This window comes from Astyanax mexicanus, chromosome 8 (genome assembly GCF_023375975.1).
Source record: "Astyanax mexicanus isolate ESR-SI-001 chromosome 8, AstMex3_surface, whole genome shotgun sequence".
NCBI classification, from domain to species: domain Eukaryota; kingdom Metazoa; phylum Chordata; class Actinopteri; order Characiformes; family Acestrorhamphidae; genus Astyanax; species Astyanax mexicanus.
In genome coordinates, this window is record NC_064415.1 from 47,802,669 (window position 1) to 48,091,026 (window position 288,358).

At 41.0% G+C, this 288,358-nt stretch overlaps 1 protein-coding gene across 8 annotated transcripts; it reads left to right on the forward strand.

Annotated features, from left to right (window-relative positions):
• Nucleotides 1-24,050: 24,050 nt before the first annotated feature.
• Nucleotides 24,051-168,677, forward strand: rnf220a (ring finger protein 220a). Of its 8 annotated transcripts, none has more exons than XM_007229304.4 (17): nt 24,051-24,504; nt 34,400-35,239; nt 126,089-126,218; nt 132,900-132,948; nt 137,412-137,507; nt 143,534-143,576; nt 146,486-146,590; nt 147,885-147,928; nt 148,925-149,051; nt 154,162-154,258; nt 154,403-154,489; nt 154,892-154,947; nt 155,055-155,145; nt 162,157-162,265; nt 163,325-163,477; nt 163,859-163,933; nt 166,517-168,677. In XM_007229304.4, the coding sequence occupies exons 2-17, from the start codon at nt 34,582-34,584 to the stop codon at nt 166,586-166,588; spliced, it is 1,992 nt and encodes a 663-aa protein (XP_007229366.1). In that variant the 5' UTR covers nt 24,051-24,504; nt 34,400-34,581; the 3' UTR covers nt 166,589-168,677. The 8 variants fall into 8 exon arrangements, with proteins under 8 accessions (XP_007229366.1, XP_007229369.1, XP_007229365.1 ...); XM_007229303.4 differs by having other exon boundaries at nt 24,052-24,504; nt 147,885-148,006; XM_007229307.4 differs by lacking the exon at nt 146,486-146,590.
• The last annotated feature ends 119,681 nt before the right edge of the window (nt 168,678-288,358 follow it).

A 288,358-nucleotide genomic window follows, 5' to 3' on the forward strand; every position in this document is an offset into this window, starting at 1 on the left:
ATCATTTCCAAACTCTATTAGTTCAGGGCTAGTTTTAGGGTTTGTTAGAATTTGTTTAAATTTTATATATATATATATATATAAGGGACGAGGGAAACGAGGGAAAAAATATATATATATATATATATATATATATATATATATATATATATATATATATATATATAAATCAAATCAAATCAAATCAAATTTATTTGTATAGCGCTTTTTACAACAGGTGTTGGCACAAAGCAGCTTTACAGAAACATGATTACAGGACAAAGAATCAGGCAAAACATTACACATAGAAAATACAGAATACAGAACCCCCAGTGAGCGCGGAGGCAAGGAAAAACTCCCTCAGAGCTGCAGGAGGAGGAAGAAACCTTGGGAGGACCAAGACTCACATTAAAGGGGGGACCATCCTACCACTGGTCAAACGGCTTTTAAATAGAAATTTAAAAAGTCTTTTATACATCTATATAGGTTTTATGTACTCAGGAATGTAATAGCGCCACTAATGGCTTGGATGTAATCTGTAGTGGAGAGTAAGATGGTCGATGAGCAGCTGATCTGTGGTGGTGGTGGAGAAGAGCTGACTTCAGAAACTTCCATCAGTCTGGCCGGACAGGAGACGCGAGAGCCTGAGGGTCCAACATCGGTATCGGGTCAGACAGGTGGGCAGTCAGTAACTCGGAGGAAGGCAGAGAGATGGAATTAGTTTTGACTGGATTTATGCAAAACTGAGAATATTAAAACATTATCAGAGTGTGGCAAATGACTCCGGCAGAACTGAATAAAACAGCCTAACTAAAGGCAGAGAGCCAGAAGGTAACATAGACATGGAGGCACCCTGAAACACCAGCATCCACCCACTCCACCGTCCACAAACCTGAGTGACCGTGTGCAGTGGGAGAACAACAGCACCAGCATCTCAGTTTACCACAAATTCCTCTGTCCATGAACCCCTGAATCTGCAGCCTTATCTAAAGGGAAAAACATTAATTACCAAAAGCTAAACTAAACAAGTAAGTTTTCAGTCTAGACTTAAAGATTGAGACTGTGTCTGAGTCCCGAACATATTCGGGGAGATTATTCCAGAGTTGAGGCGCTTTATAAGAGAAAGCTCTTCCTCCTGCAGAGCTCCTCTGAATTTTAGGCACTACTAATAAACCAGCACCCTGTGATCTGAGTAATCGCGGTGGTTCATAACAGGAGATGAGGTCTTGTAAATACTCAGGAGCGAGTCCGTGTAGGGCTTTATACGTTAACAGGAGAATTTTATAGTCTATGCGGAATTTGACTGGAAGCCAGTGCAGTGCTGATAGTACTGGACTAATATGGTCAAATTTTCTAGTTTTAGTAAGGACCCTGGCTGCAGCATTTTGAACTAGCTGAAGTTTATTTAAGTTACTGCCGGAACATCCAGACAGTAGCGCATTACAATAATCTAGCCTTGAGGTAATAAAGGCATGTACTAATTTTTCTGCGTCATGCAGTGATAGGGCATTTCTTAGCTTGGCGATGTTACGGAGGTGTAGAAAAGCTGTTCTAGTAACATTAGATATGTGTTTATCGAATGCTAGATCTGAATCTATGATAACTCCAAGGTTTTTAGCTGCTGAACCAGGGGTGGCTGAGAAGTCAGCCAGATTTAGCATTAAGTCTGATAATTTATTTCTAGCAGCTTTGGGGCCTAATAGGAGAACTTCTGTTTTATCACTATTTAATAGGAGGAAGTTGTGCGACATCCATGATTTTACATCTTCTACACAATCCTCGATTTTCTTTAATCTCACTCTGTCGTCAGGTTTGGCTGATATGAAGAGCTGCGTGTCATCCGCATAACAATGAAAATTCACATTGTGTTTTCTAATAACTTTGCCCAGTGGGAGCATATATAATGTAAATAATAACGGTCCTAATATAGAGCCTTGTGGAATTCCATATCTTACCTTGGTATAACTGGAAGACATATCATTTATCCTCACAAACTGATAGCGATCGGTTAAGTACGATTTAAACCATGCTAAGGCAGTTCCGGTTACACCGACCATGTTCTCTAGTCTTTCTAAAAGGATAGTATGATCTATTGTATCAAAGGCTGCGCTCAGATCGAGAAGTACGAGTAAGGAAACACAGCCTTGGTCGGCGGCTATAAGTAGATCGTTTGTTATTCTAACTAAAGCTGTCTCAGTGCTATGATAAGGCCTAAATCCAGATTGAAATTTTTCATAGATCTGGTTTCTTTGCAGGTAAGAGCAAAGTTGTTGGGCTACAGCTTTTTCTAAAATCTTAGAAATAAACGGTAAGTTTGAAATAGGTCTATAGTTAGACAGTACACTAGGATCAAGATTTGGTTTCTTGATCAGAGGTTTAATTACAGCTGTTTTAAAGGCTTTGGGTACATGGCCCAGGGCGAGCGATGAGTTTACTATCATTAACAGAGGTTTAATTATATCTGGTAGTACCTGTTTTAATAATTTTGTGGGAACAGCATCAAGTGTGCAGGTTGTGCTGTTTGAAGAGGAGATAATTTTCTCTAGTTCTAGCTGTGGAAGTGGGTTAAAGACTTCCCACCTAACTTCAGTAACAGGGTTTTGTTCTAGATCAGCCAGACCAGATGACAGAGAGGATGTAATATTTATCTGTTTAATTTTATCCCGAATGTTTTCAATTTTACTATTGAAGAAGTCCATAAAATCGTTGCTGGTGTAAATGGCTGGAATCTGAGGTTCAGTACCTGCCTGGTTTTTAGTTAATTTGGAAATAACACTAAAGAGAACTCTAGGATTATTTTTATTTATCTCGATCTGTGAGGCCAGATATGCTGAGCGGGCTTTATTAAGTTCTTTTCTATATTTAACAAGACTGTCTTTCCACGCAGAGTGAAACACTTCCAGTTTAGTTGATCGATATTTACGCTATATATATATATATATATATATATATATATATATATATATTTTTTTTTTTTTTCCCCTCGTTTGGGCTGTTGGGGCGGCGGAAAAAATCCCTTATTTTTAAGTCCAAAACTTGACAGGTATGCTCTAGGACGAGGAGCTGGTTTCTCGGGGTGATGCTGATGGAAGTCAGCAATCAAGCCAGGATCTGCTACATACGATGCAGGGATCCAGCTCCTCTCCTCTGGACCATACCCCTCCCAGTCGACCAGATACTGCAGAGTGCCCCCACGCCGCCGCGAGTCCAGCAACTGCCGAACAGCATAAACAGTCGACCCATCAACAGTCACCGGAGGTGGAGGAGTCTCCCCAGGCGTAGCCTCATCCAACGGACCTGAAATAACGGGTTTGAGCAAAGAAACATGGAATGAGTTTGACAAACGTGAATGAATGGGTAAATCTAAACGATCATTAATCTGTTTCAAAATTTTATAAGGACCAATATACTTGGCGAAAAGTTTTTTACTTCCCTCTGAAGGACGAAGATCACGGGTTGACAACCAGACTCTATCTCCAGCTTGATAGAAGGGGGTCTCTCCTCGATGGCGGTCCGCTTTGGCTTTTTGTCGACGAAGAGCAGCATCAATACGCTGATGAGTAAGTTCCCACACCTCCTCGCTTCTCCTCATCCAATCATCGACGGCAGGTATGTCAGAGGTGGCACCAGACCAAGGCATTATGGGGGGTTGATATCCTAATATGCACTGGAAAGGGGTCAGTCCTGTGGTAGAGCTAGTGAGGGAGTTTTGAGCCATTTCCGCCCAGGGAAGAAAACGAAACCAGTCTCTTGGATTCTCAAAACAATATAGCCTAAGGAATTTACCTAGCTCCTGGTTCATCCTTTCACATTGACCATTAGTTTCTGGGTGATAACCAGAGGACAGACTTACAGAGACACCTAAAAGTTCGAAAAAGGCTGACCAGACCTGAGAGGTAAATTGAGGGCCCCTATCAGATACAATATTCTCAGGAATACCAAAAATGCGAAATACATAGTTGAACAGGACCTCAGCTGTCTGAAACGCTGTGGGTAGTGATAGAAAAGGAATAAATCTAACTCCACGGGAGAATATATCAATGACTGTAAGAATGGTAGTGTAAGACTGAGACAGGGGAAGATCTGTGACAAAATCTACAGCCAAATGAGACCAGGGACGACTGGGAACAGGTAAGGGGACTAGTTTGCCAGCAGGCAAAGTCTTGGGGGTTTTGCACTGAGAACAGACAGAACATGAGGACACAAATTTATGTACAAATTTATCACTAGACATGCTCTCCCACCAATATCTATTGAGCAAAAGCTGCTGAGTACGGGTCTCACCAGGATGCCCAGAAGTAATAGATGAATGGGCCCACGTAATCAAATGATCTCGAAAGTTAACAGGTACATATAACTTATCTGAAGGGCACTGAGAAGGTATTTCAATATCCTGTAAAGCCCTCTCGATCTCATCATCGACCTCCCATCTGATACTGGACACGACCACACCGGGTTGCAGGATGGTCTCTGAGGAAGTGTCTTGAGGTGCCTCATCAGTATACATACGAGACAGAGCATCAGCTTTACCATTACGAGAACCAGGCCGATAAGTGATAGAAAAATCAAAACGAGAGAAAAACAGGGACCAACGGGCTTGACGAGGGTTTAACCTCTTGGCTGAATTCAAAGAACAACAGCGGCAACAGCGGCAACCCAGCAGATGGGGGTGTGGACAGAGCAAACCAGTTTAACAACTTTTACAACAGGTTTGTCCTGCTCCTGCTGCCCCCTCCTTCTACCCCCCTGCAGCTTTACCATCATCTCCATCTCCACTGCCACCACCATCATCATCTCCATCTCCACCATCTTCATCACCACCATTACCCTCACCTCCATCTTCACCACCACCACCACCACCCTCATCACCTCCATCATCATCTTCATCACCCTCACCTCCACCATCTTCATCACCACCATCACCCTCACCCCAACCATCTTCTTCATCATTATCATCACCACCATCACCCTCACCCCCACCATCTTCTTCATCATCATCGTCACCACCATCAACACTATCAGCTAGCAGACAAATCAGCTCCTCCAGTCCACCAACCTTTACTGCAGACCAAGTCAGGAGACAGCTGAGGAGACTTCACCCCAGGAAGGCAGCTGGCCCGGACAGAGTGTGCCCCAGAATGCTCAAGGCTTGTGCTGTTCAACTGGGTGAGCCCCTCCAACATGTGTTTAACCTGAGTCTGCTTCTAGGGAGAGTTCCTGCCACGTGGAAGACAACCTGCCTCGTTCCAGTTCCTAAGAAGGCACACCCGAAGGAGCTGAATGACTACAGGCCGGTTGCTTTGACATCTCACGTGATGAAGACCATGGAGCGACTGCTGCTGGACCACCTCAGACCTCAGGTCCACCATGCTGAGGACCCACTGCAGTTTGCGTACCGTGAAAAGGTGGGAGTGGAAGATGCCATCCTCTATCTTCTGCACAGAGCTCACTCTCATCTGGACAAGGGGGGAGGTGCTGTGAGGGTCATGTTCTTCGACTTCTCCAGTGCCTTCAACACCATACAGCCCCTACTGCTGAGAGACAAGCTGATGAAGATGGAGGTGGACATGCACCTGGTCACCTGGATCACTGACTACCTTACTGGGAGACCACAACATGTCAGGATCAGGGACTGCTCCTCTGATACAGTGATCAGCAGCACAGGAGCACCACAGGGGACTGTTCTCTCTCCAGTCCTGTTCACATCAGACTTCAAATACCACTCGGAGTCATGCCACATGCAGAAGTTCTCTGACGACACTGCAATCGTGGGGTGTGTGCGTAATGGTGATGAGAGGGAGTACAGAACCCTGGTTGAGGATTTTGTGGTGTGGTGCAAAACGAACCATCTACAGCTGAACATCTCCAAAACCAAGGAGATGTGCATAGACTTCAGAAGGTCCAGGCCCTCTGCTCAGCAGCCAATCTCCATCGAGGGGGTCAATGTGGAAGTGGTCAAGTCCTACAGATACCTTGGTGTGCACCTGGACAATAGGCTGGACTGGTCAGTGAACACTGACTCCCTCTACAGGAAGGCCCAGAGCAGACTGTACTTCCTCAGAAGGCTTGGGTCCTTTAACATCTGCCAGAAACTCCTGCTGATGTTCTACCAGTCTGTGGTAGCCAGTGTCCTCTTTTACGCTGTAGTGTGCTGGGGAGGCAGCATCAGCAAGAGGGACGCTGGACGACTGAACAGGCTGGTGAGGAAAGCTGGTTCTGTGTTGGGACTAGAGCTGGAGTCCTTAACACCACTGGCAGAGAGGAGAGCCCTCAGCAAGCTGCTGAACATCATGGACAATGTTCACCACCCTCTGCACAGGACCATCACCAGGCAGAGGAGCTCATTCAGCGGCAGACTGTTGTCCCAGTCCTGCTCCACAGACAGACTTCGAAAGTCTTTTGTCCCTCAGGCCATAAGACTTTTCAACTCATCTCAGCACAGCAAAATGAAGACCATAGACGTCAGGCGCTGACCCCTGGAAAGCGCGTGGATCCTGCTCCACGCGCTTTCCAGGGGTCAGCGCCTGACGTCTATGCGGACGGGACTGACAATCACGTAAAACGTGACCAGCCCCGCCACAGTACATACATAGACCACCATGTAAACGACGAAGTCTTTCCTCAGGAGACAAACGAGATGAGTCACACTGCATGGGTTCCGGGATCCTGTCTTCATCACGGTGGTGCAGAGGTGTTTGAAGGGGATGAGGAAGAGTGGAAGGTCTATGGGTAACTGGACCAGCGTTTTGAAAAAAAAAAGAGAAAGATTATCATCTTTGCAAGCTAGCTCTGTTAGTACATCAGCATTTAGACCATTACGAAACATCACCACCAGGGCTGGCTCATTCCACCCACTACTAGCAGCCAGTGTCCGAAACTCCAAAGCAAACTCAGCCACAGACCGATTACCATGCTTAATTTTAGCCAGTAATTCTCCACTAGATTTTCCCTCGAGAGGGTGGTCAAAAACAGTACTGATCTGATCAATGAACTGTTCATAAGTGCATGATTGTAAGTTAGACCATACTGCTGTAGCCCAATCCAGTGCTTTACCAGTCATACGGGAAACTACGAACGCAATACGAGAGGGCTAGGAGGAGAATTACTAAAATAGATAGAACACTGCAACAGAAATCCCTTGCACAAATTAGGGGAGCCATCAAACTTATCAGGTTTACTCACAGAAAAAACGTGACTAGTAGACTCCTGAGCTAGAGCGGGGCTGGGAGCAGACTGAACAGCAGCAGAAGCACCCAAAGTTTGTAACTGAGTAGATAATTGCTTCATACCTTCAATAACCTGGGCCAGCTGGTCCTGCTGATCTCCCTGACGCTGAGCCATAGCAGTAACAGACTGAGAAAATCCTTCAAAAAGCTGCTGGTGTTGTTGTAGCATCTTATTCTGCTCACTAACCGCGTTTTTAAGAGCCTCGAAGTCCGCCGTCTGCATAATGGCGAGGTATTCTGTAACGCCACAGACGGGAGTCAGACGCTCGCGGTAAAAACAAAACGAGGCCTTATTATAAAGCACGTAAGCTGATAGCGTAGTCAGATAACAGGCGTGGGTCAAAGCCAGAAAAACAACCAACCAAAACATCAGAACCGAATCACAAACTGAAAACGAAACCATTAACCAGAAGCAGAGTTCAATAAACCAGAAAATCACAATTCAAACAGAACAAAAGGATAAGGCAAAAACGTAGTCGAAAAGAACAAACAAGGGTCATACACGGGTAATACAGACAGGAAAATAACGCTCAGTATATCGCTGGTGAAACAGGGAAAATACCTCGCGAAAAACGAGACAAACAGACAGGTATTTATATCTGAAGTAAATTACCAACACCTGAACACAATCTAGAATTCCGTAGACCGCACGAATGAGCCGCGATTGGCTGAGTCCGAACACGTGGTGTTGTCAGGTGCATGCTGGGAGGTGTAGTTCCGGACCGGGGATTGTCCATAGACGGGAACGGCAGAGTCAGAAAAAGGAACTACAGAGTCTGTGGTAGGCGTCACATAAACTATATAGTTTTTTCTATCCTTCCCCTAAACCATGATGATGAACAATCTTTGTTTTCAGATCATTTCATTTGAGAGTTGTGTGTTTTAAGACTCCCATGTTGCCACTCTTCAGAGAAGATGCAAAGAGAAGAAAACCTTGAAATTGGTCACATCCCAACCCTTTCTCATAACTGGATTCACCTGTGTATGTAGGTCAAACAGATTTTGTGTTCCAATAATTAATGCTAAAGGTATTCAAATCAATTAAATGACAAGGGTGCCCAAATTTATAAACCTGACTAATTTAGTTTAAACAATTATTCCACACTTTTTGTAAATCCTATAAACTTCATTTCACTTCTTAAATATCATCTGCTATATGATATATTTTACTGAAATTGCTAATCTGAACAACTAACGATTTAAAAAGGAAAATCATGAAAATTATGAGGGCTGCCCGAACTTTTTAGAATGAAATCTGTGACAATGACCTCATACTATAACTGTTTCTAAAGACATGTTTGCAGGAAGAAGGCAACAACAGATCACCTGAAACTCTTCATCACTTGAAATCTTCAATGCATAATATTTAATTGAAGTGTTATGAGAATAAATGGCAATATTACAGAGTGAGAAATACTTTACTGGCCAAACTTTGTAAAGAAATGTGTAGCAGGTCTGAAATGCAGTAATCGCACAAAAGAAGAAAGAGATGTAAGAAACTGTGCTTTTTTGTGTATTTGCATTTTATTTATACTGCCCCAGTTTTCTGATTTGCAGTGCTATAAACTTAATAATTACTGCTGTAAGTGATTAAGCTTCTGTTCATTTTAATCCTGTGTTAATAATGTACTGTGGATATTTTTCATGACATTTGGCTACATTTACACTGTAGAAGTTTTTGCACAGCATAGGATCTTTTTCATTTTTTTTCTTTTAGAATTTTACCAAAAAAAGAAATAGTGAAATAAAGGAATAATGGAATAGAAATGTTGTAGAGATATTTGTTCCTTCTTGTGTTTTTCTTGCTGTGTTACTTGTTGAATCTTCTTTATCGCGTTCAGTGGGGCAGCATTTGGACTTCTGTTGAGTTTGTTCAATGTGACATTACAGGAAGTGCCAAAATGAGATGCAATTGCATCATTAAACAAACGACCTCTCCAGAATACAGCGAAAAAACACTGGCACAAGGACGAGGCTCTGAACAGGACATCCATCAATCTTACAGGATCAATTTTCCAAAGGTCTCGCCAGCAGGGATAAAGGCAAACTGAGGTTAATCTGTAGAAATTATGTTCTTATTAATAATCATTCTTCAGATATCTAATGCCTGTGGAAGAGTAACTCAAATGTTAATCAAAAGTGATAGCAAAATCCTGTCTTTTTTATTTTTTCTCCCTTAAGAGAAAGTAGGAGTTTTTTCTCTGCCTGGCAGAAAAAAATGACCCATTCTGTCTTTTCATTCATCTTGTAATCATATTTTTCTGTTTGCGTTTTTCTGTGCTGTGCAATTTCCTCCCAGACGTTGTCCAACAAAATTGGCACAGTCAAACCTTAAAAGTCCCTTTCATTTTACACATCAGGTTAACAAAGCAGTGGCGTTTGATGTTTCTGGAACAATTCGCCGTGCAATTACACTTAATTTGTCCTGATGAAAACATGTGAAAGCGTGTGTCGGCCGGACTCGGGCTGTATGAGAATATTCATGTCTTTGACTTTCCACACTTAGAAGATAATTATTGTTATTACCATCACGGTTGAGATCACTCCACAAGGACATGTCACGACAGTTAAAATCCACACACACACACACACACACACACACACTCTCTTTCTCTCTCTCTGTCTCCGCAGAGCAGAAAAAATGTCTTATTATCACCTTCAAAATGCTAATCAATTACGTCGTCATGTCTTTACTATCTTGAACAATGCGCTTTATTTTCTACAATTATTCTGCGCTGCTCATCTGTTCCCTGTGTTAATACGTTTACCACCACTGTAACATTATTGATTTAGCCATAACCCGCCGTCCATTCTCTATCATAAACAGGTTCCAAGCTGTCCAAACAGATGTCAGCTGGAACAATAGGGTTTAGTGTAAAACACGGGAATGCTGACAGGATATATGATTAGTCAGAGCTGATGAAGAGAGAGAGAAGGCTCCAGTCCAACACAAAGAGCCGACTCTCACTTTCAGAGGCCAATCAGATCTGCAGAGTGGACATCAGACTGGACTGAGGTCAGTATTAGCGTGTACGATTATTCCTGCACAGGCTGGGGAGAAGCAGGGAGATGAGGAAACATTAATGCTGCTAACACTGTAAATTAGGGGTGCATAATTTGGACACAAGATGGGTGTGTGATAATTCAATTAGATATTCCAATATTAAAGTGGAACATGATAAATGAAGATCCTAAACTGGTTTAAGCTCCTCAAATGCAGTTTTAAGAAAAAACACAGTACACATTAGGCTAAATACAACCGTTTCACAAGCATTTATCTGACCCACAAACCCCAAACTGTAAACCATTGGTGGATTTGCATGACAGCCAGACTATGCACTTGATTTTATCTCTCTTTATTCTTTATTATTTCTCACTGTTTTTTCTAACCTTTGAATCAAAAGCAACAGAAAATAAACCAGTATATCTCTGATACTCTGCCTTTAACATCTTATTTACACTCAGTAAATCATGTTTTACTGCTTAATTAACTCCTTGAACCCTGTATATAGGCCCATACTTCAGTTCTTCACCCTCATATCTGTAGTACCGTCATAATTACAATATATTTCATAGACCCTACAATAGAGCCCTGTGGGACTCCACCAAAAACACTAAACCAAGCGTTTATTAAATAATTCATAATAGTTTTAGCATTATAATTAACAACAAACTAAAAGCGAGCATTATAAAGGTTAACACATAACAGGAAGATGACCGCACAAGCGACTAAAGAAACCCACAAATGTAGTATTTTTGTTTTATAAAAAGGACTTTTAGTTTTGTGAATTGCATTATCGTACTTTAATGTAGTTTTAATGTATTATGGCTCTTTTCTTTATAACAAGCTTTAAAAAATCACTAGTCACAGATATCAATAGCTAGCTAGCTTATTGTCAGTTATTAGTTATCAGTTAAAAAGATAGTGTAGCATCCGGCTGGACACATTAAGTCATGTAAGCCTGAGCATCGCAACCACGGTCGAGGGTCAGTTATCAGGATAAAGTAACACAGTGCTCAAGTTATTGCTGGAACTTACAATGGTTGCCATCAGCTGCAACCACGCCAACATAACAACAGACTCGCAAGCTAATAAGCTAAAAGGCTAACTAGCTTATCTGCTGTTGCTGATTGTAACTTAGAAAGTAGCTTGAAAGTAATCTTAAAGTAACTTAGTTACTTTTTTTAGTAGTTAGTAATAAATAATCAAGTTACTTTTTCAAAATAACTATATAATTACTGATCAAATTCATAGCGATGAGTAACTGAAATACAAGGGGTAGTGGTACAAATGAGAATTGGGACTGAGCTCAGTTAGTTTTGTGACAGCTGTATAACACACAGGGTATGATCTCCTAACTGGACTTTCAAAAAAGAGAATCAAACAGCTTCAGATGATTTAGAATGCAGAGTTCTCCCCAGGATTACCCCATTCTCAAATCCTTACACTGGATACCAGTCTGTTATAGTGTTACTGCCTTATAAATGTCTTAGTGACATATTAACAGTATATTTATCAAAACTGATTCAACAATTTGAGACAAGACTCTCTGATCATTATGAAAGAGTCAGTTAGTCCTGCCTAAGAGGTAAAGGCTAAACATGGAGAGGTGGGGTTTAGCTACTATGCTGCTGTTAAAGGAAATCATTTACACAGAGAGTATTAGTCCGAACACTGGAAACTTTTAAATCCAGACTGAAAATGTTCCTGTTTAATCAGCAATTAGAGACAATATTAAATGTTCTGATACATCAGCTTACAGAATCCTTGTGCTGATGGACATCACCCTAGGAGTGATGTGGGGGGAAGAGCGCCATCTACCCACCCAGAGAGAGCAAGCCCAATTGTGCGCTCTCAGGGCTCTGGCAGCTGATGTAAATATGGATATTTTTATTGAAATATTGGCGCTCTAAACTTTCACCAATAGATTTAATAAAGTTACTTCTTCATTACTCCACATGGTGGCGCTAATCAAATGAACAGGGTAAGCCTGTGGTGAAGAATATTGGTTGTTAAATTCTGTCAAACCCATAAAATAAATTCCTGGTATTTGATCATTTAGAAGTATTTTATTATATAGTTTTATTTTATAGTTCTATAGTTTGGTAGAGAATAGTCTTACTATATATATTGAGTATCACAGAATCACATATTGTGTAGTACCTTAGTAACATATCGTGATAATATTGTATAGTGATATTTTTATCCTCATTCTTATGTTTATTTTTTTTAAATATACTGTATAATTATTTTTCTAGTCTAAATCTTACAGTAATTTTACTATTTTTATTTTTTTAACAGTTTTTATATAATTTTGTTTGTATATCTTGTTTTTTTTTCTCATGTTTATGTAAAGTAAATCCACTGTGAGTGAAAGCTGCTATAAAAATAACCCTCCCGTGTCTCTCTGTACGCTCTCAGCTGCAACTGAGCCGTGAGACTGTGCTGGAGCTGAGGGAATGATGTGGAGCTGATGGAGCTGATGGAGATGCCTCTGTGCAGATGCTGGGAGTCAGATGGAGAGCGTGTGAAGACAGGGCTGGGGGTCCAGCCTGCCCTGTAAGCATGTACTCACACTGGCAGCTGATAACCTAAATGCAACATGACGAGCCGGACATAGGGTGTCTCGTCACATAAAGCCCGGACGCCAGCGCTGCTCTTTTTCTGTCCTCTCAAACTCAACCAGGGAAAAGCGTTGAGGTAAAAAAAACCCAGATTAATGGTCAGTGTTTCGTTATTCAAATAAAATTTATTTGTGGAAAATCGTAGTCTTCTCAAGAGCTGATCCAGTACTGTTGGGCTTATAACACATTTATAAACAAAACCTTCCAATAGTAGCCCTTCCAATACAAAAACGTATCAACTGTTTCTTTACTATTGTAATTTATTTTATTTACCATGAATTTATCTGTCAGGGTATGCAACACAATTGCAAGTATTTATTGATAAACACTGAAAACAAACAATAAACTTAAAACCCTAACAACAAACAACCTGACTGACGTGATAAACGCATAAGAACCGACCAGGAAACACATAAACAAAGGAGCTATATATACAGAAGTAGACAGGAAACTGGAAACACCTGGGCACAGCTAACGAGGGGGTGGAGTTACAAATGAACACAGGTAAGAGCACTGAAGACAGGGGCGGAGACAAAGAGAAGACAGACAGGTGCGAGAAAAGATAAAAACACAGAGATAGACCAGGAAAGACATGGAACAGGGACAGGGACATCATCATGAATAAAGAAATTATGAATAAGTCTAAATAAAGCACATTTATTTTTTTATGTAAAAAAGCCAAACAACATTACAAAACATAGTCAACAGCAATTAGAAAACTACAATTTAAATATACAATAAATATATTTATTAAACATTTTCATTATTCCAGTATGCATACATTTACCTTAGTCGTGCAATTCTAGTCACACATACAGCTATAGCTACCTTCACCAATGCTATTCTATTCATAAATGTACCTCAGCAGTGCTACTCAAGTAACATGTTAGTGAGTACTGCTCAAAGAAAACTGCTAGTCTTTTGGGAATTAAACAAATGCTAATGCTATACTAGCTTAGTTAATGATATTATCCTAGCTCTTTACAGCTTGTATCTTTCAACTGGAAAATCAGCCAGTTTGTGAAAAGAAAGTAAACTTATATCAAGCATGATCAGTAATGCCAAATGTTCTATTTCATTTAATATATGTGAGTTCAGCATAAAAATTAACTGCTGTTTCTCAACATTCCCTGAGAAACGGGTGGAGGAAGGGGGGGGGGGTGTTGTGGAAACGTATAAAAGAAAGTAAACAATATGATATCTGATAAATTAGTCACAGTTTGATATAAATTATTCAGTCTTTTCACATTAGAAATGGTTGATATATGTTTTTTTATGTTGGAGGTGCTCTTTTATCTCATTTTATGAAGGTTTACATTTGAAAGGGGAAATTATTTATATATTTATTTTTATGAAAGAACCCAAACACAGCGCTCAGCGAATCACTACAAGTGAAATGACAACAAGTCTGTGGATGCTTTTGGCAAACTTCATTATTGAACCAAACAGTGCTGATGCTGCTTTACACCACTTTGCTGTCACTTCAATAATTCATGGCAGGATGAGTTTATGGCCCTGTCTGGGCAGGCTGCTAAATCTGAATGACCGAATAACAAGATTTTAGCAGCGGGCTTCTAAATTACCCTGGGATTTGTCGCTGCTTGTTTGTCAGTCGCCTTGTGCTCCGGGTCATGGGTGGCATTTACTTGCGTGTCCCCTAATTGCTGAGTTGCACACAGACAGATGAGCTCTGATGTCTGACGCGGAGGGCGATGGGAGCACTAATAATGGAACAGTGAGCGCTGGAGGTGAGCGCTGCTGATTTCCTGCTATTTTCTGCTTTTACGGAAGCGTGAATGCTGGCTGTAAAGATTTCTGTGAGTGAGGGTTCTGTTAGATCTCTGGATGTTGGTGAAGCACTGTACTCTCCCAGTGTAGATCCCAGTGTGGACTGTAGTGATGTAGTAGCGGGTCCTGTAAAAGCGTGACACACTCTTCTATATGCTGGTTAATGCGTACACTGATTACAAGATGACACTTATCTAACTTAAACATTATGCCAATTATGTAGGGATGCACAAAATGTTTGTCATCTGAAAAAAACCCTAAAAAAAGTGATACGACTGAATTTAATAACTAATTGAGTTATATTACAGTCATTTTTCTCATGTTAGGTTTTTTTTTTTTAGCATTGGCAGTATGCCCACACTCCACCCCACCCCTTCCTCCTCTGGCCCCTGGTACTGCTGCTATATACAGTACCAGCAGGGAGAGTGGGAGAGAGTTAGCAGGGGGAGCCAAAAAATGGCAGGTTTAAGTTCATGTTTATGCTCTACTTGTAAATAAATAAATAATAATATGTTCATTATAACTCATCACACTATCAGTTCACTACCTCTTCACACAATTGCTTATTTAGAGCTGAAAGAAAAAATATATATACAGGGCCAGGATATTAACATTCGCTAAACTAACTTAGCCTTCACATTTGTCTGTTTACTAAAGTCTGATTGTGTTTCTGCGTGCATTTCTCTTAAATGTAACTTGAGTAGCACTGCTGAGGTACCTTTATGATTAGAAAAGCTCTGCTAAAGAAACTATGAAAAGTGCCACTGCCGAGGTACATTTACAATAACAATTGCACTACTTAATTAAAGATTTGACTAGAATTACACTGCTACAGTAAATATGTGATTAGAATAGCAGTGCTAAGTACATGCTGGGATATTATAAATGCTATACCATGAATTCATTAAGGCTATGTAGTTAGTTTCATGATGAAAAACAAGTGGCGAATTAAATGTAATCCTGCAAAAAAAAAGTTCAGTATTCGTTGTTTTGCTTTTAAATAAAGGTTTTATTTTTTTTGGTTCAGTGTTTCAGTTTTGTTGAGTCCCTACAATTATGAGAAACGTCACACTGCTTTAGAGGTATAATTCACTGCATTCCTGACCACAGAGATGCTCTTGGATGGGTATTTGTGGATGGTGGGCCGTGGGCAGTGTCACAACCTAGCTCTGACACATCCATACCATAAACACATTACACGTCATATCACTGTCACTGCTGCCCTCAGAATAATCTACCACCCAAACAACACTGGTCTACAGCAATAAACATTTAATACCACATTTAATAAACTCAAATCAAGAGTTATTGATGTGTAGGTTAGAAGAGCAAAGGTTTGGGTGCAGATCTTTAAATTACAAATTCCTTGAGTAGAAATTGTAAAGTGGTAAAGCTATACACACTCACACACAGCAAACATTTAATTTGCTCTATTGTTTTTTATTTGTTGCAATGCCTTTGTTAAAATAAAAAATTAAAAATTAAAAGCTTATCAGATATTGAGTACAATACTGAAGGTGTTTATAGCCTAGTTTATTTCTCACTGCCACACTCGAGGTCGTGTGTTATCACGAATAACATCACAGCTGTAATGATCTTCAGCACTCACCTTCGACTTGTGCCTACGACCAAATCACAGCCTTGAAGTTATTTGCGATAACACACTCCCTCTCGTGTTCTATTGCTTAAACACATCTTAGCTCCTGTGTGGCTCTCTTCTTTCCTAACTTTCTGTGTCCCTCCTGTCCCTGTCCTGTGTTTCTGTGTCCCTGTCCTGTTTGTTGTTCTGTCCTGTTTCCCATCCAGCCTTGCCTTGTTATCAGTGTTGTCACCTGTGCTAGTTTGTTACCTTGCCTCCTTGTTACTGGACCCAGGTGTTTCCAACCAGCAGTGTGTATACATAGCCCCTTTGATTCAGTATTCCTTGTCTAGTCTTTTGTATGCTGCATGTGTTTGTGTGAAATTTGCTCCTAGATTTATCCCATATCTTATATTTCTTGTTTTCTATTAATCTTGTTAAGTCTTTAGTCTAGTCTTTGTTGTTTGGTTGTCTTTGTTCTGTTTTATAGTTCCACTCTTACGACTCTGGAAGCAAATGTGTTAGTTGAAATATTTACTGTTGAACAAAAAACATGTATATTACAAAAGGTTAGAAACAGTCTAATAAAGTCTAGATAACAGTCTAGATAAAGTTATTGGAATAGGCCCCATCATCGATCCAGGTCTTGATACGCCTGGACCTCTGAGCATCCAAATATGTTTTATACTTTAGATTCTACCACATTTATCTTTGAGGACAGATCTGCACACTCTTCGTATTTTAATCTCAGTGTCTTCATGAGGGGGAGTCACCTGGAATAGATTTCTCAGCATCTTGAAGGAGTTTCTGGAGGTGCTGAACAATAGCTGCTGCTTTTTCTCCACGCTGTAAAGCTCCAGCTCTTTACAAATCACCATCTCAGTTTAAGGGTTTAGATCAGGAGATTATGGAGGACATTTTTTTTACTGTTTACTGTAATTCCATATGTGTCTCTTAATTGTTTTAATCTATTTAATATTAATCTACAATGTACAAAATAAATGTAATGAAGAAGTAAAGATAATCATGGAATGGGAAGGTGTGTCCGAAATTGACTCGTACTGTATATTACTCAATAATCCGAGTTGCCCGTTAAAGGCAATTGACGTCACACTCCCACAGACTCTCGCACCAACAGACTTAATGTTCAGTATCTTAACAATACTCCCCCTATCATTTCCCAACTAATGGAGCAGCAAATGGGATAACAAGGTCCTCTAGATTTGTAGGCCGTCTCCGGGAATTAACATATTTACGAGCTCTGTCTAAATTAAACAAATCATTGATTTTATGTACGGGAGTTATTGTGCCATATTCTGCTGCTGAGACTTGGCAGTGCTTGATGCTGATTGGTTTGCTTGGCTTACTTGCCACCTCTGCAGCCCCCCCCCCCAACCACCACTTCTCAGAATCCCATCTCCTGTGAAGAGAAAACCAAGACCCCCCCACCAGCTCGTTCCCTCTCAGGTGCTTGGCAGACCTCTGCGGTGAGGAAACAAAGCCTCGGAGTGTGTCACACGCGGGGCCTGGGCTTTAGTTAAATATGAAAGCAGCACACGTGTGCACTTGTGTGTTGGGGGTGCTGGGTGAGGGGTGGGGGTTTGGTATCTGGAAGGATTCACAGAATCATCTGCCATTTTTAGAGCACTTGCTTCCTTTCCTCTTCATGCTGTTTGATCATGTTGCATCGCCTCGCTGCAAGACGGCTTAACACAGGCTCACTCTCTCTCTCTGTCTCTCTCTCTGTTCTCTTCTGAGCCCCCCCATGGTGTCAGACTCACGCAGGCTGGGCCATGCAGCAGACCTTGGTGGGCTGCTGGGAGCGCCAGGCGTCCTCAGGCCCGGATTGAGATGAGAGGAGAAGCCCTTAATACAATTTGAGCACAGGAAAGGCTGCCTGCTCCCCTAAAGGCTCCCATGCTGGGCCAGGGCTTCCTTTAATGCGGGACGGACGCTAAAGTGAACTGTTACATCAGACAGGTGGAGAGAAGGGAGGGAGGGAGTGAGGGACACAGAGAACGAGTTAAAGAGAGAGAGAATATAAGAGTAAATGAGTCAGAGACACTCATTAAATCCTTCTTTCTCGGCCTGTTACAATCAGAAAATCAATTCTCTATTAACTTCTATTAACTTACGGTTACTTACAGTTTTGCACTTATTTCTGTATTTTATAGTTTATCTGTAAATTTATTCTATTTTCTACCCAAATTGGAGGGCCAATTACCCAATCCCCATTTACATAAAATCCCACTTTTCTCTATCATTAGCAATGCTCCTGACACTAGGAGGTCTTTTCCAGCAATGTCTCCACAGCTAAGATATATCAGCCAACGGATGCCTGTGCTAGTCAACAGCATCCCAGTAGGAGCGATGTAGGAAAGCATGAGAAAGCATGGCCAATTGTTCTCTCTTGGACTCCAGCTGCTGATGGCGAAGCAACAAGACAAACCAGCAATCCTTAGGTCAAAGTGGCAGCTCCTTACTCTGCTGCATCACTCAGAGCCCTCTAAAATACAGTTTAACATGTTAAAATGATGGTTCATTAAAAAATAAATAAATAATAATAAAAAATCCACTATCTCCCTATTAGTCTAGTTGTATTTATACAAATATCACTCAAATACATGGTGTTTTGTGCCTGAAGTTTGCTTATTTAATTTAGCACTGTTGCTACAAAACTAATGGAGCTAATAATTATTGTAATCATATAGTCACCAGTTAGCATTCTTGTCAAAAATACATGCATTAAAGGAAACCCAAATTTAGAACTCCAAAAAAAATCATATCTTTGTGATGTCATGAAAATCCATTATCCATGTCATCCATTCTGATTAAAGTTGCGAAGCAGTGTTTCAGCCTGAACTACTTTTTAAATATTACACAGAGTACAGAACCGCCAAAAAAAAAAACAGATGTTATTTACATACATTGAATTGCCAAAATCTATTACAGTAGAACAGTATGTATGTATATAATGAAGTGTTGGGCTTAAGGTTTGGAAATCATCTCCTGAGGTATATAAGTTATGAGATGTTATCTTGTGAGTGAGACAAAGAAAAAATTCACGGGACATGATACCAGCCTCATGTCTCATATATTTTGGTATGTCATTGTATACCCAAATATTCAACCTGTAGTAGTTTAGCTCTACAAATAACATTAAATTTACAAGTAGTGTTTCAGTCTGGATTTCTCTTTAAATAAAACACTATACATGGCAGCCATATATATATATACACAGTTCTAAAGGCACAAAACTGCCTGTTTAAATCTAATGGATAGAAAAGATCTGGAAACAGTCATTTTAACACTTTAATGTCCTTACCAATATATACCAAACCACAATACAAAAAAGTACAGTGGAATAACACTCAAAACTAGTAAACTTTCGCAAGTATTTTAACAGATGTACTCATCTGTCTCTATAGAGGAACCCACACCTATCATCCTTATTCTGATTCGTAGAGATGGCACAATTATGTTAAGTACAAAGACTTGTTTAATAAGATTCGGTGAGACAAATGTGCTCTACCAGAAGGCTGAACAAAACATTACAAATCTAAGAATAGATGATTATTATCAGCATGTTTTATCAGTCATCTTCAGGGATGAGATTTATATAGTACATATAAAATATGTTGAATGTTTTGAGTTGGAGTTTCTATAGATAAAATCCAGAAGAGGTTTTTGCCAAAAGCTTCTAAGCATAAGGATGATTTGTAATGGTCAAGCATCAAACTAAACACTGCCTCTCTGTGTTAAGATGTTCTTAATGCTAAGATGCTTTTGGGAAACTGGGCCTAGGTTTCTATTGGGAAAATATTGCACTAGTACTTTACTGCTGTGTATAATAATTTATACTCACTTCAAAGTAAATTTGCTAGTGATAGATCAACACTTATAGTGATAAAGTAACACTGTGAGTAGAGCTTAGATCAGGCTCAAAAAAATCCAGTCTGACCCTAACCGAACCTGTGCACGTTCTTGAGCCCAACCAGGCCTACCCCATAATCTGTCATTATGAGCCAAAGCCTGATTTAAACCCAACACTTTTTGGTATGTAGAGCATAATTTAAACTGACTTTTACCTACAAAAAAATCTGTTCAGAAAGCATAGATCTACAGTATTATTTAAGAAATCAGTTTTATTTGCTTTATTTCTATATTGTGATTATCACTGCATATCTTTATATAAAATAAAATAAAAATAGCATTTAAAACACAGGCCTACATCACAGACTGTTTTCTCGAGCGTGGTCTGACAGGACCTGAGGAAAATAGTGAGAAATCTCAGTCTGACCCGGCCGGAGTTTTTGCCTGGCTCGGGCTTAGGCAAACAAACTGTGGGTGATTTAACAATGGAAATTTTACTGTAAATTTTTTTCTTGGCTGATTGGCTGCATAGGTGTTTTTAAGCAAACGGCTACCTTGTATACAGCACACCGAGTGTAGATGAACTCACTGGGTCGTTTTTTCTTTTTCCTATGACGGCAGAGACTAGCTCCATGACAAAAGGGCCTGCTTTCAGGGTTACGAGGTGAAGGAATACACCATTTCATTTAGCATCTCTTAGCAGACCAACCGCTTTCACGGCTAAGTGACAGAAATGAATGGCCGCTGCAGACGTGCATCTGACAGATAATAATAATAAGGAGGTAGGCTTTGGTCCTCAGCTTTGTGCAGGCCATCTCTCTCTCTCTCCCTAAGTCCTCTGGTGCGTGTTCTGTTGAGACCGGAGTTGCAAAGGTAATAATTAAGAGTGGAGTGATGGGCTGAAATGATGTCTCTGTTATTAAAGCCCTCGACCAGGCCCAAACAGTGGCTCGCTCAATTATGGTTTCGCCCTACATTATCAGGACGTTAGAGGAGTCAAAATCACTCAAAGCAAATTAATTGGAGATGTGTGTGACTCTTTCTTTTGAGTGCTGTCGACATGCTCTTGTGCTGGTATTAAAGAGGAGCGAGCGGACCCTCGTTTGATATGAGGTTAGCATGATTTAAAACCTTCAGAACCTCCAGCAGGAACAGGCAGTGCACAAGCGTGATATATATAGATATATAGCAGATGCTCTCCACTGAAACAGTTAAAGCAGTTAAGGCTCATTTAAGTAGTGAACCAAACAGTTAGGAATCTTACTAATATAGCTTGCAGTGGGTGTTAGAAGTAAACCCCAATCTATTCTTTAAACTAACAGAAAGCTAACATAAATGATTCCAGCAATTACAAACCGGCACACAGTAAATTTGCAAGTGTTAAACTGACACTGTTAGTGTCAGAGTAGCACTGTAAGTGTTGTCACTCAAAACATTTTATCACCCAAAGTGTTAATTTGACACTATCAGTGTTGATTCATCATTGGTAAATTTACTATAGCTAAGTAGTTGAAAAAAGAAAAAATTGTAATGGGCTAGGGTTTATATGATGGTTATCATGCTGTGTAAATGTGCTTAATACTAGTATTGTGAAAAATGCAGTGAACAGAGAATGTCACCTTCTTGTTTTACTATTTCCATACTCAATAAGCAATAATCATAAACTAGAAAGAAAAAAACTTTTTTATTTATTTTCAAAAGACAGACATTATACAAAAATGTCTACTGATAATCTGTTTCAATCTTTAGTATAACTACAATAATAAAACGTTGAGAAATTGGGAAATATCGTACTCAGTGATTATACTGAGAAAATGTTATGGTAGTTTTATGTTTAAAGTTGCGACCATGATTTTCAGCACATACGTAAATGGTGAATCTCCACAGCCTTTGCTGCATGCAGGTCACTTTACTGTTTCTGAACTCTAACTGCTGTTTTATTACTGTAGATTCACACTGTTAGACTATCTGATACCTCTTCTATCTTCTAATGAACTGTTACCATCTGAATGGTGAAGTGAGAAGAGACTATTTGCAGCTGAATGAAGCCTCTTAGGCTACTGTACCACTACTTTTAAATCCGCCACGGCGGAGACACACAAGAGCCTCTGCATTACTTGTAATGGCTTCAATCGAGTCATTGGAACGTGTTTGTTATTTGATAGAGTCCGGGGAGAATGTGAAATGGCTCAAATCGAATGAGGAGGCTCTCCAAATGGAGAGTGCAAGAAGATTTCTGCTTAAGCCCGGTAAAAAGAGCTGTCATCAAAGCACTCCTCCACCAGTCCACACCAGTCCATTTACAAACACGTTAAGAGACTGAGTCCTGAAATTTGATTTTGAATGGAGAGGGACCCCGGTCGTGGATGGGCTTTTTCCTCCTCTACTGCACTGACACTCAAACGGAGGTGATTAGCAATACAACAGAGGACTAATGTGGAGGAGCAGGACCCTTATGGCTGCCCATCACCCCCCACAGTCTCTCTCAGATCCATTCAAACCTGCTCCCATTCACCCAGACCAACCTTCTCATTTCATCTAAAACAATGGACCCACATGCATGAGATGAGCATTCACAGCTCAGGGTCTGTATGTATATGTATAGTGTACAGATGCTGCTATAAACCCGTGTGAGCTGTAAGCATGGCTAAACTGTCCTGCAGTTCTGACTGTTTCCAGCAGGTGGACCGTATTTATGGCGGCTGTAGAGTTATTTTGTCAGTCTCACTCACTGCACATTAAACCACACTGCCCTAAACTAAACAGCATTTACAGAAGTGCTGGAACTGACCACAAACACACAAACACATTAATGCTTACAAACACTTTTATATATATTTCATTATTTTGTTTATCTGTAGCTATAGAAACAATTATTTAAAAAATGTTTGCCTCTTACAGTGGGTTTGCTAAGTAGACTTAGAACCCAAGTAGACTTAAAAGGTACCACGGGTCCATTAAAACTTAATGCTGACTACTTTTAGTTTTTAATATTCTTTTAATTATATTTTATTCTTAATTAAAAAATAAATAAAACATTCCAAAATTACAAAAAGCGTGGTTATGTTTGTGGGGAAGGGTCGCTTATTTTTTTTAAGTAAAATGTAGGAAATGTGCTTACCCAGATTTGGGTTGGCTTCTGTTTTACAGGTTTCCTTTTGTGTAACTGACACGTATATAAATATATTTGATATAATATAATCTACATTTACATATGATGTAATATTATGTATATGATTAACATTTAACATTTAGCAGCCTTTTTTGTTTTACTGTTATTATGCTTATTGTCTAGGGCACAAACCCAAAGCTTTTAAATGATGTTAAAAATAATTCTGTGTCTTCTATTTACAGACCTACAGTATTTACTGACCTTTTACTACCCATATATTTCTTTTTTAGTTATGCTCTGCATATGAAAATATATATTTAAAAAACCCTATCTTTATTTAGGCCACAGCATATAGTGCGCAGAGTAGTCAGGACTAGCCATGAGATGGTATGGTAAACAAAAATAAAATTTTGTAAACTTTTGAACAGGAGAGGATGGGTCCTCACTGTGTGTCTTTGTTAATCATAAGGTTTCGTCCGTTTTTCACAGGTTTCTGGAGGTTTTGTGTTTTTGTGTTTTATGTATTTCAGATTAAACTAAGTTGGTGTTAGTCAAGGTCCATGTCCTCTGTAACTCTTTGTGTTTTTTGCTGTTTATTGATACACCTATTTATTCATAATCTCTCTATCTCTCTCTAGTTATCTCTTTCTGTCTGTGTGTCTCTCTCATTCTAAACTGTGTTTAATTTGTCGCGGACATCTTTCCTACTGTCCTCCAGTCGAGTACTGAACCCCCAGCAGTGGCGCTGAACTGCCCCCCGGGACAGTGGAGAGGTGGGCTGCGCGTGGTGGTGGGGATTGTTAGTGGGTAGCAGTGGGAGTGTGTGTGCGCGTGAGTGTGTGCGCGCGTGAATGTGTGTGTCAGTCAGTGAGCAAACCTGGCGCTGAGCGGCAGCACTGCACCTCCAACGCTGCTGTCAGCGCGCGCTTACATCCACCTCAACTCGAGCCTCGCGCTAGCCAGCCTTTTCCGTCCAGTCCGCACGGGGCTCTCTCTCTCTCTTTCTGTCTCTCTCTCCCCCTCCTTAATCGGTTCACGCGACTGAGGCGCGCGCTCTCCAGCCGGGAACAGTGCTCCTTACTCGGCCCCGCCGCCTCACGCTGTCCTCGGCGCGCTGCGGTCACTTTTACCCTCCTCCTCCTGCTCCTGCTGCTGTTCCATCCACCTTCATCTCCTCCACCACATGCTCCTCGTTCTTCGCGCTGCGCTCGCGCTCACTGTCTCAGCTGTCCCGGACCGAGCCGCTGGAGGAGAGGAAGTAAAGTTTGTGTTTGAGGATAACCGGACTCTCAGGACATTCCCGCGAAGGAATTTTAAACACGGTAAGTCTGAATTATTACTCTGTTTACTCGTTTTAGATTCATCCGCTCTGTTTACCTTCGTTTAAATCAATACAATTTCTCACTTTACTTCATTTAACTAAAACAAGAAGAAGAAATAAAAACAATCGCAGCTAATTCTGTCTCTCAGGCACGCGCGCTTACGTGTGTGTGTAAAAGTATGTGTATTTTTTTTGAGAGTGTTAAAAGCGGACTTGTTTACAACGTTACTGTAAAACTCTGTAAGAAAGTTTTCCAAGTTGCTGAGTTTTTGTGTGTTCATTTTAGCGAAGAGTTTAAACGGTCTATCGCATTATTTAAAGTTAGCGTTAATTAATCCGGTTCTTGTCGGTCTCTGATTGGTGTTTTTTTCGTGTCGGTAAATGTTGTTGTAAGTGAGGTTCGGACTGTCACTGGACTCCCTTTAAAAAAACTGTAAAAACAGTAACATCCAGTCCACAGCTCAGGTGTGGGTTGAAGTGGGTCGCTGTGATTTGTTTATAAACACTGCTGTACTGATATAAACGAACCTTCAGATTATTCAGTCCACAGTCTAATTTAGTTTCATTTAGATGGTATCGGTATGTGTGTGTGATGGTGATAATCAGACGAAGCTTCAGTGTTCTAGAGACTTTAGAGGTGATGCAGCCCTCAGGCCTAGAGAGTTTAACACACGCGCACGAGTTATAGCCAAACAAGAGTGTAGTCTATATAACTGATGCCGGTGAATTAGCCTACTTCACTAACTAACTAATGTTTTCATATGAGCTCGTGAGTAATCCCGAATCCAATCCCAACGCATGCGAGGCCCTTTCTTCGCGCGGGGAAGTGGAGATTGGTAAAACTATTTTTTGTATGCGAACAAAAAGTTTGTTTGGTGGAGTTTCACATCGTTACTGTTTCGCATCGTTATTTCTTGTAAAAAAAAAACAAAAATCAGTCAGTGTTTTGTTTGATTTTAAGGCCGATATATGTGGTCTGGGTGTGTATGTGTGTGTGTTCTGCTTGTTTTACTGCTCCGCGTTTTTATGGCCGTCTCGGTAATCAGAGCAGGAATTAAGGGCCCAATGTTGCGGCTAATTCAGATTTGGCGTCGAAGCCGCAGTGCTGGAGGCTCCAGGCCCCCCACACACAACCTAACACAATGCTCACACCACATACACTCACACAAACACAGTGAGTTTTGCTGTGTTTAGATGCTCAGTCGGGAGAAGAAGAAGGAAACACCTGTTTTAGTCGGACCTCGGAGCAGTTTACACCCCGTTAACCGAACCCGCCCAGATCTCGGATTTAGAGTTTCCTCACTTCACTCCTGTAAACACGGCCAGCTGTACTATTTATTTACTACGTACCGAGCAAAGCGAATGGGTGGAAATATTACAGAAATCATTTATAGAAATTAAACACTTTAATAGAGATATAGTATTATTAAACAAAAGGGTTTCATTAATGTGTTCTTTTGAAAATCTATCGAAAACCAAACGCGCTTAAAACTTATAGTTTAATTTACTTTAAATATAATAAGACTAAAACTCCCTACACTGCCCGTGAAACAGTGATTTAGGGAAATGCAACAAGTTAAAAGTATTATAAACCTTTAAAACATTTTTCCGTGTTTGCTTATTTTAATATCTGCATTTTAATTCAGTTTTATTAAAAAATATATTCATTGTATTCATTTTAAAGTGTTAACTGTTTTACTGTTAACAAAATAAAGCCATTTCTTTCATAATCTTTTGTTAACAAGATAATCTTTGAAGCATAATATTTGAAATTAATGTATTTCTATCTTTATTTACCAGCTCTTGTGATAACAAATAAGCGTGTTGTTATTAGATGCGAGTTATAAATATAAAACCAATGAAAATAAAAACGCGCCAGACTTTGTAATAATATTTGTAATAATAGTGATTTTATGCGTTTTCTTTCCTATCTTACTTCCTAATGTGATTCTCGCCGTTTTTGCTCGGTGTGTACTTTTCCCGCGTGTAATTTGTGTTTGTAGAGCGCTTCATAAATCTTAATAATCGTCCTTGAAATGTTTATAGAGCATGCAGCCAGGTCTCACACACTCTCAAACACTCTCTCACAGACAATACAGTGGTTTATTCCTGAAGAAAGTAAAGCGTTATTTTCGGGTTTCTGAGATAACCGCGTTTACTGATGCAGCTTCCGATAAAAAACGAATCTATACTGATGCAAAAGCATTATTAAAATAATAAACATTAACCTAGATAACACAGCTCCATCCTTATTGGAATGTTTCTGTGAGGAAAGAATGTTGAATTTTGATAATAGTTCTAAAAGTTATTTTTATTATTTTTAAAACAAAGAAGCAGTCTGGTTGAGTCCGTGCTTACAGCACAAAAGTGAGGAGAACGTGAGGAAGCGAGATCCGACTCATCTCCTCCTGAACTTAGTCTGATTATCTCCTCACTCTCAGATCTGCTGCTGGAGTTTACTCCGTTTTGCCGGAGTGAGGGGGTGAATGCGGTTGGAGGTGAGGGAAATGTTGGATGTGGGTTTGGGTTCAGTGCTGGTGGTGCTGGTAGTGTTAATAGGGTTAGGAGCGGGTTTTACTCTGGAAAAGAGGCTCAGACAGGAGCTGAAGACAGAGGAGATTTAATTGTTTTCAAGTTTGTAACTCTGGCGGAATAAAACAACACCCGGGTTTACTATATTATTGTTATAATTGTTTTATTATTGTTATTAATTTAGTACCCTGTTGATTTATTATGATTATTATTATTATTATTATTATTATTATTATTATTGTGCGTGTTTAGTGTGTTTTTGCCGTTTACGAGCTATGTGATGAAGTCGCTCAGTTTAGACTGCGAAAAAGCTGCTGGAAAGTGTGTGAGCTGGAGGACTGCCGATTAGAGCGTTTTATATTAAATGTAAGACACGTTTAATTTGTTAAAAAAATAAATACATTGTAGTGGAAGAGCAATTTTTAAAAACTAACAAACTAAACAATTATATAACATATAATCTAACCTAAAGTAAATAGTCACTTATATCACTGTTTTACAGCAGTGATATAAGCAGATGTTTTTAATTTATATGTTTTTAATTACATTAATATTTCTTTATTTTAGCATTTCTTTTACAATTGCTATTAATCTAATGTACTATTGCATTGTTATTATTGACATCATTATTATAATATTGCTATTATAAATATTATTTTGTTGTATTAATTGGTAATTTGCTGTTTTAAATTGTTTTATTATTTCATCGCAATTGTAAGTGGTATTTAACTTGTATTTCCCGCTTTTGTTATTTTTATATAAGGCCTAATAATTCGTTTTCTTTAAAACAAATAATAGTTATTTTAATTTAATGTCTTCAAGTTGTGACGCAATTTCTTAAACCCTAATTATCCCCCCAGTGTGAATTAACCGAATTAAAAGATCTGAATTATTCACGGGAGCTCGTGCTGATGTCAGTAGTGATGTGTGTGATTATAGGGCTGTGCTCTCTCCACCGAGCGCACACAGTTTTATTTTTGAGTTTCGGCTCTACTTATTAAGCATGGTTTTTTAAATCATAAAACGAAAGATCTCATATTATTTTGTTACATAAATCATAGATTTTGCTTTGTCTTGTAATAGTTAATTAAAACAGTAATTCTCTTATGTGTACAGCGCTTGTGGCACGATAGAATAAAAGTGAAATATAAAGTACATTTTTAACAGTTTTCGCAGCAAGCTTTACCAGTGCGTTTGTCTAAGATCGATCACCTTGTTATTTCTGCCACATCCCGGCTCTGCGACAGTGTCCGTGATACACGTTACAGGGCGTTACGCGTTACAGGGTGGTAATTGCAAATCAGCACCCTTTCTAATTAAACACTAATTTTCAACCTCCGTGCGCGCAGGGTACCAGGAGGCGAGCCTGTCTAGTACAGTAACGCGGCGGGAATCGTGTACAGATTGGTGTTGGTGGTAGATTGTATCAGACCGAGCTGTCGATAGGGAACGAGGGTGTAAACAGTTATCTATTATTGAGGAGAGTCTAGGGTGCCAGTAGTGATCGCCAGCACAAATCAGCATGTGTGTATTAGTGTGTGTGTGGCAGTGGTCAGAGGTGGAGGGGGGGGGGGGGGGGGGGGGGGTGATGGGGGTGCTCCTTTGTAGTCCAATGCTGGCTCTGAGCACGGAGGAGCCAGACACCTTGCAAATAATCTGGGCTTAGTGAGGAATTAGTTGGCTCAGGTGGGCGGGATGAGGCAAACAGTCGGTCCGCGGCTGAAATGAATGAATAGCCTCGGCAGAACCGGAAACTTCTAGCACCATTCTGTCCACAATTAATCAATGTTTCATTGCGCCTGACTTTTATTTGAAAAGCGAATCCCTTTTTTTCTCTTTTTAACCCCCCTCCCCCTCCATTTTTCCCTTTGTACTTTTTAAGCAAATCTTTTACCGTTTGGGGTGAGTGAGAGTAGGAGGCTTTAGGATAAAGTTTAGTGGCGTTCCCTATACTTGAACACTTGTGCACTTGCGCGCGCATGTATGCAGGCCGAAGACGGTAGCATCCAATAAAGCAGTGATTGATTACCGCTATTTATCGCAGGGTTTTATTGTGTGTCATACACTGTGTGTATGTGTGGTAGTTGGGGGGGTATGGGGGGTGGGATTTATTTGTTGATAGTGAAGTGGAGAGTGGTGAGGCACAGCTTGCACGAGCGGTATTGATTTCGTTTGCTGTACGTTCATGAGTGTCATTATCTCTCTGTGCGCGCTTGCTCTGACATTAAATTCCACTTTCTCGCAGACCCCCTATCCGTGTTTCTCGCCGCCGCGTTTTTTTGGGTGTAATTTCTATTTCTGCAGCTGAGGCGCGTTTATTGGATCGCCCCACTTTGGATGAGGACGCGCACGAGAACGCGCAGTACAGTGCATCCCGGAGACGGAGACGATCGACGACACTTTCGATAGCTTGGCACGCGGACAGGCCGGCGGTCGAAAGCGTCGCCGCTCGCCATCGTCAGAGCCTGGCACTTCGCGACCCCTTACTACCACATAATGTGCGTTAAATATCTGTTCTCATCAACACTCATAATACTTTTTTCCAGTAACCAAAACCAAAACACTTTTAGACAAGAATCTCAGTTTATACTGACCACTCTACACTTACTATAATAGTTTCAGTAATACCAATAAAAGCGAGCTTGTTTAAAAACAAGCCTTGCCCCTTTATTTTACCCTAGCAACAGATGTTTAATTGGACCAGTTTTAATGTCTTATGGTCGTTTCAGCAACAAGTCACGCGTTGGCATCCTTATTTTCACATAAAATCTACGAAATATATCTGGCAATTCAGAAACTTATAAGTTATAAGTTACGTTCCGAATAAGTCTGATAATTCAGTCTCCATAAATATCTACAAGGACATTCTATTTATCTAAAATCTATAAAGACGTTTAGAATAATTGAGTCTCCACAAAGATATACAAATAAGTATAATAATTCTTAAACATTTTCTGATAATGGACTCCCCATAAAGATGTACAAATAAATTCTTATTATTTAATATATGTAAAGATTTATAAAATAAATCTGCTAATTCAGTCTCCATAATTATCTATAAAACAAGTCTGATAGATATGTCTCAAAAGGGATATTATTTAATTTCTATAAAGACTGATAAAGCAGAAGACAGTGTGGAAGAGTGTAGTTTGGTTAGTTGTGTCCTAATCTTTGGAGAAGGTAAAAGTTGCGCAGGGTATTCAGCTGGTTTTGCAGTGGGCCTGTGGATGAACAGAGGAGTTGGAGTGGTGCTGAGCTCCTCCAGACGATGGCATTTCACAAAGTTGTTTTTTTTTTTTTTTTGGAGAGTGAAGTAGTGTTCCTCCAGAAAGCCGGTGTCATTTCCTGCCACGCTGCTGAGAGCACTCCACTCTGGGCTGGTGTGTACGGAGTGTTTAGAGCAGTGTTGGTACCGGGGTCTCAGACAGTGTTCTGATATATTATCAGATCTTCAGGCGAGCTGTGTCTGATCAGAGCACGTTCCAGTGCTGCTGAAGATTGTCCAGTAATTGGTGTGAAATCTGCTGGTCATGCACGCTCTGCGCCCACTTGCCTGTTTTGTCTTTGTCACCGTCTCTTCGGAGAGAGGGGGGCAGTGTGTGTGTGTGTGTGTGTGTGTGGGTCTGAGAGGAGAGGCAAAATGGTGCGAGAAAGTGAGAGAGATTGACTGTCAGATTGTGTTTGTGTGTGTGTGTGATTCAACCTCCCTTAACATCTAAGATCTATTAAACAAGTCTGATTATTCAGTATCGTCAAATATATTTAAAATAAGTCTCACTGTTCAAACTAAGAAAGATGTACAAATTAAGTCGGATTATTTATTATCTATAAAATCGTCTATCTGATAACTGTGAGGCAGAGAATAGTTGTGTATGCATGAATGTGGGAGGGAGTATGTGTATATATATGTGTGTGTGTGTGTGTGTGTGGTGGGGTGTTGAATGACAGTGTCTGCCCTGTCCCGTAATAAAATGTAAAAGTGGCTCTTTCACGGTTGTCAGAAGAGTCTAAACACACTGACAGACAGACAGGCAGCCGGCCGGGAGCTGAGCCTAGGTCTGAGCCGTGTTCTCTCAAACTTCTGCGTGCAAACTCCCCGCGCTCCGCCGCCGTCCGGCCTGACACACGTTTGTTTTTTATGAAATTGGATCCCGCTGAGGAAACCTGCCCGTGACATCTTCCTATTTATCTTTATTGTGTCTGGGAGCTGCTCCCTCTCTCCTGCTTTAGATCAGCGACTCTCGGAGAGAGGAGGAAACACGGCGCACATCATCACCACTGACACCTCTAAACCATCACCACGCAGCGCCCGCTCGCCCCCGATTCGCTGCACCAAACACACACCGAGAGCTTTAGTCACGAGCCTGCAATAATATCCCCATTATCATAATTTTTCACCTTTTTTCTTCATAATGTGAATCTGGCATATTGTGTCATAATTTCATGATGCAATGGTGGAACAATAATGCTCCAAAATAAATCTAAATACAATATTTTTACATTACACTGATAATTCCCCAAAAAGTTAAGAAGACTTTTTTCCTCTGTAACGTTGCCATTTTTTTGTATGACAGCGGTAATATGCTTCACGCTTTTTTATTTATCCTTACTGGGTAGGATATATATCAACATATAATCGACCTAATACTACCTGATAGAAGATCATCTGTGTGTGGTTTAATCCAAAATAAATTATGAAATTCAAGTCATCACTTGCGAGGAAACGGTTTGGTTGGTTTGCTTTGGTTGGTAGGTTTATTTTCTCAATCTCAAAACATCGAAAATAATATAAAAATAAAAAGTGAATTTTTTACTTTGAAAAGTAAGTCAGTAAATTACAACCAAGAGTCAAACTGTCTTATGGCTAATATTGTTTTAAAAATCATATTGCATAGACGTCTCTCTTAGGTTTATTATTACATGTTCTTTTTAGTTCAGTTGTATAGCCCCATTTATAATATGTTTTATCAGTTGAGTGAATGAGCAGAGAACACTGATTAAATGTGTCAAATGGACTGGCAGGCTTTGAGAAATATGAGAAACTGGTCCTGGCATGTATATTCCATTATATAGTTGGAAAGAATAAGGAGAAACAGCAGCAGAGGGATGAGTGGCGCTCACTTTTTGCACTTATTCACTCTCTCACTATCCATCTTCTCTCTGTATCTCTGTGGCGTGTCAATGTGTATCAGGCTGATTCACCACTCCTTCTGGTCATACTGGAACACTGTTTTCTCAGTGTTTATGCGCAAATGCATGTGTGTACATGTGTCAGTCTGTGTGTGTGTGTGTGTGGCAGAGGTAACAGGCGGACAGACCAGCTGCAAAAATGAACAGCACATCTGTACACTGCTTAGCTTACTTATGCCCCTCCCTTGCCTGCACCGTTGGGGGGTATCCCGTGTCCTTTTATTGAATCGCCCGCTCGGCCCGGCTGCACTGATGGCAATGATAATAAAATTCAAATACCCAGGTAGGCAGGGATGATTAGCACATCTGTACAACACTCAGCCTATTTAGGCCTTTCCTCTCTCTCTCTCCCTCTCTCTCTCACGCTCTTGCCATTGGGGGATATCCTGTGTCCTTTTATTGGATTGTCAGTTTCACACTGCTTGGCTGTGCTGATGGTAATGATAATAAAATTGAAATATCCAGGTACTTACCACTGTATTACCTTGCTATCAACACCTAGCCACACTCATTTCTCCCAGATTATTTTCCTTTTTTTCCAACGGGAGAGATTCGATATAGAAGCACAGAGCTGTTGAGAGAGAGAGAGACTGAGGAGGAGGCTGTTTGATATCAGGGCATTTTGGAGGTGCCGTTTCCCTGGCTAGCGAAAAGACAAGCGCGTAATGCGATTCTTGGGCGTCTGGCCAATGCCGAGTGGTGTAGTGTAACCCATTCTCAACAACAGACAGGAAAAGGAGCGAGCGCGCTCCCTCACCATGTATGTGATAATGTAAAGCTCTTTACAGGACCACAGAGTGTGCATGTGCGTATGTGTGTGTGTGGGGGTGTATGGGGGTTGCAGATGTTCAGATCAGGTTATAAAATTGATTTGAATGAGTGTTCTGGACAGCTGATATCTGTAAAAATGCCTGCGTAAAATTCCCCAGGAGTTTCTTTGATGCCGTTTGATCTTCCGTGTGGCATGTGAAATAGCTGCCCGGTGACACAAGACACAAGGAGAAAGGCCCGTCCTCGTGAATTACCGTAGCACACCCAGAACCACCCATTTTTTCCACACAGATCAGCTTCAGTATCGTATGCTACTTTTCTTCTCTCCTCGTGGCTCTTGTGTTTAGATTTCCGCAAAATGACTCATGAATAATTCCCTGTTTACGAGAAAGCTCCCCCACATTACCATAAATACAGTGCTGAAGCTTGTCTCTGTAAATGAACATATAGGGCAGTGCGGGTATTTGGGCTGTAGTGTAATCAATTAATGGTACTCAAGCAAAGCATTGAGTGCGGATCATTACAATCAATTACCAATTTCATGTAATTCCATTCTCCATTTAACTTGTAATAGTAGATCACCTCCGAGGCACCCCGGAGGGAGTTGAAATAGCATATGCATAAAACTCACACACACGCACACAGTTTTTCCAAAAAAAAAAAAAAAAGTTCTTGCGACTCATTAAATCCACTCACACTTCGGCCAATCACTGCATCTAATCCTCGTGGGGCTCCCGGGCTGTTGGACCGCAGCACGGGGTCAAGAGGTGAAGTGCGGCTAATTTATTCATTCAGTCAGATTTCCTGTGCAGATGGCAGGCTGATACGCTATCAGTATGAGAATCCCATCGGCGAGGAAAGGGCCCAAGTGCTCACACGAGCAGGCCCGCTCTCTTATCTGATCAGTGCGAAGGCCTTATCAGCCTTAGACGCCGCTCCGCTCCACAGCCGCCGAGATGGGGGAATAAGAGGCTTATACGCGATCTGGACCGCAGATTTGCGGTGGAGGAAAGTTTCCATTTTAGGATGTGGAGAGCAAAAAGTTTGGGTTGCACTTTTATTTTGATGGTCCATAGTAAGATTTGTAGATGCTGGCCTTCATTTACGATCAGCTAAACTACTTTTTTGTTGGAATGTTGATCACAATTCAAGACCTCCTGCAACATGTTTTGGTCACTGAAATGCACTGTCAGTCCCGTTTTTCAACCTTCTTTTTAAACAAGGCAAGTAGGCAAATGTAACTTTCTGTTTTTCTTTAACCTTACACTAAAAACAAAACTCTGTGGACAACCCTGGTCTGCATTGTTGTTGCAGATCACTTTATGATTAGCAGTAAGTTTTGAGCGTGTGTAGATAAACTCTAGCCAACTATTCTTCTAACCATCTGTTGCTCTGTCCTACAGGAGGAGTCCTGTTCAGGCCAGACCCCCCCAGTGATAGGCGTCCAGACGCCCTGTTTTAAACAAGGAGGACGGACCGACCGGTCGGCACCATACTCCCCATACCGTTCCCCCCCACTCTCTTCTCTCCACCCCTCCCCCTGACCCCTCCTCCACCCGTACCCACCAGCAGCCCCGCCAGCAAGATGGACCTGCACCGGGCCGCCTTCAAGATGGAGAGTTCATCCTACCTCCCCAATCCCCTGGCCTCTCCAGCGCTCATGGTGCTGGCGTCCACAGCGGAGGCAAGTGTCCGTGATGCCTCCATTCCCTGCCAGGGACCACGGCCATTTGGTGCTCCTTCCTCAGCAGAGAAGGATGTGCACCTGCCTTTTGGTAATGGCTCTTACACTTTTGCTTCTATGTACCATCGGCAGGGTGCCGTACCCACCTTTGCCAATCGTGACTTCCCACCCTCGCTGCTCCACCTACACCATCAGTTTGCTGCACCTCCACCCAACCTGGACTGCTCACCCCTGGGCATGCTGAACCACAGCGGCGTGGGCGCCTTCCGGCCCTTTGCCTCACCGCCAGAGGATCGTGACCATCAGGCCTCCTCGGGTGCATATCAGTCAGCCTTCACCCCCGCCAAGCGCTTAAAGGGCTGCCTGGAGGCCGATGCCTCGCCCCATCTGCGCTACTCGGACGCTGAGGGCAAAGAGTACGACTACGCCGGTGCCCAGATTGCCTCTGCCTCACCCGGCGCCCTGAAGGCTGCCGAGGATGGCAAGAAGATCTTTGCAGTGTCCGGCCTGCTGTCGGACAGAGAGACTTCGTCCAGCCCGGAGGACCGCATCGAACGCTGTGAGTGAACCCCTGATTATTGAGATCCATTTTAGCATTTCAGTTCAGTTTATGTTCAGTTTTGTCACTATCATGAGAAAACGTCAGAATTTTAGTTTTGCTTACGTCATATAGACTGGCATGCCACATGTCACTGCACAAGAACTAGTATTGCCAGAGTCAATTGTCTGTTCAAAGGGACAATTCCAGCCAGATGCCACCAGTACGATCTTTACATAACTCACAATATATCACCTCACCACTTATACAGACATGGGGGTTTCCATAATGTCTTCTGAGGGAACATTTTAAGACCTATGTATATAGTGTTGTCCCATGACGTTTGGCATGTCAGTGTTCATTCTTTACAGGTAATAGACGCTCACTTAAAAACGTGTAAAAAAAAAATCAAATTCAAATGTGCCTATTTTTTAATGATGCATCTTTGCACACATACAAGTAATAGCTGATTAAATGGACTGTGATTGAAGGTAATAAATAGTTGTACAGGTAGCTTGCTAGGTTATCCAGCGTGCTAACTGCTCACACCAATACACACCCAGAAGAATTAAATGTGGGGCAATGCTAGTGGATTGCCAGCCAGTATGAGTGCAGGGTTATTGGGTAACACTTTTTATCCCGTGTTTTTATGCAGTCCATTTGGTGTCCAGAGTAATTCAGCTCGCTTTACAGACAGAGGTTTTCCACAGTCTGGGGGTTGCGGTTAAAAGCGAAGAGCATCCAGACACATTTGCTCGTATGACACATTAGCGCAGAGCGGCTCTGAGACTGTGTCCCCTGTCACCGGTCAGACTAGCGGGGTGTTTGGACAGGGTGGCCCGCTGCTCCTGCGGCTTAGATCAGTTCCACAGATACAGGCCATCAATGAAACTGAGGTGTGTGTGTGTGAGAGAGAGATGAGAAATGAAATACGGAATGAGGGCTGTGTGTTGAGTGTGTGTGTGTGTACACTTCAGTCTGCAGGGAGGGAGTTGAGGGGTATTACTGACAGTAATCCAGCCTCACCTCTCTTTCTCAAATACATTTGGAATCTCAGTGAAAACAGTGAGAGCACACACACCACATATACACATACACACACACACACACACCTGTCATCAGTGTTCAGTGTTATGGTGCAGGGTGTACATCTTTAGCACTAAAGCTTCAATCACTACTTTCTCTCCTTACCACCCATGACACACACAATGCCTGGCACCCCCTCTGTACATACATCAAACCCATCCGTCTACCTGCTGACACAGAGCATGTGTGTGTATGTGTGTGTGTATGGGCCTCGTTATCTTGGCTCGTAATTGCTGGCGCAGAGTCGTTGGTGGCGGCTCTCGTTGGATGTTCCTGCCTCTTGTGCCTTTTCTCCTTGTTCTCTCACTTTATTTAGCTGTTCTTTACATCTCTCCGCTCCCATCTTCCTCTGCCCCCCTTGTTCCTTCGCTCTAATCCCTCACCCCTCCTCACTTCTCTCTCTGTCTTTCCCCCTCTCTCTCTCTCTCTCTCTCTGAGCTGTCTGTACTGAACTCCTGCGATTTCTACTTTTCCATCACTTTTTTACATGTGAGTCTGCATCCCCATCTCTCGCTCTACACTGGGGTGCGACAGGCATCCAGGGACAGGAAAGCGACAGCATGAGAGAGAGTGAGAGAAAGAGAGACAGAGAGAGAGAGAGAGAGAGAGAGAGAGAGAGAGAGAGAGAGAGATAGAAGCACCCTTGATGGAACAGACGAGAGACAGGAGCAGCCAGCTGAGACTGATCGGATAAAGAGCCCAACACACAGCAAGAGAGAGGGCTGAGAATGACACCCTGCAGGAAACGAGAGAGGAAAGGAGAGAGAGAGAGAGAGAGAGAAAGTGAAAGGGAGAGGTAAATGTATAGCTTAGTTTTATGCATTGAATATTATGATCATTAACATTTTGTTAGTATTGTTTTGTTAAAAACATTGATGACAAAACATCAATACAAATACCAAAATAATTCTAAATAAAAAATAAATGTATTATTTTAGTAATTTATTCCTTAAACATTAATACACATACACTCACACAGTGAGCATGCATGCCCTGAGTGGTGGGCAGCCATCCCTGTGGTAAACAGTGAGGTTTTGCTCAGGGGTCCAACAGTGGCAGTGGCACCTTGCAACCAGTTGGGAATTTAACCCAAAATAACCTACTGCTCTAACTGCTTATCAACAACTACTGCTCTTTATTAATGATTTTATCATTAGTTCATTAATTTATTTGCTTACTGTTGTTAGGGCTGTGATTGCACACTCAGCTAGAGAGAGAACAGAAATAGAAATCCTCATATCTCATCTAGAATTTCTCTTCTGAAACTCTCACTAACACTAACGGTTTTTAACCACATGTCCGTTCTCTCGGCCGGCGAGATTATGACGCCTCGTTCAGGCTCAGATTAACAGTAAGATAACGTCCCTCTCAGGTCCGTCCCGCTGTAACAGCGGCCCTCTCAGTGGCTGTTAATCTGATGCTCGGCGCGGGCGATAAGGGGGAATCCGAGAGGGGATTAGGGTGGGAGCAGGAGAGGCCTGGGAATACACCTGAGAAGAAAATGAGCTGGAGAGGCTGGAGCAGGTCTTTCTCCTCACTCTATGCTTCTCTCTCACTTTCTACCTCTCTCACACTCTCACACACACGCACTCTCACTCACACACACTCTCACACTAACTCCTCTCACACACACTCCTCTCTTTGGGAGCTGTATCTAATTAGATTAAAGCTCAGGCCCACCGAGGCTCTAATGCAATTGAATTTCAGAAGCAGAAGAGGAGACTTAAATTGGGTTCCCCTTGACTGGGTACCATGCTGCTGGTTGTCACACCAGGAGTGGTGTCCTCTCACTCAGTGTGTGTGTGTGTGTGTGTGTGTGTGTGTGTGTGTGTGTGTGTGTGTGTTTTAAGCTGCACTTTCCAACTGAGAGCATGATACTCAGCCGCTGTACTGTCAGGCAGGAAACATCACTATAAAGCTCCATCATCAAACTTTTCATCATATGTTATATTTGTCTTATACAGAAAGATTTCAAACACTGATATGCTGTAATTTGTGTAGTTGTAAATACAAAGCATGGTAGATAACAGAGTCTATAAAAGCAGAGCTAACACAGATTAACTAGTTTGACTGATTTATTTTGGGCTTATATTTTGGTAATAGTAAAAATATATACTATGATTTATTGAAGGTCTAAATGACTTGTAAAAAAAATCAAAAGGCCTTTAAAGTGATTATAAAAAAGTAAAATATTTTTAGCAGTTAAAATAATGACAAAAAATGCCATTAACCACTATTTATATCGACACAGAAATCAAGCACTGTAAATCATTAAAAAAGATTACTCAAATACGTGAGACTGAAGATTATTAAATAAGAAATTTGTAAATTACCTGAAAGCTGTGAAAACTAGCAGCTATTACTTTTAAATAAAGGCATGACTTGTGTGTGTGTGTGTGTCTGACAGCTGGGCCTTGTTTGTTTGCTTTTCTCCCAGCACACATTTACACCACAGAACAGTGCACTGAACCTGACCCAGACAAGCAGCCCACTTCCACATCCCCATCCTCCAGTGTGTGTGTGTGTGTGTCATGGAGAGAGAGAGAGAGAGAGAGAGAGAGAGAGAGAGAGAGAGAGAGAGAGAGAGAGAGAGAGTACCTCGGCCTCGTCGTTACTGCATCCGGGAGTTTCAGTTCGGCAGTGAATGCACTAAAAGATAAAGCTCGCAGAGCGATGTACGCCATCAGGAGAAAATTCTACAATATTGACATTTCCATTCCAATCTGGTGTAAAGTATTCGACAGTGTGATCCAGCCCATTGCGCTGTACGGGAGTGAGGTCTGGGGTCCACTCAGTGAACTCAACTACACTAGATGGGACAAGCATCCAACAGAAGCCCTGCATGCAGAATTCTGTAGATTGATTTTAAAAGTCCAGAGAAAAACTCCAACCAATGCATGCAGGGCAGAATTAGGCCGATTCCCTTTAATAATAAACATCCAAAAACGATCCCTAAATTTTTGGATGCACTTGAAGACGAGTCCCAGTGACACGCTGCATTTTAAGGCGCTACAGAGCCAAGAACTGAACCCTGAAAAGAGCTCCCTCAGTCAGCTGGTCTCGAGGCTTATTAACCCTCTAACAAATCCTAACAATCAGCAGCCTCAGCCCAGCACTGCTTCATCCCCCAAACCCAACATCAGGCACATCACCAAAAACACTCAGAGTGATTATCTGGAACATTGGAGAAAACAAATCCAAACCCAAAACAAGCTAGAATGCTATCGGGCCCTAAAAACAGAGTATGAATTAGGAGAGTATCTCCTGACTGTCCGAGATACGAAGCAGAGACAGATCCTGACCAGGTACAGACTCAGTGACCACAGCCTGGCTATAGAGAGGGGCAGGTATAAACGCTCCTGGCTGCCCAGAGAGGAGAGGAGGTGTGGTCACTGTGAGACAGGTGAGGTCGAGACAGAGCTCCACTTTCTTCTTAAATGTGAAAAATTTAAAGAAACAAGAGAATTATTCATGGACAGATTTAAAGATCTGATTCCAAATTTTGAAAAATTTTCAGAAACTGAAAAATTAGGAATAATTCTGGGAGAGGGGAACACCGCCCCCCTCGCTGCAAAATATGTAGCAACACTTGACAGCCTGAGAGACAGTGAGTAACACCCCCCCCCCCCCCCCCCAAATCCAGTAATTAATATGAGAATCATAATGATTCATATTGTTAACACAGTCTAACTGTTATTATCATTTGTTGTTAGTTGTTGTTATTTTTGTTATCTGTTATATATGTTCATGTCATTGTTATTGATATGAATTGTTGTAATGCTTTGGCAACACTGTACTTTACACAGTCATGCTAATAAAGCTACATTGAATTGAATTGAAATTGAGAGAGAGAGAGAGAGAGAAAAGGAATGAGTGAAAAAACTCAGATGGAATGAAGAAAAGAGAGCGAGGTATGGAGAGGATGAGATAAAAGAAAGAGATAAAAAGGAAGAGTGAAGAAAAACAGCGATGGGACCGGTAATCAGCGGCGCTCTGAGCTGAAAGGCAGACGGCAGCTGCCTTCCTGAGCAGCTGAAATAAAAGCGGAGGGGGAAAGAATCCTTAAGACAACAGCGCAGCCGCGCAGGCTTCCTTCCTGACGTGACCAGGCCGTGAGCCGTGTGGCCTGTCTCCATAAATCCCCACCGCTGATTTACGGGGCTAGCGGGTGCCTGGCAGCTCCGCAACGTTTAACCCCCACTGTCCTGACAACCGCTGACATGCTTCTCGGGCATCTTTTAGCTGCAGAAGTCCTGTACCCAGTCTGCACTGGTACCTTATTGTCCTCAGGGTCATTGTGAAGTTTAGATGTTTGGGGTTTTGATCAGTTACAAACCTTAAGCTGCAAGACATGCCAAACACAACTCTGGCTGATTGGCGTCTGACTAAGGCGAGTTCACATGATGCACAAGTGCTACTCGAACTTCCAGCTCTTTTCAAATGAGCAAGGGTGTTATTTCTTTAACCTGTTATGCACTGTGGATCTGAGCAAATACTTCTCTGCATAGCCTGCGTTTATTTAATCCTTATTGGTGCACCTTCTCTGAAAATGTATGTATATGGCTGGAATAGTCAGAATCACTGGATATTTAAGTAAGCAAAGTAAGCAAAAAAGGGTTAAGCAATATTTAAGCAAAAATAATCATTTTGATGATGTTTTGTATGGACATTATGAAGAAGAAGTCGTCCTAGTTGTATCGTTACACCACTAGTAAGGAAGTCAAGTGGTAGGTGTGGTGCAGTGGGTGACACCACTATCTTTCAGTAAGGCACAACACTCACTATGTGGGAGGCTGGGGTTCAATTCTCTGCCTTTGACAAGACTCCTTACATTCCGAACACTGCACTGGTCCACCTCTGTAATATGAGTAAAGCTGTTAGATTCTCTAGGTAAGAGCATCATCTAAATGTGATCAATTGTAAATATAATTGTGAGTGTTCACAGTAATCCAAAGCTCAAGAGTTTAAAAAGCTGAAGTGTCACTCTGGATGTAATAGATATGTAACAGAACAGAAGTTAAAGATAAGGTTTCCCTCTACAGAGCAGATCTGCGGGGAACAATCAAACAAAGCATTTAACACACATTGTTCTGCTGACAGACCCAGAAGAGGCTCGGTTTTACCCGGCGGAGCTGCAGCACTGTGGAGATGTGTTTCTGCTGTCTGGCTTTATACTTGCCAGTCAGCCACTCGGTTTGAGCCTTTAATTATTTGTCGGTTCTCTCGCTGTCTTTTCCCTCCCTCTCTCTCTCCCTTTTTCTCTCTCTCTCTTTTTCTCTCTCTCTCCTCGGTCCCCGTGATTGATTCTTGTTTTCATGTTTTTCGATTTGGCCGCATAGATCTGTCAGGGAGTGTGTGGTTATTCCGCCGTCTTTTTCCCTTTCAAACGCTCCGAAGAGCAACGCACACTGACAGCTGTTAAAACACACCGCTTTTTTTCTTCCCCCCTTTTTTCACGTTTCTGTCAAAGAGCCGATCCAGCCGGCATGTTTGTGTTTCCTTTGGATGCATTAAAATACAGGGAGAAAAAAAACTTTGGGAAACAGTTGAAAAGGGAAGGGGAGAGATTTACTGGAGGAAACAAAGAGAGACGACACAAAACAGCCGATTAGACTAGATTAGATACAGTTTCAATTATTTATAAAAATAAGAAAAAATAACTTTTTTTATTTTAAATGTATTAGATTGTGTCCACAAGAGATAATAAAGAATCACATATTATAATTTATTAATGTTAAGAAGAACACTATAGATTTACAATTAAATTGTAAGATCAGGCAAAAACTAATTGACGAGTGTCAAACCAGCATATTTGACCATATGTCAAACCAACAGCCAATTAAAATCATCATTTTTTGAGTGTAAAGTTCTGAGGAACTGGGGAAAAGATGTGACGGATGTTGCCTTGGCACATGAAGAGTTAACTCAACAAGATAAACCCTGTCATTCCTGCAGAAAGTCCTCTATCTTTCTCTTTTCCTTCCTCCCTCTCTTCCTCTGCCCCTCCCTCCCTCGGTCTCGGTCTAGTGGTGAGGTTAAGTTCAGTGAGAGTGTTCTAATAATTAGGCAGCGGTGTGGCCGTCAGCCTGTGCCTGTCCCAGATGTTAAAAGGCTTGTCCTCTCATGTCAGCCCCCAGACCTCCCTCCCTCCATTTCCCTCTCTCTCTCTCTCTCTCTCTCTCTCTCTTTCTCTCTCTCCTTCTCTACCCCTCTCTCTCTCTCTCTCCTTCTCTACCCCCTCTCTCTCTCTCTCTCTCTCTCTCTCTCTCCAACTCCCCAACCTTGCCCCTAGCTCCAACTGCCATCAGAGATGGAAGAATCCGGTGAGCTTTGTATAATTCTCCTTCTGTCTCTTTTACCTTCTATCGTTCTCTTGTTCCCTTTATTCCTTCTCTCACTTCCCTCTCTCTGTAAATGACTACATTAAACCACGTAAAAGAAGTACTTACACTGACATAAATTGACCATGAAGTGTTAACTCAGGGTGAGTTTGTGGAAATTGTAGGAAGGCCTTAAAGATAGTGGGTGAGAGATGGATGGGACATTTATCTGGGGCATTTATGAGACTGTAAAGCATTTAACATTCCTTGATCCATCCAGTGTCACATGTGTGCAGGGAATAATACACCATAGAAAGGCTAAAATTACTGCTCACAGTGGACAGGGTATTGGGTTGTAATGATCGTGACCGGTGGTGTCTGGCTGGAGTCGTCCATGCCAGCTGAATCTGAAGCTGCAGTGAGAGTTACTTTATCGCAGGACAGAGGAGGAGGGAGGTGTGAACTGCTGGGTCTCTCTCTCTCTCTCTCTCTCTGGGTGGCAGGAGACAGCAGGTGTCAGTGCAGCGGCCCGTGGCTGTGGCTGTGTGTGTGTGTGTGTGAGTGCAGTGTGGAGGAGCACTGGACTGTGCCATTGTTGCAGCATGACGCAGATCAAGGATTAGCGCTTCCTGCCGGCGCTTTGTTGGCCGGCCCACTCCAATTGGAGACAGATTGTTGTGCGCGCGGCCCGCCGCAGCCACTGTTGAGGAAATTAACAGGGAAAATGAGATGAGCGCAGGCGTCCTCGCTGGAGGAACAGCTGGGTCCTCTGTGAAGAAGTAAACAGCGTGAACACAGAGCCAACACAGCGAACACACGCGCATACACACACTCATCAGCATACAGTAACGCACCACAAAACCAAGCAAACAAATCACAGCAACCCACCCAAACGTTAGAAATGAAAACAACGTTGTTTTCGCTGAAGCAAGATGCATCAGTTCAGATTTTTTGAGAATAAAGCATTGAAAGAAAATTGTGATATTCTGTGAAATTTTGTAATTTTGTCATTGAGTGTCAGAAGTCACATAAGTAAGCATATTCAAGATCACATAACCACTGGAAGTGGTTTAAGACTTGTGTGGTCTGAAGTGCTGAGCTGGTGGAGGACACTTGTCAGCAATAGGCCTAGAGCCATAGAGGACACATCTGACAACCAAACATTCTGATTTAAAGAAATTTTTTGCAGTTTTTTTACAAAACGTACATTTCTCAATTATTGTGTCCTCAAAAGTTGTATTAATTCATTATAATTAGTTTAATTAAATAGAATCCTGAGCCAAACTTACACCCCTCAGTTACACCCCTTGAAAATTGAATTTGCACTGTTTAAAGATATCTTGGTTTAGAAATAAAATAATGCTGCAATCTATTTTACTCTTATATTACTTTGGAAATCTTAACTGAACTGCCTGAAGAAATCTAGGTATACATTTAATCCTTTTGTAGTAGTTATGCCACTCATCCCCACTACAACCAGTTAGCTCATTATTTTACTGTGCATTCTGCAGGTACTGTGGGGAAGTTCTGATTTCTGGTTAGTGTGCCCAGAAGATGTCCAGGCTTTTGATGGGCAGTGTGTGTAGTTGTTTCATGTGAGAAGCGCAGCTAATATCATTATGTTTCTGTTGTTGGCCTCCACATCACACACACACATAGCGCTCTCCCAGGCCCTGGGTCAGCCTGGTTCCCATGGCCCGGATCTGGGTCCTGCAGTGATGTCAGCAAGCCCTTATAAAAGCAAGTCCACTGAGTCCAGTAGAAACGCACAGCTGGCACCAGTTCCGTCCCGGGTTACGTGGGGTTCACTCCCAGTACCGCGGGCAGCCTGTGCGGGCCAGCAGGTCTGTTCTGGGCCACTGGCAGGCTTGGGGATGGGCCTCATGGTCAATAAGACCTCCAGCATGACACACAGAAAGACACACACACTCCAATACATTTCACTGCGCCCTCCGCTGCCCTGTCTAATGCAGATGTGCTGAAAAGCCCAATTCCCCCAGAGTGCCTTAAAGAGGCAGGAGATGAAACCCGGCTCTTCTGCTAACTGCTCCACCACCCAGCACACTCAGACCGACAGCAGCAGCCACCCTGCAGGATATCTCTCTCTCTCTCTCTCTCTCTCTCTCTGCCTATCTCTACCCCCTCCTCCTCGCTCTGTTTCTCCCTCCCTCTCTTCACCTCTCTAGTAATCTAATCTTCTCTCCGTTTGCGAGAGCAGTCTTCTGTGACAGACTTGTTTCCAAAAAGCTGGCTTGGCTAAAGGACACATATATTATATATATTTATTACTTCCCTTAAACATGAATTATTTAACGCGAGTGATTACCCACTGAGATTCAGAGGGAGATGGCTAGGGGACGGGAGGGGGGGGCAGGGGGTTGTTGGTTGTTTTGTACAACACATAGTGCTCCTACCTTAAGACCTATACCTATCTATACCTTCACACCCAGGAAGTGTTTGTTAACCCTTTAATGTCTTCACTAAGGAAAAATGATAATAGAACATCATTCATTTTTATGTGTTTCGTAGTTCTGGCAATAAATAAAATAGTTTTCAAGAATAGTTCTCTATCAAATGTTTGAGTTCACAGTTTGTTGCAAAATGTGAACACAAACCTTATGCAGCATAGCAAAAGAAACAAGTTTAAGGTTTAAGTTGCAGAATTCCATACATTTTATTTCGAGGTAAGAACAGAAAGGGTAAACTATGGAAAGATAAAGTGTCATCTATTGGATACTTTTAGGCTAATATACCACCAGTTCATTTCAACAGGTTTTCTTTCATTTTGCCACGTTTTCACCACTGCATGAAAAGTATAATATAATATAGTATTCAATAAATGATTCAATAAGTTTTTGGCAATATTCAATCCGGGGTGCAATATTTTCAGTTCATCCTTATAAGTAAAGCATTTCTGTGAGGTTTTTTTATTTTTTTATATTTTCTGTCAAATAAATGATTCATGAATCATTTTGACCAATTCAAAGGAACTGATTCATTATGTTGGAGAGTCAGAAAGTGTTGCCATTTTGCTCCTCCTCTGCCGTCACTCTCGGGCCGGCGCTCGCAGCAGCCTGATTAATTATTTAGCGGCATGTATCATCTATTTACCTTAGTAATCCATCTGTCAGCAAGCCTATTGATCCGATCCTGCATTCTAATTGTGCATCCTCTCTCTCTCTCTCTCTCTCTCTCTCTCTCTCACCCTCAGTCTCTCTCTCTCGGCTCATATTTAAATGCAGCGCCCGTCACTGCGCCTGCCTGTCTCGGGGTGGCTGTTGGCTCTGGTAGACGGGTGTGACAGAGTTGCATGCAGCTGGCTTGTAGAAACTGGGAAGTGTGGTACTCTCTCTCTCTCTCTCTCTCTCTGTTGTTCTCTTGCTCTGTCTCTCGGTGTGTATCAGTCTCAGGTGTGACCGCTGCTGCTGCTCCTGGTGGCGGGTCTGTGTGGAGGAGCGATCTGTGTTGAGTGACTGTGGCTGGGAGTGAAAGAGAGATGTGGCAGCAGGCGTGGAGGAGAGGGAGAAGTGAGAGATAGAGGAGGAGAAGGGGATGAATGAGTGTGGTGAAGCCCCGGAGAGTTTATTTATGTGTCTGTGCTCGGCTTTCTCCTCTCCTTCAGCTTCCTCATTTTAGAGCCCGCTTCTTCTTTTCGGCCTGATTTTACTTTCTCCCACACAGACGACGACTTTCTCTCTCTGTTTCTATATATAAATTACTCCATCTCTCTCTCTCTCTCTCTCTCTCTCTCTCTCTCTCTCTCTCTTTCTCTCTCTCAGTAATATATGATGAGATACAGTGACGTAGCAAACCAGCGCAAAATCATGTTTGGCCAAAAGTTTAATTTTGTTAGTTTTTGATTTGTCCAGTAGTTTTAACTTTGGTGGTTAAAGAACTGTCAAAACCTCAATTACACAACAGTTACAATCATAAGTGAAAATAGGAGGTCTCTATCCCTCTCTGTCTGTCTCTCTCTCTCTCTCTCTCTCTCTCTCTCTCTCTTTCTCTCACCCCTCATACTCTTCCTCTCTGTCTGGTGTCTGTGGCCATGGCAGCGATGGGCTTTAGGTGAGTTTGTTGTGGTAACAGGGTGATTAGATGCAGGCCGATAAGTGGCAGGTCTAGCGGTCTGGCAGTGGCTGGTTGCTAAGGTGGTCCGTAGTGAATGGCAGAGGCTGGAGCAGTCAGGCTGGACTGTCCAGGTCTCCGTGGCTGGCGGTGTTTTTTACACACCCGTAAATGGGACTGGTAGCCAGGCAGCCTGGGAGGAAACTGTTAAAGGAGGCACTTAAGAACCCCCCTCACTACAACCACCCCCACCCCCCAGCCTAATGGTTTATACTGATGTTCTCAGTTGTCTTCTAACAAGGCTTTTGACATAATTGAATATGCTGTGAGGAGATAAGTGTTGTGGGTGTGTGGATAAGTGTGTGTGTGTGTGTGTGTATACATGTGTGCCCCTACAGGTTAGTATACAGTAAAGGTAAATTTGTGCTTCATATGGATTGCTTAGCAGAAAAGAGCAATAGAGGTTTAACAGTACTGGTAAACACTTTAGGCACTTAAGGTTTTTGTGGGTGGGGCCTCCTGCATTCAGTCTGTTTGCATGGGAAATTCTAGCCAGGTGCTACTGGTCCCCATCATTACCAATGTTCACTGTGGTGTCTCCATTGTGGGTGGTAGGTAATGCCTTTATGTAATGTATTCTCAGTACACTTGTTGTAACAGTGTGCACTGTGGAACGTTAAATACAATGCCCCCACAATTTGGAGAAGGATGGGTCCAATCCATGTTGCATCCACCATCAAGCTATCAACTTGATAATTCACGTGGCCTTGCTATGTGCATGCTGGCCAGTGTTCAGCCAACCTCACTCACAAACAGATAAACAGGTAACACCTCACAACTTATACAGGTGTGGAATCTCCCATCCAAGCTGCCCCCTTTGTCCTCAACTTCCTAAATAGTTACTAAACTGTTAAGTAGTCACTGTATTTGTGTTGAACTGTATTAATTTATTTATTATGGTAAAATCAGTGTAAATTAATGCTTATAATCACACTGATAGCTAATAATATTGTCTAGGCTTGCTCCGTGCCCAGCAACCCATTCTTCCCTAGCTCTAATCAAAGCAGACGCCGAGCCCCCAGCGTGAGCAAACGTGCAAATGCAGCAATCAGTAAACACTCACTGAGTTAATGACATCAATCAATGGCCTTTTAAAACTGCAATTTGATAATTACAATCATCAATGCCTCCCGCCGTATACATTACCCACTGGCCTCCATTCCCTGCCCGCCCCCAAACTCTCGCACTCTCCCCCTCTTTTCCTCCTGCTTTTATTTCATGAGAATGGATCACAGGACCTATTATCTTGTCAGCCGAGAATGTGTTGGAATCGAACTCTGTGTGTGTAGGCTATCATTTTACACAGGCCTTCGTCAATACTTAACATCTTCATACTCGGGGACCTCATGTGTAAATGGACTATGGGATTAAAATGACCAATATCTTGGTCATTTTCTTGTGGGGGTGCGCGTTATGTATTTTTTTCTGCTCTCTTCTAGGGAACGTTCCAGAGAAATTGAGCCTCCTATTATTATTATTCTCTGTTCATTGTTTGTTGTTTGCTGTGGTTATTGTTTGGGCCCTGCTGCTGTTGATTTCCCTGAATTTAAGTGCTTGCTCTCTCTCTCCTGAGGCTGTATTAGGTGAGGCAGTTAGCGAGTTACAGGCTGCTTGATCTTATGCTCTGATTGCTCTCTTTCTCTCTCTCTAGGTTTTTTTTTCTCTTCCTCTGTCAGCCTCGACCGAGCCAAAGTTTATTTTTGCCACATGTTAAAGACAGACGTATCTCTTCGCAGGGGGTGTGAAATCTTCTTAACTAGAGACTCCCCCTGCCCCACTTTACCCCTATCAAAGCCCTTAAGTGCCCCCCTTGGGTCAGCCATTTTCAGCCCTGAGACTGACCCGATCTGGGGACAATTTAAGCTGAAATTGCCGCCGTCGAAAATGACACCTAAAAGTGGCATATTGGTGGGAGGGGGGGCTAATCTGGACTCCTTCTTTATTGAACGCCTCTCTGCTTCTCGCCGTCTCCAGCGTGAGCTTGAGCTCTGGGTACGAGTGTGTTTTTTGTGGGTTAAGCTGCGTTTCCCACCTGCCGCCATGTAATCCTGTAGTCACGTCGGCCCCTCGACTCGCTCGGCCGGTGCCGCTTGGACGCGGGCCGCCTAATATCGCACCCCCACAACAGAATGCAGGGCATCCGCTCCTCTGGGTGTAGAGGGGGTGTTTAAGTAGAGGGAGATGGGTGGAGGGGGTACTTACAGAGCAGAAGAGAGCAAATCTGTCACTTCTCTCGAAGCAGCTCCACCTCTGACCTCCATTCAGAGATATATTGATTTTCCAAAGCTGTGTCTAACAGGGAGTGGCGGTTGTATATATATATGTGTGTGTGTGTGTGTGTGTATGGGGTGGGTTGTTTAGGGGTTAGTAATGGTGGACGCTTGAGCTAGACACAGCGTGACGCTCCACTCAACAACGCTCCACAAGTTCAACACATCTCCCTGTGCTTCTCGCAGCGGACTTCAAACAAGCACAAATAATCAAAGGCCAGACGCTAGGCCTTTAAAGACATCGGCGAGGGTCCGCACTGCTGCCCGCCGACTCGCGTGAGGTTCAACTCAAGTGCCTTGGGCTGGTCCGCGCTTGTTTGCTTGTAGCTCCTCTTTCTTTTACATCCTGCGTGTGTGTTTATGTGTCCAGTTTGCTTTGCGGGGCTTAGCCGGTCTGATCCGGGCCCTCGATGCATGACACCTCTAAAACTCGTGTTTGCCGGGGGAAGCTCTGGGAGCCAGAAGAGCATGGAGCAGAGAGAAGTAAAAATAAAGCAAAGCAGCTACAAACAAACATCGCCGGGGGAGTGGCGGCCCAGGCCTCTCCACGTGAAGCCATCCTTCAGTGCACCCTAAGCCTCCGAGAGGGAGAGAGAGGGCGAGAGTGGGCGAGAGAGGTAGAGAGAGAGAGGGGGATGAAGGAGCTTGTTTTTGAGGAGCGACTGTTTGTTGTCTCAGTCAGGCTTCAGCAGGTCCTGCCACCCGATAGCTTGCGGAGTTGTGGCGAACGCTGCCAAGGAATGTTTCACTTCATTTCCTTACATGTGTTTGGATTTCACGCAGCCATGCATGAGAGGAAGACGAGGTTTGTCTATTGCTGTGCCAGAGAGAGCGAGTTCTTTCCTCTCTGCCCCTGAGCCTGAGCCTTCATCGCTTCTCCTGCAGTCTTTGCTGAAGGAGATGATTCGAAGCGATCTGTTGCTTCAGAACACTTGGACACCCTTCGAAGTGTTTGTCCAGCTCTGGTGAGAGCTTTGGTCTACACCCAGATTCACCTTATTCAACTCATCTGCTCTCAAACTCACGACCCATTATTCATAAAGTACTTTCAGAAGTATTATATATATATATATATATTATCAGTACGCAGTGTTTAAAGAAGTGAGGAAATAATGTGTAGACTTAACCATTTAGGGTTTTTCGAGGCTTACTTTTGTACTTGAACATTCCTTACATCCCTTGTTAGTTGCTAGGTAAGACCAGTACAGAGAAGAATTATCTAACCAGGCAAAGAACCATTTAACCATTAAAACATGTGCGGTATAAGTGTTTCTATAGATTTATAGCCATTTATAGAACTCCCAAAAAAGCCCTAGGTGTGTTTAAGCATGGAAATCGCCAAACAGGGCAAGACTCTGTCAGACACCCCAGCCATAAAAACCTTGGACATCTGCAAAGAGCACAAATATAGCCTCTTCATGTCAGCAGATACAGCCGCCTCAGCCTCTACAGTAAAGTCCAGGAATAGCAGAAACGGCACGCAAAGTGGTTTCTTTTGAAGGTCTGTGACTTTGCCCCAATGTCACCGAAGCAGCTGGAGGCATGTTACAGGCAGGCCTAGAGGCAGGTGTGTGGCTGGAGACGACCTCGCACGCAAACCTGATGTTTTATCCACACCAACAGGGACAGGCTGGGCGGGGTGTCGGCGTTCCTACGGCGTTCCTGCAGCAGCCTGCAATTAACTGTAGGGTCAGGATCACGGTGCTGTTTTTTTTTTTTACCTGGGTCTGTGAGAACGGGGCCTTAGGTGACCTCCAGCTCCTCACACAGACCTAAAATCAGAAAAGAGGGAGAAAATGATTTTTTTTAAGGTCTGAGGAGCAGACTAGCTTTAGCTTGAAGCTAATGTATGTATGCAAAGGAATAACATTAGGAGATATTTTGTATAATCCATATCTTACGCACTTATGGACTGGTCTTTCCACCTCCCGCCGTGTTCGTATGTGTCTAACCTCAGGGGTCCGCCTGGGCCCCTTGCTTGCACCTGCTACGGCGTGCCGGCCCGCTGTGTGTTAATAATATTCTATCGATAGGTTGAGGTGATGAGTGCCGAGTCTGCTTCGGGCCGTCCTGCCTCACGCATCCATCATCCACGCTCTGAGCCTCCGGCCGTCAATAACCCTAGCCAATGCTAATGGTGGCATTTAACCAGCGGCCCTGACAAATTAACCACCGCCGCTCTACAAGGGTTAAATATTCATCACGCCTGCCTTAAGTAGCCCTGGCACTGCGCTGCCCCCTCGCTGGCCTTATGTGGGCCAGGCACCTCTGGAGCTGTCAGTGGAGCCCTGAGCTTTCTGCACTACATTACTCACTTTGACCCTCTAGAGAGGCCCGGAGCGGCGGGGTTAAACACACTGTCTGCTTATGGGTAAAAAAATGTGACACTAAGCTTTTTAGCTCCTTTTTTCTTGCTCTGGTGTCTTTGCGAACTTCTTGAAGGCCCTGGGGCTTGACTGTACATGCACTCTATCAGTGTTGTGCTCTCTCTCCCTTTTTCTCTCTTTGTTGCGCAGTCTCTCTTACTCTGTCTATTGCTTAGTCTCTCACTTTTCTCTCACTTTCACTTTCTCTCAATTTTTCTTTTTTCATTCCAATCAAAGCCCATATGACCTGTCCTGCCTGACCTGGCATATTACACCCTGTGGACGTGTGTATGTGTATGTATTATATCTGCGTATGTATGTCTGCAACATGAAAGCTTTCTACCGTGTCCCCAAACTGATTTCAGTGTCTTCCTTCTTCACAACACCCGCCCCCCCACCACCACTATTCTGCTCACCTCTTGCCTCCCTCCATTTCTCTCTCTCTCTTTCTTATTCAGACTGTCCATCAGTGGCCTTATAAATAATTCATTGCACTCTCCCTGATGCCTTGTCACCTTGCCTTCTTATTCGCCACCTTGTCTCCCTCCTCTCCCCCAAACCCCCACCCCCCGCACCGTCCGCAGTGTAGCGGAACACACCAGGAGCTGCCCGGCCTCGGACCACACACACCTCTCTCTCTCTCTCTCTCTTGCTCTTGCTCTCTGTCTCTGTCTCTTTCTCCTCCCACCCCACCCACCCCAGCTGACTCCTGGTCCAGTCAATGGTCATTCAATCAGAAATAGCTTCCATTTGTGGGTGGTGTTTGTAGCTCAGTAATTAATAGCTTGTCCTTTTAAACTGTCCACTTCCTTTTAGATTCATGTAGTCTCGGCAAAGGCTTCAGCTAAAACAGGGCGAGAGCTGAGTGTTGCACTGACCCTCTTTCAAGCTCCCACTACTCCCGCTTGACATTTTAAATATATTACATGTTTTGTTGTGTTCCTCGTCCCAGCGTTTTTTTTTTAAATTTATTTTTTTACAGCTTTTACTGAATCTTTAGGTCTTTTTTATGTTTCGGTCATTGTAGGGCTGTTTCAGTATTGTAGTTGTTTCAGTATAAAAGTTTTCCTCACTCTAATTTAATGTGATTATAGTAGTGTTTCTGTTGGCTCACAGCTATGAGGGGCCATCTTAAACAAGTCTTGATATTTGCGAAAAAAACTAATGTGAAAGTAAGGTTTAAAATATTTCTATTTTTAAATATTTTTTAAGTTACATCAATCAGCTAACCAGAACTTGTGTATTGAAATCTCATTTAAATGATTGATTAATGTTAATTTGTTTGAATGGTTTTTTAATTGATCACAATTGATCATGAAGTATTACCACAATCTTGGGAATGCCCACACCTACATAAGTTGTGAGGTGATACCTTGTGAGTGAGGTTGAACACTAGTCAGTGTGCTATATTGTGTGTAGCACAAATTTGTGATGCGAGATGTCCTGTGACTTTTGGCATGTGTTGGCATTACAGTCGGTTTTCTGTAAAAAGAAAAAAATCTGATAAAATCTCTATGTAATTTTTTTTGTTTCAGTGATGCCTCCTGTACTAGGCTATACATCATGCCTGACGAGGGCACACGGCTGGTGACACAGCGCCACTGTTAAACAGGAAGGCGGCTTATCTTTTTACTATTCCTCTGTGGTGCGCAGTAATAATTACATGCTGAACTGTATCTGTTGGAAAACAGAGGGAACAGAGAGTGGCGGCGAGGAGAGATGAAATAATGTTGCCATTATAACCTATTCATCATGTAGCCTTTGAGTGCAATACAAATAAAATCAAGTGCAGGAAAAAAAACATAACTATGACAAATTGGTTTTCCTTCATGGAGCATGCTTAACGTTCGGGGAATTGCTGATATCGAAGCCCGATTATTATCATCAGAAAGCTATGTGCTCGCTCATGCACGATGAGTGTGTGTGTGTGAGTGTGTGTGTGTGCTCACACATTGGGATTCAGCAGCAAGTGTAGAAGGCATGAGTAGTAGGCCTTTGGAGACTGAGAGTCCTTATACAGTAAACACTGCCTCTCTCTCTCTCTCTCTGTATGTGATCAGAGTACAGTAGCACTGAGAGAGCTGTCTGCAGGGCGATTAATACGTATTAAAAATTGTCCCCTCCACTTTCACACAGCCGGAGCTATGTGCTGGGCTCGACCACGGCTCGTGTACGGCCGGACTGCAGATTCAGCAGCGGCTCCTCAGCCCAATGAGAAACAGATCAATCAGACAGCTCCATGATGAATTAGAGATATCAGCAGCCAGAAGGGAGGCGAAATCAAGCTGGCAGGATGCAGCAGCATAGGGCACACACACACACACACCCACAGACGTTTATTTATATAAATATATAGATATATACAAGTCAGTCTGAGATTATATTTTTTTTCAACACAAAAAGCATATACACATAAATCTATTTCACGCCAATATTGGACACGTATTGGAGACTATTATTATTGTGTATGAATTATATGCTAAATCTGCAACATTAAAGCACCAACAGCCAGCTAAGAAATTCAGAAACAGATTGTAACAAAAAAAAAAAAAAAAAAAAAAAAAAAAAAAGAATTGATGACAATCGTTAATTTATTAAGATCAGGGAAAAATGAATTAATCAATAATCATGATATTGATTTAAGATCATATCACCCAGCCCTAGGTGGGTGTTGAGTAGGGCAAAGTAGAAGAAGTGAAATTTGGTGTGTTGGACTGTGAGGAATTTGGATTCCTGGCCTGCAAGGTCTTCCAGTTCTCCCAGTATCCCCTCCCAAATTCACAGCGCTTTATCCTGTTCCCTCTGGGTTAACACTGCCATGACTGGACCTGATTGAACCTTCTACAGCCACTGTAGCATCCCTGTGCCAGATTTATTCACATCTCTCTTTCTCTCTCTCTCTCTCTCTCTCTCTCTCTGCTATGATATATTAATCGTAACACTGACAGCTTGCTTACAGGGGCCGCCCGCCTTGTTTTTTTTTTCCACGCCTCGAAACGACAGCTTTAGGGCTTGTTTTATTTAAGGCCGCCCGTAATTACACAAGTTTTAGCATATGTAGGGAGAGAGATATGATTCATCTGCCAAGAGGGAGCAAGAGGGGGGATTGTACTGACAGAAAAAGAGAGAGAGAGAGAGAGGGGGGGGGATTGTAGAGATCTTCAGCAAATAGGTGAAGGGAGCGCTGGCAGCAGGGTCGCTATAGAATGTTCCCCTGATTATGTCTCATTAGAGCCGGGCCCGAGATAAGGCCAGTGCCGGGCCGGGAATAAGATCTATGGCCACGTGGCTGAAAGGCTGCTATCTTAGAGCACCGGGCCGTGCGAGCCTCTCTCCCTACCCTCTTTCTTCTGCAGGGCGACCCCTGCGGTGCGCGTGAGTGATAGCGGAGATAGCGAAGCCCCTCTGTGCTAATTAGAGGAGCTTTTAACGAGGGCGCAGAAAGATGTGCGGCGCGAGGGAAAACTGACAGCGCCTGTTAATCCCGGCCTATTGTCAGCGCTACGGGAGAGCCGTGTTGGACAATCACCCAGGGAGAGCGTCATAAATCCGCGGGCCGGCCCCGGCTGCAGCAGCCTAATGGGTTATGAGCTACTGCGCTACTCAGCGCCGCGGATCTGCCGCAGCTCTTAGAGCCCAGAGAGCGCCCGGATCAGACACACTTACACAAACAAGCGCGCTCACACCAGCACGCACGAGTCATCATTAGCCCTAATTATCCAGAGTGCTAAATTACTACCTGTAGTAGCTGTTGGGTTATGGTGGAGGAGGAGGAGGAGGAGGAGGAGGAGAGGAGGGGTGCTCTGTGGAATCAGTAGTTGCCTTTCCTTTCTCTCCACTGCAGGATAACTGCATGATGTTCTGCATTCCAGATGTTGCCAAATGTGTTGTTGTGTGTGTACAGGTTTTTTTTGGCCAATTGGATACCAAACAGCCGTGCCTACTTTTTTCCCACTGATGATAATCTGGATGATAGGCCAGTGGGGGTGTGGGGATCCAGTTCTCTCACCCACAAGTGGAACACCTCCAGTTACTTAAGCTGGGAACTACATTTCAAGTCCAATCAGGAGGCAACAGGAGGCTAAACTAATGCTGATTGAAAATTCTAAATTTAATACCAAAATTGATTGATGATTCTAATAATTATTGCAAGATTTTATATCTGATCTGCCCAGGGGTGGGCAGTTACAAATCTAGTGGGCTGGAGTCTGGCACATTGTGCTGATATCCCTCTTTTAACAGGCCTTCTAAACCTGGTCATTTCTATTACAATAGGTGAGTTGCTAATTAGGTGTGCTAATCAAAAAGTGCATTGTCAATTTTTTGATCAGGCGTTGTTAGTCTGTCAAGACTTCATGGAACTCATACACACATTCACATACACAGGATCAGATATCAGTCACTCTTACACTAACACCTCCTGCAGCCCAATGATAGGGCAGCACTCACGCCTCCTTCTGAACACCATCATTTCCCTAAGTGCCCCTTTACCATCCTTTAAAAAAACAGAAGATAAAACAGCAGCCCTCATGACCTCTCCATGTGGTCACTTTTACTCTACTGAAGCCTGTGCATCTCGAACATAGGTACCTCTATGTGTTAGGCCTGCCAGAGTGAGCAGTAAGCAAATGACTGGCTGTAGTACAGTAGATTAGCGGTTGGGCTAGCATTAGCGGAGGATGTGCACAACATGAGTGCTGACAAATAACTCGCCGGCCATATGATTCAGTGGGGCGGGCTGGTAATTTGCTGAAATTAAAACTTAATCAAGCATAGAGCAGGACTGCTGGTGAATAATTTAGCAGGGAGGAGAGGGGGAGCGGGGCAGCGGAGACGAAGGAGAGAGAGATACAGTGATCCAGAGCTGTGGGGAAATCACTCTTCCTCTCCAGGCTTATTTTTCCTGCCCTCCAAATCGATGTCTCTGACGTCTCGTCACTAGCACTTGTGGAATTAGCAGTTAGGCCTGAATGAAAGGCCGCTAAGCTGGAGCTTGCTCTCCGTGCTGAAGCTGAACAGTGTGTAAATATAGCTGTGCTGATGAGGCTTTCTGAAAACACTGGAGGAGCCCAAATCAGATACACTCACACACACACACGCACACAAACACTCACACGCACACAAACACTCACACACTCCAGTGGTTTATGTTGTTGGTGGATGTCGGCAGCACCCTACAGTGCTGGAGTGACAGTGGTGAGCTCAGTATTTGATGTTTACTGGTAATAATCACTCACGTTTGCAGACGGGTTTCGAGAGCGAGACTTGCTCCGCCCGCATAACTTTTAATATCTTGTTTCAATTTTCCCCGCTTTGATTTATTCCTCGTCTCTGCAAGTGTTTCATTAACACAAAAGCCATTAGTCATGCGTAATGAAACACATATTTGCTCTGTTTTTACAAATGGAATTTTTAATCGGCCTATGATGGGACGGGATAGGGTAAACACTGTCTGTGAGCTCTTCTCAGACAGTGCGAGGTCACCCACAAAATGACCCACAAAATGACCCACAGATAACCTGTGCCAGACTGAACAGGAACAAGACTAGTTCAGAATAGCTGGACTAAAAGGTTCCGATAAAGGTTCTGATAAAGAAAGTATGAGCATGTCTACCAATAACACAGATATTACAGTGTCTACTGTGAGAGAGCCTACGAATTTTGACATGTTCACAAGAACCAAACTGGGATGTTCTAGACGGCTGAATGGCCAGAACATCTCTAAAACATCAGACAGGTCACCTAACGTCTTGGTGCCAGATACCACACGGCACCTTCAGAGGTCTTTTGGAGTCCATGCGTCCAAAGGTCAGAGTCGTGCTGAGCCGTGTCCCATTAATTTTGCCATTAACGTTGGGAGCTAAAGACCTCTTGTGGATCCTGTGATTTCTGGCATAGTTACTTGTCTGTTTGTATGGACAAATCTAGACAGATGCTGCTGGTCACAATCATTACCACTGACTGCAGTGTCTAGGCTTGTCATGATATGTTGGTCCATGTCATACAGTGTACTGCATGAACATGAGTACAATCGTTTTGCTGACCTCAATAATATAGCCCATTGGATATTCCTTTTAATAGGTTAGGAGAGCCTGTAACCACTGCAAATAAAAAATATATGTCTGAATATTCTTAATAGTTAATGGTTCATTGTGGGCTTTAAAGGGGGTAATTGCATTACTATGTTATTATATTCAAATTTTACAATCGAAAAAAAATAAAACCGACTCACTAATATCGTTTATTGGAATTTATTGTTTCTGAGACAATTGTGACAGGCCTACACACATCCAATGTTTAGATTTTATTTAAGACATAATTGCGTTTTTCTCTTTTTTCTCTGCCCCCGTCCCCCCCTCTCTGTTGGCGACCCTGTACTCTGGCGGATTGGCGAGAATGAACTGCGGCTTTTCTGGGCGGGGGTGTGAGAGCCGCGATGCCTCTAATGGAAATGAAGGCGCACGGACGCCTTTTGTGGCGGGTCTCGCGGACTCCCATTTTATTAAGTACTCTTTAGAGAGAGAGGGAAACACAAGAGGGGAAAAGTCACAGCGCCGCATGTTAATTAGGGCTGCTGGAGGAGCCGACCGGGGAAGAGAGGGGAGTTTGTTAGAGGAGAATAGAGGAGGTGGTGGGGGGGGAGGGGGTTGAGGAGGAGGAGGGTGGAGGGACTTTGTCCACTGAACTTTTTTTAGAGGAAGAGGTTTTTTGCTTGCAAACAAAAAACAGATTTGCTTGAATGGGCTTTCAGAGAGAGAGAGAGAGAAAGAGAGAGAGAGATCCCCTGTTTTACCATGTGTGTGCCCACCTCACCAGCCTGCCTACTAGGGTGTACAATGTTCACAAAAAAATTGATGAATTCCCAATATTGATGTATCTAACATTTAAGTTAAGACTCCCTGGATGAGATGTCATTTAGTGTGTTGTCTACTGTGGACCTCTACCTCACTCTGCCTCACTGTACATCTCTCTACACTCTAAAAAACAGAGGTACGATATGAGTACTTTTTTGTACTCAAAGGTACACTCTTCATAATTGTACCCTCAAAGGTACAATACTGGTCTTTACAGGAACAGATGTGTTCCCTCTGAAGTACAAAGTAATTTCTAACAGCAATAAGTACTAATTTGTACCAGCCAAAAGGTACATTCAGTATTCTGTACCACTGTACTAATAAACAATATATATTTTAATTGCACATTTTTGTACAAAAAAGGACTTTCACTGAAAGGTACTTTTTGGTACCTCAATATAAGGTACAGCCCCAGCGACAAGCTTTGTACTCTTTTAACTACAAATCTGTACTTACTTTTCTTAGAGTGTACCTCACTCTAAACTTCTGCTGCCTCAGTATATCTAGAGCTGTCTTGCTCTACCTAACTCTATATTGGACTTCCTTATTTGCCTCTCTTTACCTCACTTTTTCTCGCCTTACCTCACTCTGCTTCACTCTATGTATCTTATAACAGTTAACCTACTAATTGTCTAGTGTACAGCCTTACTGCTTACATTATATCTAGGCGTTTGTATGGTGCTGGTTGACAAATACTTTTGGAAGTGCTGGGTTGGGGCTGGTGTGTTGGGGCTGGTGTGTTGCACTGCTTGTTGTGTGGTTGTATGTGTTTGTGTGTGTGTGTGTGGTGCTCTGGGGGTCGAGCAGGGGAGGGAGAAGGCCGAGAGAAGTGCTGGTGGGTGAGTGGCGGGGAGGGTGGAGGCGGGTGGAGGGGGGCTGTAGACTGAAGGGCTGAAAGGGAGGATGATGACTGCTCAATGGCACCACCCAGCCTGCCGTGAAATCAGAGAGTTGGGCCAACAAGCCATGGCTCTGCTCGGTGTGTGTGGGTCTGTGTTGGGGAGGGAGGGGGGGTCTGTTGAAGGGGAGAAAGCAGTCATGCAGGATAGAACCAATCCCTCCCACCCAACACTTTCTCTCTCGCTCTCTTTCTCTCTCTCTTTCTCTCTTCCCCACTGCAGACTCTGGGTTCGCCCATCGTAAAGAGTGTAGAACAGTAGGCCGCAGTTGGAAGCAGCTTAATGGTAGTTGGGCAGTTTGGATAGTTTGCTATACTGGTCAGGACCCTGAATCTTTAATCTGGTAATTGCTGCCATGAAAAACAACTTATACTGGGTTTACAGGGTCTGTTCCATAAATTACATCATAATTGTCACAATAATACTGCCATGTGCAAAAATATACAAAGGAAGCATGTGTTATTAATTTACTTTCAATATATAAATACATCAACTATTCAGCAACAATTCAGTCAAAACCGCCTCACTGCCTGTTTTCTTTGAAAAGGAGAAGATTTCAGCCTTTACCAAATGTTTCAATTTGGTCAGTTTTGATTTTAGTCTACATGCCTAATATATGTAAAATACTTTATTTAGGGGTGGTATATATTAAAATAATATATCACACTTGTTAAAGGCATTTCCACAATATTTTCATATATATATATATTTCATAATCAGTAGCAGCAGATTCTTTAAAATGCTTAATCAAATCTCCCCCTTTTTACAATACAGTGATTATATATTCAGTATGTAATGAAACATCAGCAGTTGGTCAGTTTTTTTAACGCAATTACAATTTTTTTGATGTATTTAGAAAAGTAGGGTCAATTAACAGTGACTGGGTTATAAGATCAGATGGGACAGTTAAGCTATACATTTAACTAAATAAAAAAAAAACATTTTTATTGTTACAGAAATTGATCCAGAAACCCATAAAAGAAGCTCAAAAACTTCCAATCACCCTTAATATAATCTAAACTGTGAATCATGATAACAGAATTTAGCATGGCACAATAAAACTGTGATATCACCCACCTCTAACTATTACACAGTATGTAAGAATAGGTGTAACATGGTTTTGAGTTATTAAAATGGATGGGATAAAATTTTCGATGCAATTCTATTAGCTGTTGTTGACATGCAATAACAGATATTGTGGATCTTTATATCACATTGCCCTCACACTCCTCCGCCCCAATCTCTGTGTACTCTGCAGGCAGCTGTTTGTAATGAAGTGTCCGCTTGTTCCAGTCAGCATCTCTCCTTTTTCCTCCCTCCTGACTCTCCACTATCAGCACGGGATGCTGGTGCTCTATGGTGGTGTTTGTGTTTATAAATGACTCATCCCGCAGTCAAACAAAACTGTCCCAAAAGCAGAAGGGTGCAAGCTAGGGGGTCGGTGGGAGGTCCTGTCATTTCAGGTTAGCCCAAGCAAGGATGAAGATTGTGGGAGGTCAAGAGATGAGTAGCAAGACTGCCCCTCCTGCCCTCACTCCCACCACCCCCCTCAGTGCCCCTCACTCCCCCCATCCCAGACCACCCCACCCAGGCTCCCGTTGCTGGACGCCCTCCTTTCTCACCCATTCACAGTATTGTGGGTTTGAGGAGTTTAGTGCTGGGTCTATACGCTGCTGTCTATAAGGCTGGGCACTTCACTTCATCATAATGCAGCTAGCTGAGTGCACACAGACCGCAGCGCCTCTCACAGCCCTGCAGATCGTCTGCTCAGCCTCCAGCAGCAGCCGGGGGACCGGCCGGCGGACCACCGGCAGACTGCAGCTATAGGTTAGATTAAGTGAGCGCACACGTTGAGCTAAGCACCGTAAGCCTTTAAGCCTTAAATTGGGCACTGGGAGAGGTTCTGCTGTGGCTCGAGTGGAGAGAGTGTGTGTGTGTGTGTGTGTGTATGTGTATAGTATTATAGTATCATTATGATATTAATAAAGCTGAGGGGGTGTGGGTACAGGGCTGGGTACTGTACAGGAGTGGATTATATAGTAATGTACTGTGATGTGATATGAGTTCTAATTGGAAGTACTGAAGTTCTGATCTGTATGTTCTGACCCAGCAGGGTGTGTGTGTGTGTGTGTGTGTGTGTGTGTGAGTGAGTGAGGGAGTGAGTGTTTTACAGCCCACTGCTGTGATTTAAGGCCTTCTGCCAAACTCTGAACACCAAAGCAGACTGCTCGAATTTAGCTTTAAAACAGTGTGTGTGTGTCTGTGTGTATGTGTGTGTGTGTGATGAGTCATTAACCTGAGGGGAGACCTGTGGGAATTGGACAGTAAAAGTGTATTTTTAACGGGAGGAGTCAGAGATAGGCGGGGCTTAATGGAGGGTCCCTGGCGCGCGGACGGAGAACGAGCACGAATTGATTAAAATACAGCATAACTCACATCGCTCACATTACCAACACAAACACACACACACACACACGCGCGCGCGCGCACACACACACACACAGCACCTCACACACTCCGATATTCAGCCACGCGCCGAGATCAGCTTTACGTCATCGACAAATACACGTTCAATAATAATAATAATAATAATAATAATAATAATAATAATAATAATAATTTACAAATATTGGGGCAATTCACATTATGTTTTTAAAACGATTCATGAATAAATTAAATTATTTACACAAACAACAATGTAAAAAATGCAAATAATATTAAATAAATAAAAATTCATTTAAATGTAAATGACTAAATAGTTGTTAATTGTTTATTTTAACGAATATTTTTTAAACTACAATTCCAGTACTACTACTACTTCTACTACTAGAAATAATAATAATAATAATAATAATAATAATAATAATAATAATAATAATAATAATAATAATAATAACGATAATGATAATAATACACGATTATTATTATTATTATTTTTTTTATTATTATTATTATTATTATTATTATTATTATTATTATTATTATTATTATTATTTGTATTATGCCTTGTTATTATGTATAGCAATGTATAGTAATAATAGTGGTAAATAATAATATTGGTAAAAAGTATTAGAAGAAGAAGAAGAAGAAAAAGAAGAAGTCTGCTGATCCTCCTCCATTACACTCCCAGATGGTCTTCACAAAGCGTGTGTGAGTGTGTGTGTGTGTGTGAGTGTTGTTGTTAGTGTGGGGTGTGTGTGGTGTGTAAGTGTGGTTGTTGGTGTGTGTGGTATGTACGTGGGTGTGTGTGAGTGTGATTGTAAGTGTGTGGTGTGAGTGTGTGTGAGTGTATTTGTTAATGTGTGTATGTGTATGTGTGTGTGTGTGTGTCCCGCATTTTGCTGGTCGGTGTTCTTTGTCTCGAACTTTCTTTTCTTTCAGCGTTTTTGTAAAAGTGCCCCACTTGCTCATCTGCCCCTGCGCCCCCCCTCCCTCAGACACGCCCACAGCCCCCCACTCCGCTTTTCTGCGCTGCTTTTTAGCAGGACGCGCTAATATAACTGCACAGTTAACATATATGATGCACGTGGTGATGAGGCGCCGCCCACCTTCCTCTGGCGGATTCTATAGATAACTCAAACCTGATCTGACTGAGTTTGCTTTTATCTGATCTGAAATTATGTAATTTATTTTACTGTTTCCCCTCTTACAATAAACTTACAATAAATCAAAGGCAATTACACCATAAGTGCTGCAGAATAGGGACTTTTAAGTGCTAAATTTCAGCTAAAAGAAATACATAGTAATAATAATAATAATAATAATAATAATAATAATAATTATTATTATTATTATTATTATTATTATTATTATTATTATTATTATTTTTTATTATTACTATCTGTCTAACCACTATTTATTCGGGATAATTGCAGGGTCAGCTCCAGCTTTGCTGTGACTCTTTGTGGCTGTTTTTATAAATGTATGGCTGTTTATCTCAGCTTGTGGCAGTTGGTTGCTGTTTATTTCCATTTGTGTCAGTTTGGACGGTTAGTGGCTGTTTAATTCCGTGTGTGGCTGTTAATTTCAGTTTGTGGCTGTTTATTTCCGTGTGTGACTGTTTATTTCCGTGTGTGGCTGTTTATTTCCATGTGTGGCTGTTTATTTCCATGTGTGGCTGTTTATTTCTGTGTGTGGCTGTTTATTTCAGTGTGTGGTGGCTTTTTTTTTCCATGTGTGGCTGTTTATTTCCGTGTGTGGCTGTTTATTTCCGTGTGTGGCTGTTTATTTCCATGTGTGGCGGTTTATTTCCGTGTGTGGCTGTTTATTTCCGTGTGTGGCAGTTTATTTCCGTGTGTGGCGGTTTATTTCTGTTTTTGGACATTTGGTTTGAAGTGAGACAATGGTGTCAGAAAAACTACTAAAGCAATAAAGTTTTATAGTGACTCTCTCTCTCTCTCTTACACTCGTCTGTAGGTGTACGGGACGTCCTGCAGGCTGTCCGTGGCAGTGGCAGGTTCTGGCTCACTTAAGCTGCCCCCGAAGCTGCTGCTCTTTTTTTTTCAGCGCAGCCCCTTTTTGTCCGGGTGGGCATTGTTGCTCAGTAGAGCCGTGTTAATGTCTTGTACCGTAAAAATCGGTGCTGCCATGCTTATTAGGTGTGGAGCAGGAGTACAGGCCAGCGGAGGAGAGATGAATCCCCACTACAAAGGGCTGCAGAGGCGGCCGCCGGCACCAAATGCGGCGATAATTGCATTGCTGTGAGGGGTTAGGCTTTTCTCCCCTCTTGCTCTCTCTCTCTCTGTTTTCTCTCTCTCTCTCTGCCCTCTCTCGCTCTCTCTCTTTTTGTGAGTGCGATTTGTCTCTTAAGCCGGCGTGACGTCTCGGACGCGGCTGCAGAATGCACAGAGCAAATTGGAGGTTGAGCGTGAACAATGCAACATGGAACACTGCTGTGGCATTCTTTAGGGAGAGAGAGAGAGAGAGAGGGGGAAACACTCTGAATGAAGAGGGGGAAAAAAGTCAGTAAAGAAAAGGGAGAAGGATGCAATATATCATCACTGTCCACTGTGATGTTTTAGATTTCCTTCAGGTTGATTCCATTGAAAAACAGACCAATATAAATGCTCTTAATTCACGTAAACAAATCTTTTTACATTGATTCCATTGAAAGTTAAAATTTTTTCGTTCCAGTGTAAAATTTAAAATTTAAAATTTGAAGATTTACATTTTTCTTAATGTGAGCTAATGTGAGGGCAGTGATGATATAAGAAGAATTTAAAAGGAATAAAGACTGGCTAAATAAGCAGATGAATAAATGAATGCACGGATAAACGGATGAATGAAAGCATTAGTAGTGATATTTATCCCCCTGGCTGTCAGCCACCTCAGCTCCTCTCCGGCCTGCTCTTCCTGGCGGTGCGTTTTTTCCAGGTTTATCCTGCTGTATGGTGTGGAAGTGTCTGGGCCGGGCCACTGCAGAACTGGGCCGGACTGAGTGAGTGTATTGCTGACTGAAAGTAAACAGATTAGGCCAGAGGAAGCTCAGCTATTCGGGGCTCTGTTTGATGTTGAAGAGTCTAATTTGATTTTTCACCTCCCATTGTTTCAGTGTTTTGCTCCTCTAATCCACTTTAAAGTTGAAGCAGCTTTCATCCTGGCAGGGGGGGTGGATGAGGAGGAGGAGGGTTTGAGGGGAACAGAAGCTACCCTTTCCCTTTTCCTCTTGTTCAGCTTACATTTGGGGAGGAGGGGGTGCAATTGTCATTCTTTTCTTAGAAGAAAACTCTATTACTGTTTTATATTCAGTAAACACAGCCCTGTAGATCTTCATCACATAATTACTTACCTTTAAATGTACTTTGTGCGTATTGAAAGAAAAATAACATGATTTATTGTGGCTCTAATGTCATTTTATCATTTGTATAAAAAGATCTTAAAGATCTTAAAGATTAAGTATCTTCATTGGTTAGCTGCTTTGCAATTCCTTAATTTTTATATATTATATTATTATGAACACACAAACCTAAGGTAACAACTTTTTCTTCTTTTAATTCTACATAATTTAGCACAGAGAAAAAAGAAAGATATTTGAGTTTGAAATGTAGTATAGTAAAGTAAAAAGTCTCCTAAAACTTAAAATAATATATATAAAAATAAATACAGATACATAAAACAAGACCAAGGAAGTTTTTTTAATAATAATTATTGTGTAATTAACACTATAATAATTGAGTAATAAGCCTTCAGTAATTGTTGATGTGTAGCAGAAGTAAGTGAGAGTGAGAGTGTCTCAGAGAAATGGAGCGACCTTCCTTCACCCTCCTCTTTTCCCAGTTTGTCCTGAAGTGTCCGTGTTTCCCGTATTTTTGTGGGAATCCCAACAGGGAGTGGAGAGTCAGGGAGGAAAGAGGTGGAAATTGCAGGCTGAGGCAGCAGCAGCAAAGTGACCAACCTGACCACCTCCTTAGTGACCCTAAAAATGCACACACACACACACACACACACACACACAGTCATGCAGAGGAGCAGTGTGCCCCCCCTCTGGTTGCCCTGAAAAGAGCCGCGCTCCAGCCGGCCTTTTGTGCCCCCGTCCAAAACCACCAAGCGCTGCGTTTCACTTCAATCTGTTCAAGGAGAGAGAGAGACAGACAGAGAGAGAGAGAGAGAGACAGAGAGAGAATGAGAGGGAGCGGGCATTGTAGCGGGTGTGTGTGAGGGCAAAGGAGATTTTTGTGTCCCGTTTTTTTTTGTAAGCCATCTGTGACTGAGTTTGTATTCATTGGAGCAGCAAAAATAGCTCTGGTGGTATTCTCTAGGAGGAAATCTGCTGCTGGAAAGAAGACGTACTGAGACGATATTTCGTTCCACAGAGGGATTGGCAGTGTCCTGACTGTGTCCTAAAAAAAAACAAAAACGGAATCTCTGCAAAGAGAATTAGCTTGATTTATTGCGATACACGCAGATCAGCGGATTTGTTTTAGAACCCTTTCCCCCCAAGACATCTGAGATCAGATTATATAAATGAGAATAGATGTCTGATTGGAGCTTTTAGTGAGAGTGTTTTTAGTGTTTTTACAGTTTTTAGAGTTTTTGGTGAATACCGAAAATCTGGTAGAATAGTCCCACATAAATGACATAATATAGTACCAGGTATAACCCAGTTCTGGTAGTTTTATACAAGTCAATTATGCTGTTACACACCCTGTGATGTAACTTTTGCAATTTTTTGTACATTTTAATATTAAGGCTAAAACAATAAATCTATATATTGTGCACTCCTTATAAATGTATGTGTGTGTGTGTTGTTTCACAGTGGTGCACTATTATCTTTGCCCAGTGCTCAGAGGGAGGCTACTGGCTGAAACCAACATATATTTAATACTGTAATACTTTAGATTAGAAAGAATGGTAAATGAGCAGGAGAAATGTGTGTGTGTGTGTGTGTGTGGGTGTGTGTGTGCTGTATTGATGTAACTACTACACTGATAACCATGAGACAGCATTTTAATTGAAATCTAGGGTTTTCTGTGTAAGACACGATACAGAGAGAGAGAGAGAGAGTTAGAGAGGGCGAGTGAGAGCAGGCTCCTGGGCTGAATGGTCTCCCAGCGGTGGACTGAAGGCCTGATTGCTCTTAAGTGGTCACCAGGTAGAGGCTGCAGTCCAGCTCTGCTACCTTTACAAAGCCTCTTAATTCCCCTCCAGTGCCTCTGATAGATCTAATGATTCACACAGGAGCTCTCCATGCTTAGCACCCGACTGCTCACTGCACTATGTGTGTGTGTGTGTGTGTGTAAGAAATTTCACCGCTCCAAGGCACACAGCACCTTTCTAGTCATCCTTTGTGAGTGTGAGTGTGTGTGAGTGAGTGTGTGTGCACGATTGGTAAAAATGCTTCCATGGAATCCTCACATATGTAACGCTACTTACACAGTATATATATATATTTTTTTTCTGCGATATATATTTATTGAATATGTAAAGATAAGACAAGGATTTTCATTTTACTATTTGACTAAAGTAGCCTGATACACAATTGCATCAACTGTCTGTTTAGATTCTTATTTCTGCCTGTACATTTCTACATTGCCAACTACAGTTTTGCGAGCCAGACACAGTAGCACACAAGTATAAACACTTACAGCAACATAGCCCACTGCACAGGCTACTCTGCACAAAAGACCAACAGGGCACAACTCCCCAGCTTGTAGATCCAGTACTGAAGCGTGAGCAGAAAGCTAGTTTTTGCAGGTTGTGATTTATCAGTGTAGTGCTGCTACTGCCGACATATGTTTTACACAGGACAGTAACAGGTGGCCTACACCCCCATGTGGCGGGCCTAGAGAGAGAGAGAGTGTTTGTGTGTGTGTGTGTGTGGGAGGGGTGTGCGTGCGGGCCTGGGTGCATTTTGGGGCTACTGATGCAGGCAGTGTGGAGGAGGCAGGGCTGGGAGGGGTAAAAGGCTGAGAAAGGCCGTTTGTGTGGAGGGGCAGTGGAGGAGATAGGAGCCGATGACATCATCCGGAAGCAGAGGTTTTACTCCCTTTCATCTCCCTGGGCGAGCGGAGGAGTCGGGTAGTGAGTGTAGTGAGCGGGAGCTGCAAGAGGAAATGCAGTGGGACCTTGTTGACTTAGCATTAGCATTGGTTTGAATAATATGGGCACTATTGAAGCAAACTACCTCACAGCATGGTCCACTACACTATGCTGTACAGTATATTCAACAGGCATCCTGCATCCCAACTCAACCAACATCCCGGCTGTACGCAATATGTCTGCTATGTGTGATAGCACGCCGACTGTAAGGACACAGATGCACATTCATGCCACCATATTCCATACTTTAATGGCCATTTCCTTCCCAATTCAGCACACACAATACGAACATCAGTCAGGTTCCCGAATGCCTGTCACAGACGGCGAAGAGGCAGAGGAGCGGACAGGTTTTAGGAAGACCAAAAAAAGAAAAAGAAAAGAAAATGCAACAAAGCGGTCGGCGCAGACTTAGCTCCCGGTCCTCTCCTCCTCCATCCTCACGGCTGACGTCTGGAAAAGAGAGATGGGATGAGAGAGGGAGAGGGGCGGTGAGCTTTAACAATCCTCCTGCTTCAGGCCTGGCCCTGATGGAGCAAAAGTGGGCGTAGATTATAGGGCTGGGAGAAGGGGGCGTGCTGTGAGAGAGCGACAGCCACTGACATGATGGAAGCCTAATGGCAATAATTGGCGGTGGCTTTGACAGGGCCTATATGATAGCGCACAATAAACACCCTGTGTTTTTCCCAGCCAAATTTGCACCAAATTGCGTCGCTGGCAGCTGAAACCGGCTGTTTCCCTCTGCCCCTTCTCGCCCGCCGAGCGCCGCGCTCTCTGATTTACTCAGTCAAAAAGGCAGCTTTTTTATCTGTGATAACCAGAGAAGGGCCAAGGCTTTTGCTGGTCTTGACAGGTGTTAAAAAAACAAAAGGTGGCTAGTTAAATGGGATATCTTCCTTATCTTTTTCTCCATTCATTCATTTTGTAACACTTATTTTTCTGTATGAATCTTTTTGTCTAAAAGTTTTGCTGATTGCACAGTAGCAGCTTTGTCATCTTAACTGATGTTAAATATCAATGACTAATAACTTGACTCCCTCTCAATTACGGTTGTTTTGAAAATGAAAAAATAAAATAATAAAACGCCCCCAACATGATCCAACTGTGTCTCTGAAGTTGGAGTTTCTGAAGGAACCCACTTGGCTGATTTCCTTTGTTGTTTCAGCCTGAGGACTATTTGTGGAATCTCCCTGACTGTCTTTGCCTGCACTGCTTTTCTTCACTTCTCAAACCATCGACTTTTATTTTTTGGCTTCCAGTAAGTAAAGATCCTCCTCTGTTCAGAGGAAAAAGATTTCTTCTTATCCGATCTGGGTTAAATCCGCCAATATTGGGCCCTCTCATGTTTTCCCATTTTCCATTCACTGGATGAGGGTCAGCTCAGACTGCTGCAACCCCCAACCTTGAGATCCTAAATAACCTCTTTGCAATCCCGACCCACCGGACCTGTGGTCCCAAACTGTCCTCCCTTTGGTCTCTTTGTCCCACAAGTAATTGCATGCTGCAGAGTGAAAGAAATCCAAACGGACCATAATGATTTGGAAGAGGGGGGGCACAGGAGACTGGAAAAAAGTGCAAGGGATGGCGGGAGGGGAAGAAGTCAGAAGAAGAGAGGGGGTCGCATTATTAAAACAACAGACCACTCGAAAGAAGCCTTGCCCCTGCACCTGATCGACCGGCGCGCTGTGCACCAAAACGCTTCCCTCTGATCTCAGTTCAAAGACGGCAGGGAAGAGACTCAAAGCGGTCGGGCCGGGGGAGGGAAGGGCTCGCCGGCTTACTGCAGAAAGGCACATCCCCGCTCCCCGGAGTCCACAAATCATTCGAGCAAATACCAAGCCGGGGGGACATGCAGGGCCAAAGCCGCTCTCAAAGGCAGTGGATGCCCTGCTATTGAGCTCTGGACACCACGCAGGCTTTTTGCCCACTGCTAATGCTGCTCATCTGTGACCAATGGGCAATGACCCTCTCATGCCAGAGCAGAGAAGTGTGTGTCTCTGTGTGTCTGAGAGTGTGTCCTCGTGCCTTGCCTATGTGTGCACATCTGTCAACGTGATTTTGCATGCTCTGAGAAGACGACTACCCTCGATTGAAGTTTCAGTATGGGAAGTGCGTGCCTGTAAACGTATATTGGTGTGTGTGTGTGTGTGTGTGTGTCCAGGCATGCAAATGTCCATATGTGCAAAAGCTGAGGTGCTGGTGTCCTGTCCTTGGGATATAGTATTTTTGGTATTGGAAACATTCTCTAAGGCCAGCAAAACAAAGAATCCAGGGTTGATTAGCTTACCAGTAAAACTAATAGCGAGGCCGCAGATAGTCGGCCCTCAAGCTCTGTTAGGAAGCCAAAATATGACTTTAGATGAGACTGATTCCCTGTCCTATTGCAAGTTTTGGTTCCCCCAGGTCACAGAGTGTCATTCGGTTGAAGGAAACTTATGGCTTGGCACTAAAAAGCCGAGAAACTTTAAATACAGTCCTGATATAGATAATGGAACGGTTGCCTCTGGAATCAAATTTATATATAAATATTGTTTTTTTCTCGTCCTACTTGGCAGTTTAACTCTGGAGGCTTTGGGACTTGTTTGGAAGGAAAATAGAAGCATTTGTATAAATGAATGTTGCTGTTCCCTGTCCTAGTTCTGCTGGAGACGAGAGTCAGAGAATGTTTTATGGCGGTGTCTCAGACTCAATTTCCTCCTTTCGAAGAGTGGGATTGCTAAGCAGAGGGACAGGGGCATGTGCTTTCGCACTGTTTCCATTACGCTCTTGTGATGTGGCTGCCATGTAATTGTAGTCTCACGGTGACGCCGTCGCCACAACATTACCGACCCTCTCAAAACTTCAATTTTTTTTCCCTCTGTTTTGGGAGGAATGATACTTTCCATCGGACGCCGCCGCTGCTGGCCAAGGCAGAGACAAAGGCTGAGGTCATCCCTGACAGCCCAGCCCAGCCCAGAACATTTATGGGAGTCACATTTTGCTGTGATACATTTCCACTTAACCGTGCCATGTTTTTTAGTGTGGTTTATAAGGTTCCCAAAAAGTCAGCTGAAGGTGAGGACTGTGATTAGGGTCCGCTTAATTGGAGCACCAGCAGTACTGCATAGACTGTTCCAAGATTTGCTGAACACTGAGCCATATTTAAGAACACTTGGTGGTTTATTTTTCTTAAAGAATTTTAAGATTGTAGTTTTCCTTTTTGGGATCATGTGATGCTCCACGTGTTTAGTGAATGCCTGGTCCCACTATACCTGAATGAACTGAAACTAGTACAGATGCTGGGATGGGGAGAGTTCACCCAAAGTCTGAGAGTCCCCAAGTACTGAATTGAGAAACGCCGCAGTGATGTGTTTGGGTTGCTCTGCTTGATCCCAAAGGCACCTTCCTGTTTGACCTGTCCCATATGGGAAAGCATTTTTGGCTTCTTCCTCTGTGGCCCTCTGTGCCGGCCCGTCTAATGAGTCGTGGTGCCGCGGTGAAGGGTCAGACACTGTTGACCCTTTCAGGCAATGCCAACTGCTGCAGAACACACCAAACTTAAGATTTAAGAACATGTTACAGGACTTCCTTCAGCTTCTTCAGTTCCAGCAACACCTTCTCTTTTGCCTCCTCCTTGCTCTACTTCCCTCATTCAACCCCACTCTCTCTCTCTCTCTCTCTCTCTCTCTCTCTTCAAGCCTGTGTTTATGAAGAGGGATTTATTGGTCTGAGTGGGGCTGTTAGGTGATGGTGAGCTTCACTGCTCAAGTGTTCTGGAGCAGTCGGCAGGACTGGGGTGGGTGGGGTGTTGGGGGGTCATGGAGTGAACCTCACTGGGCTAAGCAGAGAGTTCTCCCAGCCTCCAGCACCTCCAAATCCCTTCCTTGCCACTCTAGGAGGTTGAACAAAGGGAGTTCCTCTCACTAAGATGGCGTGACCTTACTGCAAATGTAATGTTTAGGATTAGGCCCAGTTCAATGGGAATGTAATCTATCTTTTCGCCCTCAAATAAAGTGGGGTTATGGGGGAAGGACTGCTCGCACCAAGCAGCTCCCGTTTAAGCTCGACCTCGAATTGGCTGAGAATATATGCGGTGGTTGTAGGACTATGCCAACTCAATTGCTTTTCATAACTACTTTCTGTAAAAATCCATTTTGCAAATTTGGAAGTGTTAACAAAAATTAAGGGTTCATGATGGCTGCTGCTACTGCTTTTGCTTTGCAATTGCTTGGGTATTTATGGGGTCAACAGTATGCCATAAATCCACAAACCAAATAAGCAAGTCTTAGGCCAGAGTGTGTAATATTACTACAGAAGCACACTAAAGAAACCAAACTCTATGGTTGACCAAATATGTGTGTGGTGTAACTCTCAGTCAGGATCAGACTTGACCAGCCAGGTGCACAGAGTTGATGGCTTGGTTTGGTCCAAGCACTTCGCAGGCTGTGTAGTAAACCCTCATTACATTCCGGAAGAGCGGGAGCTTTTACGAAGGACACAAGAGAGGACAGAGGAAGTGGGTGGGCTGAGGCGGATCCTCCCATCCCTGCATGCATGCATGTCTTCAAATCCACACCACTGCAGGGCAAGAATGGGAAAGAGTTAATAGCTATAATTATACATAAATGAAAAGCTTTTTAATAAATGAAATATCATTTTTTTTTATTTAAAATGTGTTGGAATTAGCCTTGTCAAAAAATTACATATGCATTAATATACAACATTCAGGGATAATATGCCAAGTAATAATAGTATTTTCCATTGTGTTTATGTAGTTTGAAGATCTGACTAAAATAATTAAGCCAACCTGTGGAATAATTTAAAAAGAGCAGTGTTGTTTTTGGTTTATTTATTAAGTATATTTAAAAATGGTTAAATTCCATTTTCAATGTCTATATATATATATATATATATATATATATATATATATATATATATATATATATATATATATATATATATAGACATTGAAAATGAAAATTTTTATTATCATTATATCTCAACATTACATCAATTATTATTTTTTTATTGAACATCAAAATAAAATGTGCTTTAATTAGACTTGAAATAAGGACACTTGAAATTAAACATCTTACAACAGTAATGAAAAAAGAACTGACTTCTCCCAAAGAGTAGAAATAGTTGCTATATGGTTGTTCATTGGAAGGACTCAAATGGTGATAAAATGAATAATTCACAATTATTTCTGGGACAGCACATCATTCAAAGCCATTAGTTATAGTGCAGGCTTATTTGGAACTATTGTTAATCAATTTAGAAAATACCCATCTATTACTATAATTGTTATCTGTTAGACTGATGTCATCATTGGTGGATTACAGCTCTATAAGGACTGTAAAGGCCTGCAAACCACTGCTGCCTTTTTACAGACCACCATTCACATTTATACTTCCTGCCCCTTCCCACACACTCGCAAACACTCACACGCACCCACCCTCATACCAGAGGCCTCACCGCGGCTACCCTGCAGCCATGTCTCGGCCGGGCTCCACACACTGAAAGCACTTCTCCTCACCTTCTCAAATAAAAACACATGACAGCGGTGGACCCGCCAGCCTCTTTCTAGTTTCTCCTTTAGCCTCGCAGAAATTGATTTGCCTACTCGCCGTCTCCTGTGTCTGTTCGCTCTCACTTCCTCATCTCTCCCGCACTCTCGCGCAGTGATCTACCCCTCTAATCATTACCCGCGTCGGGAAGCTTTCGATATTTCATCTGAGCATGGTAATCGCATTACCAGGCTTGACGTGTTGTGGAAAGCAGAATTATGGGTGCAAATATGCCAAATGATTGCTTGCTGATAATGTATAGGAGGGGGGTCAAGAGCGCTGAACACGAAACAGCATCTTCTTTTTATTTTTTTCTTCCTTTTTTTCATATAAATGTCATATAAAAAGTGCCAGGAAAAAGAGAAGGGAAGAGGAAGGGGAAGGCTATGTGTGTGAGTGTGTGTGTGTGTGTTAGGGTGTAAGTGAGGGAAAGAGAGAGCGAGTGAGTGAGAAAGAGAGAGAGAGTAGGAGATTGCTGATAAAGATCCGTGTTAACCTTGCGTGGCGGCAGGCTGAACGGAGGGGAAAATTAGGCCTGATATAATACTCATGCATGAGGCTCTCAGACAGAGCGGGAGGTGTGTGTCACCAGCCACGCGCAGAGAACATTTAAGGGCTTGAAACAAAACTAAAAAAAAAAAAGACAGCACCCCATGTACTGCTCGCTGTGCCACCCTCATGCGCCGATAGATATATGTGCCGGAGTCGCACAGGCACGCCGCTCAACATTATTAAAAGTCATGTTCCTATCGCGGCAGTGTTAAATCCTGCGTTTGGGTTTGAGGCAAGAGCGGGAAAAGCAGCCAGATCTGCTCTGTGGTGTTACTTATTTCCAGAAATCACCCAAGATGAAAATAATCTAATTTTTACTTCCGTGGCATCGATGGCCTTATTAGAGAGCTGGTGCTCAAAGTGGTTCGCTATCGGAGAGAAGAATCACTGTAGCGGAATTATTACACTTCTGAGCTTAAGCTGTCCTTCCTGCCCCATGTTTCACAGTTGGACTGTGTGTGTGTGTGTGTGTGTATTTGGCCATGGCAGACAGTGGTTAAGGGATTTAACTCAGGTTAATGGGCCTTTTGGAACGGCTTAGTCTGACTGCGAGCAGAATGGGGGCGACAGTGTGCTGCAAATGGTTGTGGTGGGGGAGATTGATTCTTTGGTTAAAGAAAGCCCAGCGACAGAGGCCATTAGCCTGCTGTGAGGAGAATGAGAGGACAGCCGGGCCATCCTCTGGACCTTTCACTCCAAAGCAGGGAAGATGAGACAGACATTAGCCCACCGTGGGCTGTGCAGGCTGGAGTGGCGTTAGCGATTGGAGTTAGCTGTCCTGCCTGTGGAAAGATGAATGACACTGGACATCTGGACATTGTACAGCTCTGTGTGTTGGTGTGCTGATTGCAATTGTAAATCTTAATCTACTCCACTGTATCGTGTCAATATGTCAACTTCAAGAATTGAAGTGAAGACTATTTACTCATTGCCAAATATGTGGATAAAGATAACAAATTTTATGAATTTTTGTCTTTATTAGTGGTGCTAATGTTATGGCTGATCGATACCCAGATAAGTAATACCCAGACAATACATTGTTTAGGCCTCTTTATTTTTTTATAGCATGTGTTTGTTATAAACATGGTAAACTGCAGTCCCCAAATCAATGCATCACATTACAGTGTTTAAAAAAATCAGGTTTATATCATGAATCACTTTTGAAAAGCTCCACCCCTGGTTCATATCCTGATTATGATTATGATTATGAATATTATCACTCCAAAGGGTGATGTCACTTAGCACAGGCATCTGTGAGCTGATGTATCAGAACCGAGTCGCTGCATTTCCTCCGAGCGTGTGATGCTCCGTGTGATGCTCCTCAGCAATGCTGCATCAGCAGCAGCTCAAAAAGAGGCAGTGGCTGACTTTACATTTATTGGCGAAGGCAAGTGCTAGTCTTTTACCGCCTGGTCTTGGGGCACTAGTAGTGAGGGGGTTGGGTATTTCGTCTTGTAAATTTTGGGAGAAAATGTGATTACATTTTGAAATAAATTTTGTATATATAAAAAATTTAGCAGGCAAATCGGTGTGTCTAGGTAGATGGTACAGCATGGCTGAACTATACATGTCTTCTCAACGCCTGGCTTTTCTCCTGATTTGTCTCTATCTATGCCACCCGTGCACGTCTCACAATGTAGATGCTGGCTGGAGAAAAAGGCCTGGAAACAGAGAGCAGAGGGAGGTGGACAGAGTGAGCGGTGGCGTGAGTGTAAGAGTGGCAGGTTAAGGCGGAGAGACTGAGACTGGGTGGCTTGTTAGACAGGCTAACTGTGCAGAATAACATGATGATTTGCTGTCCGGGGTTAGCTGAAATTTAGGCACCCACTCGTGTGTGTGTGTGTGCCCAAGTGTGTATATGGGTATTGGGTATATGTGTGGGTGATTTTATGAGACTTTGGCAACCTAGGGCCATAGCCACATACACCCCCCTCCCACCTCTCTGCCCCTCAAACACATATACACACTCAACACTGTGTTTATACAGTACAGTATGTGTATTGTAGTTAATAGATCTTCTAGCGAGATACCCGACACCTCAGTTCCGGCTGTGTGTTACCTGGTATTAGAACAATGTGTCATCAGTATATAACATTTTATGTGTCTTTCTTGTCCTTTATTGTAATACTAATGAGGGGCTGTATATCTGGGGGGCTCTCCTTCTCTCCGCTCTTCTCACAGCTCTTGATAAGCTCCTTAGTGGGATCACCGGAATATTCCGCCGCCAGGGCGATGCAGGCGGAACACAATCACCTCCCCTTCATTTGCAATCGGTAATTAGTATGCAAATGAGCCCAGGGGACCACACAAGTACTAGTGTATTACAAGAGTCTGATTATGACTCCTTGGGCTCCAGAGGGAAGAGAGTGGAGTGCCAAGAAGATGCTCATCTCCCCATGCTCCAGTGGGGTTCTGGGTGCCTCCTGCTCACCGTGGTGCCTGGGCCTGTTAGTCAAAGCTTCTTCTTCCCTGTCTGCCGCTGCTTCCTGTGGATTAGTGTTTATCCTGATGCCATTTGCATATGGGATTATGTTCTCCAGTTTATGAGTTATTATTGGTTAGCTCATGACCAGACAGCCTTTGAAAGGAAACGATCTGTTCCCTAATGAGCGTGTACGGACGTGTCAAGGCGTTCTACTGTTCTACATGATTTATCCCACAATTTAAATGGAAATCTGCAAGAATTTCTAATTGTCCACTCAAACCTTTGAAAAGCTGCAGTGCCAGAAATGACTACAACACTGAGCATCATAACCTGGCAACGCACCTAGAAGAAAGCGCAGAGTCGGACTTCCATAATGGAGAGGATGACCCCTTAACCTGCGCCCAAGTCTGTCGGTGTGAATCAGCTTCTGTTCTAAAGCACGGCCCTGGTGCCTGATTTTCCCCATGACCTGTCTTAAGAAGAACAGAGAGCAGCAGGATCTATATCACCTTGGCTGCCCCCTCTCTTTGTTCTCGCAGCCAGGCAGGCTGGGGTATTGGCGGGAGAGATTACTGGCATATTGATGGCTTAAGATGAAGCTCAGGGAGAGGGGTCTGGGGCTTCTGCCTAGGCTCTATAGGGAGAGCAGATCCTGGCTGTATGCTGGGACATAGTGAGATTGGACCATAGCTGTGGAACAGGGATGTTGGACACTGTTTATGGACCTTGGCTCACCATATTTTTAATGAAGGCCAGTCAAAAAAGATGCAGTAAGAAGAAAAAATTGAATGGGAACATAGGGTGTTCTTGGAAGGCATTGATCTGGCATGGAGATATTAGACCCTGGCTTTATGCTAGCGACACATGGCGTAGAGAGACTGGGCCCTGGCTGTGAAGTGTGGCATAGGAAAATTAAACCCCTTGACTGATGAAAGTAAACTGACAGTTTTACAGACCCATTGTGTGCAGTGTAGTGTAAGATGGTATTATTAAACTAACTATATTGTCACACACAGATCAGACCCTGGCTGGAAGTTGGTAAGGGCTATGCTCTGGCTGTACCTGACAGTGCAAGATGCAAGAATTTACACTACCCCTTTAAAGTGGAGATAAAAGCTAAAAGCTAAAAGCTTGGGCAAAGTTTCATGTTTGAAAATGGCCTCACCATCTGTCATCTTCCCATCTCACCTCCTGTCCTCTAAGTGTGGTTGTTTAGATTGTATCAGCATGTCTGCATAGAATCTACATTGTAGACCTATAGGCTGTCATAGGCATAGGCATAGGCAGTAATGCAGTAATGTCTCTCAGCAGAATATGGCAGAATGGATGCTTCAGCAGGCCACACACACCACAGGGGGCTTGTTTCATAAAGCAAATATTATTGCACACCCAGATAATTTACGAGGAGCCAACCCCCCCTACACCAAGTGTACCGCAATGAAGTGTCTTTCTGGTAGAGGTGGTATTTATGATAGAAATCGTGTTCTCTGCTGCCATTTTTCATTCTCTGAAAAAGAACTGGGGTTGGGGTAATGAAACACACTGTGCACGGTGGTTTGTGTTGTGACAGCTGTAATTGTGGAGCACATTAAAAGTCAGTGGAGGAACGCTCCACCTTATTTTTTCTGAAAGCACAATGTGAAAGAGGAAACAGGAGGGGGGCACAACACGCCACTGTTTTGGAGCAAAGTGAGGGGTTTGCTTAGCGCTGTTATGTTCAGGGTGAGTGTCTTTGACGTTGTGATTATAGGTGTTGGCCTGAACCCCCACAGAAGACAACAGTATTGCCTTAATAGATGGTCTGAGATGGTCCCTTAGCATATCCGTGCAAGGACTGAATATGTGTACATGCCTCAAATTCGGTTTTCAGAGACTGGGGTTGAGGGGTCAACACACATGCCCTGTGAATTTCAATTAATCATCTCATGAACTGGTTGCAGGTGCATTTTAAAAAAGGGTCAAGCACTGATTTTTTTACTCAATTAGTGGCTATGGGCGTACTCTGGCGTAGCCTATTCACATAGCCATAGGGGAAGGTGGAGTTTATTATAACTTCTTCATTAGGCAGTTTCTAGCTCTCCCACTCCCATCTTGATTAACCTGCCTCCTGGCATTGTCTCTGTCCCATTTGGAACTCTCTCCTCAGCCAATCTCTACCACGAGGGGGCACAAAAAAAGTGACCCGGCAGTAAATCTGTGCGCTTGAGCTGCAGCATGCTATCAGTGCTCTGGCACACACAGTGAGGTTAGTGGAGCTTAATGATGCTATTCTGCCAGCCAGCATGCAAGTCAATGGTACTCCTTTTCAAGGTGGATGGCTACCCTAAAAGGGTTAAAGCCTATGGAGCAGGGTGCATACCCCCCTGGGAGTCCCAAACCCTCCCCCCCAGGGAGGAGGCTTTGTCTCTTTGGGCAAACATTCCCACAGAAAAAGGGAAAAAGCCATTTGGCTCCCCCAGTGCTCCTTTCACTGGCCGAGGAGGTCTTCCCCAGTCAACAGCTGGACATGACGTGACAAATTGGGGGCTTTGTCTTTCCAGGGAGGTGGTGGGGGGAGCAGAGCAGAAAGTGTCGTGAGAGGGTCAGGGGGCTCCTGACGTTGAAAGGATGTGGGGGAGCCATAGAATGCATTGTGAATCACTGCAATACAATGTGAATTGCACAGTTTAAAGGGGAAATATGTTGAGGCTTTGTCTCAGATTGAAACGGTGCAGCTTATCAAGAGGAAAGTGAAGTAGCAATTCTACGCAGGTCAGGCAGGCACAGTAGCCGAGTGGTGGAGAACGAAGGGCCCGAGCAGTGCTAATACACAGGAAGGGAGTTTCTGCATTTTATAGAAGTCGACTTGGTTACAAATGAGTCTCGGCAAACCTCACAAACTAACCAAGATGGCTAAACATCTCGCCGCTGTAATAATTATCTGGATTCCAAAAGCCCATAAAAGAGTGTTTGAATTCAGTTTTTATAAGCTAAGTGGTAGAGTAGAGCCGGGGAAAATGGGCTTTAAAAACTTCTAAATAAAAAGAAAGGCTTGCTATGAGGTGGTGGGCTCCCAAGCTCTTCAGCAGCCATTTTATGAAGCTGCCCCCTCTCAGAATGGGAAAAAAGATCCCCCACGAACGACCCTGGGGTGAAAAAGCTCTGCATTTGACAGAGTCCGCCTCTTAACTTGTTAACTTGCTAATTGGCCGGCAGTCACTTCATGAGCTGAACAATGGACTGCTAGCTGAGCGATGAGGCTGTCTTTTTAAGAGGCCGGCCGAAGGGGCCAGGTGGTGGTACGGATAGGGGGTGTGGGGGTGTAGGGGGACGAAAAGGGGCTGGCTACCCCTGGAGTGTTGTGTGTGAGGTCTGGCTCAGTTTCCAAGGGGACGGGCAGCCAGATATATTATCCGGAGGAGTATTGCACTGACCCAAGGAGCTGGGAGGGGGCAGGTGGGGCACGACTTGGCTGTGCAAAAACTTGTACCCCCCCTGACTCAGCCATCCTCTGCATTCTGTATCTCTTCTTGTGAGTAAGCCCCCCTCCAGCTCACGACTTGTTTGCCCAACGGAGGCCTGGCAGTGTATGGAGCAGTGGGTTGGTGGGGGTTGCTAAACGGGCCTCTGTTCAGACCCGGAGCATGTTAGGTAATTAGGAAGAGCTTACGGGGCCATTTCCATGACAGCTGCTCCCAGTGCAAACATGGCGCTGGCCAGAGGGAGCCAGCGCATTGTGATCTGTTTTTGTGGGAACAAGGTTGCCAAGTACAATAGGCCGGCATGTGCAGCGTGGGCAGGATCCGAGGTGCCAGGCGCCTAGAGTGCGTCCGTCTGTTGCAGCGCAAACAGCCATTACAACAGTGACACAGGAGCCGACAGCATCCAGTGGATTTGACCGGTCTGTTTCATTCACAGTGCTTTGTCTCCCTGCTGGTGTGAGCAGTAGAAGAGATCAGGTCAGGTATGAAGGTTTGCTACAAGTTGTCATAACTCATTTGGACATGCTTCACACAGCTAGCACATTTCATGGCATTGAGCTAAAATTAAATTCCGTGAAAGAGGCGAAGTGGAGATAAAACAAAGCGTCGTCTTGTTTCTCTTTGTTTCTCTCTGTGCCGTGGTGGCATATGGGACTCAGTCGGAGGGCTGGAGTTAAATAAATGGCCCCAGCAGTCTCCCATGTGTTCGCCATGTTAGAATAACAGTCCCAGCGTGGCTTGTGCCGCCAGGGCTCCGGGTGGCACTGCAGGGCCGGGCGCAGGGGAACTCATGCCTAACTGAGTGCTCTTCCTATGGGCTAACTCCTTAGGCAAGACCCAGGCCTTTCCCTGGGCCTTGTATATTTTCCTGGCTCCTTTCTGTTTATCCACAGCTACTCCATCTGGTCTCCCATCAAAGGGAGCTATTCCCCTGCTCATTTTTACCGCAAACCACCAAGGTTGCGAGAAAAAGAAGTGTAGGCTTTTCCCCGTGCCTGTTTACCTCAATGTCTCAGACTTTACAGTGCAGATTGCTTTAAAAGCGCTCAACATGTGTGCATGTGTTTGTGTGTGTATCACCCCATTTCCAGCTCCCTGAGGTGTGAACTGTAGACTCTGGGGTTATGATGTGGCCAGTGCTCTCCTGTAATGATGTTTTGTGGTCACTGTGATTCTATCTCTTCAGTTCTACCATTTTTTCTTTGCTTTTCCAGCATTTTTTTGCATTTGATCTCCACAGGTGGGTGACAGTCTGGTCTTTAACAGTCTTAAACAGTGCCCTAATAATTTTCTCCTTAATTAAAGTGTGTTACAAATCATTGACAATATGTTAGCAGTTATGTATAACATGCATGCTAATTCTGAACGCTTATCAAAAACGTTCTGTAGCGTTTGATCTGCTTGATTTCCACAGCTAGCACTTGTAGTTGTCATTGTAAATGATCATTTGCATGGCTGGAGAAGGCTGCCGTTACTCGTTTAGAGTCTTATACAGCAAAGACCCATTAGATCTGTTCTGCGCATCATTATTCCCTGGTGGGCTCCTGCTGTGTGCTTACCGTAGCTCAGGAGTTTGCTCAGAACTAACAAGCGGCTATTGTTAAACGGTACCTCAGCCTCTGCCACATCTTGAGCAGACCATTACATCCGTGAGCCGGCATCGTTTAAAAAGGGTCTGCAATTAAACCTCTGTGTGCAGCTCCGCACCCCTGAAAAAAAGCACTGTTTTTAGCAGTCTGGTGCACATAAACAGCAACACCGTTACATGTGCACACACTTGTGCCAGCACGCACACGCATACACACTTGCACTCCCACACACACCTCCTGAAGTGCACGGCGGCACTCCTCTACTCCGCAGCAGATGTTTTTCATGTGGTTCCCTACCTAATAGCCTGCCTGCCTTGCCTGGTCTGCGGCCCTGATGCTGCCGCTACCGCCACACGGGTGTGTGTGCTTTCCTAGCCTAAGCCAGGCAGGGGGAGTGTGTGCACGAGTGTGAGAGTGTGTGTTGATGGTGGGGACTAGGGTAGGGGGTGTAACCGTGTCGGCAGGAGCAGAATAACCACTCCATCAGGCCTTGGTGTCAAACAATACAAACATGATCTCTATATTTGGAGAGCGGCTGTGCGCCGCTTGGCGCAGGCTGGAAAAAGGGGAGCTATCGTTTAGAAGCATAGGCTTTGGCATGATAAATAAAAAAAAGCGTTCTCCTCTCAGTCATGGTCGTTAGAGCGCACGGCCGAGGGAAGCTCATTTCTCCCGGTCTGGGCCTGCTGTGTGTGTGTGTGTGCGAGTCAAGGGCTTGCACTTGATGGCTGTGCCCCCCACCCCGTCTCTCGCTCTCTATGTCTCTCTCTCTCTCTCTGTCTTTTTCTTTCTCTCTCTCGCTCTCTCCAGCCCTCCAAACACTCCCCACCCACACCCCCCTCACCCCACCCACCCGCTGCCCTTCTGCTTGGCATCTGCTAAGCTGCTAAAGAGAAAGCTGTGTGGTGAGACCGGTGCGTCTTGCTGGTTGGATTTGAACAAGCACATGCCTGTTCTACCTCGGTGGCCTATGAAATGAGAAAATCAGCCACTGTGATGCCGACGGGAGCAGGGGCTTGGGTGATAAATCTGTGAGGAGGAGGCCTTTTTTTGCATGTGTGTGTGTGTGTGTGTACTTGATTGTACACGTGCACATGTGTATGTGTGTGTGTTGGTGTGTGTGTGTGATGCACGGAAGCAGTTGCGAGATTTAAGGATTTGATTTCACACCCGCACAAAGATCTGTGTCTGGAAAGCCATCACCCTAAATGCACATCACATTAAAACATGTATGAGTTCATTCTTCCCCCTCGAATCATCCGCATTTCTGTCGCTTTTCAAATATTCAATAATTCATTATCTCCCGTGAAACAGAGAACAGACAGAGGGTCAAATCACACACTCAGAAACTCCTCGTTACCTCTCACAACCTCGCGGCAGCCGGCGAGGAAAAGGAGAAGGTGGCGGCTTTTAAAGTAGCGTTTTTCTTTCAAATCACACAATCAGACAGTATCTATTAGATCAGACAGACGTAAAGATCAGTATCTGCACTTTCATCTTTAAGCTGTTTAGGCTGGAAGATGAGTTCTCACTTCAGTCTCATCCTTTGGCGCTGTTGTCTCTAAGGTAGGAGCATTCCTTTAGCTGGTAATGCCACCCAGCCCAGACCAGTCTCTGGTATTACAGCCCTCAACCTTGTGGTGCGACATGCTTTTGGATGGCTACTGTTAAATGTCAGGGTGGGGCTGATAGGATCTGATCTGCAGGTTGGTGGGGGAAGAGGAAAATAAGCTGTTTCATCTCCTCTTATCCGCTATCGTCTTCAAAGGCAGGACGGGGGTAGAGGGGTGCACCTGTACCTGTACAGATTTTTTGTATCACTCTTTTACTTCTAAGCATGAGGGTATTTGAAGAGCAGGTGTGAATGTTTGGGTGTATTTGCAGGGGTGGAAAAAAGGAGACAAAATAGACAAAAGAAAAAAACAAATTAACTTTTCTGAAAGGTTACCCACCGACCTACTACATACAATAGATATTGCTATTGAAGAACACTGACATACACCCTGTGGGTCGGTGCAAAGTTCTTTAGGTTACATGGGACATATCAACAGCCATGGATACTACAAATAGATACTAATTCCATTTCATGGGCAATAAGGTTTTTTAGAATGTTGATATTTTCTTCACAACATCTGCAGATATGAAGTTAACTAACAGCAAGGAACGAGTTCGAGTAGCTACAAATGAGCCTGAGTGGCAGCAGTTATGTGAAGGGTTTTCGGACCCTCTGAGGTGTTGTAAGTTATGTGTGGACCCCACACATGCAGGAATAAGAGCTGTTTTAAGAGCCTGTCCTTCCTCTTGCCCCTCAACGTATGTGTTAGCCAGAACTGCGAGGAAGCGGGACGTCCCACGTGCCCTTTTTCATGGACCTCATGGGATCCTGAAGGCCTAAGATGGGTTACTTGGGTTTCCTCTTTCTAACCAGTCTGAGTCCAGCTTTAAGCCCAGTACTGCAGTACTGCAGCTCGTTGGAGGTGGTTATGACAGTTATTTGGGTGGTTAAATAAATAAAAAAAAAATCTTAAATAAATTAAAAAATCTTCTCTTATTCTGCACACTTAATATACAAAACTAAATCCATTGAACACCCCAGCTCAGATAGACCACTTATAAATTACACGCTTTTGTGTAGATCAGCACTCTCCAAAATGCTAATTCTACAGTAGATAGCAAATTTTTGTATTAATATTTCTCAGCAATTCTATTGATCCATTCATAAAGAATTGTTTGAATGAGGAAAATTGGCGCTTCCATTGAACAGAAGTGATATTTTCCTACTGGGCAATTTAAGCAGTGTTGAAAAATGTGAATATTTAAGCAGGCAAGTGGATGGAATGCCTATCCCCAGCACCGAGTCCTCAGTCCTCAGGCCTCTCCTCCTCCTGGCCCCCCGTGTTATGACTCCTGACAAGTCCTCCAATTTGCTCAGCTGTGTGAAGGAGCTGAGAGGCCATTGATATCTTCCCATTTCCAACTGATCAGGCCGCGCTCTCGGGTTTCAGGCAGGGGGACTTTCAGTGCTTTCACATTGCTGCTCCAGTGCGCCAGTGTGACTGCCACACACCAGTCCCAGCCTGCTCATTGATTTAGCCCCGGCTCGTATTTAACACCTCTCTACCAGTGAGGGGTCTGTGTGTGTGTGTGTGTGTGCGTGTGTGCCTGTGTGTGGGGGAGTGCGTAGCCAGTCCAATTTACCCCTGTCATTAACGAAGGTCGAAAGGATACCACTGCCACAGTCTATGAACGCCACACTAAAACCCCACAGACAATATGAAGAGGCTGGCACTGCCAATTCACTAAAAAGCAAATGATTCCAGTTGTAATCAATGTGCAGCTCGTGAGGAGAAGGAGGGAGGATGCTGTCTCAGCAGGAAGGGGATATCAGCATCGATTAGTTGAACTTTCTTGGTTGGCTCACACTGGCCTGGAACAGGTGCAACAGGGAGGCCTAGAACACACACACACACACACACACACACACACACACACCCTCATGAATCTATTTTTCATTTAAGCAGCAGCAGGCCTTTTTCACTCTCTACTTACATAAATGAAACTAAATATCATTACTTAATGATCATGCTCTGTATCAGTTTATTCTAGTCTCTTCAAAAACTGCACAGAGCTAGGATAGCCAAGCTAAGTACAAGTTAATACAAAGCTTTAGTTTTTTTTTCATCCACATGTGACTTGATTAAGCTGAAGTAAATGAATGAATAAAGTTGAACTGCTGTTGTAAATGCATTGTATTGTTCTTGGTTAAGTGAACAATGATTTTTTTTTTAAATGCCAGTTTTGTATTTTTTTTCTTTGAAAAGCAAGACAAATATAGAAGTGGCATTTTTTTTTATTTTGGTGCATCTAGTTGACACGTATTCAAAGTGTACCAAAAAGTCAATAACAATAGGATGAGAGTAAGGCCAGAATCAGGAAATATCATCTCCTTAAAATCAAATTCAAACTGAAATGGACTAAAGCACTGCTGCTAAACGCTCCGAAAAGATGAAAGACTGCCATCGTTTTCCCGTTTAAAAGTTGTCCACCCCCCTCTCCCCCTTTTCCAGCCATTCCCACTATGGTGGATCCCTTAAAACCTGATCCTGGCTGATTTTCAAGCCTGCCTGATCGATTTCCCCGGGTGAAAATAAGAGGATACAAAAGCATGTTAGACTCACTGGAATCAGATCCAATCCATTAGGGGGATCAATACGCTGAAGGCGAAAGGGAGAAAAAAGAACCCTGAGTGTTGACAAAACCAAATAAATATAGATGCGCAGGAGAGCAGAAATTAGATTACTGTCAAAGAATCTAAGCACAACACTTTTAACCCCTAACCTAACAATCTGTGTTTACACCACAGCGCAAGGGCACGGGAGGGGACAGACATGAACTGCAGGCAGCGTGCGGTCACACACAGTGGAAAACACTCACACACACACACACACACACACACACACGCAAACACACAGAGCAGGCTTCACTAACTGCACCCCCACACAGGGGTTCAGGCCTTTGGCTGCACACACAGCCTGCTATAGAATACAAATTGGGTTCCTTCTGTTTTTGTCGGCTGAAAAACAGCAATTCTTAAAAACAGATTCTAAAAAAAAAACTTTACATATATTAAAATGTCAAGAAAAATGAGAACAGTGTGAATTTTCCTTTTGTATAAAGCAGCAAAAATGTTCTTAAAATGTTACAATTTTAAAATTTTATTTTTACTCTGACTTTTGTTGAATACATATGTATAGTTTAGATATTTAACTAATATATATATTAGTTTCGATGGCTGAATGGTTTTCATTAAGAAGGTAGAGTTTCATAAGTCCTTTATTAACATGCCTGTTTTTATTTTTTTTCATGCACGGCTCCTGCTCCTGATTACAACACTCTGCGTTTAGGTAAGTGAACCTTTTTTTAACAAGTTTCCCCACAACTTTGGGCTTAAACACATTTTTGTATGGATATGAATTACAGTCCAAATTTATTTCTAGTCAAAAGCCGGCAATTATTACTTTGTTGGCGACAGCCAAGCCTAGAGCTGCAGCATGTAGCATTTTTAAAGAGTAGCGGTGGCAGGGAAAGCGACCTGTCGGAATGCAGACGCTTCACCCCACCACCTCCCTCACCACCACCTCTATAATCCTCCTCATAATGGACTGGCAGCAGTGCCCAATGTCTGCTCTCCAGATGGAGCCTCTGTATGGTAAGAAACTGGCACCAGCCATGCCCAAGCCCCCACCACTCTTGCAGTCGCAGACACAAGCACCCGCAGTTGGGGCACACACACACTTATGCACACTTCCACACATCCGTGTAAATACGTGGCCTCCTGGAACTCATATCTGAAAGTATTTGAACGTACAGAAAGTTTATTTACTTCATTTACACTTTATACACATTAAGTTTAAATAATAGAGTGACTTTGACTTCTTTTTTTTACATAAAAATAGACAGATATAGGACATAAACTGTGTAAGTAAGATCTCTCCAGCATGAGCAGAGGCTGCAGCAAAAAGTGTCCACAAGGTAACTTGCCCTTCACCTCCCAGCTGGAGGAAGACTTCTCTGGAGCTGATTCCTCCTCTCAGTCCCGGCTCTGTTTGGCCCTCTCCCCATCGCAAAGGTGGCCGAGGTGCCACTCAGGTGATTCCCATTGATTTCCGCTCCACGGCCGTGTCCTCTCCAGGTGCAAACAAGCCGGGTCATATCGATGCCACTTGACTGATCAGACCTCTCTGGCAGCACAGCCGCTCAATAACCCTCCCTGCAGAGAAAGGCCTTTACAGCGAGGATACAGGGCTCAGGAAGATTGAAAAAACTGGCATTAATTTTGCCGCCGGGTAATTACGTTGGACCAGACGCTTAACGGTTTGTCTATTAGTATGGATAGGGCCTTCTCTGTTAGGTTCGGAATGTCCTGTACTGGGCAGAGTCATGTAGGCCTCAATAGTGCTTTCATTTTACCTCATAAATCGTTAGACTAAATTCCAAACCACTCATAATTTAAGAAACTATATGTTTCCACATCAAACATCAAAAATAAAACTGAAAAGACGTGTAATGGACTGAAAGTTATATTTGAAGAACCTAACCGTTTAGGATCATTTATGGTCCTAATGTTCCTGCACGGAATGCTACCGGCCTGTGAACTCGGGCTACAGGTTCCAGCACCATTGCACCATTGCTGTACTATTCTGAACGCTGTGGCTGGAAGTAGTGCCGCTGCGTAATACCTCCTCTAACTGCTAATTGGCAGCTGAGCCGGCGAAAGCAAGACACGAGAGGAGGGGGTGGAAAAAAGTGTGAAGCTATTAATGTTCGGTAATCATTGGGCCAAGTAATAGTTATCAGTGTTTTAGGGGCAATATTATTACCATGTAACGAAGGCCTTGATTACTTTATTAGCCCCGTCAAGTCATTCCGCTATCGCTTACCAAACCGACCCCAAAGACCCAGCGCTCCCCCGCCCAGCTTGGCCATCGTCACTCCTCAGTGGAGCACCCCATGAAGAAATCAAATTATGGGCACTGCACGTTTAAATCACAGACCCTGTACCCCGAGTGACATAAAAAATGACCATGGGGGGGTTACACAGAGTTCAGGCCGGATAATGAAACGGCCATGGAGGTAATAGAGAGAGAAGAGGTGTTCTGAATATGGGGGGGTGGGCAGCGGGAGGGGTTAATAAAAGGGGTTCATTTAGAGGGTATCTCCTCAATCTGACCCGTCTTGCTTTGTACCTTCTCCGACTTACCTCCTCTCCTCTTTCCCGGTGATGGACGGCGCCGGCGGATTGAAAGTGCGCGTTTATTTAAGTCATCATTGTTAGGTGAATGGAGGTGCCGCGGTGGATATAGATACTAATAAATTCTGGGCTATTTACCAGCTGTTTGGGCTGTATGAGTCATAGAAGTGCCTTCCCCTTTTCCTGCTCTCTTAATCCTAGTCGTTAGCAACGTAATGCTTGTAATTTGACAGCTTCTTTAGTCGGCTCACTCTCCTTGGCATAGTTAGCTGCTGGCTGAGATTAAGCTAACTCTGATCAGATGGTGCATTTCCAAAGAGACCAATTTAAGTGTCAGTTTCAGTCATAACAGGCATGCCCGAGTTTGGCTCTTGGAGACAGTTAATTCTGTCTGAATTCCTGTGCCGGCAAGGCGCAGATGGTAGCGGAGGTTTCGCAGGTGCACTCCCCCGTCTGACACCTGTCAAATGTTTACGGCTCAATCCAGAGCATTCTGAGCTGGCCTCCCTCTCATTACCAAATACCTCCGGCCTCCGTCTCCTGCAGACGGCTGTTCCCAACAACAACAACGTGTCACCTCTGACCCCAGGTCAGTCACCCTACTACCTGTTTGCATTAACCTCACGTTCTGGGCAAAGGGAAGGTCAAAACTTTAGGGCAGTCTCTCTGTGTGTCTGTTACCATACAATTAATTCTTCAGAACCAAAACTGCAGTGATCTTTTCTCTAGTTTTGACTTCTTTATCCAGGCATAAAATTTGTGTTGTATTGGTTTTTATTGTCTAGGATTGCTCAAATTGACCAAAGCAATTGTTTGGATGTTTTGTCCTTTTCTTTTCTTTATGTTCTTTTCTTATGCCCATTGCTGAACATGAATTTTGGAATGCTCTTTACTGACAGTCAACTGTCCCTTTTGCATTACTGACACTGAGACACCCCTACAGGAGATCATGTGTCATCATCTCTGGTACCAAATACCAGGTTCTCTCTCTTTTATATTCTTGACCTTGAGTTTCCTGTCTCCCAAACACTAAAATTGAGGTTTAATTCGCCAGCCTCCATGACCAAGTGAGAAATAAAAAGCCCATTATAGGGTGCCGCCAGCAAGCCGTTGTTGACTGTCTTTTACGACGGTGGCGAATGCAGGGAAAGGATGCGGCTGATGTCTTCATTTAGAGCCAGTCCCTGTGGTGCAGCTCCACCAGGGAGCCCACAGCCCCAGCAGCTCAGGCAGCAGGACCCGCCAGCCGGGTGATTAGTAGTAAAATTTTAATGGGGATCCATACATATGTCTAGCTGTCATTTTTACGAGGACGTTTATACAGGCGGCGCACCCTCCCCTTTCCCCCCTCCATCATCATCGGTCCCAGTCGGCTGAGGCCTGGAAGCATGGAGCGTGCGGCCTGCAGATGAGCGTACCCTACGGCCTGTCCTTACCCCCGCCCTGGAGGCAGAGAAGGGGTAAAGGAAAGAGGAGGGGCAGTGTATGGGGGGACTCTTTATGACTTTAAAGAGCTGCCTCACCTCTTAGAGTAATGGAATAGCAGGGATGTGGTGGGACGTGGGTGCAGTTGCAACCAGTCTGATAGGATATTTATTGGCCCTGATCCCTTGGGGACACTGGGCTTAATGTGGCTCCCATAAGAAAGGTCCAAGGTTTCTCTTTGGATGTATTTACAGTAGGTCATATTTACAAGCTGCAGCAATTAATGCACTTAATCAGCTTTTCCTGGCTTCACCAGACCATAGATTGAGGGATGTGCCAAATTGCACCACCATGGCCCCTGCATAAAAATGTCATCACGTAAATTTAATCTGACCTGTGATGAAACTCCTTGGGTGTGGCATGCTTCTGATAAAGAGGGGATATCTGCTTGAGTGTGAAATTTTAAAGCTAGTGTTGGTCACATTTTTGTGAATGTAGCATTTGAGGACCCTAAATAAATTACAGTATTTTAAAATGATTATTTTATTGTTGAGGCATCGTTCACTTAAAGTAAAATCACTTGTTGCACAAATGGAATATGACAACTGGACCAGGACTTGCGGGGGGCATGATAGTTAGATTAATAAAATAGTAATCAGTTGACTAATGGATGGTGAATATACTTGTTAGTTGCAATCCTAGTGTGTTCTGTACTGGTCAGGGCAGAGACATGGGAGCAAAGTCCCTTGGTTTAGCCCATAAAAGCTGTCTGTCTTATCTAACCATGTTGGGTATTATCAGAGCTTGAATTGAGGGCCCCCTCTCCGCATCACTTCCAGAGTAAATAAATACAGTCAGGGGGTCAGAAAGGCAAAGGCCTCAGAGAGGTGAGGCCGCACTGGCGATCGATAAGGAGGCACTGGCGAGTGCTCCCTTCGCTAACAAGTGCGCTAACAGAGTTAGCGGCCCGTCACACCTGCGCTGGGCCCCAGCCCACAGCCCATCTGAGGAGTTGACTAATGGTGCGTAATGAGAGGGGACGAGAGTGAGGAGAGTCCTTTATCCTGGACAGGAGGAGGAGGGGTACGTTGCTGAGTTGCCTGTGAGCTGACCCTTTACAAGGCTTCCATCGCTGCCCTAACGCAATTAACACCAGCAAGCGAGGGGTTAGGACAAGGTTGCTGCCAGTGCGGCCGCAGCCCGGGGCGCAAACGTCCAGGGAACGACATCGGCCTGGAATTGAATCACCGAAAGGGAGGGAGGTGATGGGTCCCTAAGGAGAGAGCTGAGCCTGGGTATCTGGAAAGTAAGGCAGGCTGGGTCACTGAAACCCGCACCGGCCGTAGCTCCATCAGAACATTACTGACTCACCCTACAACCACATACAACACAGGCCAGAACTGCCTTTATCAGCATGTCTTCTTAAAAAAGGCCAAACACCTGTTTCACTGGTTCCCCAAAGCCACAGAGTGCTCTGTTCTAATGTTTTTTCATTTTGAAGGTACTTCAGGTCCAAGATTTAAGAACCACTGATCCATGGTGTATCCAGTTGCTGATGGAATGTGGTAATTGCCACGGTTGGCTTTTCTTTTGACTGGATTACAGTAAAAACAGAGCAATAGATGGCACGTTCGATATGTTCCACCATTCAAGCCACTGCTATAACCCAATATTTGTTATCTGCACATTTCTCAAGTGGAGACTTTCTTGGCGATAAGTGAACACCGCTCTGCTTTATGGCCGATAATCTCAGACGGCCAGATATGATCAGAGGCTTTGGGAGCCGCTGACCACTTAAACCAAGCAAGGCCCTTTCAGTGCTATAATAACCAGCAATTGCGCAGCATCGCATCTATCAGCACGTGTATCGACCTGGCAACGCTCAGGACACAGATGCCAGGCCTATTAGCCCTCTTTTGTTTGTTTTGAATGAGAATAGAAAAGGAATTGGCTCGTTTTTGATCTTATTGTCGGTAACTTGACCTCCCTTGTGGCCGAGGCATAAACCAATCCTAATCCGGTTAGGCGGCCAGTGGTAGCTTTTCTAATGCTTTTTGAGGGACAAAAATATGGTGATAGATAATAACATAAATGGGGGAAGCTTTCGGGCCGGCTGACTGACCGGCCAGATCCACCTTCGTACCGCCGTGGCTCCAGCCAAAGCACTAGAGTGGGCTTGTGATTGGTTTGGAATTTACGGCCAACATAAGTGCTTTTGATTGATAGGACTGTTTAAGAGTGGACTACACGGCCATTTATTTAATTTCTAAAGAGCGAGCGAGGAGACCGGGAAAACCGCCGGGTCCAGTCGTGCCCTCAGTGACGGAAAACCTGCTGCTTAAGTCTCCTGCCAGAATGGACATAAAAACAAACTGTTTCCCCCTCTGGTTTAGGCCTCATGAATCTGTTGCTTTATTGTAGGTTGGCTTTACATTACAACACAAAGTTATTTATGCATAAAATGTAATCTTGAAATTAACATCAGGTACATAATGAATTATACTGTAAAAACATGTCCAGCTTGTTTAGGAGAGCTATTTATGTGTGTGTTTTGTGTGTGTGTTGTATGTGAGGCCAGAACACATGCGTGGTCCAGCCTGAAGCTGGGAGAGAAACTCAATCTGCTTACAGCTACATCCTGTGTCCTTTACAACCTTTCTGTAACGAGGTGCTCTGACCTCTGTCATGTCACTGCACTCGGATGATGGCTGTGTGTGCGTGTGTTTGTGTGTATGTGCCAGTTTGCCTGGAATGCTAGTGAAGTACAGCGGCATAGTTGATGCCTTTCAATGTAGGAAATGTATATTTTCACCCTCTATTGCACTTCTCTCTCTCTCTTTCTCTCACTCACACACACACTCACACGCACGCAGACGGTGTGTGATAAGTAGCTGTGAGTAATAGCCCTGCTCTGGCAGGCAGCTGCTGGCTCTTGTTTACATGAGAAGTGATTACCCTAATTTTGAGAGCAGCCTGATAAATAGGCGGCCCCTGTGACAGGTTCCATGAGGGCCATGGCGATAATACCTTTTTGATTATTCAATAAATAACCCATAATTCGACATTGATTGGGCTGTGAATGTGATGTGGAGTGTGTGTGCTGGGGGTGGTGGTGGTGGTAAGGCATCAATATTGACCCTTGTGGTCAGTTCCACACTGACCAATGGTCAGTAAGGTCAGCGCTCTCCATCCTGTGTCCACTCCTGTCCATGCTGATTTGATTTGCAAAGGATGCCCCCTGTTTCCCCCTCTGTTTTATTGGCGAATCTAAGCCCCCCACTCCCCACCCAAATGACCACCACATAATAACTTTTGGATTTATCCCACGGCTCGTAATGAGCGGCAGACTAAGCGCGAGGTGTACTGAAATCAATGCAAACGGCTTTGTCGGACCGTTGAAAAATGGTTTGTTTTTGGAAGCCGGCCTGAGCTCTGATCCATTTAGCATGGTCGGTCCAGTTTTTCCGATTGTGTATCATTTTTCCCCCCCGCCGCATCGCCATCGGTGTTCACTGATGCAGTTATTGGAGTCTTCCTGCTCTGGTTATTGGACTATTGATCGCCGAATGTTTTGCCTTCTGTCCGTTCCCTTTTCATTTATATGCAGATGCCCTTGCGCCAGGTTGTCTGTCCCTCGTTGTCCATCAAACCCTTGCCCCTCTTCCTCTCCTGTGACATCAATCCTCCTTGACATAGTCAGCTCCACGGGTGTGAGTCCATCACGCTGGGCACCCGCCGAGAAACCCGCCTCTGTTCCTTTCTAGGCAGTGCCACGGTAGTGGAGAATGGCTTTTTTTCCCTCCACAGCAGATGCATTTCTGCGCCGGCTTTTGCCTATTAAGTACCTAGCCTCAATTGCCCATTATTTCCCCCAATAAAACCTGCTGCAGACTGCGTGATTTTTTTCCCCCTGCCGCTCCCTTCCTTGTCTTTTGTTTCGGAAAACATGCTTCAGATGCAGCTAAAAAAGAGGGGGGCCCTAATGAAGTGAACCGTTTGATGTTCAAAATAAAAAGCAGACCTGGGGCCCGCCGTGCGAGGCTCAACAAACGCGGCGGTGGATCATAGGTGTGGAAAGCCAATCTTTTAAAAAGCCAGGGGAAAAAAAATTATATATATGTATATATATTATATATTAAAGACGCGGCTCCTCAGAGCTCCTGCCAACAGGCCCTAGTTACACTCTTATTACGCAATTACTGGGAGCTACAGGAAACACTGGATCAGCTTCTGAGTGTTCATGTCATGATGAATATGATTATGTGAACAGGAGAGCACTTAGCTTGAAAATCTGAGATGTTGCTCTGAAACACTCGGGACAGTGCTGTGTTAATCTTTTGACGTGTAGCGTAGTAAGTTTATATGGTTATACTATGGAAATTTACTCCAGTCTACTGTCACATAAAGCCACGTGGCTAGTATTTTGTAGGTCCTCTCGGGCTGTTAAGGGCATGGACTCGATTCATGGCCAAGATCTCTGAAGATGTCCTGTGATAACTGGCAGGTGCTTTGCCTGTATAAGTCCTCTATAAATTGTAAGGTAAGGCCTCCATGGATTACATCCCAAAGTCTTAAGCACCCATTCTTGAGCCTCTTTATTAGGTACTGACCACTGCATCCACTGCGTTATGTTTTAAAGGTATCCTGACCCAGTCATCCAGAGCATCCAGTGTCTCAGATTCTTACACTTACACATTTTTAAGAACTTCCTGTTCACTCCCTGCGTAATATGTAGATCCAAATCTCTGACAGGAGCTACTGGAACCTGATCATTAAAGTTATTCTCTTCACTTCGCTCTCCCAACCTTTGTATATCTCATATCCAACAGAAAGAGGCAAAGCAGACCCTTCTAGAAAAAACATTAATCTTAGCAGTATTGACAAATTGGAATGTCTACAATCTACACTCAGCACAGAACAGCAAGAACCCTCTCCAGACACTCAGAGAAGAGGAGACGTGATAGATGGAGAAAAATATAGAGAGAGAAAGCGAGGGAGGAGAGAGAGACTAGCTGGCGAGGAGAGGGGGAATGATGATTAAGGAGCACGGTCATTATGCCTCACTTCTGTGTGTTGGGAGGAAATCGTTCCATTCATAATTCATTCCCTCAATTACTATTAATAAAGAGGCATTTCTGCGAGGGGAGAATGGCAGGGGACAATTACATGTAATGTGGCATTAACGTTTCTGTTTGAACATCGCCAACCCCAATTCCTCACCCAAGTAATAAGAGGGATGATCCCTCCTGACTTTTTCATGGAATCATTGTATGGATATGATATTCTAATCTATTAGCCCCCTGTGTAATGTATTCGCTCAGTTAATTGAGCACATTGTGGAGGGGGGGCGGCGGCGCTGGAGAGGAAGGTGGAGAAATGGCTGAGATTATTTGGACTGTGGGTTATGAAGGAGTGGAAGAAGAGGGTTTATGGGGTTTAAAATATGTTGGGGGGGGGGTGATTACTTGTAACCCTGATGGACTTTTGATGTCACTCTCGTACTTTTTCTTGAACATCTTTTGGCTATTTTTGCGCTTTTGTTTGTTTTTTACCATAACCTGTTGGGCATAATTGAGTCAGTATTATGCTTTTGAAATGCGTAAAAGCGTATTCTTATGAAAAACCAACTCTACCAATTCTGTCACAATTAGTGATCAAATATCAATAAACCAGTAGGCTATCAGAAACTGGAGAGCATATATCAAAAAAGTGACCAACACTCTGCTGATCAACACCTGCAGAGCTTCACACCTGCTGTTACAACAGCAAAGGGGGGCCAACTACACATTAATAGTTATGATAGGAAGTTATAGAAGCTTCTGTATGTCTCACAATACTTTTGCCAGTATAATGTATCCGTATAGTGTACATGTATGTTTGTATGTGTGTGTGAGGGCTGCAGTATTAAACACCAGGCTGTGTTTCACTTCATCTCTCAGTTCTCCGCTTCTGGCTAGCTCTAGTACTGGCACACTTGGCATGCCTCCTAGAGCTCCATTACACACACACACACAAACACACTCACTCACACACTCTCACACACACACACACACAAACACATGCACACACACCTTGCCAGCCACATTGGGTCCAGAAGGAGCCGCCTCATTACCCGAGTGCCAGGCCTTGTGAAGCTGGCAGAGCCCGGCGAGGGAGGAGGCCCCGCTCCCTGTATCGCAACGAGTGATAATTGATTAAAGAAAGAGACTGAGGAGCGGGAGATTGTAAAGAGCTTGTAAAGCACTCGGCGTCCCAGCCACCGCTGAGACTATCAGGTATGGCGCCACGTGCCTTTTCCCAAGGCTACAAATATAATAGGCGGTTTAAGTCGAGCTTCTCCTTTTCTAGGAAATGTTTAACAGGCTCTTCATATAAAAAAGAAGTATTCAGCGCTCTTAAACGGCTCCAGACTGACAGCGCTGCAATATGCTCCGACTGTTCCGCTGAATCGGAGGCCTGTGTGAGGTTTAAGTGGTCTTGTGGCTTCGATGTCTAACAGCAGGTAAAAGTGGCTTAATTTTAGTTCACACTCTCTTTTTAATGTGACCTACATCTGACATTTGTTGGAACTGGTCATGACCCTAAACTGAAACTCATGCACTAAAGTGCAGCGCTTCACGTGAAGTTTCAGTTTTATCTCCTCCAGCATCACAGGACCTATTAGAAACACATAGCGGTTTCTACATGAGGTTTCTAATTTACTTTAAAGATTAGTTTGAGACATTAATCTAAATACTTATTTAGATTACTCATTGCTGTTGTCCATTTTCCCTTCCCTTCATTGCCTTTAAAACATGCAAGAATTCCTATCGGGCTGTTCAGGTCACATTTGCCTGAATTGGATATGTATCGGTTCGTATATGACCAAAAAGATCGGATTTGGGCCACTTTTACCTGCTTAGTGAACATATATGCCTATATGCCAGTGGTTTCTGGTCATGACATGCCCCAGTACTGAATATTTTGGCCTTTTCCCTGAACCTAATCCAGGTGACTGGGTAATTAATGAGTCGACCTGAGTTCAGTTTTACACTGTTAAATAAATGTGAAGTGTTGAGTGTACTTCAATACTGATGGCAACTCCAGGAGATTCTTTCATTGCAAAGCCCTACCCTATGGGATGCCCTACAGACATAATGTGCCCCTCTACCCCTCCTTTTCTGAGGTAACCACCAGTTTCAGCATGTGGCAAACCCTAGTGCCAGCTGTCCTCAACCACATTAGGCCAAATTCATCTCTCTCTCTCCCTTCTCTCTCTCTCTCTCTCTCTCTGCCATGCTATGATGTAACTGCTCCTGAATTTAAATTATGGCACCCTTGTTTCACAAGAAACAACTTACAAACACACACACATACCAACCTTTCGCCCACTTATAAGCACCCATTTTCAATTCTGATCAGTTAGCCAGTCACACCCCCTCCCCACCCCTCTCTCTCTCTCTCTCTCTCTCTCTCTCTCTCTCGCTCACACACTCTCCTGGTGTTCTAGGCTTGCCAGGCAGAGCCTTATAAAAGCAGACTTCAATGAATGAAGTCGCAGCGGGGAGCCGCTCACGCCGCACCCGCATATCTGGTTTGATTTTAGAGAAATGACTGAATTCCATGCCTTTGGAAGTGCTGTGGAACATGCTGGAGTTCTATTAAAAGCTGGGTGGGGTAGTGGGTTTGGGGAGGGGCTGGTGTTGATGGGTAGCCGAGTGGTTAGTCTAGCCCTGGGGAGTTTGTCTGGGGCAAAGTGAGGGTGCAGTAAATACACACACACACACAGTACTGTAGGTAAGCAGACATTCCGCCTCCTTGCCCTTCCTGGCTTTTACGCTAAGCCTTTGTTTCATGGGGATGAAAGCGTTGGTCAGGTCAGGACAACAGAGAGAACACACACACACACACACCCACACACACATACAACTACACCAACACAACCGATGCTGCTGTCCCAACAAACGCAATTCATTCATTTTTTACCTAAAATCCTAAAAAAATTCTTCAGCAATCTCAGCTGCTCATTACATTTTGTTGAAGACAATTTTTTTACAGAAGAGTTGCAAGAGATTCCAAATCAAACCCTGCCCAGAACTAAACACACCTTACCTCTCTGAGACCCCCTAGCCTTGAGAAAAGCACCACCTCCTGAGATCTCGTTTCAGTAATGACTTGCTAGGGAATGTCATAGACAGGTTATTACTGTCGTCATCACTGTAACATTGCAAAACTGACGCATGTCTCACCCGTTTAATGCGTGTGAGTCAGAACCGCGAGCTCAGAACCCCACAGGCTCTTTTTCATTCGACACGTACCGGGCCAAAGTTCTCTCCCCATTTTCGTTCAGCAGCGTTTTTTGAGTCACGCACAATATTTTTAAGTGCTGCTTTACAAGGCCTCTCATATTCGCCTGCTTGGCAGAGACGGACAAAACACTGGGGAAACAATCTCATAATTGAGAGAAAAAAAGAACGAAACAAAAAGAAAGAAAGAAAAAAGGAGAAAAAAAGAATCAGACTCAATCTGAAATGTCAAGCAGTAACGAAGGGAGTGCCCCGCTTGAGTTTTGAGCTGGATGTTGAGAACCAGCGCAGCTTTTGTTTGGCTAATTTCCGCATGTGTCTGTGCTGAGCTATCTAACCTCCTCAAACAGGGTTTCATGGGGGGATTTGGCTGCTTTGACCGTGATATAAAGCTGTCATAATTTATTTGAAATACTAAAGCAGAGGACCAACATTAATCACCCTTTCTTGTTTATTAAAGCAATAAAGATTTCACGGAGTGCTTTATCACCCGGTGCCAGATTGAAAGAAGGCAGCCTTTTGTACGAGGCCTCACAAAGACAAGAACCCATTACACCATCTCACCATCTCTGAGCAAAAGAGAGAGAGAAAGAGAGAGAGAGCAGGACACTGAGGGCTCACTCAGACACAATCTTTATTGTGTTGTCAGTATGTATGACATCATCCTGACCTCCGACTTTGGTGCCGCATAGTGCTGATTGGACAAGTCTGTCTCTATTGACCGTTCTAATATTGCTGAGGTAAGGAACTGTTACACCTGAGTTAACACAGGCAGCCATGTTCAGATATCCTCCTGGTGTCATTCTGAACACCACACCCACACTGTACTTCAGGAGTCACCTGATCTACCAGAGCTCCTCATCTGCATGCTCACTGATTCACCTTCAGATGAACTGCTCTGTAACTGAATTATTTGTTAATTATTGTTCAACAACTTCTGTTTTATTGAAATCTTCTCAATCTGTAAATATGTACGTAAATGAGGGCTTTAGTCAGAATCTGGTATAAGAATCTGGTATAAGTAATTTATAGCCGGTGAGTTAGCTAGCTACTCAGCTACTCTTTACAGCCATGGCAGTAATGCTAAGTTAATAAATAGCTAGCTGATATCATTTTACAATGCTTTTACAATGTATGATTGGTATGTTAATGAGTTAGTTTATTAATAATCAGCTCATACTTACTAAGATATTACTAGCTGCAGTTGCTGTGCTATGATGATAAATTGCTGCGCACGAATAAGATTGTTGTATCTAATTCTCAGACATATTTTGCATTGAGTCTTACAGTGCCTGAATAGTACAACTTCAGATTAATAATAGAATAATAAGCCTTCCATTAAGGGGTTAATACTGACCACCAGCGCCTTTCACCTCCAAGCTATGAAACATCATAAGCATTGACGATACAGCCCTCTCTCTCTGTGCTGCCTTATCTCCAGACAACAGCTCCATTGGGTGATCAATAATGTGATTAGGAATATGGGTGGTATCTCTTGTGAGCTGAACGCCATTGGCTTAGGGACATATCTCCACGGGGCTCAGCAGAGCCAAGGACACGCAAGAAACACTGAGCCACTGCGGGCTCTGAAGAAACAGCAGCCTTACCTTTGACTTTGACGGGCGTGCCGGAGTATTATGAGTGTCTTTGTATCAAAGCTGTCTGTGCGGTGATGTTTTGTGTTTGTGAAAAGATGATAGACCTTGATGGACGGTGATGGACAAAGATAGACGATGATGGACGCTGACGCAAACTAGCAGAAGCTCTGGAACTCACTCTAAAATCAGACATGTGGAGTCAAACACAATATCAGATCCAGTTTGACTCAGAGAAAAGGATAAAAAAAAACCTTCCCGCACTTTATTCTCATGGCGACTATAAATTTTCTCACAATGCCTTCCAAAATGGCTTTGAATAATATAATCTTAATTATTATTTTTGCTCTGTATAACATAATTCTTGGGCGTAATGATTTTTTATGCCCCTGACATATTGTTTGGAGGAGTGACATAAAACTCTGATGACATGTGACATTTGCAAAAGGTCAGCCCGCCCGTCCCGGCTTGTGTCTGTCTTCATAACGCTGGCACCCGTCATATTGAAGCTGGCATCGACAATCTTCGTCTCGCGTGAGGGAACCCTCGGCTGTGCCCTGCTCTTTTTTTGTGGGGTTTGTTTTTTTTAATGCAACAGGGGAAGAAAACTGTCACTGCAGGGGAAAAGGAGCCAGATCACTAGCCCTCAGGGGTCCTTTGGGGGGGTGGGATTCCTAGGACAGCATGTAGATGACAGTGAGAGTCATACTAATGTGAAAAATACATCAGAAATACAGTGGGTAACAGGCTGTGGTGGTGTTTGTGAATGGTGGTGATAGAGAGGGTTAGGTTGGACGGTGCAGGTTGGTGGGATGACAGAAGCAGAGAGGTTGGTTTGACAAGGGTCGATCTGCTGGAATTAAATTAAATTGCATGCCAGTTGTTTTTTTTTTGTTTTTTCTTGCTTGTTATTGGGCGACGGGCGAAATCCTGTCAACACGATTCATCTGCTCTGATCTGAGACGCGGTTATGAAAATGTAAAAGGACTTTCCGTGCTCCGTGTTGCATTTCCTAGCGCAGCACATGTCGGCCTTCCAGTGCACTACACTCATTAGCCACGCTGATAGCTCCGGCTAGTGCGTTAAAAAGAAAGAATAACGGTCCGAAAAACAGCCTCGTAAAGATGCGGAGAAGTGGTGGAGTAGCTGTTTTGTTTGCATGCCAAGCCGAGCCGAATCCTCAGTCTCACCTGTTTTATTTTCAAGCATCGAAAATAAGCACTTTATTGCTGTGCTGTCCATAAACAAGCACACAGCGGAACAAAACAACCCTCCTCCAGGGCCTGTGTTTATTAGACCACACAGCACTGCTGACCGAGACATGGACCGCGAATACAAGCAGGAACAGGCTGATACACTGGATTCTGTGTTTTTCTGTATGTTTCTCCTCTTTGTGCTCCTTTTTATTTGTGATAATCTGTCCTCGTCACCCTCTAAAAAGCTCTTTCTCTGACAGCAGCAGTTGACCCTTGGCCTTTGTTGGTCAGCTGGCGTTTTGAGAAGCGGACGTTGCCTCACAGGGGATGTGAAATATTGTAATACACACCTTTGAGCGCTGCTGGGAGCCCAGACCTTGCCCTTGTAAATTATGGTGGTTGATCTTGGCTCCCACTTGGCTATCCCACAGTGCCATAGGCTCACCTTGTACAAGGTGGGGCTATGGGAGGGACTCTGGAGAGGGCAGGGCAGTATGGGGTGGGCGGGACACTGGGGGTGGGTGTTTGGTAGGCGTGAGAGAACTGTGGCTGGTGTATATATGTGTCTGTGTGTGTGTGTGTGTGTGTGTGGTAACACTCAGTGCTTATGCCCTGACAGCTTTAATGGTGATGGCCATATTATAGAGAGTGCGCAGAGAGTAAAAGTCCTGGTTTATGGGGTACACAGTGACAGAAGCAAATAGCAAGGACAGTGTGTGTGTGTGTGTGTGTGTGTGTGTGCGTGTGTGCGTGCGTGCAACCATATATTATGGTGCATCTCTACTATCTGTGTCTGTGTCTGTGTGTCGCTGTGATGGCAGTGTGTAAGGGTATCTAATTGAACTGATATGCCTCTGTTCTGGTCTTGTGTGCATGCATGTTACTGCAGTTTGTGTAAGTGAGTCTGCAGCACTTCTGCATTGCGTGTGTGTGTGTTAGTGTGTGTGTGAGTACTCCCTGAGTGTGTGGGCTAATGAGGAACAGCTGCTGACTAATGAATCACGATGAGTTTAATGACGGCTGCTTAAAGCTAATGCTCCACCTGAGGAAGCTGTTGCAGCAGCAGCAGAAACTGCACATCTCCGCCTCGCGCCGGCGCTCTCGCCACAGACAGCATCAGACTGACACGTCGCTCTCTCACTCTCCCCATCTCTCCCCCCCTCCCCCCCGGTGCTCTCACTGTTATCTAACCCTGCGTTCTGGAGCGGACGCCGCTGTGGAAGATGCATCGGGCTCTTGGCGTAATGTGTCTGTGGCGTCCTAACCTCGGTTTCCTGTGAGAGACAGGCCTGCAGCCGCGCTCCCAGCCACCGGGGCACCTGGCCGGCCGTTGGCCTGAGGAAACTGGTGTGGTTTGAGTGAGTTAACTGCCACAAACCATCACACACATCTTCCTCCTGTTGCACAATTCTCACCCGCCTCATCAGGGACTGGCGGGAACATTTATATATAGACCTGTATTGCTCACATTCACTCTTACTGACCTCACTTTCTCACACTTGTAGACCTGTCACACTAAAACCTATCCTTATATACTGATATGGTGGAACTCATTGGACAAAACCTAGTATCATGTCCCATGAAAGCTAAAGAAAGCTGCACTGGCCTCTTGGATATGTAGGGTGGGGTCACAATCATTACCACCCACATTGGTCCAGTGTCCAATGTGGGTGGTAAAGCTTTCAGTGATATATTGCTGGTACCCATTTCACAATGTGGAGGATTGTTGAGGAACTTTAAATGTTCCATCCATCTGCACCCACTATCAGACCTTACTTCATCTCTTTCAATTCATGTAACCTTGCCAAGAACACACTGCTCAGTGTCTAACCTCACTCACAAACAAGATATCACCTCACAACTTAGAAATGGGTGTGCATCCCAACCCCTTAAAGTGACTCTTTACAATCAAGACAGACTTCTCTCCAGGCAGAACACAAACTATCTTTTAAACAACTGCGCTCCAATCCACCAGCCTTATAGTCATCCTTATAGAGCTGTCTCATCTATACTTCTCCCAGCTGTCTCACTCACACTCACACAGACCTGTCTCTCCCCAACTCAACTCAATCCACATGAACAGAACTCTCCCGTTCCTATACCCTTCTGAACACTCTAACAGGCTGCCAACACACAGCTCTCCTACTCACCCCTCGCAGTGACGGGTGCCAAAAACACGGTTCTCGCTCTCCTCTGTTCGAGCAGTCTAGGAAAGAGCCAGACGCAGCCGTACAGTCAGACAAGCCTTCAGCCCTGCGAGAACTGCCCCACCGCCATGGCCTTTCAAACACACTTGAGTTACAAGTGACAGTTGCTGGCGAGCCCGAGCCCCCCTCTGATTTTATGCGCTCTAATATTTCCCTGGCCTTTTCCCCCATTATCCCTGACCTTCAGTGGCGCTGTGTGCCAGTTGTTGACGCACATGTCAGGGAGCATTGTGGAGAAATGTCATCAGGAAAATGTCCCATCGACTGCTGAAACTGGAGACGCTGCACACTTCCCTCATAAAGACACCAGAAGAAAAAAAATCAGAAGAAGGAAAAGAGAAAGCCTTCTGCTTGGTGGGAATTCATGTTCTTGTCATGGTGTGATTTTGTCATCTAAACCTAGCTTAGATTCATTAACTCCACTTTTTTATGTCATTTACACAATTTTGTCTTTGAGGCAGTTGTTATTTGCTAGCTTTTTGTAATGTCTCATAGTTCTGTAAATAACTGATTTCTGATTTTTTGGACATTTTGGTCATTTAAGTTCAGTGAATCCCAGTCTTGTTGATGCTGCTGGTGCTGTGTTTCAGGGATGGGGAGCAGTTCTATTGCTCATAAAAAACCTGCAGCAGTGATGGGGGTTGCATTGCCATGGCCACCAGCCGTTAAGGTAGCCTGATTGAAGGCTTAAGCAAGTTTAGGCAAACAAGTCTATCTCCGTCAACACACAGAGCACAGAGCTAAGAACAGAGATCTGCATCTGCCTTCCTCTGTAAATAAACACTTTTATTTTTTAACAAAATTGTGCTGCAAAAATAGGTTTCATGTGTTTGCCACATTTAAACCGACTGCTCTGTCCATTCAGTTTCCAGTTTTGACATGTTTTATTTATAGGCTATAAACAATAAGCAATACTGTTCGTTTGCATGTGTGGGAAAGGTAATTATTGTTGGATTTAGAATTGCCTCATAACAAAGAGTCGACTTGTTAAACCTGAACCTAATGTTACTTATAGAGAAATTATTAATCCCTACTTTTTCCTTTGATGCATTACAAGTTAATAATCAGTCAACTTAATCTCCAACATTATCTATATATATTTTTCTAATTCTTCTTTAAGTGCTTGACAGAGCAGTTGTGTGTATGTATGAGTTTGTGTGTATTTTGGTCAACAGCGTAACCAGCGGACAGGTAACTGTAGGTAGTATTTTTGGAACTGGAACAATCGGCATATTAAATTGCTTCTGTGTGAGTTTATGTTGAACAAATGACATTCCAGATTTGTGAGGGTTAAAGAGAGCGGGAACACACATTCCAGATAAACGTGTTGCGAGTTCAAGTGCTTGCTGTAAAGGGAAGAAGCAGCATTATCCCTCTTTTTCTCACCGGAGGAAAGCGGCAGCTTGTCGGTGACTGCCGGCGCGGCTGCTGATAAGCACACAGTGATTGATTGATTTTTTGATTCTGTCCTGACGTCTAGCGTCCCTCGCGCTGCTCCTTTTCATCTTAGATAAAACAGGGGCTGCTCTCCTTTGTTTGCAGCAGCGGGGTCGGTGCCTGCCTCAGATTATTTGCCAATTTCAACGAGACAAGCTTGTTTTTTTCTATATGGATGGGGAGCTGAGTGGTGCTGGAAATGTATGAACATTATGAAATAAAGGTATGAATGGATTAAGACAAAGCCCATTACACCTTAATGAAATCATCCCCTCCCTAGACTGCTGTCTCCAGATCTTGCCATCCGTCAGCTCGCCTCTGTGTTTCTGACTTTGATGTGGAGGTGTTTATTTGCTGCGCTTGGTGCTGCCAGTTCTACAAATTACGGAGACGAGGAGCCAAAACTGTGTTATTGAAGTTGGTACTGGTGGAGGAAATTGAACAGCTGTATGAAATGAAATGATTTAAAGGATTGCTAACGTAACTGTGTAGTCACGCACATGGCTAAACTCACTAGCAAAGGTTCATATCCCCACCCTGACCTTTGCCTGCTGGTGGACGGTAGGGTCTCGACTTATATCAGAAGAGAGCGCACTCTAACTAATCCATGGAACCAGTCCAGTACAGGAGCACAGATAATAGTGTTCTGCACTGTTCTAGCACTAATAAATGTAAGTAACGCTAGGCTAGCTGTTCGTTGGGTGGGAATTCCCTGTGTGTGTGTTTGGGAGGTGAGGCTCTCTGAGGCTCTCTGAGCTTTCTTATCAGAGCCGGTAGGGCATCGGGAGTCAGGAGGAAGAACAACCCTCGCCCCCAGCCTAATCTTGTTTGCGATTGCTAAATGAGCTGCTCTCGCTAGGCGTGTTAGCGGCTAATGAATTTATGACCTGATATGAGGAGGCCCGAAGACTGGCAGGGATCATAAAACAGGAAGGGAAAGAAAAACAGTAATTAACATTTATTAGCTGGCTTGTCATCTGTGGTGGTTGGTAGGAGAGTGTGTGTGTGTGTGTGGAGAGGGGGGTGTATGGATAATATTCCAGTGATCAATTAATTTTTAATCATCTCAGGAGAGATTACGGAGACTCCCAATGAACTCCAGACTGGCTGGAGTCTGTCAATAAACAGGGCATGGGTCACGCTGCAGTGCACCAAGTGTGTGTGTATATGTGCACATGTGTCTACGTATGTGTATGTGTGTGTGTGTGTGTGTGTGTGTGTGTAACCCAGGCTCCACACTTATCAACTGCTCTGACACCCATTACCCCTCCTTTATTAACCACCACCCCACAGGAAGCTGACATAAGATATAACACAAGTACACAAGACCCACAGGAGCAGCTGGACAATCTGCAACTTAATATTTCACTTTTTTGGTTGGAGACATGCACACACACACACACACATTAGCACAAGTGGCTAACAAGGCCACTCCAAATAGCTGGCCATTAATGAACCCTAAAACTGGTTGCCACTCATTGGCGCTGTAGGACTTAGTGGGCGTAGTTGAACGTGGTGACGCCACCGGACTTTTGCTCCATAATCTCCTAACAGGCTAATGGGTAATGGATATGGGCCTAATGCCCGGCCCAAGCAGCACCGATAGATTAATGGGAGCGGGGCGTGAAAAGTTGCGTCTGAGTCATGGGCCGGTACCCGAGGGGTTAATTCTTGGCTCCGATGCCAAGCAGTAGCTGCTGGTTAAAAGTTAATAACTTTATAGCCGGAGAGGAGCTCATCCATCACAGCCAGTTTGTTTAGGCCGTGTGCTGACGGCACTTTGTGGCCCGGGCTGGGCGTGTACTGATAAATGGAGATTGTAGGGAAGGTTCTCCATGTCTCCAAGGTGGCTCTGCATGTTGATTCAGTCTGTGTGTGTGTGTATGTTTGTGTGTGTGAGTATTACTGTGCAGCTACTGTACACTAATATAGTAAATGATAGCAGTGTGTATACAAAGTCTATAAAAGAATATAAAAAGTAGATTCAGTATTATCGCAATCAAAAAAATAAGACAGAATTTATTTACATAAATAAAGAGCAGTTTCAAGTTATAAAAACACCTCATAAAAGTTCTGGATTGATTTTAGATTTTTAACTGCTCAATCGTGTTTACATTTCCATTTCTACATTGACACATTCCAGTTAAAGTCATGTACAGTATTTACAAAACAGCAACTTCATGAGAAAGAGATGAGACTTTCTTTACTTTAAAAGGAAGTCAGTGTAAAAACAGTTTATTTTAGGTCATTTTGATTAGTTTTAATTGGTCCATTTATGAAGACAATTTGACACAGTATATGAGTCAGTTTTTGGGTTTAAATCATGTAGTAAACTAAAAAATTACAAAAAATAGATTTTTATATGTTTTTATTGGACGGTGCTGATATGCTCTCATATATACTCAGAATGGTGCTGGGTAATATGGTCTCAAATTAATATTAGAATTAACTGTACATGTCGATAACTGGTAATGAATAATGAATGATTAAAAATGAATGATTTTTAGAAAGAGCAACAGGATTTTTTCTTTGGCGTAAGTTTTTATTTGTTGTTTTTTTATTTAATATAATAATAAAAAATACTGTACGGTGTCACACAGAGACTCTGAACAATATGACTGGGGTGGTACGGTGTGGTGCGTCTGGTGTACGACAGCCTTTAGTAGTCTTGCTTGAGGACTTATACTGCTGTGGTGTGGTGTGTTTACCTGGTGTGGAATTCCCCCGTTCTGAACCACAGTCTGCTATAGTGAGGGGGTTTTAGTACAGTGCTGTTACTCAATACAAGACATTACACTACTCCACATCAAATGCTATAGTTCCAAATTACTAATGAAAAGCACAAATACGCATCATTACTGAGTAATTTCTGCACTAATAACTGAATACTGAAGAGCTGAACACAGGAAACTTGTGGTCCAAGTGTGAGAAAGCCTGGGTTTATAGAAGTCTGGCTTTGTTGTTGCTTCCAACTTCCAGTAACTCAATAAACTCTCTCTTTAGCTCTCTCTCTCTTTCTATTCAGCTCTTTCTCTCTCTCTCTCTCTGTGGGAGGTGGGCTCAGGGAGTGGAGGGGGGCTCGGGGCTGTAAAGGAGCCGTCTCATCTAGAGGTTTAGAGTGTTAATAGCTCAAGGTCAGTGGCGTGAGCTGGAGGAGAGGGAGCGGGGTGGGTGCGCCGGGCCGATCTGAGCCCTTGTGCCTATCCGACACCTCCACCGCTCGCCCTGCTCACCGTTCAGTTGCTGACACTCAGCTGTCAACAGCAGGGCGCTAATACTGTAGCGCTGCACATTTCAGTGTTTAGCTGACTTCAGCTCAGGAAGGGCCGGTTAGCTCGCAGATCAGCCTTACACACAGAATTCCCTCTTGTTTATAGATGAGCTTGAAATGATTACACTAGCTATAAATAAATGACCTAAATTCTCAGTTGAAAATTAGTCAAAGACTCACAGTGTCACTGATGCAAAGCAACACAAATATTCATCACTAACACTGCCATTTTTTTTTAGAGTTTTTAACTTTAAGAGTTGAAAGAAGCTCAAAAGTTTGAAGAAACTCAGACGACTGACTTTATTTAAAACAAGAGATTTAAAATGAAAACACTGAAGTGTACAGGGCAGTGTTATCCCAGACCCAAAGTGGCCCTGCTTTTTATTTACTGACCACAATGTTGATGTAAAAATCTTAAAAAGCAAATTTCATTATATTTTAATAAGATTAAGACTTTTAGATTGAGACCAAAATCTGTCCATAGGTTATATTTTTTATTTATATTGTTTATTTATTTATTTTTAGATGAATGGACCAATGGAAATGCCTGTATTTATTTTTTTGCAATTACTTCCACTGAAATTTTAGTTATCACTTTAGTTATCACGATTTTTTTTTCTTTTTTTTTTTTGCATGACATTGATAAGAAACAAAGCCTTTAGCTATTTTTAACTTCCGGACCAGACTTCATTCTTAAAAACAACAGATTTTTTGGATGTGGGCCTGTATGGTCCATTCTTTAGACCTCAGTGGTCAATCATTCATTCATTCATTCATTCAGTCTCAGTCCTCTCCCTGCTGGCGCCCCTTATAGGTCAACTAATGTAACTGCACATTAGATCAGATTGAGTTTAGAGTTTGTCCTGCCACAGTGGGGGTCACATGATGGGAAGGTCACAGATTGCCCCTGCTGCCTGCCACTGCCCTCCACCAGTCCTCAGCTGCCTGTGCCGGTCGTGCCACCCACCGCCAGACAATTGACCATTTGACCACGCAGCACTCGGGCACAAAGAGCTCTGTAACCTACCCACCCCTACACAATGTCATCCTCATCATGCCCCGCGAGCGGACAGACCTGCCTGAGCATTTCAGCCTGATTGGCTAATCAATATAATAAAACGGGCTTAAAGCAAGCTATAGAAGTTAATTTTGCTGACTTAATGAGTTGAGTCTTTAGTCTCGGTCTGTCAGAATAATTATGTTATCGGTTAATCGTATAAAATTTAATTTCTGGCCAAAGAAGAATGTGTCCAAAATATCTGTACTACAGTAACTACAGGAGGAGAAAAAACATCTTTTTGAAAAAAATATATATTTTTGTGGATCATTTCTATCGGTTCATTTATAATGAATTTTCTACACAATTATGAAAAGGACTGCTTCAGCATTCAAATGACGTTGTAAATTAAAAAATCTACAATAATTAAATACTTTAGATACTTTAAGATACTATAATATTTTTTGCTGACCTCAATATTAGTTAGAGTTAATGTCATTTTTTTTAACTTAATTTCATTTTTTTTTTTTTTAATTTAATCGGGTGAATATTCTTGTTAAAATTAAATGTTTAGAGTTATTTTTTAAGCATTAAAATGCATTATTATATGCTTTTTTTTTTTTTTGTCTTTAAGTGCCATACAATGGTCATCAGCTCACAATAAATATAAAATAATTGATTGGAGTTATTTCTCAGACAGTATGTTGTCCCATAAAGTTAATTATCGTGACAGACCTACTACAGCATACATACATATTTTAGTGTGTGAGTGTGTATGCACTATGTGTGTGTGTGTGTTTGGAGGCACATTGTTTTCTGCCTGAGAGTGCTGTGCAATTCAGGCTCAGTGAACCCCTGTGGCTGGTGCTTGGCGCGGCGGCCCCCGGTGGACCTGTTGATGGGACCGCCTCTGTCACACGAGCAGCAGGAGTGATAAATGTCCCTTATCGCCGTCGTCATTGTAATAGCCCCACAACAGGCCGGCGATGGGCGAATGGGCCAGAGTTATCGCCCTGCTCCTGCAGGGGAAGAATACACATCAAGCTGCCAATCACCCAGCCCGAAAATTGCTCTGAGATTTGAGTCCCCAGACAGCGAGCGACAGCTCCTCTCTCTCTCTCTCTCTCTCTCTTGCTCTGCTATTACGCTGCTCCAGTGCTTTCACCTCTTTTTAATGCTTAAACTCCTAAACATGCCTGTCCCCTGCCCGCTGGTTTGTGTGTGTGAAGCCTGGGATGGTAAAGGGGAGGGAACAAGGCCCGTATTAGTGTGTGTGTGTGTGTGTGAGAGAGAGTGAGATGATAGGGGAGTTTGCAGGTTAATGTGTGAGCATCAGAAGAGCCATTCCAGCCTCTTTGATTTCTATTGATCGGCGTGTTCCTACTCTTAAGGAAAAAATGGGCCTGAATCTGAACATTTCTGCCTCATCTGCCTCCATCCCTCCATCCCTCCATCCCTCCCTCTGTGCTCCTCCTCTGCGCGTCAGTCTGCACCACCCCACACACACACTCACACACACACACCTCCAGGGCAGGCTGACATGGTGTGAATAATGTCCATAATCGGAGAGGTTAAACAGCCAAGCTGCCACACACACACACACACACATGCAAGCTGCATCTAAAGTGTAACATCCCCCTCTGCTGTTGGAAATTAGGGGTGTAAATCTCTCTCAGCCCACAGTGATTCAATTCAAATCTGTGATTTCTAAGGAATTGATTCAATGAATCAATCTCAGTTTTCTTCGTAGTTCCACAAGACAATTTTGCCTGAATTTAATTTAGAGTTATTTTAAAAATACTTTTTGCATTGTTGTTTTCTTATGGAATGCACTCTTAAACCAAAACAGATATTTACTCTTTTGCTTTGCCAAAACTAAAAGTGTCTCTGCTATAGAATTATGGCATAAGTATTGTGTCCCATGAGTTTTGTCATATCACATGGTCGATAAAGAACATTGCACTGACCTGTATTTGGAACAAGAATGTGCGTCTCCTGCATTTAAAGAAAGTTTTAACCAGCCACAATCATTACCACACACTGCGCTGTCCACTGTGGGTTGTAATGCCTTCACAAATGACACCATCAGGCCGTGTTCTGTCTCCCTTATTTCTCATCACCTTTCCAATCAACCTCACTCACAAGATATTGATCAACTTACATACTGCTGTCCAGTGCTGTCCTGACTTTTGGCATGTAAGTTTACTGTATATACAGCAGTTTTATACAGTTGTATACAAATAAAAACACAGACTGTATAATACACAGTGAAAGGAGATAGAGATCTGGACTGAGCAGAAGGTATGGAGGGTGTAGAACCCTGGAGACGCGTACGGATAAGATCACAATGATGTCCGATGATGGCTGAAGTGTGTGTGAGATGCAATCCGAGCGAGTCTGATTGCAGCCTGTCCCTGTCCTCCCTGGGGGGGGAGCGTGTTGTGGAGGTCCGAGTGTTGGTCCACGAAGGCCCCGGGGTCCCTTTTATCGGGCAGACCTGAAAAACCCACTTCTCCTGATAGCCATCTCCCAGCCAAACCCTCAGCCTTTATTAGGCCTTCACTGACAGAGAGAGAGAGAGAGTGTGGGAGAGAGAGAGTGGAGCATATCTAACAGCTATAGATACAGATATGGAGGCGCAGTGGGGGGGATTAGGCGAGTGTCTCTACATAGAGACATGTTCCGATAACAGGCCCCAAGATCTAATGGCCTCGGAGCATCTCGGGCTGAGAGCTGCCGATCCAGACCAGTGGTCCAGCTCAAGAGAGGGCCTTCAGTTATTACAATATTATAGAGAAAGGATAAGTTTATTCAAATGTACAACTTAAATGAAGAACCTGAATTTGTCGCTAAAGATTACACGGTTTCAGTCTATAGCATTTCAGGTTCCTTATTCACTACACCACTTCAAGGTAATTTTTGTCAAAACGACCTCCCAGCTTCTCTCAGGCCAATGATGTACCACCAGTTTCTCAGACTTTCAAGTGAGTATCATGTTTTTGAGTGTGCTGTAACATTTAACATTCTCTCACCAAGAGGTACACTACCCAAAAGCAGCCTTTTTATAGGGCAGTTTTACGCCCCAGTGTCCAATCAGACCACACCTGTAATTATTTACGTATCTGCCTGGGACATGACTGCAGGACGCTCTGGTGTAGAGGAGAGAGAGAGAGAGGCAGGAAGGCAGTGTGAGGTTGTAAGTACTGTGCATGCTGTTGGATGTGAGCAGGGACAGCCACAGGGAGCAGGCCGGTGGGAGTCAGCGGGGGGTTCAGCTGAGCTGCTGCTCGATCCGGGGCTGAGGATAAATCACAGCCCATTGTAGTGAGAGATGTGGAAGTAGCAGCGTGCTGATTATTCCCCCTGCTCCGCCGCACTGACCCGCCGGGCCATATTTCTGAGGCCTCAGTGCCTCTGACACACACTGTCTGGAGCACAAGAACACACACTCGGTCACAAGCATGCAGCAAGGTGGATGTGGGTGTTCATACGTGGCTGTTTGTCTGTAGTGCTGAGCTACACAGATGGTGTATCTCCATGGATGTCGCTGTTGTTGTGTTTGTTTTTTTTGTACATTTGCAGGTCAGACGTGTCCAGCTGCGCAGCTGTAACATGCTTCAGGTTTTCAGGTTCAGTGCAGTGGGTGGAATGACTGTCAGGTCGTGTTTTGAGTTTCTGGGCTGGATTTAGTGCTGGATTAAGGGGTACCCAACACTTACAAAGCCTTGCATAACAGCTGACTAATCTTAGTACAGTTTAAACCTTATTTAAGTGACTTTACATTAGCTTTGGGCTAGACAATAAATATATATGTGTATAAATATACAGTATACAGTATACAAAACTGTTTAAAATATAAAAATCACTATATTGTATTACCACAAGTGCTGTAAAGGCTGACATCTGGATGCCTGTGTATAAGGTGTATAAGATTTTTTGGACAAATTTTGCAAGAAGTTTTTTAATAGTCTCTCTTTTTGGAAAAAAAATCGGTGAGTTATTATAGATGGTTTGAAATTAAGTTTAACATTTACAAGACATTTATAGATCCTGTCCTGGTGTCAAAACAAATATGTCTGTGTGTGTGTGTGTGTGTGTGCGTGCTTGTTTATGGAGCTACTTGGCTAATTCCACGTGTAGCAGATCTGGACAGGGGTGATTTATTTTTCTCCTTAACTGCACTGTAGACAGGTGCTGTGCTAACAATCAAAGTCTGGCCACCATAGAGAGAAAGAGAGAGAGAGAGAGAAAGAGAGAGAGAGATGGAGAGAGGCTTATGCTGTAACTGCTCTGTGCGATGGAGGTGTTAGTGGGTGTCAGCTCACTCTAGGAGCTGACAGATGAGCAGGGGTGAGGAACAGGAAGTCCCTGGCCCCCTAACACAGAGGGGGCAAGTGTGTGCATGTTGCTGTGTGTGTGTGTGTGTGTGTGTGTGTGTGTGTGAGGGCTGTTCTGCAGACTTTCAGCTCAGTGCAGGGACAGCAGCAGCAGCAGACTCTGAGCAGACACAGGAGAGTCTCCAGTGACGAATCAATCAGTGGCTCACTTTCTCCCCCCGACACACACCTCCCCTCTGTCTACACCGGAGCCGGGGGAAGACGGATCGCCTTCACCCCGCGTGCCACTTTAGCCTGACTTTGAGCCTTAATCTCAGGGACAGAGACGGAGCGAGCGCTCCCACTGGACCGGACAGGACTCCGTGCGTGATCGCCTGTGATGGGACTTCGGTGTGAACTGCAGCCCCTACCACTGATTTATCAGAACAGTGGAGCTCCTCCAGTCGCCTCACTGTGTGGTTGTTTCTTGAATTGTCCGCTTTAAAACACTTACTGTAATTCAAGATGCAAATTCTACTTCAAAAGGTGGTCTGAGACACATTTAAAAACAGATGATGCTTCATCCAATGTGGGTTGAACATTTATCTGAATAGGATGAGGTGGAGTGGGGATCATCCAACACCCAGTTTGCTGTTGAACCTCACTAACACTCTTGTTTTTGCTGAGTGCGATCATATCCTCAGAGCAGTCTACAAAATCCATTAGCTGTCAGTGTTTCTAATATTATGGCTGATTGGTGTCTATTAGCCTATATTTGTTATGAAACACTGAACTGGTGATTGCTAATGAGGAAGGTTTCATTGGTGTTTAGGGGCTGACCTCCCTTATTAGACTGTCGAGCAAGCACTACACTCACTCCCATCCCCTCTGTGTTAGTGACGCGCTAATTAGTGCTGATTCTTCAGTGCAGAGAATATGGGATGAGTGGAGTGCCATTCTGAGTGCGAGGCCTGTGAGCAGGTCAGGAGGCAGGCCGTTTTGCGGTGCTAGATATGACGGATGGCGCTATGTGACAGCACTTTCTCTTGTAACTTTCAAATGATTAAGCCTTTAGAGGTGTTTTATGGCTCCAAGCTTTTTTTCTCCCTTTTTTTGCAACAGCTCCAAATCACTGAAGCAGGATGTCTTCAGCATTACAGCCAGTCATTTAGTCAGCAGAGAATAGCTAACACAATGGAATTATCATAGTGGATAATTAGCATTAGCCTAGCACAGCGCTCATAAAGCGCTCCTGAAGAGACAGCGAGAGCGATGCAGGCTGACAGGTCCTTTGTAAATACATTTGCTTGACCGTGTACGTGTGTTAGCTTGTGTGTGTATGTGTTAGTGTGTGTGTGTGTGTGTGTGGTGAGTGTTAACAGAGGCCCAGTCAGTGATGACAGCTGTGAGCTGCTCTGTTCAGATGGACCTCGCAGCTCCTCTTCTCCGCGCCGTCGTCTGAATTCAATTAACTCCGCCGGCTGCTGTTCTGTCGCCATTAGTGCTAATTAGTTAAAACATCAGAGTATAAACAGTAAATTGGCTCTGGTAATTAATTCCCTCTTTCCGGCGTATGAGAGCAAAGGGGGGGGGTGCTGATGGGGGCGCTGGCTTTGCAAAAGAAATCTGTAGAGGTTATCTGTGGCTTTGTGCTATCAATTATGGTTAGCCGTTTATTCAGGAAACAGTGTCTCTGAGAGTGTGTGTAAGAGAGAGAGAGAGAGGCCATTAATGGACAGACAAAAGGCAGTCAGCACCTGGCATCAGTTACAAGTTGGGACAAACTGCAAGCATAACATTAATTGGCATTAGCTGCCGAATCTGATTTGGTTTCTTCACCCTTCCTGCCTTTACACATACAGCGGCACCTGGAGGATTCCTGCTTTGCACTGATTGGTGCCTCACCTGCCTCTCATTTTTATATTCCAACAGTAGAAATATTCCAACAGTGAAATGTTTCACAAACATTACAACCATTGTTGACGCAGTATCACCACCAAAACTTACTGGCTGTTTGTTCTAAACAATGACACACAGTGTTACTAAGGCACAGTTAAACACGTATTAGATACTAAAATTACCTCTTTGTGAGCAGTCCTGCTAAACATGTGTAAGTGAGTCAATGGTTGAGTTACAAATTATTAATAGATTTAACAACAGTAGTTCTGTTTTACTTATTGGAGGGTGGGTCTGCCACCATTGCTGAAAGTATCCTGGGGGACACTGCAATAAAAAAAATTATAAATAAATGATTAAGTCATTGTTCACTATAAATTATTTGGGGTTTTCACTTATTTGTCGAACATTGGAAGTGCTTTGTTTAGTGTTTTTTTTTCGCTGTAATATTCCAGTCGCTAAATATTTGGCGCATCTCTAGTCTGAGAGTAGGTAGCATTTCACTTACAGCTAAAAACTGATGCTGATCTGTACTGGATTGCAGAAAAAATCTGTACTTTAAATCTTTAAATCTAAATATTTTTGCTGATATTCCATTTCATTGTTATGACTTGGCTGCAGGCCTCTCCTGGGAGCGCGCACGGGCCGAGGGCAGCAGGCGGGTTGTCTGGTGATGGATAGCCCCAGTGAAAGGCAATCGCCCACGTGTCCGAGTCCCAGCAGGGCTCGCTTCCTCTGGGATATGACCCTCCTCCGGCCCACCGTGGCCGTCCGCTCCGCAAACAGGTCCCACCTGTTCAGACAAACGCACCATTTCTCTGAGCCGCCCAAATCCATCCATATTTAAGTGAGGCTGATGCCCTCGCCTGCTCCAGCCAGCCGCTCTGGGAGGGGGCTGTAATGGCTCTTTCCCCCAGGGAGGAGCACGGAGCCAGGAGTGAGACACAAACGTACGCAGGCATAGGCCTGGACTACTGTCTCAGTGAGAGAGCGAGAGAGCGAGAGAGAGAGAGAGAGAGAGAGAAGCAGGCTAAAGCTGGCAGATCTAACCCAGCAGTGTCAGACTCATTTCCTGGGTCAGCGGCTGGGTAATGCTCTATTAATTTGCTCCATTCTCCCCTGTGAGGCAAAACTCAATCTCTAGCCGCCGCAACACACACACACACACACACACACACACACACAAACACACACACACACACACACACACTTACACACTCACTCGCATACATTTTCACACAGACTTTCACACACACTGCTGTACCAGTCACAAGGTGATTGATTGAATAAACAGCTGTCACTACTGTGAGGACCCACCAACACAACCCACAGCACTTCTCTACAATACCACTCCTTCCATCTCAACACACACACACACACACACACACACACACACATAAGCACACTTTAATACAGTACTAACCCTAACCCTGAGTCCACACACACACACAAATACACTCTCGCTCACTTTTTACTACCTTGTTAACCAACACACACTCACGCGTACCCTTCCCCTTTACACACGCTGCACACTGTGCCCTCTAAAAAGTCTGCCCTGTTATTATCATTTTTTTAGATAATGGTTTCTCCACCCCCCCGTTAACCCGCTGAGTCTCGCTTGCCCGTGTTTTTCCCCTCACTCTGATTACACGGATCAAACACACATCATCTTTAGCAAAACACTCCTCCCCACTCGTTCACCACTCCTGACAGAGTGATGGAGCTCGATCTCCACTCCCCTCTTCACTCTTCACTTTCACTCCTCGCTCATTGCTGCGGGATTGCATTTGCCTTTTAAAAATGTGTGTGTGTGTGTGTGTGTGTGCACATGTGATCACGTGTGTGAGTGATCAGCTTTGAGCTGGGGCGTGTGAAACTGTTATTTAACAGCACAATGCATCGTTGTCAGCCCTGAGCTACACGACGCTAGGCCCTGCCTGCACTAGAGCTAATGCTACAAACCAAAACGCAGGTGCTCGCTGGGCACAACAGTGGGGTCACCCCGGTTCCGTTCCATCAGACATCCACCCGAATGAGCCGCGACACCTCATTCCCCTCTTTTTCTTCACTCCTCTCTTCTCTTCCTTTCTTCTCTTTTTCTTCAGCTCCTCCACCCCCCTCTGGCTCCCTGATGCAGCTTCGTAGCGCCAGGCCCGTAACTGTCCGACCCGCTTAGCGACCTGCACCGTTCACTTACCATAAAGTGAATCTCGTTCTCGGCCTCTGTCTCTGTCTCTGCTCGGGCCCATCCCATCATTATCACTCTAATTCCCCCTTTCGACGATGACGATGCGTGGCGTCTCACCTTGCGCTGATTTAGAGAGGTGCGCCGCCAAAAAATGAAGGTTGACAGGCCCGCTGGATTTATTTGATTGTGCATGCGAGGCGGTGTCATTTTAGCGGCAGATGATAAGAGGAAGGGGGGTGTACAGCCTGAGGTAAAGAGAAGAAGAAAGAAGGTGCAGGAGTGGGGGGGGGACTCTTCTCTGAAGGAGACAAAAACAGAAGAAAAGAAGAAGAAGAAGAAAGCCGGCTGCGAATCAAATCAAATTCCTCTTATCGGGCGTTATTTGAAGACGTTATCGGGCAGCGTAATGCAGTTACGTGCGGTAAGGGGGCTGAGAGATTTCGCTGTTTACTGATGTTGGCATGTTTAGGGGCGGAGGAGAGGGATAAAAGCAAAGAGAGAGAGAGAGAGAGAGGGGAGGGACGAGGCAGGGAGGCGTAAAGGCTGAACGCGTGTTGAGAAATCCCATTTAGGACGCATGGAAAACAGAAAGGAGCGAAAGGGCGGACAAGGAGTTTTACGGCATGTTGTTCAAGGACACCAGCAGGACCTTCTCCTTTAGGTTATGCTGAGATCTGCTGAGAAATCAAGATCACCCAAAATAACTCCTTATAAAATTTTCCATATTCGGGAGATTTGCATAATTATTAGCAAACAATATAATGTTCTGACCCACCAATGCATTCATCAATTCGATTACCCATCACCCCTCACTCTCAGATTTCAATAGAACATAAAAAAGAGACATTACTCCCTGCCAAACAGAAATACATCCATCTATCCGGTCTGGCGAGGTGACAGCCTGTGTAGATGGAACACATAATCAATATAGTCTGATCTATAATACCCATAAGCACATTCACAAGGCATTACTGGTAGTAGTGTTGGTGCTTTCTTGCATCAGAAAACAGAAAAGAAATATTAAATACTATGAATCATCCCTGGTGGCAGACCTGAATTGGTCCTAGATTAGCATATTAACTGAAAAAACTTACCTATAAAACTGTAATGAGGTATTCGCTTAGACTAAATGAATATCCAATTAATCACGATTAGGGACAACCCAGGCATATTTTAATGAATCAGAGATCGGCCAATCCTGTTCTGTTCCACTGTGTGATAAAATACTGTACATGCTGGCATTTAACTTTGCTGAATCCACAGTGTCACGTGTGTAGCAGAGATACATAGTAAAATAGAAGGCTAATATTACCACCCACAGTGGACAGAGCAGTACAGTGAATGATAACTCTCATAAGACATTGCAAATGTCATGGGGCACTTTATTATTAGGGCGTCTTGCAGTTTAAATACCCCAGAATTAGGACTGTTTTGATGTCATGTGGACCTCTAGCTTGTCTCTATAAGAAAAAAAAAATATTTTACTACAAAACATAAGCTTTAGCTAAATAAATAAATAAATAAATAAATAAATAAATAAAGACCAAAATCAAGGTTAAGATTGTGGCTGCATTAGCCATTAGCCATGAGCACAGCAGTTTACCTGCAGTAAAATAGTCAGTGGAAATAGCCTACAAAACAGGAATTTTATAAGTGTGTGTGTGTGTGTGTGTGTGTGTGTGTGTGTGCATACCCAGCACAGCCACACTCTGTTAACACGGAAAGATTTCAAAAGGCTCCTACAACTCCCTCTGTGCCCATTAGCAGAGGCTTTGTTCTCTTGCCAGTGCGTTAAGAGAACCACACTCGACTCTGCTCGCTGAACACACACACACACACACGTGGCACACGCGCAGGCATAAAACTCGCTACAAGAGTTTGCAAACAAGCAAACCAGATGAAGACCATTAAATCCACTGAACGAATGAATTCAGCACGGTTACGAGACCCACATTTTTAAAGGTCATTAGCATCATGCTAAATGATAGACTCACGCAGTAATGTGGCTGATTGTGCACATTAGTGTGTATGTGTTACAAAGTTATACATGTATTTTAACACAGAATTTCTATCACTAAAGAGGGCATAAGGACACAAACACATGGAGCAGGATTTGCTTTTAGCCAGTCGCTTCGCTTAGAGTGAGGCTAAGTTACCAGGCTAAATGAGCGAGGAGACACGCGGCCTGCAGGCCCAGTCCATGGCTGGCCGCCAACCACTGTAGGAGAGCACATTTCAGTCGGCTTCTGTGGGGAATATTTTTTTCTTTTCTTTTATAGTGGCGGCTTGTAAAACAACATGTAAGGAGTGTGTTAGGGCGAGCTGACGAGCACTTGCTTTTAGCAGGCGTTACAGTTAGCAAAGCATTGCTTGGGTCATCCCTGCTGGTGTCTCAAGGCCAGCTATTCAATCCTTTTGTTGTTTGTGATTAGTGTAGATTAGTGTGTTAATATTTGTTTAATTAAAAAAATTCATGCCTGAATTAATCAACACTGGTCACAATCATTATCACCCACTGCACTGTTCTCTTGCAAACACATGTAGTCATGTTCTTCCCAATGTGAGCCCCCATGACCATGCTGGTTTTAAGGTGTTTTGGGCTTTTGTACAAGTTAGAGAAGGCTGAGGCAGGCTATCATCACCTATTAAATAATAGAATACATTTTGTTTAAATTTCCTTGTCAGTTGTTTGGCAGTAATGTAACGCAATGTAACATCTACGCCAATACAGCTGCACTGAGTGAACGAGCAAGAGAGAGAGAGCATATTAGCTAGCCACTAATATTAGCGTGTGCGAACTCAGCCGTCCAGCCTGTAATTGTGCTGTGAGTGAGGTCAGGCAGAGGTCAGTGGTGATGAAAGTGCTTTTAATAATTAGGGAACGTCTAAAGGCTGGAAGAGCGAAAGGCCCTCATTAGCTTGTGCTATCAGACAGGAAGTGTGGGTGAAGAGACGGGTCCCTGATAAAGGCTCGTCATGGCAGAGATTAAAAAGAGAGAGAGACATTGCTGAGAGAGAGGGGCGGTGAGAGCGGAGAACGAGAGAATGAGAAAGAATGCGAAAGAGCACGAGAGAGAGAGACTGAGTGTAAGAGAGAAAGAGAAAGAGAGAAAGTGAGAGAGTGAGAGATGAGATGATCCATCTTGGCGCATTAGAGAACATCAGGCCTGCACTCAGTCAGAGCTGTCAGAGACCCGTCTCTCTCTCTCTCTCTCTCTCTCTCTTTCTCTCTCTCTCTGTTGCCCGTCTCCCCCTCACTCCGCCGCTATCTCTCTCTCTCAGCGTGGCATTTAGGTGAGGAATCTCAGCACTAAAAAGTTCTGTCAGTCCTATTTCCTTGTTATTGGCCCTCTCTGCGCGCTGGTCCCGGCGGTCCCGCAGATTAAACGGAGTCCCTGCCTGTGTGTGCAGGGGTCCGGCGCAGGAGGGCATCCCACATTAATCATCTTTAACGCGCTGACAAGCACTATGCGCCAGACCCCCCTCTTCTGTTCCAGGATTTATCTCTCTGTCTGCTACCAGCCATCAGTCACCTGGAAGAGAGAAAGAGAGAGAAAGAGAGAGAGAGAGAGAGAGAGAGAGAGAGAGAGAGAGAGAGAGAGAGAGAGAATGGGTGGTAAGGTATGGTGGGATAGTAGTAGAACCGAGTGATTAAAAGAAAGGGACAAGCAAGAAAACAGAGGTGGGAGAGAGAGAGAGAGAGAGGGACAGATAGGCTCTATCTTGTTGGGAATTTAGATTTAGTGAATGTCTAATTCTAATTCAAATAAAATTCTTAACAAATCCTGCCTGATATCTTCCGTTATCAGATTTCCATCCATGTTTAAAACCTATGATATGCCAGGTTTCCCTTTCTTGCACAGCTGCAACAATCATTTGCATCATTTAGCAAAAAAAAAACAGCACCCTCCATTGACATAAACAGGATGCGTTGATATATTAGTCCATTAGAGCAGTGGTTCCCAACCTTTTTCTTCAGGGACCCATATTTTTACCATTGTAAGCTTTGGTGACCCAACATAACCCCCCCCCCCCCCCCCCCCCCCCAAATGTAAAAGATGTAAGTGTATAATTGGGTTGAGGTGGGGGGGTTGGGGGGTTAGAAATGACAAATAAAAACTGACATTTACTACAGATGAATAAAATAAACACGTAAAAAAGGGAAAATTGATACATAAAACATAAGGAATTTTTATCTTATGAAGAAAAAAATAATTAGATCAATAAAATAATACAACTATTTAAAATGAATAAAAAATAATTTATATAAAAAAAAAAGAAAAAAGAATAATATCAGTTTCAGTTTCAGTTTCAAATCAGTAAAACAGCTCACCAAAACCTCAACCTGTCCAAATATTGGACAATAATTGATTAACTTTACAGGCCCTCACTCATTTTCATTTATTTAACTAAACTGAGTTTTATATTCTTATATTCTTATATTATTATATTCAGCCTCGCGCTGAATTCAGCTCCGCACTGCCGGAGAGAGCGCCCGCGCGCGCGCCAGAGAGAGAGAGAGAGAGAGACAGAGAGAGCGCAGCGCAGCGCGGCGAATTTTGCTTACCCTAGACTATATATAGTATTAAAATTAAACCCCTTAAAATCAAGAGGGCTTCGCGACCCATCGTGGATCTTTGGCGACCCATAGGTTGGGTCGCGACCCATAGGTTGGGAACCACTGCATTAGAGGACTGTCAGCGTGTTTGTGCAGGTTGTTATACTTTAACTTGGGAAAACTGCCTGCTACCGTGTGTGAAAATGTTATGAGGATGTGTGTATGGCCATGGGCAGTGCAGTGCAGGTGCAGCAGATATCCGGTGGTTGTTTATTGGACGCCGGTGTGTGTGGTGCTGTTTTGAACCAAACTCTCTCAGACTTATACTGAGTCTGACTTTGAGAAATATTAAGGGTTTATGGGACACTGGGGAGGATGTTGTATGATATGTCTTGGTGCTTTCAGAGTGTGTGTATGTGTGTGTGTGTGTGTGTGTGTGTATGGCGATCTAATGCTTTTCCTATAGACAGAAGTGTGTGTGTGTGGTACCGGTGTCCACAGCATCCCCAGAGAGGGCTGACTAATAGAGACAGCCAGTGATTAATCATTTCTCCCCAGTGAGAAACACACATGCCTAACCCTTCCAGAAGAGTATGCGGACCCACACACACACACACACACACCTTTGAGCTCTGCGACTGACATTTCATCAGTGTGTGTATTGACAGATCGGTGAGTCAGCATATTTCTCTTTTTCAGTATTGCCAGAGTATCGGCTAGGTGACCACACACACAACCACACACACACACACACACACACACACATTATTGTCCCAAGTCTGTTTAGGTTCAGGTCACTTTTTAACATATTATATAACTAATGTATATCTGACATTATTCTGAACGACAGTTCACATGGCCAAATCTGCTTCTTTAGTTTGGGTTCCTGCTTCCTTTCTTAACTTTATTTTGAATCTTTTTTTTAGAAATCTTTCTTTTTTTTTTTTGAAAAATGGATCATTTGCAGTATGGGTCTTTTAATTTAGCTTGAACAAAGACATCACTCCACATACTTACATACATTATTCCACTGCACTAAAAACATCCCTTAATGCTGTTGGCCATGTTAATCTTATCAGCTCCCTTTTTTCCTTCTCTTTCATGTAAAAAGTAAAAGTTGCATGAGTCACCCCACCTTTAAATAACTTTAAAAACTACAGCCAAAATTAAGGAGACAGTGAGTAAAATAGTGACACATTTCAGTCAACCACATTTAACGATTTTAAGTAATATTGTGTCTTTATGGTAGCTAGGAGAACTGTGTTTGTGTGTGTGTGTGTGTGTATGTGTTGTGGTGACAGGTGAGAGCGAGGCAGTTAAAGGTGTGACAGGCACTCGACCGAGCCATCAGGACTCCATTACTGAGCCTATTGATTGTGTACGGATGAATTAAAGAGCCAGATTCAAGAGGCACAGTCTGATTGTCCTCACACACACACACACGCACATACACACACACACAGACTGGTCACTTTGTGAACATCCTTTGCACATCATTAACATCAGTTCATCAAGTTGCCTGTCATGTCAACAGGGTGTGAGAGAAAGAGAGAGAGAGAGAGAGAGAGAGAGAGAAAGAGAGAGAGAGAGAGAGAGAGAGAGAGACTACTTCAGTTAAGTTCTGAAAAGCCACGCTGTTGTCGTTTAGCTGCAATATGTGATTTACCATTGTACTCCTGAAATATTTCTAAAAAAAAGACATTCTCTAACATGCTAAATTTTAATAAATGTATACAAAACATGTTCATGTTTCAGTCTTTGTGAGATTTGGCAAACAGCCACATACTAATAAAGCCAACCTAAAATATATTTAATTTAGTTGATAAAGAAAGGCAAAGAAAATGATTTAGAGAGAGAGAGAGAGATGGGAGAGGCCAGTGAAGAGAACAAATACAGAGAAGAGAGAAAGAGAGAAAATTAGAAATAGATGTGCAGAGATGCTGCAGAAAAGAGAGAGAGAGAGAGATAGAGGTGGAGGGATTGTAATCGATTACCTATTTTTCAAAGTCACTTATAGTGTGGGGAGCGCCCGGCAGCAGGGCTGGAGAATAGGGCTGGAGTATGCAGCGACACGACCAGCGTGGCTCACAGGGAGGAGGTGGTGGCGTGCGAATGTGTGTGTGCGGTGTATGTGAGGTGTGTGTGTTAGCCAGCATGCTAACATTGACCCTGCCTGTGTCTCACTGATGGATCTGTGCTCTTGCAGGAAATAGTTCTGACAGGCCAATATGTGTGCAGGGATATGCGCCCCCAGAGGGACCCTACCATGCGGCTGTGAGTGTGTGTGTGTGTGTTATAGTGGGGAGGCCGGGGGGGGGTTGGTGTGTTACTGATCCATCACACACTCAAACAGTAAACACATCATGTGAAGACAAACACAACAGTGCCCTCTGAAGTCAAGGACGGGCTCAGACTGAGCTGGGGGCTTTATATAGAGAAAGGTTGGATTAGCCTGTACATGTGTGTGTGTGGGGGGGAGTGGTAGGGTTCCTTTGTTTGAGACAATTCTTCAAATAGGATGAAATGTGATAAATAGCCATAGTTAAATCAGCCACTGAAAACAAGAAACTAATTTCGAGGATTTTTCTGTGGGGAAACCTTTCTAAAAACCATGCAAGACCTCGTAAACCACCCAACCACAACCACAAGATAAGCAGCAATTAAAGCCTTAGTGTACACAAGTACGTGATATGTCCAAATATTTGTGATTACCCCTACTAGTGAATGCATCCAGCAACTCTAATCTTAACTACGTTTGGTCCGGTTAGTTTCGGTTTCACACTGCAGTTCAGTGAATGAGAGCACTAATAAATTTCATCCTGTTACATGCTGTCATCATCCATTTGACTGTTGGGGACGGAGTGTCCCTATACTATGCGCAGTTCTGTTTTTTCTTCTATTGTTTATCAAGCGATGACAGCCTCAACTTGTACCCTGGACCCTGTAATTGTAATCCCAATGTCCGAACCAACTAGAAATGCTTTTTCACACTACAAACAAACCAGACCGTGGTTAGTTCATTCAGACATTGATCACTTCTCTTAGTTAGACCAAACAAGGCAGGTGTAAACGAACCCTCAGCCTCCAGCTTCAGCACTGTATGTACTCTGGAGAACATGGCATGCTGCATATCCCCCAGCTGTTCTCTTCTCACACTGCTCGCTCATAAACAAAGACACACTGTGAAGGGAAGCCTCAGCAGACAACACAGCAATTAACTCTGACCTCCTCAGTTATATATAGATTTATGCCGCATGTGTGAAGTGACCGGGGGCAGGTGGGGACTAAAAAATAATGTCCTCACTTCCTGTTTGTGCACAGGCAAATGTGTGTGAACTCCAGCATGTGTGTGTGTGCGTGTTCATGATGAGGTCAGCTGGTGTGTATGAGCTTGTACTTGCCTATCACAGTACAGTCTGTTAATAATGGCTAGTCCATCCAGGATGTCCTGTTTGGGGGAGGGCCTATTGTCTCAGGAACTAAAAATAGCTGATCTGATTGGCTGTCCCCAGGTGTGTGTGTTGAGCGTCAAGCAAGTCAAGTGAGTCATGAGAGAAAGCCCTGGGGGTTATTTTGTACAGTTGGGGACAGTACACACTGTTTTTATACACCAGATGTGAGTTTATAAAAAAATCACGTGCTTAGAAATCCAGCATCAGCACAGCACCCTCTAGAGGTGAGACGCATGAGGTTTAAATTTCAAGAGCATAATTGACTTAATTCTTAAGTCAGACACACTAACCCTCAACACAAAAAAACATTGAGCAACACCACTGCAACCACCTTAGCACCAATTAAACAGCACTTTAGCAAAAACCTAAGAAATACTTGGTATTAGCGTTTTAATTATTTTTTTTGCACGTGGAGTAAGGTGATAGTTGATAGGTGAGAGTAATATTAAAGGATCATAACAGCTACAGCTACATTCACAAACGCCTGCACTATTCCTCTTATTTAAAGGCTGTGACATTTTTCAGTGCTGTCCAGCCTGGATCAGATAGAGTTATCAGCCAGCATCTCTCTCTCTCTCTCTCTCTCTCTCTCTTTCTCTTTGGGTTTATCTCACTGATGTGTGGCAATGTCCTACCATGCTTTACACCCCCCTCCCCCCTCTGTGAAGCAGACTTTGTTGCTCGGCTTGTTTGAAAGTATTTCTGGGTGCTCTTTACTTTGGCTGTATTGGCCTGTATCGGAGCCGGAGCTGAAGTTGTCAGAAAGCAAGTTAATGAAGTAAAGCGGGGCAGCGGTGGAGAGTCCGCGAGGTTCAGTAAGTTAGTGTGAGCACGGTGCGGCCGCTGCGCTGACTGAGCCTGCCTCTGCAGTGCCTTTAATGAGGAGGGAACTGGAGCCAGGAGGCCGAGGGTGACGGATTCTCCTGCTGCTGAAATCCTAGCCACTTAGTCTGCACACATACACACACACACACACACACACACACACCCTGAGCAACTCACCCCCAAACTCTTCAACACACACACACACACACGCATGCAGCCTTCAGTCTCTTCACTCTCTTATTCCTCCTCACTTCCCTCTCTCTGCTGTGAAATCCAATTCAAATACGGCACCGCTCGACTGGGCTGACAATGGGAAGAACATTTAGAGTGTGCTGGAGAAGTTTTGATGTAGGTTGCTTCACTATTCGCCGCTAACCCTCTCTCTTCTCTTCTTCCTCTCTATTTGTCTTTCTCTGTCTCTCTGTCTCTCCGTTTCTCAGGCAAGAAGAAGGTGTCTCTGTATGACAGCCAGGCTCCGATCTGTCCGATCTGTCAGGTGCTGCTGCGCCCTGGAGAACTGCAGGAGCACATGGAGCAGGAGATGGAGAGGCTCACCCATTTGCACATCAGGTGGAACACAGAACACTAGCACCCATTTGCTACCTTGTCAGAATGTGGGGTCGTACATTTGCACTATACGTTTCGTACACGTCCATCATAAAAACCTGCTTGGAAAGTGTGGCTTTATAAGACAAAGAAAAGCCTTCTTACCCTTTAGAAAACTAAATCAGGGCTAATATAGGCTATTTTAAGCCAGATCCACTTTCAACCCTTTTTAACATTCTGTGCTAGCAAAGTATCCTGTGGTGTGCTCTAGTAATTCACAGCCAGACACAGCCAGTCTTCAGCATTCTCAGTAGGTAACAGAACAGTTTTAACTAGCATCTAGGCTATGAAACATCTGTGATTTTGGTGCTTTGACTGCATTTCAGATACTTTTGCTCCAGAAAACATGGGGTAAAGAAAAAAAATTGACACATGCCTTAAAAAAATATTTCAGTGCTTTATTTACTTTGGTATGTTATACCTAACACCATAACAGTGCACAAATAATAATATTAATTACATATATTAAAAACAATATACAGTACTAACTAAACTACAGCTATGTTAACTTGTATAGGCTAGTGGTGGATGGTGTGGCAGTTTAAAAAAGCTAAACTGATTTTCCAGTTATTTTCCAGCTCTTAAAAAAGCAGCCTGGTGCTGTTCGGTTTTAAAGTAGTTATCTTATGAAGCCTGGACATTTCTGACCCGAGGCCCACCTTTCCAGTGTAGAACAGTTTTGGTCTGTCTGTCATAAATCAGCGCCACCGCTGGCAGGGCTTTTAGCAGGCCGAGGTTAAGCATGTCAGGTGGATCAGAGAAATCCACACACTGCCCCATCTATCACTCACAGCTTTCCAAACACAGCCACGCGGCCCAGGACACAACACCCCTCAGCTGGAGCTGACGTCAGCCCACAGCTCAGCATGATGTTAGCGCACTGCTCTTCCTCTGCATCTGCTGTTGCTTCCCCTGCGCACTTACTTCTTCAGCGGCCCGCGTCAGACAGGAAGTCTCGTTGTCTGAGACATGGGTCAGCAGCCATAACATAAACATAAGCAACTTTCTTAACCAACTGGCCTAAATAAATCTTCAGATCAATTGTAGATCCCCAGACTGTGCTCTCTAAGTCTGGAGTCATTCCTTTTACCAGAGAAATATTTAGTTTAAGTTATTTGTAGAAATACCCCTGCAAGCATATATAGCTCTACCCCTCATTTCAGAAATACTTCTGGGTAGAGAGCGAGAGAGAGAGCGATAGTTGTCCACCTGGGAGGAGTTATGGTTTAATAATTAATAAAGGGCAGCAAGTGGCTCTCCCCTGTGGCCAGCGGTAGCGGACATGGCCCTTGCTGCTCAGCTCTGGTGGACGGCGGAGGTTATTTAAGGAAATGGCATCATCGCTCCTCGTTTGTCAGAGGTGGATGCTGAGGAGCATCACTGGGCTGTGATTTAGCCCGGCTCGCTATGCTCCCATTAACCCCAGCGCTGTAGTCATCTGAGTTATAACCCCAGCAAGCTCCTTCCCCATTCGCTGTGCAAGGATTTTTTCACTAGTGCCAAGGTTGTTCGACCCATTAGATTTATTTAGATTAAATTTGTTTCATTAATTGTGTAATTTCCTCCTGGACATGGCCATTCTTTTTTGTTTTGTCATTATAAATTATTACAGTGAATTTTCTGAATTTTGCCAGACTATAAATTAACAATAATCAATGATGATTTTGGTGAAATAATTTATTTTCCATTTTCTTTTACTTTTTATATAATGAAAAATATTTTAATCTGGTCTCAGTTTTAGCCTCGGCAACTCAGGTTTGAGTCAGGCTTGACCCGACTGCTAAAAAGACAGGTTCTCCGGCAGGGGATTAAGCCTAGTCCTAGACTAAACAGCACTGTGAATGAAAATGTTTTACTAAAAAAGGTAAGCAGTCTAGGAATACACTTAATCCATGTCTGGAAAACCAACCCACTGCACTCCTACTTTAGTCTTGCGATCCAAATTACACTAAATTTCAATAAATATAAATACTTCTTCTGGAAAGCCATACATCATATAATATTTCAGTTAGATGTATTAGCCATATTACTGTCCCCATTAGACACTAAGGAGAGGCAGGCATTAATATTAAACACAGATCCTGAAGTGTGTCGGTTCTGTAAGACACAGATGTGATGTAAAGCATCTTCTTATCCACTTCCTTAACATCCCACCAATGCATGGGTGTTCTGCACGCACACACACACATATGCACACTCTCTCACACACATGCACACCGATCATTGGAAGTGACATGGCGAATTTGTGGCAATTTGTAGTAAATCTCCCTTTAATGATAGCGTTTCGTTGGGCCGCAAATGAGAACGGAGTGCATGTAAAGTGGAGAGGCTATTTAAGATGTAGCATTAGGCAGATGTCTGGATGGATGTGGCTGAGTGTGTCTGAGATTGGGACTGCCAGATTTATCTGCCTCCCTCTCTCCACCGCTCTCCCTCTCTTTCTCCCCTGTGGCTGTGTCACCTCTCTCGGTTTCCGACGCGTCCTCCGCTCCTCATGTATGGAAATGGAAATCCATCATGGCCTTTACATATCCGCCTGCACCGCCGGCCACGGCAATCTGCATACCACCCCCGAACCCCTGCACATAATCAATTTGTCTCCAACGGAGCAAGTGAGAGCTGGGTGGCAAACGGCACCAAAAGCAATCTTTCTCTCCAGCGTACCACCCCGTTACTGTAAACCAGCATTTATTCAATATTTAATATCTCCCTCACTCTCACAGCTCTCCCATGGCTCCTGGTGGGAACAGCAGTATGTAAATGGATCATAAAGTGTTACAGTATTCAGGCCCCCCACACAATAAGTATAAGTATAAGTTGTGAGGTGCTGTATTGTAAGTGAGATGTTTTATAAGTGTAGTGTAAGTGTAGTGTGCTTACTCCTTGGCTGGGCACGTATATCATCAAATTACTGGAGTGGGAGCGAGATATGATAGTGGGTGCAAAATCTGAACATGAAATCCATGTAATTATGGCTTTGTAATAGAGAAATGGGCCATCCAGTAAGGATGGCAAGCCAGTGGTAATCCCTCTCTCTAACGTTAATAATAGAAACCGATTCTTCTCATCCTCCCACTCCTAAGGCCTTGGTAAGCGTAGCCCTCGAGGCGGAGTTAGGGTTCAGTATTTTCTTATGTGTATCTTTGTTCTGGTGTCTCGTTAGCGAAAGCGAAACAGAACCTCGGCGTCTCCTCTGTTCCCGCTCTCCCCGGCTCTGTCGCTCGTATCAAAACAGGCTTCACCGGTGTGACAGGAGAGACTGAAAGCTAGCGCAGATGCTTTCACGCCAACATCCCCTCCGACATGCGGGAAAAGTGTCTCCTCCAGCCCTCCTTCAGCATCTCCCTCTGTCTGCATGTCTCCTTTCATCTCTTCTCTATCTTCTCCCCTCACCCCCCATTCTTCCCTTTCTCTCTTTCTCTCTCTCTCACTCTCTCACCTACTTGTCACTTTGACAACAGGGCCTCAACATCGCCTCTCCTTGTTTTCGTTCTCTGGCAGTGATGGCTGCCTCTTAACAAGTCATTCTCGCTCATTGTCAGCGTGCAGGTTGGAGCAGTAAAGAAGGAGGGGGGAGGGAGTGTTGGATCTGGGCACATGACACAGACTGTACCCCCCACCCCAGATTCTATGGCTTGTTTTGAAGATGTGCGAGACAGGGCCTGTTACTGTTGTTGTGACTGTAAAGTTGAGTTTTCTGAATATAGATTAAGTCTTATCCCAAACTCAGCAAATATTTGGACAGGGTGGGCTCTACTGACGTTCTCCATTCAACATCATGGTCTTAAACGGTTACTAAGGCCACATTAAACTGAACTGCACCATTTCATGCAGCACCAGACCAGTTAGATTGGTTGCAGTTAAACCAAAACTAGGAATTGAATAGCATCTCGCACTAATTCAGGCCAATATATGCATCTGCATCAAATTCACGCCACAGCTTTTGCATACCCTATGCATAGTTTTAGACCGATATCCCAGATGTTGTCCCTGTTCATTGAGGCTGTAGTCAGGCCAGGCCTGCAGTATGGTATAGTAGACTTTAGTAGAGTGTGTTTGTGTGTGTGTGGGTGGGAGGATAGGGAGGTGAGTGAGGGCCAGTGAGATCTGTAGTGCCATACGGGTGGATTTATGATGCTGGGGGAGTGCGTTTATTATCTCACAACCAGTGCACTGCCTCTGATGGGGCAATTTATCCTCTTTCAAGGCCCTACCCTGATTTGTGTTGTCTCTTTCTCTTCCTCTCTCTCTCTTTTTCCTTGTCTCTCGCTCTATCTCTTTCTCCCTCTTTTCTCCTCGCTTGTCAGATCAATCATGTTGACTGTACAAGAGGCAGGCACAAGGCTTATTACCTGAGCAAAGGGGTTGGACCGACCGTCCAGTCCAAGCTGATTGGCCAAGACAAGGGAGAAAGTTCTTACTGCAGTAGTTTTGAACTGGAACAATCAGGCTAATGCGGCTAACAAGTGGTGAAACATTAAAATCCACTGATTTGCATTGTACAGACTGCACACCTTAACACGAGTCATTAAATCATCCGAGTAAGAGCTTGACATGTGTGATGATTTATGCATGCTGTTTGCACAGTGCTAATTGGTGGGCTTTATGTTTTCAGTATTTGTTAGCTCTGTGAGCCTCATAACTCTAGTGCAAAACTTTTGACTCAGAAGGTGCCTCAGCTGATCCACTGTCTTTGGGTATAATTTGGGTTCAGTTTGTCCATCCAGCAGCACAAAATAGAAATGAAAGCATTAACTTCAGATAATCTGCTTTAATTTGGGCCGCGCAACCATGTGTGTTTTCTTGTTGGGGTTAGCGAGCGTGACATTTTCACTCGTGCCTCTTCTCCACCATTTCTCCTCCTGCTTTCCCTCTCTGTTCGTCCACGGCAGAGACAAGCTCGCCTGCCAAATCATGTTGTCAGATTAGGGACGAAGCAAATTCAATTTCAGCGCCTCGGCAGCAGCCGCTGTGGGTCCAGGAGTGAACGCGAGAAGCAAAGTGAACATGACAAGGGTGACGTTTCCCCCCATCAGAGAGGACCACCTCATCATCATCATCACACAAGCCTCATAAATGCCCAGCCACAGCCTGGCCACAAACAATACAGAGAAAAAGATTATACATACACATATACATACAGAGCTACAACACAGTTCCACTGCTCCACAGCTCAGTGCTGGGGGTTTCATTCACCTCTATTCTTTTGGCACCACTTCTCTGCCACAGGGACTACACATGTAAATTTATATTATAGCACTTTTAGATTCAGCATCTAAGAGACAAACAGAATTGGGCAGCTGGAATGAGAAAAAAGGAAGGAAAAAGGACAATGTGAAAAAGAAAAGAGACATGAGAATGGCTGTGCCTCCGAGTGTGTGTTTAAGAGAGAGAGTGAGTGAGAGAGAGAAAGACAGGGAGGAGGAGATGGAATAAGGGATATTAATGTTTGGGGTAGAGATGTGATTTGATATGTCTCTGCCTATTGTCGGCGCACGCTCGAGCCGGCCCGTTTAATATTTCCTGCTTTCTAATCAGTCATCTTCAATCGCCCGGGCCCGCAAGGCGGGGGGCTCGACGTAGCCCCCTCTGGCCAAGCCTGAGGGAGCGAGACGTCAACCCTCCCCATCCATCCCACCTCCTCTTCCTCCTCCTGCTCCGCTCCTCTCCGCCTTCTTAATACAATGTTTACAAGCCGGCGCATTGTCCTCAACATATTTCAAAAGCCCTAAGTGCCCGAGGCGCTTCACTGACAAATCAAATAACAGCCAAATCATTTATTTCCTCCTGCCTCAGCCAAACTGCGAGGGGGTGGGTGGCGGTGGTGGTGGCTGGGGTTCTGAAGGACTGGATGAGCGCATCCATGAGAATGATTACTTCAATAAAAAAATTATAACACAAATCTGCTTAGCAGAGGTACTTTTGGACAGTAATTGTTTCAAATACAGCATGGCCGTGGGCTGCCAGGATTGAGTGGCACAGAGGGGCAGGGTTGGAGCAGCTAAGACCTGCTTTTGTTTATTTATTTTATGTTTGTTTGTTTTTTTTTCCAACTGCGCATGATTAAGACCGTGATTTGTGTAGCTTCATGCACTTTTGTCTTTGCTGTCCATTCTAACACCCGTTCACATCTGAAGCGACAGAGAGCCAATTCTGCTGGTAAGAGTAAGAGTTGGTCAAGAGCTTTCCTGAAAAAGGAAATGAGATTGAACAGGAACACGAACAACTCTTGGCACGGCCGGTTCTTCTCTTTCACATCACACTCTGTCCGACACACTGTCCTTATATTAGTTCTGAAAGGTCATCATCCTAGACCTCTCAGAATGAGTGTTGAGTGTTGTGCTGGAGGTACGACGAATGTTAAATCATTTTATCTACATGTAGATATTCTTCACATTGAGCCTGGCACATACTGACAAACACTGACACGCTTAGGCACAGCTAATGCTAGAGAACCTCACAAGAAAATGTTTTGGGTTCTAGGAAGGTTACCCTGTAACGACTGTTTCAAGATCATTTGAAAAAATGTGTAAACATTATGTTTTGCATCACAGTATTCTTACAATATTTCTCACACAACACTTCCAGTTAGAGAAATTACTCCATCAAAATTCTCATCATGTCTTTTTTTCCTTCTTTCTACAGCAAGAACCCATCACACAAGGACATCACCACAGCACCCGGCACACCCAAGGTAAGATGGCTGCTGCCGCCATGCTGCTTTTTCGACTTGGCCGCAATTAGTGGCAATAAGAGCCCTTCTCTGTTCTATTAGAGGATAAGAAGAGCTCCACTTAACTGAGAGAGAGGGATTATGTGAATGAAAACTTCCTCAAATGGTCCTTTATTTCCTGCAGTAATGTACTTATGGAAAAGTGAGCGCCGGAGACGGTTTCCTGCCGAGCCTTTTGAACAATCATATGGTAACGACGCCAATGAGGACGAGTTTATTGTTCTAATCTACCTTAATATGAGGTGAAGACATCATGTAGTGTTTTTTACACCGCTGACTAATGAAGTCAAAAACCATTCACTTCAGTCAGATTCAGGTGGTTAAAAAATGAAAAAAAAAAAAAAAAAAAAAAAAAAAAATATATATATATATATATATATATATATATATATATATATATATATATATATATACAGTCCATATATTAAAATGTCATTGGCAGAGAAAGGAGAGAAAGAAGAGATTTATGACATTTCATATCACAGGAGATGTGCCAATTTAAGAGGCCCACTTGGCACAAAAGATCGATCTTATCCTCAAGTTCTGTAAAAGAGATCTGCTGATTCACGTGTCCTTCCCAGAGCTGGAGAATCTTCCCCATCTCCCCGTGACCTGTGCACCTGATTCGATAAAGCTTTTTAATATCAGCACAAACCCACATCAAACCCCACGTGTAAAAGTGACACTGTGTGCTCACCGAGCTGTGCCTTTCACTATATCTCACTTCAAATGCCACAAGGAGACATCACTTATCCAAAAGGAACACTTTAAAAAGTGCAGTGATTCTGATAGATGGTGCTAGAAAGATCAATTCACATCGCTATTGCTGTCTGGGAAAGATTCTTGCCCTGAGACACAGACAGACTACCGCTTTAATAATCACACCTGTATTTTATTTTCAAATCCAACCTGAAAAAGTCTAACCTGATCTGAGCCGTCATTTGACTTTAATCGTGTCAAACTTTTACCCTGATCCAACTGTGGCCTAACTGAAGCTGTGACTGAAGCTAGACAGAATTCTGTATAAATTAAGCCTTAGCCTAACACAGGTGTGTAATATTGTGTGCATAACCAAATCATTTCGTCCTGTACCCAGCCTTGGCCTGACTTTCTTTACCCAAATTCTGCCCAAACCCAGCCACAGGCTGGAAAAGTTCTGTCCAAGCCCAACTTAAGACTGAAAGCATTCTGACAAAATTCTGTCCAAATAATGTCTAACTCAAATTTAAATACTCAAACAATATCTGAAAAAGTCTGTCTAAAACCAGGTGTAGCCTAACCCAACATTAGCATTCTTTCCAAACCTGCTAAAACTGAACATGCCCATGCTCTCATTTACCAAAACATTGACCAAAACTTGTATAAGAATATGAGAGCAGTGTTGGGTTTGGACCAGTGCAGTTCTGACTTATATTTAACAATTCTGTGAATGTTTAACACAGTTCTGGTAGGGCTGGTGAAGGGGGCTGGGATAAAGAGGCTGGGCGTGATGGAGCATTCCAGAGCCTGCGTTTAGTATTCCACAGCAGCCTGTGGAAAATGAAGAGGACGACCTGGGCTAGCGTTTAGGGAAGGGGAGGGTGCTAGTACAGGTTAGCTGACAGATCGTGCCCGGCGTGCCAGTTCTGAAGGGGATTAACCCTGCTCTGGCCCGGTCCACTTTCACTCTCCTCTCGGGCAGCCATTGCCATAGCGACTCCATGCCGGTCTGCGCTGGTGCTAATTCAGCGGGTCAGAGGCCATCGGCAGCACCGAGAAAACCTTACTTTTGCCAGCAGACCTGAAATGAACGACTCTGATCTCGACTCTGAGACTTGAGATAAATGCTGTTGGTGCTGCTGTCACAGCTGAGTGTGATTATTTATATCATATGTTCTGGTGCTGCAGCTATAAATGATTAGAATTTTTCATATTATGATGAGACTGTTCCATTTTTCATGCTCAATATATAAAGCACGGCTACATAAGCAGTTTACGCACACAGACCCACACACGCACACTAATTCCCTATCTTTCTCTCTCTATGTATCTCGCTGTGAAGCATACAATATTCCCTAAGCTCCAAAGGCTTTGAGTTCACAAATAAATTGTTTCCTGACCTTGCAATTCAAAAGCATAAGAAGCCATGCATAATGTCTAATTTACTGTCCCCGTGGAGCGCGCACGCCATTTTTCACGTATTAATATTAGATTACAGTTGTCACCCACTAAAGTCGCCACCGCTCCTTTCACTTTGATTAATTGGAGAGGATTGTAAATACAAATATTTTATAGCGGGCTCGTAAAAAGGGCTGGATGGAGATCAAGACTCCCAGTAAAATAGAGCAGCCTCTGTGCAGCCATCGGAGAAATGAAGTCAATTAGGTTTTCTGTGAGATGGAGACCCATAATGATTCTCAGGGCACTTGATAATAGATCAGTAGATCAGTGTGTCCAGTTGTGTTATTAGGTCCTTCCTCCTATTGCCTTGCCCAATCCTCTTTTATTAATATTTCCATAAGGCTTGTGCTAAACAGGTAATCATGTGCACATTTTTTCAGCTACTCTAATTACAAAAAAGAGAGAATTCCAGAACAGGAAGGTCAAGTGTACTTTAGGCATAATCTCAGTATTAAGGCTGTGTCATACTCAACAGATCCTTTAAACACTTTAATATCATGTAGCATTACTGATTCTGTATACAGGAGTAGGCAAACAGTGAAATGGCTGAAGTTGTCTAGTCTCAAAAAGATATCCTGTTTTTGACCAATAATTAATAACAATACAGTAAAACCAGTTTAATAAGACCTAATTAGCCAGCTTCCTAATCTATCAGTTAGCTTCTGTGTCTGTAATGTGACTGCAATGTGCCATACCTAAGCATATTTTATATTATTTTTGTTTGAATATCTCTATTTATTTTTAAGAAAAAAACTTTGGTAGATAAAAAAAAACACTCAGTGCACTATAGCTAGCGCTGAACTGATATCTGATAGCGTTAACTAGTATTAGCTCATAAGCTAAGCTGAGGGAAGTTTAAGCTCTAAAAATAAATTCAGCTAGCACCAATTTCCTGGAGAAAACCTCAGGTAAAATTGGTGAGTTTCAGCATATATTACAGATATAATAGTTTTTGAAGCCATAATTTTTAATTGTTGTTGTGAACAGTAGGTTAAGGTTGTGTCTGGTGGGTAAAATCTGCACTGAAGCTAGCTATAAAGCTAACCAAATGCTACAAAATTACCTAGCTAGCTAATAAATGCTCTAGTACAAGTAATGAAAGCTAGCAGGAAAATGTCTTCTACTTGAGTAGAAGAACAGGACAGGAAATAAATGCATATTATTTTATTACTTAACTCACATTCTGTTTAAATGCTTAAGTTCATCCTTTAGAATTGTGGCTACAACTGTTTTTAGCAAGGCTAAGATATCTTGCAATTTACAAATAATGCTATCACACAGTGACTGAAAAACATTTAGATAGCTTTGTTTTGCATCCCATTTGGAAAAAAAAAGAAATAGTTTGTATGATTTGTTTTACATATATTACAATGTATGAAGATATAATGAACTACTAATGTATTTAAAATGGTATATTAATTATAAATACATAAATGCTTACATATCTTTTATGTATGGGTTGTTTTGTAATTTTGCATTTTGGATGTGTAATTTGTACAAATTGTACAACTGATACAACATATCAGTTGCCAAAAACTAGACAAAATATATGTAAATTAAGACAAATGCTTATTTGCTTATTAACCAAAAACCCTTGCCAATGGAGTAAGCAAAATGTTCTTAGTAAGCAATCTCAATATCTCAAAATGAGTAAAGTAAGACTTAAATCATGCAAAAATCACTTAATCACTTTGTCTTAAATTTAGGAACAAAAACCAGAAAAAGATGAAAAAATACTTATTTCAAATGAGTTCAAATAGCTTAAAATAAGATGAAAACAGATTAAGATCATTATTCCTAAATTAAGTGGAATACTCTTACACTTACAGTGCTTAGTAAGACAAAAATTCAAAAACATTTTGTGCAGTAAATCATAGTGAAACAAAATAATATAAAATTACATACAGTTAAATAAAATCCAATAAGCTAATATTGTAAGCAGCTTATTGGTCAATCTGGGGAAAAGGGCAGGCACCGGAGAACCGAGAGCCCCGCCGTTAACCGTGATCCATCATGATGAATGGAGAGTGTATTGCCTTCAGTTGACCTAGACAACTGGGTCGGCTGTCAGCTTTGGCTACACAGGTGATTCACTGCTGGAGAACGTGGAGATGTTCCCTTATTTATTTATATATTTATTTTTTCTTCAGGCTGCAGGAACAGGGCTGTGCATGACATGTTTATCCAGTGGATGACTATACCCTGCTCATCTCTCTCTCTTCCTCTGTATCTGTCTCTCTCTCTCACTGTCTCTCTTTCCACAGTCTCTCCTGTTGTCAGTGCACATCAAGCGTGAGGGCGAGTCTCCAGTCATCTCTCCGCTCTCTTCAGACGACGCTCACCATTCTGACAGATACCAGGTGAGACAGACTGAGGGCCTCACATAGGCATGGCAGAGAACGCACATCACCTCACCCCACGGCGCTGATCCACGTCCGCCAACTCTTTCACGCACTCTGACATGAACATGCAGATACGACATTTAACTTAGATTCAAACCTGGGAGGTGGGTGATGGGGGGCTGGCTGTGAGATAGTGGATGACAACAGGTAGTGCCCACTGACACACACTGCCAGAGACCAAACAACGGCCTTAACCCAAAGTCAAGGTTTTGGAGATAAACGCACAGTTAAATTAAAACAAAGTGCAATGTCACAGTAAGGATAGATTAGATATATGTGCGTCTGTGTTTATATATGTGAGTGTTTATATATGTGTTGCTACAATTCACTCTTACTCCATAATATCCTCCATCTTATCCCAGGATGGATCTAATGGACTGCTGGCCGTATTAAAAGCCGGTCCGATCTGCTGTCTCCATCACAGGCCGCAGATTTACTCAGGCTGTAATGTGTGCCCTGCTCCTATATGTAATCATGCACGGTTTAACCCCAGGGCTAATCTCCACTGGCCCCTGGTGCACCAGGTGACCCGCTAGCATGTCCTTGAAATGTTTCTTTCCTGCCTTCTCCTCCCTGGGTGGGTCTTTCACCCCCAGCTGGAGGATAGTGTTCTCCTTGCTGAAGAGGCAGTGGTCGTTCTGCCTGCTGAGAACTGGGGTGATTGTACCTTAAGGAGAATCATCAGCGGGTAGCTAAGGGTACATTTAATGCTGTGTAATTCAGCTTAAATGTTTAGATTTAGATTTCTTTTAAATGAATTAGTAATAATGAATTAAATAAAAGAAAAAAATAGGTTTATATTGTTTTGATGTGAATACATAAAAAAAGTTAAGATTTACTGGCCAAGTGTGCCAGCAAGAAGCACAAAGGTCGAAACAATAAAGTAAGAAATAATAAAAGCTATCAGTTAAATTGTAATTTGACTAAAATGCAACATGCTCCCTTTACTGCACAGACTGTAGCACTGTAATCCCACTGCAGTGAACCCATAATGTGCAAAACATTTGTACCTTAATACACCTAAATAGACATTCTCCAGAAAATGTATGTATGGAAACTATTATTATTTTTTTTTATTGTTGTATTATTAATAATAACAATAATAATAATAAACAGGTCTACAAAAAAGATTAATATTAATATAAGGGTATTAAGGGACACATATGGATTAACACAAAAAATTACATTTTGGCCTCCACAATCACCTGACCTAAACCCAAGTAAAATGGGAGATGTAAAAAAATTATAAAAGGAAAGAAAACTGGAACTGTATATATACACATTGGATGTATTTATGTATTTAGTATGTATATATCTTATGAGGAGAGCACTTTAATGTAAATAAGAAATTGTTTTAAAACATTTTTATTATTATTATTTGTTTTTATTATTATTATTATTATTATTATTATTATTATTATTATTATTATTATTATTATTATTATTATTATTATTATTAATCAATAATGATAGCCTAGTTTGTGTTTGACTTATATATACCATATATATATATATATATACTTAGATATACCATAAAATAATTCACTTTATTTGTATTTGTAGTCCATTGACAAAAAATATAAATTATATAATATTTACATTAAATAATAATAAATAACTAGAAAAGGCAAAGTTCGTGAACGAACTTTAAGTTGGCTTGTCAAATAGTTACTAAGTTGTGTAGTGTGTGTGTGGTGTGGAGTGTGTGGGGTGTGGAGTGGGTTGTGGAGTGTGTTTGGTGTGGTGTGTTTGGAATGTGGTGTGGAGTGTGGTGTATGTGTGGTGGAGTGTGGGGTGTGTAGAGAGTGTGGTGTGGTGTGTGGAGTATGTGTGGTGTGGAGTGTGTGTGGTGTGGTGTATGTGTGGTGGAGTGTGGGGTTTGTGTCAGGTGTGGAGTGTGTGTGGTGTGGGGTATGTGTGGTGTGAAGTGTGTGTGGGGTGGAGTGTGTATGGTGTTGGGTATGTGAGCTGTGGAGTGTGTGTGTGGTATGGAGAGTGTGGGGTATGTGTGGTGTGGGGTGTGAAGTGTGTGGTATGTTTGGGGTGGAGTGTGTGTGGTGTGGGGTATGTGAGCTGTGGAGTGTGTGTGGTTTAAAGTGTGTGTGGTGTGGGGTTTGTGTGGTGTGGATTGTGTGTGTGGTGTGGGGTATGTGTGGTTTGAAGTGTGTGTGGTGTGGGGTATGTGTGGTGTGTGGGGTGGAGTGTGTTTGGTGTGGGGTATGTGTGGTGTGGAATGTGTGTAGGGTGTGGTGTGGAGTGTGTGTAGTGTGGGGTGTAGACTGTTTGTGGTGTGGGGTGTGTGTGGTGTGTAGTGTGTGTGGGGTGGAGTGTGTTTGGTGTGGGGTATGTGTGGTGTGGAATGTGTGTAGGGTGTGGTGTGGAGTGTGTGTAGTGTGGGGTGTAGACTGTGTGTGGTGTGGGGTGTGTGTGGTGTGGAGTGTGTTTGGTGTGGGGTATGTGTGGTGTGGAGTGTGTGGGGTGGAGTGTGTTTGGTGTGGGGTATGTGTGGTGTGGAATGTGTGTAGGGTGTGGTGTGGAGTGTGTAGTGTGGGGTGTAGACTGTGTGTGGTGTGGGGTGTGTGTGGTGTGGAGTGTGTTTGGTGTGGGGTATGTGTGGTGTGGAGTGTGTGGGGTGGAGTGTGTTTGGTGTGGGGTATGTGTGGTGTGGAATGTGTGTAGTGTGGGGTGTAGACTGTGTGTGGTGTGGGGTGTGTGTGTGGTGTGGACTGTGGAGTTTGTGTGGTGTGGAGTATGTGTGGTGTGGAGTGAATGTGGGGAGTGGACTGTGTGTCGTATGGTGAGTGAGTGGAGTGTGTGTGGTGTGGGGTGTGAAGTGTGTGGTGTGGGGTATGTGTGTGGTGTGGGGTATGTGTGGTGTGGAATGTGTGTAGGGTGTGGTGTGGAGTGTGGGGTGTAGACTGTGTGTGGTGTGGGGTATGTGTGGTGTGGAGTGTGTTTGGTGTGGGGTATGTGTGGTGTGGAGTGTGTGGGGTGGAGTGTGTTTGGTGTGGGGTATGTGTGGTGTGGAATGTGTGTAGTGTGGGGTGTAGACTGTGTGTGGTGTGGGGTGTGTGTGTGGTGTGGACTGTGGAGTTTGTGTGGTGTGGAGTATGTGTGGTGTGGAGTGAATGTGGGGAGTGGACTGTGTGTCGTATGGTGAGTGAGTGGAGTGTGTGTGGTGTGGGGTGTGAAGTGTGTGGTGTGGGGTATGTGTGTGGTGTGGGGTATGTGTGGTGTGGAATGTGTGTAGGGTGTGGTGTGGAGTGTGGGGTGTAGACTGTGTGTGGTGTGGGGTATGTGTGGTGTGGAATGTGTGTAGGGTGTGGTGTGGAGTGTGTGTAGTGTGGGGTGTAGACTGTGTGTGGTGTGGGGTGTGTGTGGTGTGGAGTGTGTGGGGTGGAGTGTGTTTGGTGTGGGGTATGTGTGGTGTGGAATGTGTGTAGTGTGGGGTGTAGACTGTGTGTGGTGTGGGGTGTGTGTGTGGTGTGGACTGTGGAGTTTGTGTGGTGTGGAGTATGTGTGGTGTGGAGTGAGTGTGGGGAGTGGACTGTGTGTCGTATGGTGAGTGAGTGGAGTGTGTGTGGTGTGGGGTGTGAAGTGTGTGGTGTGGGGTATGTGTGTGGTGTGGGGTATGTGTGGTGTGGAATGTGTGTAGGGTGTGGTGTGGAGTGTGTGTAGTGTGGGGTGTAGACTGTGTGTGGTGTGGGGTATGTGTGGTGTGGAATGTGTGTAGGGTGTGGTGTGGAGTGTGTGTAGTGTGGGGTGTAGACTGTGTGTGGTGTGGGGTATGTGTGGTGTGGAATGTGTGTAGGGTGTGGTGTGGAATGTGTGTAGGGTGTGGTGTGGAGTGTGTGTAGTGTGGGGTGTAGACTGTGTGGTGTGGGGTGTGTGTGGTGTGGAGTGTGTTTGGTGTGGGGTATGTGTGGTGTGGAGTGTGTGGGGTGGAGTGTGTTTGGTGTGGGGTATGTGTGGTGTGGAATGTGTGTAGTGTGGGGTGTAGACTGTGTGTGGTGTGGGGTGTGTGTGTGGTGTGGACTGTGGAGTTTGTGCGGTGTGGAGTATGTGTGGTGTGGAGTGAGTGTGGGGAGTGGACTGTGTGTCGTGTGGTGAGTGAGTGGAGTGTGTGTGGTGTGGGGTGTGAAGTGTGTGGTGTGGGGTATGTGTGTGGTGTGGGGTATGTGTGTGGTGTGGGGTATGTGTGGTGTGGAATGTGTGTAGGGTGTGGTGTGGAGTGTGTGTAGTGTGGGGTGTAGACTGTGTGTGGTGTGGGGTATGTGTGGTGTGGAATGTGTGTAGGGTGTGGTGTGGAGTGTGTGTAGTGTGGGGTGTAGACTGTGTGTGGTGTGGGGTGTGTGTGGTGTGGAGTGTGTTTGGTGTGGGGTATGTGTTGTGTGGAGTGTGTGGGGTGGAGTGTGTTTGGTGTGGGGTATGTGTGGTGTGGAATGTGTGTAGTGTGGGGTGTAGACTGTGTGTGGTGTGGGGTGTGTGTGTGGTGTGGACTGTGGAGTTTGTGTGGTGTGGAGTATGTGTGGTGTGGAGTGAGTGTGGGGAGTGGACTGTGTGTCGTGTGGTGAGTGAGTGGAGTGTGTGTGGTGTGGGGTGTGAAGTGTGTGGTGTGGGGTATGTGTGTGGTGTGGGGTATGTGTGGTGTGGAATGTGTGTAGGGTGTGGTGTGGAGTGTGTGTAGTGTGGGGTGTAGACTGTGTGTGGTGTGGGGTGTGTGTGTGGTGTGGACTGTGGAGTTTGTGTGGTGTGGAGTATGTGTGGTGTGGAGTGAGTGTGGGGAGTGGACTGTGTGTCGTGTGGTGAGTGTGTGGAGTGTGTGTGGTGTGTGGTGTGAAGTGTGTGGTGTGGGGTGTGTGTGTGGTGTGGGGTATGTGTGGTTTGAAGTGTGTGTGGTGTGTGCGGTGTGGGGTGTGTGTAGTGTGGTATTGGTTCTGGTGTGGGTTGTGTTCAGCAGTCTCTTCTCCATACAGATACAGTACTGAGGAGCAGGGCAGAGAGGGGGGCCGTGCGCAGGATCGGCTGGTGTGTGTGAGATGGCCAACATTCCGCCCATTCATTCCTATGGGGAAAGTTCGTACGATAATTTTACGAAAACCGTAAATCGTATCGGTGAGATTAGCATATCGTCTGAAACGTCTCTGCAAGTTCTGTATGTCTTGTGAATTTCGTGGTTCTAGCTTGAAAATTGTGACTTTTACAGCAGTTTGAAAAAAGTGTGAATGGAAGTCTATGGGGAAAAAAGTGACTTTGACGGAACCGTGCTAGAACCCTGGTTCTCCGATCGCTTAGAAAAGCACAAGCAACTTAAGTGGCTATGGGTTCTACCATCCTGTGAAGTTTGGTGGTTCTAGCTCGAAAACTGTAGGAGGAGTAGCGTTGAGAAATTTTAGCGTAGAATAATAATAATAATAATAATAATAAGAAGAATAAGAAGAACAGTAAGTTGGCTTTTCCAAGCCAACTTAATAATATAATAGTATAGATTTCATTCTCATTGAACTTAGATCGCGGTAATTGAGTGTGTAAACAGTCTAGTGAGCGCCTGCGCGATGCTGACCCCTGGCGGCCGCCGCGGGAAGCGCAGCTGGTTTAGCTGTGACGCGCGCGGGTCATATGACCTGTTCCAGCATGGCGCTCGTGTTGTGAGCGAGTGTCTTCCTGTAGCAGAGAGTTATTGAATCCTCGCGCTTCCTCTTTAACCCCAAACACCGTGCTTTAGCAGCGCGCGGGACCGGACACACAGCTCGCGCGGGGTGTGAGGCCATGCGTTTGTGGAGTTGAGAGGTTTTGTGGGGGCGCGAGTAGAATGGAGGAGGAGGTGCAGAGCCGCGGCCAGAGAGAAGTAGGTTCACGAGCCCAACAAACACAATCCGCTTCAATCCGTCGCCCCGCGGATCACACGGCGCCGCCGAGCGCGCGCAGCCTGCAGTTTATAGACTGACTCACGCGCGCTGTGTTCTCTTTTCTCTCTCCCACAGACCTTCCTACGGGTCCGGGCCAACCGGCAGACACGACTCAACGGTACGTACTGCTGTTTACATCCCCCCAGCTCAGACACAGAGAGCAGAGGGGGGCTGCAGAGGGAGTCCCTGTCCAATCACACTGCGCGCGCACACTATACACACACACAAACATCCAGTGCAGCTCTGCTAAATGTGTGAAAAGTATTCACATTCATTACTTAGAATCACAGATAGTAGGATGATTTAAAATGTGGAAGTTAAAGTATGAACTCAAGCTTTTTCCTCAAGTAAAATAGTAAAAGTACTGGTTTTAAAACTACTTCAATTATAAAAGTAGAAGTATGGAAACATTACATAGGGGCCTATATGCACCCCCTCCCAATACATTCTTCGAAAAGCCATAAAGATTGAAATGTTATATTAAAATGTTGATGTTGATAAAAAAAAGTAGCAGGGTCGGCCCATTGTAGTAGTGTAGTAGCTTGGTCCTTTTCCGGCATACAATAAGTATCTGCTGAAATATCTGCTGATGATATAATTTTGATATCATCAGGCATCCCTCAATTTTTATTTTATTATTATTTTTTTTTATAGTTATTGCTAATAAAAAAAATAATTTAACAGTAGACTTATTTTACTCACTGTCTACAGTCAGGAGCAAAACATTGAATGAACCTTATACAGTTTGGGCTGTCATGATGATTAGAATTCAAAACTTGTTTGCTGACCTCATCATAATCAATTGTATGTTTCCTACTAAAAAGGAAAAATCATGGGAATGAGCTGATATGTCAGCTCTGTTTAAAAACAATGTTTTTTATATATATATATATATATATATATATATATATATATATATATATATATATATATATATATATATATATATATATATTTTTTTTTTTTTTAATTATTATATTATTAAATTATCATTATTTCACTAAAAATTAACAATATAGTTAATCGCTATTATTTTGAGGACAATATATCAATATATCAATTATACAAAGAAAAATGGTTAGCCCAATATACAATTTTGATATTTTATGCATATACGTGCATAGAAAGACATTATTTAAAATATTATTAATTTAGTATCAATTTAATTCAGACTCTCAGTCCCAGCTTTGTGATGAACGCTCCATAATCTGTGGCCCAAATCAGAAAGAACTGGTTCACATCACTGCCCTGTTAGGTAATTTGATCCTCCTTTAAACATGGTGGAGTAAGTACACAGTAACACAGAATCAGTCTGAGTGATACATAATCACTCATTTAACAGTGCAGATATAGTGAAATAATCTGCATGCATTTAACTTGTACAACACTGCTATTTGTAGTTCTTACATAGCGAATTGACTACCCTGCTAGTGTGGTTTTCCCAAGATGAAAGTGATAAACGTTGAGTCAATGATTTTTTGTTGCATTTACTAGGGGTGGGAGTCGCAGGGCATCTAATTATAACGATGATACTGTAATATATGTGATATTTTAAAGCATCTGTGTTACTAAAGAGGCTTAAATGCTACTAAATAATCAAATATTAGGAATTATGGATTTATTGGTGTGAGTTTCACAGAATTGTAGGTTTACACTATTCATTTGATTAGTGCCACCGCGTGGAGTAAAGAAGCAGTAACTACAGTAAAAGAAATTTGTGGTTGGGGCCAGTCTTGGGGAGTTTAGAGCGCCTATGTTTTAATAAACAAAATGTTGATTATTGATGCCAAACATTACTATATGACGAGACTTCATCTATTTAATTTTTTTAGCTTATTTAAGATTTTTAAATCCTCTTTAGAAACAAAAATGCTGTTAAGTATCATAGAGAATTGTTTTCAAGTATCACAGAATTGTGAAATCATCAGTATCATTGTTGTGGGCAACAAATCATGATCGCATGCTGGAGATGCTGGAGGTCCTGTTAGCTGCAGGATTGTTTCTTCTTTGATCTGGTTGCTCTAGTTTGGCCTGTCTGGACTGTGGTGGGGCTCCTCACACTTCTCACGGCTTTAGCCAGACCGTTGGCACTGTATACTCACAGTAAAGACATGGTATGATCTTGCCCTGAGACTGATAAAACAGCCGGGCCCTCTGCCCTGTTTGGAGAAGGTGTGAGCATGTGCTGTGGGTTTTGCCTGACAGCAGGGGGCTTCTCTACCCTGACAGCTTTGAAGGGCAGTATGTATGACTTTCGTATGTTTGTGTGTGTGTGTTAGGGCGTTTTCACTTTTGATGGTACAAACTAAAGTCAGAGCCAAGGTTGATATATTAGTTATGTATGTTGTATTCTGTACATGTCTTCTGGTTAGTTTTGGTTTCACTCTGTAGTGAAATCCTGTGCTGTGGGCACCAGTGTAATCCAGTGCAGTCACGAGTGTTGCAGGGAGCTGAATGTTGGTACAACACCAGTTCTTTTTCTTCTTCTGTTGTTTAATGTGTATCGGTAGCCTGCCAAAAATTATTTTAATTGGTTTGAAAGTCGGCCTCATCTAGAAAAGTGCATTTACTCTGCAGGGAATCTCCAGTTGTTCTTGCTATTTTGGTTCGGACCAAACAAGTTTGGTGTAAAAACAGCTTACACAAGTATTTAATTGGTTTAATTGAAATAATGAATTAATTCACTAAGCGATTAGAGACATTATAGACATATGAGCAGTTTTTAGCACTCAGTGTTAAACTAGTCAAAACATGACCGGACTAATAAGGCCAGGAGATCAGAAGTGCACTAATACGTGCCTCTATATACACTAATTACCCAGCGTGGCCCTATATCATAGCAGAAGTCCCCGGGTGAAGCTGTTTTCATGCTGTGCGTGCGTGCTGTGCGCGTGTGTATGTGTGTGACTGTATATATATGTACATATGTGTGTGTGTGTGAGTGTGTGTTCCTACAGTTCCCTTTGTCTGTAGCGCCTGCCCGAGCAGAGGATCTCTTTAACCCTTCGCTTCTTGATATGTCAACAGTCGATGACCTCTGCTGGTGCAGGCGCTACGGCAAGGAACGCATCAAAAGCTCCCCCACCCCAGTGCCCCGAGGTGTGCCCCTAGCTCCATGCTGCCTTCAGTACGGTAAGAGCCCCTTCCCGAACCCCCGCAAACCCCCCCCTCCCCCGCACCCCCACTCTCCTCCATACCAGCCCGTTGCAGCTGAGGCTAATGGAGCTGTCTTTGTTTAAACCCGCAGCCCCTCTTCCCGTATTTTACCTCTCATCTGAGACGTTGGCTGGGAAAACTCCTGCCCTCTCTAATTAATCTGCCTCTTTCTCTTCCCATTTAATGACGCCCAACGGCCCCCTCCATTACGGAGCGCTGTGAGATTATGAGACAGGGCCCATATCCCCCGAGCGCTCGCTCTCTCGCGCCCTGTCTCTCGCTCTCTTTCTGCTAGTCTGTGTTTCTTGCTTCCCTTGAAGTTATCGCATGTCCTCCCTCCTCCACCCGAGTCCCCCTCGGCCTCTCTTGGCAATCACAGCCCCCTAAAAATTAATGTCCCCTCGCACCATTTGCAGTTAAGAAAAAGCGACAGAGACTTACAGCGCAATAGGCTCTGTTCTGCTGCGTTAAATTTCTAATTATGCACGCGGGGAGAGGAAACGGGCCGTCCGGTCATTCTCGCACGAGTGTCAAGGATTGCCGTCTGGCCTCTCCAGGCCGCTTCTCTGTCTTAGCTCTGTAGCAGCTAGCAGTGGCTAGAGGTGTTGTTTTCAGAGGTGTTGGTGAAGCTTGGTTATCTATAGAGTTATTGGGACAGGATAAGTTTTACCTGGGGATGAGGTGTTAAAATATAATGTTGGTAATACTTGTGCTCTCTAAAGACCCACAACACTCAAGTACAGAGTATGAGCCAAAGGATTCATGGTTCTCCCTCTTCTCCTTAGCTGCAGCACTTCTGCAGCTTTAGAGTGATTGAGCAGCATCGCTTAGAGCTGTATACTCATTATTAGCATGTAGCTGGTAAACTAAAATGTCATTGTTTCTGGATTTTAATATTGGTACTTTCACATGTTTTTGGATGTAACTGCTGTGATTTTGCGGTCACAGTCTTGAGCAGAACCTGGAGCAGAACTTTACGGGTTGTTTTATGGGATGTTTACAGAACCTAAAATGTCGTACAAAATATTTCATGTCATGCCATGGAGCAGTATTGCCGTGATGATGCACATTTCCTGCTGCACTGTTGATGATCTGATTAACTCAGATGCACTTATCAGATTAGATTATAAATTAGATTAGATATGATTGGAATATACCTCTGTGTAAAAAGCTTGGGTTTCATGCTTGTTAATGCTCTTTTTTTGACTACTTTTGAACTTTGGTGTTCCCTTTCTTTTTCTCTCTTTCTCTCTCTATCTTGTCGCTGCAGCCCGGATTGGAAAGATGAAGCGACGGAAGCCGGAAGATGGGCAGGTATGTCCACTGTGCAGCGCCCCGCTGGAAGGGACTGGGGAGGAAATGAATAGGCATGTGGAAGAGTGTCTTTTGAAGGTAGCCTCATGAAACCAGGCCTGTAGGCCTCTCCGAATCTTCTGTAGAATACCCGCTGTCTCCTCCTCCTCCTCTTCCTGCTGCCTGCTTCTTTCTCTGGACAGCCAGTGCGCACACATACACACACAAATGAAACACTCATGCAGGTGTTTTACAACCGGTCTCAGTGGATACAAGAGTCGCTTACAACTGACACACAACACACTTTCTAGTCCCATTAATGTCCAGGGGGAGAGGTACGGCTGAAGGGAAACCTCCCACTTTCTGATCTTTCTTCATGCATATGTAGAGTAGTTTCTACATGCATCGGTGAGGTTGACTTCCTGAACCTACTCGAGAGATGATTTCTCCTCTTCCTTAACTATCTCTTCCAGCAGCATGGAAGCTAAACGTTCACAGTGTATATCTCTGGTGGTTCAGGATGCAACGTGGCCCTAACATCCGTCAACTCTCTAAACCAGTAGCTAGATTTCTGATACTAATTTTCGGTGGTTGGGTTTGATATACATAGCATTGCATGTTAATTTGCTAGTTCTAAAACTGTAGATACTTTAAATGATTCATCCAGATGAATCTGTTTGGAACCCTAGGGATGCACTGAAGTAACATTTTTGCTCTTTTTTTTTTTTTTTTTTTTAGTGTTTCGTTCATTTAAACATTTTAGACCACATTTTTAAATTCCTAAAAAACAAAGCACACTACATTTTACTATCCTAGCCCTGTATAGCGTACAAACAGCTAGTTTGTAAATGAACTGATACTTAGCATGGTAAGTGATGTAAAAGCGGCTCAAAAAAGGCTGACATTATTTTGATTTCCAAACCTTCAGTGCGTCCCTAGTTTCCACAGAGCTTTTACATAATTTCATCCCAGTTTTAGTGGACTGTTTGCATATTCTCACCGCATGTGTTCTCACAGAGGGAAGGAGCCATAGAGGAAGACCAGGCTGACATGGAGGGGGAAAACGGCACCCGCTTCGAGGAGTATGAGTGGTGTGGGCAGAAGAGGGTGCGAGCCACGTCTCTGCTGGAGGGAGGCTTTAGAGGTAAGCTGTTTTCCACCCCCCTGCCGCATTAGACCTACAGAGCGCGTCTGAATAGCAGCGTTTATGTCCTCTGACCGAAGCATGTTGGGAGTGGGGAGAGTCTGTGTGCACATGCCTGTGTGAGCGTGTCATTAGTGGCCGTGGTCCAGACGGGTCCGCTCCAGAAGACACTTTCAGGCCTGTGAGGAGCAAAAGGAAAATGCATTTAGCTGCAGAGTTGACCTGCTGGGTTCAGCACACAGAGCTGTGCATAGAGAAATGGACCAGTGACCTTCTGGTTCTATTCTGTCCAGCCGCGTCTTTACTGTTTCCAAAGTGAATATGTTCTCCTGGGACACGAAACCAAACGCATGGTCTAATACACAGAGGCTGTAATACACACACACAATCACACTAGCATCTAGAGTCTAGAAGTACTTAATACTACTAATACTACTACTGGGTTTTCTTGGTGTGACTTAGTGTATCATAAATGCAGCATATCTGGTTGTGCAATTCAGGCTTCTATACAGCATTTCGATTTGCGCATTCGTTCACCTGCATTGCTTCAAGTTTTTGTCTTCTTTTTTTCCTCCCCTCCATCTGATTCCAATACTTTCAATTTATTTTATTTTGTTCTTTTTACTCATGTACTGTACTTTTTCCCGACTGATGCACACTAGTTTTATGCCCTGCGTAATCCGATTACTGCATAACATTCAGAGGATAAGAGTTTGCCATTAGTTCAACATGTCTACATGTGAACCTGGGTAATCAAGATAGTGGGGAAAACCCTCATTATATGGAGTTTACATGAGTCAGACCACTGATTGTTTTATTTATTTATGTAGTTTTTACGCTGTGCAAATTCTATTGGGTATAAATTGTAAAATCTGTCCTCCAGCATGGTTGGTTCTCACAGTTACAGCTGGCGAGGAGCCTCTCCCTCTCTCAGGTCTTTTGTAAACTTCAGTGCTCTTAACCAAGGCCAGACTGTTCGATCGCAGGCAGAAAATATGATCAACAAAGCCAAATGTGTGGAGGAGGGAGAACGGCTTAGTGCCTCCTCTAAGACCCGGCTACACAACCGGTGTGGCCGGATCAATTGAGCATGCGACCGGCCTTCGGTCTGCGCCGGAGATATTCGGCCTTTCATCTGCAGCCGAGAGGCGCCCTCCTGCAGCCCTGTGAAGTGACAGTGATAGAGAGCCACAGCCGAGCAGGGGTGGCTCACTGGCCTCCACAACACTTGAAAGTGCTTTCCTGCCCCCCCCAGGGCGCTCAGAAAGGTGGATTTTGTCTTGAAAGCCCTCGGCTGAAGTCCTCGAGTGGCCGACGGACCCTCGGTGTGGAATCCCTTCGGTCCCCGGGAGAGGACGGGGCGAGAAGGCAGATAGGGGGGGTATAGAAGAGCCTTCAATGGGATAAGACGTCTATCGGCTCTGAAGCACCGGGCCGGTCTTTCTTTCGCTCCGTCTCTGAGGGCTGAGACCAAATCTGAAGGGGAACTCTTTTAACTGAACAAAGATCATCAGAGAAGCAGGAGAGAAATCGAAGAGGATCAGTTTTTTTTGGCGCCAAAGCTCTGGCCCTCCTGTGTGCCAGGCTTAGGAGAGCTGTGGGCCTGATGAGCAGATAGGGATGGTGGCCACAGAAGACAGAGCGATAGATTGAGAGAGATGGAGGAAGAGAGAGAGAGAGAGGTAGATACAGAGGGGGTAGATGGTGATTTGCTGCTGAACACAAAGGACGCTGAAGCCTTTGTAAATTCTGTCTTTAAAGATGGTGTCTGTACCCTCCGCTCCGTTTGGAGTGGGACATGCTAAATGCCATCCTGATTGCGGGGAACTCTGACCTGTGCTACCTGCTGTGAAAAAGTGATAAGTGTCATGGCAACAAGGTGGGGTGCCCGAATATGTTTGGTGTCATTTATGGCTTGTATCGCCATTGCCCGTGTTGTCCTCCTGCACTGCCCTGCTGCTGTCACACATTCCTGCAGTGACATATGTAGATTAGCATGGCGTGGCAGGCGTGACATATGTAGATTAGCATGTAATGTGCACTTGAGGTGGGCTACAACACAGGAAGAGTGCACGTAATATCCATGTCAGGGTTGGTATATAAGCCTACAGGTGTATGGCTAGAGCTAGTATGTGTGTGGCTGGCTGGCACGGTGCTGGATGGTATGGTTTCAGAGATTGGCACTGTGCATTTTTGCAGATCATTCGATTGGTACCGTTCAGTAATTGTTTAGTAAACGCGTTTGAATAATGGTTATTTAAAAATGTAAGTAACACAAAAAAGTGCAGAGCATATGGTGCCCCAGTCTCTTTACCATGTGCAAAATTGGGATGAATCAAGATGAAAATGCATAGAGTGTGCACCAGACTTAACTTTAACATGCTGAAGCAAGTGAATAGCTGAACTTCACCATTCCTGTCATCAAGTGAGAAAATAGGAAGACATGAAGTTGTAAATTTAAAGCTGTACTGAAGAATTGCATTGTGTAGTCCTCAATAAAAGCTTGCTTCTTATCATTCTTAATGTTTTAGAGTTCTGTAGTTGCACCTTTCTCCCAGTAGTGGACTGGAACACGTCCTCTTTAGCGTGTGAGTGAATGAGCGAGCAGCTGTATTGATTGGGTGTGTGTTGACTGGGTTGGGGGGGTGGAGGAAGGCCCTGTCCCACTGGAGGGGGGTGGGCTGGTGGTTACGGGTGGAGAGCGGCCGTGCGGCAGCGTGCATAATGCGGCTGAAAGGCAGTTAGAGCGGCACTGACCTTTTCAGTACAGATTAGATTGCCTGCCAGGAACGCTTAACAGCAGAGGCTGCTGCAGCAGATCAGCTCCAACCCCCTTCCCACAAACACCTCTCAGGTACAGAGCTCTGCACTGCTCACACTGAGCTCTTCCAGTTACCCAGCGTTCTGTAGGCGGTTCAGTTTTTAATGCCTGATAATAATCTAAAATGTTCTATTGTTCTTCTGTTTTATTTTAAAGCTGGGTTCTGGGTTCTGGGTACTAGCTGCTGTAGTCAAGCAGCATTAGATCGATGCTCCAGCGCAGCCTTCCTCCCTGTAGCCGTGCATTAGTAACTACCCCGTAGGATCCATAGCGTGATCAATTGATTAGATTAACACTGATTTTTTTTTTCCTCTGTTTTTTGGGCTGTGTGGCCTGCCACATCTTTCCTAGGCCCGGGTGCCATTAGTGGTCAGGACAATCTATTTATTTGGCTTTTCCCCTCTTTTTCTTCCATTGCTTGTCCCCACATCTCCACAGTAAATTAACTAAAGCTTGAGTGTTGTTGGCAGGTTATCACTTCTTTGAGTGGTCAGCTCCCAGTCTAAGCTTTAGGCACAGACAGGAAAAAATACTTCAGATTTTCAGCACAGATGTGTTTTTGGCCTAAAATCGAAACACCAAATTATTTTCAGAAAATAAAACGCATTTTTCAAAACGCCCTAATAAATTGTACATTAAATCTAATTTATGCAATTGTGAGAAAAATTGAACAATTATTGAAAACCTGCAAAAAATGTGTTTAGTGCTAAATATTTTGATCTATTTTGTTCAGATTCAGTTTAAAACAATTTATTTTTTTGGTCCCTAGAAAATATCCTGTATTTTTTACCCTGTTCGTTTCAGTCAAACTAGCAAGCCTCTTCCAAGTGGATCTTTCTGAACGAGGAGAGCAGATTTATGCAGCTGAGGCATTGTTCACATATGCCAGCGCAGCCAGGGGGACCAAATAAAACTTAAAAGGTTCCTTTTATTTGATCACTAAAAACCATCGGTGCGTTGTTTTATAAAAAAAAAAAAAAAAAGAAAGGGAAAAAAAGCCAGGGGATGGGGTGAGTGTTTGCGACGCGTTTTATCCTCTTTCTGGCCTGTCGGGCTCCCTTTATGGAGGCAGGAGAACCAGGGAGAGCTTGTCCTTCTGGTCCTCCTGCTGCTGCTGAAGCCTTTTATTCTGCTGCCTGCCGTCCGACAGCATGTAGCAGCCGTCCAGTCCGGCATCAGTCAGCTGGATGAGAGGAGGCAGCCGTGCACTTTCTCATTCCTCCCCTCACTCACAGTGTGTCCACACACATACCGCCGCCAAACACCACTCAATCAGCGCTATTCCCACCCCTCCACACTCGGCGCGCCCCAAAAGCCGTCAGGCGGTGCTGCCGTCGCTCCTGCCCTAACCAGAGCTGAAGGCAGCAGTCAGTCGCAGGCTGGAGTTTGTCTGTGCGCTCATCACTGGGTTTATAGAGGTGCCAGTCAGCCACTATAGCTTGCTGCCTGACAGCCGCCTGACACTACTCCTTTTCAGCCTGCCGGTAATGCCTGCACCTGGGCCGGTGTGTGGGGCCGCAGTCGTGTCGGCTGTAATAAGATTGTCTGGGAATCTAATTGATGTTGCTTTCGGTGGCAAGGGGTGGAGTTAGTGCAGGTTAGATTCAGAGCGGGAAAGCTCTGGTGTTTTTACGTTTTTGTTTGTTACGTTGAGTATGTTTATTATGTCCAGTTAGTGTTTTCAGTTTGTTTCACACTACTTAACTTTACTACACCTACTACTATTCGTCTATGTGGGCGGAGTCTCCCTTAATTTCACACTGATTGCTTTGCACAATGTAAATTCGGCAAGTGGCTTTTCCAGTTGTTGTGTTGAGAGCTTTTCAGCCTCAGATTCCTTTTATTTCTGTACGTAAACTAGGGTTAATCCACAGTTACAGTTGATTCAGAATCACCAGCATAATCTGTTGTACTCATACTTCTGAATTAAATGCCCCCACACCAAGGTGGATTTTGGCACAACACTGGCTCATTCTCTTGTTCTGTTGTCTAATGTGACTGTCGCCTGCCTCAATCACACTTTAGCTTTGTGTAACTAGTCGAAAAGTCTTAATCATCCAAAAATAGTGATCTCTTCATTAAATATGAATAAGCAAGTGTTTATTCTCCTCTGCTCTGTCTTGGATTTTTCTTCAGTTTGGTGACAGCAGATGTTCATACCCAATAAAATGCTCTGACATCTTGATCTAATCTATTATATGTGAATCAGAGGCTGTAAAGAAAAAAATAATATCTTTGACATTGAAGTAAAACATCTTTCTTTCTCTCTCTTGTTCTGTGTTCACACAGGAACAGGCTTTGCCATGTGCACTACAAAGGAGAGCCACGACAGCGATGCTGACCTGGACGTGGATGGAGACGACACACTGGAGTATGGCAAAGCACAGTATCCTTTATTGATCTAAAACACAAATGGGGGACTTTGCTCGATGTGAGCTGCTGCTGCCGCTGCTGATGATTTTTTTATTCACTTATATTGTTTCTGATCTACATCTAAATCCTGTTAGTGTCCTTAACCGAGCGTCTGCAGGTATACTGAGGCGGATATTATTCCCTGTTCTGGAGAAGATCAAGGGGAGACCAAAGAACGCGAGGCACTACGTGGGGCTGTGCTGAAGTAAGTGATCTCTGTCTAATATGAGTGTAAATGTGTGAACTCTTCAGAATCAGAGGCTCTTAGTAGTCCAGTGGTGCACAGCACTGATGCTATGACCAGAAAATTACTGCTGCTTTTAACAGTTATCTGTTAGCTAATGTATCAGAGATGGGGATCCAGCGCTTTCCTCCAAGTACATTGGCTGTCTAGTGCCTTTGCATTGGTTGGCTGTTGGAATAGAGGGGTCTGACTTCACATTTATCTGAAGAGGCCTGCCCTCATCCTTACCTTCCTAGTGTAGGGGGTATTTCTTGTAATGGGGGGAGTTCATATTAATGAGAATTGGGTAATTGGCTTTGTCTAAAATAAATAAAAACTAAAACTCAGTTTGTGTTCTGTTGTGTTTGTTTCTTCTGGTAACAGTGGCGGTATGCCATCCAACAGGATAACGCCAGAATTCTCAAAGTGGGCCAGCGATGGTGAGTCTCGTTTTGTTTCAGGTGCAGGATTTTTTGTTAATTTACACACCTTAGCTGGATGTGTGAGTTGTGCTGTTACATGACATGGTTTGGGTTCATGTTCACAGAAATGCCGTCCACCAGCAATGGCGAGTGCAGCAAACAGGAGGCCTCGACATCCACCGTGCCCAGGACCTGCAAAAACAGCGAGATCGAGAAGTAAGTTTTTTCTTAAGTGCACACACACACACACACACACACACATACACACACACACACCAACCAACCAACCATACATGCGCACCGCTGCCCTCTGTAGGCCTAGCAGCAGCCGGCATATTGGGGTGAGATGAGTTTGTGTAGGTGCTGGTGGATCATAAATGATGCATTTAGTGTGCTCATCTCTCTGGAGCAAGACTTGATCACAGGGAGGGGCTCGGGGTATTGATCCCAGGCAGCTGAGCCTCGTCTGGGCCAGACTTCACACACAGCCTGCGAATGCTAATGCTCCAGCTCCGATCTCCACACGGTTATGCTGATCTCTAAGCGGAGTAGTTATCAGTCATAGTGAGGGCAGGGTCCTGATCATGTGATGCTGATGCAGAGGAGGAGATCCTCTCTACAAGTGAAAGAGTTTAACCTGTTTATACTAAGCACTGTTGTCGCTAATTTTTCTGTTACTACTGGCACTACTATATTGATGTCAGACAGCTAGATCAGGCTCTTTCCAATACAAAGCACTAGTTATGAGTTTATGGGCAGTATGAAAAGTGTATCCATGCCCTTTTTAAAATATGGTTTAAATTAATATGGAGGACACGTTTCACATTTATACATCATATTCCTTGTTATACATATCTAACTGATTTTGATTGTCTGGGAGGGTGTAGTCACAGTTTTTTGTAGTCCTGCTAAACCCCGTAAGCACTGCTCTGAGGAGAGTGAGAGAGGAGGAGACTGAAGTGAAGTGAGTATGGTTTAAGGTTTGAATTGGAACTCTGCTGATGAGCCTGACCCCTCCAGAGAGAGAGTGAGAGAGCTAGACAGGAGATATAGCTAGATAGGTGGTCCAGCAGGCTGCCCTATGCAGCGGATGAATTTGAATAACCTGCCTGGTGTGAAAAGGCCAGCTCCTCTAATTCCCTCATCTCCATGTCCTCATCCATATTCCTCGACAAGCATGCGGCCGCAAAACAATTTCCCCTCGCCAGTGGAGGAAGGGGGGTTGGGTGGGGTGGCAGCCCTTCTGCATGGGTAATTGGGGTCAGTGCACAGCTCCTAGTCGTGTGTGTGTGTGTGTGTGTGTGTGGTTGTAGTGATTGCCTTCTTGTACATGCCTACATTAGGAGCATCCCGTGGCCACTCCATTTCTCTTGCTGTCTTTGGGTCACTCGTGGGGCAGCAGCTAGCTTCCCCTAAGGCCCTGCTTTCTCCTCGTGCTTGAATGGCCAGCGGCAAATGACCAGTGTCAGGCGTTCCACCTTTTATCAGGCAGAGTTCTCCATCGCCAGGATTGCATTTCTCTTCTTGTGCCTGTTTTAGTTTTGCACTGACAGCATATCGGTCATTCTTCACCTTTTATGGAATGGTTCCAGTTCAGCTGAACTAAACTGGACTGAAGGGCTGCATGGTATATCGTAATGCTTTCATATTCGCCTGGCAACAATTTTATTTTTGCTTTGCCGCCAGCCAATAAACTCACATAAATAAAAGTAACAAACATTATGTAAATTCTGAACTTCATGCTACGGAGTTTATCTTTAACACAGTCTGTTTCCACTGATGTGCATACTGAAATACTCCGGTTAAGAGTTTACATGCACTGAGAAATCTGATTACTTAACTAAAATCCTCCTTTCTTTACCAGATTTATAAGATTTTTAGACTTTACCCCAAATAAATCAGGGTGTTTTACATGACTACTTAAAGAATCAGAAATCAGATTGTAATATGTTTATTAATGGATATTTAAAACTGTATACAACATGCACATAATGTAAATATATATCTGTACACCCCTCGCATTTAGATAAATCATACTATTCATTAATTTCTTTAAAATTAAACCCTCCTCTGCTAATTCTGATTGCATCATTTATAGAAGGAGTCCAGTCTTATAAAGGTTTGAATTAAATTCTGAAGCTTTCCCTTTCCTCCCACACGTTTCTCTCCTTTTTTTTTTCTTTCTTTTTTCTCCTTTTTTTGTCCTTTGGTTCATTTCCCCCTCTCTCTCCACGTGCTGCTCTTCTCCTCCTCCTCCTCCTGGGAGAGCTGTCCAGTCCAGCTGAATCAATCTGCTGTGCGTGGCTGCCTATCCCTGAGCCTCATATTAAATATCAGAGAAGTGGCGAATAGGCAGAGCAGATCCAGCACAATTGATTTCTCCCATCAGCACACAGGGAGAGCCAGCGACCCGCCCACCTCTAAGGTATCTGTGTGCTTGTGTGGGTATCAAAAGGGACAGCCTGAACTGCTGCACGTCCACCGTGTGACAGTAGCCGAGTGCTTGTTTAAGTGCTTGTGCCATGTGGACGGCGAGGGGGGAGTGTGGGGGGGTGTTCAGAGAAAAAGCTGTTAAAGTTGTGCGTTTGGAGGGAAATTGCATTTATGCATGTTCAGTGTGTCAGGCGGAGTGTTTGGAAATGAATGCGTTAGTCAGCAGCATTGAGGTGTGTGTGTGTGTGTGTGTGAGATGGCCTCAGTGTGTGTGGGTGTGCGAGTGGGAGGATGAAGATGGACAGAACAGTGTTCCTAAGTGGTGCAGCAGAACCGTGACAGCTTAGATTGATTCATTGCATTCCCCACTGAGACTCTTTCTCACACACACACACACACACACACACACACACACACAGGGCTCCCCAGCAGGCAGCCGTTTAGGCTAGGCTGAGTGTGTGCACGTGTTTAGGGGGCATTAAGTGTTTTAGCCTGCCGGGGTATGAATCACCACAGCCGTTTGATTTCTGAGCGCGGGAGCAAGCGATGAGCGTGCCCCCCTCTATTAGCTTAGCGCTTAGCTCCAGATGTGACACACACTCGCACGCACACTCGTTTATTTAATATCTCCAGCAATATTTATGTGAGGCTGCTGCTCTTCTCCATCCATCTATCCATCTCCCCCTGACAGCGAGGCCCTCTCCCCCGCACGCCGCTGCTTCTCTCTCCGCCGTCTGATTCGATCTGCTAGTGCACGGGATGTTACGCCATATCGCGTTATGGAAGGGCGGCAGACATAAAGCTCTGTGATGATATCATTAATCAAGCACTGAGGGGTTGTGGAGGGTGGAGAGGGTGGAGGGGGGTAGTTTACTATTCCTACTTCAAAACACAGCTGTGAGTGGGGGACAGCGTCTGGCCTGTAGATTTTACTGTCCTTAACAAACACGGCTGTTCTGATGTGGAACTAATTGCATCAGGTCTGATATTGTAGTGATTGTGTTCATTAACTCTGAACACTGCACTGAATAATTGTACCTGTGACCACAGTGGCCCCTCCCCTTTTTGTTCTAGTTCCTCTGACCTCTGACCTATCAGTGTCTTTGGCTGAAGTAAAAATATGGCCCTTTTCATTTTCAGTACTTAAACTGCATGTTGGCATAATTAATTCAACACCGTTGTTAAATTAATAAACTGTTTAACTTGAATTGTTTAGGAGACTTAAGAAATTGGGCTTGACTTATTTCACCTGTTGTAATTTGGTCAATATGAGTCAATGTTTTTGATGAAATGGTAAAATATTTCACTTTCAGCATCAGATGTGCATCATGTTCTGTTTTAAATATAAAATAGGGGTCTATGAGATTTAAATTCTGTTTTTTTTTAGCTATATTAACATTGTGCACAGCGTTTCGACTTTTTATAATTTGGGTTGTAGGTCATTGAGCTACTCTTCTGAGAAAACCAAAATAAAAAAAAAATCCATGTATTGTACAGTAAGTTGGTGATGTAATAATCCTGACAGGCTTATTCATTAGTCATGGTTATTTCTCAGTCGTCACTTCTGTGGGATGAAAAGTATATTTTGCCTAAATCTTTCCCAGTATTAGCCATCTCTCAGACTTTTATAAAAAGTACATATTGGAAATGTTTGGCTCAATGGTGTTTTTTTTAGTAGCTGATTTGAGTTCTGAGTGAGGTCATTATTCACAGCGTTTGCTCGTGATGCTCTTTCACTCGAACTAATCCTAATGTTATTGCAACCACCAAACCCCCAGTTTGGCGGTGGTTGTGTTATTGGGCTGTGCTTTATTTTAGGCAGTATGCATTGGTTTAACATAAGGGGGCATAATTCCTCTTCTGTAAATTGGTGCTTCTTTTACAGAACAGTTCTCCAGTTCCTAAGAGCTCACTTCAGGCCCAGAATGCAAACATATGGGTATAGCCAGACGACGATTTTATTTCCAATTTCCTGAAGCAGAGGGCCCTAATCTGAGCGCACTCTAAAGACGCCAGGCGAGGAGCTGAGTGATTCCACTCCGGCGGCTAACGCACAACAACCCTCTCGCCTGTACTGTTTACAAAACGGCCGCTTTTCAATCTGCAATGAAAATGAGATTTGTCTACTTTAGTTACAGTGATTCATTGAGGTGTGTGTGTGTGTGTGTCTCTCGTGGAGAGGGATCCTGGGAGTTTGTTGTGATGAATTCTGTGTAGTCTCTGAGGTAGAGATAGATACTGATGTCGAGGTCAGGGGTCATCTCTGACTCTACTTCCTCACTTTCTCACGACACATGATAAATTAGGCATCCTGTGTCGGTCATGTGATCACTGCCAAACTGTTTATAATTCAATCTCCCTTCAGTAACTGGTCACACCACACCTCCCACACACCTGTCTATTACTGCAGTGTTCTACTAGTTTGTCGCTAATTTTAACTGTAGTATTAGAGAAATATAACAAATATTACAATCTTGTGATATTTTTTTGTTGCTGTGGGCATCATAATCAGGAATAATCCCAAGATATATAATAATATGGTATCTTGGGATCCCCTTTGATGGCCACCCATATTGTATTTGAAGTATTGTGTAATGTAATTGTTGTTAAATGTAATTAAATTGGCCAAAATTATGTGGCAATTGCGTGTACCAACATTGCCGTAATTCTGCTGAAGTGATGTATTGTGCTGCAGTTATGTAGTTATAAGCTGTGGTTTTGACTATGACGTTACTCGCGTTCCTGCAGCCTCACTTTCTGGCTCAGGTTGAGTCACACTCAACAAAGACGACGACATGGCATTTACCAGGGTGTGGAATAAGTGGCAGTGCTGAATTAAGTGTGCTGTCTGTTAAACGTCTGCTCAATGTCTCTGTCCAAACTCTCTCTCTCACTGCTTTCTCGTCAGCAGGTTGATTGGTTTCGGCCTCTGTGAGTGAGCTCATCCTGCCCTCTCGCTCTCGTGTGTAAGAGTGTGTGTTTGTGTGAGTGTGTCTGAGTGTGTGAGGACCTATAGTAGTAAAGCAAAGCCCAACGCTCTGTCTACCCTCTGCACATAAAGACAGATTAAAACCCCCTTTTATTACCAGGGGAATTAAATAACTTTTAGAATGTGGTTTTCTATAAATCACCACTCGCTGAATATTCATGGCGGGGTGTGTGTATGAGTGGGGTTGCTCTTTATTGGGGGAAAAGTTCCACTCGGCACGGGCCGATGGCTGAGTGCAGCACGGCGATTTACGAAGCCGTTAAAGAAAAACAGCAGGCATGGAGCACGGCGGGCACACACTCCTCCGTCTGCTTTATAAGCAAGCACGCTAATCAAGGCTAAATGCTTTTTTACAAGCTGCCCACTAATAAGAGGAGATTTTAAAGCTTTATGGTCCCTGTGCTGATTGTGGGCTGGCTGATAGCTGACCGGCAGTCTGTCCTGCCTGATGGCTGGCTGGCCGGCTCTCCTTGGCCAAGGTCTTCACCCAGCCCTAGTGACTTTTGGAGAGTGAGATATGAAGGACATTTAGGTGCTTTCACAAATTCCTCGTTTGGTTCGAATGATGAGACTTTTTTCATTTTGTACCAAAATTTTGTCTGTCTAGAACTGAATGATCCCGTTCTTTTACACTTTTCTAGATGGTGCATACTGTCATTAAACTTTTTTCAAACAATAGAAGAGGAAAAAAGAACTTACGTTGTGCTGAAAAATCTCCCCTTCTCATACACATGCATCACACAGCAGTAGAGACCAAAATCATACCATTTTTTTTATTTAATCTACTATGAACACTGTAGATAAACCCTTATACATAAACAGTAAAATTTAAAAGGAATTTAAGGGGTATCTTATACCATACTGATAATCAGACACTTTGTTAGTGAGTAGTCAGGACTTTTTGGGTCCTTTTTGGGTTCTAGATGGCAAGCATCCAGCCGAGCATTCTGCTTAAATGAGTTTCTCAGTCAGTGTAATAGTTGTAGTTGTACAGCCAAACATTTTTTTTTGGTCACACCTGTTGTCTTGCCTGAAGTCCAGTCCAAAGAAGTGGCAGCTCTTGAGGAAGCCTGTGATTCTTCACCTGCATGGGCATTGTTCTTCTCTCCGTTTGGCATTATAGGAGAGCAGCAGTCCATAAACAGCTCTCGCCGCCTCTTAATGACCCTCCTTTCCTGATTTACATCCCATGGCTTGCTCAGAGGCCCTTGTGTGTGTGCGGTGGATGAGTCCTGATTGTGGGGGGACACGGGCCTGTAATAAATGGTGCTATCGGAAAAGCCGGCAGATCGGGCAGGCACTAATCGGGGGGAGCGTGCCTGGGAGAACGCCGGCGCACCACTCAATCGATACTTTAGATCAGCTCTCCATCTGGCTGGAAAATGAGCGGATCACCATAAACATCTCGCCAAGGGCCGTGCTGCACAATCAATGGCGGCCATATTGATTTAGTTATTGCGAGTTCATATGCTACGGACAGTGTTAAATGTACATTCACCAGCCCACGGGCATTCATCAGTGGATATTTAGTGAGGGCCCAGGGTGGAGCGGGTGGTGGTGGGGGGTGATTTACTCTCAGTGCGGCAGTGTTGAAGTCTAAGTTCTGTGGAATAAAGACATGATGCTTGATGCAGTATTTTAAATTAAGCTTAGCTTCAGGTTTGTCAGCTAATAGTTAGTAAATAATAAATTGAGAGTAAATCACTGGAAATGTTGTTACAGTGGTGCTCTAAGGTAAGGTATGTGCCCAGTCTGTTTGTAAATAATGCCCTAACTGACCGTGAGCTTTTCTCGTCTCCTTGCAGAATCACAGAGGACTCCACAGGGACCACACTGGAGGCGCTGAAGGCACGCATCAGAGAACTAGAGAAGCAGATTCTCAGAGGAGACAGATACAAGTGTCTTATCTGTATGGTAAGAAGACTTTGCATGGTCATGTGACATATTTGTGCATCCACTTGATCGGTCTGCTTTGCATGCCATCTCCATCAGTGGTGAGCCACATCCTGCAGCCAGTAGGAAGTTTTTTGGTACGTTTTTGGCCTTCACTACAGTGAGAATTAACGTACATCACGATCCTTTAGGCCACAATGAGTGCATTTACACGCACTTAATCCATTCATAAATAATAAAAGTTCTCAGTGCATGTAAACTCTTAAACAGAGTATTCTGGGCTGTCTCAGTCTGTGCATGAGTGAAAACAGACTGTGGTAGTGGAAATAAGTTGGCAGTGTTTAACACAGCACCTGCGAGATGCCGTCAAAACACAGGAGTTAAATAGTCTTCATCTTCTTTTAGCTGATCTACGATTATATTCCATCATGAGTTTGGTTTTATCAATATCTGATTACCAACGTCCATGTAAATGCTGATCTGATCAATGTACACATTGATCATATTCCTGGCAAAATTTTTATTACTATCCTTTAGTTATTGTGTTATCTACTGCTGAAGTCAGAGGGCAGTAGTTTTCTGCTGCTGCAAACTTTTGATTTTTTGTTTTTTTTGATTGAGTTGTGTAAACCAGTTCATACTGTCTAGTGGTGTCGGGCAGATTGCATCCATGGGGCTGCATTTGTGGTTTTCTACAGTGGAGGTCTACTGCCACCTGCTGCTCACATCAGCAGACCTTCCTGTTCACTCCACTTATCATTTATCTGATTGCTAACCAGGCCTGATTTGGCAGAAATGATATTTATGATTAAATCATTAGTTCAGTCATCTCCTTCAGATTAAATCATCGTATTTTACACCATTGATCTACAAATAAAAATAAATGTTCAATATTAATAACGTGCCTGAAGGTCCATTTCAAAATGTTTCTGTAAAGCTCATATTCCCTGCCATCCCCTCGTACGTCGTGCTGCCCACTTCAACATCCCTTCATTGGCTTTGGGTGGGTGGGTGTGTGTGTGGGGTGGGTTGTAGGGGGCGCATTCTCGTTCTCAGTGGCGCTCTTGCGTGTCCCTGCAGCGGAAGCGATTCCCAACAGGGCCCGACGGCAAGGGCGGGGGGCCGACGAGGCACGGTGGCGCAGAGGCCCCGCCCCTGGGCTCTGGCTGCTGTTTTTACAGAGGCTTCATCCCAGGCAGCAGCGCGATTAAGAGGCTACTGCCACTCCGGAGGGTAAGCCTCTCTGTGCCCCCCACCCACCGACTGACCTCAACCCGCCTTGCCCCCCCACTCTCAGCACTGGACCACCACACATACTCGCTTTTTCTCTCACACACACCCACCGAGCCACACACACTCTCACAAACCCACCCACTCGCCTGCAGTGCCCCTTCACTGCCTGCCCGTCCCCCGTCCCCTGTGCTGTGCTGCCGCTGCTGCTGCCTGCTAGTCATGTCTTGCTGTTTGGTGTGTGGTAAAGCATTAAAGCACAAGCTGTGTGTTGGTGGTGTATCAGTGTGGTGTTTTGCTGTTAAAGCAAGTTTAATGATATTAACCCCTGACCATTTCTCTCTCTCTTTTTTTTTTCCTTTTCTTTCACTTCTTCCCCTTCAGGACTCGTACACAGCGCCTCTCACCTCCATCCAGTGCTGGCACGTCCACTGTGAAGAATGCTGGCTTAGGACTTTGGTGAGAACCCTTTACTTTCTTTACAAATAAAAAGAAACAGTTTTTGTAAGGAACTGAAACAGAACAAACATTTATATAATATTAGTGAACAAAAACATTTTGTAAAACAAACATTTTTAACATCCTAGCAGACAAATCATTTATATTCACTCTATATCTACTAATTTGGCAGAAAACCAACAAAGCACAATATTGTTCAGTATAATGTATTTAAACTTTTTAAATGTTTTTTTTTATCCATTTTTGGTTGGAATATGTTGCTGAATATTTGGTTTATCCATTCTCCTTTATATAGCTCTGATCAGCAAGCAGAGTGACAACACACATGCATCACCAAGCATTTCCCAGTATACCTTTAGTCAGAAGACCTGCCGTTTACAATCCCCATACAACCAGTGTACACACACACACACACACACACACACACACAGTCGTACGTCCTCCTACGCACTAAGCTCCTTTCAGCCGCTGCTCTTGGGGGAGCTGAGCCTATTCTGCTGCTACATGAGGAAGCAATAAATAAACGTTTCACAGCCTCAGCCCTTTTTCAATATGTGTTAGATTAAATCAGCCTTTTTCCTGTCCTCTCTTCACGAGGCCCTCTGTGTACTACGCTGATGAAGGGGGAAGGAGGGAGGGAGGGAGGGGAGCGTTTGTGTGCCATAGAGGCTTGTTACTAATGTGGGCATTAAAACTGTAGCCTGAAGACAGCAATAAAAGCGGTGCGGCAGGGCTCCTCGTGTCTTGATCAAAGTAAATGCGTGTAATTTGGTTAGAGCCGGTGTTGCCGCACAGAGCTGTGGGAGGAGCCTGTAGTAATTGCGTAGGTAATGCTTACCAACCAGAACAAAGGAACGGCTCGCATGTTGATAAGATGCATGTTTGGGTTGTTTATGTAGCTGGCGTTGCTCTTGCATGCCACAAGATTTAATGAGTTGATCTTATGTAAATGAATTAAACGTGAAGTGTTGCCTTATACTGGTGTGACATTCTTAAGCCACTTACGTAGTTGAGGCGATTGAATGCTGGCCAACATGCTCATGGCAAGGCAGAGTGAATTATGGGTTTTCAATTAGACCATTTAACATATGATGATCCACAGTGTCAGGTCTGTGCCAGGAATACACAGCAGAAGGCATTACCACCCAAAGTTGACAGTGCAGTGGCAATTCGGCCCTAGCTTTAGCGTGTATTATTGTTATTAGCTTGTTCACTGTTTTCACTCACAGACTGCAGCACTGGTGAGCATGTCATGCTGTGTGTAGAATTTAAAGTGTGCTGCTCTCTAACTGTAGTGAGAGTAAACGTTCATGTGTTGGCCTCCGCAGCTCCCAGACGCCCGTGTTTGCTCACAGCTGTGTTCTCTTGTCTGGATCGAGAGAACCAAGCACTTGTCTGCCCTCTCCACGGTTAAAACCCCTCACAGTCCAGGTCGGGTGCTGTGTGGCGGAGGTGTGTGAAGGCTCTGTGTGAAGATTATGGGCAGTGGTACAGAAATTCCTCATGGTTATGTCACTGTCTGCACATCCATCCCTTTTCTCAGTGCCGTCTATTTCTGGTAATCACACACTTAACGAGAGGGATTTTTCTCTCTGTTTGACAGAGAGAATATAGCACTGTACTGATACAGCGTTCCACTACAGAGCTTCACTCGGAACACTTGCGTTACTTTGGGTGTGTAACACTGCTGAGCTGGCTGTGGTGAGTTTCTGCTCCTGCACAGGATTTCTGGACCATGCTGAGCTCTCTTCATGTGTGGGACGGTAGATCACAGTGCTCCTCCTGCTGAGCTCTCTTTATTGCAGGGCGTTTATGGGTACTAGAGTAGAGGGTGTGGCTCTTGAAAACAGGGTGGTCTGACGTGTAACACTGACTCCGGCATTTAGCTTACATTTTTATTCTTTCCATATACAATAAAGAACTCAAGAGGAAACAATGTATTTTTTTTTCAGCAAAATGTCCCTCTTGATGTTCACTTCATTACTCAATAGAATATTACAACATGTTTCTCCCCTAATTTAGGGATCAAGAAAACAAATATGCCTACTTTCAATGATTGCTGAGATGAAGCAATGCTTTACAACCTGTTTAACTTTGTTTTACTGAGTCCCCCAAGACTAAGCTCACGCATACTGCACATCTGTGCAGATGTCCAACACAACGACTAAAACACACACACACACGCTAGTGATTTCTCATTTGCTGATATCCAATTGGAGCTTGTAAATCTGCACCACCTTTTTTTTGGTGTGAAATGGCCTTAACTCTTAATTCATTTGAACTAACTGAGCGATTAAATCTAATCTCGGGATGAACAGAATATTTGGCAACCATAAAAAAAAACACTGTCTGCTGGAATGGTAAAAAAGTAGGTGTGTATTAAATATGATAAAATGAAAAAGTAAGTTTCATTGTATTTTATTTAAAAATAAATACAAGAAAAAATAGTTTGCACTGAAAACAATATTCTGCTGTTCTATGTTTTTTTTTTTTTTCATTTTGAAAAATTTTGACTTTTTTCTGTCATTCTTTGTTTATATATTTGTCAAGCTAACCACCAACTAATTTCTTTTTCTTTCACAGGGAAACAAGAAGCTCTGCCCACAGTGCAACACCATCACTTCACCAGGGGACCTCCGACGTGTTTACTTGTGAACTGGCACCGTCTCGTCTCCTGTGTTTTCTCCATTTCCTTTTTCCGCAACTCTGTTCTTTTTTGCTCTGGTGGACTTCAGTTTTGTCCCTCTCGCGTCCCTCACCTCCCTGTTGCGTTCCCCGGACTGAGAGGAGCAGGTCGGTGTCGTGCTGATAGAGACAGTAAACGTTTGATGGCACTGGACTGCGTGGGATCTGCGTACGGACTAGGCATTCCCTAATGGAGAAAAAAACAAAAAAAAAACACTCAACTCAAAAGCTCCTCTCTCTCCTCGGCTGACCTGCGCCTCCTAGTGGCAGTATGTGTGCGGTGCAGGTCCTAGCCCTGTTTCTTCTGAAGGAACACCACCAACACCTCCTCCTCTTGATGATGCACCATGATGATAATGGAAGAGCGCTTCACCTGTTCCCCTCCTCCTGCTGTGTGTGTGTGTGTGTGTGTGTGTATGTACGTGTGTGTATGTATGTTTTTGGGACCTCCCTCAGCAAGGCCACTGATCTGGTCTCTGGCTGGAACTCTACCCAGGCAGGGGCCGACTAAAAACAAAAGATAATGAAAATAATAAGAAGAATAATGAATAAACAAGTAATAGTTAATTCAACTCTCCAGCTTCTCTTCCATCCAAATAACCTGAACAGGTGTCTGCTGGACCCCCCCCTCCACTCCCCTAGGGATACGTCTTTGTGTTTCCTCCCCCCCTACACACTTCTTTTTGTGGTGTTTTAGTGAAGTCAACCAAATTCAATGAACCAGTGCAAGCACATGTATTATAGTCTATGTATGTTTACGGTGTTGTGAGTAAATTACATAGAAAACACACTTGTATACACACACACACACACACACATGTTCGAAAAAAAAAAAAAAAATTCAATTGTGACACAGCGAAACACAACGCAGACATACACACAGAAGTATATATTGATAAAGTCCAGTTTTAGTTTGGGTGGGGTGGGAGAGGGGAGGGGCTTATGTTTCAATCTTGGTGAAGAAGAAAACCCTCTGTATTTTTAAACAGATGTTGTCGTCTTGAGGTTGAAGTTGTATTTCATTGTACAGGAAGAAATTTAAGTAATATTAATAAGAACTACTCAAACTAGGCTTTAAAGATTTAGGCTGTACATTTTTTTTTCACTCAGATATAAACAGTACAGTATAAACTGTATAGACCAACCTGAAGCGAGGGCGAGTATCTGTATCTGATTTTCTTTGCTTTATTTTGTGTGACATGGAGAGATTTTGCTTTACCCTTAATGACCCTGATGATCCTTCCAAAAATGAAGAGAAAAAAAAACGGGCGAAACTAAAAACTATACAGGATAAAAATGGTTCATCCATCTTCATTTTTGATGTTTATTTGCTCGGTACACTCAGACACATTTCGTTCCTTTCATCTCAGAGATGGGTTTATTTTATTCTTTTTTTTGTTTTGTTTTGTCATAAGAGGATGGGTCAGTTGGGGCTGGATCAGCTGACCGATGCCCTGGTCCCTGAGCTCTCTCCAGGAGTGAAATAGTGTGCTTTTGTATTTGTACAACTATGTATTCTGTGATTTTTCTGTATTGATGTAATGAAAAAAAGACAAATTCAGGAAAAGAAAGGTCATTGCTGATCCGAATACAACAATAAACAGTCAAACGTTGCTTTGGGTAGAAGCTTTTTCTTTTAAGTTTTTGCTTTGTTAGTTTTTTTTTTTTTTTTTTTTTATTGCACCACTATATAAGAGATCATCACCTGTGTGCCCCCCCACACTTCACAGCTGTTCATTTCTGTAAATAAACACATCTGTACAAATGAGCATTTAAAAAAAAATGTAATCCTGACGAGACAAGAAATCTTCCCATAAAGCAGAAGTCTGATCTTGAAACCCACGGTGGACCCCTGATCAGACAGGGTAATGTTGCCCCGCCCCTCCCTCTCTTTCTCTCTTTTGCTGGAATTTAGGTCCTGCCCCCAGAGATGGAAAAACTGCACAAACTGATTGTGTGAGCTGATTTGTGTCCTTGTATGATTCTTGTAAATGGTACTTGTCTTACCCGTTTGTAAACTACATTTGACAGTAATTAAATGATTGAACATCTGAATCCACTATCCTGTACTGGCCTCATTCCCAGATCCACCATCGCAGCGATCTATACAGTTATCTGATTATTCAAGCAGTATCGTAAACATCACACTCTTAGATCAGAGTAAGGTAGAAAAATCAGATTAAGACATCTAATAGAGCTGCAGATCAGTAATCAGATTTCTCAATGCATGTAAACTCTTAACTGGAGTGTTCTGTGGTAGTGGAAATAAGTGAGCACCTGTGAGATGCCGTCCAAACACTTTCGGAGCGACACTGAAACTAAAGGAGTTAAATAGGCTTCTTATATAGGCTTTTTATATCTTCTAGCTATCATATTCGTCATATTCTGACATAAACATCCTACATTAGGTTCTCTCCACATCTTATTCTAAGAGTTTATTGGCTGGTTGCAGAGCAGAAATCGGATTATTGTTTGACTCCTGTAAACTGAGATTTGTCCTGTTTTCTGATTATCCAAATTCATGTAAATGTGTGTTGATGGGATAACTGAAAACTCTGATGTTCTGCAGCAGTATGCAGTAGTGTATGCAAACACATTCAATGCTATTATTGTCCATTCCTTAAGCTGAATTTAGCTTTGATTAGCTATTATTTTAGTTTATTTTTCCATTCTGCCTTAAATGCTGCAGCCCCTGCAGTCTGTTGCACCATTTAAGGTGGAACGGGAAAGTTAGCTAGCTAGCCCCCGAGACAAACTACTACTAAGACTACACATGAGATTATGGTGATATATTGTGCTAATCGTCACTTTTAGCCAGGAAAATACTTACAATTGTGGGTTTCTTTGGTTCGCTTTTGCAGTCATCTTACCAGTGATTCTCATACCCCATACTTCTTCAGGCTAACAGGAATCGGGACACCCCTACCCCTTGGTGTGCACGCGCAAAACAGAGGAATAAGGGGTAGAGCCTAAATCTACCACTTAGTCCTAATTGTTCCTCTTTATCAATTCAAAATGTGGAACTCATTATACAGATGTATTACACACAGAGTGATCTATTCTAAGCGTTTATTTTCTTTATTGTTGATTATGAAATGAAAACCCAAAATCAGTGTCTCAAAAAATTAGAACATTAGAAAAGACCAATTGGTACTTCTAACAGTGTGGGCAGTGTGCCAAGTCCTGCTGGAAAATGAAATCTGAATCTCCAAAGAGAGAGAAGCATAAAGTGCTGTAAGATTTTCCAGGAATACACTACACGAAACAACACTAGCAGATGACTCTCCAGTCCATCACTGGCCATCAGTAAATTTTGCATTTCATTTAGAAATCAAGGGAACACACCAAGCTGCTTGAGGTCTATTGTGAAGTTTCTACAATCAGTGATGGTTTGGAGAGACATGTCATCTGCTGGTGTTGATCCACTGTGTTCTGCTATCAAGTCTAAAGTCAGTTTAGTGTTTTCCCACAAAATCTTACAGCACTTGCTTTCCTCTGTCATAATAATCAACAAAAAAATAAACATTTTAAAGGATATCACTCTGTGTGTAATACATCTATATAATATATGAGTTTCACATTTTGAAGTGAAATAAAAAACTTTTTAATGATATTAAATTGTTTTGAGATGCACTGGTATATACTTAAACCAATGGGGGTTCAGCTTGATGTGGCACCTCAAAGCCACCTTACGCTTCTTCCCAAACTACTTCTGAGTTCTTCTCCCTGTACTCACAAAATAAAGCATATTAGCCTGTCTTTACATGACTTGTTATGAAGCAATTGGAGGAAATTCAGTCCCAGTAGGGGGGAATGGGGGAATTCCTTCAAATCATGGCATCTGTATCTTTCCCTGATAAACAGGAAACTGATTAGTGGAGTAACATTTATGTTAATGACATTTGAGCTGAAGTCTTATCGAAGCCCACTCCCAATGAGTACATCCAAAAACCTCCTGAAGGTTCCTGCCTTTTCCTACCGATCCTCCTCTGTGACCCAGAAACTGATTTTGTGACACCATCTTCACATCTGTCTGAATTCCTGAGGAAATAAAAGAAAAATGTAACCATTATACTGAAGTGTCTTTCAGCACAGGAGACGACACAGTATCCTACATCACTGATCCAATAATCAGAAATTTAATCTTCCGCAAATTAACACAATTAATAGGAAACAAAAGGCAGTTTATCAACTGTATCTGGCTGGACAGTATTAGGAGTATTCTGAAAGTGAATGCTACAATTGGTTCGGTTCATCAATAGTCAGCTTTATATTTAACAATTAGCTCAAATCAGTCTCATTTTTTCAATTACTGCTCCTTTTTTCCATTTTCCTGCTTCTCTCTTTTTTAACTCCAGGGCTGTTTCAGTGCATTTAGGGGGCCCAAGAAAATGGCCCAAGGCCCAAATTTATCCAATATTAATTATCACTTACTGTCCTGATTTTTTTTATTCCTCTTTTTTTCCTTTCTCACTATAACTCTGCTTCATGATTGCTGAGGTTTTATATTTTGGCGGCTACAGGAATCACAAACCAGGCTGGATGGCTACTATCAGCAACTATTGGGAGGGGCCCCCATTAGGGTAACTTTTAAGGGTAACTGCATCGACCATCACAGAATTTAAAGGGGCGCTCACGCAGTTTGTCATTGCATTAAATTCATATCCAGTCATTGCTTGGAGGCCCCAGGCCAACTCAGGGCTCTAGATAATTAATTGGGTGTTATTGGGTGTTGAAAAAGTAATCTGACTACTGATTACCCCTTTAAAAAGTAACTTAGTTCATTTATGGATTACTTGATTTTATAAGTAACTAAGTTACTGCCGCCTCAACATGCCAGTTTTGCCAAAACTCACTTTACTGGAAGCTTTGCTCCACCTTTGGGACTTGATTCAGAATGGTGTCTGTAGGCCGGACGTTACTCCCCGAGACGCAAGAAGAAAGTAAAATATATACTGTAGTGAATCTACAGTTATGTTTTGTGTTTACAGACTGTTAAAAAGTGCTCTGTTGTGTTTAGGGTATAAGATAATTGTGTGTGATTGGTGGAAAGCGAGGGGGAGCGGGCAAGAGAGCGTGGGCCTCTATGTGTATGAGTGTATTCAAACTGATTGCTAGTTTTAGCCTGTTAGCTTGTTAGCTCGCTAACCTGTTGTTTTTTTTTTGCGTGGTTGCAGCCGACAGTTCCAGCAATAAAGCAATGATGGTAAACGTCTTTCAATGCACCAATATCTTTTTACTAAGGAAAATTACCAAAAAGTAACGGACAGTTTTTTGGATAAGTAATTTGAATCTGATTACTGGATTAAGAATAGTAATGCTTAGTTAAATTAATTGTTATTGAAAACAAAAATCTTGAAATTTAGACCTCAAATCCAGTTTCTATGCCTGTATTTTTTATCCTTGGTAGGTGTGACACTACATGACCAATCAGTTTCATTAACTGTTCCATCGAGAACAAAATCCACAACTGGAAGCTTTTGGTGGGAGTCTTGCCCTGAGGTACTATAGTTTGGTTTTCTATCGAAGGATGGTAATCAAACCCAACCAATATATCATGTAAAACTAGGAACTATTGAATTTTACATACAGGTACCATTTTGACCCAACTTGCAGATGTCAGCCCATTCGGCTTCATTGCAGTCAGTAATGTTATGAGGAAGGGTTTAACATGGTCCTCATATGGTTTTTACACTGCACATAGGTCTTAGATGGGAAACATTTGGCAAACCCAACTGGAGCCCAGTGAAAACACATTTACAAACCAATTCAGAGCCCATACCCACCTGGAAGCCTCTTAGCCCATGTTGCGACCATGTGAGCCACACATGCCAACCATGTTGGCTGTGAAATTTGTTATAAGTCCAGAGATCATCTTTTCTGTGCAATTAATCTCAAGACTTTTAAATGTTACTCCTCGAGAGACAACCATTTACAACCACCAGAGTTTAGTTTAGTAGTTAGCATGGACCTGTTGATGCTGCTCATTCTTTTCCATGCCTTCTGCTGGGTCCTGGGCACCTGAGGGCCAGGTGGGATCAGCTGCTGTTAATGTACCTCTGGGGTGGTATAGCAAGCTCCCCGCCAAACCACCCAGAGCCTCAGCTAACTGTGCGGTCCAGACAGCAGCGCGATCCATAGAGTGTATTAGCCCGGCCGTGAGCCGGGATCTCAGGTTACCGGCCTCGCAGAACCGGGACGAGGCCTGTTGAGTGCAAGCTGATCTATAGAAATTGCTTTTGGAGGTCAAAGCCCTCCCTGGCGGCAGAGCGGAAAGTGTGGGGGGCGTTATTGCCAGTTTACAAACATCTCCTCAGACCGATCAATAGGACAGGCCTCCTCTGCTGTGTTGGGTAATTCCTTGATCGCACTGGCTGTCTGAACCAATGGTAATTTACACCTACATGTGGGAATTTGACTTGCTCTACCAGCATTCCCCCAACCTCACCATCAACTCCAGCGTCCGCTTCCTCTCGCAAGCCTCAGTCTGAAGTGCTGCTGCTACAACTCATTCAATTAGGAGATCACCCCCCCTCCCCTCGGCCTCTTTGCATGATCAATTCCGTCAAGGTGCTTAACAGAAAAAGGGGCTCAACTCCACACAGCCATATGGCGCTTTCCTAGCATCGTTCTGAGCGAGGAGCCACTGAAATGCAATCTTCAGGGCCTTCACATTCGCATAATAGACGTCGGCTAATTTTCTTCAGAAATGGTTAAATCTCGTTTCAGTAATTTAATGTTCGTGCATTAGGCCAACTTCAATGTAATTGGATACAGAGATTGCAGCGTAATCCACAATGAAGGATTGTTAGTCACAGATTCGGCCTGTGAAGAATCGTATGGCAACTTTTCCTGATCCAAGCATTATAGAAACTGCAGACGTTTGGTAGTGAGATGAATTAATTTCCTGTTTTCTGAGTAATTGCGTCTCGAGGCAGATGGAGAGAGAGGAAACGAGAGCCATTGTGAGGCCTGCTGTATCTGTCAATGTTTTGAGAGTCTCCTTCTGTAGCTAATCTCATGATTACAGCCTTGCTAAATTGCTTTCATATCCACAGATGCTTAAGAGATCGCAGAATGACATTATGAGGATTTAGCTGAGAAGATGTTTCCTCAATAATAAGGCGTGGTAAAATTGTCTCTGTTTGTGTGCGTGTGTTCACTAGATTACTAACAGCCTCCCAGCGTGAGTGACTAGACATTAGCTGTGAGAATCTCGTGGCGTTACGGCACAGACCTGGAGTTTCTCAGTTTCAGTAATCTCACTCTGAAGCAGTGTGTGCCTCCAGGAAACAAGCTATACTTTAATATACACATTATCTCTCAGAACCTTTGCATTGTTTACAGCTGGCGATTTCTATACATGTGAATTGAACTCTAGTCAACTCCAGTCTGCTATAATATTGTGTAGAACCTCATTGTGTCATCTAAATAGCTCTGACCCGTTGGTCCTCTAATGAGATATTAGGAACATTAATTTCTTAGCAGTTTGTGCTTCATCAGCTTTTTCTGTGGGATCGGACCATACTGTCTAGCCCTGTCTAGCATGCATCAATGCTAATCATGTTGTCCACTGACTGGTTGATCTTTACTGGTGCACTTTTATTAGGTACTGACTGCTGCACACTGGAAACACCACACAAGACCTGCATGAAGTTTTGGAGAAGTTCTAACCCAGTGGTCTATCCATTAGAGGTTATTCCTTAACATAGTCTCTTAGATCTTTATGTTTGACCATTTTCCTATAGACTGGATTTAGGAGGGGACATTATATGTCCCATTTACACTTATAGACACATTTTGAAGCCAAACAGTTGACAATGTAAAAGTGGGAAGTAAAGGTTAATTGAGTAAAGTAAAAGACATTTTTTTCTACACTACAGTACAGTAGTACAGTACTACACACTGGGGCTCGTATGAAACCATTGATGTTGAACCTAATGTAAATTGAATGTAAATTGCAATGTAATTTCAGAAGGCTTCAGTTTGGAACTGACTGGAGGTCTTCCTCTCTGCCGAGGGTTTGTAACTTCTACACTTGTTGCTGCACTTAAAGACTGGGTTTCTGTGAGGACATGGTGTAACAGAGAAGGTTCTGCAGGTCAGAGAGACTCTTCAGATGAAGTGTAGTATAAGACGAACTGCAGTCTTTCCACAGGCCGTGTGAAAGAACATCACTGCCTGGAGGAGTGCGGAAGTGTTATCCTCATTCTTAAGCTCATTCAAATGAATGTAAATTTAGTGTGTACTGAGGGCCTGTCAATCAAACCTGAGAGCTCTACAGACGCAGCCTCACTTAATGTGGAATTAACATGCTAGATATAATTTCATTTGTTAATCAAATGTCTTCTGTTCTCAGGATTAAACTAAAACAGGGCTATTCTTTTTTCTTAATTTAATCAGAAAAACTCTTCTCAAGCCAAAGTCCAGAAGATAAAAAAGTCTGATTCAGCACCATATCCTGTATATTAAAATAGACTACTAGTTCAAAAAATCTAAACATCAAATTAAACAAAAAAAAAAAAACAATTTGTATATACACACATTTCGGCAGTAATTAGGTAGCCTACAAATACTTTGTTACTTTAATTCTGTAGAAATGTTGGTTGTCTATACTTATTTTTTGCTTCTTTCACACAATTATTTGAACTTTCTACTTAAAAATAGGCTCTATACTATTTGATTTCAGCTTGTTTACATTCCAGCATCTCATCATTAAAAAAACCCTATCCAGATAAATCTCTTCATTTGGATAGAGTGAAGAGACTGAAGAGAACTTGAGCGAAATGTCCCAATTAAGCTTCATTCATTTACAATGGGCATATATGCAGCTGAAACAGGAAGCCTGGTGCATTTCAAATTTTGAACATGAACATTTTAATATGACATTATAGTCATTATGGCTTTTAGAAAATTGTGTTTTGTGGAGGTGGGTGGGGGGGTGGGGGGGTAGTGCACTATAGGACCATGTAGAGTGGACTAAGCTTTTGTCCTTAACAATAACAGTACTTTTGTACTTTAAGTGGTTTTAAAACTAGTATATTTACACTTTTACTTGGGTAAAAAACTTGAGTTGATACGTCAACTTCTACAGAAGTACTTTAAACCCTAATATTTATACTTCTACCTGAGTAATGAGTGTGAATACTAATGACATTTTTAAATTTTGTATATTTCAACAATATGCATTGTCAGTATTATCAGTGAACTGTGTTAATTATAAATAACTAATACCCTAACATTAATACTCATTAATACTAACTAATACTCAGAATTCTCTTGCTAAAACATCCATCTTTAAATAAATAGCTGGTAGTTGTGCCAATTTTACTGCTTTTAATTACTGCTTCTCCATGGTCTTGGAACTAATGAGCCATACTTAATGACTGAATATATAGGGACTAAATATACTTTGGTCATAGTGGCTTAGAACATCCTATGGGAATAGTCAACACATAAGAGTTGGTCCATTCTTGATTAGAAGCTTGGTTCTGGTCCATTCTTGGTTAAAAAAAAATCACTAAAGTGTGTCACTCACTCAAGCTGCAGAACTCATCTTAATGCACAGATCTGACTGACTGAGTTCATGTGTGTGATGTTTATAACACATGTGATTGCTCTGTGGCACAACACCTAGAAATGCAACTGGCCAAACTGATTTATTCTACAAACCAAGACTCCGCCCACTTAGGTGATGATAACAGGATGTAGTAAAGTCAGTCTCTAAACTGCAGTGTGAATCTAACCGGACTAAATATACAAAATACAATATAACAACAAATCATCCTCAATTCATACTCTGATCCAGACTTTCAGCAGGGAAAACTCCCCTAACCCATAAGAGCTCAGACCCAGGTCTGAATACTAATGATACCAAATTCAACATTAAATCAAATAAATTCAGTAAGCAGGTTATTTGTGTTTTTTTTTCTTTATTGTCGGCATATAACTGTAAACATGTTAAGGTTAAAATGTTGATGTAACATTAATAACACAACAACATTTTCATAGCCTATATTTTAACAGTTTCTTCCAGTAATTGTATCATAACTAACCTTTCATTAAAACATTGAAATGTTAAAATGTTTAAAGCAGATAAGCAAACGCAAATAACTCACTTTTAAACTGAGATTTAAGAGTATTATCTTTAGCACTAACTTAGAACTCTTATGTCCTGTAAATAATCTCACATAAACAATCACAAATTCTCATGCTGTGCTGTAGTGATGCTCTCAGGATGTTTAGTATGTGTCACTTAGGAAATACATGAGTTAAACTGAATGACAGAGTTCTGTAACAAACATAAAAACATGCAAACATATACTTTTTTGTGTGGTATTAGATTAAGCAGACTGTGTTTGTCTATTGTTGTGACTTAGATGAAGATCAGAACACATTTAATGACCAATTTATACAGAAATCCACGTAATCCCAAAGGGTTCACATACATTTTCCTTGTAACTGTATGTAACCATGGGCTCTTTTGGGTTAATGATATAAGGTTTTTAACATGGGGTGATGAGGACACAGTATTTCTGCTATTGTTATGCTATCAGTCTGCTTGTGCCTCCAGTGGTCTCTCCAGTGGCGGAGAGAGCGCGCATTTCTAGCACAGAAAAAACAGGCCAAAGAGTCTAAAAGCGGAAAGGGTGCGCATTTCTAGCACAGAAAAACGGGCCAAAGAGTTAGACTCTTTGGAATGGAATGCTGGTTTACTTTCTGGCTAAGTTTAAGTGTGTATTTTAACAGCAGTGAGAAGTTTAGAGAGCCGCTGTTTTATTTAGCTTACTAGCTTTAATTGTGAATATAGATTAAGGTAACTCTAAATGCACCTGTAACACAGACATACTTAAACTATGTGACAACACTGCAGAGAACAATCTAGCTACTTCTCTGGGTGACAGATTAACAATAAAGCTAATATAGAGAGGTATCACTGAAACACTCCACCAGCAGAGAGAGCGTGCATTTCTAGTGCAGAAAAACGGGCCAAAGAGTCTAAAATCGTAGAGAGTCTAAAAGCGGAGAGGGTGCGCATTGCTAGCACAGAATAACGGGGTAAAGAGTCTTAAATTGGAGAAGGTGCGCATTTCTAGCCATAAAAACGGGCCAAAGAGTCTAAAAGTGGAAAGAGCGCGCATTTCTAGTGCAGAAAAACAGGCCAAAGAGTCTAAAAGCGGAGAGAGCACGCATTTCTAGCACAGAAAAACAGGCCAAAGAGTCTAAAAGCGGAGAGAGCGCGCATTTCTAGCACAGAAAAACGGGCCAAAGAGTCTAAAAGCGGAGAGAGCGCGCATTTCTAGCACAGAAAAACGGGCCAAAGAGTCTAAAAGCGGAGAGAGCGCGCATTTCTTGCACAGAAAAACGGGCCAAAGAGTCTAAAAGCGGAGAGGGTGCACATTTCTAGCACAGAAAATGGGGCAAAGAGTCTAAAAGCGGAGAGAGTGCGCATTTCTTGCACAGAAAAACGGGCCAAAGAGTCTAAAAGCGGAGAGAGTCTAAAAGCGGAAAGGGTGCGCATTTCTAGCACAGAAAATGGGGCAAAGAGTCTAAAAGCGGAGAGAGTGCGCATTTCTTGCACAGAAAAACGGGCCAAAGAGTCTAAAAGCGGAGAGAGCGCGCATTTCTAGCACAGAAAAACGGGGCAAAGAGTCTTAAATTGGAGAGGGTGCGCATTTCTAGCCATAAAAACGGGCTAAAGAGTCTAAAAGCAGAGAGAGTGCGCATTTCTAGCCATAAAAACAGGCCAAAGAGTCTAAAAGCAGAGAGGGTGCACATTTCTAGCGCAGAAAAATAGAACAAAGAGTCTAAAAGTTGCCATAATTAAGGAGTTTAATATTAAGAGACATCATGAAATTAAACATCAATTTGAAAAATCTTAGATTACACAACACTGTCAAAGATAAAGATAGTAAGTCAAGTAAAATGGTGTGTAAATGAAATAATCAGGAAAAAAGTATTATTTAAAGTGGTATATTTCATTATTTGTTTTATTACAGAGTGTAGCCCGTGACTTCAAATATATTTCTCCTTCTGGCCCCAACAAAAAAAGTTTGGATACCCCTGATCATTAACAGAACCATACTGGCTGAATAAGAATGTTTTACAGCAGGACTTTCTCTAAAATGTACAGGGCAGTGTGCCTCCAGGACAAGGACTGACTGAACTAGCATTAGCAGAGGGCTACCTACCGGTGGTCCACAAGAGGTGATATCCAACACAGTTTGTCAATTTTCCCCAAACACAAATACTAAACTGGGAAAACCTCCTTACCTCCGCACCCTGCAGTGTTTCAGTGATAGCTCTCTATATTAGCTTTATTGTTAATCTGTCACCCAGAGAAGTAGCTAGATTGTTCTCTGCAGTGTTGTCACATAGTTTAAGTATGTCTGTGTTACAGGTGCATTTAGAGTTATCTATATTCACAATATATCTATATTCACAATTAAAGCTAGTAAGCTAAATAAAACAGCGGCTCTCTAAACTTCTCACTGCTGTTAAAATACACACTTAAACTTAGCCAGAAAGTAAACCAGCAGGTAAAAATCCAAGTGGAAACACATTCAAGTGGAGTCTAATGTTGCATTCTACTTAAACCAAGTAGGACATTTCATAAACATTTTTCATGTTTCAATTCAGTGTTTTTTATCATTGTAGGTTAACACTAAAATTACCCAAACTAAGAAAAAATACATATGGAATGAACTATTAAACAAAACAGTGCTAATCAAACCAGAATATGTTTTATAATTTTAGATTCCTCTTAATTTTTGGCTCCTCCAGCTTAAATGACAGCTTTCCACATCTTGGCTGGATTTTCTCAGTCAGCTTTATGAGTCACATGGAATTCAGGCTTTCAGTTAACAGCTGTGCTGAACTTGTCAAGAGTTAATTGTCTTAATTTCTTAATGTGTTTGAGAGCATCTGTTGTAAAGTTGTAATAAGGTAGAGTTGGTGAAAAAAAAAGTTTATTTTAGGAAATGATTGTCAGTCAGTCAAGAAATATTTAGGACCTCCTCAAGCACAGTTGCAAAAACCATCAAAATGCTAATATGAAACTGGCCCTCATCAGGACCCCCTCAGGAAAGGAAAACCCTCTGAAGTACAAAGTCATTCTATTAGGAATAAGTACAAATTTGTACCATTTAACCAGCCAAAGGGTACATTCAGTATTCTGTACCACTGTACTAATAAACAATATATATTTTAATAGCACATTTTTTTTATTTAAAAGCCAGACAATTTTGGATCATCAAGTTTTTGAGCTATATTCATTTGATGATAATGTTTATAATTGTTATAAAAACCATGGGTACAAAAAAGGACTTTCACTGAAAGGTACTTTTTTGTACCTCATTATAAGGTACAGCCCCAGTGACAAGCTTTGTACCCTTTTAAGTACAAATCTGTACTTCCTTTTCTTAGTGTGTACTACATGATTCCTCATGTGTTCGTTTATAGTCTGTATGACTTTAGTATTCATTTACAATGTTGAAAAAAAAATAACATTGAAAAAGAAGGAAAGCTTTTGACTGGTACTGTCAACTGTGTACAAGCTGTTACTTGTTGTGGTATATAATAATATCAATTATGATAATTGAGGAGAACCTCCCTGTGGAATAGATAAGAAGGATATACTTATGTGTGACTTGGTGCTAGCGGGTGGGATGTCTGCAGAAGTGTCCCACAAATCTGTGGTATAGTGGGATAGCAGAGTAAGCCTGGTGAAGTGTTGGAAGCCTGAGCTCATGATCTCAGCTGTGGGGGATGAACCCTATCAGACCCTGCATCCATTACAATGTACATCATGTATTTTTTTATTTTTAAATGTTTTGTTGCACAGAACATGATTTGAGAGCTGTTGTCCATCAGAATCAACCATCAGACAATCAACAAGTTTATAAAGCAATGAAACCCCACCCACTGCACTGGAAAAACAGTAGTACTAGTACTAAGTAACAGCTTTTTTTTTTTTTTTTTTTACTAATTTAATGTGGTTTAGAACACTTTTTAATGATGTTTTAACTATGTTTAGGTTTGGTTTATGTATGGTTTATTAAAAGGTCATTGTAAAATTCACACAGGCTTCCAATGCAATGGGAAAAGAAATATTAAATATTTTAGCTAATTAGATTTTTTTGCTATGTAGATTTTATAGCAGAGTCTTCTTTTCTGTGTATTACAGACAAAAAACTGCATTCTCACTTTTTTTTCATCACTGGAGATAATTCAGGTCTGAAAGAATAAAGGAATACACTATGTGAAGGCTGGTATCTTGCAGTAAAACGCTCCCACCACATGAGGTCACTAAAGACCAAAACATACCAGAAACCATGATGATCTTCCAGTGTCAGCTTGAGCTATTAGAAACTGAGAACAATGGTGCCAGTTAAAAAAATACTATTCACATCTGAATTATGATGATAAAAAAGTAATAATGCTATTTTCTGTTTGTAATCAGCCCTGTTTCAACAAAGCAAGCAAACCAATCAATTTTCTAGGGCCTGAGCTCCCTGAGGCCCCCAGACAATGGCTGCTTATGGATGAAAGCAGTGACAACACTGTTTCTGACAGCGGTAAGTAATAATATACACTGGATAAATTAGCCCTACATGTCTTGTACAAGGTGTTGGTCCATTTTGCTTTGGGCCCCCGAATGCATTGACACTGACCACAATGCACTCAAAAACAAGACTCAGTTTAATAAAAAATCAAATTAACTTATTATTATTCATTGTTGTATATTTCAAATTACATTGCAGTGGAATCATGTCTTCAACAATGTTATTTTATAATTTATATGAACCTTTTATTTCAGAAACCATCCCTAAACAGTAAGACAAACTTATAACATGATGAGAAAAGTGTTTTAAATCAAACCAAATTAGTTCAAATGAGCCTTTAGACTCCGCCTCCTTGGTGGAGTATAAAAATGTGCTGACATTCACATTGTACTGTGTTTTTTTAATGTATTTTAATGCAACAAAGTGTTATGGCTAGCTAAGATTATGGCTTAGAAATGTCCATAAGTGTAAGTTGTGAGGTGTTATCTTGTGAGTGAAGTGTGGTCAGCGTGTTCACGGTAAGCAGTATGAATTATGGGAATTAGAGGGCGGTCTGATGGTGGGTGCCATGTGAATGAGACATTCCTTTCTGATGTTCCAAAGTGGGAAAGGTTCATTGACCGTTCCTTGATCTGCAGTGTCATGTGTGTACAGGAAATATGCTACATAACCCACAGTGGACAGCAAAGTGGGAGGTAATGATGGTGGCTGTTGATATCTGGTTAGAATTATCTGTGTAAAAAGACAAGTGGCTTTTGACAAAAATCACATCCACATTTAAAGCAGGAAACTTTATGATCTTTAGCCTCTGTGGGACATGACAAAAGTCATGGGACATGATACTAACTCTAGTCTTGTGACAGTTACAGTAGTACCCTAGTTCGGTATGGCATCCTGCCGCACATTTACCCATATTGTAATTTTTTAAAAACATTTTAACACTCACCAACCCTGTTGCATCTATTTGTTTTAAGCACTGTAAGATGCATATTTTAAGTTTTGCTGACTTTATGCCTATACTTTTGTTCTGATTACAGTTGATTCAATGAAATATTATCTGTGAACCAAACACGGTTGGTCCATACTTAACACTTTTTTACTTTTACTGCATTATTTACAGCTACATTTGTTTAGCTCAGTTAAATATTAAGCAGTATCAAAGTCTTTTATATAACAGACATGTGAATCCCAAAAGAAGGCAGCCTGTGAAGAATGACTACACACTAATGTTAAGTAAAAGATGGGAGATATAGCAAATAGCATGATCAACATCAGGTGAAGACCCCTGCATAATTGCTCAGTAGACCATGTTTAACAAAAGAGTCAAACTAAGCTTGGACTCAAGTAGGGTTTCATTACAATTTTTACATTTTGCCAACACAGATTATTTAGTCAGACCAACCTTTGACAAGAAACTTAATAATGTTAGTTGAGGCAATTAGTTTGCCTTGGTTTATGGTACAATTCAATATTTCTTGTTCAGCTGACAAAATTAAATTTTATTTTTGTTTTTTTACAACTGGAGCTTTAGATCCTGCTCTACACTCATGGTTTGCCAAAGGTGGCATCCCAGCTGATCACATAGATGGCAACAATCTCCAATTAATCTGGTGCACCAGCAAGCCAAGGAAGTGTTTCAATCTGAGGTATTTATGAAAAAAGACATGCTGTGAGTGGATGAGCATTTTCCTGCTGAAATATTCCAGTTGCCATGTGAGGTATCACTACTAGGGCTGACCGACTTTACATATACGATGCTTCCTAGATCATCACACCAGCAGTTGGTGCACTGTGTTGCTCCACAGCAAAGGCAGGATTGAACCAGTGGTAGGATGGTCCCCCCTTAAATGTAAGTTTTGGTCCTCCCAAGGTTTCTTCCTTCTCCTGCAGCTCTGATGGAGTTTTTCCTTGCCCCTGCGCTCACTGGGGGCTCTGTATTCTGTATTTTATATGTTTAATGTTTTGGCTGATTCTTTGTCCTGTGATCATGTTTCTGTAAAGCTGCTTTGTGACAACACCAGTTGTAAAAAGCGCTATACAAATAAATTTGATTTGATTTGAAGCACTCACCATGAGGCCTCTATACTCAAAACTGACCATCATAAGATCCCAAACAGAACCTGCATTCAATGCTAAAGACAATACAGTTCCAGTTTGTAGAAGTCCAAACAAGTAAGAGTACTTAACTGATGTTATATTTTAGAAGGATGTCCTCTACTTTCTGTTAAACTGGTTAAACTCGCTGTCAGTAAACATATCCTGTTGGTTGGTAAATTGACTCAACTGTCAACAAAGTGTTTCTGAAATGTAAAAAATGTTCCTTGTGATTGGTCTGCAGTGTACCTGAACAGGTAAGACGTCCACTTCCTCATGCCTCTTACTGCTGGCACACACAGCGCTCAGACAACAGAGGCCTTTTACCCTTTGGGCCTCTCGGAGATGCTCTCACCGTTATGGGAGCTGTTTCATCTAGTCCACTCATCACCTCACCTTTCATCTTTTCCCTGCCCCGGGCCACACACTGGCCCTTTGTGTTTGTGTGTGTGTGTCAGTGTGTGAGTGTGTGTCAGTGTGTCAGTGTCTTGCGGTATGCCCTGTACAGTGCCTGTCCGCAGGTTTTGGATGTCACAGGTAAAGCTGAGGGGGGTCTTGCCAAAAGCCACATGTTGGACTCGTCTATCCGGCTGAACCGAGATCAGCAGGCATTGTACAACTGGAATATTTAAGCAAACACTAACTGATCTTAATACTGAGCCCTGGGGGGCTCCTCACATTCTCCCACGCTGAAGCTAAAGTGCTAATATTGTTTTACCCAAATCACTGATCGCGGCATTTTATCACCCTGAGCACACACGACTGTTTGAACAACTTGCACGTTGTGAGCAGTACTCACACTCAAACAAGAACTCGAGACTGACAGTTTCTTCATTTTCTTAACCAGTGTTTAAAAGCATGACCTGAAAGTCCATACTGGTCAGAGAGAAAAGCTGCTGGTGATTTACTTAACTGTGTGTTTACTTTTCTCACTCTTTCATAAACGACACATGTACTGTAGCTGAGATGAATCCCGCTGTACGCCTTTATTTGACTTGAGTCAAGAAATGTTGGTCTAACTGGCATGTAGTGCCCCTGCTAGGCTACGCTAATCTGTCAAAGTCTCAGGGTGTGGTGTGTTTAAAGGGTAGGGTCTATGAGGAACACTGTGGAGGAGATTTTTTACAACCGTGAGCAAACATCACACTTACGCTCCGACAAACAGCAGCACAATGCATAGTTAAAGACGGCTTTGGTCCGGGCAAAGCGCTACACTGGTAATAACACTAAACCAACAGAGCGAGAAGCTCAGGCTCATGCTAAGCTGCATAATGAGCTTGTAATGACCACATGCAAATGAAGCTGCAAGAAGCTTAGAGCAGGGCTGAGAGTTTGGGGTGACTGGGGGAGGGTTCAGAGTTACTTGACTAATTACTCAGAGAGTCATCAATGGTCAGTGATGCTGTTATAGACTGTTAAATGTATGACACTGTTTCTACAAGTGCAGGTCTTTACCAGAACTTCAGACTTATTGAGTTGCAATAGTGCACTTCTGAAATGGCATTGAGATCGTAGAGCAACATAAGCTTTTTAACCAGACAATTCTAAACCAAATACTGCACACATCATTTATGTAGGAACCGGTGGAGAATGGGGGACATGTCCCACCCAATTTCAGAAACAGGTAGATTTGTCCAACCCAAAAATCAACCCATTTGTTAAGACTGGAGAGATATAATGATCAACGAGTAAAAGAGTGAAGGAAAAAAGGAGTAAAAGAATGAAGTAACAATGTGAAGGAGTAGTTGAGTGAAAGAGTAAAATAGTGAAGGAGTGAAAGAGTGAAGGAATGAAGGAGTAACAGTAAGAAGAAATAACAGATTAAAGGAGTAAAGGAGCAAAAGAAAGTAAGAATAAAGGAGTAAAAGATTAAATGAGTGAAGGAGTAAAAGAGTGAAGGATTGTAGAGGATTGTAGGAATGAAGGAGTAACAGATTGAAGGAGTAAAAGAGTGAAGGAGGAAAGAGTGAAGGAGTAAAAGATTGAAGGAGTAAAAGAGTGAAGGAATTAAGAATTAACAGTCAATGAGTGATGAAGAGCAAAGTCATGAAGGAGGAAAACAGTGAAGGAGTAAAGGAGCGAAGGTGAAAAAGAGTAAAAGAGTGAAGGAGTGAAGGAGTAAAAGAGTAAATGAGTGAAGGCATAAAAAAGTAAAAGAGTGAAGGAGTAAAAGAGTAAAGGAGTGAAGGAGTAAAAGAGTAAAAAATTGAAGGAGTGAAGGACTAAAAGAGTGAAGGAGTGAAGGCATAAAAAGTAAAAGAGTGAAGGAGTAACAGAGTGAAGGAGTGAAGGAATAAAAAAGTAAAGGAGTGAATGATATGTGCTCTCTCTCTCTCTGCTCTGTTATCACAGAAAACAGTGCACTGATCCCTACAGTCAATAATCAGAGAGCAGCTCAGTGCTGACCCTCTCCATCCATCTTCCCTCAGTGGAAGGCTATTGTAAGGAGTGATGTATTAGCTGTGTGTATTAGATGTGTGTATTAGATGTGTTAGTGATGTCAGTGTGAGGAGATGCAGCACATAGCTCTGCTATCTGTTCTTTTCTCACAGTTATCTACACAGCGTGTGCTGTGTTCATTTACTTATCACTGGGTGAAGGAGCTGTTCCACATGTATGATCTGTGCTGTGGTTAACACTAGAGGGCAGCAGAACCTCCAGATGGTGGTGTGTTTATACACTGTACCTGTGGGAGGTTACTCTGGGGGGACGGTTTATTATCAGAAATATATATGAGGCAGTTTTTTGGAGCACCAAAATTACATTAATGTGCTGAATTCTTACCTAACTGAAAAGGAAATTCTTTTAGTTTTTTTTATTTTAGGGTTGATGTCAGTATAGCATGTTGTATCTTCAGCATATTCATTTAAATGTTACATATATAACAATACATTATTCAAGATTTCCTGTGAAGGAAGACATTTTTACACATATAGAGGAATGATGTTAACCTTCACTTTTAAAGTTAAAGTTTACTTTAATGTTTCCTAAATGTTTAAGCAAGTTAAAGCACTTCCTGCTGCATGTTCAGAAATCAATAATATTAATCTTACTTAATATTTCTAATATTGTCCCAATCACGGTAAAATATCACGGTAATTAAAATAGATTTAGAAAATCTTCTTTGAAACAGAAGAACAGTCACCATGAACACTCAACCATGTTTTTTTCTTTTATCAATTTCACTAAAATTGTCCACCCTGTCTTGAACATGCATGAAAATAAAAAAGTAAATAAGCTGGAAAGTGTTATTTCTGTGTAGTCATACTGTGGCTACACCTTCTATTCAACGTTTTGAATGATTTTGAAATGCTCTGCATTGTAGTTTAATACTTAACTCACCCAAACTATGAAGAAAAACATATGGAATTATTTACTAAAGACAAAAATGCTAAACAAACCAGAATATATATATTTTTATATATTTTAGATTCTTCAAAAAGTGGCTCCTCTTGCTTAGATGACAGTTTTGTGCATCTTGACTGGATTTTCTCAGCTTTATGAAGTAGAGTCACCTGTTATAGCTTTTATTTAACAGCTGTGCTGAACTAATTTTTTGCCCTCCTAATGTGTTTGAGAGCATCAGTTGTACAGTGAATAGCTCTATTTAAGTAATGTTTTAATCTATATTATGGCAAGAATTGCTCAACTAAGTAAAGAAAAAAAATATTTTAAGAAATGAATGAAAGTCAATCTGGAATACTTTTAAGTACTTTGAAAGTATCATCATGTGTAGTTGCAAAGACCACCAAAACATTGTAATGATGAAACTGGCTCTCTGTGGCAATAGTTTCCTCTGTTGCACAGGATAAGTTCATCAGAGTTACCATCCTCAGAAACTACAAGTTAACAGCTCCCTATATAAGAATAACCTAAATGCTTCTAGTGTTTTAGTTTGTTTAACACTTTTAAGTTACTACATGATTCCTTATGTGTTCCTTCATAGTCCGGATGACTTCAGTATTTATTGAAAATGTAGGAAAACAATTAAACAGAAACAGTGAATGAGAAGGCGTGTCCAAACTTTTAACTGGTACTGTATAATCAATAGACAAAAAAATTATTAACTGTTTATCTTTTTCTCCACTGAGTTTTGAATATGATGCTGTGCTGATCTGCAGTCAGTCATGTTGGATACAGGTTCTACAGGAGGAATTTGTTAATTATACAGTAATGATGCATTTGTTACAGTGTGTGTAGTAGGAGCGCTATAATGAAATTATAACTTTTTTATGTATCTTGTATAAAATGGTTTCAAATATATATTGACATTTATAATTTGACATATTTCCCCACCCTACAGGGAACACAGCAATTTTCACATAGCATTTTTTGTTCCTACTGATTGCCCTTATTTTGCATGTTAATCCTCCTCCAAGTCGGAGCAGCAGCAGGCAGTTATGAATATGTTTCCACTCCCTTCACTTTAAAATGAAAAATACGCAGCGCTGCATGGTATCTGCAGCATCCATGACTCACCTGAGCAAACAGGAGATCTGCTGGACCGGTTTTAAATCCGCCACGCTGCCCCGTCTCCAACTGACGACAGCCGCCATGTTTCTTTCTTTCCAAACACTTTCCATCTTCTGCTCTTTCACATATGTAGCATCTGATCCATAGCATTTTTCAACTTATAGAAATTACTGAACTATGTTCCATATTCCACACTCTGCTCTCAGCTTTATACAATAACTAAACTTAAGAGTCAAACTGAGAGTCACACCAAAGACAAAATGAATTTTATTGAAATGCATGTCCTGAGTAGCTGCTGGAGTGCGTGTAATATTCGATAAGATCATGGAGTGTGTCAGTAAACTGCTGTGTCTGTTAACTTATGTTGTGCAAATATTGGATCTATTCCAGGGCATGGAAATGCTGGAAGAACCAGGATGTGACAGAGGGAACCACTACATCCGCTTTGTGTTTGTTTATGTTTTGTTTATGTCTTCTTTAGCTCTCGTATTTGCATATAGCTGGATGTCTGGATGATTACCCTGTGTGATGAGGGATCACTGAAGCATCTCACTTCTCCTGAATAGATAGACAAGATATACAAGACATACAAGAGCCAGAATGTGCTCAGGTGTGTGTTGGCGTCGGGCATGTGTAATACACTGCTAGTATATTTACATTAGAGCTGGGCAGTATATTCAAATATCAATATATCCTCCTGAGACAATTTTTAGATTATTTAAGGATTGTGGTTTTAAAAAAAAAAGTTAGAGTGAAAAATGAAAGCTCCAGTGAAAGTTCGACCAGGAGGCGCTAATATTTCATCAAGTTTCCTCAACCAATCTTTAAAAGAGTCTTAAAAATACCCTGACTTCTATGTCCAGTAGGATTTGCAAGGGTTCAGAAACTACAAGGTCTGGACAATGGAGCAGGAATCATGTATTTTGAAGTACAGCCCCAATTCCAGTAAAGTTGTGACATTGTGTAAAAAATACAGTGTTTGGACAATGAAACTGAAACACCTGTCATTTTAGTGTGGGAGGTTTCATGTCTAAATTGGAGCAGCCTGGTGGCCAATCTTCATTAATTGCACATTGCACCAGTAAGAGCAGAGTGTGAAGGTTCAATTAGCAGGGTAAGAGCACAGTTCTGCTTAAAATATTGTAATGCACACAACATTATGGGTGACATACCAGAGTTCAAAAGAGGACAAATTGTTGGTGCACGTCTTGCTGGCGCATCTGTGACCACGACAGCAAGTCTTTGTGATGTATCAAGAGCCACGGTATCCAGGGGAATGTCAGCATACCACCAAGAAGAACCAACCACATCCAACAGGATAAACTGTGGACGCTGTAAGAGGAAGCTGTCTGAAAGGGATGTTCGGGTGCTAACCCGGATTGTGTCCAAAAAACCTGTTTCCACCAGAACTGTCCGTTGGGACAATAAATTATTGTGGTCTTTCAGGTGTTTCAGTTTCATTGTCCAACCCCTGTAAATAAAAACAGTATACAATGTTCTGCAAATCCTTTTCAACCTATATTCAATGGAATAAACTACAAAAACAAGATATTTAATGTTCAAACAGATACCCTTTATTGTTTTTTGCAAACAGTTGCTCATTTTAAATTTGATGCTGCAACATGTTCCAAAGAAGTGGGGACAGGTTCATGTTGTTCACTGTGTTCCATCACCTTTCCTTTTAACACTCAATAAGCATTTAGGAACTGAGGACAGTAATTGTTGAAGTTTTGTAGGTGGAATTCCTTCCTGTTCTTGATTGATGTTAAGCTTCAGTTGTTCAACAGTCCGGTGTCTCTCCAGTTGTCGTATGCAATGCTTCATAATGCTCCTCACATTATCAATAGTAGACAGGTCTGCACGTGCAGAATGTGGCTCGGTGTTTCTTTTCGAAATAAGCTGGACTTGGTTGCTTGGACAGCAACATATGTTCCTCCAAAACCTGTAAGTACATTTCAGCATTAATGGTGCTTTTACAGATGTGCACTTTATCCAGGCCATGAGCTCTAATACACTCCTATACCGTCAGATACGCAGTTTTTTTTAACTTTGTGCTGAGAACAATCCGGATAGTCCTTTTCCTTATTGGAGTACTTTTGGTCAGAGAACACGACGTCCATCATGTCCAAAAACGATGTGAAACGTGGACTGGTCAGACCACAGGACACTTTTCCACTTTGCATCAGTCCATTTTAGAAGAGCTCAGAGTTTCTGGATGTTGTGATATGTGACTTTTTCTTTGATTAGCAGAGTTTTAACTTGCACTTACAGATGGAAAGACGAACTGTGTTCAGTGACGATGGTTTTCTGAAGTGATTCTGAGCCCATGTGGTCATTAATATCTGTTACAGAATGATGGAGAGTTTTAATGCAGTGCCGTCTGAGGGATCAAAGGTCATGGCATTTAATATTGATTTTCTGTAGCTTGTAGCTTCTGTAGCAGAGATTTCTACAGATTCTCTGAATCTTTTGGACATATTATGGGCTGTAGATGATGAAATCCCTACATTCCTTGCATTTGCACATTGAGGAACATTATTCTTAAACTGTTAAACTATTTGCTCACGCTGCTGTTCACAAATTGGTGAACCTCACGACTGAGCCTTTCAGGGGCACTTCCTTTAAACCCAATCATGACACTCACCTGTTTACAATGAACCTCTTCACCTGTGGAATGTTCCAAAGAGATGTTTTTGAGCCTTCCATAATAATGCCAGTTTTTGATGACCCTGTCCCAACTTCTTTGGAATGTGTTGCATCATCAAATTCAAAATTGAGTGAGTGAACATTTGCAAAACAAAAACAATAAAGTTTATTAGTTTTGAACATTAAATATCTTGTCTTTGTAGTAAATTTAACTGAATATAGGTTGAAAAGATGTTGCAAATCATTGTATTCTGTTTTTACTTATGTTTTACACAATGTCCAACACTACTGGACTTGTAGTTCATTTACATCATCTAAGAAAAAACATAAACCAAACCAATAATCATAAAGTCCAAAGGAGAACCAACAAAACAGTGATATGTCCTCTTATTTATCAACTGATTTATCAAGTATTTATAACAACAACGTAAATATCATATGGTTGTCAGTGCATTTCAAACACACCTCTCCAAATTCACAACCCCATTAATCTTTATTACGACTTGTTTTCCTGCAGTGAGTGATGAATGTATTTGACAGGTTAAAGAGACTCTCTGGCAAAACATCAAATCTACACGGTGCTCTCTCTCCTCAGCTCAGATCAGCCCATCAGCCAAGACCTGTTTGATTTATAAAGCTTTTATTTTTAGTTTTCAGTAGGGGTGTGACGAGATCTTGAGATCTCAGTTTAGTGTGGACTTTTTAAGAGGGATCTGGCAACACAGTAGTGATAGCGGCGAGTGTGGTGGCTGAGCAGTGAGAGCAGCTCCCAGCAGAAGAGGAAAATTCAGGCATTTGCATAGAAGATGCTTTTGCTCATTTTAAATTGTATACCTGGCTGCATTTCGGCTCCAGTGGAAACAATAAACGGTAACAGAGTGTCCAACAAGACACAAACCATATATAAATACTGTAAGTAAATCCTACACGTGACTGTTTCATAGACAGTTGTACAAATCCCTGAGCTCTGTACTGTATTTAAAAAAAAAAAGTTCTGTCTCTGTTTCGCTTCAAGCATAGTCTTAATATGACTGGTTAAGTTTATGCATAGTTAAATTACAAGAGATTTAGGAGAAAAAAAAACACAAACAATGGGCTTAATATGACTGGTTGTGGTTTGCACTTATTGTTTGTGTTACAGGTCTCTCATAGGGTAAGGGTCCTTAATAAAAAGGGAAAAATGCAGACAGGAGACAATGTAAGTCTTTACTGCAGGCTGGCTGTTTTCCTTCTTTATTAGAATCTGAATGTTATCCTTTTCATCAATTACTTTACGTTCATGTTCAACAAATCAATTAAGAAACAACATTTTCTAAAAAAATATCATCTGATTACAATTAACAGCATTTAACAACTGTAGCACTTAACATAAGAATTTTACAAAACATAAATACATCTGTAACCTAAGAGAACGGTATTCCGTACACATTTTCGGTATTTTCCGCGTTTGAGTGGATATTACGAAAATACCCGTGTTCAAATAGGCTGAATTGATTGGCTAAACTATGGAATATCTGCCCTGCAACCATGGGCGTGGTAGTGGGGGGAAAAGTGGACCTGACCACCCAGGGCCCAAGTAGAGAAAGGGGCCCATGAAAATTTTTGCTCACGTTCCTTGTGTACTGGCATGGATAGGGGCCCACTGTCACTGAGAGTGTACAGGGCCCCGAATTTGCTGCTACGCCCCTGCCTGCAACCAAAATAAATTTTGATTGGTTACTTTTGGACCAATAGTTTTAAAGAAAACCCCAAAAAACTGACCTCAGTCCTGTCACCAGTGTGCATCAGTATTCCGTACACCTGCCAACAAACAGGCAACGGTGTTCCGTACACCTCAGATTTCCACTCGTGGTGGCTGTATTTTACAAAAGTTCACCACCTATAACATATGAGCTTAGACTGACGTAGAAGCTTAGTAAAGTGTTTGTCAAATGGATTTGATAAGTTGTCTATGAATTGAAAAAAAAATGTGCTGAAGCTGCAGCACAAAATCTCAGCTGTCTATGAGTGGTGATGTGGAGCTGGAGTAAGCTCGTTTTAAAGTAAGTTATAAACTATGATTATTAATTCCTCAATCAAATATTACAACGGATGCTGTTAGTTGGATGTTTAACGTTGCATTTTGGGTGAAATGTGATGTTAAAAGTGGGTAAAACCTTACGTGAACTAGTCGATAAAGTTTTCCCCACCCCCTAGCCTCAACGTTGTTAACCCTTCCCCACCCACCCGTTTTCGGCGACGCGGACAGTTCCTCCCTACCAACCGGAATTTCAAGAGAAAACACAACGTGGATGGTCACTGACCTGTTTTAATGGAAAGAGGAAGGATTGACAATGACCCCAGACTATATTTCAAACATAACAATAGTTTATTATTAAGTATTTTATTGTTTAAATGCTCAACTGTACGGAATACTGAATTGTACGTAATACCGTTCTCTTACGTTACTTGCTTTAGTTCAGCTGAGGTTATTTCTCCTCTCTTAGTATAATCAGTATACATACACATGTAGCACAGCCTATTTTTGTATATAACAGTATTATCACAAAATATCCAAAAACACATTTAACAACAGCACTTTTATACTCTTAAATCACATTTATACACTTAAATCAGCCTAATTTAGAATTACATAACAACCTTGTTATTTATATAACCCACTGAAATCCCATCTTATTCAGACCTATAAACAATTACTAACAAAAGAAAATAAATTAAACAGTGTACTAGGGAGCTCAAATTACAACAAAACAGTGCTAACAGGCTGTTTCTCCTTGGTTAGCTCAACTGCTTAGCATGACTTTGATAAGTATTTTCTGCATTTAAATCAGGTAAATACTCTCACTATCACCAGATTACCAAAGTTAAACATGTATAATTTATACTTTTATCCTTATTTTGTAGCTATTTAGTCTACTAACCTTAATAAAAAGGGAAAAATGCAGACAAGAGACAATGTAAGTCTTTACTGCAGGCTGGCTGTTTTCCTTCTAAAGAAAAAAAAAACTACCATGATCCTCTACTATGCTCAACTCTCACTCCTGCCTGACTTTAGCACCCCCTACTGACAAACTAGGAAATATCACTTTAAAAGTGTTAACAAATTTTAGTGCCCTACTGATATATTTTTAAAGCAAATAAATACATAGAAAAATAAGAAGAAATACATATTATTACTTTTTGTGACGTGTCACATTTGCACTACCTAGAAAAGTTTTATTTTTATTTTTTATTCTTATTTCTATTTCTTATAAAATCAATGTGTGAGAGAAACCAGTCTGTTAAGTTTGCTTTGTGTGATTTTTATTTTTGACGTTTTCTTTAAAATTTTATTTTTAAATCTTGTCTCGCCTCGTTCTCGTGAACCCAGTATCATGTCTCGTCTCGTCTCATGATATTAGTGTCTCGTCACACCCCTAGTTTTCAGCAAAACCTACGTTCCTTATTCTGCATGATGATAATGACAGTGATAATAAATATACAAAATGAGTAGTATAATATAATAAAAGATGAGGAGAATTTGCTTGAACAACAGTGTTTCAATCACAACGCAGAAATTTTGGGGTCTTGAGGAGTTCCATTTAACTTATATCCACCACCTTCTACAGAAGAGGAACTGTGTCTGTAGTTGATGGCTAAATTGAATGCTTTAAACCAAACACCCATATGTCTACTCTTATCATTTTATAGAGGATAAACACTAGAACACCATAAGCCCCTGGCCCAGAGAAACATGTTCTTGGTTCTGAAGCTCCCAGCAGGTGGGCTGTGAGGTTTACACACTACACACACTCCATGCTTCTGCACTCGTAGATTAGCTCTAAAGCCGTCCGCTTCACTGAAGCTTCAGAACCGAGTTTCCCTCCACAGAATGGTAAAAGCAGAAATATGGATGTTTGGGTGGATGTGTTAAATGGAAACAGAGACGCAGCTTCTCTTCTCTGAAAGCCAGTGGATAGAAGTTAGATGGGTTAGTTAGTGAGCTAGCTCCAGTGATGACATAGTTACTTTAAAAAAGTAATCTGATTGCTGTTACTTAACCCTTGTGTGGTGTTCATATTTTTGTTACTCGTTTTATTTAATTCAGCAAAATTAAGCAATTTTACATTAAAATTCTTTACACATGCTTGCTTCACCTAAATTGCAAGCAATATAAACAGCTTACATGGTTAATATTTGCCCTTTACCTTTCTTATGTTACATTTCTTTCAAAAAGTGCTACTCTTTTTATATTAGTTTTTTAATAAAATGTAAAAGAAAATGAATTAAACTCAAGATATGAGTAGAAAATTTGTTTAATTTCAAATTTACAAATGAAGCAATGTTTATTAGCCCTTGGCCAAACATACTGTATGTAATATAAATGTGTAGGGGGAGGGGGGGGGGGGGGGTACAGTGTGTGTTTTCGAAAATGTGTTCTGATATTTGTTTTTCACAAAAAATGAGCCAATGCCTATGAGTTTGAGTTAGAAAAAATATTTTTTTTAGCATCATTTGATGAAAAATGAAAACGGGTCCCACAGACCCGAACACCACACAAGGGTTAAGTAACTTAGTACTTTATGGAATACTTGATTTCAAAACTAACTTAGGTACTTACAAATTACTTTATCAATTTCAGCAGCTTTCGACAACACCCTGTTTGTGTGTATGTGTGTGTGTGTGTGTGTGTGTGTGTGTGTGTGTGTGTGTGTGTGTATGGTGGAGAGAGAGGGAGTTCAGCCCGAGTGCTAGTTTTAGCCTGTTAGCTTTTTAGCTCTGTAGCCTGTTGTTATTTGGCCGTGGTTAGGGCTGACAGCAACCATTGTGATTTCCAGCAATAAATCGACAAAGTAATTTGGATAAGTAACTTTAATCTGATTACTGGATTGGAAATTGAAAAAAAAAAAGGTCAGATTTGAGAAACGCATTACTGTAAGACATCACTGGCTAGCTCCACACAGCACTCCTATCTTTTTCTGTGTTCTGTGGTTAAATAGCCTGTTGGAATGCTGGGTTAACATAGCTACTTTATGATCAGTGTCCACAGCAGTAGCTATTTCAGTCCTCATATACTTTAAATGTGGTTAAACTAAAAACAGGCCAAAGGAACTGACCGGAGAATCTAACACAAAAGCGCACAAAAGTCTTGAAAGTGGGCGTAGCACAATAAGAATACATCTCATGTGGCTAGCAGTTAGCCTCAAATATATACAGAGCCATGCAAATCTTTAGGCACCAGTGTTCTTTGTAAAAGTGAATAGATCTTAGTTACTGTAGCTTAGTTTATTAGTTTATTCGGTCATCAATAGGAAAGACCAGGTGATCAAATTTGAAATAATTTAAGTTTTTTTTTTTGTTGTTTTTTTTTTTTGGAATATTTGAAGGAAAGTGTTTTTTTTTTTTTTTTTTTTACAATTGCACTTAACAATAATAAATGAATATAATGAATGCAGCACTATTTTACCCACACTTTCTCTGAGCTGTGCTACATAAAGTGTACACTCTTCAATGTGCAAAACTCTTTATTTGAAAGTAGTTATTTCCCCCTTAACTGCTGACTTGCCACGAACAGTAGGTACAGATTCCTCCCTCTGACTAATCCTGCTGTGTAGTGTCTAGGGTTAATGGGTGATGGGGTTGTGCCAGGGTGGTTCTTTGCAGGTTGTATTATTGTGAGCATCCAAATGCCTCATATAAGCATATGATTCCTACCATGATCTCTGTTAATTCACAGACAATGGATGGAGTGTTTATAGGAGCAGTCGAGTCCCAGTAAGTGATTATGAGTGAGTATGAATAAATTGTGCCCTTTAATATTCATCTATTCTTCTGAGAACAGGCTTTCATTTCTATTAAAAATACTTTCCATTCTGTCCTCAGACTGTAACTCTGCCCGATCTCTCTCTCAGCACATGTGTGTGTATGTGTGTAGTAGTAATTGTGTATGTGTGTGTGTAGTAGTGTGTGTGAGGGATTTTGATGTGGTGGTGGACAATAGGCGATTTAGAGATTTCCTGTCATAGAGTGTCGTATGATTTGTCCTCAGGCCATCGTGCTTAAGAAGTCTTTGTGGTCTCTTCAGCGCACTGGAAACCATACTTCCCAAAGCTCCTTTATGGCACCTGTTGAATGCTGGGATTGCGAGCCTTTGTGCCATGATTTACACACAGCCAGCGTCGGCTCCGGTGACCTCGGCTTGACGTGTGCAAAGTCAGCGGTGTATCGGATACATCTCGGTGGCAGGGAAGTGCGCATTGTGAGGGAAAATACCTTTTGTCCTTCACCACAAAGACGGAGTTTCAAACGTCCATTTGTGTTCCTGTTGGGATTTAAAGAACGTGGACGTAAAATTGCATCAGAAAGATGCTGATTGGATGGAATGCTCCTGTGTCCCCATAATTCCTCCCCTGTGAGTGTGAATAAAAAGCCTGTAGATTTAAATGAAGGATGTGAGCTATGTTAAGCAGGACACAGAAAAGGATGAAGATGATATCTGATTGTTGGTCAGTGGGTGACAGTGGGTGCTGTTTATTGAAAAAAAAAAATCAACATTATAAAACTGAAGCCATTCTTTAACATTTAACATAGCAACATTTAGCAAGAAAGAGCTACATGAAAAAAAAAATAATCTGAATTGAACACTGGAGCTGCACCAGATTAGTTATCCTAGAGATTGTATAATATATAATTGCAGTGGTAATAAAACTGCTTTAAAATCTCAATTCATAAGTAGTGGACCAACCAAAATAAGTAATTTTAAAATAAATTGAACAATTATATTGCTTATTAATTTTCCTGTAAAATGACCATTGTTGAAAATAAAAATGTTTGGGTGTAATTCAAGTTTTAAGTTGTCCTTTATTGTGTAATAGACAGAGGTGTTATACAGTGTGTGTAGTCTAGATTACATAACATTTCTACATAGTTTTAATCAAACTTTGTGAAGATTCAGGCATGAAGTTTAACCACAGATGTGTAAAACTCTACAGACCTGCAGACTAATCTATCAAAAAAGTGGCTTCACAGTTAAGTAGAATGACTAAAGTACTTGAATGTATTTGTACTTAAGTATTGCAATTAGTTTATTGTAAAATGTAGTACTAAAGTACTGAAAGTAAAAGTACAGTACAGTGTTATTAGTGTAGTAATTACAGAAAGCAGTGGAAAGTTAGCAGTGCTGAAGGAAGAGCAGTGAGGTCTTCTTAAAGATCAGCTCGATCTATTGATTCACTCAATGATGAGCAGATATAAACTCGGTGACAGTACAGGGGAATAAAAAAATACTCCAGTAGCTTCAGATACAGCATTGGCTAATGTGCTGTTGGCAGTGTTGCTAATTTAGTGATTCTGTCACCAGATTTACTCACTTTTCAGACAACTCTTTTAAGTTATTCTTAAAAAGACAACTAGTGACATAGATTGGCGACTTGGTAAGCTCATCTTATCCAATGCCTATGTTAAAATAGTAAAATAAACATCAGTATATCCATAGTATTTATATTCATATTAACATACTATTTATATTTACATAGTATTTCTTTTTTTTATATTTTTTCCTATTTTCTCCCTAATTTAGCACAGCCAATACCCAACCCACTCACTAGGACTCCCCCTATCACTAGTGATGTCCCAACACACCAGGAGAGTGAAGACTAGCACATGCTTCCTCTGATACACGTGAAGCCAGCCACCGCTTCTTTTCGAGTTGCTGCTGATGCAGCATTGCTGAGCAGCATCACAGCGCGCTTGGAGGAAAGCGCAGCGACTCGGTTCTGATACATCAGCTCACAGACGCCCTGTGCTGCATACATCACCTTAGGAGTGATGTGGGGAGAGAGTGCCATCTACCCACTCGGAGGGAGCAGGGCCAATTGTGCTCCCTCTGAGTGCCGGCAGCTTGATGGCAAAGCTGCATGAGTGGGAGTTCGAATCTGCGACCTCCCGCTCATAGTGACAGCGCTTTAGACCACTGGACCACTCAGCGCCTCCATAAGTTCTATTTCTATATTCTACAGTATTTTTTTTTTTTTTGCATATAGTTCCTCTTACTAGTGAGATTTTACTCATCTGTATATCTGTATTATTGTGATGTGACAAAAATAAAACTTTGATTTGATTATTATTTAATTTGTGGCATTCATGTTGCCATATTCATATGCATTAAAAATGATGTACATATATTGCTGTTCTTTTAAAATATGCACATTGTTGTTTTGTTTTCGTTTGGTTTATCCTATACAAAGAGACTGGACAGGACTGATACCATGTGACCATGTATCAGTATACCATGTATTTAGATATATACGGTGATGGAATTACAAATATGCAAATGAGTGCATAATCTAGTGACATTTAGTGGCTTTTCGAGAAGGCTTTAGCCACTTTCCTATAAAAATTACTGACAAGACGACATTCAGCACTAAGATGTCAGCTGTGCATTTATGCCAGAATCGGGCCTCAATTCGAAGTTGAATTGGGCTGATACATCCTAGGCTTGGAATGCAGCCCAGAAATGGAGTGGAATGGAAATGGAGTGTGATTTCTGCTGTGTGGGTATAGTACTCCATGTTTACAGTAAAAGAGTAAACACGGTCCTCTCCTGTCTGATTGAGCAGGTGTGAGGTATACCGTGCTCTCCCGCTGTATCCTGTACTCTGTAATTCAGGCGTGCTGTTTGTTTCCTGTGTGTCAGCTCGTCTTGCTCCTGCTTGAGGAGTTTGGAGATGGGAGCAGGCAGGCAGAAACGACGGGTCGCTGCAGGCACTTCCACCTGCCGGAAAACTCAGAGTTACCTGAATCAGACGATTATCAGATTTTTACTTTACAACCAACAAATAAACACAGAAAATGAGAGAAGATGAAAACATCACGTAAACCACAAATTCAACCCGCAGCTTTTTGGGTTTTGGGTTAAGGCTAATGTTGGGGTTTGGTTAAAATTTTGGACCAGGGTTAAGTTTAGGTTTTAGGTTGAGATTTAGATCAGGGTTCAGATTACGGTTTTCAGTGGAGGTTAATATTAGGGATAGAGGAAAGGTTTAACTATCATGAATTAAATAAAAATTAGCTTTAAGATTTGCGGTTAAGCTTCTAAATGTTTGGTTAGTAGAACACTGGATTAAAGTGGATGAAATAAAATATGGTACAGTTATGTTATGTCTAACTATGCTTCAGTTGTTACTGGCTGATACTGACAATACAACACAAATACTCTTGTGGGATTTTATTTTTCTCAAAATAAGAGTGGCATGTGTTAGCCCTGATTCTCTGTGTGACAGAAGTCTGTGTGAGGAACGGATTTCTGATCTCTACCCTCCCAATTGTGGTTCAGACCAATTGGATAATATCAAATACAAATTAGTTTTTCTACCTGATTCTGAGCCTAGAGTTGTTCTGCTTCTCCATCAGCAGCTGGAGTCAGAGAGAGTAGAATAGGTCATGCTGTTTCTCTCTGGGTGGGTATAGTCGGTGGCACTCTCTCCCTCATTACTCCCATTGTGATGCTGGTTAGCACAGGCGTCTGTTAGCTGAGATATCTGAGCTGGGGTCATGTGCTTTCCTCTGGCTGCCTGTTAGTGCTACATTGATTGGCAATAGTTGGAAAGAATGTGGAGTCTGACTTCACATGTATCGGAGGAGGCATGAGCTAGCTTTTACTTTTTTATTGTGAGGGCATCACTAGTGATAGGAGTTATATCAAGTCAAATTGGGGACAAAATATGACAAAATTAGCAAAACAACAACAGAAATAGCCTTTTCTGTTCAAATGTGATTAAATATTTCATTAAAAACTGTTCAAAGGTAAAGTTTGATTCTTTCTAATAATTATTTCTAGATGTTTTTGTTTGTTTGTTTATGTTCCACCGTACAGTCATATGAAAATGTTTGTACTAACAGAAAATGTGCAATATGCAAAAATTTGACCGGTGCAAAAGTATGGGCACCCTTATCATTTTATTGATTTAAATACTCCTAACTACTTTTTACTGACTTACTGAAGCACAAAATTGGTTTGGTAACGTCATTGAGCTTTGAACTTCATAGCCAGGTGTATCCAATCATGAGAAAAGGTATTTAAGGTGGCCAATTGTAAATTGTTCTTCTATTTGAATCTCCTCTGAAGAGTGGCATCATGGGCTCATCAAAACAACTCTCAAATGATCTAAAAACAAAGATTGTTCAACATAGTTGTTCAGGGGAAGGACACAAAAAGTTGTCTCAGAGATTTAACCTGTCCGTTTCCACTGTGAGGAACATAGTAAGGAAATGGAAGACCACAGGGACAGTTCTTGTTAAGCCCGGAAGTGGCAGGCCAAAAAAAATATCAGAAAGGCAGAGAAGAAGAATGCAAAAGCAAAAGCATACCTCAGACGACTCTGTTTGTGGCGTGCTTGCAGAAATTGCTTCTTTCGCCTCACTCTCCCATACAGCTTCTCCTTGTGCAAAGTGCGCTGTATTGTTGACCGATGCACAGGGACACCATCTGCAGCAAGATGATGCTGCAGCTCTTTGGAGGTGGTCTGTGGATTGTCCTTGACTGTTCTCACCATTCTTCTTCTCTGCCTTTCTGATATTTTAAAGTAGTTAGGAGTATTCAAATCAATAAAATGATAAGGGTGCCCATACATTTGCACCGGTCAAATTTTGGTTTAATGCATATTGCACATTTTCTGTTAGTACAATAAACCTTCTTTGCAATCCTGAAATATTACTGTGTCCATCAGTTATTAGATATATCAAACTGAAATGGCTGTTGCAAACACCCAAATATTTAGAACTAAAAATGATTAAGATTAATAGGGGTGCCCAAACTTTTTCATATGACTGTGTATTATTTTGGAGCAGCTTACACTCTGGTGCCATGACCTCAGCAGCATTTAAGGTGGACAGGAAATAGTAAGAAGCTAATGCGTAGCCTCATACGTAGTGTAGCCTCCACAAACCACTGTGCTGCTCCCCTCCAGCGCCCCCTGCAGGATTGTACAGACCATGCAGAACCTGTTTTCTCACTCAAACCTGTTCTTCTTTTGCATTTTTTTTTTTTTTTTTGGTATGACAAATTGTGGTGCAATCGATGTATTGTGTTATGTTTTACATTTACTCTGGATGTCTGAGGTAACATGAAGGGGTAACATGTTTATTGGTTGGTTGTGTAGAGTATGAGCCCCAGTCATTTAGGATTTGAGGGACACTTCAGCAAACTACCATAAAAATCAGTAAAACTCAGTGTGATTTACCCAGAGATTATAATCTGATACTACTTTTAAAGTCCTGTACTGTACTCAAAGCTAGACTATCAGGCTCAGATGCTGAAAGCGAGTTGTCTTTCTTTTGAGGGGTTATGTATAACAAAACAGAAAGAAAGAAAGAAAGAAAGAAGCATGAGAAAAGGTAAAGCCGTCCTATTGAGGAGACATCAAACGGCACTCTCGGGGCCCTTATCCTGCAGGACTGGTTTCAGCTCCTCCGCTAGCTCCTTTCAAACTCACAGGATCCAAAACCACAGCGCCACATCCCTCTTGCCTTTCATCCGCAGAGTGCTGTCATTAACAAATCACCGTTCATTCACATTTTCACTTTTCCTTTCACTCGCCTGCAAACACCAACCTTTTTCACATGCAGCGTTCATTCAGGCCCACAGCTCTTTAAACACACTTTAAGGTCACTCTCAGTCTCCGAGCGCCAGCTCCGCTAATGTCAGTCCTGGCCGGCTGCGTCTCTCCTCCGGGGGAGGCCTTTATCCCTTTGATGTGGGGGTTCGGGTTCTGTCTTTTAACAGCTGAAGATGCTGGGACCCCCCTGGAGGAGGCCTCTGTTGTCTCCTTACAGCCACAAAGCCTGTCCTTCTTCAGGGAGAGACCGGTGGATCAGGCCTGGTAATATGAGCCATCATATCCTGCAGTGAGTGATGTGCCTGGATCATGCATCATGGCACTGACAGACTCTGCAGCAGTGGCTACCTGAGACCCCCAACCGTCCGTCTCACCTCTCTCTCACACACACACACACATACACACACACACACTCCTGCAGCATGCCACTTGTCTCTGTCACTACATATAAAAGGTATATCTGGATGTATTGTGGCTTACATTACATGAAAGCTCTCACTCACCAGCAGGAATGTGGCATTTAGCAGCTTTAATTCATTTTTTATCAGCAATGCTACACTGTAGAAAACATAAGCTAAAATTGCACTTCCTAATGTGAATGTAAAGTTTTTGGTAACACTTTATAATAACTTTTATTAATATATTTTTAACGAATGATCAGTAGATGTGAACAAAGCAGTAGTTTATCAGAATTTGAATATTAACAAATGCTCACGCATGACACTTATTTATCAGCATAGATATTCATATTAAAAATGTTAGCAAATCATTAGCTCATCATAATTTGAACATTAATAATTTGCTGGTAAATACAAATTTAAACAGGGGAAAAGTGTATCAATTGCAGTTCATGTTGCCAATGCATTCATTACCATTTACAAATGTGATAGAAACTTTTTAGTTTCTTAAACAGTGAAAGATAACAGTTATTAACCATTAGTTAATGGTATATTGATCAAATTTATTATAAGGTGTTGCCAAGTTTTTAAATTATCGAATTAATTGCCTCAAATCAAACCATATTTTTCACACTATGAGGCGCACTATCAATAAACATCTATTTTCTGGTCGATTTTCATACATAAAGCACACTGGACAGGCGAATTATGCAACAATAGAAAGGAACTCTTTGCTCTACACACCTATTAATCCACTCTCAGTCTACTTTTATAGACTTTTTTCCTCAGGTTTGCTGGATTAGCTGTTTGCTGCTGCAGTTTGTTTGTGTAAGTTTCTCATTTCAACTGAAACAAGGTGAGTGCTTTTTTTCTCCATGGCTTCTGCTCAGGTTTACTCCTGTTTAGAGTGTGGCATGTATAGCTTAGATCCCTTGTCCACCGATACTGGTAACAATAGTGGTAAGTGTGAGATAGTTAGCACCTTGGTGGATAAGTTAAAAACCTCAAAAAACTAAAACAGTAAATCCAAATAACTTCACACTTAACACTTCAAGCCCAAAGATTGGTTTACTTAATATCCGATCTCTAAATTCAAAAGCAGTTCTAGTGAATGAAATGATAACTGGTCAGAAATTCGATATTCTGTGTCTGACAGAAACATGGATTAGGCCAAATCAATATGTAGCATTAAATGAAGCCACCCCTGCAGGCTATAATTATATACACAATCCGAGATTGTCCGGTAGAGGAGGTGGGGTCTGCATACTTTTCCAAAGTACCTTAGTTAGCAATCAGAAACACTATGAAAATTTTACTTCTTTTGAGCTTCTTTACACCAGTATAATTAATCCAGTTACAAAAAAGAATGCATTTTCTTTAATTAATATCTACAGACCACCAGGGCCCTATTTAGAATTTTTAAAAGAATTTAGTGATTTTGTCACAGACTTAGCAGTAAGTAATGATAAAGTGATTATAGTTGGAGACTTCAACATTCATTTCGAAAAATTGGATGATCCATTAAAAAAGGCATTCACATCGATTTTAGACTCAGTGGGTATTATTCAAAATATAACAGGACCTACTCATTACTGTAATCATACTCTGGATTTAGTTTTGACCCTGGGTGTGAGCATAGATAACCCGAATATTCGTTCTCAAACCTCCGCAATTTCAGATCATTACCTTATTTCATTTAAATTACATCTTAGTCATAATATACGCACATCCCCTAGCTACTCTGTAAAACGTTCAATTACGCCTTTTACAGCCCAACAATTTACAGATAAGCTTCCAGACTTATCAACTCTAATGTACTCTCCTGTAGACCCAGTAGAACTAGACAAACTAACCGAAGGTTTAGAAAACACCTTTCGCTCTACCTTAGATGTTGTAGCTCCCCTTAAATATAAAATAGAGAGACAGAAAAAGCTCGCACCATGGTACAATGATCAAACTCGTAACTTAAAGCAATTAGTACGAAATTTAGAGCGTAAATATCGATCAACTAAACTGGAAGTGTTTCACTCTGCGTGGAAAGACAATCTTGTTAAATATAGAAAAGAACTTAATAAAGCCCGCTCGGTGTATCTGGCCTCACAGATCGAGATAAATAAAAATAATCCTAGAGTTCTCTTTAGTGTTATTTCCAAATTAACTAAAAACCAGGCAGGTACTGAACCTCAGATTCCAGCCATTCACACCAGCAATGATTTTATGGACTTCTTCAATAGTAAAATTGAAAACATTTGGGATAAAATTAAACAGATAAATATGACATCCTCTCTGTCATCTGGTCTGGCTGATCTAGAACAAAACCCTGTTACTGAAGTTAGGTTGGAAGTCTTTAACCCACTTCCACAGCTAGAACTAGAGAAAATTATCTCCTCTTCAAACAGCACAACCTGCACACTTGATGCAGTTCCCACAAAATTATTAAAACAGGTACAACCAGATATAATTAAACCTCTATTAATGATAGTAAACTCATCGCTCACCCTGGGCCATGTACCCAAAGCCTTTAAAACAGCTGTAATTAAACCTCAGATCAAGAAACCAAATCTTGATCCTAGTGTACTGTCTAACTGTAGACCTATTTCAAACTTACCGTTTATTTCTAAGATTTTAGAAAAAGCTGTAGCCCAACAACTTTGCTCTTACCTGCAAAGAAACCAAATCTATGAAAAATTTCAATCTGGATTTAGGCCTTATCACAGCACTGAGACAGCTTTAGTTAGAATAACAAACGATCTACTTACGGCCGCCGACCAAGGCTGTGTTTCCCTACTCGTACTTCTCGATCTGAGCACAGCCTTTGATACAATAGATCATACTATCCTTTTAGAAAGACTAGAGAACATGGTCGGTGTAACCGGAACTGCCTTAGCATGGTTTAAATCGTACTTAACCGATCGCTATCAGTTTGTGAGGTTAAATGATATGTCTTCCAGTTATACCAAGGTAAGATATGGAATTCCACAAGGCTCTATATTAGGACCGTTATTATTTACATTATATATGCTCCCACTGGGCAAAGTTATTAGAAAACACAATGTGAATTTTCATTGTTATGTGGATGACACGCAGCTCTTCATATCAGCCAAACCTGATGACAGAGTGAGATTAAAGAAAATCGAGGATTGTGTAAAAGATGTAAAATCATGGATGTCGCACAACTTCCTCCTATTAAATAGTGATAAAACAGAAGTTCTCCTATTAGGCCCCAAAGCTGCTAGAAATAAATTATCAGACTTAATGCTAAATCTTACTGACTTCTCAGCCACACCTGGTTCAGCAGCTAAAAACCTTGGAGTTATTATAGATTCAGAACTAGCATTCGATAAACACATATCTAATGTTACTAGAACAGCTTTTCTACACCTCCGTAATATTGCCAAGCTAAGAAATGCCCTATCACTGCATGACGCAGAAAAATTAGTACATGCCTTTATTACCTCAAGGCTAGATTATTGTAATGCGCTACTGTCTGGATGTTCCGGCAGTAACTTAAATAAACTTCAGCTAGTTCAAAATGCTGCAGCCAGGGTCCTTACTAAAACTAGAAAATTTGAGCATATTAGTCCAGTACTATCAGCACTGCATTGGCTTCCAGTCAAATTCCGCATAGACTATAAAATTCTCCTGTTAACGTATAAAGCCCTACATGGGCTCGCTCCTGAGTATTTGCGAGACCTCATCTCCTATTATGAACCACCGCGATTACTTAGATCTCAGGGTGCTGGTTTATTAGTAGTTCCTAAAATTCAGAGGAGCTCTGCAGGAGGAAGAGCTTTCTCTTATAAAGCGCCTCAACTCTGGAATAATCTCCCCGAATATGTTCGGGACTCAGACACAGTCTCAATCTTTAAGTCTAGACTGAAAACTTACTTGTTTAGTTTAGCTTTTGGTAATTAATGTTTTTCCCTTTAGATAAGGCTGCAGATTCAGGGGTTCATGGACAGAGGGAATTGTGGGTAAACTGAGATGCTGGTGCTGCTGTTCTCCCACTGCACACGGTCACTCAGGTTTGTGGGTGGATGCCAGTGTTTCAGGGAGCCTCCATGTCTATGTTACCTTCTGGCTCTCTGCCTTTAGTTAGGCTGTTTTATTTAGATCTGCCGGAGTCATTAGCCACACTCTGATAATGTTTTATATTCTCTGTTTCACATAAATCCAGTCAAAACTAATTCCATCTCTCTGCCTTCCTCCGAGTTACTGACTGCCCACCTGTCTGACCCGATACCGATGGATGTTGGACCCTCAGGCTCTCATGTCCTCTGTCTGGCCAGACTGGAAGTTGTCAGCTCTTCTCCATCCACCACCACAGATCAGCTGCTCATCATCCATCTTACTCTATAAGCCATTAGTGGAGCTGCTATACACCTGAATATATAAAACCTATGTGGATGTATGAAAGACTTTTTAAAATTAATTTAAAAGCCATTTGACCAGTGGTAGGATGGTCCCCCCTTTAATGTGAGTCTTGGTCCTCCCAAGGTTTCTTCCTCCTCCTGCAGCTCTGAGGGAGTTTTTCCTTGCCCCTGCGCTCACTGGGGGTTCTGTATTATGTATTTTCTATGTTTAATCTTTTGCCTGATTCTTTGTCCTGTGATCATGGTTCTGTAAAGCTGCTTTGTGCCAACACCAGTTGTAAAAAGCGCTATACAAATAAATTTGATTTGATTTGATTTAAGCTTTTATGCAGGCAATTATAAAGGGTTTATATACCTTGATCTACAAACACTTATAAATGAGTTGCAACCGTTACTGTCTTAGTGATATACCATCGATTTTGTGTACACTAAAACCATTTTAAGCAAAACGTACACTTTCCCCAAATCTTTATGGGCATTTTCTGCAAATATTACTTACCATTAGTGTGTATTCATTCCTCAAGGCTACCTTCTCCTACGTACAAATCTTATGTAATGGTTAAACTGTTTCGTATCAGTGTTAAAGGCTGTAAGAGCAAGTTACCATGTCCTGTGTTGCTCAGTGTGACTGTATGTTAGCTGGTTATAGCTTGTTTAAGTTTAGGTTGTCATTTAGACAGATAATAGTTTATAGCAGTTTATTAATGTATGTATAAACAATATATTTTTGGATTAACTACATGAATTTGATTAATGTTAAAAATGAATTAACACATGTTAATTAATGTGTTAATATTTACTTGTCAGCAGGGTTGCCAGCAGAATCTACAATACACATAAACGTCACAGAACATAAAAGTATGCCAACTAAAATAAAGTGCCTTGGGTCAACAGGAATAATTTAAGTTGGTGAGACTTTTTGAGAGTTTTTTTTACAGTGATGCACATGTGCTTGGAATACATGTACGTGTATTTGGAATTTTTGAAAAATGTATGAAAAAAAACAAAATCAAGTTTTTCTACAGAGAATAAAAAAACATGTAAATATCTAAAATAACTTAAGTTTAGTCGGTGGCACAGCTGTTGGGTTTGCGTTGGCCTCAGACTTAAAAGTCTAATGCAGTATTTTTTTTATTCTTTGTTTTACGTCTTCCCAACATTTACATTTTTACAGATTAGGTTTTTTAGGGCCTAGTCTTATTGTATTTGGCTCTATCATTTCTCTCAAACACCAGCAGAGCATGGTGCAGTGTATTTTAGTGTATACAGTGCATGCACAGCTGATTTAAGTGTAAAGACTGTGTAGCATGTACGGTTGTATAGCAGACATTCCTTGGACTGCAGTGTTTGTGGGGGCAGGTTTGATGATGTTCTGATTGTATCACAGTGTGACGGGTCCAGTTTTAGAACAGCGCGTGTGAAGAGCAGGGGACAATAGAAATCAGCAAGGAGGGAAACATGACTGACTTACAGCGTGCAGACACCTGTCCCAGGAACTGCGTTCAATTTACACACTCTGAATAATCTCAGGAGGCCCAGAGGAACTTCCTGCCTCATCTCTCTCCCTTTTCTCTTTCTATTTTCTTTTGGGTTTCTTTCTTGAATGTAAGATATAAAGATATAAAGATTTGTTGGAACAAAAATTTGACACATTTGACAGGTTTTTCCCTTCCCCAGACACACTCGATCAGCCATGTCAGAACATGTCTGATAAAATTTGATACAATAAGGCCAGGAAGCATAGTCTGTATAATTACAGATATTCTGAAAATGTAATATGTAACAGTTTGCATTAAAAAAAATAAAGTTTTTACAATAATTTTTCACAAAGCATTCCCAGTTATACCAAAATGTACATCATTGAATCCTCTGATATAAGTTCCTCATTTTGAAAAATGTGTTTATGCTTATGTAAGCATAAATATAAAAACAAATTAATTAATTAATAAAAACAATCTAAGCATATCTAGAAAACATCTAAACAATCTTCTAAACAAACATTTAGGGTATGTGGTTTTCTGTGGAAATGAATAAACATAAGCATTGTATTATATTTTCAACTTAAAATATCAATAAGCTTTTTTTTACACAATTATTTTTCTAAAGAACACCAAAAAGCAGTTTAGCTAGCACTTATGAAAATATGACCGCTGTAAACTTACCCCAACATGCTTTACAATCATTAACCCCCTGTGAGAAACATAGGCAGGAGTAGTGCCTTATTTTCTCTATGAACCCATATACTACACTCATACCATGCCAGTGTTTTTGGGTGCCTTCATGTCTATGTTACCTTCTGCCTCTCTTTTGCTTTAGTAAGGCTGTAATATTCACATCTTCTGGAGTCCTTAACCACTCTCTGATGCATATGTTGCATATCTCCATGAATCCATTCAAAACTTATTCCATCGTTCTGCTTTCCTCTGAGTTATTGACTGTCCACCTGTCCAGCCTGACACTGATGGATGCTCCACCCTCAGGTCCCCCTGTCCATGTCTGGCCAGACTGATCATCCTCCTCATCAACCACCACAGATCAGCTGCTCACTGTGCAGTTTATACCACCTGCCTCACACTAGTTGCTCACTATTCAATACAAATTACATCAAAGTTTATATGAACTCTAACTAGGAATTTTCTAAATGCTTTCTAAATGGTGTAGCTATTCACCTGAATTTATTAGACACATGTGAATGTATAATAATATATATTAAAGTAGAGTTTTCTTCTTCCTCCAGTTCTGAAGAAGCTTTGCCTTGCCTTTGTTGCTCACTGGGGATCTGAATTTTATATTCAGTGATTTATCTGATTCTCTGTCCTGTTTCTCTGTTCTCAAAAAGTGCGCAAACCATTTTTGGGAGTTTATAGATGATTTGCAGGCGTCAGGGATTTGCTTATTAATATGACTGAGAATTACAGAAGTCAAGGGAGACGTGAAATGTCTGAGTTATAGCCATGCAAATATGTCTTGGCTGATGAAGAACCAATACATTTAAATGTCACCTTGACTTTTTGATAATAATCAAACACATTACCTGCATCTTATAATAAAGAATAAAGAAGTTGAAGATGCCATAAATTCCTCAAGCACTTCTTTATTAATATCTGTGTTTGTGGATAGTAACAGAGAGCTGCAGGATTAGGTCTGAATGCAGTTAAACACGGTGTATTGGCTCCTCCACAATGTGCAATATCTGAAACGCTTCTGTTACATAACGCAGTTATATAATGAGACCTGGAAGAACAGTGGGGACTGTATTCGGCATCCTGGCCAATCCAGGTGAAACACACCGGTGCAGGGAGGAGCAGGGAGGTACAGCGAGCTATCTGCATGAGTGCTAACTCTGGAATTTGGATCGAATGCTTGGTGACTCATAGCACTGTTTAGTCTTGCAAAACTGCAGGGGATCGCTGCTGCTGCTGCTGTAGCTGTCTGGCGGCTCTGCGTGTCTGGGCCGTGATAGCTGTGTGTGTGTGTGTTTGTGTGTGTGTGTAGCAGAGAGTAAATCCACAATTAGTTTGAACTTGAATAAATGAAGTATGTTCTTTATAAATGTTGATAAACGTATAATACCTTAATTTTGTCTGTTGCCATTGACTGTTTCTTTATATTCAGGTTTTGTCACAATCTATTTGTATACTGTGTTTGTTCCCTAGTTTCTGTGTTGTCTCTGTGTTGGCTGTGTGCTCTATACTGTTCACTCTGTAGCATTTACTTTCTTACAGATCATTTTCTATTATTGTATTGATTAGATTGAGTATTTAAAAAATTATATTTTATTTGAATTCAATCAAAAGGAAGACTAAATACAAATCTATTTTTTAAACCTGGCCAGAACATTTTAAGTAGAATTTCAGTATAATTAACTCAAGATCTTAATAAACATTACTTTAAAAAAAAAAAAAGCAACGAAATGCCTTTAATTATTATTATTATTAAAGGTGAAAACTTGAGTTTATGATGCAAATTCTTACTGTGTACTAACACTAGAGGTGGCCAAACAACTTTACTCAAATACCCACATTATGCAACAACTCAGAAACTCGATAGCCGTCTAAACGCAAACGGCGCTGAGTGTTTTTTTTGCAGGCGGTTCTGCAGTTTAAATCCTGGAAGGAATTGTTAGATAATGAGTGGCTGTGGTTACTGTGTGAGATTAGGATAAACGATATGTTTGACATTAGAGATTGAATAACAGCGGGCTGGACTCTCCCGTGTGAGCACAAGTGTGTGTGCATCCCCCCCCACCCCACCAGTGTGTGTGTGTGTGTGTGTCTGTGTGTGTCTGTGTTTTGGAGCCAGTGTGTGCGTGCGGGCTCTGGGGGTGGCTGGGAGGTTGCATCGTTGACAGAGGGATGGCCTGCAGAGGCGGGGGCGGGGGGGGGGGGGGGGGTGTGTGTGGGGGCACTTGAGGGTAATTATCAGAGTGTAGTCAGGCTTAGCAGAGCCGGGGCACCTGCCTGCCTGTCCCACACATACATATATACACATACATACATACACACACATACTCACACTTGAACACACACATACACAGACAGATGCACACACAGACGACAGATCTTTGGGCTCAGCCTGACACATACCTGGCCCTCAGCCAGACTGTTTTCAGTCTACACTTTCTCACTCTCTCTCTCTCTCTCTCTCTCTCTCTCTCTCTCACTCACTCTCTCCAAAACACAGTGAAGATGACAGATTCTGTATAAGTGATCTGCATATGAACGTATCTGTCCTCCTTCAATAAACAGAAGTGAAGTCCTAAAGGCTGCTTAGATCATCTGTCACTGTGAGGCTGTCAGAAAGGGTTAATCAGCATGTGAGCTGTCTGTGTGTGAGCTGTCTGTGTGTGTTTGTGTGTTGTAAGTGTGTGAAACTCACCAGTATATTTAGCATGTATATGTGTTGTAGTATTCAAGTCAAGTCTTGGTCTTGACCTTCATTTTGAAAAACTCATTTTAAGATATATTTAAGAAAAATATATATTAATCAAATAATACAATACCATGTTTAATAGCATAAACATAAGATTGCATTTCACTGACTCTGCAGTAGTCTTTCTTGGATATCTGTGATACACAGTGTATATCTTTTCTGATCTTTGTTTGTTGTTTATTTACCTTTCTCCTCCGCGCCTGTGTGTTCGTTCCCCACGTGTTCCCCTGCACATGGCCCTGTGTGTTTCTCCGTATGTCCGCCCTAGCCCTGTGTCCCCCTCGTATCTGTCTGTAACTCCACCTCTTCGTTACCTGTTCCCAGGTGTTTCCTCTTTTCTGTCTCCTTCCATGTGTATATATAGCTTTTTTGTTTACGCGTTCAGTTGTCTGTTCTTGAGCGTGTTTAACGTCAGTCAGGTTGCATGTTTCTTAGTTTTTTTCAGTCTAACTGTACTATGTGTTTGCTTTTGTTTTAGTTGTGGGTTATTGTTTGTTTAATCATGTAGATTTTCTATGTATATTAATAAATATATCTTGCTATTGCACCACCTGCGTGTCTCCCTGCAACAACTGACAGGGCATTATTAATAGCACAACATGTTAGACCATTGACCTGCTTTCTGGTCAAATCTGGTGAAATGCAATGTATTTTTTAATTAATGCAGTGTATATTGTAGAAAATTATAAAGCCCTCGCTTTGATTATATATTTATATTGTTTATACTCAGCTCTGTTTACTTTGATTAAAGTTAAACGAGACTAAACAAAGCTGCTACTGTCCAGTTTAACCCTTGAGCTGTTTTCAGGACCCAACGATGATGATCAAAAGAATGAACTAGTACTAGTTAGTACTAATTACATCACCCTTGACAATTTACACATTAGACATTTACCATTTTTTTTTACCAAAAAATAACTTTGTACAGAGAATCTGTTAAACCACGTCACCACGTCACCAATAACAGTATAATAATACTGTTCTTGGTCTTACTGGTTTCTTCTAGCAAAGGCTGTTACTCACCCGATTCCTAAGTGTAACCGAAGAAACCTAAATCGTGTTCTTCCTACAGAGCAGAATAAGGTTTTAACCCTTTCACGCATGGTGGTCACTGTAGTGGACAGCTATTTAAAAAGTCATAATTTTCTATGTGTTGGTTTTACTGTAACTAATGCACAACAGCCTTTTAAGAGGAGGTTAATAAACAACAGAAGGTCAAAAAGTCCTTTAGCTACTAGTTTTTCTCTAAAATTATTATACTCTACAGGTAATAATTGTTCTACAGCTTTAAAGTTTCCATTTCACTTAAAATATGTTAAAATATGGGTTGTTAATGCAATGCTTGTAAGTGAACGCTCAAATGTATCCTATCCACCAGAGAAGACACAGTCTTAAATGAAACGGGTTGTTTTGTCATTGAAACATATGAGGGTGGGTGGAGCTAGACACTGTATTGTCGCCTGGTACAGCCCACATAAAACTACACCTGGATGCTTATTTGGATGTTCTGTTCCACTTTAAAAGCTAAAGAAGTTCAAAGCGCCTAAAACAGCTTCAGCATGACACCAGTGAAGACACAAACCACACAACCAATGAGTAAGGCAGCTAGACCAGAGGAAGAAATGGTATAGTCCACTTTAGGAGTGTGAAATCATTTCAAAAGATTTCAAATCAGATTCTTCTAGGCGAACATACTGTACATTTATTGTAATACTTAACATTATAGCTGAAATAATATTTTAATGTTTTGAACTCCTCTCCTTCCAAACTATTGTTTTTACCCCATTAGTTTAAAAAAAGTCTTTATTAAGGGGGTCAGAATTCCCCAATCCCGCCGTATTTGTGCACTGCAAATAAGCCTGACAGCTAGCTTTAACTGTAGTTGAAGTTGTGGTGAGTTTGAGCAGGTAGATTTCCAAACTAAGTTGGACTAAAGCTACATTAGCAGGTACATAGCAGGTACAAATGGCCCAAATCTGATTTTCTTTTTTTTTTTTATCTTTTTAATGTCACCCATATATGACATCCTTCTGAACTTTGCTCGATGTGTATCTGACATGAATGTGCGACAAAGCAATGCTTCATGTGAAGTTTTACCTTAATTATTGTCAGATTTACAAGAGCTATGAATGAGTTCAATATTTGTTCTGTGCAATATTTGTCTATAGTGTAAGTTATCATGTTTATTGTTATTAAGTGTATTGTGAACAGTGTTTATACTGTATGTCTTATTTTATATTATATTATATTTTATTAATCTTCTTGTAAATATTATATTTTATGTAAATTGGTGGGAATCTGCACCCAAGTTTTTCACTCACATGTACCTGTACTCTGTGACCTGACAATAAAAATTTTGAATCTTGAATCTTGAGTTCTGGCTGCAGCTGAGCTCACTGTAAAAGGGTCAAATTATGGACAGTTTTTTAGGTTTTATTTTCCTTTGACACTGAAGCTGTGATCTGTATCTGTGTTCTGCCAATTCTTCATGTGGCTGTGACACAAGCCTTTTAATATAATTGGATCAGCCCAAATATGTATCACTGCCACAAATCGGATATGTGTCGGACTTCAAAACCACATATTGAAATGACCATTGAAATCACACAAAGGACAAACTTGTGTTATATAAGGTGTGAAAGATTTGGGCCACTTTTTGGGGCACATTTAACTGCTGCATGAACACAACCAAAAGTTTTGCAGGACCAGAGATGGACATTAATTTCTATGGTATGCATGCTGGTCCTTGGGTAAGCACTGGTGGTCCTTGTAGTTTGAGGATGTCTGATTGGCCCAACGCTCCCTACAAAACATAAACTGTTATTGACCGATTCAAATGATGACTTCATTTTGATACTATGTGTAAACAGCACATCCTGCTGATAATGTATGCACGTGTGGTGACTGTGCAACAAAAGATAAAACAGAAGAGGTCCATTCACTGCCAAGAGCCGAGTCTGTGTTATGGTACAATTAGGTTTTATTCAACAACTTCAATCACACCTGGTTCAGAGATCAGGTGGTGGGATTCAATAGAGCGTTGCTCTTTACTCCCTGGTGGTTCCATAACACATAACCTCATCAATAAAATATGAACAAGCAGAGGTGACTTCACTGTGGTTTCATGACCTGATGTCGTCTTGAGTTGATTAGAGGTAGCATGTGGTTTGGGGTGTAGGGAGATTCATCTGTACAACATGTTCTTTGAAGGTTTTGTTAACTAAACCAAGAACATGATGCACTCTGTGTTAGATGCTGGATATCTTCAGACCCTCAAGTTCTGCGACTTTCAATATTAAATATCAAAATACAAAATATCAAATACAATATAATTTAAAAGTTAAAACAAAGGCAAAGGTAGCTTAGGGGAATGACTACACACAGAGGTGACCGAGTGGGAGGAGATACAGATAGTATGTAATTAGATCATGCCGGGAGCCAATGGGAAATGTGTGAGGCTCTCTCAAAGCCCTAAACTGTTAAAATGTTAAAACTGGCCAATAAGGCTCTGAGTGGTCCAGCGGACTAAAGCGCTGCTACTATGATCAGAAAATCACAGGTTCGAATCCTGTTTATGTAGCTTACCATTGGCTACCAGAGCCCTGAGAGAGCTGACGTATCGAAACTGAGTCACTGCACTTTCCTCCGAGCACGATGTGATGCTACTCGGCAATACTGCTTCAGCAGCAGTTTGAAAGAGGTGGTGTCTGACTTCACATGTGTCGGAGGAGGCATGTGCTAGTCTTCATCCTCCTGGTGTTGGAGCATCACTAGTGATAGGGGGAGTCCTAATGAGTGGGTTGGATGATTGGCAGTGTAAATTGGGGAGAAAATGGGATAAAATAAATACATTTTAAATAAATTTATAAAAAATAAAATAAGTTGTGGGAATGACCAATCCAAATCATATCTTATGTGTTGAAGTTGATAATAAGTATCACAAAAAGCTTGAACCATACCAACATATTTTCTTTTTGTAGAACAAACAGCCACTCAAAACTATTTTTGATTGTGGAATATAGACATGGTGGGTTCCATGTGGGCATGGGCTCTAAGTGGTTTTGTCTCTGTTTTGCTTTGATTGGGACCCAGTTGGGCATTCCTAATGAGTCCCACCCATTGTTACAGCTCATTGTTAACCTCACATGGGTTCCACATGGGTTCCATCTTTGGGAACATGTGCAGTGCACAACCCAGATGCAGCCTGTGCTTAACTCCTTCTGGACCTCTGGGGCCAACGCGGAACCACGGACAAATTTAGCTTACAGTCCTACAGAGAAGCTGGAGGGAATTCAGTGTTGGACAGGTGACTCTCTAATCACTAATGGTTATCTTTCAGCTGGATTATTTGCATTTAGGTTCTTGGCTGACCGAGTGAAACTGTGCTGACAGATTTATCCACTGGTTAAACACACAGCTAACAATGCTAACCAAGAAGTGAATGCTGCCCTTTATCAGCAAGACAAGATTCACCAGGCAGATTACAAACAGACATCCAGTCGGTGTCAGTCTGGTATTTTAGCTCAGATAGGGGAAGTCTCTTCTGCATTGTTCTGCTGTTTTGTTTAATCAGGGTTCAGATACAGGTACAGAAGGCATTAGTGCTAGATTAGATGTTAACTATACGTGATCCTCTGAACTGGTTTGATGACAGAGACTTTCACTTTTTGAATGGTATTCGTTGATTTGGATTGCTTTTGAAAAGAGTGTTGTTTTGTTTGTTTTGATGGGACTTTAATGGTAGTAAAAGCTGGAGCTTTATTCATTATTTCTATTGACTGTTATTGTAAATCTGTCTGTTTTGCCATCTGACAGTGGCACAGTGGTGAATACTGCACCACTGGAGGGCACTATAGCCACCATTCCTCAAAAGACATGTTTCTAAATGAATTGTTCAAGATGAATTACTGTCCCTCAGACTCTTTTTACACCAGGAGGTTTTTCAGTTCCTCAGGCTGCCCAATACCAACACAAATAACATGTCCATGTTGGGCCTGTATGGGTAGGCCAACTGGGAACCCAAAGGTTTTGTGGTTTGGTTCCACGATGGCCTATATATATACATTAAACATGAGCCCTATCTGTGTTGGACAGTGCAGACAAAACCAATATGAAACCTGTGTGAGATTTAGGTGGACTGTGATTTAGGAAGCTCAACTGAGCTATAACACCAATACTTCTAGGGATGAGTTGGATTACCTAATAAACTAATAAATCCAGATCAGTATCTGACCTCAAAAGTCTGAATCAACATTGATGTGTGTTTGTTACATTGTAATCTGTACATTTAGTCCAGTGAGGTTTGATTTCACACTGCGGTTTAGTAACTGAGCTCATTACAGAACTGAAAGTTGTCAGTTTCATAAGTTGCCATATCAGATGTTGGGCTGAATTCTGATTCTGACTCCCTTCAAGTGTTAATTCACCAACTTGTCTTCTGGTACATTAGCCTTTTACAATCAATACATATCAACAGCAAATAAAGAGTATGACCCACTGTCAGAGGTGTCAAGTAATGACGTACAAATGCTGTGTTATCTTACTTAAGAAGAAATGTTGCTTATCTATACTTTAATGGAGAAATAATTTTTCAACCCACGTTTTATTTCTACCTTCTACTCCTTACATGCTCACACAATTATCTTTGTGCGAAGATAACCCTATTTTCTATCCCGGACATTTTAAAATGAGCCTCATTAGTTCTATTCCATTTCAGCTTGTTTTCATTCCGGCTTCTCATCATTCAAAAAAAAAACTATTCAGATAAATCTCTTCATCCAGATAGAGTGAATCTGATTGTGATTGGCTGTAGAAAAGAATGAACATATACCATTCTGACAGCCTACTGGTTTATACTGTGATCCATCACACCTGCACACGCCCCCCAACCATCTCCCCCCCCCCCCTGCAGAGACTCAAGAGAACTCCAGACAAACGTCCAACTAAGCTTATATATAATATATTTGCATTATACAACGATACATTCATTTTTCAATATGCTGCTAAAACAGTGAGCTTAGTGCATCCCACATTTTTTCACCTTAGATTACTTTTACTTTAACACTTTTATATTTAAAGTCATTTTAAAATCAGTACTTTTTCACTTTATTAACTTGAGTAAAAAAGCTTGAGTTGATACTTCAACATCTACTGAAATATTTAAAATCCTAGTATCTGTACTTCTACCGGAGTAATGAATGTGAATCGCAGCTGGGAAACGTATTGTATTTCAAACTACAATTATTTACTATTCTTCCTTAATTGGGTTATTAAGGTTTAGTTATTTAAATCTTCAATAGATTCCCCAAATACCCTCGGCCCCTGTAATTTGCACCCTGCCATGTCTGTGATTGTTTCAGTAGTGTAGCATTAGGACATCCCGTCCCGTTCTGCCCCATCAACCTCCTCGCCTGCGTTTCCTTATCAGAGCAGCTCTGTTTCAGGATTCCTGCTTCACGTCTCGTACCGTGCCGACTGATACCGTACCAACAGTAGTGCTCCTCGGGACAGCGCGGTGAGGAGGGGGAGGGGTGTGCAGATGTGTATCAAGGCCCAGTGCAAACAAACCACTTATCACAGTCACAGAGGCTGCACTTAGCATCAGCTCCACTTGATGTTTGGAGCCGTTAGCGCGGCCCTGCGCCGGTTCTGCTCGCTGCCAGGCTGGACGAGCGACGCTGTTTAAATGACGCGATGAAATCGTTTGAGAGGGATGTGGATCAGGACCCTGGTGCCACCATGCCAGCAACGTCTAAATTCCATCTCGACCCTTTGAAGTTATGCACAAGCAAAGCCATCGCATTTCCTCTTTTTGGGTTTGGAAGCTGCTGGCTGAGCGGAGTCCCCCGGGGGGTCCGATACGTGCTGCGGCCCATGCCCGAGACGAGCTGGAGTCGAGCCACATACCTTCAGTGCCTCCTGGGTTTGTCATGGACCCTAAAGGGACTGTCAAGTAGATATTCATAAAAGCTCTCGTACGAGGTGCTCAGCGTTAGCTCGGCTATCCTGCTTCAGATGCCAAGATGCCACAGGACGCATAATTACGAAATGAAGACAGAGTGTAACAGATGCTTTAGTGAAACCTCACCACGGGACAGTCCTCACTTTAACAGTGTCAAATACAGCGTTCGCCAAAAGGCAACACTGTAACGAACAGCAACAGGGCGTAGTCCTGCTCCCCACCCCATACTCAAGACACTTCAATCACACTGACTGAATAAATTAGTCAATTACGCAATTATTCTCATTATTATTAACCTATTATTGTGACAGCCGTGTGTAGAGGTTCAACATAGTTAACATTTTTCCCACTGTCCCAGGTTGGTTGCTTCACTGCTGATGAATTGCTTTTGTGTGGATTATTTACAGGCAGTATTTGAACATCTACACAAATATTTACTGCATTGGCACAGACATTTGGCTTATGATGTTTAATATGTTATATGTAATATTTGCTCACAGTTACAATGTACCTAATGGAATATCTCCCATATTACCACATTACATAGAGTTCCAGTCAAAAGTTTGGACACACCTCTTCTCATTTAATGTGGTTTCTTTTTTTATGATGCTTTATATTTTAAATTAAAGCTGTACAGGGACACGTGAAATTATTTTGTAAGTAAGATGTTAAACAAATTTTGAATATGTTTTTTTAATATGTTTAGACTAGACTCTTCTAAGTAGCCACACTGTGATGCCACTTTGATGACAGATTTGTACACTCTTGGTATTTTCACGGTCGTTTCATTTGATGGGACATGTACAGTGCCCTCCATAATTATTGGCACCCCTGGTTAAGATGTGTTCTTTAGCTTCTCATAAATTGAGTTTTGTTCAAAATAATATAGGACCACGATGGAAAAAAAAGAGTAAAATACTTTAACTCAAGTAAATTTATTCAGTAGGAAAAAAATCCCACATTAAGAAATAATTATTTAACATCAAATCATGTGTGCCACAATTATTAGCACCCCTGATGTTAATACTTTGTACAACCCCCTTTTGCCAACAAAACAGCACCTAATCTTCTCCTGTAATGTTTCACAAGATGGGAGAATACAGAAAGAGGGATCTTTGACCATTCCTCTTTGCACATTCTCTCTAAATCATCCAACGACCTGGGTCCTCTCCTCTGCACTCTCCTCTTCAGCTCACCCCACAGGTTTTCAATGGGGTTGAGGTCTGGGGACTGAGATGGCCATGGGAGGAGCTTGATTCTGTGTGCGGTGAACCATTTCTGTGTAGATTTGTCCACATGTTTAGGGTCATTATCTTGCTGAAAGACCCAGTGACGACCCATCTTCAGCTTTCGGGCAGAAGCCACCAGATTTTGTTTTAAAATGTCCTGGTATTTTAGAGCATTCATGATGCCATGCACCCTAACAAGGTTCCCAGGGCCTTTAGAAGAGAAACAGGCCCACAGCATCACTGATCCCCCGCCGTATTTCACAGTGGGCATGAGGTGCTTTTCTGCATACTCAGCTCTTGTGTTACGCCAGACCCACTTAGAGCATTTGTTGCCAAAAAGCTCTATCTTTGTTTCATCTGACCAAAGCACACGGTCCCAGTTGAAGTCCCAGTACCGCTTAGCAAACTCCAAACGTTTGCGTTTATGATTGTGAGTGAGAAATGGTTTCTTCCGTGCATGCCTCCCAAACAGCTTGTTGGCATGTAGATAGCGCCTGATGGTTGTTTTGGAGACTTTGTGACCCCAAGAAGCTACCATTTGTTGCAATTCTGTAACAGTGAGCTTTGGAGAACTTTTTATTTCTCTTATCATCCTCCTCACTGTGCGTGGTGGCAAAATAAACTTGCGTCCTCGTCCAGGCTTGTTTACCACTGTTCCAGTTGTTTTAAACTTCTTAATAATTCCTCTGACAGTAGATATGGACAGGTGTAGGCAAGTAGCGATTTTCTTGTAGCCATTGCCTGACTTGTGAAGGTCAACACACATCTGCCTCACTTGAATGGTATGTTCCTTTGTCTTTCCCATGTTGAAGATAAATGGCCTCTGTGTCACGTCATATTTATACCCCAGGGAAACAGGAAGTTGTGAATTACTAATTAAATGTTCCTACATACTCTGATCAACTTCGTAAACTACTGTAGAAGTGACAGAAATACTTTTATTAAATTTATTTCCTAAGAATTGTTAGGGGTGCCAATAATTGTGGAACAGGTGATTTTATGAAGAATAATTATTTCTTAGTCAGGGATTTTATTTCCCCCTTAAAATTTACTTGAGTTAAAGGTTGGACTTTACTTTTTTTTCCCATCGTGGTCCTATATTATTTTGAACAAAACTCAATTTATGAGAAGCTAAAGAACACATCTTAACCAGGGGTGCCAATAATTATGGAGGGCACTGTAAATTGATGCTCATCAACTATTATTTTTATTATTATTATTATTATTATTATTATTATTATTAGTAGTAGTAGTAGTAGTAGTATTAACAACAACACCTTTAACCCAACAACATAAGTGTAAATTTAACTAGTAAATCCATATGACTGAATTGGTCATATGAACTTTTTTTTCATGAAAATTTAAGTAAACAGCAATGTATGATTGCTGTAAAAAAGTAAAATTTTACATTTTCAAAAGTACATTTTTCTGGATGTAAACAAATTCCATCTTGGACAGCTTAATTAAAATAATAAATCCTGATTTAATGATTTTATAGCAATAAAAAACTAGATAAGCCGACCCCAAAAAACATTTCTGGGAAGTTTTAGAATTAGGTTTGCCATAGTGCAGCCATTCTGCAGACATTGAAAAGCCTTTAACACTGAAACAAGCCAGCTGTACCACAATACACATTACAAGTGAACCCTTAGAGCAAGGTAGGCATGGGGGAATGACTACACACTGATGGTGAGTAAACTGTGGTGAGCAGACCCATTATACAAATAGAATGAGGATTTCTGTGTCAAAGTTTCTCCACTGAAATATAAGACACAATAAATGTCACCATATTTCAGTAAAATTACATATTTTAATGAATCAATTCACTTAACTCAGAATATGCCAGAAAACTGATCTTACACAAACTAATTGTTTTCGTTGACTATTCATTTTGAGGTAGTTTGACTAAAAATATCATAATATCAGAAAAAAATGTCAGGTTAAGAAAGGTGAATATTTCTGGATGAAACAGGCCCCTATCCTTTTGTAAAATACAGAAATGCTATTGTGCTCGGGTTCAGAGTGTTCTTGGAAATACTGGGTTGTTCTCTATTTATTTGCTTATAATCTCTCACCATAACAAAGCCCAGTAACCCTTTCACGCCCACACGCTAAGCTAAGCTAAGCTAGTGTAAAGCAGGGGAAGGCCTTGGGCTGCATATTTACTTGTTATGTACTGTTTTGGCTCGTTGCCCATAGCTATATCTTTTCTTAGACATCATCGCATGTCTCTTGGTTACTTCCACGGGAGATTACCCTCCTGAACTGAAGCTGTTTGCACAACTGGTCACGGTCTGCGGCTGCGTGATGTCCATCTGCGCTGCAGAATTCTTGACATGCTTGACTGACAGCTGTTTGTAGGTGGTAAAGAGAGAGAGAGGATAATTAAGTGGGGTTACGAGCACATGTTCACGCTAATGCACAGCTAAACCAGCGTGAGGGGCGTGGCTCCTGCTTCTTTTCATGGGCTGAGATAAATCATCTGAAGTGTCAGAGGGATGTGTTTGGGTCCCTGTGTGAAACTCAGCGGTGAACGAAGTACCCAGACCCTGTATTATACTTAGAATTAGAGTTAAGAGTAGAGTTAAGAGTTGAGTTAAGAGTTGAGTTAGGGTTAAGAGTAGACTTGGATGGAAAGTTAAGTTACGAGTAGAGTTACTGTACAGTAGAGTATAGTTAAAGTGCCTTTATAGTACAGTTGGAGTTAGAGAAGTGTTAAAGTAGAGTTGGAGTACTAGATGCAACCAAAAGGTATATACAAGCCCATGGAAAATTGGAAGGTGGTCATAATGTTATATACAATATACAATGATGAAATTAATACAAATGTTCAAACATATTTAATTTGTGAAAGAAGTTATTTCTAATAAATGTGAAGTTTTAAGGTCAGGACTGTTTTCTCATTTCATGTTATATAATAGCAGGTTCACACTTTATGATTTTAGCCCCATTTCTGGAGTCCCAGCCTTCACTCAGTGCTGACACAGAGGATATGTGTAAAGAGCTGAAAGACATGTTTGAAAAACTCTGCCAGAAAACTGATCTTACACAAACTAATTGTGTTCGTTGACTATTCATTTTTGAGTTAGTTTGACTAAAAATATCATAATATCAGAAAAAATGTCCGGTATAAAACGGTGAATATTTGTGAATGAAACAGCTCCTATCCTTTTGTAACGGACAGAAATGTTATTGTGCTCGGATTCTGAGTCTTCTTGGAAATACTTGGTTGTTCTCTATATAGGAAGTTGAGTTAAGAGTAGAGTTACTGTGCAGTAGAGTAGAGTAGAGTAAAGTTAGTGTGCAGTAGAGTAGAGTAGAGTAGAGTTAGAGTACAGTCAGAGTTAAAGTACAGTTAGAGTAGAGTAGAGTTAGAGTAGTGTTAGAGTAGAGTTGGAGTACTAGATGCACCCAAAAGGTATATACAAGCCCATGGAAAATTGGAAGGTGGTCATACAATATACAATGTTGAAATTAATACAAATGTTTAAACATATTTAATTTGTAAAAGAAGTCATTTTTAATAAATGTGAAGTTTTAAGTGTCAGTACTGTTGATAGATATATAAACACTTGAATGACTTCAGTTTTCTCATTTCATGTTATATAATAACAGGTTCACACTTTATGATTTTAGCCCCATTTTGCACACTCTTGGTATTTTAATCTCAGTTTCTTTATAAGGGAGAGTCACCACAGTTTTTACTGTTTACTGTGTAATTCCCTCACTTTATTATTAATCTACAATGCAGACAATGAATTAAATAAAGAAATAAGGACATAAAAAAAAACATTGAATTAGAAGGTTTGTCCAAACGTTTGACTAGTACTGTATCGAGTGGGTTTAACCCTTACAGACCCCTTTGCCGTTACAATGGACATTATGTATTTTGATGTTTATTAATTGTTGCATCTAACACTAAGTAAGACCAGTTGTCAATCTGAATAGAACATCCACCTGCCAATGAATCAATTTACAAGCTAATAAAACAGTAGCTTAGCGCCAACCCTCTGCAGTGGAAAAAAGCAAAGGTGAGGCCCTGTCACACCAATCTAGATATAGAAATATATACAAAAACAAAATTTCAAGTACATGAAAATGGAGCTTTTTAAAAAAGTGTCTTTTTTGTGTACATTACATAGTGAGGAGTTAGCTGTAATGAGGCACTTTTTGGTAAATACGTTATAAGATGATCAAATAAGCTTTGTATAAGATCTAATTATATTTTTATAAATTGGCATGTGTCTCTTATATAATGTCTTTTGTATATAAGATACTCCGGATTATAAGGTGCATTTTTAGCGACAATAGTAAGGAACAAAAATGTCGCCATGTTGTTAATTTACACAGATTTCTCTTCTGAAAACTGTTTATTTTGATGAGTAAAGTGTTTCCATTTATTTACAGCAAGCTTAGATTTTAACTATTTCTTTTAACAGCGTGGCTAGCAGCATTATCCACGGTTAGCAGCAGCTGTAGCTGGGGTTAGCAGCAGAACTAGCCGCAGTTAGCAGCAGCGTTAGCCGGGGTTTGAGTGTTCCAGTAAGCCAGGGCGCTGTTAGCTAGCATTTTTTCCACACGTAGCTTGTTTTAACACAGTAAAACTACAGTAAACGCAAACTACAGTCCAATATACTCACCTCTAAATGGCAAAAGAGCTAGTGCTTAGCACAGTTAGCGGCTAGTGCTAATGTTGCTTAGTGCTGGAGAACTAAACTGAAACTCCTGTGAATTTACTGCTCCTTAATACTTGGCTAGTAAAATTATACAAAAGGTGCACCCGATCATGGGGCGCACTGACGATTTTTGGGAAAATTAAAGGATTTTAAGTGCACCTTACAGTGCAGAAAATTCAATTTGTTTAGAAAATGTGAAAAGTGTAATTGTTTTGGAGTTATGTAGTTATAGAGTTATGGAGTTAGTAGGTTGCCCTCTAAGCTTTGACATAATGTTCAGATAAATTGGTCCATAAAAAACTTAATAAAATTACTTTTTCATTGAAAATTTCATTTTTTGAAAAGCTCAAACATGGTTAAGAATAATTTTGCTTTGTTGATAAGAATACTTTTAATTGCTTTAATCACTCTTATTAGTGATAAGTGAAATCTGCTATGTTGCCCTCACTCACGTACATACTGCCTTTAACACTCTGCCCCGCCCACCTTAGCAACCTCAGACCAAACAAAACTATTGATAGATGTAAAGTTGTGTTGTTGCAACAATGCACTGAAAAAAGTGAAGTTCGCCCATTGTAAATTATACATTATACATCTTGTTTTTTTTTTTTTATTTGAATGGGTTTTTGATTTTACATAATAATAATAATACATAATACTTAGAAACTTAAAACATAAGCAAATTCATTTTGCTTAACTCGGAAAAAAAAATAACTTAATGGTTAGGACCTAACTGCAACTTTTCCCACCCAGGGTCTGCCGTTTTCCTCACTCTGCTTCTGAATAATAATTTGCTGCACAGTAAGATATTGCATGTTATTTGTCTTCATGAATGCATTTATATGCTTGACATTTATAGAGGTGCCAATTCGATTATAATTGTTATTGGAAAACCTATGCCGACTAAATGTTAGCTAGTTAACTAGTTAACCTAGCTAGGTTAGCGGTGCCTTGCAAGAAAGCTAGGTGATTATCTTAGCTAAACTATCTGAGCTCAAACTCAAATATTTGTCATATTTTTGTTTTGTTTTACACTGGGCACATCAGTGTTCAACTGCTTCTTTTGACTGTCTGTTCATATGATGGTTTGTGTGTGTCATCTGAACACAAAATAGCCTTTTCTGAATAGATAACACTGTTTTGAATGTAAAGTTTAATTTTGCAGGAGAATTGAAGGGTTTTGTCCATTGTGTGCATGTGTTTTGTTTGGTGTGTGTAGAGTTCTGAGAATATTAGGCATGTTTTCAGAAAATGTGTGTAAACAATCCACAAAAACTGTACATAGAAGGAACATGATTCAATTTAGTTAACATTACAGTAAAAGTAAACTTGATGAAAAAAAATAGCAAACAGAGCTTAAAAGCAAAAAGTACATGTAACGTAAAAGAAAATAGTTGATGTAACTTAAAGAAAATGTCTGATTAACTGCAATTTTCATGCTTCAAATTAGTAAAAGTAACTTAAAAAAAATAGTGACAACTACTGAATGTAAATGCTACATATTTTTATTAAACTGTTTTAGCTTTGGACCAATTAGTAAATATTACTCAAATTGTAAGTCTAGATCTAGATAATTTAATTTCATGCAACCCTTTGACGAAAAACAATTAAATAAACTCAAAGAGTCATTTTTTCAGTGTGGAGAAGCATTGATTTTAATTGTCTGCGAAAATTTAGGCTATGATGCTACAATCCTATATTAAGGACTATATTAATGGATGACCTATTAGCTGACTTTTTTTAGCCAAATTGTTATATTTTATCATCACTGGAACATAATTTGAATAAAAATGTTAATATCTGGACCAGTCAACTACCTGTTCACCTGGACAAATTGCAAGAATTTTGTTATAATTGCGTGCAGCACCTCCTCCAATATACAGTCCAATACTGTTTCACTTTACCACTTTACTGCAGTGTGTAACTGCCATCATGGCGTCCATCTTTTATTACTCATTTATTCACTTCACATTCAGGTCCTACATTCCAATGCTAGTAATTCTAGAATCAGCTTCTATTTGTGGAACAGTTCTTATTCACCCATAGAGAACCTCCACCCTCCACTCTCTATACGCTCACCCCACTCTTCGCTCATTGGTCCAGCAGCAGGCCAGCCGTTGGAGAGATGGGTGGAGTAGCGCTGGTGAGTCAGTCTGCATGCCTCCCACTCACTAACCTTGTCTTTGCCATCAATCCTCTTGATTGGCCGACGCTGGCAGACATACAGCTTATTTTGGATGTTATTGTAATGCGAAGGTAACATGCCAACGTGTGTACGTGGAGCTCACATGGGTGGAACGTGGGTTAGGTGGGTTCCAGGTGGTCTTGAGCTCTGAGTGGGTTTACTTTAATCTGGGTTCACCTATCTTAATCTTACAGGGGTCCCACCTAGGCCTCATGTGCAGTGTTAAACCCAGATTGGGCCTGCAATGCAAACATTTAAATCTTAACAAGTTAAATCCTCTTAAATCTAGTTAAAATATCTGACATTTCTCATTTTTGCATTGTTGTTAGAATATTATGTGAATATTTGACTAATTACAAAATTATGTTTTCTTTTTTTTTTTTATATTATCGGCTGAAAGTGTTTTATTCCATTGGCAGATGTGTTTGCTTCTTTGCTTGTTTTATTTTTTGAGAAAAACAAATTTCCAAAAAATGTTTGAACAAATGACCCTCAGATCATAGTGGCGTATTAAATAATAAACAAACGTTAGTCAAAATGAGCAGGGTCAACACCAGTAAACAGCTGCAAGAGAGAGAAAATATACCATAAACGAGAAACAGTCCAAGGGTCATTTACAGGCAAGACTATATCAGAGGGCAGGCAAAAATCAGGGTCACAAGATACAAAAAGAAGGTCGGAATAAGAGAGCTAACACAGGCAAAGAATAAATGCATTGCAAAGTAGAGAACCAATAATACCCTGCAACAAGTGAGTAAGGTGTATAAATAGTAAGAGTATCAGGTGTAGTCAATATTCTGGTGATGAGCTTTCTGGTAGTGCTCTGTGCAGTGCCATGTGATTGCGAGGGAGTGATTTCAGTGTGATGTGCATTCTAAATATCGTAGTCTGAAGGCTGAAGTTCCCAGGGAATGACAAATATAAAGTGATATAAACTGCCTGACCAAAAAAAAAATTTGTTTCACAATTCCAGCTCTATGAATCCTGGCATTGTTATCTTGGAATATATCTTATATATCTAATATCTTGGAACAACTGCAGCAACCCCACATCATTTACTTAAATTTACTTAAATCCAGGTGGTGACTTTTTGTGGCCAGGCAGTGTATTGCAGTTCTGCAAACAAGGTAATATATTGCAATTGTTTAAGTCAAATATTTGTTTATAGAATCTGACTAAAAAAGTTAACCGTGGGTACAACACTGCAATCTAGTGGGAGGGGTTTGAACACAACAATAACTGTACCACTGTCTGATATCAATATTTACTTGTAAACCAATAATTAAAAATTAAAACTGTATTTGTAAAAAATCCGTGTATCATTCGTTCATTTGATATTCAATTGAGAATCAAAATCGGAAAATTAAAAAACCAATTCGTTTTTTCGTTTTTTCGTTTTTGAATATAATACCAAAAAACGAATAACGGCTTGTATTTTGTATTTTTATTTGGTTATCCAAACAAAAATTGGAAATTTAAAAAACGGACCAGGAGCCGAATTTGATTTTGATTTTGAACTTGACCCATTTGTGTGCCCCGGAAGTTACTGATTAGTTTATTCTTGGTGGGTTTCTGTTGCGCGGGAGTTCACTGCAGTGTTATCTACACAGTCTGTATTGCTGTAGGCTTTGGATGGAGTTGAGGATGGAGAGTTTTATCTTGTTCAGAGGAACTAAACGCGTTGCAGTGAAAGAAGACGATATGACAACAGAAAAAATCGGCAGGATCTTTCAGGTGTTTGTCTAACGTTCCGTAGCTAAATGTCATATTTAGTAGGCGGCAATTCACAGAATAACATTAACTAAATATGACATTTAGCTACGGAACGTTAGACAAACACCTGAAAGATCCTGCCGATTTTTTCTGTTGTCATATCGTCTTCTTTCACTGCAACGCGTTTAGTTCCTCTGAACAAGATAAAACTCTCCATCCTCAACGGCCCTCTCCAATTCTGTGTTCGATACATGTCTTTTTCGCTTAAGGTCGTGTTGAACACAGAACCTTCTAACACTCATTGCAGAACATCGCTGGATCCCCATTTGCTGCAACGTGCACGAAATCTCTTCATGCGTCTTACCACCTTCAAAAAGATCTTTAATTAGGCCAGAATGTGGTTCCAGTCCGGCCATGCTGCCTACAGCAATACAGACTGTGTAGATAACACTGCAGTGAACTCCCGCGCAACAGAAACCCACCAAGAATAAACAAATCAGTAACTTCCAGGGCACACAAATGGGTCAAGTTCAAAATCAAAATCAAATTCGGCTCCTGGTCCGTTTTTTAAATTTCCAATTTTTGTTTGGATAACCAAATAAAAATACAAAATACAAGCCGTTATTCGTTTTTTGGTATTATATTCAAAAACGAAAAAACGAAAAAACGAATTGGTTTTTTAATTTTCCGATTTTGATTCTCAATTGAATATCAAATGAACGAATGATACACGGATTGTAAAAATCAACACAGTATTTTAAACTAAATTTCACGATACTATATTGTTATTTTTGTTAAGTTAATGTACATCCATTCTTCATTGAAAAATAAAAATATGGTCATCCTCAGTAAAGAAAACTTCTATTCATGCACTACTGATACAGAGGGAGGGACATTAGTCCAGCATGCTCCCTCTGCTCCTCTGTACTACACTGCAGCTGAGTCTGGGCGTGCACTGTGTCCCGCTGCTTCTGAAGAGTTGCTCAACGCGGTTCCCAGCTGTGCAAACCTGATAAGATCTACCTGTGAGTCACCACGTCACGCAGACTGACGGCTGACTGTAAATAGAAGATTAAGAAACTCAACACTTATTCACAAATTAATGGACCAATGAATCACCTGCATGACAGCGGCCGTGCCCAGTGTCAGGAGCTCTGCAGCGCTTCACTCCAGCAGATCTCATTGCCGATTATTTGCTTAAACAAGCTGATATTTGAAGTTAGGACTTCTAGTGAAGTCAATAATCATTAAATCTTGTATTTTTACATATTTGGGAATGTTTGCAAACAAACTTCCAGGAACTTCCTAGACTGTCTGGGAAAAAAAAAGTTACCACCTGGATTTAAGTAAGTAAATTATGTGGGGTTGATGCTGCAGTTGGTCTGCAGGTTTAGGTTCAGCAACATTATGTGCTGAAAGAATAAGGTCAGCTGATTGCCTGAATATACTGAATATAGACCAGACATTAACCTAATTGAGAATCTTTGGGATGTGCTCTGTCATCATCAGTGCAATATCTTGGTGAAACATTAATGCAACACTGGATTAAAATAAATCATTTTAAATTGCAGATGCTTATTGAAACAATGTCACAGAGAATGCGAAAACTGGATGCATCGGGAACATTACTGTTCACGTACGGTACTTTCCTATGTGCTATGTGTGTTACTGGAGGCTTCCACCTGCCACAGCGGCTACAACCATAATAGAAATGCGGACATTCTTCAAAATGTTTCAAACGTTAATGTTGCTGAGTGCTGCACTGCCTCCTAGTGTTTTGTGTGTAACTGCACCTAGCGTTAACTTTCACAGGATACCTAAACTACGGCATCTGATTCAGACAAATAGTTTTATTCCAGAGTGGGCAGTTACAAAGTTGCTGAAGTATTTCCATTTTGGGTGACTTTTTACTCTACCTCCACTACATTATGCAATATGTTTTAACCCTGCTATTATGTTCATTTGTCAGGAACAGCAGTGATGTTCCTGGGTCAATCTGAACCAGTGAATGTTTAATTATCCAAAAGATGTCTGAAACCAAATCCTAACCAGCAGTGTTAATATTTTTTTCCTAACTCTATTGCTCATTTTTCTATAAGTAGTTAATGCAATGGTGTTCCTTACTTCTAACAGTTAATGGTTAAATTAGGATAATTAACTTGTTTTTCAAAAAAAAAGTATTTTTTAATGTTTTTACTACTTTATTACTTTTGAAAGACCAACATATAAAACCTAATAGTTTTACATAACATTAAAACAATAACATTGCAATTTTGTTTTAGTTTTTGCAGTGGATGGTTGCAAATATGTGAGATGAACCATTTCCATATTATATGTTGATTACACTAATTAAGTAAAGCAGAAGAAGTTTCATACGAAAAATACTTTCAACCAATTTTTCCTGGCTCTTTAAACTTTAGCACGGGTCACTTTGACCCGTAACATAACAGGGGGGTTAACATAACAGAGTACAGCATCCACAAATTGTATTACTTGTTTGACCTGTTGGACAAAGACATCTACTATAGGCATAAGTTTCATCTTCACTGCAGAAGTGCCTGTGATCTGACTTAACTTTAGATTTACAAGGTGGATCAGCTATAGGTAGGAGTGTGTAATAGAATGGAGGACAGTAAGTGGTTATACAACACAAGCAAACACTAAATGCAGTTTTTAAATCAAGTTTTTTTTTATCAATTGAGAAAAAAAAATCTAAACATACATGGCCCTGTGTAAAAAAGTGTTTGCCCCCTAAAACTAATAACTGGTTGGGGGACTCTTAACAGCAACAACTGCAATCAAGCATTTGTGATAACTTGGAATGAGTCTTTTAAAGCAACTTCTGGGAAGGTTTACCACTGTTCCATGTTTTCGTTATTTGTTATTTCTTTCTCATTTGTTCCTGAATTTCTTTGGATATCAGCATTATGTCTAGTTTTGAGTACCTTTTGGTCTATTTCTCTTTGTGAGGCAGGTCCTATTAAGTTTCTAGATTGAAAACAGGTGTGGCAATAATCAGGCCTGGGTGTGGCTAGAGAAATAAAACTCAATACCAGTAATAAACCAGTAATAAAACAGTTTAGTTATATATTAACTGGGGGGCAAACACTTTTTCACACAGGGGCATGTACGTTTGAATGTTTTCTCTTCCTTAATTATAAAAACCTACGTTTAAAAACTTAGTTTTTTGTTCACTTGTGTTGTCTCTTTGACTAATATTTAAATTTGTTTCATTAAATATTTTGTAAAAAAACATGCAAAAGAAAAAAAAAATCATGAAGGGTTCCTCATTCATTCAAGTGCAGCAGTAGTTTACCATGAACCCAACATTTTTCCTTACAGTAGCAACAGTGTACAAAGATTCCAGATGCAAGTTGGTTTTGTATTTATCATGTATCAGGGTTGGCTCTAGCCATTTGGGTGAAAATCTGTTTTATGCAAAAGCAAAAGGGCAATTTCCTTAATTTGACCTCCCATTATTCCAAAATACTACAGTAATATAACTTAATATTATGTCATTAATAGTATAAAAAGGCTTCTTCGTGATTTTAATGGTGTCATTTGATAACTGTTTGATTTCTTGGTTTTATAGGACCCACATTCAGGTTTATGCAAAACTGAATAGACATTTTTCCTAGGTTTGACTTTTTATTGCTAGGTTTGACTATTTATTTTTAAATGCTACAGTAATATAACTTATGACTTATATACCCTAAATAAATGAGAAAGATATATTTATGAATTTAGTGATGTGATAACCTTTTGATTTTAATGTTTTGTAGAATATAAAACCAAATAGGCAATTTTCCTTTTTTGCCATCCAATTCATTCAAATCCTTACAGTATGATTTATAATACATAAAGAATGAACACTATTACAAAAAGTTCTTCAAGACTTCAGAAAACCAGATGATAATTCTGATTTAATTTTATTTTATAGGAATCTAAATTCTGGAATGTATTTATAATAGGCATTTTTCTAATTTTGCCATCCCATTTTAAGACATTAGTTCAAGAGATGGTGTTTAAGACATGTTTCAAGACATTAGCGGTGTCATTTGATAAACAGCTTTAATTTCTTCTTTAATAAGTTTTAAAAATGTGATCTATACATAATGCAATGTTTAAAATATAGTGGATTTAACACGGTTTGGATGTGCACTCCACCTTTCACACAGGAGATTCATCTTTTTCTCGAGCAAATATGGTACTTTTGTATTGCTTATCTATTAACATGCTTTACATATTTATAATTTAAATGTGCCATTAGTATTATTATTTTTTTGTGCCCAGCACTCCTGCACTGCCGTGTTTTATCCAGACTATACACTGTAAAAAATGTCCGTAGAATTTACGGTGAAAAACTGTCAAACCATGACAGTAAAAGACTGTAAACGCTAAAAAGGCTAAATACTGTTTCGGTAACAACAAAATACCGTAAATTCATATATCATCCAATACACTAATTTTTACACATTTTCTCTGGAAAAAATACATTATTTCAACGTAAAATTCTCTTGCACTGTGTTTATAACAGAAATTTTCCGTATTTTTGGATAACTGGTAAAACCGTAATTTCTACATTATTTTTTTGTGAATAATACATTTTTTCTTTGTTAAATATACAAGCCATTATTACATTTCCGTATTATTTAGTTAACAGCCAAAACCGTAATTTCTACATTCATTTTTTGTGAATAATACATGTTTTTACTGTAAAATATACAAGCCAGTATTACATTTCCGTATTTTTATTAAACAAGCAAAACTGTATTTTCTACATTCATGTTTTGTGAATAATACATGTTTTTACTGTTAAATATACAAGCCATTATTACATTTCCGTATTTTTACTCAACAGGCAAAACCGTAATTTCTACATTCATTTTTTGTGATTAATATTTTTTTTTACTGTTAAATACACAAGCCATTAATAAATTTCCATATTATTTGGATAACGGCTAAAACTGTAATTTCTACATTTATTTGTCATGAATAATATTCTTTTCACCATTGAATACTGTAAAAAATGTCAGTGAAAATTACAGTGAAAAACTGTGAAATGGCAACAGAAATAAACCGTAAAGCAAGAACTAGCTTATTGTTGTAGAATAAACATTGAATTACCATAAATTAAAAAACTGACATGGCAATGGTAATAGATTGTAATATTAAAAACAGCATATTACTGTATAATCACTGAGAAAAAAATGTAAAATTTACGGTAAAATACTGGCAGCTGTGGTTGCCAGAATTTCACCGTAAAATAAACGGTTGCCAAGAATTGTACTGTAATATCTTCTACATGGCAACCGTTTATTTTACAGTAAAATTCTGGCAACCACAGCTGCCAGTATTTCACCGTAAAATCAACAGTTGCAAATGTATAAGATATTACAGTTTAATTCTTTTCAACAGTAAATTTCATATTCATAAACCGTTTTGTTTACAGTATATTCTTGTGAAAAAAAGTATATTACATTGAAGGAGAAGGATATTATTAGGGCATTGTATATAATGAGTTTGTTTGCTCCTGGATTTTATTGATATCGGCAGGGTCTGAATGGGATGTAACGCAGCTGTCTATGGGGCGTGGTTATGTTAATTAGATGTTTAGTTTAGAGAAGTCACCATGATGTAGTTTCATAGCGGTTTTATCCACCTGGCTGGGTTTTACACTATGAGTATATAAGTGATTTTACTCTCTGAGCACGTCTCTGTGCTGTAAGTGAGCAGTAGTCCAGTTAATGAAATGATTTTGATAAAGATCATGCTATTTAAAACTGTATGTTGTTAACAACACACGTTTACAGCGAGAATCAAAATTATTGCACAACCACATACCAAGTGTTTTAACAAAAATTGACCTTAAAATAGGACAATAAATGCTGTGGAATGGATAGTTTTTCACGTAAAAAGAAACAGGGTTACGTTGTGAATTATACAGCTATACCATGAGTTTATACACAATTTCACCGTTATTTCAACAGTAACTCCTCTTTATTAGTACATTTTCAAACTGTTGTTTTTACAAGTGTTAAAATACCTTACTGTAAAGCGATATACAATATCACTGTATTTTTTACGGTAAAAAATGGCAACCACAGCTGCCAATTTTTCACCGTAAATTTGACAAGAATTTTTTTTACAGTAGGCTTTTACAATGTAATATACTTTTTTTTACAAGAATATACTGTAAACAAAACGGTTTATGAATGTGAAATTTACTGTTGAAAAGAATTAAACTGTAATATCTTATACATTTACAACTGTTTATTTTACGGTGAAATACTGGCAGCTGTGGTTGCCAGAATTTTACCGTAAAATAAACGGTTGCCATGTAAAAGATATTACAGTATAATTCTTGGCAACTGTTTATTTTACGGTAAAATTCTGGCAACCACAGCTGCCAGTATTTTACCGTAAATTTTACGGTGTTTTTTTTTACAGTGTACCCATAATGAACATGCAGCTGGCAATTCTGCTAATATAAAACCGGATTCAGCAGACCAGAGACCAGGCCACCTTCTTCTATTGCTCCGTGGTCCAGTTCAGCTGCTTACGCTCCCAGTGTCCAAGGGCACTCTGACTGGTCTGTGGATACACTAATCCATACACAGCAAACTGTGATGCACTGTGTTCTGACACCTTTCTGTCAAAACCAGCATAAACTTCTTCAGCAGTTTGTTCTACAGTAGCTCATCTGCTGGATGGGACCACACAGACCAGCCTTCATTCCCCACGTGGATCAATGATCCTTGGCCACTCATGTTTCTTTCACCAGTTTACCTCTGTTCCTTCCTTGGAGCACTTTTTTGTCACCGGGGAAAGGACGCACACCAAATGACAAAATATTTTTTTTGTGGGGTATTTTATTCCGATTATTTTTATGAAATATAAAAATGTATATTAATTATAAAACAAATATGAAATAAAAGCAAAATAAAAACACCTCGATTTACTCAGCTTTACTCAACAAGACTTGAGCATTTCATCAAGAGAACTTGGATAAACAGCTTCTGTAACCCAGAAAAATACAAGGCTTGACCACGAGGAGCACACTACCCCACAGAAACAATGCCATCTGCCCGCATCTGGTTGTGATTCATCCAAAATACATGTTTAGAAAGGCAAAATAGGCATCTACTACTGTTATAGGCCAACTAAACCTTATATTGTTCAGTATTTCCTAATTTTTACCTCTTATTTCATTAGGATGGCTCTGGATGGATCCTAAAATGGAGCACCACCATTCACTGCAGCTTGAGCCTCCTTCTCTACCATGCTCTTAGCTCCTCCCTTTCCTCTCTCAGGGTGACAACACTTCTGATTGTGTTTCTTAAAGTTACAGACACACATTTTAAAGGTGTATTCTCAGTTCACCACCTGGCTACATTTAGTAGATACTGACCACTGCAGAGAAGAAGAGCCATTTTCTTCATTGTTGGACATGCTAGAGGTGATAGTAGTTTCTTAATAGACATGTTCAGATCACTGATTTCTATAGAGATAAAGTTAATTTAAAGTACAAACCTCTTCATATCTTATCTTGATTAAGCTTGATTAGATCATGTTTTTTTTACATATTACAATCAATAATATTACAATTAATAACTACAGCTTTAAGAAGATAATAAAATAATAATACAATTCTTGAAAGACAATTTCAAGAATGTGATTTTAATCATTTTAATAATAATTTAATGTGATTAAAAATGAAAGTTTTTTAGTAAATTATTAACATTTTTATGTGTAGGTTAAGACTGTCATGTGTTATCTACTGTAAAACTATGATTAGACTCAAATTTGCTGGCCTAACAATAGCCAGTTTACGTGTTTTATTGCTATGTGTTTTACATAAATTAATCTACACAAATGAAGAAATATTAAATTGTATTTAAAGTGTAATGTATAAGAGAATGTGTTGTAAAGCTGTAGGGCACTTATGCTGTTTCATGCTGATACTGTAAAGTATGTCTTCAGACTTGGCTTCATGCCAACCACATTAAGTTGAATTAGAAAGGGAAATAGTTTGAAAGCAATGGTTTATAAATGTTGTTCTATATAATTCCTCAGTAATCTGTTTGTGATTGATGTGATTGTATATTGGATAAGTAACCCTAAGAATCAGATCATCTATGATAAACAACTGTGTAAATTTCTACACACTGGCATGTCAACACTGTTGTTTGCATATATTCAAAAATGTTGTGATTTGTGCAATTCCTGCAATTCTGCATATCCAGAACTGTTACCTACAGTGTTCCACAGGGGTTGGTAATTGGGCCACTCTTATGTTGCATCAAATGTACTTGATTGCATTATTCACCAGCATGGATAAAGCTTTTACAGTAATTTATGACAGACGGTCCTGAATGTAGAATAGTTTCCAAAACTAAATAATCTGATTCTTAAGTAATCTAATCAATGCCTTCACGTGCACTTAGGTAATCAGATAGCGGGAAAACTAAGAATTTACATGAAACAGGCAATAAGGTTCCCGCTTTTCAACCAGCCAATAAACTTACAGCATAGGATGTGATGTATACATCACCTAACCAAAAGTTAACCCATTTTTTTAACACATCAAATTGCAATATGATCATACCTCAGTTAGAAGATGAAGATCTAAATTAAGTTTTCAAAGCTTGTATAATAGTGTATGGAGTTGAACAAAATTTAACAGACATCAAATACTTAACAATCAAAATATGGAGTGCCTGAAACTAAACTTTTTAAGTTAAAGTAACTACTGCACAACCGGTCTATCTTACATATTTGCATTTATATCAATGATTACATTAAGTTGTTTTCACTTATATATAAACAATGATATCAAAGTTAAATTGAATAAACACTCTTAACTGGATGTAGTAGACAAAACAAGCATACATTAGTAGTCTTTTCTCACAATCATTAATTCACATAAATTAGCTATAGAGTATTGAGAGCACAGCTCAGAAAATGATGCTTGTTCTTACAGCCTACAACATAGAGACCAAGCATTAATCATAATATATGAGCTTATCTAAGTTTTCCTAAGGTAGCCCGGGGGCAATCACTACACACTGATGGTGAGTGTCAGTTAGGACACAACCAGTATGCAAATAGGTTGTGCCAGAAGCCAATGGAAAAGAAGTTGCCAATGGCAACAGTTGGTTCAACTCAAAGATCCCAGTTTGAATGTATATGTGAGCACAAATGGTCAGCTTACTCAAAATAGTTGAGTAATGTTTAGAAATATCCATTTTTTTGTAAAAAAAAAAAAAAAAAGAAAGTACTTAAAAGAGACATTTGAGTTCAAACAACTTTAAACTTTGGGTTTACCGTGTATATTGAAGATTCTGGAGGTTTTTGTGTCCATGTCTCTTGGCCCTAATTGTGTGATTTTTGGAATAGGAAGCAGTAAAATGGTAAATGTCAGTGCTCATAGGCTCAGGCTGTGTGTGTGTCTGTAATTGGTTGTAATGGGCTATGAGGTGCTTCCTCTGCGTTGGTTGGGGGAAGCAGACGGCTTCCGGCAGCCGAGTCTCCATCAGTTAACCTCCTGATTTTTAACTGAGGTGGCTGGAGACCTGCATCAGGGGGGCTGTTAGCCAGTCACGGCCTGATCCTCTGCGGAGGACTTTTCCATGACTCCAGTATGGAGAGACAGGCAGCAGGGTTTTCCCCGATCTCCGCTCTGCTCGTTCCCACGTGGAGGGTCGTTTGATGTCACCGGCGCTATGCTGGACGCGGAGCCGAGGCCACGGTACAGGGAATTGCTGATAGACCACACAGAGAGATTAATGACATGGAAAGCTGCTTCTAACATTCATCTTTCTTAGGCACATGTCACCATCAGTGGTCCCAGGTCACCGTGTTGTGTAGATATGTGTGATATATACTGCAGAGTCTGCTGCTTATCTGAGAAATGGCATCTCTGAAATGGAACTTGATGGAAAAACCTTGTAACTGTAAGGAGATTGAAGCATGTTTTAAACTCAATAAGGGTAACAGTATGTGTTATTTAGGTTGACAGTCAATATTTTATAATAGATCTTTTTTTGTGTGTTACATAAAAAGTATAAATGGTAACAGTAAGGCCTGTACTTACCAAAAACAACTTAGAAGGTGCCAGAACCATTTCCGGTACCACTTTAAAATAAGGCTACCTTTATAAATGGTTTACAATTAGTTTATTAATGGTTACTAATTAGGTTGTAAGTGCCTTAAAAATCATTAATAACCAGTTATAACACATACATAGAAAGGGCAACAATGACCTGTTGTTTATAAATGACTAAAAGAGTTAGTGGTGGAATGATCAAACTTGGGAGTTAAATGGTTAAACTGATGTGGACTAATGGAGAATATGGCGATGGAGAAGCAAGTTGAGTTGGATAGAGAAGACAAAGTAAGTTGAGTATCTGACAAGATCTAAAGTTTAACAATAGAGATGGCTGTGGGTTCACTATTTGGCAAACAACAGGTCATTGCTGGCTTTTCTACATATGTGTTATAACTGATTATTAATGATTTTAAAGGCATTTACAACCTTGTTAGTAACTATTAATTAACTAAGTGTAAACTATTAATAAACCCTTTATAAAGGTAGTCTTATTTTAAAGTTGTATCTAATTTCCTTTTTATTATGTGCTAGGTGTTTACAATTGATCACTTTTAAATAAAAAAAGAATTATATCCATATAAAGTATAACCATTAATATGAACAGTAGTTCTCCAACAACAGACCCAGACAATCAGTTTGCAGCTTACATTACAAGAAGAGGAGTGCGGTAACCAGAGCGAACTGAAAAATCTGAAAATGTTGTGCATTACTGAGCCAAACGCCAGAAACTGTTCATTAGGATTTGATCAGATTTGATCAGTGACTTAAAATCTGTTTTTGAAATGGTAATTGATGGTTAGTTTAGAGTCTTTCAGCCCTCCTCATTCATAGGGATGGCCATCAAATAAACTGACTTTGCGTATCCAATAAGAAGAGGGCCAATCTTGTTTGCTTTGTGTCAAAACGTCTGATGCAGCAGTGGATCCAATGATATAGATTACATTCACAGAAACAATAAATGTGCAATATGATAAATGAAATGTTTTCAGTTAGTTAGAGAGTGTCACACCAGAAGAGGAGCTGCATGTGTGGTTGAAGAAGGTAATGTGTGATCTTACCATTGTGTGGACGGAAAACAAACAATGGAGCATTTTTACTAAGAGAAATGATTCGGCTCTAAGCTCTACATATAAACTACATCTGAGTTTATATGTATTAATTTTGTCAAAAGCCAGTAAACAACTTCCCTTACATAAGCCTAAGCGGAGATGATTGTTGTTGAAAATGTTTTATACAAATCATAGTCATCAGACAACATAAATTACGTAATATAAACCTAAAAGAACTTTTCAGTGAAAATTGAGGGCCAGTAAGCGATAGGCCTCTAATGTATTAATCTGCCCAGCAACCATGTTTGGCTACTATTTACAATTAAATATATATATATATACTTTTTTTTCTTAAAAAGAAAGGTAAAACAGTCATAATTTGAGTCACCACCAGATTTAAAGTTTAACCAAACATTTTCTACATGAGGCATAAACATCAAAAATTAAATAAAATCACTCCTTTTAATAATAAAAAAAAAGTAAACAGGCATAAAAAATAAAATAAAAAAAATAATCTGGTCTCACGTCTCCGTTGCTGGCTCAGGCTGAGGGGTGAATCCACTGGGCTGATTGGCTGATGGGGGTGGGTGGTGTTGATGGTTGAGCAGGTGCTGTCTGAAGCGGTCTCTGATCGCTCAGTTCTTCCAGATCTGAAACCAGTTTCCTGGACCAGTGCTGTAACATTTCAATCACAGCAGGTCCGGTGAAGACGCAGTACAGCCATCGACCGACAGCTGGACCAAACACGGTCTCTCATCTGAGACTCTCCTCATGAAGTGCTCTGGTTCAGATGATGTTCACAGTACTGTTGCAGAGGACCCTGTCTCTGAGGGTCAAAACTCCAGTGATGAGCACCACCCCCGCCGTCTCAAACACCCAGAAAACAGCACTGAGCAACATTCAGTCAAAAGAGAAAAATCCCTCCCCCAAAAAAAAAAAAAACCTTAAAAGAAAAAATAATAAAAAAGAAATCCTGAATGGTTTAGCCTCATGAAATAACTAAAACAAAGATTATTTCCAGCCAAACAATGCTTGATATTCCTAAACTGTATAAACAATAACAATAGCCAAGAATATGCAAGCAAGTTCTTCATTGCGAGAAATAGAAAACATATGGAAAGCAAAACGGAAAGCTCTGTTTTTTTTTGTTTTTTTTTTAAAGACATCTGATGTCTCCTTGTTTAAAAGTCAAAAAGAGAGACCCAATTCACTGCAGCTCGTAATAGATACAATACTAAGTTTGTCAAATTACACCTTTCCAAAGAAAGTAAGGTCTTTCCTTACTGGTTTCTAAAATCTACTATCCTCATTAAGATAATCAAAAGAACAGCATAGACTGAGATGCATGAGAACCACTAGAGAAATTAGATATGTGTATTCTTTAAATCTCATTCGGCTGAGACTGAGCTGAAATCAGTCTCAATAAGAAAAGAATAGAAAAGGCCTAAACCACATGAAGACAGAAGCTGTGTTCAGAATGGCTCACTCATTAACTCTTTCACTATGTAGCATTTTCTATTTACTAAACGAATTATGGAACAACCAAACAATAAACCATGTTTGTCCTGCTCTGAGGACGTCTAATACAACAGCACTGCATTGCATTATAGTATATTTTGGAATTTCTAAATGTTGTGATGCATTAGGTTGTTTCATAGTGAACTATATAGGGAATAGAATGTACTGCTGCGGTTTTAAACAGTATTGCAAAAATGGTTTACACACTATATAGTGCACTATTTCTGGAATAGGGAGCGATTCTGACACAGCCACACACACATTATATTCATCATTAGATTAGCTTATAGAATATCAGAGTTAGACAAATATTAGAAACATACACACTTACACACACCAAATGTGATAGAAGATAGCAGAGAAGAGATGTTTTGTCTATCTCTCTCACTGCTTCATTCAACACACGCAGAAACACACACACACACATTGTATCAAAAGCCTGGAATCCTCATCTCTTTTCTGTTTCAATCAGGGATGACTTTCACAATGTGGACATTTGTACATAACTCATCACTACTACTCAAACATGAAGCAGTCTCACATATTCACTAAACTGTCATCCTCAGAATTCTACAGCATTCTCCATAAAGATAATGAAACATGTTACATTGAACAGTACCAGCATGGCTCAATATTCTGCCCTACTTTAATATATGTATATTGGGTTTATATGCTAACGATTCCAAACTTTTGAACAGCACTACATAAACACACACACACACAGACATTTTCCATTCTAGAACTGCAGGTTCATTACAACATCTCAAGGTATAGCAAGGTTTCATTCATAGTCAACTCTGCTATTGTTTACCTGTTTAACTCTTTAACAGTCCAGGATTTTTTTACATTACACCACTAAATCTTGAGGATTTCTATATAAGAATTACATAAGCTTTCATGTTTTATGAGGGACATTATTGAAAAGCATAATTGCAATTTGAATAGAACATATAAGACATGTTTAAGTAAATCTGATAATGTCAAAATATAATGAATAAAATCATAAAATTGGCTTTTCCTGAATAAAAACCAAACAGTTCATGTCCTCCAAAGCTTTAGTTTTGTTATGTTTATCTATTTTTTTAATCTATTTTCAAACATGCAAAATTTGGGTTGATTACTGTTACTGATCTGGAATTATTTAGTGAAGTAGAGAGAAAACAACCAGCTTCTCCAAGTAACATGTAGGTGGCACAAAACCCTGTAGCCCATATATGGGACAAGACATGTTAAGGGGTTAAACCATAAACAGAGTTAACTTTTTGAACCATTTTGTGCTATATCTGCCTATCAATGAAAACCAGAATCAGTGCTGCCAACTTATTTTCATTTCTTTTAATACATGTGTATATTTTAAATAATTCACTAGATTGGTCTAAAAGAAATCTAGTGATGTCTGATGTTGTCCTAAAGTTGGCAAAACTGAGCTGAATTTCTCAAAATATGTGTTTCAAAATTGTGTAAAGAAGTTTAGCCATCATTACAAAAATAAAACTAGCCAAAAATTAAAATTCCATCACCACCTTTAGGATATATAGGATGATAAAATATTAAGATGTATATAATTTTTTAAACATTGTATAGAAATTACTGAGGCAACTCACCACCTCCCACAGGTTTCCGGACAGAAGAAATGGTGTCGGTTCCAAAACTGATAAAAAAAAAAAATGATTGCAATGTACCCCAGTTCCAGAATTAGACCCCCACACACACACAGCCTCCATACAGACAGGACACACACAGACTCTCTTGCTCAGATCAATAGGTCTTCTGTAATGCTGAAAACCTTCTTTATATAATAATTTGACCAAATAATCGATAGAACTGGGATTAAAACGACCATAGACACAAAGACCACAACTACCATGACCAAGTGAAGAATCCATTTCTGCAACTGTGTTTACTTTACTTTCCCTTACATAGCCTCACACTACCTCACACTGCCTCACACTACCTAATCTAATCTATATTTGGCGCCATATATAATATTTCTCTACCTCATCTGATGGTAAGATCTCATCCTCTCCTAATCTGCTGTGGTGGTGCACCACCTTTGAACACTTGGGAGATAAGGATCATGCAAGACGAAAAAGCGTCGCGACTACGACAATATTGGTATACACTACTCTTATAGCCAGGTTCTGTGGTCGAGGTACTGCTCCAGGACCCCCGAACTATGAGGTACGAGCTCTAAGCTCCGTTTGGACCGGTACTGTTCCAGGACCAAACCACCAACTGCCACACAAACACCTTTATGGCCGGTTTCTAGGACCGGTACTGTTCCAGGACCCCCGAACCATAAGGCAAACAGGCCAAGAAGCCCCCCCTGGTCCGGTACTGTTCCAGGACCAGGGCATCATCTCGCAAGTCACCTTAACTCCCAGTGCCAGCCCTTTTGATATTACTTAATTAAACGTAACCTACCTTACACAGCAGTTGGTCATGACAGTATAGAAGGTCCATAAATTACAGGCCCAAAGCAGCATCATTCTTTTTTTTTTTTTTATCACAACCGGGCGGAAACACCAAAAGCTGTAGGGTAATTTACCACAGCACGACTTAGATAAAACTCGGATGTGAGAAATCTCAGAACATGAAATGATGACCAATGAGTCAGAGCTTAGAATTTAAAATATATTAAAGTTTACTTGAAAAATAGTTTCAGCATTACAGATATATAAAAGGAACAAAATTAATAGATATATATTAGAAAAGAGTAAAAGTACATCAACGAATAAAATCTCGATAGATCAACACATTCACAACCCAGAGAGAGAGAGAGAGAGAGAAAGAGAAAGAAACTAAAGCCAGTCGAGGGCCAGAGAGAAAGAGAGAGAAAGAGAGAGAGAGAGAGAGAGAGAGAGAGAGAGAGAGAGAGAAAGAGAAAGAAACTAAAGCCAGTCGAGGGCCTGAGAGAACTCCTCAGACTTCATCCAAGCAGTTATACATTTTGCAAATGACATGTGATTGGACAGAACTTATCAATATGATTACGTCAGCAGAGTCCAGTAAACAGTTTGTTGTCCAGTTCCAATGACGTGATCCGCTCCAGCCTGTCTGAGCAACAGGTTCTTATCATGATGTTGTTCAGCTCTGTGTCCTTCATGAACACAGCAGACAGTCCTTAAGTGTCCTAAAGTCTGTGAGAAGATGAAACAGTGGAAAAGAGTGGATGGAAAGATCTTCTGGCCTGTGCGACTTTACGGCGTGTAGAACAGGCATGCGCTGGCTATCTGAGGAGAGGTTCCCAGCACTTCACTCAGAGAGCTTGTTGTCTCCTAGTTCATATGCACTGGTCCCAGAACAGCAGTGAAGCTTCTCTGCCACTCAGGGTCACGTTCTCCTCACAGCTCTCATTGTTGATGAAAACACTCTGACCTTCCTGATTCCTGAAAAAGTAAAACCAACCTCCAAAGCCTTGTGTCATAGTGACAGTTAAAAAGAGAGCAATGTTCATAAGGTTATTAAGTGAATTATAAAGTGAACAGTAAAAATAATAACTGTATATATAAATGTATAAAACATTTAAGAATAAGAGTGTGAAGGTGTGGTTATCTCCAATCACACCCTTCAACAGTCTCAGTCATATCTTAGCCATGCAGAAGCACTGTGCAAACTGTGCACCCTCACATACAGGGGTTGGACAATGAAACGGAAACCCCTGGTTTTAGACCACAATAATTTATCATCCTGATGGACAGTTCTAGTGGAAACAGGAGAGTTGAGGTGCACATTGAATTCTGCCGTGATTTGGGCAGCCGTGTTTTTTGGCCGATGTTTATTGGATACAATCCGGGTTAGCACCCGAACATCCCTTTCAGACAGCTTCCTCTTACGTCCACAGTTAATCCCGTTGGATTTGGTTGGTCTTTCTTGGTGGTATGCTGACATTACCCTGGATACCGTGGCTCTTGATGCATCACAAAGACTTGGTGGCTTGGTCACAGATGCTCCAGCAAGACGTGCACCAACAATTTGTCCTCTTTTGAACTCTGGTATGTCACCCATAATGTTGTGTGCATTGCAATATTTTGAGCAAAAACTGTGCTCTTACCCTGCTAATTGAACCTTCACACTCTTACTGGTGCAATGTGCAATTAATGAAGATTGACCACCAGGCTGCTCCAATTTAGCCATGAAACCTAAAATCCCACACTTAAATGACAGGTGTTTCAGTTTCATTTCAGTCCAACCCCTGTAGATCTCTAAAATAGGGCCCTTATTCTAGCATCTTCTCTGAAAGCCTCACAGCACCAAACACAACATCTAACATCTGTTTAACTTTAGCTTCTATCCAATCCCACTACATGATGGTAAAAGCAGACATATTGACATTTGGGTGGATGCTTTAGATTTAGCTCCTTCAATCACAGACGCAGATCCACTTCTTTGGAGGAAGAGGAGGATATAATTTAGTTTGTTACTTTTTAATCAGTGTCGTTAATGTATGGTGGTCAGTAATGTATTGTGGTTACTATAAAATGCCTTCTATAGTTTTCTTCTCATTTCTTACTTTGCAACTGTGTTTAAAGAGACTAGTTTTGGATGGATCAGTTATTCTCGGCACTGTTATCCATGTATGGAAAGGAATTTGAGGATAATCTCTTTGAAAGGACAGTAGAAGTTGGAGAAGAGATCAAACAGGGTTTAATGACAGGCCTGGGTTCTGATTTAGGTGTGGCTAATGATAAGATGTGCTGTGTTGCAAAAGACACAATATGCCTACATGTTCCTGTATCTCACTTACAGCTGTATAAAACAGACATTAGTGGAATATTTGTGGTATATGTGTTGTTCTGCTAAATTATGATGAAGATGTTGCACGGTCCGCTCAGCTAATAAAGGTTTTCTCACATATGGTTCAAAGTTATCATATAAATGATAAGTAGCTTTAAACTCTAGTCCTGCAGTTTGGGAGAGGCTGACACATTGTCAGGCCTTTGCAGGCCCTCCTTTTCCTCTCCTACCGGACCTTAGACCTTTATAAGACCGTTAAATGTTCTCAATGCCTCCTTCACCTGACCTGGCTGGCCGGACAGTTTCCTGTCTCATCCTGTGTTCAGTTCAGAATCGTGAGTTGCTGGTCTCTGTCTTCATGCCAAACTCGCTCCGGCCCTGCCAGTGACATCAAACGCCTGCTGTTAGTTTTGGGACGAGCTCAACACAAATACAGCCGACACAGTGAGTCAGTGTGCAGGGGTATTGGATGGGCAGCAGTAGAGGATGCTGGGTGGAACCAGGTTAACAACACCCCTCTAATCTTTACAACCATGGTAAAGATATGTAGCTTCGTCTCAGAGTAGACTGTAAACAGTTACTTCAGATCTCTGATATCAGCACAGAACATCAGGCCTGTCACGATAAGTGTTTGTCTTTATACCATATATTGTCCCCCAAAAAAACTGCAATAAATTATGTTATTGCTATTATTATTAAAAGCCCTTTCATTCCACCAGTATAATGGTAATATAATAGAATATTATTGTGATTATACCCGTTTAAAGAGCAATGAACCTTTAGATTATTAAAAACATGTATGCATATTACCAGTCTAAGGTTTGGACACACCTTACATTCATAGTTTTTGCATTATTTTAAAATGTTTTGCTTTGTAGATTAATACTAAAGTCATCCAAACTATTAAGACATATGACATTATTGAGTAAACAAAAAATGTAATCAGTAGTGGAGAGTAAGCAAACTTGCACTGTGATCACAGACAATGATTTCTAGAAGTGTTCCTGAGCTCATGAAGTGATTTCCATACAAAATCAGTACAACCTGTTTCTAATTCAGTGGCGCCTGAGGGCCTGAAGATCACCAGCATCCAGTACTTACCACTGGCCAATTCACCTGGGGGTTTCTCCAGATTCTCTTAATCTTTTGATAATGTTATGGGCTGTAGATGGCGGGATATCCATATTATTCACATGTTTATCTAGAGGAATATTTTTTCTGAAATTGTTCCATAAATTGTAGATGTGTTTTTTTTTTCACACAGTTGTAAAACATCTGCCCATATTTGCTTCTGAGAGATTACGGCTTTCTGTAACACTCTAACACAGTCATGTGAGTTACTTGCAAATTGCTCAAATTGAATAGTTTTTTTTATTAGTACCATTTACTTATCCAGCATTTTGTTTCCCCATTCCATGCCACCAGGTTCTAAAATATGTATATGTTGATATTGATTACTTTGTTACTGACCTATTTTGACTGTTCTCTTGCCTTTCCCTCTGTCTGATATCTCGTGTTTGACCACAGTTTGCCTGACTACTCTCTCTGGAATATTGTTTATATTTGCTGCCATTTGGATACTGACATTGCCTGTCCCTCACTATTCTTGTATGCCTTGCCCCTCTCTTCATAAACTTTGTGATTCGCATTTGTATGTGTCTGTCTTGTGCCTGGCCTGTGTGACAATTGGGATTGTAATTGTTCATTCATAACTTGACATTTTGCGGCCTGTCTTTTGACCCTAAAAGCATGTGATTAATATGTAATATTAATCAGTATTTTATGTTAAAACAGGAATTAATCACAAATACAGAACCTGGTGACACATTATTGGTTTTATGTAACAGGATAACAAAGTGTCCTTTACTCTCAAGTTCAGAATGTAGATTAATTTTTATTTTAAATTATGCTCAAGTTTAGGCTAACTCTCTCTCTGTCACACTTGTACAAACGCACAGCTGGCACGTTTCCCCTTTAAAGGTTGTTGAAGGTGGAAAATCTGGCATTTAGCCATCTGTTAAATACAGCAACTAAGCAAATTAAAATATTATCATTTAAGCATCAAAACTACCCTGAGATATAATACAGTAAAAATGGCTCTAGTCTGCCAGAAGTAAACCACACTACACTTAGGCCTGTCATAATAATTACAATATCATTTTCTGACAATAAATGAACATTGTCTATTGTGTTTATCTATTGTGTCTTTGTTCACATAAAATGAACAGTATTTTAGCCTGTAATGCTTCAATAACTGTGACTCCTTACACACAGTGTGGACTAAAGTAGGTGAAGAAATAAGTATATAGTTCCCAAACTAATTATAATAAATCATTAATTTATATTTTGATGTCTTTAAAAAGTGTTAAGTAAAAAGAATTCTGTTATCATTATGTTAGTGACATTTAATAAAGCAAAAATATTGTGTATCGCAATAATTTCTGGGACAATATAGCATCCGCAAAAAATTCTTATCAAGACAGGCCTAACTACACTATTTGTTTTGTTCCTGCACTATTTTTTCTTAATTTCAATTATGAATAAATCACAGTATATTGTTGTGATTAATACAACATAATACAAATATAATTCATTTTTGCCAATATAACACAGATTACAAATAAATAACCATTATTAAAAGCTTAGTAGAAGAAAAAGTTTAATCAAGATTAATTACAGAATCTAATTGTAAAATTTATTTCATAACTAATTACATTTTAATTCATTTAATTTGAGTTACATTAGTTAAAGCGTTAGATAACTCTAGTCAAAACAGTGTAGATGTGATTGGGGAGGGGGGGTGTCTGAGAGATCAGAATCTGGGCTCTATCAGCAGGGGGTACTTCTTTATTTCAGTTCATTAACTTGGCTATAAAACAGGTTTCTACAGTCAGCACTGTTTACATGTTAAACCATCATCTGATTATGTCAGCTTAAAAAATATAATCAGATAATTAAAAACACATTAAAATTTCTAATAAATAACGATTGTTCATACAAGAAAATCTGATACTTATTAAATAGTTTTGATGATTTAATTGTCTGTTTCTTTACAATTCTCCTGCCCACTTAAACAATGTAAAATTCCCCATTCAACTCCTCACAGCACAAAACTTGGATTGTGTAAAGATCACAAAAAGCTGCAGCATGTTTTTCACAAATAGGAAGAGTGTTAGGTTGATTACATGCATGTTATGACCTAAACAGGTGTTTTGCGCTTGTGATATAATAAACTCTGCCCATTTTATGTCTGTGTTAAAGGCCTGTGTGAAATTAGCTTGTGCTAGCTATTTAGCCAGGTCAATAATCAGCCAGATTTAAATTCATAGTTTTTCATAGTTTTTTTTGTGTTACATCCATTTCAGATGGTTTTATAGCCTACACAGATTTTGCTTTTGGGATATGGTCAGCTGTATCTAGTTCGCCAGAAAGTAAATCAAATCTTTTAGAGACATCATTGGATCTGTTGCAGATATTTTCATAACCTAGAAAAAATCTTTGGTTTCGTGATATAATAAACTGTGCAATTTTTGTGGCCCTAAAAGTCCATAGATACAAACTTAGCTAGTGCTAAGCTAGTTAGTTAGCTAGCTTGCCAGCCAGTCAATTAAGTTTTTTATAAACTTTTATAGATTAAAATATAGTGTTACAATGTTATGTTTATGATCTATACAAGTGTTTCTGTTGTTATGTAGGCAACTCTGTCCTTTTTAGCAATAGTGTTAAAAGTCTGTAGTTACAAACTTAGCTAGCACTAGATAGCAGCCAACTGCTGCTAAGCTAACCAGACATATAGCGTCCTTCATAGGCTTTTTCACGTGGCTGGCATTTTTAATTCAAAGGGAAGCTGTGATGTGAGGAACTACAAGCAAATCCACACTCAACAATGAAATAGACCACAAATCTTTTGCTATTACCATGTTTTACTTTAAATGATGTAGGGATGTCGATTACCAAAAACAGTTTTGTTAAAAGGATACAGCAACTGCATAAAGGGGTACATTTCTAATATCGAAGGTAAGTAAAAGTTTTAGCCACTATTAGCTAACCTAGCTAGCATTTCCAAACATTAAAACACTATTAGCAGCATGAATGGCTTATACACATTACGTTCGTGGAAAGTTGTTGTTATATAGCCTAAATGGTAGGATAATGTAGCTACAAGCTGTATGTAATGGTAACTGCTTTCAGATTAAATTACCTTTAGCTGTTAGGTGTAGTACTGACAACAACATTGGGTCATTTTAGCTAATGCTAAAAGCTAGTGTGACGCTAATGCAGCTTGCCTGACACTAGCTAGCATGTTGCTAATGCTGCTAGTCTGACTCAACAAGCCTGTTCATCAGCACTGTTAATGTCGCTAACCTGATGCTAGGAAGTATGTCGCTAATGCTGCTAGCCCAAATCAACAAGTCTGATCAACAATGCTGCTAATGCAGCTAGCCTGACTCTAGCTAGCACATTTCTGATGCTGTTAGCTTGACTTTCCAAGCCCGGTCAGCAGCACTGTTATTGCGCTATTATGACAATAGCTAGCATGTCGCTAATGCTGCTAGCCTGACTTAACAAGCCTGGTCAACAACGCTTTTGTGCAGGAATTTTTTTTAATGGCAACCAACGTGAAATAAACGAATTCTACATTAAATATTGCATTGGATCAACCTTATTATTATTTTTTTTATATATATAAGCAATCAACATACAAACATATCTGTTCCTTTAAATATTTAATAAGTCTTATTCAAGTATTTTTCAACAATGAATTTTACTATCACTGGAAATTTAATTCACCATACTTTAAAACTTTAGTACTTTAAAGCAAGGTAATTCTACGAGCAGGTGCTATAGCTCAAAAAGACTAATGCAAAATGTCACATTAATTTCAAACAATATAAGTGTACATAGAATATATGAAAACCAAATAACCAGAAATACAGTGTAAATAGAAAATATAAAAAGCAAATAGCCAAAGATAAAATGTATATAGAATATATAAAAAGCAAATAAACAGATTTACTTAGAAAATATATAAAAAACAAATAGTAAACAATGTAAAATGCAGATTTATAGTAAAGACGTTATATAACATAAAAATATTAGATTTTACAGACGATGATTAAATGACTAAATGTGAATAGATATATATACCCAAAAATAATAATAATATCTGAAATGATCTATTTACATAAAGATTAAACCATTTCAACCCATCGGTCACAATTGTGACCAAATTTAAAAATTATAAGCCTCTAAAAATGTTACTGGTTAATTTCCCAATACTCTATAAGGAAATATTGAAATATTACAATGTTTCAGTTAAATGTGGGCAGTATCAAATGTTTTGAGTAAATTGTCACATGACCAGAGCTGTTTACTTCCTGGTTGCATCTTGAGAAGAGGATGGCTGCCTCAAAGCTCCCAAATAAAAGGCTTGTAAAGTATGTTAAAATAAACATAGAAACAAATATTTTTGTACACATGCTCTCGAAGTTGTTTAGTTATGATATATGCATAATTAGTCAAATGTCTTTGGTGTGTTTGCAGAATGAGTAAACATGTAAACAGTCACAATTGTGACCGGTGGGATAGAATGTTGTATCTAGATGCACACATACTAAATATACAAACAAATTTCTTGTTGCATCTTACCTATATATAGGGGGGGTTACGGAGGCAAGTAACAAAAGTAACCCAGTAGTTACTTTTACTGGCAACTAGTTACTTTTATAGTGGAGTAACTCAGTAAATCAGTTTCCTTTTCGGAGAAGTAACTACTAACTATAACTAATTACTTTTTCAAAGTAACGTGCCCAACACTAGTTACTAATAGTATACACAACAGTTTACATTGTTCCTGAAGTTTTGAATGAAGTATTTGACTGTGATTTACATTTAGTTGTAAATGTTGTACTAAAATATTATACCAACATTAAAAGATTTGCAGTAAAGTACATGTTTACAAATAAATGTTTCAATACATGTTACACTAAAGTGATGCTGTTGCAATTTGTATTTGAAATAATTAAACAAGGTTAACATATTTTAAACATATTTTGCCACGGGTCTTAGTGTTCCTATGGTGTGGAAAGTCCCAAGTTCCTGATCAAGTATTCTGTTTCAGTGATTGCTGTCAGAAGGCCCTTATTTCAACAAAAAAACTATTTGAGCAACCTTTCATTGAGAATATGCATATCATCCCACCGGTCACAATTGTGACTGGTAATAAAACACACTTTTTCATCTACTTTTCTCATTTTTTTGGAGGAAATAATTCTTGATTATTTCAAAGGGTTACTAATAACACATGATTTGCATATTTGCATGTCTGGGAAAAATATGGGCATAAATGGGTTAATTCTAATACGCACTGTAGTGTTGTATCAGACTGTCAGGTGTTATGATGAGTACAGTGAGAGGAACGATGATGTGATGAAACAGGTTCATCTGATGCACATGTTAAGCGTTCCTCTCTAGTCCTGCCCTGCAGCGACACTGTCCGAGCCTGGCTGATGCTTATCACTGTCCTTCTAGGCCAAGCATGCTCTCGCCCCGAGGGCTCACTGTCTTTTTGTCATCCTCATCTTCCTTCTTCTTCTTCTCCTCCTCCTGGAGACAATCTCCCCTCATGCCACAGGGCCTCAGGTGAGCCTAAAACAAAGCAGTGCTTTGAGGAAAAGTGTGTTCATCACACTGATGTACTGCAGGGAGGAGTTTTATGGGCTTTATGATGCTGCTCTGCTATTCCTGCCAATCATGGTTTCATTGATGTGTTGAGACTTTAGAAACCAGGGCCTGTCAGTAGTTTAGTAGTGCTATCCTTACTGTCTTTTATTATTTTACCCCAGTAGAAGAATCTGAATGAGTTTATGAGGAATTTGTCTTGTTGAAGTTTGCATACAATTATTATGGACATAACTGTCACAGTAACATTGATCTTTCAGCAATGTATTTAAACTGTTCTCTGTCTGGCTTACAAGGAGTGGATCTTATAATTAAAAATGTAATGTAATGTATATATATAGAAAACATTAAAATAGTCACGTTTTGTATACATACACATATTTTAAGGTTTTCACTGATTTTACTATTTATAGGTATATGTTTGAGTAAGGGAGTTGCAAAGACATTTGAATTGTTGCAAAGACAACAATTCATATTCATTTAGAAACAACCATACTAATGGCATTGCTCTCCACTAGTCCTTCACACTGCTTTTGGGTGTTTAGTTAAAACAATTCCATCAGTTTAGCTTTGTTTGATGACTTGTGACCATCCATCTTCCAGTTGTATGTCTGGCCCATAAAATATGTATGGAAATGTATGTGGAATACCAGTTCTTAAATATATTTTACATATATGTCTGTCCCCTAAAAATGTATATGGTTATGAAGTTTAAATACAAATATTTTGTAATGTGTATAAATATTAACAACAAACACACTGCACTCATCAAACCTTAATTAACAATTTACAACAGTTTACAACTCAACAACGTTACAACAATAACTGCAACAGAAAGATTCATAGAGAGACGGCAATGCATTATGGGTCTAGAACTGTAGTATATATGTTTTATTTTAATAAACTTTTGGATGTGAATTATACATATATGTCTAACCTATATGAATTCAACATCTACTACCATTTGAATACAATTCTATAACATATGTACATATAGAATTTATTTTAGGTATTTCAAATGTATTATTAACTTATATCTACACATATCCAGAGGATGTGTGTAAGTGATAATAATATATCACCTTATTCAAAAAGTCTAAATTTGGAAATACCTTTCATGTTTTTTATTTTTAATTATTTTTCCTACATTGTAAATGAATACTGAAGTCATTCAGACTATGAAAGAACACATAAGGAACACATCATGTAGTTACTTAAAAGTATTAAACAAACTAAAATACTCTGTGAAGCATTTAGGTGCTCTTATCTGAGGTGCTGTTAACTTGCAGTTTCTGAGGCTGGAAACTCTGATTAACTTATATTGTGCAACAGAGGAAACTCCTGCTCTTTCTTTCCTGGGTGGTCCTGATGAAAGCCAGTTTCATCATTATGTGTTTAGATTGACTGACCTACATTTCTTAAAGTATTTTTTTTTTCTTTTACTAAGTTGAGTAGTTCTTGCCACAATATGAATTAAAGTGTTATTCAAATATGGCTATTGAGTGTATACCAACTCTACCTCTTCACAACTTTACAACTGATGCTCTTACTGTTCAGCTATTAACTTTTTTATAAAATTATATATATTTTTTTTTATAACTGAAAGCCATTCCAGGTGACTCTACCTCATAAAGCTGACTCAGAAAAAAACACATAATATTTTGTTTTTGTTTACTAAATAAGACAAAATGTTTTGTCTTCATAGTTTGGATGACTTTAGTATTAATCTACAGTGCAAAAAAAAGAAAATTCACAGAATTTAAGGTGTATCCAAACATATATTGCGTTTTCAATTTTATGTGGACACTTAAAAGGTTGTATACTGTATCCAAGAGATTTAAAGAATATATATATCATGCAAAAAGAATCAAATACAATATTTATTGAATTGGAATTGCACATCAAAAACAACCATTTAAGAATCATGAACTTACAAAGTGCTACAGGGCTGTGACTGGTTTAATCTTGAATTTTATGGAGTATTAGGGCATCCCGTGCAGCCCTACATCATAAAACCCAGCCCTGGATGATTAGTAATGTTTTTAGAGCGCTTCCTGAACCTCCTGTTCTGGAGAGGGTGTAGCAGGATCGTTGATAGAACAAGTGCGGCCTGTGCCAAGCTGCATAGAAGATATTGCAACTCCTGGATCATTACAGCTTCCTTAATGTTCCCTCTGAGACGAGGAAGCTCGTCTGGCTGGCAGGCCGGCGTGGATCTAGGAAGCGGCCTGAGCGCCCCCTCGTCAGCCATATTGGATCTGAAGCCACTGGGCGGGCCTGACCCGAGCTGGGTGATGATGTGAGCTGTTCTTCACAGCCGTTCCACCACCCAGGCCAAAGCTCACTCTGCTAAAGCAGCTGGCACCTGAGTAAACAGAGGAAGGGGCCAAGAGGTGCTGAAGAATTTAGCCGTGTTATCACCTTGAAAGTCAAACACATCAGTGACGATCCTGCCAACCTAGGGCAAACCCGTTCAGCCTACGCCTTCTTGCGCAATCTTTCAACGTGACGATCTGGGCACACACTGAAACGGTCACACTGTGTTTCTTTGCTTTTTGCACATTGTATTTGATCTCTGCTTTTGATTGACACTTTTAGATAGATGCTCTTGTTCAACTCCCTTGGCGTCCTTGTCAAACGTAACCTTGAAACCGTGAACGTCCCCACAAAAAAAACGTGAAGACCGGAGCACTCAAGCTTTCAGTAAGACCCTTACAGTACGACACAACACGTGACACGATTTCCCTCATCTCCACCCAATTCCAGCTCCGGAGATGAACGAGTTGACCCCGTTCAGTTCAAACAAAGTGGAGATCAAGCTCTTCCTGAGAGGGGAGCGCTGAACCTGCTGGCTAATCTCTGTTGTTTTTTCTTCTTCTGGAGCTGTTAAGCAGGGGAAGTGCTCCTGCTCCTCCCGCTCCTCCTGCTTCACATGTTGAAAGTGACATGACCTGCCGCGTTTGTGGTGTGTTTGTTAAAGCATGGGATTGGAGCTGTCAGGGTGGAGGCATGTTACAGCTCTGCACACTACAGCTCCACCTGTGGGAACCGAGATCTTGTCTTTGTCCACAGTGACACAGCTGAGCTGCGGTGCTGCCAAAAAACGAGTTGTCTGTTTGTGTGATTGATGAATTGCACTGTACGCATGCATTTCACATGTCTAACGCTGTCATTTTGGCATTTTGTCACAATAATTATGAAATGTTCGAATGCTGGGATGGTTTGAGGCTTTGATTTAAATTGTTAAACGCTACAATATGAGGATTTCTTGACAGTTTGTGAGATAATGTGTTGATTTATATTTAGGTGTGATTATACAAAGCACAAAAAAATGTCTGTCACATGACCTGCTGCCAATAAATCACATTCCAGCAGAGCACCGCTTGTGTTGAAAGAGATGAACGAGGCGTCTTCAGCTTAACTAATAGGCTTGTCTCGGGTGGCTGTGGCACCAGGACTATGTAATAGGAATAGGGTCTCCTGCTGGGGTCTCAATGAGCTCCAAGCAGGGCAGCCCAAAGGCTAGGGCTAGCCTATGATTGTAACCCCCCGCCGGGCCTGAATGAGGGGCCTGCCTCCCAACAATTATCCCCGAGTCCTGCCCTGCGGAACACAAGAGTTTACAGCTCCAATCCAATCGAATCCCCGGGCAATAGAGGCCCGGGAGAAAGAGCGCCGGCAGGTAGTAATGGCCGCTTAAAACAGAAACAACATTCCACGGTGAGCAGCCTCACCCCTTCCTACTGAGATCCTGGGGAAGCCCACCAGGCTCCTATCATAAGAGACATATGACACCAACTAACGCCCCCCCACCGTCCAACTCCACATCACTCAGCACTCTAACAGCACTGTTTACTTTACCCCATTCACACTCGTGTGCTAATAATTACAGTAAAATACAGTGTCAGCAAATTTTACAAGAATAATACATTATTAAATAATATTATACAATATATATAATAAGGCAATATGTATAGGATTAAAAAAAACACTACATTAAAAATAGTCACCATGAAATAATTTGCCTGTTCTAGAATTGTGAATAGATTTTAAATTTGGAAATATGGATCAATCTAAAATATTGATATTTTTCTACATTTTTGCCAGAACTCCAGGTTCTAACCTCGAACTACACTTAAAACACTGAATTTTATGTATTTTCCACGCATTATTGTTTCTGTAAAATTTTATGGTAAATTCACTCAATATATCTGTCCAACAATATACATTTTATACTAAATGATGAGATTAGAAATGTAACAAATCTCTTTGCCTTTTATATGATTCCTACCAGGGGAAATGACATCACTGGGTCGTGTCATGTTCTTTATTTGAGCATTTTTTTACTATATGACTAAAGTTGCATATTTTGCAGAAAGTAGATATACTATGGAAATTATAGGTTTATACTGTTAATAGAGTAAACACAAAACAAAAAAGACATTTGCAACGTTTCCAAATGTTAATATTTTGTGAATTGTTTGAGTCTAAAATAAACAATATATATTATTAATCTTTTTTTATTGAAAACATATCAAAAAATGTTTTTTGGGGGAAAAAGGTATATGTTGGAGACCTGCAACTGGAACTCACATAAATAGCACATAAAATAGCACATTAATAGCACATTAAATGAGTTACATTAGATTTTAACTGTCAAAACACCCTTTTGATGCCACAACGATAGTTTATACAAAACCTAAAAATCAGAGGTAATATGTTGTGTAATGCTGGTGAAGATGATATTTACTGGCCAGTAGTATTAACAGCTGTGTCAGAGGCAGTATGAATTCTTACCACATATGATCTAAAGATGAAATATTACAGGGATATTATAGTGTAATATGGCATAACTATAGTGCAGGTTTCAGTGCCTCAGCTGTGGTTTGAGCTCAGAGCATTCACATGTGATGACTGGAACACAGACAGGGCAACGTGAGGGCATCTGAACGTGTCTGCTTTGGCAGTGCTAGGCTATGACTAAGCTCTGAACTAGCTGAACCAAAACTCCAAACTAACCGCACCCAAACACACTGAGGCTGGATTCACGCAGACCCATCCCTCTCACGCTCTCCAGGCTACCACACGCTTCACAACAAAGCTGTTGAGCAGTGAGAGTGGAACATATCTGAACATATCTGCAAACTAGCAAAGTCATGTTTTACCTGTGTGGCTTAAGATTCACACAGTTTTGAAATGTATATATTTGTAGAAGATAGGGCTGCAATGATTAGTCGATATAATCAACAATGTATATAGATAGATAGATAGATAGATAGATAGATAGATAGATAGATAGATAGATAGATAGATAGATAGATAGATAGATAGATAGATAGATAGATAGATATCAGTACTTTACACGCTAAAAACAACATCTAGACATTTAAATGCCTTTAAAATCTCATATCCTGCTTTTTCTATTGTTTTTAGAGATGAAGGACATGGCAGAAATAATTGTTGACTAATCGACTAATCGAAAAAAAGAATCATCAGATTAGTCGACTACCAAAATAATCATTAGTTGCAGCCCTAGTAGAAGATAGGCATATTGAAATATGCTAATTATCGGGTCAGTCCTTGGTAATGTCACAGCTGTCTGTAATCGCCAGTCCCAGAAAGCTAGAATTACCTTTTCACTGCAGGCAAACAATTTAAGTTTTTAAATAACTTAATGTAATTAACTGCAGTTACATATGTATCTAATTCTAAATAAACTAATCCACAAGTTCCCATATTTTTACTGATACTTTACTACTTGTGGCCCACTTTGGTTTACACTCACACTGGTTTAAATCTTTAATTGTGACTGACCACATTTTTTTCAACCATTTATTAGGAATGTATAAAACTACTACAATTAAATAAAAACGTTTCACCTACCCCCGCACTAATATTAATGTAACTAGGTTGCTAATCTCCGGCTAGCTTTGTCAAAAGGGATGATTTACAGAAACATTTCCTAAAGCTGCATAACCCCTACATAAGCCTTTTATTACAACTCCATGACTAAACTTACTTACTCTACTATAAAGACTTGTTTCAACAAGTGTCTGTTATCATAAAAGCAGCATTTGTAATTTTTTTATGTATTTACAAGTGATACATGTTGGAATAAGCCTTTAGAAATGTTTGCATTGGGTCACATCACTTGTCATGAAGGGTTTTCTTTGGACAGAGTCCTCAGACAAAATCCAGATGAGGCAGCTAGTTTAGCACGTGCTCCAGCCACACGTATCACCTTTATTGCTCAGCTACAGAGATGCGGTTTATGTTGGTGGAGTTTTGCTGTCGGGGATGCCTTGAGACGCTTTGGCATTTACACTACAATAGTAGTTTGATCTAATGTAAAATAAGACTTGTATCAAGTAAAAATCTGATTTTATATTTTCTATTTTAAATTTGAGTTCAAATGACTTAAAACAAGATAAGATTCCAGGTGTAACTAATGAAGGTTGTTGTTCCTAAAATAAGAAATAAAAAAAATATTACACTTAAACACTGCTTGGTAAGATAAAACATGTTTTTTTTTTAACAATAAGATTTATTGCCCTTATGTTGGATCATTTCACTAAGATTTAGTTTTTGCAGTGCATCTGTCAGCAGAAATCATATTTTTCTCTAAATCACATTTAGGTGCATTTAGCTGAATGGATGGAAATTTTTAGCAGAAATTGACATTTAAAAAAAAAAGTTATGAACTTCTGTTTTAAAGACACATTTTAATTTACTAAATGTGTTTAAATTACTGTCATATTTTATCATGACAGGGTGGACAGCTTAAGCTTTTAAAGAATTTGGTCTCAGTGTCATGTATCCTTACAATTTCTGCCCTAGAGTTATATAGAAAAATGTTGATGAAATATAAATGAAATCTAATTTCACTTTCAACTCTGGCTCAATATAATAATCATAATAATAATTCAAATACTTTTAAATACTGTGGGGAGTGGAGTTATAGAGTTACATAAGACCAAAATCTGCTGAATTAATCTTGGAGAAGACTGTTGTGTAACACTTTACATTAAAGTCCTGTACAGTGTGTTTCCAGTCGTGTACAGTAGGAGGTTGAGTGGGAGCCCAGCCTGAACACACCTGATCCAGCTTATCCAAATCTTCAGGAGCATCTGAGACAGGTGTGTTAGAGTGAGGGCTAGAATTAAACTCTGCAGGAGGCGTATCTACATCAGCAGGGCTGGGCACCCTTCAGCACTCCCAGAACTGATCGAATTCCATTTTAATTTACAGATTAAGACATTGTGGAAATGCTAAACTGATTACCTAAGAGCATGTAAGTTTATGTAACATACAGTTTGTAATAGTATATACTATTTTCAGTTCATAATAAGTTTTGCACAATAAATAAAAAAGTTTACCACATTTTTTATTTTCTATAAGCCGCACTTAAAATGCTCATTCAGTGCGCCCTATAATCCAGTGCGCTTTATGTTTGAATTTAACCAGTCAAGTATTAAGGAGCAGTAAAAACACTCTGCTAAAGTGCAATGTTATACAGTTTAAAATTTCAGTTTAGTTCTCTAATAGTATTAGCATTAACTGTTAACCGCATGAAGCATTAGCTCCTTAGCCTTCCAGAGGTAAGTAATAATGGCCTGTAGCCTGCTGCCATCCCCGGCTAGCACTGCTGAAGCAGCATAAGCATTAGCCGCTAACCGCAATAAGTACTATCTCTTTGGCTGTTCAGAGGTGAATATTATAAGCCTGTATCTGCCATACTAATCCTGGCTAGCACTGCTGGAGACGTATTAGCATTAGCTGCTAACCACAGCACTAGTACTTTCACCATTCAGGGGTGAGTGTATCAGAATATAGCCTCCCTGTTTACCATGTTAAAACAAACTAAGTGGGACAAACCACTAGTAAATATTGCCCTGGCTTACCGGAACACTCTGAGTTCCTCAGTGTAGCTCTTTCGGGTGGGATTAACTGCTAACAGCTAGCAGTTAGCCGCTAATGCTAATGTTCCATCTTTTGTGGAAATCAGTAAATCTAAGCATAGAAATCTGTGTAGATTTTACATCCAGCGCTTGTTTGACTTAATTTTTTTATTTTTTTAACAATTACATTTTGTTTACCTAGCTTGGCCTTACACTGCTGAATTTAGAAGAAAAATGTGGTGATACCACAACTAGTGTTGCATAAAATGCACCTTATAATCTGGTGCACTTTATGTATCAATATAGACCAGAAAATAGACGTCGATTGATAGTGCACCTAATAATCTGGTGCATAGTGTGAAAAATACAGTAAGTTGAATGTACATAAGTACTAAACATTGTGTATTGGAACCACTGTCCTAATATTTTGAGGTAACACCATAATTCTACATTTTTAAATTTTAGTGCAATTCTTTTATTTATTAATGTTATATTGTGAGTTAATATTATTATGAGATAATATAGAAGTACATAAGTCAATACAAAAAAATATATAACTTGCTCTTACAGCCTTCAACACTGAGGCCAGACAGGAACTATTATATAAAATATTACGTATAAATCTAAGAGAAAGCAGCTCAGGGGGAATGACTACACATTGACAGAGAGTGGTATTGACTGGAGAACACACCCAGTATGCAAACTAAAGCGCCAAGAGTGCCAGGAGCCTAAAAGAATAATGTACATTTCAGCTTGAAAAGAAATATCTAATTTTGCTAACAACAGAATTTACTTGAGTGCAAAAAACTTGTGGATTTCCAACAAAACTTTCATGTTGTGCTAAAATGCTGCCATTTTGACCAGTAATAAATGATCAGTCTGGGATATGACATGTTGATGATGTTATATGATGTCTTAATATCTTTACACATTCTAATATAGTGTGTAAACATTGTCAATGTTTTACTGTATTGATATGAAAACATAGAAGTAAGTTGTATGTTTGTTTGCTACACCAATAAAGTGAAATGTTCAGATGTGCAGTGTGGAGTTCAGCCAGTGTCTAAGTAACTACATGAAGGCTTCAGATAATAAAGAGTGTACTATTCCTTGTTCTGATTCCTGAAATATGCAAAACCTTGGAAGACACCGTATACAGACCTGTAGCGTACAGCTCTGCAGCGTACAGCTCTGCAGCGTGGGCATAATTCATTGTTCCATGCCAATCCTTTCATCATCCCTAATACCCCCCTTTCCTCTTTAATCTCCATTGTCAGGTGACTAATAGAGCAGGTAGCGGCTTCCCGCTGAGTTCTAACATCTACTCCTGGCTCTTCCTCAGGCTTAGGTGGGCTGTGCTTTGACTTGTGATTAGTCTCAGTAACGCACTCACGCCCATCCTGCACCGCCGTCGCCGCGGCCCTCAGATCCGGTTTCATGACGCTTTGTCTGAGCCTGCGATTCGCACGGCCCGACTGCATTATCCACATTATCACACTTCACAGAGGAACATTTTACTACTCAAATTTTGATCTTTGATGTCTCAGGAGATGCATTTTGTGATTCTCACTTAGGTTTCGTTTAGAGATAAACTTGGTCACAGAGGTTTCTCCTGAAACTGCTCAGCAGAAATAGCATCAGACAAAAATTAGACATAAGATACTTCTGAGGTTAAAGAATTTAAAACTGAGAATTAGTATTATACACATATGAGATCTGGAGAGATCTATTGGCAACCTTTTCACTGAGCCCTGAAGCTAGCAACATCATTTAGAGGTTAAAAACTAAAGCTTTGCAACCATAACTAAACACATTCAATTTAAATAGTTGATCAATCAGTTTTACCTTTTATTTTCAAACATTTTATTTCTTGAAAATAAATAATTTTGCCTTAAAAACTAATCATAATGCAGAAATAACACTACAATTTCACGTACTAAACCATTAATGTACCATTGAGTCACATATCTGATTAAAATAGAACATTTCTAACAGTAGTAAGTATCCTACAATGGCTCTCAGTCTTTGAAAGAGAAGTAGTTGAGTTCATATTGAGACTCCTGTCTTTAGTAAATTATTATGTTATTTTTTTAATCTGCGCATATTGTGAGACTTAATTAAGATATATTGAGTTATACTAAACCACCTCATGTGGAGATGTGAGCTTTTTACTGAGCCCTTTTTTTTAAGAGACACATTTGAACAGCAGAAGACTTAAGCTAAAGTCTCCACTGTCTTTCCATCTGATCTTATTGTTGTCTAGGAGAAACTACACAGATATTTAGAATATAACTTTTAGTTGTTTTTTTTTCTCTGTGTTCACCCTCTAAATGTTCAGTACTAATTACTTTGCTAAATTAGTGGAAAAAGTGCTAGATTAAGTTCTGCATTGCATGTCTATATCGACGTCATCCCAAGCCCCCCTGAGAGTATCTCGGTGGGCTGATAACAGCCTTCAAAGGGAACGGCGCTCCGCTCCGGCTGTTTCTGGCCCCCGTTCTCATATTGGGCTCTTTTGGAACATTTGGCGTTATTTTTGTCCTCAGAAGTGTCGTAATTGAGCCTCGCTCATGGAAACGCTTCAACCTCTGCCAGGAACGATGGAATTTTCCTTTTCCCTTTTTTATTTGCAGGTTCTGCACAGTATGCATGTCAGGAGCAGAACGGTGCTGTGTACACAGTGCATTTTGGGTGGTAGTCCAAAAACATCATTAGTAGAAGCAAATGAGCAAAACTGCCATTATAATAAACTGTTCTGTGTACTTATCAGCACAGTGGCATGAAGCCGTGTCTCAGTGGGAATATGATGCTTGTTGTGATGCATAAACACTTGTTTTTAAAGTTAAAGCTGAATTCACAGACAACATCAGCCTGTTATTGTAGCACTTGCTGATTTACTGCTGCATTACCAGTGTGTTTATTTGTTACTTTAACACAGAACTGCCTTAAAAACATAAATAATAAAGCAACCATCTACTATCATGTTTTGCAGCAGCGAGAATACTGACACGTACTACAAAACACGACCATATCAAACCAATTTTAGCTTCCCTCCATTAGCTACCTGTTTCTTTTAGAATCAAGTTTAAGATTGTATTACTATAAATCTATAAATCAGTTAAAGGTTTGGCACCTTCATACATCTCTGAAGTGCTGATTGAATATGTTCCAAATCATGTCTTATGATCATCATCTGATCATCAAAACTCCTCCAGATCCTCCGAGCTAAGAGCTAAGCAGCAGCTTTCTGTTTTTATGCGCCAAAATTCTGGAACAGGATGATAAATATTCCTCAAGCAGCCTTTCTTACTATTTTTAAGAAAAAGCTAAAAACATATATTTTTACATTTAGACCCTTCTTATTATTTCTATATTGTAACTGTTTTATTATTTGATTCTGGTTTTATTTTTACCCTATTATTATCTTATTTTTATTTTATATCTTTTAATTAGATCTTATTTTTATTTGTCTGCTTTTGACTGTATTTTTATTTTGTCTTTATTTTCATTCATCTGTTTTTGAGTATTAAATTTTATTAATGTTCATTTTATTTTATTTTTTTTTTTTTATGTTTTGCTTGCTTGTTGTGCTTGTTTGCTACTTCTTACTCTCTTTTTCTCTATGTAAAGCACTTTGAGCTGCATTTCTATGTATGACATGTGCTATATAAATAAAGTTTATTATTATTATTATTATTATTATTATTATTATTATTGTTGTTCTTGCTCCGCTTTAGAGATACATAGCATGACAAAATCGACAGTTTAAACTTTACTTCTAAACTAACAACAGGGACAATATGAAAAATATTGAGTGAAATGAATATTATAATTGCTGAACATGCAGCAGCAAGTGTCATGGTAGTGATGTCACCAATGGCAAATGTTGCTTTCCTAAAGGGGCGGGGTTTTCCCCTGGAATTCAATATTCTGGGTCAAATTTAAATAGCTTGATATTTTTAGGAAAATAGATTAAACCAAAATAAAACAGCTAAATCATGTATATTTATAAGACATATATAAGGACATGGCAAAAAACATCAATGCAAACTGTATAAAATGTAGAAAAAGTTATTTAAAGTGAAGGCTAACGTGATTCCTCTATATGTGTAATAATGTGTTGCAGAGTAAATATTGAAAACCCTATTATTTCACAGTGTTTATATGAAATGCAAAAACTATACTGTGACACAAAAGACATGTTATATTAAAACTATATGAATGAAGTCTGAGTCTAAATAAGGCACTCTTTATTTATCAGTTTCCATTTTATCCTCCAAAAAAGAATAACTAGAATAACTAAAGTATTTAAAGAATTTAGAAAGAACAAATTGTTGGTATACAGTTATTCATTGTAGGTGTTCAATTGTGCCCAACATCATACAGGAATAGTGTACATATTTCAGCAGATGCCAGTACTGTAAATAGAGAGTGTTAACATACATAAATAATGTTATATTATTTGTATAATGTATAATAATTTAAAGTACTATAGTAACATAGCACAACTATACTTCAATTTAGAATCGTCTGTATAACAATATAACAGCAAAACCATGTGATCAGAAATAGATGAGATCTGCCTGGGCATCATGATGATGAACATGAGCTTAAGTGGATTAAATTAGATTCTACAACAGTTTGACCATTTTGTACAATTGCATTAATGTCTTAAAATGTCACAAAATGAGCTGTATTTAAATATTTACCATAAAACAGAACTGCTGTAAAATCCTTACTAGGACAGTGATTGCAGCAGCTAATGCAGAACAGATTATGAGCTCTGAATACAGTCTATAAAGCATTATTAGCACCTGTGAATTGGCCCTCATTGTCCCGCATGGTCCTGGCTCCAGAGTGAAGATGCCTCCCTCGCTGTCTCAGGTGCATGCGCTCAGTGCTGTGTCCCGGCAGGTCTGAGGACCGTAGGGGGTCGGGGCTGAGTGACAGGGGTCCTGCCGAGAGGGGCGGAGGCCTCCTCATGGTCCCAGCATGCAGCTCCACTCCCAGGCCTGCCTGGAGGCCCCCGGCTGCACCGTGGGGGGTGTCACTCGGCCCTCAGCCCTCACCTACAGGCCTGAGAGAGACAGGTGAGCACGGCCACGCCAGGAGCCAGGCCTCTAATTTAGCCTGCTCCTCATTCTTACCCTTGCTAGTCCAGGGGGTCCGCCGCTAATAGCCATCCCTGGGTAGAGTGTTGATAGTCACCCTGTGTCTGTAATGAGCCCACCTAATGTGATTATTTTCACTGAAATGTTTTAGTATTTTCAGAACATCATAATCTTTTTAATTCCATTTTTAATACATATAAACACTAGGGTTGTCATTCAATGAAAAAAATAAAGAATTAATCACTATTTTGCTGTGATTTAAATACTGGATATTTAAATGTAAAATAAAAATAAGAATCCATGTAAGATAATCACAGTGGGATTTTATTCACATTTAAATATTTTTGTTTAATTGTACCTTCTTTACTGTCCATTGTAAACCCCAGTACCAGTCAAAAGTTTAGTCCTGTTCTCTTTTTTTTTCATTTTATGATTTTTTTTTACATTGTAAATTTATTATTGAAAATAAATAATGTTTAAATATGTTTTTTAACTTTAGATTCTTCTAAGTATCTAATTTATATTTGAGATCAGATTGGTGCACTCTTGGTATTTTAATCTCAGTGTCTTCATAAAGGAGAGTCACCTGGAACAGTTTTCTCAGCGTCTTGAAGGAGTTCCTGTAGGTGCTGAACAATAGCTGCTGCTTTTCCATCCCAAATCACCTCAAATCACCATCTCAGTTCATCAGATTTAGATCAGGGGAATATGGAGGACAAACACATTTTTTACTGTTTACTACATAATTGTATATGTGTCCCTTAATAGTTTTCATGTATTTAATATTAATCTACAATGTAGAAAATAAATTCAATAAAGAAATAAAAAAAAATACATTAAATGAGAAGGTGTGTTCAAACATTTGACTGGTACTGTATGTTCAAGTCACAGGTAAATAAAAAAAAAAGTAAAACTCAGCTAGAATTCACTGGTATTCACTGGTATTCCCTGAACCTCTTACAACTTTACTGCACACAACACAAGCCTTCTGTTCACCATGTCCACAAGAACCGTCCTCTTTTCTACTGCACTCTATTGGAAACTGGGATAATGAACCATCACACAGTGGTAACACAGTGGTAACACAGTGAATTATGCTCAAACTGATCAGCAGCCAATAGACAGGGTCTGTCATGGTATGGGGGTGTCAGTATACACCTCTGTGATGTAGCATTAATGCAGAAAAGTACACTGTACATCCATGCAGAAGACAGTGTAAAGGCATGTCTGTAGAAGAAGAGGGTACTGGGCTGGGTGGAGAATTTAAAAATGGGAAACGTAAAAATGTGAGCTGGTAATTCCATTACAGACATCAGAACCTAAAGTTTGTTTTATAATATGTTTCCTAAGGGGTTATATTATGAAGAATAACTTAGTATACCACAGCCACAGTCTACTAATCTGTAATCTTTAATTACTAACTTCTTGCCTCTTAATGTGTTTGAGAGCATCAGTTATAAAGTTGTGAAAAGGTACAGTTGGTATACAGTAAATAGTACTGTAAGAAATAAAGATCCGTTAATAAAAATTATCCCCAACTGCAGTTGAAAAACACATCACAAAAACATTATGATGAAACTGGCTCTCATCAGGACCACCCTAGGAGAGGAAGAGCAAGAGGTTTCTCAGTTGCACATGAAAAGTTTATCAGTTACTAGCCTGAACCAAACCGCAAGTTAAAATTAACCGCACCCCAGATAAAAGCCACCAAAATGCTTCAGAGAGTTTTACGGTTGTTTAAACGTTTTAATTTTACTACATGATGATTCCTCATGTGTTCCTTCATTTTCTGATTTCAGGGACTTGAGTATTCACTTACAATGTAGGCAAAAAAGAAAAAAATGTAAATGTTAAGATTATCAAGATTTTAATTTATAGAGATAAAAGTTAAGTGGGATGTTGGGAGTTTGTGCAGTAAACTCATCCCCGCTCTAATGCTGGAGGGATGTGTTTGGGTGTGTGTGGGAATCTGAAAATTCCTCTGCTTGGTCATGGTAAAACAGGGGCAGAGTCCCCCATGGTGCCCCATGGTGCCAAATAGGTGAGGGCCACACCAAGAACCTGCCCGGACAGGTTCTCATTCCTCACAGCCTTCTTTCACCAGGAGCCAGTAATAAACCAGATTACAGCAGAAATAGCAGGGTGAGGAGCTGGACTGGAACCGTTCGGCTTAACTGGTAATAAGTAATTAAATTTTTTTTCAGATAATTAAACACGCAATCTTAATTCTCTTACAATCATCTTTAATTATCTACAAATATCTGCACAACTCCACTCTTTAAACTCGAAATTTGACCACACCAGTTACTCATTCCATACTAATCACTGATTCACACTCTGTTTCTCAACTGACCAATTATAAAGTGGATTTCACAATAAAATGAATGCAATTACAAAAAAGGGTATCCACTTATTATGTTACTTAAAGTAAGAAAGGTAAGATAATCTTTTACTTGCCCCACAGTGGAGAAATGTGCTTTATGTTAAATCAGCATAGCAAACAAAAGCACAACAAAGTTTTTTTTTACTAAAGTAACAGGCACATTTAGTTGAAATGTATTAATATATTATATATAATATGACATTTATTATATATAATATTTAAACACCTATACTTCAATTTTTTTAAGACTACTCTAAACCGTACCATACACTTATCAGCCTGTAATTATTTGATTATTTTTTTTAGGAAATGTATTATGTATTTCTTCTAGCTCAGTTACATTCCTCTATATAATTTAACCAATACATAGCCCAGGTTTGTTACATTTGAGAATAACCTACAAATAAAGCAGAATATTATACATTTTCTTGAAAATTACAATTAAATGTTGTTTATTTCTCAGATTAAACAAAACTAGATTCTCTTAGTGGACCTTTTTGGCTTTTTGAACCATGTGTAAAAAAATAAAGTACCCAAATTAACTTAGTTCTTCCCCAAATGATATCACTCTGTCTTAGGTAATCGAGTCAATGTCTCATATACTGTGTAAATGTGTATTTTAAATCGCAGACCTAAATAAAGGTGTACAATATGTGTGTTTTTGTGTTCGAGTTGACCCCAGCCAGGTGCAGGGATGATGGAGCACTGGTAGGCTGCGCTCCAGATGGAAAGGTGGTCTAACCTTTTCCATGACTTTCCATGATTCCACTAAGGGCAAGAGGGCTCTTCCTGTTTCCAAGAGCACAGAAAATAGCAGCTCCAACATGACAAACACACACACACACACACACACAGAATTAACTAATGTTATATAAACACTTTTGTTATTAAATTGACATTGAAAGTGTTAAATTAACATGAACAGTCAATTTGCTGTATACAGCAATCAAGCATAACTCCCACAAACCCATTTTTATTTCTTCAGTTCCTCTTCTATAAGATCTATTATTATAAACTGTAGTTCTGTATCTGTTTCTCTACATACTTTATGACTATCCTTTATTATTATTATATTCAGAACCCCACAGCAAAGACCACCACGGGGCAGCTATTATTATTTGGGTGGTGGGTAATTTATTCTTAGCACTGTAGTGATCAGCACTGATGTGGTGGTGTATGAGATATTAATGTATGGAAGTAAAACAATCCCACCAGATTCAAAAATTTAAAAGCGCTTGAATTTCTAGCACTGAATTATTATTTTTTTTTTTTTCAGTGTAAACAATATCAAAAGCAAAAATTCAAGTTTTAAAAATTCAAGTACCACACTGGGCATTTCTCAAAACAGTTTGTACAAACAGCACCACATAATAAATGAGCAGCAAATGCTTGTACTGCACTCTAAATCATTTATCCATGCCCCAAAAGTAGATATTTATATCAATGAATGTGTCAGAGTCATCAGAATAAACTGTTCTTTAGCCATTGATTATGAACAAGTCAGTCTAAATTATTAGTTATGTGGTCATTTTTCAGTTTACTCTATAAGGACTTTACAAAATAAAAGTTTTGATGTCTGAGTGAGAATTATCTAAAAATTCTGCACTTCTTCTTGTGAATCATTAATCCGTTTCAGCAGTACAAAAATACACATTACTGTTTATGAGAACCTGACTACAAGAAATCAGACAGAATTCATCTTTATTATTTTACTGTTTATACAGTCATTTATGTTAAAACTGTGACAGACAAGACTGCTCAGTGCACTGTGTTTCACCAGAATAAAGCTCAGCTTCATCCAGGTGTACAGTTTTGCTTTATACCAGTTTCATTATGTTACATTTCAGAATTTACAACATGACTTTTATGAATTACATTCATCATTATTCTGAACACGTTACAGTTATGTTTACTTATCAGATGTTTATTTCTAAAATCACAGCAATGGTCAGATCACAGGTCACTTACTGTACTGCATATCATTATACACCGATCAGTCATAACATAATGACCACCTGCTTGTTTCTACATCCATTATTCATTTTGTGCACATAGGAGAACTTTAGTTAATCATCAATTCAGGATATATTTACCAGAAAAAAATAGAAGTGTGACTCCAACTGCCCGTGAAACTCAAATTCAGACGATGATGTGCAAATGTGCAAAAAGAGAAATGCTCCAAAGCAACCAAGAAAAACTGTAATCACTCACTGTCCTCCACTCTATTCCACACTCCTACCTCTAGCTGCTTCACCTTGTACATAAAGTAAAGTCAGAGACAGAAGTTCTGAATCTGTTTAATGGTTGGAGATGATGTGAAGATAGGTGGAGTTAATACAGGGCAATCCTGGAAGAAAACCTGTTGGAAACTGCAAAAGACTTGAGACTGGGACTTTGATATTCACTTTCCTGCAAGATATCGACCCGAAACATAGAGCCAGAGCTACAGTGGAATGGGTTAGAACAAAAAATATTCAAATGTTAGAATGATTCAATAAGTCAAAATCCTGACCCAAATCCAAGGCATGATTGGATTTGCGGTCCATCCAATCTAAAGCTAAATTTGAGCTATTTTGAAAAGAGGAATGAGACAAAATCTCAGTCACTAGATTTGCAAAGTTAATAGAGACATAACCCAAACGTCTTGCAGCTGTAATTGCAGCGAAAGTGGGCTCTACTGATATTCAGATTTTTATTCAATTAAATTTTTGAAAATGTCGTTGGTGTATCACTTAAAATCTCAATACAGTACATTTTAGTTTGTGGTTTTAAGGTGGCAAAATGTAAAGAAGTTTAAGGGGTGTATGCAATACAGTTCCAAACTGTGTGTCTGTGTTAGTATGAGTGGGCCTCGGGGGGTCAGGCGTATTGCATCAGACCCTCTTCATCCTCCCAGTGAATGGTTTTGGTTTCTCTGTTGACCACTGTGGATAATTGGTGCCTCTCTGTTAATAGCTGATACTGGAAAACTGAATGGAGAAACTCTTGTGTGTGAATAATATATTCCATGCTTTTGCACCTCATTCAAGAGGCTATTTGTAGTCAGTGTGTGTGTGTGTGTGTGTGTGTCTGTGTGTTATAATCGTTGTTGAAGAGGATTGAGATGCACTTGAGCTGAAACACTGGGCTCAGGCTGCAGTTATGAAAGGCTATATCCGCAGTGCACTGTTATCTTTTTGTAATCGCAGCTCTTCACAATTCAGCAAAATTGCTCAATTAAGCTATGAAGTGCGTCCCGTTTCACCACACACTCGTACATTACTGCCGATTCAGAGGGTTATTTGGAAAAGCGTTGTAATGTGGACAATGGACATAGGACATGCACTCCTGTGGACTCCTAACAGAACCCCCTGCGTGACTCTGTGTGTTTAGTTTGTTCGCAGGCGAAAAGATAATTAAAGCTGCACATCATCGTCTGAATTTGAGTTTCACGGGCAGTTGGAGTCACACTTCTATTTTCAGAAGTAAAATCACATAGAAGATCATTCAGATGAATCATAAGGAATGATTCAGAGATAGCACTTGGGCTTCTGGAATTTTCCCTCAGACTTCAAAGTTCCCTCGCACTCCAAGAGCTTCCCAGATCAGTCTCAGCTTCCTCTGAAAACATCAACTCAACATGCTTTGTTTGATCTTGAGATTCCCTGGAGATTACCGCCTGAAAAACAATGACACAAGTAAGAGAGGAAGACAGAGAGAGAGAGAGAGAAAGAGAGAGAGAGAGAGAGAGAGAGAGAGAGAGAGAGAGAGAGAGAGAGAGAAGGAAGTAAATACATACAGAGGAGAAACATGCTAATAGTACTTGACTACTAGTGATGGGAATTCCGACTCTTTCTAGGGAGCCGGTTCTTCTGGTTCAGCTTACTAATAAATGAGCTCAATGGCTCCTTAGACTTTTTTGTTTTTTGGTACTAGTGTAAAAACATACAGAGGTTGGACAATGAAACTGAAACACCTGGTTTTAGACCACAATAATTTATTGTCCCAGCAGACAGTTCTAGTGGAAAGAGGAGAGTTGAGGTGAACATTCCTTTCAGACAACTTCCTCTTGCGTCCACAGTTAATCCTGTTGGATGTGGTTGGTCCTTCTTGGTGGTATGCTGACATTACCTTGGATACCGTGGCTCTTGATACATCACAAAGACTTGCTGTCTTGGTCACAGATGCGCCAGCAAGACATGCGCCAACAATTTGTCCTCTTTTGAACTCTGGTATGTCACCCATAATGTTGTGAGCAAAATTGTGCTCTTACCCTGCTAATTGATCCTTTACACTCTGCTCTTACTGGTGCAATGTGTAATTAATGAAGATTGGCCCCCATGCTGGTCCATGAAACCTCCCACACTAAAATGACAGGTGTTTTAGTTGTATTGTCCACCCCCTATACATTAAATGGAATATGTATTATTTATGTGGCTTTATTTATACTAACATAAATGATACAATACAAAAACAAAGGCCATCTGAAGTAAACAGGTACAATCTCTAAATGTGTATATTATTTGTACATTTTTCAACTATATACAGTGAAAAAAACAGCAGCGAACACCATCAACAAAGTGTCACTCAACAAGATAAAAAAATAAATGTGCAAATCAAAAAGAAACCAAGCATCCAGGTGATGTTTTTATTGGCATAAAAAAGGAGCTCATCTTTGAGGGGTTGATTCTGTATCTGTTAGGATCTGCCCTGTTTTGGAAGAGGGGACAGATGTTGCTACAATACACAGTTTATGTGATATCACATGTGCAAGACGTGGGTAGATTGAGCACTCCCCTTCAATGTTTCTGTTTGAAGAAAACTAACATCTCTGTGAATATGAACTTTGGTGATATAATGTTTTTTTCATACACTGATCTTGATATAGAGTATATTCTTAATATAATTATTTTATTCAGTAAATACCACATTTACCATTGTAAATAATTAACTTCAACTCCAAAATGGGATATCATCTTAATGTACTTTACTTCACTTTTGAAATCCTTCATAATAATATTAATAATATTTTTTTTCCTTAATGTATATTTTATGCTGTCTTCTATTGTGGTTTAAATGTGTCATCTTGAAACTTAAATTATATAGAAAAGTTTGTCAGCATGATAACCGATAATTACCCTTTATAACTGAACAAGATTCACACTGTATAGCTATAACTAAAAAACCCTGTTTATCCAGGGCACAAAAAAACACTCCCCTTCCCATTCCAGTCTTGCTCAGTGTAGACACTCCAATCACATGCGGTTAAAAAAATAATAATGGGCTCACTCTCAGGAGTCGGCTCCCTTCGTTCATTTAAAAGAGCAAAAAAAGGAATGTTATGTTCAACTTTCCCTGATGTGCCTGATCAGCCAATAACTATTTAATTTCAAATTGTGTTTATTAATGTAGGATTGCAGGACTTACTGTAAGCTATAATAAATGAAAATTCATTTAGCTAACCTGTTAGCTGGAAGCTGGATGGTGTGGATAGCAAGAATTTAGTGCAATACTTTATGTTGGTAGTTTAAAGCAGTTTCTTAACCCTGATCACTGCCCTAAAATTGTGTTTTCCAGCAGATCCAACTGATCAGCTAATAAACAGTCATTTACTTAGTTTACCTGTTAAAATCCCTTAACTCCCTATTGACCGTAGATCAATCATTATGTATAATCAACAATGTATTAGACACATCATACCACCACTTACTTTATTAGGTGCCTTTAAACAGAGAAAGCTCTAGAATATACAGAACAGTGGGAAGATGCAGTAGAATATGTAAGAACAGGGTTGAGAAACACTGCTCTAACGTGACTTCTGTTCATTTGTAGTTCACAATAACACCACAGTAAGACCACAAATCAACCAGTTATATTGTAAGGTGTGTTTCTGTATGATGTTTTTAAATTTGGGCTCGATGTGCCCCCTTTTGACTTTGAGCACCTGCCCCTTCAAAGATTTCTGCACAGCCCTGCTTAAGTTTAAAATCTCCAGCAGCACCTCTGTACCTGATCCACTCAATTCCAGCTCAACACACACAGTGATAAGCTGTGAATGACCCACAAAAAAACAAAGATAGAAGCCAGAATTAAATCAAAAACCCCAGAAAACTAGAACACTGCCAAAAACATAAACTCTCATTAAAGAATCTTAAAATGCCAGTCCTTAACTGAAACCAAATTCTGACCTGAAAGAGACAGAGAGAGAGAGACAGAGAGAGAGAGAGAGAGAGAGAGAGAGACAGAGAGAAAGGAGAGAGAGATTCAGATTGAGAAGAGGCTTCAGTTACAGTGAAAATAATATGGCAGATAAAGGAGTGTGGTGGTGGTGGGATGGGGGGTCTCCTGTGTCTTATCACTAATCACTCTGAGAAAGTGTCAGGTGAGAAGATGGGCTGGCTGATCAGAGGAAGGTGATACCAGAACAAGACAAATTACTTCCTTTTCCCTCTGCTCACCTGTATTGTACTGAGGTCAGACTGTGAGGCCGTTTGTCAGTGTTTCCCTGTGGGCACCGACCTGCCGGGTCATGTGACCGAGTTTAACACTGTTTAACACCAACCTGCTTCACATCTGCTGGGGGTCTATGAGCTTTCACTGTGAATACATGATGTTTCAGCAGTGATGTTTTATTTTTCAAATTTTATAACATGTTTCTATTAGTTTTTTGTTTTGGCAGTTCAGCTTCCAGGTTTGTGAGAGAAAGTATAGTTCATATGAAAAAACACGACCTGCTTGAATTTAATCAGTACGGCACAAATCAAACATTGCCTGATTTAACCCAGACCAAGCACCATGTGACTCCATTCAGACCAACCACTGCCTGACTCCATCCAGACCAACCACTGCCTGATTTAACCCAGACCAAGCACCATGTGACTCCATTCAGACCAACCACTGCCTGACTCCATCAAGACCAACCACTGCCTGACTTCATCCAGACCAACCACCATCTGACTCCATTCAGACCAATCACTGCCTGACTCCATTCAGACCAACCACTGCCTGACTCCATCCAGACCAACCACCATCTGACTGCATCCAGACCAACCACTGCCTGATTCCATCCAGACCAACCACTGCCTGACTCCATTCAGACCAACCACTGCCTGACTCCATCCAGACCAACCACTGCCTGACTCCATTCAGACCAACCACTGCCTGACTCCATCCAGACCAACCACTGCCTGACTCCATCCAGACCAAGCACCATCTGACTCCATTCAGACCAACCACCATCTGACTCCATTCAGACCAACCACTGCCTGACTCCATCCAGACCAACCACTGCCTCACTCCATCCAGACCAAGCACCATCTGACTCCATTCAGACCAACCACTGCCTGACTCCATCCAGAACAACTGCTGCTCCATCTGCACATTCTTACCATGTAGGAGAATTAGGACTTAAAAACTTTTTTCTGTGGAAAAATATGAGGCAAAATATTAACACAGGGAAAACTAACTGCTACAATTATAGATGGAAAGACTGTTTAGAGGAGAAAAATTGACAATGGGTGGAAATAGAGCTGCTTCATTCTTAGGTAGGAGTTGTTTAGGGATAAGGTGATTTTGTTCAAACTGCATCAATGATTTCATCATTATTGGAGTTGAGCTCCACACCTCCAGACCTGATAATGTGGCTTCTGTGATGTTTGGTGATGTTGTTGTGGATGAGCATTAGTATCAGCAGAGGGCTCAGTACATAGCCCTGGGGGACTCCTGCTGCACTGGGATGAAGGGGCAGGATTTCCTGTTTTGGATCCTGTAGATCCTGGAAGTCTATGATACAGGTGCAGAGTGATGAGCATAGCCCAAATGTGTAGAGTTCCCTTTTGCATCCAGGTATGAACCATGATTAACTCTTTGAAGAACTTTTTGATGACTGCAGTAAGTCATTAAGGCATGCCACCGTAAGAATGTATGTTACTGTTAAAGGTACAGAACGATCTATGAGAGGAAATGGTTATTCATTCATGTAATGTAGTTGAATTAACAGGTGTAACAACAAAAATGCCCTAAAACACATAATAACCATTTTAAACAGAGGCTGCTAAAACATTAATATTGCCTTGCAAAATAGAGCAGCAGTTTTGTAATTGAATTGTATGAAAAAGAAATACAATCCACTGGAACACTCTGTCCCAGTTTCCTCTGAGACCAGCAGACAAGTGGACGGTTCTTCTGTACATGGTGAACATAAGGCTTGTGTTGTGTACAGTAAAGTTGTAAGTGATATTAGTGAATATAGTAACTCTGTATTGTAGAGCTTGTTGGTGATAAAGATGTGTAAAGTATTCATATCAGCTACTGTTGAATGATGGTTCTTAATGCAGTGCAATGCAGGGATTGGAGATCACAGGTACAGCTTAGGTTTTATACAATAAATTTCCTCCAGATTGCTTAAGTGGTTTAATTATATTATGGGGTGTAGATGGAGAAATATGCAAATCCACTCCCATTTTCAATAATTTTCTCAAGTACTTGTTAAAAACTAGAGATTAAATCCACATATTTGCTCTTCAGAGATACCAAATATTTATACCAAATCATGAATACAATCACCTGTTGGCATCGCCTGAGGTACTAGCTTTGAATTGCCTATGTTCCAACTTTTTTTGGAAAGTGTTGCAGGTCTGAAATGCTGACATGTAGGAATGGATGTGTATTAACAAATGAAATGAAGCTGACTAGTCCAAAAATTACAAATATATATGTAGATTATACTCGCTGCAATCAAATAAAAGTCATAGTAAGTAGAAGAAACTGTGTGATTTTTTATTATTTGCTTTTCCATACAGTCCCAACCGCTTTTTGACTCAGTGTTTTAGTTCAGTAACACAACTGAAATGTGATAAAAGCCTAAATTTGACTAAAGTGATTGAGTTGAGGTTCTGTGAGGCTACAGACACAATGGTCTGATCAATGAGAATCCTGCAGGTCTATTGAGACGAGAGACTGGCTCTAGCAGGGCATTGTCCGTGCTGTCAGAAACGAGACTGATAATGAACGTACACTCTGAAGTTGGCGGCCATATCAGAGACCACACCACCCCTCCTCCCCCCCCACCAATGACCAGAGGCTCTACCGACATATGGAGTCCTGGCCTGGTGTGCATGGGGACAGATAGGCAGGGCTGCGCGGTGGCGTCGCCTTGAGATTTTCTCACAGTAGATGAATCGTCCTGAGCTGGTTATCCTGCCTCATGCCCCGGAGCCATCCTCTATTGCCCTGCACCCCCTCCCCCTGCCAGTCTACCCCAGATCTACTTACCTCTCCAACACTGCTTACAAAACGAAGCCTCTGAAAGGGGAAGACTTGCGTTACAGTTTCCTCGTCCGCGCTCTTTAATTTTCTTTTGTTCTGGGTGCGTTATATGATTTCAGGCACCTGGGAGTCCATCAGAGAAAAAGAAAATTACATGATGAGGCCCAGCCTGTGGAGAGCTGGGGAAAATTACTGCAGCGAGTCCTCCAGGGATGCAGTAGCGCCTGTGGGTTCAGCCGGCGCTCCACGCTACTGGATACCGGCCAGCAGAATCAGGGCTGAGACTCCGGTGGCTCTGTGGAACGGCGAGTGCAGTGTAACTCTACACTGTGGATGTAATATCAGTCCAAATGTTAACCTGTATGTCATCTTCCCATTCGCAAAGTGAGGCCTTCTCTAATGGCTCAGGCCCGGTTTGCCCGCAATCTCAGGATAGAGAGGATCCAAATGTTCCAAATGGTGATGCTGTTTAACAAAATCACCTTTTACATTAACTGAAACCATTAGTGTCGTTAGACCTGTTTTAAGGAGGTACAGCAGAGATATATTCTTGGAACTCATTCTGAAAATATATATCAGTTACTAAAGGCAAGAATAGGTAGAGGGGATTAACTCATTTCAAGGCAATAAATATATATTTTTTTAATATGGCAAGAATTTTTGTCTTACCAAGCATTGTGTTGGTATAAGATTATTTTGCTTATTTAAGGAATAATGATCTTAATCAGTTTTACTTTTTTTTAAATCACATTTGAACTAAAAAATAAGCACAAAAAAATCACCGGTCGAGTTATTGTGATCTAAACTCATGCTGTGTCCAATTTTAGTCTTACATTACTTACTTTAAGGATTTTGTGATTTTTTGATTGCCTATTTTAAGAAATCAGCAGCTTTTTTGCAGCAATCTTTATAAAAGTTAATATGTTGTGTAAAAAGAGTAAATAAAAATGTTGGCAGTCAGAAGTAACATTGTCCTAAATATACAGTTATACAAAAAATTAAACAGGAGTGTAACTACCGAACACAAGCACATTTCATTATTCTGATCTATTTTCTCAGTATTAGTTATTAGTGTATTTATGTCCTGCAACTGCAAGTATTTGTCATGTTAAAGTAGGTGTGTTTACACACATTCAAAAAATTCTGTTCCAAATTGCATTACTGCAGTTATCTAATTATACAAGCAGCCATGTGAACAGCATAATATTTTTATTTAGTGTGTTTTGTTAGTCTAAAATCTAAAAAAAATATTACAAAATCTCATAGAGAAAGCTCAGTAATTAGATTTCTCTGTGCATTTAAACTCTTAACAGAATATTCAGGGATGTCTCAGTCTGTGCATGCATGAAAACAGACAGTAGTGTTTAACACAGCACCTGCAAACTCCTGCACACACAAGGGCAGCTGTGGTGAAAACCTGCTTCTGTTTTCCCTCCATTGTTCAAAAGCTTGTCATAAACCTTTTAAAAATGCATGATGGGGCGCTGAGTGGTCGTGCGGTATAAAGCGCTGCCACTATGAGCGGGCGGTCGCCAGTTCGTACCCCCACTCATGCAGCTTTGCCATCAAGCTGCCGGCGCTCAGAGGGAGCAAAAATGGGCCTGCTCCCTCCGGGTGGGTAGATGGCACTCTCTCCCCTCATCACTCCTAGGGTGATGTCCACAGCACAGTGCATCTGTGAGCTGATGTATTGCAACCGAGTCGCTGCGCTTTCCTCCAAGCGCGCTGGCTGCTCGGCAATGCTGCATCAGCAGCAGCTCGAAAAGAAGCGGTGGCTGAATTCACATGTATCGGAGGAAGCATGTGTTAGTCTTCACCCTCCTGGTGTGTTGGGGCATCACTAGTGATAGGGGGAGTGCTAATGAGTGGGTTGGGTAATTGGCCGTGTAAATTGGGGAGAAAATGGGAAAAATTAGAAAAAGAAAAAAAAATGCATGATTGGTATAAGTCAACCATGCCAAGATAAACAGAGTTTTCTATTCTATTTACCCCTAAACAGAGGTATGCATAAAGCCTAAAATAATAATTTATTTTATGTATTTTATATAATTATATATTTATTTTATAATATTTATCGCACATTTTTATAAGGAATGTGTTATATAAAGTTTTACAAGCGTAAAACTGAAGAAATCAGAGTGAACTTCACGGTTATTCAAGTTCTAGATCTTTAGTAGTTTGCTGAACAGAGAGCTTGGTTACATATTTTTTAATGCAGTGTAATTGGCACAGTCCAGTTTTCTTTTCTTTTTGCATTTGAATGTCTAGCTTCATTGATTCATGACTGGACACACCCATTTTATACTGTACCCAAAGCTAAATTTGAACCAGAACCAATGATTGTTATATTTATTACCTTCACTACAGACCATGTGAGAAACATTAGGACAAGATAGCAGCACAGAGGACAGCTCATCACCAGCGTCATAGCATGACTGCTGTTTTGATTCGTCTGAACACTTGGTGATAAGATCATGAACGCATTCAAAAGAGGATGAGTCAACAATACTGGGAAAGACATGAGAAGTCAGATCAGTGGGACACTCGCTGAGCTGTCATCTCATTGGTGAGAGTTTCTGATACTGCCCTATCAGTGCACAGTTCAAAAAACAACAAGAGGCTCTTCAGAAGATGTCTGTTATTAATTTGCATTTATTTTTTTCTCTTTACACAATACACCAGACAGCTCTGTCTGGAATAATCTTATACACGTATTTAATTCTGGTACACAACTGCTCTGCAGCAAAGTTTTATATTTGTTGTTTCCCAAGTGAATACTGCACGCTAATACTATAAGAGAGTGGGTCTCAAACTGTGGTATGTAAAGGATTCAGAAAATTTGCTGCCTGAATAAAAAATATATAATTGAATAATTAAAATCAAAAATAAAAATGTATAGAATTTTAGAAAATAACTTTAGATTTGCTCATGTTTAGTAATATAATACTATATTCATTAACACATAAAGCCCTAAAATAGAGCTGTGTTGAACTAGACATAATCCAATAGTTTCTTAACTAGGAGCTGTAGCAAAATAGTTAACCTAGAGCAGTGGTTCTTAATGTTATAATTTATTAAGGTAACATTAATTTCTGTCTCTAAATCAGTAGGTTACCATTGTAACACCATTATATGTTTCATCATACTTTTTTTTGGTTGCAAAAGGAAAAGTTAAATTATCTCATTTCATGGCAAATAAATCGTATTTTTTCTCTGATAAGATTTGCTGCATTATTCTAAGTAATTGGAAATTAAAATAAGCAAAGAAAGTCTTATTTTGATTCAGGTTATGTTGATTTAAGCCAGAAAAAGGGGATTTTTGCTTTTGCGTTCGACGTGCTGAATTAGAAGGAAAACATGGCTACACACCTGTTCTATACTAGTGTCACATAATGCGCCTTATAATCCGGTGCACCTTATATATGAAAATAGACGTTTATTGATAGTGCATCTTATAATATGGTGCACCTTATACTATGAAAAATTAACACTTATTTTATTTTGTTACCAGTTACCAGTGTTTTACTTCTAAAGCACGATGGCTAATTTAAGACAAGTTTGATAAGAGGTACTACCAAACTGTTGGGTAGACTGGTGATGCACACCGCTCGTAACTCTGATCATGGCACCTGTTTAAGGAATAGGGTCCTGCCCTTCAGCAAAATGAGCCAATCAGTTTGCTGGTTGTGAAGAGAGGTGAGTATGGTCAGTGTTCTGGTGGGTAGGTCCCCCTTGATGTGGAGATCTGTGCAAGTGCAGTAGCCAAAACAAACTGATGAATCTGTTTTTTTGTGGGTTATTGAGAGAAATGCTACAAAGTGTTCATTAGGTTTTCATCAGATTTTATCAGTAATTTAAAATATGTTGTTGAAATGGTAATCTGACCATTGGTTTCCAGTATATCGGTCACTCCCCATTCTGACAGTTAGGAGGCTGGTCTTGCATGACTGGAAAAAAACTGCATGGTCGTATTGCAACAATGGTAGCCGAGTGAACTACTCTGACTATAAGGAGTTGTCACTAGCCACCACTCGCTCTCCACTCATTCATAACCGGATGTTGTCCATGTTTAGCAACCGACACTTCCCACAGAGTGGGGTAAAAGAAAACACACTGGCCGGTGGTTGTAAACATTGCACTGGAGCATTGTAACCCCCCCTCTGCCCCCCGCTGCTGCTCTCCTGCACTAATAATATAATTGGTTGTTGATTTTTTCTCTTCATGTGGCCGAGGCCGATCTTTATCAGAGGCGCCCTTCGGAGGTGGAAAACAGTGACGGTGTGCAGTGTGTGTGTGTGTGTGTGTGGACACGCTCATGGGCACACTGTGTGGTCTATGATGGGAACTGGCATGCCGTCACTGCTGCAGTGTTTGTCTAAGGGGTCCCAAGCTTGTCACATCCCCTTTAGAGACACCCTGGCGACGTGGACAAGTCTTTTCCTGACTGAGGTCTGGACTCTGGACATAGTCCTGACTGTGTACTGTATTCATCTCCAGTGTAGTGTAGATTAGCATTAGCCAAATATGAAAAGAATGACTAAGCAAGAGGCATAAATAGCTTGGAAGGCACCTTTATACTCTTAAAACACAAAAAAATAAACACAAAAAAAAACTTGAAATCAACGATTCTTTAGAGAAGATATCTTTTGATCAGGTGTCTCAAACTTATACTATTTGGAGGCCCACTAGCGGGGAAGTATCCGCAAAAGGAGAATGAGCTTGTTCAAGTCTAAGGTTGTTCAAGTCTTTTTGAAATAAAATGTTTGGTAACAGTTTACTTGGATGGTCCATTTGATGGCCTCGTTGACGCTCAACTGACATTCGGCTAACATTCAACTACATGTCTATTGCATATGGTTAAGTGCAACTTAACCATATGTTGAATGTAAATTATTCAAAATAGAATAGAACCCTATACTTAACCCTAACCCTAAATTAACCCTAAGATCTAACCCTACACCTAACCCTAACCTTAAATCAACCCTAAAATCTAACCCTACACCTAACCCTAACCTTAAATCAACCCTAAAATCTAACACCTACACTTAACCCTTACCTTAAATCAACCCTACACCTAACCCTAAGCTTAACCATTAATCAACCCTAAAATCTAACCCTACACCTAACCCTAACCTTAACCATTAATCAACCCTAAAATCTAACCCTACACCTAACCCTAACCTTAAATAAACCCTAAAATATAACCCTACACTTAACCCTTACCTTAAAACAACCCTAAAATCTAACCCTACACCTAACCCTAAGCTTAACCATTAATCAACCCTAAAATCTAACCCTACACCTAACCCTAACCTTAACCCTTAATCAAGCCTAAAATCAAACCCTACACCTAACCCTAACCTTAATCCTTAATCAACCCTAAAATCTAACCCTACACCTAACCCTAACCTTAAATTAACCCTAAGATCTAACCCTACACCTAACCCTAACCTTAAATTAACCCTAAGATCTAACCCTACACCTAACCCTAACCTTAAATCAACCCTAAAATCTAACCCTACACCTAACCCTAACCTTAAATCAACCCTAAGATCTAACCCTACACATAACCCTAACCTTAAATCAACCCTAAAATCTAACCCTACACCTAACCTTAAATCAACCCTAAAATCTAACCCTACACTTAACCCTTACCTTAAATCAACCCTACACCTAACCCTAAGCTTAACCATTAATCAACCCTAAAATCTAACCCTACACCTAACCCTAACCTTCACCCTTAATCAACCCTAAAATCTAACCCTACACCTAACCCTAAGCTTAACCATTAATCAACCCTAAAATCTAACCCTACACTTAACCCTTACCTTAAATCAACCCTACACCTAACCCTAAGCTTAACCATTAATCAACCCTAAAATCTAACCCTACACCTAACCCTAACCTTAACCCTTAATCAACCCTAAAATCTAACCCTACACCTAACCCTAACCTTAAATCAACCCTAAAATCTAACCCTACACCTAACCCTAAGCTTAACCATTAATCAACCATAAAATCTAACCCTACACCTAACCCTAACCTTAACCCTTAATCAAGCCTAAAATCTAACCCTACACCTAACCCTAACCTTAATCCTTAATCAACCCTAAAATCTAACCCTACACCTAACCCTAACCTTAAATTAACCCTAAGATCTAACCCTACACCTAACCCTAACCTTAAATCAACCCTAAAATCTAACCCTACACCTAACCCTAACCTTAAATCAACCCTAAGATCTAACCCTACACATAACCCTAACCTTAAATCAACCCTAAAATCTAACCCTACACCTAACCTTAAATCAACCCTAAAATCTAACCCTACACTTAACCCTTACCTTAAATCAACCCTACACCTAACCCTAAGCTTAACCATTAATCAACCCTAAAATCTAACCCTACACCTAACCCTAACCTTCACCCTTAATCAACCCTAAAATCTAACCCTACACCTAACCCTAAGCTTAACCATTAATCAACCCTAAAATCTAACCCTACACTTAACCCTTACCTTAAATCAACCCTACACCTAACCCTAAGCTTAACCATTAATCAACCCTAAAATCTAACCCTACACCTAACCCTAACCTTAACCCTTAATCAACCCTAAAATCTAACCCTACACCTAACCCTAACCTTAAATCAACCCTAAAATCTAACCCTACACCTAACCCTAAGCTTAACCATTAATCAACCATAAAATCTAACCCTACACCTAACCCTAACCTTAACCCTTAATCAAGCCTAAAATCTAACCCTACACCTAACCCTAACCTTAATCCTTAATCAACCCTAAAATCTAACCCTACACCTAACCCTAACCTTAAATTAACCCTAAGATCTAACCCTACACCTAACCCTAACCTTAAATCAACCCTAAAATCTAACCCTACACCTAACCCTAACCTTAAATCAACCCTAAGATCTAACCCTACACATAACCCTAACCTTAAATCAACCCTAAAATCTAACCCTACACCTAACCTTAAATCAACCCTAAAATCTAACCCTACACTTAACCCTAACCCTAACCCTAACCCTACACCTAACCCTAAGCTTAACCATTAATCAACCCTAAAATCTAACCCTACACCTAACCCTAACCTTAACCCTTAATCAACCCTAAAATCTAACCCTACACCTAACCCTAACCTTAAATCAACCCTAAAATCTAACCCTACACTTAACCCTTACCTTAAATCAACCCTACACCTAACCCTAAGCTTAACCATTAATCAACCCTAAAATCTAACCCTACACCTAACCCTAACCTTAACCCTTAATCAACCCTAAAATCTAACCCTACACCTAACCCTAACCTTAAATCAACCCTAAAATCTAACCCTACACCTAACCCTAAGCTTAACCATTAATCAACCCTAAAATCTAACCCTACACCTAACCCTAACCTTAACCCTTAATCAAGCCTAAAATCTAACCCTACACCTAACCCTAACCTTAATCCTTAATCAACCCTAAAATCTAACCCTACACCTAACCCTAACCTTAAATCAACCCTAAGATCTAACCCTACACCTAACCCTAACCTTAAATCAACCCTAAGATCTAACCCTACACCTAACCATAACCTTAAATCAACCCTAAAATCTAACCCTACACCTAACCCTAACCTTAAATCAACCCTAAGATCTAACCCTACACCTAACCATAACCTTAAATCAACCCTAAAATCTAACCCTACACCTAACCCTAACCTTAAATCAACCCTAAAATCTAACCCTACACCTAACCTTAAATCAACCCTAAAATCTAACCCTAAAATTAACCCTTACCTTAAATCAACCCTACACCTAACCCTAAGCTTAACCATTAATCAACCCTAAAATCTAACCCTACACCTAACCCTAACCTTAAATCAACCCTAAAATCTAACCCTACACCTAACCCTAACTATAAATCAACCCTAAAATATAGCCCTAACTCTAAATCTAACTCTAAATGCAATTCTAAAATGTTAAGATTAGAGTTTGGGTTAAAGTTGGATGTAGGGTTACATTCAATATAGAATCATTTACTTTCACCTTTCAGTTCAGTTGCATTTAATAGACATGTAGTTAAATGTCATCAAATGGACCATCCAAGTAAAGTGTTACCAAGTTTGTAATTAAAAAAAAATTTAATTAAGAAACAAGATAAGAAACTAGAGGTAGAAAATCTGATAACATATAGAGTCAGTTAAAAGTTCGGACACACATCACTCATTCACAGTTTTTATTTTGATTTTCCCTACATTATAAATTAATACCAATGTCATCTAGACTATAAAGAAACACATAAGGAATAATGTAGTAACATAAAAGTGTTAAACAAACCAAAATATCCTGTGCAACAGAAGAAACTCTTGCTCTTCCTTTTCTGGGGCAGTCCTGATGAGAGCCAGTTTCATCATAATGTTTTTGATGGTCTTCGCAGCTGCACTTGAGGATACTTTTGAAGCTTTTTTTTTTTCGGATTTACCGACCTTCATTACTCAAAGTATTTTTTTCTTTACTTAGTTGAGTAGTTCTTGCCTTAGTATAGATTAGATCATTACTCAAATAGAGCTATTTACTGTGTACCTGTAACTCTACCTCTTCACAACTTTACAACTGATGCTCTCAAACTAAAATTAAGAGACAAGAAATTCAAGTAATTAAATCTTGATGAGTTCAGCACAGCTGTTAACTGAAAGCCTGAATTCCAGGTGACTCTATTTTATAAAGCTGACTGAGATCTAAAACATAAATCATACTATGGTTTTTTTGTTTAGTAAATAATTCCATATGTTTTTTCTTTATAGTTTGGATGACATTAATATTAATCTACAATTTTACAATAATGAAAAAAAAAACACTGAATTTAAGCTGTGTACAAACTTTTGTCTGGTAGAGTATGTATAAATAAAATAACCGTGTGTCCTTTTGACATTACTAAAATGCATGCCAAAAGTCATGGGACAGCAGTATGTAAATTGTCATGAATGGGATGGCCTCCGAATGCCCACACCTGTGGAAGTTGTGAGGTGTTATCTTGTGAATGACTACACATATTTTCCAGATTGTACCAGGGAGCACCAGGCTACATGTAGTCAGTAACAGATGAATTAAACAGAACACTTTTATTAATATTATGAATCACACGCAGTTAACACATTAGTAACACACCAGCATATTAAATCCAGCTGGCTGCATCTGCTCTGCAGCTCTACCTGCTGAGTTGCAACATCTTTCACGCAAGTTCAGGTCGGACTCTTTCGCACATTTTTGGCACCAGCGTTGCATTCGGATGTCGGTTGACTGACATTACTGGAAATGAGTGAAAGTCAGGTGACGCTGGACTGGGTGAGGAGGTGAAGTGATGCGAGGTGAGGTGAGGTAAAACATGATACATAGATTTTGAAATCTCTTTCGAAGAACCTCTTATGCAAATATTTGCACATTTAGCTAAAACATATTTATTCTTTATACTGTACCTCCGGCTTCCCAGAAGAGCAGCTTATTTAGTCAACAGTATGTTTGTACCCGGATGCAAATTCTTGCTTAACAAGACATTTGTAATGTTAATAACGTTTAATCTGTCTGAATATTTTTTCATTTGCTTTTTTTCACAACTAAATGTGGTCTTTTCACATTTAGTACATATGTATGAGTAATAAATGTAATGTAAGTTAATTATTTAATTATTTATTGTTATGCTAAATTTACATGATACATACTTAAAATATATTTATTTTAAATACATTTTGATCGGGGTGTAGCTTTCATCCACTTAGCTTTAAACTGGTTTTGAGCTGTTGGACGTACAGTAGCTAACCAGTGCAGCATATGGTTCAGCAGTGTGGAATAGTGGGAGTGTCTGTACTGCATACATGATGGAATAGTTTAAATGTAAACTGTAGATGCAGTAAAGAAGTGTAGTAAAGGAAAACTCTTTAGTGAATCTCTGATTAAAACAAGTTTTTTATAAGTTAAACTCATAACTAACTAAATAAATCTTCAACTATAATGTCCAGATAATGAAAAAATAATTTACCTTCAGTGTTTTGTGTGTAAATATACAGTGGCGTAAAAAAGTATTTGCCCACTTACAGATTTCTTATGTTTTTGCATTTTTGTCATACTTTTTTCAGATTTTTCAGATTATCAAACAAACTTTAATATTAGATGAATATATATAAAAATCACTAGTCCTTTGTGCAGAAGCTGTTTGTCCTCCCACTTAATTAACTTCGATTAGTCACAAAAGCTAAGTTCAATTTCACTACTAACCACAACCAGGCCTGATTATTACCAGACCTGTAGAATTTAAAAATCACTTAAACAGAACCAATCTGACAAGATAAAGCAGCTAGAAAATCCCACAATCTAAAGAAATTTAACCACAGATGAGAAAACCAAGTCACTGATTATCTATCAGTCTGGAAAATGTTACAAAGTAGTTTCTAAAGGCTTTGGGAGTCTGAGAGCTATTATTTACAAAAGGAAAAAACATGCAACACTGGTGAAGCTTCCCAGGAGTGACCGGTCGACCCAAATTATTCCAAAAGGGCATGGACTACTCATCCAGGAGGTCACAAAACAACCAAAAACAACAATTAAAGAACTGCAGGTCTCACTTGCCTCAGTTAAGGTCAGTGTTAATGATTCAATGATAAGAAAGAGACTGGGTGAAAATGGTCTCCATGACACATTTACCAACAAACATCCTGATGATCCCCAGAACTTTGGATAAATATTGTTTGGACTGGCGTGACAAAAGTAGAACTACATCTGGTGTAAACCTAAGACATAATTTAAAAAAGAACATCATACTGAACGTAAAACATGGTGGTGGTAGTGTGATGGTCTGGAGCTGCTTTGCTGCTTCAGAGTTTGGATAACTTGCTGTAATAGATGCAGAAGCAGGAATGCTGTTTACCAGACAATCCTGAAGAAGGATATTCAGCCATCTGTCTGTGACCTCAAGCTCAGGCATCGTTTGAGTTCTGCAGCAGGACAATGACTCAAACCACACAAACAAGTCTGCCTCCGAAAGGCTCAACAAAAAGATAATGAAGGTTTTGGAGTGGTGTTCATGCTGGAAATCCCTCCAATGTGTTTGAATTAAAATAATACTGTAAAGAAGAGTGGAACAAAATTCCTCCACAGAGATGTGAAAAACTCA

Excerpts from the sequence above, each read along its gene's own strand:
- rnf220a (XM_007229303.4), top strand. The coding sequence starts at position 34,582 with ATGGACCTGCACCGGGCCGCCTTCAAGATGGAGAGTTCATCCTACCTC. Across the intron at positions 154,948-155,054 it reads CTCAAAGTGGGCCAGCGATG|AAATGCCGTCCACCAGCAAT; the intron begins GTGAGTCTCGTT and ends TCATGTTCACAG. Across the intron at positions 163,478-163,858 it reads GGCTACTGCCACTCCGGAGG|GACTCGTACACAGCGCCTCT; the intron begins GTAAGCCTCTCT and ends CTTCCCCTTCAG.